We start from the raw sequence: 239,516 nt of genomic DNA, 5'->3' as shown, positions 1-239,516 counted from the left end.
AGGGAAGGCTCGTGGAGGGGCAGGTCTTTTCTCCCTACCCTTCTATACACACCCCCCCTCGACTTTATTAAGTCCTGCCAATCTGCCGTAGAGGTTGGTTCCAAATCAGTGGTCTCAAACCTAATACATGTCACAGATACTAGTTAGGCACCGTTCTTGCCTGCAGACACAGTTTACTGGGGAGTATAGGATATTTAAATATGGAAACAAGGTAAAGAGTATAGAGGGTGATGATTGCATGGTGATGGATCACTTGTGGAGATGGTGATAGCATTAAAGGGACAGTAGATATTTACTGGGCACACAGAAGTTGCAAGGCTGTTGAAGGCAAGAGAGGACATAGAGATGTACAAAATAATGACAGGATTGTAGAGCATTAAAGGAGTCACATGTTCCAGCATTTAGTACAGTGACTGGCACATAGGAAGTGGTAAGCACTCAAGCAGTGGTGAATGAAGGAACGAGTGAACAAAAATAGTTTAGCTGGACTGTCTCTGAGGCATATTCCAAAGGGAAAATTTAAATGTTGAAGTTTATCCAAACATTGAGGTAAACCCTAGGGAAAGCGAGCCCTCACTCTAAGGAATCACTAGTGAGTTTTGAAGGCTGTGGTGAGCTTAGGGTAATCATCGCAAGCAGCAACCTGAAACCTAGTCCAGTTTTTAACTATATTAATGAAAACCTACACTAAAGGCTTACCAGGAGGACCAGGCATGACCATTTCCAGGAATTAAATCTGTTTACCTCTGTTTCTACTATCCTACTTTTGGCAAAAGTAAAATTTACAAGGCATACAAAAGTGCAAGAAAAATCAGTACTTCCCACCAGGAGACAAAGCAATCCAGAACTAGCCTCAGACCACCTGATAGTTTTAAACAACTGTGAGGAGTATGTTAAAGGCCCTACTGAGAAAGGCACAGGAGGCAAATGAGGTGGATCATTTGAGCAGAGAGCTGGGACTGTGAGAATCAAATGAAGAAATGAAGAACACAGTAAAGAGAGGAGTAATACCTTCAACAGGCTCATCGGTATACTTGACACGGCCAGAGAAAGAGTACATGAAGGTAGGGCAATAAAAATAAGCCACATGAAGCACAACGTGGGGGTAGGCGTGACAAAAAGGAACAGACCATACCAAAACTGGGGAAAGATCTATTGGTCCAACACATAACATAATTGGAATCCCAGAAGAAATAGAGAAAATAGGGCAGATAAATAATGGATACTAACACTAGAACACAAATCTACGAAGCTCAAAGAATACCAGGAAATATTTTTAAAAAGACATTACATAGGAACAAAGAAAATGAATTACAGCAGAATTATGAGAAATAATGTAAACTAGAGGACACTGTGATGACATCTGAAAAGTACTGAAACGAAAAAGGCTTTTTTTTTTTGCAGAAAATATATATATTTTTATTGAAGTAGAGTCAGTTTACAATTTTGTGTCAATTTGTGGTGTACAGCATGTTTCAGTCCTGCATATACATACATATATTCCTTTTCTTATTTTTCATTATAGTTTATTAAAAGATACTGAATATAGTTCCCTGTGCTGTACAGAAGAAACTTGTTTATTTTATATATATTAGTTAGCATCTGCAAATCTTGAACTCCCAATTTACCCCTTCCTACCCCCTTCCTGCTCCTGGTAAACCATAAGTTTATTTTCCATGTCTGTGAGTTTGTTTCTGTTTTGTAAATAAGTTCATTTGTCTTTTTTAAGATCCACATATAAGTGATATCATATGGTATTTTTCTTTTTCTTTCTTTCTGACTTACTTCACTTAGAATGACAATCTCCAGGTCCATCCATGTTGCTGTAAATGGCATTATTTTATTCTTTTTTATGGCTGAGTAGTATTCCATTGTATAAATATACCACAACTTCTTTATCCAGTCATCTATTGATGGACATTTAGGTTGTTTCCATGTCTTGGCTATTGTAAATAGGGTTGCTGTGAACACTGGGGTGCATGTGTCTTTTTGAATTAAGATTCCCTCTGGGTATATGCCCAGGAGTGGGATTGCTGGATCATATGGTAAGTCTGTTTTTAGTCTTCTGAGAAATTTCCATACTGTTTTCCTTAATGGCTGCACCAAACTATATTCCTACCAGCAGTGTAGGAGGGTTCCCTTTTCTCCAAGCCCTCTCCAGCATTTATCATTTGTGGACTTTTGGGTGATGGCCATTCTGACTGGTGTGAGGTGATACCTCATTGTAGTTTTGATTTGCCTTTCTCTGATAATTAGTGATATTGAACATATTTTCATATGCCTATTGGTCATTTGTATGCCTTCAGTGGAGAATTGCTTGTTTAGGTCTTCTGCCCATTTTTGGATTGGGTTGTTTTTTTCTTATTAAGTTGTATGAGTTGTTTATATATTCTGGACATTAAACTTTTGTCATTTCCATCACTCCCTACGAGGTGCAAATTTCAAACTCCCAATTTATCCCTTTCCACCCCCTCTACCGCCAGTAAACGTAAGTTCTCTCTGTCGGTGAATCTGTTTTGGTTTTGTAAATAATTGTGTGTGTGTGTGTGTGTTTTAAGATTCCACATATGAGTGATAGTGTATGGTATTTTTCTATCTCTTTCTGGCTTACTTCACTTAGAAAGACAATCTCCAGGTCCACCCATGTTGCTGCAAATGACATTTTTCTTTTTTATGGCTGAATAGTATTCTGTTATATAAGTATACAACAACTTCTTTATCCAGTCATCTGTCAATGGACATTTAGGTTGTTTCCATGTCTTGGCTGTTGTAAATAGTGCTGCTGTGAACATTGGGGTACATGTGACATTTCAGATTATATTTTTCTCTGGACATATGCTCAGGTTCAAAAGCATTTTAAATACCCTGCATTTGTGCTCTCCTCCCTTCATGATCACTGTTTTTAATACCACATTTTACATTTAATTCTTCTGTGTATCCCTTAACTGCTTGTTGTGGATACAGATGATTTTACTACTTTTGTCTTTTAACCTTCCTGCTGGCTTGTGTGTGGGTAACTTCCTACCTTTACTGTGTGTTTGCCTTTACTGGTGGGCCTTCCCATTTTGTAATTTTCTTGTTTCTAATGTGGCCTTTTCTTGTCCATCTAGAGACGTTCTTTTAGCATTTGTTGTAAAGATGTTTTGGTGGTGCTCAATTCTTTTAGCTTCTGCTTGTCTGTAAATCTTTTGATTTCTCCATAAAATCTGAACGAGAGCCTTGCCAGGTGAAGTATTCTTGGTTGCAGGCTTTTCCCTTTCATCGTTTCAAATACATGCTTTAAATATATCACTTGCTTTAAATATATCATGCCACTCCCTTCTGGCCTTCAGAGTTTTAGCCAAAAAATCAGCTCATAGTCTTATGGGAGTTCCCTTGTATGTTATTTGTTACTTTTAATATTCTCTCTTTAATTTTTGTCATTTTAGTTACAGTATGTCTGGGGATGTTCCCCTTAGGGTTGTTCCTGTATGGGACTCTCTGCAATTCCTAGACCTGGGTGGCTGTTTCCTTTCCTAGGTCAGGGATGTTTTCAGCCAGTATGTCTTCAAATATTATCTCAGGACCTTTCTCTCTCTTCTTCTTCTGGGGCCCCTTTAATACAAATATTACTAATGTGTTTGGTGTTGTCGCAGAGGTCTCCTAAACTGTCCTCATTCTTTTCATTGTTTTCTCTTTTTTTCTGTTGTGCTGTAGTGTCTTCCAGCTCACTGATCTGTTCTGCCTCACTTAGTCTACTGTTGATTCCTTCTAGTATATTTTTTAATTTCAGTTATTGTATTCAACTCCATTTGGTTGTTCTTTATATTTTCTGACTCTTTGTTTAAAGAAATTCTCACTTCTTGCTCTGCACCCATTCTCCTCCTGAGGCCTTTGATCACCTTTGTGATCATTACTCTGAACTCATTCTCAGGTAGATTCCTACGTCGTTCACATCACTTCATTCTTCTGGATTTTATCTTGCTCCTTTGTAACATACTCCTCTGCTGGCTTATCTTGCCTAAATTTCTATTTGTATTTTGATGTATGTGGTAGGTTAGTTACATTTCTTGACCTTGGAGAAGTAGCCTTCTGTCGGAGACGTCCTATGTTTCCCGGCCATATGCTCCCTTCTCGTCACCCAAGGGCCAGGGACCAGCTGGTCCCAGGGTAGGTTCTGGCCTGCATTTGTGGACTCATTCCGTAGGCTGCTGGATGGTAATGTTCTTGCTTCTGATGGGTGACGCTGGCCCAGTGGCTCACGCAGGCTTCCTGGTGGGAGGGGCCTGTGCCTACCCACTGGCAGATGGAGCTGGGTCCTGGCCCTTGGGTAGGTAGGGTCCAGGGGCATGTTTAGAGGCCGCGGTGGGCTCAGGAAGTCTTTAAGCAGCCTGTCTACTGATGGGTGGGAATGTGTCCCCACTCAGTTTTCTGGCCAGAGACATCCCAGCACTGGCTCCTACAGGCTGTTGGGTGGGGCCAGGTCTTGGTACTAAGGAGGCAAGGTCTCAGCCTTCAGGAAGGAGAGTTCATGCACATGAATGCTCCCTGATACACCCACCACCATTTCTGTTCCCCTGGGTGAGCTACAGCTGCCCCCCAGGAGGCCCCCGAGACCAGCAGGTGGGTCTGGCTCAGGCTTCTGTGAAGTTGCTGCTCTTGCCCTTAGTCGCTGTGAGCATGAGGCTTTGTGTGCGGCCGTTAAGGGTGAAATCTGTTCCCCCAGTCCTGTGGGGCCCTGCCCTGCAGTTAGGCCTTGCTGGCCTTCACAGCCAGATACTCCAGAGGCTCCTCTCCCCAGGGCCAGGCCTCGAGGCTGGGAAGCCTGGCGCGGGGCCCAGGACTCTGACTTGGGGAGGGGGCCTCTGCAGTGCAGTGATTCCCCAACTTGTAGATCGCCCACCAGCGGGTATGGGGTTTGCTTTTGTCCTGAGAGCACCCCTCCCACCCATCTTGTTGAGGTTTCCTCTTTATGTCTTTGGTTATGGAAGCTCTTTTCTGGCAGGTTCCAGTATTTTACCAGTGGCTGTTCTGCAGTTAGTGTAGGAGGAGTGCTTTTGGTGTGCTCGTGAGAGGAGGCGAGTTCGGCTCCTTCAGAGGGCTGTGAGGGGCCACGGCTCCACTCCTGAAGGCCGCTCACACGCACTTCCTCTTTCTTGAGGTTCCTTTCAAAACAGGTGACTCCTACCCTCCTTGTTACTTTCCACCGCCTCCCAGCTCGCCCGGCCTCTGCCCTCCCTCACCAGCTCTCTAGGCGTGCGCATTCAAGGGCCTTTTAAGTCCGTATTGTCAGGGGCTGTGTTCTTCCCACCGAGAGACAGCCTGCCAGGGAGAGACACAGCTGAGAGCAAAGCCCTGCGCTCATCTCCGAGGAGTCTGCGTGCTGGCGTCCCGCCTCCGGCTGTGTGGCTGTGCCACACGCGTTCGCTCCTTTCAGCCTTTTCTCTAAGCTAGTTTGAACTGCGTTTCTGTCAGATTCCTGGTTACAGTTACTGTATTTTTATTTGCAAATTTATCAACTTTATACGCTCTGTGTATCACCACTTGGTTATATCAGCTCCTCTGCTGTAATTTTACTTGAAGCTCGGCTAACCTGCATGTCTCACCCTGTCGATTTTAGACAGCTCTCTTGAGTCCCCTCTGTGTACGTGAGCATATTGCCCCTCACCCTGGCGTCAGTCTCATTCCCGGCAGCCTCCCACCGTGCGACTTGCCAGCTGTGTTTTGCCTTTACATTATTAAGTAAGTATTAGTTAGAGATATGCATCGAGTCGGCAGTGACTTGTCTGAAAGTGGGAAGTAAAATAGCACTCGATCATTCTCACCACGGGAGCAGTATTCTCTGAAGTCAGAGCTGAGCGGTGTGCAAAGAGTCCACTTCCTCATCTGCAGGTTGGGCGCTGTGATCCAGCACCCACGTAAAGGAGTCTGTTCCTAGTAGCACCCAGACGGATTTTCCTCACATTCGCAGTTACTTTGTGAAGTCATGTCACATTTCACTGGGGGCTTGCTTCATGTTAGGACCATGACGTCTGGTGTGGCGTCTCCTTTGTTTTTCCCAGAGCCAATAATTGCCTTTCTTTCCTTCATCCTAAGAGCAAACTTTTGTCTTCACCATAGTACCAAGCTCCTCCAACTTCACACTCATTCTGTTTAATGTGACCGATTCCATTCCTTCTGAAGCTTTTCTTCGCTGACTCCTGGGATTCCTAGCCGACCAGCAATTCTGTTGCAGAGTCATCATCCTCATTCATCCTCGCCACCACTTCCCTAGGTTAGACCCACTGCTTGTGGAAGCCTTTCCTGTCTTTCCCTTTCCATCCAAGTTTTGCTAAAGGTAATCATCTAATACTCTAATGAAGGACAAGTGGGAGTAAACTGAAGTAAACCACACAACTGCCTAACAGTACCGGTACTCGGCCTCACACTGCACTGCTGTCTGGGCACAGGCTTCTGAACTCAGAGCAGTTTTACCTTGTAAGCTGGAAGGTGCCGTTCTGTGTTCTGTCATCTAATATTGCTCCTGGGAGTTCCCTCTGATGCTGTCTTGACTGTTATTTTTTAGGAGAAATTTGCATTTTTGAAAGCTTGTAGGGAGGGTTCGTCTTTAGTGTGATGAAATGTCATAAGCCTACTTTGGGGTGACTTTTTCCCTGCTGCAGTTGTAGTTTTTGCCATTTCAGCCTGCCCAGTATTCAGTGAGCCATTCCCAGGTGAGCATTCGTACCTTTCTGAGTTTGGAAAGATTCTTAACCATTTATTTGATACATTCCTCTTGTATTTTGTTGCTTGTGTTTTGTTTTGTTTTGTTTTGTTTTGTTTTGTTTTGTTTTGTTTTAGGTTTCTCATTACATGACTTCCCCTACTCTGGGTTTAGCCTGTTTGTTGGTCCTTACTACTTCCTTCATCTGTGATGATCCTTAGCTGTCTGTTCACATTGAAGAGTGATGTGGTTTGACTACCTGAGGCAGATACAAGAGGCTCTTTGTATAATCTCACAGTGGATGTTTCCCTGAATGAGGGTTACTGGGGTCTCTGCATTCATGGGAAAGGCAGGCGAGTTGATGAGAGATCCTCAAAATTCCAAAAAATGTTTCAACCTAGGCCACCAACTCTTCACTCTAGCTGCCCTAGTTCTCCGTAAGTTGTTTTTTCATAAATTTTAAAAGTTACATGATTATATTCTTATCTAAAACTTCAAACATTACAAATAATAATTAACCTACCCTCTCGATCAAGGTATCCAATCTCAGTTCCTTCCCCAAAGAAACACCAGTTGGATGTGTCTTCATGACTTTTTCCAAGCATTTGCTTACTTACATACATTAGAAATATATTTTAAATATATAATACTCTATTATTCTGCACAATTTTCACTTTCAATCAGTGTCCTTTAGTCAGATCCATATGAGTGTTACCAGTCCATTCCTTTAAACTGCTGCTAGTTATTTCTAGTCATTTCTCTGCTGATGGAAGTTTAGATTGCTTCCAGTGTCGTGTGCTAACCATGCTGCCCTCCCAAGGGGCTAGAGTGAACATTTTAAAAACTACTATACCTCCAAAGTCACAGTGATGAGAGTATTCATTTCTCCATGCAACTGCCAAGTTTTTATATTATCTAAGTTTGCACCTCTTAGATAATAGCAAGGTTACTGCAGGGACTTACAGTTACCAGGCCATCTGCATCTCTTCTATGACTTGGCATCCTTTGTTCGTTTTTATTCTTGCTTGGTTGTCCTTTCCTTATTTGTAGCTATTCTTACATATTTCCCTTTGTATTATGTTACAATTTTTTTTTCCTTTCCTTGCTTTAACTTTGTTTAAAAAGCATGCCAACTCCTGACGTAAGTTCATTGACCTTTTCCTTTGTAGCTTTTATTTTTGTGTTTAGGAAGATCTATGTCCAACAGTAAAGTCGTAAACATATCCTACTATATTTTCTACTAATACTTCTATTGTTTACTTTTATTCAGCTGGAACTCATTGTTGTGCATGGTGGGTGTGAAGTAAGGACCCCACTCCATTTACTTATAGACGAGGGGGTGGCGTGGGGAAGCTGTTGGTGGTGGGGACTGACGTCACCTCCACGTAGAAAGTCATCTGACAGTCTTCTCATTGTGTCTCCCTATTACCCACGGCCTCTACCCAAGGTGGCTGGAAGCTGGAACTTCCCTAGGGATCCTCTGGACAGACAGCCTCCCATTACTGAGCTCCTTACCACACACACACACCCCTCAGGGACCAGCTGCTTCTGCTACACTTCACGAATAAGCACTTTCCCCTTCTGCCTCTTACAAAGTCTCATTCTTTCATACACTGATGACTTCTGCTGTCTTATGTTTGATAACTTTTAAATTGCTTTATCTATTCAATGGGATATGGAGGGAAGATAAACGTGTTTAGCTGCAAAAGAAAACTGACTTTTTTCAATGCAAACGCTGACACTAACAAACTACCTTTCATTTGTGTAGAAATTCATACTCCCTCACATCAGTATACAGAAGTACCTCCTCTCCAATGCTTTTGCAATGCAAATTCTATCAACTTGATATTGAAAAACAGTAGTTCATCAGTTTAACTTGTGTTCTGACCCTAGCGAGTTTCAGTACTTACCACACGTTCATCAGTCACCTGTGGCCTTTTTTATACCCTTTGCCATGAGGGGAGAAGTGTCACTTTCTAAATGATTCACAGGAGCACTTTTATGTCAAGGATGAATTTCATAGGCTAAATATATTTTAATAATCTTCTCCAATTCTAATGTTTAAAAACCTTTTATGTTTGACTATGTAAAAGCTTATTAACTTTCTTACACAGTCAAACCGAGAATCTTTGTGTGGCTTCTGCATCTTGCGTCATGTTTAGGAAGATTGTTCTCCATGATATAAAGCATGTCATGGTGTCCCCTAATGACTGTTCTGCAGGATGTCCTAAAAGAATGGATCGTTTGTACAGATACGTTTTTTGAGCAGAACCACATTTACCAATGCTGTTAAGCCACTGACATGAAACACCACCTTTATTATATATTTCCTTTATATCTGTTGTGAATGCATGTTTGTATGTTAACAATGTTTCAAGCTTAAAAAATACTTAGGATTTTGTTAGGTACACAGAATCTGTAATTAATCGGGGGCCTCCTAATGTCTGTATAATACTGAGTTTTCCCTATAGAAGGAGAAAATGTCTATTCTTTTCACCCTTCATTAAACTTTCATCATTTTCCTTGTACCTACATTCACATGAGAATTGCTCACTGCGCTGACTGCATACTCAATGCCCCCGGGAGTCAGAAAGTAATACAGAGTGTAAAAGATCAGATGTAAGGAACAGGGAGTGGCTGCGCTGTGGAGAACTGGAAAATACACGCCCACCTAAAGGGACTCGTATTCATTTTTAACTTTGATGCCTACCAACTCACACGTGTTTGTGTGCAGCCACTTAGTGAGTTTTCCCCTCCAGTTTTGGAATTGCAGCTTAGAAGCTTAGCAGCTCTATTTAAATGACGTGGGTTTAACACAGTTCATCTACCTGGAATTAGGAGAGGGTGGGTCAAACTTAAATTTTATTTTCTATTCTTCTTTGGCTATTGATCTTTTAAAGTTTTCTTTCTAAAAATAGCTATATTGCCTTTGTTTAAATGTAAATGATGAATACATCTCAGTACATTTTACTTTTTACAAATGATTTTTAAAACCTGGCTTCTTAAAACCGTTGAATATATAATAAAGTTAGTTTTCCTTATGACAGTCTTATCTCCATATCTTCACTCTGGGACAGAAGTCACCGTCTCACTCTGATCATGGACTCTGACTCAGCTCTCCTGTGAGGTGCCCTTATCGCCCACCTTTAGGGCAGTGACTACTGTCCCTGATCAAGTCCTTACAGTCTCTTAAGTCTTGAACTGCCGCTTTTGTTACTTCTCAGATAATCATTGCTGAGATGATCAGGTCTTCTTTGCATACACAGTGTCTTTTTATTTTACATTGCTTACTGAGTGATTATGCTAGGCACTCTGCTGAGCAATTTACATGCATTATCCCTTTTACTCCTCCCATTAACTTCTGAGGTAGTACCATTATTACTCCCGTAACATAAATAAGACTGAAGCTTACAAAGGACGAAAGGATGTTTTTCCAAACCCAGGTGGCTAGAAAATGGAAGAGCGAGAACTGGAACCCAGATCTATTTGACGCTGGAATGAGATCTTAATTTCGCCCAAGTATCCAAGAATGAGATGGATACTGACATGAGGTGGGGCTTTGGAATATGGACTGGAACAAGGTTTTGTGGGGCAGGGGGTGCCTTTTAGGCTATTCTGAGGCACGTGTTCTTGACCTAAGAACTATGGGATGCCAATGAAGAGTTTTAATGAGGGAGAAGATATATGATCAGACTTTCAAGATACAAGTTTGACTGCAATGGGGACAATTAATAGGCGATGGCAAATACAGAGGGACCAGTTAGAAAGCCATTTCCGTAGTCCATGTCAAACAAATGACTGTGCATTGGACAAGGATGGAGTGGAAGTGGATAAAGGAGTTCGACTCAAGGCAGACTTAGGAGATAAAACCTACAGGTCTTGGCAACTGACTGGACATGGAGGGGGAGGGAGAAGAAAGAGCCAAGAATGACTCCATAGTGTGAATCCTCTCGTGATGAGCAAGGTGAGCTCGCTGCCTGAAAGATTTCCTGCAGTCCTTGCATTCGTAGGGTCTCTCTCCAGTATGGATTCTTTGATGGAGAGTAAGAGATCCACTGTAGCTGAAGGCCTTCCCACAAATGTTACATTCGTAAGGCTTCTCTCCAGTATGGATTCGCTGATGCTGAGCGAGGCCTGCATTCTGGCTGAACGTTTTCCTACATTCCTTACACATATAAGGCTTCTCTCCAGTGTGACTTCTCTGATGCTGTGCAAGTGATGAACTATTGCTAAAGGCCTTCCCACACTCAACACATTCATAAGGTTTCTCCCCAGTATGAACCCTCTGGTGCTGATCAAGGTACGCGATCTGGCTGAAGGCTTTCCTACAGACTTTACATTCATAGGGTTTCTCTCCAGTGTGAACTCTCTGATGTTGAGCAAGGTGAGCATACTGGCTGAAGGTTTTCCTACATTCCTTACATTCATAGGGTCTCTCTCCGGTGTGAATTCTCTGGTGCACGATTAGGTACCCACGATGGCTGAAGGCTTTCCCACACACATTACATACGTAAGGTTTCTCTCCTGTATGAATTCTCTGATGCTGAGCAAGAAACGAACCATTACTAAAGGCCTTTCCGCATTCAATACATTCAAAGGGTCTCTCTCCGGTATGAACCCTCTGGTGCTGAGTCAGGTGTGCGATCTGGCTGAAGGCCTTTTTACATTCTTTACATTGATAAGGTTTCTCTCCAGTGTGAACTCTCTGGTGTTGAGCAAGGTGGGCATTCTGGCTGAAGGCTTTCCTGCATTCTTTACATTCATAGGGCTTCTCTCCGGTATGAATTCTCTTATGCTGAGCTAGGTTCGCACTCTGGCTGAAGGTCTTCCCACATTCGACGCACGCATAGGGTTTCTCTCCAGTATGAATCCTCTGATGGAGAGTCAGAGATGAGCTCTGATTGAAAACTTTCTCACATTCACTACATTTCAAAAGTTTCTTTTCTACATAGACTCTCTTACGTTTCATGTCAACAGATTTTTTCCGGTAGCTTCTCTTCTGCGGCTCATGCTGAAGTACTCTGTCTTTGGTGGGAAAACTCTGTTTTATACCAAACATTGCATCCTGATGTAAAGTTTGCCAGGATCTAATATAGTCATTACTTTGACCTTCAGAGAGGATTTCTTTATGAGTGATGATCAGCTGCCTAGAATGTACCTCGTGACTTCCCAAGTGGTTTTTAAACCAGTCCTCACTTTGACAGTTTTCTCTCAAACTGGAGCAGTCAAGGCGGTAACTAAGATGGCTTCCTCCCACTGTCACTGATTTGGATGACTCATCATAAATTACTTGCTTTGATGAAAGTTCGTTGTTTTTAAGCGCATACTCCCAATCTAAAAGATAACAAGAAAACAAATGTCTTTCATAATTATGCATTAGAAAAGAAGAAATTCTAAAATAAAAATTGGTTAATGAAATACATAAGGTCAAAGGTTTAACAGCTGTTAAATGCACTCTAATAAAGTATGAGCTTATAAAAAATGAGAACGTAACAAGATTTATCAAAATAAATTAATCACACATAACCAGTAAGTTAACAATCAGAAAACCACAATCATTTTATATCTGTATTAACATGTCTCTAAACACCCTTCCTCTCTTGCCTCAGGTTATCCTTCATTCAAGCTAAGTTTATTATCTTTTAAAACAATTTCATGTCAATGTGGCTAAAAAACTCTTAAGATCCTCAGACCCCAAAACACACCAGGTACCACTAATTGCCACAGGCTGTACACAAAACTCTATGGTTAAACTTCACGATCTTCAAAAAGGGGAAGGTCTTCCTGGGTATCATTTTCTGTGTGATACAGTCCAACCAAAAGTAAATTTTCAGTTAAGACGCCTTCGTATACAAGTAATTTTGTATCACATTGCTTCATTTATTTAAGCTGCCATAGGCCTTTATTTGCCTTACCCTTTCTTTTTCCTTTTTTTTTTTCTTTCCTGGCCTTAAGGTCTTTTTTTGTTTTGTTTTGTTTTTTTCATTTTTCAGTTTTATTTGGAAAAATTGATACAGTTTGACTGCACATATACAATATATTGCATGTAAATACATATATACAATATACTGCACATATTTTTAAAAGTTACCTATATGTACTGTTCACTGTTTCTAAGAACAGTTTAGAGCTTTAACTTTTGGGGTTTTTTTTTTTAGCTATTTTACTTTCTTTTAAAACAGCAACATTATTTATAATTGTCAAGATATGGAAGCATCCTAAGTGCACAGCAACAGATGAATGGATAAAGCAGATGCAGCATATATATGCAATGGAATACAACTCACCCATAAAAAAGGATATTTTGCCATTTGTGGCCCTTCATTCACTTTTCACTTCAAAAACCAGAATTTTATAACTGGCATAAACATTCCCTTTGCATCAAAAACAACAGAATACCTAGAAATAAACCTAACCAAGGAGGTTACCTACACTCTGAAAACCATAAAACATTGATCAAGAAAATTGAAGATGATACAGAGAAATGGAAAGAGATCTTGTGCTCTTGGATGGGAAGAATCAACATCATCAAAATGGCTGCACTACCCAAAGCAGTCCACAGATCCAGCGCAACCCTTGTCAAAATACGACATTTTCCACAGAGCTAGAACAGACAATTCCAAAATTTATATGGAACCATAAAAGACCCTGAACTGCCAAAGCAATCTTTTGTAGGTCTTTTTTTTCCCCCTCATCTTTCTTCTTTTCTCTTTTCTTATGGTTTGATGAGTAGAGAAGTTCCTTTAACATCTGTTGTAAAGCTGGTTTGGTGGTGCTGAAATCTTTTAGCTTTTGTTTATCTGTGAAGCTTTTGATTTCTCCATCAAGTCCGAACAAAAGCCTTGCTGGATAGAGTATTCCTGGTTGCAAGTTTCCCCTTTGCATCACTTTTAATATATCATGCCGCTCCCTTCTGGCCTGTAGAGTTTCTGCCAAAAAATCAGCTGGTAACCTTATGTGAGTTCCCTTGTGTGTTATTTGTTGCTTTTCTCTTGCTGATTTTAATATTTTCTCCTTATCGTTAATTGCTTTCAATTTGATGCCTGTGTGCCTTGGTGTGCTCCTCTTTGGGTGGATCCTGTGTAGAACTCTCTGTGCTTCCTGGACTTGGGTGACTGTTCCCTTTCTCAAGTTGGGGAAGTTTTCAGTGATTATCTCTCCAAAAATTTTCTCATGTCCTCTCTCTCTCTCCTCTCTTTCTGGGACCCCTATCATGCAAGTATTAGTGCCCTTCTTCCTGTTGTCCCAGAGTGCTCTCAAACTGTCCTCATCCTTTTCGTTCTTTTTTCTTTTTTTCTGTTCTGCAGTAGTGATTTACACTAATCTGTCTTCTAGCTCACTGATCCATTCTTCTGCCTCATTTGGTCTGTCCTTGGTTCCTTCCAGTGTGTTATTCATTTCAGTGATTTTATTCTTCAAGTCTGTTTGGATATTCTTTATATATTTTCCAACTCTTTGCTAAAAACGTCACTGTGCATCTATACTCCTCTTGAGTTCTCTGAACATCTTCACCATCGTTACTCTAAACGCTCTCAGATCAATTGCCTAGCTCCTCATCACTTATTTCTTCTTCTGGGATTTTATCTTGTGCCTTGGCCTGGGCGATATTCCTCTGCTGCCTCATACTGTCTGTCTTTCTGTTTGTATTTTTAGGTAGGTTGGTTACTTTTCTTGACCTTGGAGAGGTGGCCCTCTGTGGGGGATGTCCTGTGCGTTCCAGCAGTACATTTCTCTCTGGTCACACAAGGGCCCAGGGTCCAGCTGGTCCCAGTGTAGAGTCTGGCCTGTGTTTGTGGATTCCTTCCACAGGCTTTGGAATTATTGTTTTCTTATTTCTGGAATCTGCCCCTGGTGGATGAGGCTGGACTAGAGGCTTATGTAGGGTTCCTGGCAGGAGGAGCCAGGGCCTGCCCACTGCTGGGCGGAGCTCGGTCCTGGACCTCTGGTGGGTAGGGCTGTGTCTAGAGGCCTTTGTGGCTCAGGAGGTCTGCTGATGGATGTGCCTGTCCCCCACCCTGTGTGTTGTTTGGCCTGAGGCTTCCCTACAGGCTGTTGGGTGGTGCTACTGCTCCAATTCAAGATGTCAGCCTCCAGGAAAGCTCATGTAGGTGAACACTCCCAGTATATCTGGGGAACCCCCGGCTGAGGAGCCTGACGTGGGGCTCAGAGCTCTCACTCCTGTAGGAAGACCTCTGTGATTTAATTATTCTTCAGTTTGTGGGTTACCACCTGGGGGGTATGGGGCCTGATTATATCACTCTTCAGCCCAGGGTTCCAGCATTGGGAGGAGGAGGCCCCAGGACATCTGGTTTTGAAGGCCAGTGGGACTTAACTCCAGGAGCCGTACAGGACTGGGGGAAACAGACTCATTCTCTTGGGAAATGTACACAGAATCTTGTGTGTGCCAGGTCCATGGGCAGAGGCACTGATTTCATAGGAACCTGGGGCAGACCTGCCTGCTGGTTTGGAGGGTCTCCTGGGGACATGGGGGACAGCTGCAGCTCACCCAGGGGACTGGTTTATGACCCACTTGGGAAGTCACCAGGTGCATTCTAGTCAACTGATCATCACTCATAAAAGCTGGTGGTGGACATTCTGGGAGTGTTCACCTACATGAGCTTTCCTGGAGGCTGACATCTTGAATTGGAGCAGTAGCACCACCCAACAGCCTGTAGGGAAGCCTCAGGCCAAACAACACACAGGGTGGGGGACAGGCACATCCATCAGCAGACCTCCTGAGCCACAAAGGCCTCTAGACACAGCCCTACCCACCAGAGGTCCAGGACCGAGCTCCGCCCAGCAGTGGGCAGGCCCTGGCTCCTCCTGCCAGGAACCCTACATAAGCCTCTAGTCCAGCCTCATCCACCAGGGGCAGATTCCAGAAATAAGAAAACAATAATTCCAAAGCCTGTGGAAGGAATCCACAAACACAGGCCAGACTCTACACTGGGACCAGCTGGACCCTGGGCCCTTGTGTGACCAGAGAGAAATGTACTGCTGGAACGCACAGGACATCCCCCACAGAGGGCCACCTCTCCAAGGTCAAGAAAAGTAACCAACCTACCTAAAAATACAAACAGAAAGACAGACAGTATGAGGCAGCAGAGGAATATCGCCCAGGCCAAGGCACAAGATAAAATCCCAGAAGAAGAAATAAGTGATGAGGAGCTAGGCAATTGATCTGAGAGCGTTTAGAGTAACGATGGTGAAGATGTTCAGAGAACTCAAGAGGAGTATAGATGCACAGTGACGTTTTTAGCAAAGAGTTGGAAAATATATAAAGAATATCCAAACAGACTTGAAGAATAAAATCACTGAAATGAATAACACACTGGAAGGAACCAAGGACAGACCAAATGAGGCAGAAGAATGGATCAGTGAGCTAGAAGACAGATTAGTGTAAATCACTACTGCAGAACAGAAAAAAAGAAAAAAGAACGAAAAGGATGAGGACAGTTTGAGAGCACTCTGGGACAACAGGAAGAAGGGCACTAATACTTGCATGATAGGGGTCCCAGAAAGAGAGGAGAGAGAGAGAGGACATGAGAAAATTTTTGGAGAGATAATCACTGAAAACTTCCCCAACTTGAGAAAGGGAACAGTCACCCAAGTCCAGGAAGCACAGAGAGTTCTACACAGGATCCACCCAAAGAGGAGCACACCAAGGCACACAGGCATCAAATTGAAAGCAATTAACGATAAGGAGAAAATATTAAAATCAGCAAGAGAAAAGCAACAAATAACACACAAGGGAACTCACATAAGGTTACCAGCTGATTTTTTGGCAGAAACTCTACAGGCCAGAAGGGAGCGGCATGATATATTAAAAGTGATGCAAAGGGGAAACTTGCAACCAGGAATACTCTATCCAGCAAGGCTTTTGTTTGGACTTGATGGAGAAATCAAAAGCTTCACAGATAAACAAAAGCTAAAAGATTTCAGCACCACCAAACCAGCTTTACAACAGATGTTAAAGGAACTTCTCTACTCATCAAACCATAAGAAAAGAGAAAAGAAGAAAGATGAGGGGAAAAAAAAGACCTACAAAAGATTGCTTTGGCAGTTCAGGGTCTTTTATGGTTCCATATAAATTTTGGAATTGTCTGTTCTAGCTCTGTGGAAAATGTCGTATTTTGACAAGGGTTGCGCTGGATCTGTGGACTGCTTTGGGTAGTGCAGCCATTTTGATGATGTTGATTCTTCCCATCCAAGAGCACAAGCTCTCTTTCCATTTCTCTGTATCATCTTCAATTTTCTTGATCAATGTTTTACAGTTTTCAGATACAGGTAACCTCCTTGGTTAAGTTTATTTCTAGGTATTTTTAATAAAATGGGAATGTTTATGCCAGTTATAAAATTCTGGTTTTTGAAGTGGAAAAAAGTGAATGAAGGGCTGCAAATGGCAAAATATCCTTCTTTCTTATGGGTGAGTTTTATCCTATTACATATATTTGCTGCATCTTCTTTATTCATTCAACTATCGATGTGCACTTAGGGCGCTTCCACATCTTGGCAATTATAAATAATGCTGCTGTTAATAGTGGGCTGTATGTATCCTTTTAAATTAATTCTTATTCTGTGGTTGGCTTTATTCCTTTAATAACTATGTAAGTTTAAAAAGCTAAAGCTCTAAATGTTCTTAGAAACAATAGTACATATATGTAAATTTTTATAATATGCAATATATTGTGTGTATGTATTTACATGCAATACATTGTACATGTGCAGTCAAACTGTAACAATTCTACCTAATAAAAATGAAAAATGAAAAAAAAAACAACCAGTATGGGTACTAGCACAAAAATAGACACACAGATCACTGGAACAGAGAAGAGAGCCTAGAAATAAACCCACATGTTTAGGGTCAGTTAATATATGACAAAGGAGACAAGGATATACAATGGAGAAAAGACAGTTTCTTCAATAAGTGGTGCTGGGAAAACTGGATGGCTGTACCTGTAAAAGAATGAAATTAGAACATTCTCTAACATCATATAAAAAAATAAACTCAAAATGTATTAAAGACCTAAATGTAAGAACAGATACTACAAAACTCCTACAGGAAGACACTGGCTGAACGCTCTTTGACATAATTTCAGGAATTTTTTTTTCAAAACACCTCCTAGAGTTATTAGAATATTACAAATAAAAGCAAAAAATAAACAAATTGGACCTAATGAAACTTAAAAGCTTTTGCACAGCAGAGGAAACCATAAACAAAATGAAAAGACAACCCCTGGAGAAAATATCTGCAAATCACATGGCTGATACGGGAATAACTTTCAAAATATACAAACAACTCATACACATTAATATAAAATGAACAAATGAACAACCAAATCAAAAAGTGGGCAGAAGAGCTAAACAGACACTTCTCCAAAGAAGCCATCCAGTTGGCCAACAGACACATAAAAAGATGCTTAATATCGCTAATTATCAGAGAAATTCACATCAAAACTACAATGAGGTATCACCTCACACCAGTCAGAATGGCCACTATTTAAAAGTCCACAAGTGATAAATCCTGGAGAGGGTATGGAGAAAAGCAAACCCTCCTACACTGCTGGTGGGATGTAGTTTGGTGCAGCCATTATGGAAAACAGTATGGAGAGTCCTGAAAAAACTTAAAATAGACTTACACATATGATCCAGCAATCCTACTCCTAGGGATATATCCGGAGAGAACTCTAATTCGAAAAGATACCTGCACCCCAATGTTCATAGCAGCTCTATTTACAATAGCCAAGACATGGATGCAACCTAAATGTCCACTGACAGATGACTGGATAAAGAAGTTGTGTATTTATACAATGGAATACTACTCAGCCATAAAAAAATAATAAAATAGTGACATTTGCAGCAACATGGATGGACCTGGAGATCATCATTCTAAGTAAAGTAAATCAGAAAGAGAAAAGTAAAAAGAAGACACTAATGAACTCATCTACAAAACAGAAACAGAGTCACAGACATAGTTTAAAATCTTATGGTTCCAGGGGTACTGGGAGGAGAGGGTGGGAAGGGATAAATTTGGGAGTTCAAGATATGCAAATATTAACTACTATATATAAAAATAGATTTAAAACATTTCTTCCGTACAGCCCAGGGAACTATATTCAATATCCTGTAATAACCTTTAATGAAAAAGAATATGAAAATATAAGTATGTATATGTATGACTGAAACATTATGCTGTACACCAGAAATTGACACATTGTAAACTGACTGTACTTCAATAAAAAGAATGCAAATGAAAGCAAAATACCAAAAGAAAAGACATACACCCCAATGTTCATAGCACTATTTACAATACCCAAGACATGGAAACCTAAATGTCCAACAACAGATGACTGGATAAAAGAGATGTGCTATACATATATAATGGAATACCACTCAGCCACAGAAAAATGAAATAATGCCATTTGCAGCAACATGGACCTGGAGATTATCATATTGAGTGAAGTCAGTCAGACAGAGAAAGACAAATATCATATGATATCACTTATATGTGGAATATAAATGAAAAATAATACAAATTCTACTTACAAACCAAAAACAGGGACTCAAGGACATAGAAAAGAAACTATGGTTATCAAAGGGGGAGGTTTCGAGAGGGATAAATTAGGGGCTGGGGATTAACAGACACACACTACTATATATAAAATAAACCACAAGCATCTACTGATTTAAAACATTTCTTCCATATAGCACAGGGAACTACTGATTTAAAACATTCCCGTATAGCACAGGGACCTACTGATTTAAAACATTTCTTCTGTACAGCACAAGGAACTACATTCAATTTCTTGTAATAATATATAATGGAAAAGAATCTGAAAATATATACGTATGTGTGTGTATAACTGAATCACTCTGCTGTACACCTGAAAATAATATTGTAAATCAACTACACTTCAATAATAAACTTCTAAAAACTTAAAAAAAAGTTAAACATATTCCTATCATATGACTCAGTTTTTCCGCTTTAAGACATTTACCTAGGAGAAGTGAAAACATGTCTGCATAAAGTCCTGGTGGTGACTGCCTCATACAGCCTGAAACTGGAAACAACTGAAATACGCATCAATAGGAGAATGAAAAAAACAAAATGTGGAGCATCTACACAACACGCTGCTCAGCAACAAAGGGAACACATACTCACACGTGCAACACAGTGGATGATTTTCAACGTAATTTTGATGTGTGAAATAAGCCAGACATAACAGTATGATTCCATTTAGTTTAAATGCAAACTAATCTAAAACGACAAAGGTCAGATCGGCGTTAGGAGCCAGGAGTGGAGGAGGACGGACTGCAAAGAGGCACAAGCTATCTTCTGAGGAGATGGAAACGCTTCGTGTCTTGACTGTGGTGGTGGATTCATGGGCGTGTACAACTGTCAGAGCTCATCACGTTGTGTAATTTATATGATCGCAATTTACTGTATGTAAATAATTTCTTAATAAAGTTATTATGGAAACAAGAAGATTAAGTAAAGACGCCTTAGTAACAAAAAAGTAAAACTCATGATACGTGACAAGCTATTTACACTGAAAATAGAGTATACCTTGGAATCCACTGAACAGTTACACAAACTATACACTAAGCCATACAAAATAGTCAATTGTTAGAAAGCAGAATTAGTACTAATTACTATCCTGATAAAATATGATAAAACAATTTGATCAAAATAGAATAAAACCAGAAAACTTTCTTTCAAACAACTCTTGTGTAAAAGGGAATTTTAAAAGAAAAGTTTAGGAAATGGAAATAACAAAAATACTAAATATCAGAACTGTGAAGTCAGCTAAAGCTATAATAGGAAAATTCAACCTCCTAATAATTTTCATTATGGATAAGAGAAAATGAAATGATTTTATGTCAGCAAAATGGAAAACAAACCTAAGGAAATTGGAAGAAAGGAATTAGTAAAGAGAAAGGCAGAAAGGCAGAGAACTGGAAAAGATAAGAATGGTAACATATTTTATATTTAAGAGATTAATCCATAAGCTGGATTTTAAAAATAAAAATAAAATTGATTAATGAATAGTATCTAATAAATAATTTTTTAAAGTATAGTTATACAAAATAAGAAATTTAAATTGGAAATTACTACAGACAAAGAAATAAAAAGAACTATAAGAGATTATTATGCTCAGATTCATGGAAATAAATCTGTAACCTACATGAAAAGGATAACCATCTAGAAAAATTAAAATTTATAAAATTTAACCCAAGGAAGAAACTGCAGAAAGGCCATTTACCAGAGAGGACATTGAGAAAGTTGTCAAAGACCCAGTTCCACACAAAGGCCCCAGGACCAGGGCCTCTCCCTCTAACTCTAAGCTTAGTGAGCTCATTCGTTTGCACTAACATCTCTGTGTCAGACTTGTTTTCTGAGCCTCTGTCTCCCTCCAGTGGTATGTTGCATTTCTTCATTTGGAAATCACCACCTCTCTTAAAAATAAGTGTCTTATTGTCCTGAGCCAAATTCATCAGCTTTTCCTCTACCAGCTTATTCTTTCTTCTGACTTTCGATTCAATGCTGTCACCTTCCAGTTACCCAGACTTGAAAATACAACTGGAAATGCTTCATTTTTCCTCTGATGGTTTACAAACCTCTGAATAATCCTGAGAATTTAGCAGAATGGTTTTTCTCAAAGAAGAAACACACAGAATCTTGGTAAAAGATTAAGTGAATAAATAAATGAGCCAATCTTTCAATCTAAAGGGAATGTGTAGCTGAAAAGGAAAAAAAAATAGGCACTGCTGTGTCAGGATTTTTAAACACAGGATGGAGCAACTTGTGTAAAACTAAAAAGCAGGGCCAAGAGGAGACACTGCGACATCTGGGTCCACAGAAGAGGAAAGGCTATCAGAGGAGACAGTGATGTGTGAAGGAATGCATCCAAGGAGAGTCAGCTGGAGCAGTCATGCTGGAGACACATCGGTGGTTTTTCCCAGGCCTTGAGCCTTAAGAAAAGCTACCCTGGAAACATCAGTTACGAGGTGGAACTTTTCAGACCAGCTGAGCCTGTCCCTGCGGTGGCCTCTACCTCCCCAGGTTGCTCTCACTCACCAGGGCGTGTGCCTCCTGTCCACTCCTTCTTCACCTTCCAGGGCTCTTTTCCTTGCTCCAACAACGAGATGACATCTGGCTTAGAAACGGAAACTCCTGCTTACAAGGAATAAAAGGCGATTAGCCAGGCCCATAAACCAGACCAAGTTCCGTGGCCAGCGGGAAGGCGGGGGCATTACAGAACACAGCTGAAGAAGAGGGCGACGTCTTCTGGAGACTGGGGAAGCCGACGTCAGCAGCAACAGCCTAACGAAGCTGCCAGTTCTACAAGACTCAGGTTACGTGGGGGGGGGGGGAGGGCGCACAGAAACGAGAAACCTAGTGCAGTGCGTGAGAGGCTCCCCACACATCCCGCTGGAGAGCAGCCCCCCGCGCAGACTGAGTCACAGGGACCCTTACCCAGCGAGACCAGGCTCCTGTAGTTCTCCAGCATCACCCTCCTGTACAGGGTCCTCTGAGAAGGGCTCAGCCACTCCCACTCCTCCTGGGAGAAATCCACGGCCACATCCCCGAACGTCACCAAGCCCTGGAAGGACGTGAACATGTTCCTGCTCAGCTAGTGAGCTCACACGAACGTTGTCTGAAGAGCTAAACTGTCTATACTTTTGGAGAGAAATACTGCATTTAGTGAAATCTTCTGTTGTATCTTGGGTTCAAATAATTGCAAGACAACTTCTCTGTGCTTAGTTCTGATGTTCCGTCATGGAAAGCACACAATTCCAGGGAGAGTCTCTACTGACAGAAAAAATGAGCAATAACAGAACACTGTGAACAATCCAGCATAAAATAATACGTTATTCATAGGAAATGCTAGAGCATTTCTCAGTAAGGAAAATCAAGAGAGACTGGGGCACTGAACAAACGCTTCAGGGAGGAGGCAGAAACATGAGCCATGCCTTAGAAGATGCGGTCTAACCCAGCACTCTTCCAAACTCCAAAATGGAATGGTCAGTATCAATAAGGCACATACAAAAATACACTTGATGCCTGTAATACTGGTTTTCTAAAATTAAATACGTATGTGATAAAAATAATAAAGAAGTTTTATGGTGATTCTGCAAAAATGTAACTTAAATGTGTGCCACTGCAGAGAAAAATCAGGGACAACGGAAGATTACATAGCAGCTCTTATCACCGTAAGTTTCAAAGACAACTGGCAACTTATCCAGGTTCCTATGAGACAAACTGGTGGTAATTTTAAGCACTATTAATTAGGTTAGATAGTGAACATTTCAAATGCGGTAATGAAGTGCACCCAAGACCCTGCCGCTCTCACTTGAGGAACACACGCAACTGTGCACATCTAACGAGTGATCGTTTCTTAAGTGTCACAACACAGCTCTCAAGTTCCGCAGCAGGCTAGGGGTAAGACCTGGTCCACTCCCTAGGAGTTTTAAACGGGCGCTCTCCCTGTGAGGCAGGCCGGCCCCAGACTTACCAGGGCTTGCTGTATGAGCCGGTGGATGCTGCTTAGGTTTGGCACATCACAGAGCAAAGCCTCCTCCTAAGCCAGCCGATATGCAGGTGCCCGCCACAGTACACGTGAGCACCTGACGTGACTTGTCAAATATTGAAATAACTGCCGCCACATTGGGTGGCAAACAGCTGCTGCACTGAGCCTGCTGGGGACCATCCTCTGTCTCCCCAAGATCCAGCCACTGGAGGGGAAGGCTTCCAGGATCCCAGCTGGGCTAAGGTCGGCTACGTTCTTGCCTTAGTGGCTATTGAATATGAACGTCATTCCTATTTTTTTTCTTTTTAATTTAGGGCTTTTCCTGGGGGAGGGGAATTAGGTTTATTTACTTATTTATATATCTTCAGAGGAGGCACGGGGGATTGAACCCAGGACCTTGTGCGTGCTAAGCACGTGCTCTACCACTGAGCTCTACCCTCCCCCCATCATTCCCATCCTTAACAGGACTCTGCAGAGGAATGCCCCTAAGGAAGATGCATCTAAGCATATCAGTGATTTTACACAGAAACATTTTTAATGGGAAAAACTGAGTCAGTATGTGAACTCTCAGTGCCTGAGTAATGGACAGAAATGTTAAGGAAGCTATAAGGGAAGCAGAAGTGTGACTCCAAGAAACATCAGTCACAGGCACCAGCCTCTATCTTACGTGATTCCACCTCTAAAACACTTCTCAGTACAGGGAAATCTGGGAAGTGAGTAACGGCTTCAAGGAAGAAAGGGAATACACGCTGGGTCTTAAAAGATGAAACTTGTGCTGGACAGGGCTGGACACTGTCAATTAATTCTTTTTAATCTCAACCACTTCAATACAAATTCTTTAAAATTTTGTGGAAGAAAAATGTTCGCCACACACGGTTTCTTCTGTACCACAGGTGAGGCAGCTTTTGCTAGGAAAGGTCTTAAAAGACATTTTTTAGCTGCACACACAAACTAATGGGTTCCAGGTTTTGATGGTCTGACTGACATTTTCCTCTCAGCCAATGAGACATGAATACCTTTCAAATGCTTTTTATATTTATTTTGATTTGATAAAACAGGAATCTCATATAATTTTGTCATTATTAAAGAAACTTAGAAAATAATGTCTGGTATTTCTACCCTCAGTGAATTTTCTCCCTTTCTAAGAACTGGAAGCCCTCCACCCCCGACGCCTGCCCGCCACGTCGCCCCACCACCTAGGGGCAGCCACAGTTCAGGCAGTACTTGTTCAGTGCTTCCTTGCACAGACGTGTGCACAGTTACCTGCACGCGTTCATCTACTCAGAACATCACTTTTGTCAGATGGGTAACAGCACATGATATACACACGCCGTATCTCAGTTACTAACCCCCTGCTCATCTTTAGTTATATGAAAATTTTTCACTATGGTGCAAAGGTCTCTGTAATGATTGTCTTAAAATATATTCCTAAAAGTTCTTCTCTCCATTGACTCTAGGATTTCCCAAAGTTACTTAACATGAGAAAAAAGCTTTTTTGACTCAGTAAGAATAGTAACTGATGAAAAACTAATCCAGGCTAGGAGCAAAGCATTGAACTATATTCAAAGAAACACTAACAGAGGCTCTTTAGGCAGAAGGAAAACGGAAGCACCACAGCGCAGGGAGAAACGAGAGCCCAAAGCAGGAACTGGAAACTGAATATAATAACATCTACCAATAATGTCTTGGGAGCTAACCCACTAGAGGGGACTTACTTTGTTCAAAAAGTGGTAAGAGTGGTAGTTACAGAAGGAAGATCACAGAAGGGAGAGAGGAGATCACTACATAATGGCTAATGGGTACAGACCGCCCTAGAGTGGCTACTGAAAGAATAATAAAAATAGTGTATAATTAACAAGATAATAATGAAAAAAACTGATTTATGCAAAATATGGCAAAAAAGGAGAAATAAATAAAAGCAAACGGGATACGTAGAAAATAAATTGTAGCACGGTGGGCTGAAACACAAATATATCAATAATTACATTAAATGACAATGTACTAAACACTAATTTAAAAAGACCAAGATAGAATATGAAAATGAATATATGTACACATGTATGCATGGCTGAGGCACTGTGCTGTGCACTAGAGATTGACACACTGTAACTGATCGTACTTCAGTAAAAATATCAGTAAACAAATAAAAAGACCAAGATGATCAGACTCGGCTTTTAAAGGCCAGCCGACCATTTTGGGGGAAGACACGGGACTGCGGGAGGCACAGGGGATCGTGCTGGGCATAGGGGGTTGGGAGGCACACAGGGCCAAGTGCCTGGCTGTGAGCGTGGAAAAACAACTGTATACTGCTTGTAAGAGGCATACCTGGGGGGACGGCATAGCTCAAGTGGTAAAGCACACGCTCAGCATGCGTGGGGTCCTGGGTTCAATCCCCCGTACCTCCTCCAAGAATAAATAAACTGTAATTACCCCTCCCCACGAAAAAACAAATGAGGCATACTTTAAATATAACCTTTAGAAGCAGAGGTTCTGAGAATTTGAGCGTGCATTAAAATCATTGCAAGACCCAATAAAACTGTGGTTTCCAGCGCCCTACCACAACAGACTGTGGTTCAGGGCTGGGCTGGTGTCCGGGAAACAGCACTTGCGCTGGTGGGCTGTCTGTTCTACGCACCACGTTACCAAGTCTCCGGCAGGAGAGAAAAGGGAGCTGGCTCTCGCCGCCCTGGTCTCACTCGCAAATGAGGAATTTATCCCTTTGCTGATTCATGTATTAATCTGGCAAATATTTACTGAACTGCACTGTTCCAAGAGTTGGGAACACAAAGGTAAACAGAATACAGCCCCTCTTCTTGCAGAGTCAGTATTCTAACAGAGGAGGAAGACGATAAACATGAGGTCACACGCATTCAGGTAGTATTAAATACTACGACAAAAAACAAGGTAAGGTGACTGAGAGTTACAGGGGCGTCTGTGTAAGATGGTGAAGGTAAACCTAAATGAGGTGGTGGTGTTTGAACAACAATCTAAATCAAGTGGAGAGCCAGCCGCACTACCAATTAGGGGAGAAGGGAGGCGAGAATGCACAGGTTCAGGGACAGGAGGGAGCTTGAGGCACAGCAAGGTGACCAGTGTGACTGGAACAGAGAGAGGTAAAGACTCGCAGAAAATGAGGTCTAGGGTAGCCAGGACCTGGGTCATGTAGGGCTTTATGGGCCAAGATAAGGACACTGGATTTCATTCCAAGGAAAATGGGAAGCCAGCAAAGGTTCCGGGAGAAGGAGTGAAACGATGCGCTCATCACCTCCATCACAGGGGCTCACTGCCCACAGAGTCCTTCATTATTCCCTGCCACTCCGGTCAGACCATCACTCCCCACCATCTGTGTTCCTGACCCTCAGTGTGTATTACAGCTCCCTCCACCTGACAGCCACTGACTAGCCATGTGGATACATTGCTTTCCTTCCTCGGCCTCTTTTTCCTCATCTGTAAAGTGAGGATCTTGGACAGGATCACCCATGATTTTCTTCCTGGCTTGAATCTCTGTATGAACCGAAATCTCTGCTGTCCAATACACAAGCTACTAGCCACATGTCGCTATTTAAATTTAATCAACCAACATTAAAAATTCAGTTCTTCAGCCACACTAGTACATACACTAGTGGCTGCCGTGTCGGACAGGGCAGACACAGAACATTCCTGTCGTAATCATCACTGTGCTGCTGGAGCTGATTTCTGCTTCTGCCTCATCATCTTCTTAGTATGTAGTAGTTTGGATGGTTTTATTTTTTATATTTAACCCACAGAATGTATTTATCCTCAAAGTGTGAAGAAGAAATCTTTTAAAAATTTATCTTTTGGGGGGTAATTAGGTTTACTTACTTACTTATTCTTAGAGGAGGTGCTGGGGATGGAACCCAGGACCTCATACATGCTAAGCATGTGCTCTACCACTTGAGCTACAACCTCCCCCAATAACTTTTTTTCTAAATGAATACTCCATCCCTCCTCCACTGATTTAAAAGAACATCATTACATAATCATCTAATAAACAAACCTGTAGAAACTAAATTCCATGAAGATAAAGACAGTATCTATTTTTATTTACCACAGTATTGCTGGTGTTTAATATACAGTAAGTCTTTAAACTGTCAGCTCAGTGAATGAATAAATATTTTCCCTTCTTATTTATAGCTGCATTTGTTTCTGGACATTACACGCTGATCTTTTGTTTCTTCTGGCTCCCATTCCACATTATTGTTTTCATTATTACAGATCTAAGTAGCCATTTTTAAATGTAGATTCAAGTACTTCCTCCTATTATTCTCCTTTTTCAAAAAATTTCCTGTTTTTCCATATTAACTCCACTAATTGTTACTGGATGATCTAGAATATTCTAGCTATAGCCTGCTACTAACTCAAGATGTTCCTAAAACAGGACCTCATTACTCCTATGGAATCCTGCTCTTCAAAGCCCACAAAGTGCCTGGGAAACCCCCTGCCCTAGCTGACCCGCACTTAAATTCTCATAACCCAACAAAGCCCACTCCTCAGACCCACTCTGAGCAAGAGACCCTGTCACACACTCTAAGACTCCAATAGCCTTTGTCTTGCCTTCCTCTCAAACCCAGGTCTGTGGAAAAGCTCTAAGCTAGTGCTTGCTTCTGAACACACACCTTGACCTCAATGCATCAAGTCCCTACAGTGTAGACTTTCATATCCCACCACCAAGTGTATTTTTGCCTCTTGAGAGCTTGTAACAGGACACCTAACCCAAAGGAAGTGCTAAGCTACTTCTTGAATGAAGATGAAAATTCTGGATGAGGGAAAGAAAAAAAAAAGGAAGCTCACCTGGCTTTGGGGGACCTCCTCTTACTAGACTGGAGAACGTGAGGACCAGATCACTGAATGAAGGGGATTCTGTCAGGCTTGGGAATTTCAGAAGAAAAGCAAAATGTTCATGCAAAACATGAAAAACAACACATTTCAGGGAGAAAAAAGAAGTGTCTCCTTACCTCAGACATGGCCTTAAGAATTTAAGAATTTATGACAGCTCTTCCGTTCTCCTTCGGGCTGCTCTCTGGGAGAAGGGCGTGTCCAGAGAAAACAGAGCTGGAGAGGGAGAAAGTGTAAAATGCTGGGCCTGTGGTCAGCTGCCAGTGTCACAGGGACTAGAAATTTCCCTTGCCTTCTCTTTGCCCTTCTCCCCAACCACAGAAGTAGGTAAGTGTCACTGAATTAGCCATTCCTACCTAAATTTACAGTTCTCTCTCCTATGTGCTTTATTTTATTTTATTGAAGTATAGTTGATTTACAATGTTATGCTAGTTTCAGGTGTTCAACACAGTGATTCAATATTTTATATATTATACTCCATTTAAATCTCTCTAGATCTCAAAAATGCAACATAAACTTTCTGTGCATAAGACACCTCCTTGTTTATAATTATAAGCAATAACAGTATTTACCCTTCAGAATGGCATTACCAAGTAAGGATTATTTCCCCCTTTGCACATGAAGGCTCTTCATCAGTGAAATTATCCAAGGTTTCACGGTAATAAGTAACTGAACCCAACTGGAAACCTATTTAGTCTATTTAGTCTTTCCAGCTGATGATGATGTTGAAAGGAACTATACCCTGACCTTTTCTAGAAAGATGAGAGAGAAAGCTACAAAGTGAATGCCTCAGAGAAAGCATCTTTATACAGAGTAGGCGTCAGAGGGGTCATGTGGTGTGGAGGACACCCTGCTTCTGGTCCTGGCTTATAACAAAATGCACCTGAAAACCAATCTCTTAACTTTTCTCAGAAATTTCCTCAGAATGGGCAGGGGGAACTATGCAGGAACACTCATTGGAACCCCTTAATCATGAGTTACTTTCCACTAAACCTCACTGCCTTGGAGAGTAAAGCAATTATCTCAGAAGCCGCCTAACTTAGTGGTAAGAACCACGAGGTCTGGGGATCAGAGCGCCTGTGCTCAAACATCTGATCCACCGCTCACCAGCCCCGCAACCCCCACGCCAAACCTCAGTCTCCTCGGCAGAATGGTACCTGCTCCCTAGCAGTGGTTGGCGGATCAGCAGGTGATCCACGGAAAGCACTGAGCACAGTACCTGGACATGCTTTGTGCTCAATAAATATCAGTCACTTATTTTCATACACAGCACACAATAGGTCTCCCCTCCTTCTTCCCCTTCAACTCCTCACTAGGAGAAGGGCTGGAGAGGGATGGAGAGACCCTCCGTGCCAGAGAGGACGAGGGGCCGGCGGCCCAGCCCTCCGCCCTCCAGGCCCAGGGCTTTCCCCTTCTCTGCAGCTCTCCCCCCTCTCCCTGCACCTCAGTCTCTGCGTCCCCGACAAGTGTCCCCACTTTTGGAGCACACAGCCCCCCACCCCCCGCGCCAGCCGCACAGGCCCTCAGGCCGGCGGCGCCCCGCGCGAGCGGGGAACGTGCCCGCCCTCCCCTCGCGGCGGGTCTCACAGAGGCCACTCTGGGTCACAGGCACACTCGGCGACGCGACGATACATGGTGCCGCACACTGTTACACACCCGCCTGAGGTCACACAGTCTCAAGCGGGCTCACGTAGACACACACACAGGTGCACGTTCGCTGTCACAGATACTGTCACGCACTTCCTCGAACTCTGTTCACACACGTGGCACAGTCCCATACACAAGGGCACACACGGTGTCACATTCTCGCACACTGTCAGTCACAATGCTCACACTAGGGCACCACAGGGCGACACGGTTTCACTGTCACACCTCACACGGCCCCACACACGGTCTCACTCCGTCCACAGAGTCACACTCACACTCACACTGTCACACGCCCCACACGCTCGCTCACACACAGCCTCACGGCGACCCGGTCACACTCACGGTGACACAGTCTCCCACGGCACAGGCCCCCTCACACGTCCGCGCCCGCCCGCCCGGCAGGCCTGCCCGGCGCGCGCCCTCCCGCGCTCCTCACCGCCTTCTCCCGGAGGGTCTGCGCTTCGCCCCGCGCGGCTCGCGGACGCCGGCGCCGAGCGGCCCTGCGGCCGGGGCGGGGTCTCGATCTCGGGCCGACGGCGGACTCACAAAGGCGCCGCGGCGCTCGGCCGGGCAGCCGAGGCCGGCCGCAGGGGCCGCTGGGAAATGCAGTCCGGGGTCGGGCGCGCTGTGGCGCGGAGCATGCTGGGACTGTTCGCCAAGAGCGCCGGGCGGCAGCCGGCTCCTGCCTCGTCTCTTTCGAGTCGGCTCTGCCACTCTCCCCAACCCCCTCAACCGCCCTGACCCTCCGACTCAGAACCAGGGCCGACACAGCCCTCTCGGGCCATCCGACTCACGTCCTCCCACCGAGTCCGGCCGCTAACTGGACCGGCCGTCTCGGACTGCGCAGGCGCAGCTTGATCGCGTCGCGAAGGCGTCCCGCTCGGTGCACGCGCCGGGCGCGCGTGGCGAGCGGGGCGATGATGCGCAAGCGCAGCGGCCGGGCCCGCGCTCGGGCGTCGCAGGTGGGGCTCCAAGGCCCACGCTGGAAAAAGCGAGCTGGCTGGGCTGGGTGTCGCAGCTGGGTGTCCGGGCCAGGGCCTGCCGCAGGGGGATCCTGGGAGCATGTGGGCAACTCAGGTTGCTCGCAGTTTCTTCCGTCTATTTTTCTGTTTCTTCTCTGTCCTCCCTATCCTGCCTTTCACTTGCCATTTATTGAGGGCCTACTGTGTGCCAAGCACTGTTATAAGCGCTGGGGACGCCCCTGTGAACATGCAATAATCCCCATCCATTGAGCTGACATTACTGCCGGAGAAATTTAATAGGAAAAAGAAAAGGGTGCTGATATATATACCGGGAATTTGATACGCGTTAGAAAGAAAAGCAAAGCAGAGTATAAAGATCATTCTTCCAGTTCTTCGTTCTTTGTTATACCCTCTTGCTCCCATTCAACCTATGTCTGAAAATATAAACTCCTATCTGTAGTCCTAACTCTCCCATGTCTTAACTCGTCTGAAATTGGGTTATAGGATCCAGTGCTTCAATGTAACTTGCCTCACCTAAGTAACCAATGACAAAAAGCATTATTATGAGCTGGGAATTTTTATATTGGGGAAATGTAAAGCTGCAAAAATATTCACAAAGATATTGAAGCATATATGGTAATAAAATGTTGACTATGAACAATATGTCTAAAAGTACAGAAATAACAGTACATCTGTTTGGAACTATACAACTTGTAAAAATAACTGTGTGGTGATGAAGCAACCTGTAGAAATACTTCTTAAGTGTTTTTTGGCAGGAGGGGTTGTGTGTTTTGTTTTCAAAGGAGGAGCAGAGCTGTTACAATTACACTAAGCTTGCAATATTAGAAAACTGCTCCTGGATATAAAAAGTAAAAGGAACACAATCCACAAAAACTAGTTGGTTTTCTGTTTGAGTGTTCAAATTATGACTGATACCTTCCCCCTTGCTTTCTGAGACAGCACAAACATTATGTAAGTTAAGACATATCAGTAAACATCCAGGTTTTGGCAGCCTTTTCCACATTTCGCAAATGTCTGAAGAAATTGGGCATCTTTAGCCTGAAGAGGATAGGTGATAACATTTTTCATTTTCAACCATTCTTTTAAGGTTCCTCTGTTGGCAGAATCCTCTACAAAACTTGTTTTACAAATTTACTGTGACTTGCATAAGAAAACACATTTATCTTTTACAAATTCATAATCAGCAAACAGATGTCTGCATAGCGTATCTAAATTTAATGTCATAATCTAAGTACACAATCTTGAGTATTAGAGATAAAATATGGACTCTAAGACAGAAGGACCCATTTATTTTGCCCTCATTGTCACAAAGAAGATGCAATACATTCCACATGGTGGAACAGGCAAGGCAGTTCTAATGACCTCTTTTTTAAGGGCACTAATTTCCTTCATGAGGGCTCCACCCTCATGACCTAATCACCCCTCCCAAAGGCCCCACCTCCAAATACCATCACAGTGAGGGTTGCCTTTCAAATTTCAAATTTGAATAGGACACAGACATTCAATCTACAGCACTAAGTAAATAAATTCTGTTCACTAGGGAGAAAAAACCTGTATCTAGAAAGTAGACCCAGTAGATTTTGGTATCGATTGAATGGGGAAGGTAATGAGAGGGAGAAGTCAAGGATACCACCTAGGTTTCTAGTATGAGTGGACAGTGGTGCCAGGTGGTTCAGTTGCACAACTCCTAAGTCTGTTTAAAATACGTAGACAGTTCTCTCAAATAAGGTCATACAATTATAGAGCAAACAGACTTACACGTAAAGATAACAGAAGCGATGAAGACAATAGCCAAGGATGAAATTAGATCTAGGTAAAATACTTGAAAATTTGAGGGAAATTAAAAACCTTCTCAAATAGAGGGCTCAAATATGTATTACCTATAAAACTGTCTTTACAAGTAAATATAAATTTGAAATATTAAAATGTTTACTGAAAACGTTTGAATTTTCTTCTAGTTAACCTAGATATGCAATCTTAGAACAGTATATAGTATTGTTAGTAGTAATAGCAAAACACAGGGTTAATTCTGAATAACTGCTATTAACAAAAAACAACAAAGCAATACAAACAAAAAAACCCACACACAGTTTCGTTCCCTTCTTTATACAGAAAAGTTATGAGAGGTACCCATGGTCATGGTCATATAGGGAGTTAGTAGCTAAGATGGGGTTAGAATCCACTTTGTAGTTGCTTTTTCGATTCCTTGTTCCAGAACCATGCACTACAGGACAGGGCCTCCCCACGGCTGATCTCATTCATGTGATAATGGCTGATCCCATTAAGGAGAGAGAATGTGGCAGAACCATGAGTGTAGAGCCGAATGTCGCTGGGGTTTACAGAAGAGGGGAGCTGGACAGGAGAGCGTAAAGGGAGAATGACAGTGATCTCTCAGAAACTGGTTGACAAGGCAGCTGTGGATTTGACAGAATGGGGGTGGGGGGTGCATCAGGACATTCATGTACTCTCGGTGTGACCAAAAAAAGAACAGTGTCGCTCATCATCCAGCTATGCAAGGATTAAGTCTCAACCCAGTGTGGTCACCCACCAACAGCGCACCCTGAGGAGAATTGAAGATGAAAAATCAGGACAAGGTCCTTTGTGCTTTGGATAAACAGGCCCTTAGGTAGTTAAGATGCATTATCTCAGGAAGAATTTCAATGACTCCAGACTTGCATTGTCCCATACATAGAAAAGCACTAAAACCATTAACTTGAGACATCTGTTCTTTGTGATGAGCAATAATCTTTTACCAAGATGTATGCTTGACTACGTGTATTTCCTAGCACCCCCTCCCCCGCCAAAATCATACATATACTGGTTCCTCCCCTACCTCGTGGGAGTTTACTCAGAGCTACCCAGTGTTACTCAGTATCTCCCGAGGTATCAACCACAGTAAGACCTTGAATAAAACTTAAAACTCACAACTCTCGTGTTGTACGTTTTTAAGTCAACATTTGAAAGGAACGGTAGTCGTTAGCCTCTCAGGTGGCCCTTGCCTCCCAGGATTCACACCCTTGGGTAGTCTGTACCCACACTGACTCAGTCAGAACTAGTCTATGTGCCCAGTGGAGTATGGTGGTATGTGGCTTCCAATGAAACAAAAGTCACATCTTATGGCAAGACGAGAACATTTTAAACATAAAATGTTTTCTTTGCCCATTTGGGCCTCCTTCCTCCCCTTTGGTGTGTACTGTGCATCTGTATTAACCAGACCTCTAGATTACATTCCTTCTTCATCTCCTGAGGGGCCACAATGACCCATCACCACGATGACTCGCTTTGCACATGTAGATCTGATTGTGTGAACCGTCAAAATGTCCTTTCATGGATGATCTTTTGTCTCAAAAACTTACATAACTGCTTTGACCTCTGATGGATGGAACAGTCCTCAGAGCTTTCTGAAAGACTGCCTCCCGGGTTATAACCCCTTGGTTGGCTCAAATAAAATTGTCCAATTCTTTCTTAGATCAACTGTTGGTTAATTTTTTGGTTGACACTTCAGAGGCTTTGGTCATAAAAGACACTGCAGCTTCTGGATCACTCATTCTAGGGGAAGCCAGCCACCATGTCATAAAGACAATCAGCCCTATGGAGAGGCCCACGTGCAGTGAGACACCTGGAAGCAGAAATTTTGGTTCCAGTTCAGCCTTTAGTTGACTGAAGCTCTAAACGACATCTCGACTACATCCAGCTAAGCTGCTCCCAAATTGACTCACAGACACTGTGAGTGATGATAAATGCTGACTGTTGTTTAAATCATTAAGTTTTGGAATAACTTGTTATACAACAGTAGGTAACTAATACAAGAAATAAAATAAATTAAAACTGTGATAGACCACGTCAGAGAATTAAAAACAAATCCAACTGACCCAATATATAACAGGAGTATTAAAATTAAGAAAGAAATGACACAACATTGTAAATCAACTATACTTCAATTTTAAAAAGAGAGAGATGACAGACTACTCTATGGAAGACAATCTTTAGTCATTCTTTTAAAATGACCATGAAATACTTACAATTAGTCATTGATAAGTCATGAAGAAAACTTTAATAAATCTTCAAGGTAGAAATTTTACAGATAGTCTTTGATTCATCACACTTTACAGCATAACAAATTCCAACAGGTGGAAATAAATCCATTTTAATCATCCCCATAAAAGTCTTCCAAAAAATAAAGATGAACATTTATAATTTATGGATAGTTAGGAAAACAACTTTTGAGCAAAATAAAAGGTAGAAAGGAAAGTTTGATATGCCCCAGTATATAAAAGAATAATACAAAATAGCTACCTCATCAAAACACTTCCCAGTTCAAGATTTCAGTCCAGACATCTCCCCTGAAACCACACTCAGTGCTTCCACTTGTATGCCTAACGCACACTTCAAACTACCACATTCAAAATCAAACACCCAAACTCACCTCCACAGAGGTAAGACTGACCCTGGTCCCTCATACGGGTGGGCCTCAAACAACCTGTCTCTACTTGGGGACGTGGGGTTCCTCGCCTTCAGCCTTGTTATGGCTTTGTGGTCCCATTCAAGTCTGTTCCCAGTTAGGTCACCCAGCTGCCTGACACACACAGCCTTAGGAATCCCAGTCGACCTAGGACTGACCAGAAGCCCTGATATTTAATCTGTCCTTTGCGGTTATTTCTTGGAATATCCAGCACACGCCCAGAATGGCTCAGTGACCTTCTCCTCCAGACACCCACACACTCTTGTCTCCTCCAGGTCCCAGTCAGGAGTCCAGGGATCCAGTTTCTTTGTTTGGTTCTGTTTCCATGAGGCTTCATAGCTTCTGTGACATCACAAAGCAAATGTCTTCTGTCTCTTTAAGACGTTTTCTCCAAGGTTCCACCACACTGGCTCACCCATCACTCAGGAGGCAGAGGTAGCATTTCCTCCACCCACAGGTACTAAGGTGTGGTTTGGTAAGATACCAACTCATCCACTCCACCAGTTCTATGTCCTCTAGCAAGTCATCTAGCCTCTCTCCATCTCCATTCACTTCATAGTCAAAACGAGGAAAGTAATACCTCTTATACTATTAGTACATGTGAAGCACAAGTCACAGCTTTCAACATGATTAGCTCGGAACTGCTGGAATGAGACAGCTTTTCAAAGACTAAGGAGTCTTTCAAAGAGGTGAGAAGGAAACAATTTTTCTTGAAGAACAAAAGGGACAGGATCCTAAGAACAGAGTTTATTTAGATACCGCAGCACACTTATTTTCTTATTCCTCCTCTCCTTCCCTTCTTCCCCCTTCATTCAAACCGGCTGCGGCCAAGGCCAGAACTAGAGTGAGGTGAGTGAAGCACTCCTTCAGGCACGACATTTAAGGAGGCAACAAAACAAAACAAACCCAGAAATTAAAAGAAAAAAGTGACAGTTCAATGAAATACTTTTTAAAATAAAGGTTAATGTCAAAAATTCATGATGAACAAAACATCAAAATCTCAAATACAGACAAGATCTGGTTACCATATTAAACCAAGAAATGACTGAGCACAGCAAGATTGAATTTCACACCCTGAGAACCTTCAGTCCAGAAGACAGTAGCAAATTCAAATCATTTGATTAACTGTGATCACTCTAAAGTGACTATTTTTGTTTTTGTAACAAGTTATCTGTAGGGAGATCATTTGCGACTACAAAGATTCCTGTTCATCACCAATCTTCACCAACAGATTTAGAATCAATGAGATTTGTCTGAAGTCAATTGCTGCTGTGATGGTTGGACGGTATTTTCTAACTCTATCATTCCTTCTACATTTACTAGTTGGAATTCTACTGTAAGTTTTTTCTTCTCATTCATCATCTATTTTAGTATGGACATATGAAATATTTTATTGAGTTATAGTCTATCCCTATAATTATGCTGATACCCAAATTGTCCCAATTTTGCCCACAGAAGCCTCCTTCAAGCTGAATCCCAAAGATACACCTCAAAGAGCTTTGAAAAACATATACATCCATGTAATCACCACCTCAACCATCATCCCAGTAAATCCCCTTCTGTTCCTTTGTGGACCTTCCCTGGATCAAAGCAACCACTGGTCTACTTTTGGTCAATGTATTTTTGTTGGTTCCAGAATTTCACTTTAGATAGATGTATATACAGCTTAGCCTTCAGTCAAAAATTCAAGGAGACTCCTATGCATGTTTCTGGAGCTTTCTCTGAGTAGCTCCCTCCTCCCTCTTCCTTCCTCTTCCACACTATGCTCAGCAAATTCCAGTTACTTCAGTTTCCCCAAGCTCCATTGTTTGTCTCACTATAGCAAATCTGTTGTGCTCTGCTTGGGTTCCTCCTTCCTGTACTGTCTGGAATACACCTTCAGGGAGAAAGCCATTGCAACTGTAGGATCTCATTTATTCTCCCCTCTCCCAAGGACCAAAGCCTCACACTAACAGTTGTCCCATATCTGAAACGATTTGTTTCCCACACATTATCTAGTTTTCTATTTGTTTATAGAGTGGGATGGCAAGCTAAGTACTATTCTACTATCATAGTTGCAAGCAGGGAATCCTCTGTGAAATCTTTTGAGCATTTCCCTACTTTTTGGCACAAGAAGATATTCCATACTCATTTTGTATTTTCCCTGCCATTGTCCGGGAATCAGACATTTCTCCAAGAAGCTTTGGTTCCTTTTATTAGAAAACGCTATGTAGAAACCAAGGTCCAGGCACTAGGTATGTGCTACAGGGGCATTACTGCGTCCAGGCCCACTCACCAAACAGAGAAATAAAAAATAAACACACACACAAATACTTTTTAAAAAATAATAAGACTAATTAATTTAAATAAATTTTTTATTTTAGAAGTTTCTGATTTACAGAAAATTACAAAGATAATACAGAGGGTTCCCATATACCCTGTACCCAGTTTCCCCTATTACTACTATAGGTTTTGTTTTTTGTTTACAATTAATAAACCATTATTATTTAATAATGACACATTATTATTAACTAAAGTCCACACTTCAGTTTTTCTTAGTTTTTGTCTAATGTCCTTTTTCTGTTCCAGGATCTCATCCAGGATACTACATTATTTTTAGTAGTTGTGTCCTCTTAGGTTCCTTTCACTTGTGATGGTTACTCAGACTTTCCTTGTCTTCAATGACCTTCACGGTTTCGAGGAGTCTAGGGCAGATATTTTGCCGAATGTCTCTGAATTGGTATTTATCTGACGTTCTGTCATTAGGCTGGAGTTATGTGTTTGGGGGAGGAAGAGTATAGAGATAAAGTGCTATTTTCATCACATCAAGAGCCCATGATATCAGCATGCCCTCACTATGGATGTTAACAGTGATCACCTGGCTAAGGTACACAAAAACGTTTTTAACTATGAGTTCACACCAACCCAACACCACAGGGTTCTTTCTTACTTCCATCAGCCTTTATTTTATCTCTCTTTTCCCACAGTAAAACACTGGCTCCCAATAAATCAATATATTTATTCATTTGCTCAATCCTGTGATGCATACAAAGCAGTTTCCAAATCACTACATCAATGCTATTACAGAAAACAATCTGCTAAGTTGAGTTCAGAGGTTGCTTGCATGTTTGGCCTTTTGTCTTTCTGTATTAGGAATATTAGCTCCTTATCTGAGATACATAAAGTTGTAAAAATTTTGTCATTTGTCTTTTGCCTTTGCTCATGGTGTATTTTGCCTTGCAAAAGTGTAGCAGTCTTTTATTTAGTCTGGATTTTTAAGTTGTAATTAGAAAGTCTTTCCACACATCATGCTGTAATGGAACTTACCTCTGTACGTGTCTGCTATTTGTATGGCTTAATTTAGACCTCTGATCAGTTTGGAGTTTATTCTTTCACATGATGTGAGGTATGAATACAATATTATCTTTTTCCAAATGACTATCCAATTATTCCCCAAGGTTATTTATTAAAAAGCACATTTTCATCCCAGTGATTTGCCACCTATATTATATGGCAGATTTCCCTCTGTATTTGACATGTCTGGACTTTCTGTTCTCTTCTACTTGAAAATTCGTGAACCAATACCACACAGTTACAATTACAGAAGCTTTTTAGAATACTTTAATATCTGATCTGGTTAGCATACATCATCTTTCCTTTCTCTGAGTATTCTTCCCTATTCTTTCATGTTTATTTTTTTTTCATTTGAACTTTAGCATCAATTTGTCTATTTCCAATGGAGAAACAGTATTGGTATCTTTATCGGGGTTTAATTAAATCTCTAATTTAATTTGTAAAAAAACACATTCTTCAGATATGCAACAACACGGATATGCACAAACCTCAGAAAAAAAATGTTCCAAGCAGGCATGCACAAGAGTATATATACTAAAGGAAACAAGATCAAATCAAGAGACAAGGGCTCCGGACTCTGGGCCAGAGTTCACCTTGGACAGGGGATGGTTTCCTCATACACAGACCGGGTGCAACAGGTCCTGACCAGCAGCCAGGACACTGGTCTCCCGAACACACTGGACCACGCTGCCCTGGGATGGGTAAAGGTCAATGCTTCTCATGCTTCCACAAACCACAGCTGAACTACCCGCAGCGGTAGACGCCTTGGCCGAAGAGATGTCTTCTCACAAGAAACCCCTTGATATCTCATTTAAAATACCTCTGCTGATTTTTTTTTCGATTTTGACTGGCATACGAGTGGCTTATGATGAATATACATACAGTCACTATGACTGCTAATATTAGAACATTCCACTCCTATGAAGACCTGATTTTGCATCCACCACAATCTGTAATTTCCACATAAGGGTTTAAAATTAGTTACCAAGTGAACTCGGGCTTTTGCCTCCCTCCAAACCTTCCGGTAAAACGGCTGCTCCGGGCCAGTGGTGATACAACGGATGAGAAACATCTCACACGCCACTTGTACACAGCCGCCCACAAGCGCGTATCCGGCGTCTAACGGTCCCGGTCACACACTCAACCACCGGGTCAGAACCAACACCGCACACACGTCACGGCCACTCACCTGCATCACAGAGACAATCCCGCGCGGACAGCAGCCCCAGCGTACAGACCTCCACACACCGACCCGCCGGACCCAAAAAGCCGCGCGTTCTCTCTTCGACGGTCTCCCGCGCAGCCCGCACTGGACGTACGCACGCACGCACGCATGCGCCAGCCACCCGAAACATCGCGATATCCAGCCTTGCCGTTCGGTTAACAGCCTTAAGGCCTGGAGACTACGTTTCCCAGAAGCGACTGCGGCGCCGGCCCAATCGCGACGCGGCATCGGTGGGGCTTTGTGCGTCTGCGCCATCTTCCGGCTCCCGAGTCCGCCGGTACCGAGGAGGAAGCGCACCCGGGGCTGCAGGGAGCTCGGCGGCGGGGACACCTGAATAGGAGAAGGCGCAGGTGAGGGGCTCCGGAGCTTGCCAGACGCTCCGGGGCCCGCGCGGGAGCGAGCGCCGCGGCCGGGTGGCTCTCGGGCCTGGAAAGCACCGGAACGTGTCGCCTCGGCGTCGGTCAGCGGCTGTTCCGGCTCCGGACTACGTTTCCCGTCGGCCCCCGCGGCGCGCGCCCTGCTGGCGCCCCCTGTCTGCGTCGGGGCTCGTAGCCCGGGTCCACGGACCCCCTGGGTGGGTGTGTCGGGGGTCCCGACCCCCAGGATATGTCTGCTTGTGGCTGTTTTGCATTTATTCTTATGTGTCTGTGTGTTTTTTCAAATCTGAGATGAAATATTGTTATGAGACTCTCAAAGAGTTGTAGGACCCCAGAAGATTTGGAACCACTAGTTTAAAAGACGCGACTTCTATTTGGAAACATTTTAGAGGATCTTATTCAAAATTTGTCTAACCATGGGGAAGTGAGTCAATCACGGGCCACCCCTGTAATAGAATATTTATAGCTAATACAAATAATGCTTTTAAAAAGTGGTCATGAAAAAAAATCCTATTACATGATGTTAAGGAACATTTGTCATTATTTCATTTACACATAGAATTAAATATTTGTAATATGCCAGGCACTGTCCTAAACTCTTTTATAAAATAATAGTTTAACGATGAATTCAGTAAGTGGTTAAATGGTATCTTTTTTTTTTTTTTTTTTAATGGAGGTACTGGGGATTGAACCCAAGACCTTGTGCGTGCTAAGCATGAGCTCTACCACCGAGCTTACGCATCCCGCCCCGGTTTCATTCTTAATACTTGGATGTTTTCCAATCCAGTTTTTTGTTTTTGAAGGTTTTTTTTTTTAGCCTGTGTGTCAGCAGGTTGGTGGATTCAACTCTTGCTGAATGTTCTCTTGTTGTACAAGGGGTCCAGTTGCGAGTATCTTTCATTGTCAGTTACTGTTGTTCCACCTCAGTTTTGATAGTTGCTTGGCATCCATCATGTGACTCTGCCAAAAACGATTCAACAACCTGCATACTTGTGGACTGTTAGGTACTAATCTTTGGTTCTATTTTTCAGGAAATATTGTGCATGCAGGTTTGTTCCCTGCTATGTCTCTGTGCAGGGGCATATTTATGATTTGATAATGGGGTCCTGGGCCTGCTCCATCTAATTTGCTTACTGCAACCATTTGTTGAAGGCAGGATCCATAAAGTCATGTCCACCAGGCCTTAGGTATTGTGGGGTTCTTCTAAGTTTGGAAGTTAGGTAAAGAGCCCGAGAGACTTCCCAAGGTGTTATATTGTGGGCATGAGAGCGTTAAATGGTTTGGTTCTGGAACGATTTCATTGTGGGCTAGGCTGGTGCAGGTCAGGCCGACTGTGCTCCCTGACCTGAGGACAGCCTTCCTTGTCCTTGGGACACCATGTGGTCTCAGTCATTGGACCAGGTCTGAGCATCTCCCTCTCAGATCTGCATCAGTAACAAGGGGGAGCTGAGTCTCCTGGAGTTGGGTGAGGGCCACAGTTTGTCCCAGCTCCCTCTAATTTTGGGGGTTGTTGGGTAAAGGAGGTGGGCATTTGTAATGGTCTCATTCTGGGAGCTTTGAGGCAAGCCTGGCCTCTCATGTTTGCTCTTTCCTCCCCCAGCTCTGCCATCTCAGGACTCTGCCCTTCTCCAAGAGAGGATCCAGGAGGAAGACCCATCAGCCCATGAAATTCTGAAAGTCATGTCCCTCGTGAGTTTTAAAATCATGTAAATATTTGCTTTCCTCATCCTGAAGCTTCCCACCTGGGTTCCATCCAAGAATCCGGTTCTCAGAGGTCCCCATTTTAGGGAATAAAAAGACCAGGCAGCTAGTACCCTCTCCTGCAGCTCTGTCCAGTCTGACCAGTGCCCTCGTGGATTCATTCTCTACAGCATTCCACATCTTCTGACAGCCTGGTATTCTGCTGGGAGACCAGAGGGAGTGGAAATCCATTTCCTTATATAAAGTGAGGGCTTCCCTTATTGGAACTGCGGTTTGATGAAATGGAGATGAACACTGATGAGGGACCACACACGAAAAAGCAGCGGAGGTGGTGTTGGTGGGTCTCAGTTTCAGCGTGGGGGCATCGTCTCCTGCATGGACAGTGGGGTATGTCATTGAAGTTCAGCTGGGAATCTGTGAGAGATCAGATGCCAGAGATAAGGTCCAGTTTGAGGCTGAACAGAGCATTTGACTCTGGGTCATTCTCCATCGGCTTCTTCAGCTTAAGAGCAAGCAGAGGGCAGAGTTGGGGATTGTAGGATAATCAGATGAATAAATTGTTCAGAATCTGCACAGTCGTAGTTTTGGAAGAGCCTCAAGAGATCTGACCTTGGCAGCCTCTGCATCCAAAATAAGGGAATGGTTGAGTCCGTTTTTTCACTAGATAGAGAATTGTACAGCTAATAAAAGTAATCTTCAAGATTTTTCTGATAAGGAAAAATGTCTGTGATACATTTTCACATAATGATGAGCCTGTGTCTTGAAGCAGTTCTTGTTTGTTTTGGGGGGGAGGTAATTAGGTTTATTTATTTTTACTGGAGGTACTGGGGATTGAACCTAGGACCTTGTGCCTGCTAAGTGTGCATGGTACCACTGAGCTGCACCCTCCCCCTGAAGCAATTCTAGACTTAAATGAAAATCCTGTTTTCTAAGACAGAAAGTATTTTTTTAAATAAAATACTTTGAGAAAAGTCTACCAAAAATTGTTGGGTTTTGATGTTGTTTGTTACTCCATCAAAGTACACATGATAGGTGTCACCTAGAGCATTTATCACATACCAAGGACAGAGGAGGCAGGGCTTGATGACGCTGTCAAAACTGGGAAAACTCCATTTGGCCGGAATTTAATTTTCTCCCAGGCCTGTGCACAGGAGCTTTGGTTTGTAGTAAAAAGGAAAGTTCAAGACTATTTGAATGTCTCTTTCACCGGGGCCCATCTTCTCCTGTCCCCTGCTCACACCCGAGGCCTCCAGCCCCAGCCTTCTTTTTCACCAGAACACCCACTTCCTGCAGAGGCCTCCTCCATCTCCTCTCATCCTGAACTACACATAAAACGCTCCTCCCTGTTGTTCCAGGGGTCAGACTTGTTCAGAGATGTGGCTGTAGTCTTCTCCCAAGAAGAATGGGGACGGCTGGCGCCGGCTCAGAGAGACCTGTACCGAGACGTGATGCTGGAGACCTACGGCAACCTGGTCTCCCTGGGTAAGGCCGTGTGGGCGGTTAGTGCGGGGTTACTGCGGGGCACGTCTGTCTCTTCCTGGTTATTTTAGGGGTCCTTTCTGAGTGGTTAAGGGGTAGCTCCATGGCCTGAAGCTGCCATGTGACTCACATATTCCCCCTGCCCTTCCTGCAGCTGCCTCTCCTGCTTGATAACCAGGCCCTGGATCTGAATTCTTGGGCCCCGCGCCATAACCAAGTGGCATTTTTTTTTCTTCACATCCAGGTCTTGCCTTTTCCAAACCTGCTGTGATCTCTTTCCTGGAGCAAGGCCAAGAGCCCTGGATGGTGGAGAAAGTAGCCACAGGAGGCCCATGCCCCGGTGAGTGGGGCAAGTGTGGGAAGCGAGGAGCCACCACAGGTAACAGTCCAGCTGCTTGGCGGGGAGGCGGGCCCTCTGAGTTCGAAACTTTTCCTTCCAAGTTGCCAGACTCAGAGGTCCGGTCTCAGCCATCATCGTGCCTAGCTTGTCAGCAGCGTGTGTACTTAGGTCACTGCTCCCTCCTGCTCTTGCCCACCTCACTGACCACTGCTCAGCCTCCTTTGCCGGCCCCTCCCACCTTCTCTGAGAGCTGCACCGCAAGGCTCAGACTTGAGCCTCTTCTCCTCTGTTCCCTTCCATTCCCCGGGGCCCTCTCCATGACCGTGCTGTGCACACCATTCATCCCTGTGCTGGCGGACACGGAGCCACTGGCCACGTGTGCCACGGAAATTGAACTGAGTTAGTTAAATACATTTTAAATGTCAGTACCCTGGTTGCCCTTGCCACGTTTCAGGTGCTCGGTAGCTGTCCTGTGGCTGGCGGCTACTGTATTGGACAATGCGGACAGAGGATGTTTCCGTCATTCTTGTTAACCCCGCTTGGTTGTTCAGACACCTGGAACTTCAGTCCCACAGGGAGTCCTTGGTCCTCCCTAACACACAGGCTCTTCCCCTTTCTTCTCCACGTTCACAGCAGGGGGCTCTGTTCTGCTTGCTCAAGTCAAAACCTGTGGGAGCATCCTTGCCTTTTCTGTCTCCCACCCCTGTTCAGTCTGTCAGCAACCCCATTAGCACCATCTCGAAACATCCAGAATGGAGCCACTTCCACCAACACCACTGCTACCACCCGCATCCTTACCGCCGTGTGGACTGTTGCCGTGGCCTCTGCCCCTGCCCTTGACCCTGCAGTTCTTTCTCCACACAGCAGCCACAGCGGCCTTCTCAAGACTTCAGTGAGGGTGTAGCACATCCCTGCTCAAAACCTGCCCACAGCTTCCCATCTCACTCAAGACAAAATCCAAAATCCATACCATGGCCCGGTAGGCTCCACATCTACACTGCACCTGCATGTGCTATTTAAATTTTAACTAAAAATTTTTTTTTAATGTAAAGTTCCATTCCACAGTCACCCTAGCCACATTCCCAATGCTGAGTGGCATTGTGTAGCAGCGCAGAATGGAACATTTTCGGTATCACGGGAAGTTGTGTTGCACTGTGTCGCTCCGTATAATCTGCTTGCCTGCTTCCACTCTGATTTCACTTCCTGCCACTCTCCGTGTTGCTGATTTGGTTACAGCCACACAAGCCTCTGTGCTGTTCCATTAACATAGCGGTTGGCAAATGTCTTCTTTAAAGGTCCGGACAGTAAACATTCTAGTAAACATGCCAGCTATGTGGACTCTGTCACAACCACCCAGCTCTGCTGTGGGAGCACAAAAGCAGATAATAGGAACATACCCACCCCAGCTTTGACATGTCAAACGTTCCTGTCTCGGGTCTTCTGCCCTGGCTGTCCCCTCCGCCTGGGGTGCTCCTGCTCCGGATGGGGAACTTCTCAGCCTCAGCAGTGGGGCTGGGATTCTGGGTGGGATAATTCTTTGTCATTCTGGCCTTGTAGGGTGTTAGCAGCCTCCCTGGTCTCTACTCTGTAGATTACGCCCCTCAGTAATGCCTCCCCTCACTCGTGACAGCCAGAATGTCTCCAGACACTGTCAGATGTCCCCTGGGGGCCAAAATCTTCCCTGATGAAATGCAGTTACAATGTGACATGAGACCAAAAGCCTGTCCACACACATTGTCTACAACATACAGTGAACTGTAAGAAAATGTCAAATGGGAAGCTGAGAACTAAGCATCACGGGTGTGGTAGATCCATCCACGTGGAAGGGGTGGTTAGCCCCGGGAGTGCGTGAGATCAGGAGTCAGCGTGGGGAGAAGAGGCGTGTCCTAACCTGTAACCTAGCGGATTCATGCTTCTGGGAACTGGGACGTGGGCCTCTCTGGGAGGCCGTCACTCTGCCTGCCACACCTGAGATGAGAACAGATTTTTGCTTTTGTCATCTGAGTTTTCACAGTATGTTTGCGGTGCTCACTTTGCTTACTCCTTAGATGTGTGCGTTTGTGTCTTGTTTAAAGAGGACATCCCCCTCTGAGGCTATGAATCTCCTATAATTTTCCTCTAGTATATTTATGTTAGTTACGACCCATGTGGAATTCTTCCTAGTGCAACATGTGACTTCACATTACTTTCTAGAGTATTATCCAGTTACTCAAACACCATTTATTAACTTATTTTGTCTCTTTACCACTAATCTGTCAAGCCACCTTTGTCACCTGGTTTGTCACCTCTATTTCGATCTGTTTTTGGACTTTGTTCTAGCTCATTAATCTCTCTAACCATACTGCTTTTTTTTTTTTAATGTACCATACTGTTTTAAGTCATCAAGGATTTAAATGGGTTTTAAATATCTGGTAGAATTAGTCCTTCTTCCTTCTTATTTTTTAGGATTTTCCTGGCTATTTTCATAATTTTTCTATCTGAACTTTAGAATCAGAATGTCTGCTTTAAAAAAAATGTAGTTTTTCTTATTGAGATCAGTATAAATTTATAGATTAATTTAGGAGAAAACTGATTTTATTATGTGGAGTCTTCTACTGGAAAATATGGCAGGCTTTTTTCCCTTCATTTTTGTCCATCCCTAATGAAAGTTTTATTTTCTTTATGTAAACCTTGTATGTGTCTTATTACGTTTATTCCTAGGTGTTTTATATTTATTGCTGCTATTGGAAATGGCATAATCCATAATATGGACAAACACGGCATTCATCCATATTATACTCCAACTGGTTGTTTCTTTATACATGACAAAAGCTACTCACATCTTCAGATTAACTTTCTCATTGTTTATGAGTTTTTCACGTTACTCACTCGAGCTTTCCAAGCGTTCAGTTATATCCTCTGCAAATGGTGACAATGTTTTTTACACTTTTGAACCTTACAAGTTTTTTCCTCTTGCCTGATCGGGATTCTGAGTCTGCAGCAACAGTGTTCATGGGGGCATCTGCATACTGATCTCCTGGCCCGCGATGGGAGTGCTTTCCGTGTCTTCTCATTAAGCACAGCAGCCATAGGAATGAGATAGAGATACTTTCTTCGGTTAAAGCAGCATCCACCGTTAAAGCAGCATCCACCTTTTCATATTTTATTGTTTTTTTCTCTTTCAATTTATAAAACCTGGGTTATATGAGTAGATTTCCTAATGCTGAATCTAAACATTGAAGGGTTGGATTTCTTGAGCCAGTTGTGGTCATTTATATATTTTCTGGAAAAATGTTCTTTCTAATTTAACTTTTTTCAGTTACAGTAGAATATACACAACGAAATTCACCGTACTCCATGGGCACTCGGTACGTCGAGTGTTGTGCGCTGCTGCCGTCACTGAGCTTCACGGCACTCTTGTCCCCTGTGATGCTGTGATTTATAACGAGAAATAATGCACATCTGGTCTCCATCCCCGTTTTCTGGCACACAGCTCTTAAAACCCCAGGAATCTCCAAAGTCATTAGTGTTTTGTGTTTTGATTGAAATATAGTTACAGTGTGTCAACTTGTGGTGTACAGCATGTTTCAATCATGCATATACATGCATATATTCGTTTTCATTATAGTTTACTACAAGATACTGAATATAGCCCCCTGTGCTATACAGAAGAAATTTCTTTTTTATCTATTTTATGTACAGTAATTAATATTTGCGAATCTCGAACTCCCAGTTTATCCCTTCCCACTGCCTTTCCCTCTGGTAACCATAAGTTTATTTACTATGTCTGTGAGTCTGTTTCTGTTTTGTAGATGAGTTCATCAGTGTCTTCTCATAACTGTCCCTTTATATGCTAACTAGATGACTGGTGGCTGGGGTCTCCTGGATCGCTTCAGGATGGGGGCTGGTTGAGAGGGGAACCAGTTATTCGATTAGAAGCTTGGAACTTTCAACCTCCAGGGAGGGGAGAGGGGCTGGAGTTGAGTTAATCACCCGTGGCCAATGATTTGATCAGTCATGCCTACATAATGAGGCTTCCATAAAAATCCCTAAAGGATGGGGTTCAGAGACTTCCAGGTTTTTGAACACATGGAAGTGTTGGGGGAGTGGAGAGCCCAGAGACGGCATGGAAGCTTCACATCCTTTCCCCACATCCTGCACCAGGCATCTCTCCCACCCAGCCCTTCCTGAGTTACATCCTCTGTAATAAGCCAGTAGTATAATAAGTAAACTGTTTTCCTAAGTTCTGTGAGTCATCTAGCAAATGATTAACCCCCCAGAGGGGGTTGCAAGAAGCTCCAATTTATTAAGGGGGCAAGGCTGGTAGGGGCACTCTTGTGAGACTGAGCCCTTAATCTGTGAGATCTGCAGAAAGATGGTGTCAGAATGGCCTTCCCTGTGAACAACCAGACGTGGTGTCTGAAAAAATCTCTCTCCTTTAGGCCCTCTTGACATGGTCTTGTTCTCATGACCTCCTGCGGATGGTGCACTGTGGTTGTGGTGCGTGTTTCTGAGGTGACACCAGCATCATTTCCCACAAGATCTGATATTTATTCCACAGACTCTTCGTCATCTTCCACTGTCAGAGTAATCCTTTGGTCCAGTAGTTTTTTGCTTAATAATTTCACAAATAACCAAACGAACAGCGGTCTCTGATGGGCCCCCGTGGGAAGCAGCCATGCCCCTATAAAGCCCTCTTTGGCCTTCTGTCTAATACGCTTTATGAATACATTCAAAAGCACCCATTCAGAAGTCGCTTTTCCCCATGTTCCCTTGTGTGAAGCTGCAACCAATTTATTAGTCAAATGTGATTGATTTCTGTGATGGCAGTAAAAACAGGCCACTGTAGCTGAAATCATGTATCAGATAGAATCAAGATCAAATACACCATTCAGCCTTTCCCTGAAGTTCAAATAATCAGCAAAGAATGTGGCTCTGAAAGAGGCCACCCCAGTTACATTTGGGCCTGATCTTCTAAACAAAGCCCTCCTTTTTCCAAGGTCACTGTTAGGCAGTGGAAAGGTCCAGGAGAGCCTGGCCCAGTTGACATTAGCTCCAGCCGTGGCGTTCAGCTAAACTTCAGAGACAGAAAGCATTACAGCGGAAGACCACAGCTGTGACAGCTTCCAGTGGACGTGTGAAAGCAGCCCCCCCCCCCCGTACACCACGGCCCCTGTCAAGCAGATGCGCCAGCCTGGTCCTCTGGCCAGAGAAGTATCCAGCCACCCCCTCCATCATTTTTTAAAAATCCACTATATTGAGGTGTAATTTATATTCAATTAAATGCGTGCATTTTAAGTATGGTATTTTAATTGAGTTGACAAACGTACGCATTTACATCATCACCACCACCACAGACAAGATCGAGAACATTTTCACCCTCTGGAAAGCTCCCTTGCGTGCCTGCCCACACACCACTCACACCCTCGTCCCAGGCAACAGATGACTTGCTCTGTCACTCTAGGTCATATGTGTGTTTTCTAGAAACATTCACTTTTTAAAAAGCGTGGTTCAGAGGCGATTCTGAGCCACACTGCCATTTTCCAACTGCTCTTACCCTCTCCCTCTGATTACTCGTTCATCTCCTTGACGGTATCTCCTCTTTCACTGTTGTGCTTCTCCGTTTTCTAACTGCTCAGTCACATTCAAGAGCTTACAGATACTGAGTGTAAACTTTCCCGTTTTTACTGTATTAGTTCCTCTTTCTGGAAAAGGGAAAAACACACACTTGCTTTGTTCTTTTACAGTATCGGAGTCCAGGAATGATACTCAGGTATTGTCTCCAGCGCGGCACGTTTGTGAAGCACGGTCACCCCGGTGGGAGATAGCGCAAAGCCTGACAAGTTACGGTCTCGAGTGCTCACGTTTCCGAGATGATTGGGAACGCAGAAGTCAGTTTGACGGGCAGGAGGGAGATCCAGGTGGACATTTGAGTCAAATGACCATTGGTAGTGAAGAAATGTCCACTTTTGACCAGCAAGCCTCCCTTACTTTTTATCAGAAAATTCATACTGGAACAAACCCCTATGGATATAATGAATGTACAAAAGACTTCTGGCAGGAGGACTTCATTAGTCCTCAAGGGATTCATACTAATGAGAAACCCTATAAATGTAAGGAATGTGGGAAGGCTTTTAAATATGGCTCCCGGCTAATTCAACATGAGAATATTCATTCTGGCAAGAAACCATATGAATGTAAGGAATGTGGAAAGGCCTTCAATTCTGGTTCAAATTTCATACAACATCAGCGAGTTCACACTGGTGAGAAGCCTTATGAATGTAAGGACTGTGCAAAGGCCTTTAGTCGAAGCTCACAGTTGATTGAACATCAACGAATCCACACTGGCGAGAAGCCCTATCAGTGTAAGGAGTGTGGCAAGGCCTTCAATCGGATCTCACATCTTAAAGTACATTACAGAATTCACACCGGGGAGAAGCCCTATGCATGCAAGGAATGCGGGAAGACCTTTAGTCATCGGTCTCAACTGATTCAACATCAGACCATTCACACTGGCAAGAAGCTCTATGAATGTAAAGAATGTGGGAGGGCCTTTAATCAAGGCTCAACCCTTATTCGACATCAGAGAATTCATACTGGTGAGAAGCCCTATGCATGTAAGGCATGTGGGAAAGCCTTCAGGGTGAGCTCACAACTCAAGCAGCATCAGAGAATTCACACTGGAGAGAAACCGTACCAATGTAAGGTATGTGGCAGGGCTTTCAAACGGGTTTCACATCTTACTGTACATTACAGAATTCACACCGGTGAGAAGCCCTACGAATGTAAGGAATGTGGGAAAGCCTTCAGTCACTGCTCGCAGCTGATTCACCATCAAGTAACTCATACGGAGGAAAAACCCTATGGATATAAGGGATGTGGGAGGACTTTAAGTCATGACTCAAGTGCTGTTCAGCATCAGAGAATGCATAATAGAGAAACACCGGTGAGTTTAATAAATGTAGAAAAACCTTCCATCAGCACTTACCCCTTACTGATCATCAGAGAATTTATGTTAGCGAGCAGCCATATGAATGGAAATAACGGGAAGAGTCCATTAGCTTAGGCTAATCACAACTTCTGCTTTCTATCTTGGAGAGAGACTTGCATATAATCCAAGTGAGAATTCCCTTATTCAGAGCTGTCCTTTACTCTGAGTCATAACATCCATATTGAAGAAAAAGTCTACGGATGCAAATTGTTTAGACCATGATTGTCAAAGAAGGAAAGGTGAGGTAAAAAATTTTGTCTCTAACACTCCAGAATCACGTTTTCTAACCACAGTGTAATCATTTTAACAGTAGCCAAAAGTTTGAATTTTATTGGAAAATAAAAAGAAAAAAATTTTTTTCTTGAGTTAACAAGGAAATAAATCATGCAATTACTGTGAACGGTAAGGCCGACAATGAGAGTTTTACATGCCCAGAAATGTGGGATGTGGCTGGAGCTGCTCAGAGGAGTTTTTATGGCTTTTAAGTGCATGCAAAACTGGAAAAACTGAAGGACTATACTCAAATATACTAAAGGTACTATTTAAGAAGCCAGAAGAGAGAATACCAAACACCCTGATGATGAATAAATCAATAGAAAACAAAAACAGAGTATGATGAAATAGAAAGTGGTTTATCCTACAAAAACTTCAGTTTTTATTTCTCCCTGATTCAAGAGTAAACTACATTTAGGAGACTCTTAATTTCCAGGATTTTTGTTTTGGGTTATCTTTTAAAACTTTTGTCAGACAGAAGTGGTTGTCTGCCTGCCTGGCAGCCATACCCAATTCCCATTCCTGTTGGCAGCACCTGTCTTGCCTTAGAATCTGAAGATGTCAGATGCTTTTTCAGCCTCTTTTGCAGCTCAAGATGGCCCTTATGTTCCAGTGTATGGCCAGTATGTTCTGGGGATCTACAGTGGCTTCTGGGAAAGATCTTCCTCATTCAGAAGAGACAGACACATTAGGAAGACTCCCTCCCCTCTCATTTCTTGCTTTTAAACATCTTCCTCTGAGAACCATGATGCCTGGAGCTGCTGCAGCTGTCTTGAAACCAAGAGGAGAAAAGAGAGGACCTCAAAGATGCTGGCCCAGAGTCCTAAGCACACTGAGCTATGAGGCCAATTTGAACTGTCTCTTTGATGCCTTGTTATGTAAGGGAAAATAAACCTTTATTGCTGAAGTTAATTTTAGCTGAATTTTTATAAACTTGCAGCCAAAAACATCCTAAATAACTTCAATTTTTATTTTATTGTGATTGGTAAATGTGGCCTGAAAATACCTACTTTTTAAAATTTGACATTTTTCTTTGTGGCTAAGTACAGGATTGGTTTTTGTATATGTTCCATGACATTGAAAAAGAATAGACTTTTTTGGATACAAAATTCTGTTTAAGCCTATAGATTATAATTATAAAATTCTCCACATTCTTATATAACTTGCTATATTGGATCAGAATCGCCTAAGATTGGGCTTTTTAACCAAAATCTTGAATTTCCAGAGATTTTTACTTTCTATGGCCTATAAAGATATGACTTAACCCCTATTTATGAATCATACTTTCTTCACTATATAATGTCCTGCTCTGCCAGGTGTAGGGGTGGACAAACCAAATCTAGCCTGCTGCCTGTTTTATAAATAAAGTTTTATTGGAACACATCCATGTTCACTTATTTACACATTGTCTACAACAGTAGAGCAGAGTGGTTGCAAGGACTGTGGCCATAATGCCTATTTATTTCCTGTCTGACACTCTAGATGAGAAGTTTGGCAACCCTGGCCTCTTGTAACCCTTTTGGTATTTTATTTCCGTTCTTTGTAATACTAATAATAATGATCGATCCTTGTTTACCTAGCACTTTTTTGCCCATCCATTTATTTTCAACCCCTGTCATTTTAGTTATTTCTTTAAAAAGCTGATCTTTTAGTAACTCAAAATAGGAATCTTCTTCTGTAGGGAAATTCACATTTTTATTTAGTGTATTAACTTTATTCCTTTCGTTTTACACTGTACTACTTATTTGATCCTGGTCTCCTTTCCTTATGTTGGCTGGTCCTCTTGCTCAACTGGAACTTTCCTCTGTGCTTAAGGTGTTGTCTCTGCATTCTGAATCATCTTTTGGGCAGGATGAGCGCACTGTTAACACCTTCTCACCCATCATTCATTTCTTTGCTGCTCTCCTCCAAGAGACCACCCTCGCTCTCTCTGTCCCTTCCTTCACAGCCTATCCTTTAACATTTCCTCCATTTCACTGACCTAATGAAAACTCACCCTCCACAGCTTTTAGTTTTACTCTTATTTGATGCCTCCACTCCTCACTGCCAGACCCACTCATGATTTCCACTTAAACTGAAATACAGTACTCAGAGTAACATTCATTGCTGGCTCACTGTTTGCCCCTGTCTTTTAAGGTAACAGTTTTATTTCAAATGCTAATTGGTTAGACTACTGAGTATTTTTATTTATCTCAATAAATATAGCTGGTTTTCTCTAATTCCTTATATGTCCAAAAGATTTCTTGGAACTTCATAGATTATATTTTTGATTGGCAGAACATTCTTGGATTATGGTTTCTTCTCAAAAACCCAGAGATGTCCGTTCATTGGATTCTGGCTTCTGGTCTCCCAGAAGAGGACCCCAGTGCTGGTCTGTTTCTCTTAGCTGATAGGGATGTATTCATTTCCTGTTGCTGCTCTTAACAAATTATCAAAACATAGTGGCTTAAGACAACACACATTTATTATCTGGAGGTCCGAAGCCTGAAACAGACCTCACTGGGTCAAAACCAAGGCGTTGACAGGGATGGGTTCTCTTCTGGAGGCTCTGCGGGAGAGTCTGTTTCCCAGCCTTTCCAGCTTCCAGAGGCACCCCCACTCCTTGGCGTGGCCCCTTTTCATCTTCAAAGCCAGCAACAGCCAGTTGAGTCTCACATTTCATCATTCTGAAACTGACTCTTCCGCCTCCCTCTTTCACCTTTAAGGGCCCTTATGACTATACTGGGCTCCCCTGGACAAAGCACAATAACCTTGTCTCAAGGTCAGCTGGTTAACAAGCCTTAGTTCCCCCTCGCCGTGTGACAGAACGCACCCACAGGTTCCCGGGATTAGGATGAAGACATCTCTGGGGGCCAGAATTCCGTCTCCCACAGTTAACTGCTTCTGTCCCAGCATTTGACGAGTTTCTTTATCCTTAGAATTCAGGAACTTAACAGGATATGTTTTAACAATCTCATGTCTTTTTTTTTTTTTTTAGCCCAAAGTAATTCTCCTCTAAATATTGTTTACCTGGTACTTCTCAATTTTTCCATTTTCTATTTAAAGCCTTTAATATTTTGAGTAGCAGTATATCCTTAGGATTCAAAAACTTGAAGGTGTAGAAAAGGTATGCAGTAACAAGTCCTGTCTTTTTTCCCTTCTGCCCATTATGTCAACAGAACACCACCTCCCTGGGCTTTGATTCTTGGAGTGTGAGATTCAATCTCTATACCTAACTCACCTCTTCCTTTAATACTAGTAACCATAATTCCTCAAAATAACCCTGCAGTCAGATTATATTGTCTTTGTAGAACAGAAAGGTAAGACAGAGATGTAGAAAAGTGAAGTGACTTGCTGAAAAACACAAAGCTAGTACATGAGCAGTTGAGTTGGTATTTGAAGTCACACCCATGTGACTCTAAAATTTCCTCCTATGAGACACAAGGCCTGCAAGGAAATGCTCCTTGACTCCAGCCCTTAGGTGGAATCAAGGTGATAAATTCCTTAGAGAAAGCAGCATCAGACAGAAGAGACGTGCTCATGACACCACAGAAGCCAAGAGGCCAGGTGAAAACAAAACTACATTCAGGGATAGAAACTCTGGGTTCTAGATCTGGCATAGGGACAAACTCCTGCTTCGGACAAGCTTCAGGACCTCCTAAGGGAAAGTGTCCTTCCACAGAGTGGGCAGAGCAGGCCATGTGTGCCCTAGATCCGTGCTTCAGGGTGGGGAAAGCCAATTCTGCAGCCCAAGACTTCCTGAACTTTCCTACTGCCGTATTCCAATCAGCAAAAGGGAATGAATGACTAACTGTAGTGTTTGGGACAGAGCCAAGACAGGCCACACCATAATAAATTCATTTGGAACCCATTTTCATATTTGAACATTTCAGGCTGATTTTGAATTTTTCTCCATAATAATCCCGAGTTTCTTCAATATAAAATCATGTTTTTATTCTGTTTTAAGTTATCTTTGTCGTTTGCTGCAGAACTTCAGGGTAATAAGACATGTGGAGTTATTATCCAACTCATAAATGAGGAAAGCAAACCCCAAAGAAGTTACCACAATCCTGCAGGCAGCCAAACAGAAACCCACATTCATGTCCTTACCTTAAACCTACACAGTTTCTGAACAGCTCCAGTCACACAGCATCAGACTGAGGAAAGGCTGAGTCACGCCAACGTTCAGCCTTCCAGCTGCAGCCTCAGTCAGCCGCCAAACACGAGAGCAGACATGTATACACTTATAACCATTCTACTTTTTCACTTTCAGTACAGTATTCAATAAATGGCATGAGGGTCCACCCTTTACTATCAAATAGGCTTTGTGTTAGACGATTTTGCCCAACTGCAGGCTAACACCAGCGGTCTGAGCACATTTAAGGTCGGCGAGGCTAAGCTGTAATATTCAGGTTGGGTGTATTAAATGTATTTTTAACTTACAGTATTTTCAACTTACAACAGGTTTCAGGCCATAACCCCACAGTAAATTGGGGAAAACGTGTGTACAGGCATCAGTAAATGTTTATATATATATATAAATGCCATGTAGCAAGCACTATAATATAGTGAGCTCTTAACAGTTTAATTCAGTCCTCACAGCAACACTTTGAGGTAAATGGTGTCATCCATCCCATTTTAAAGATTAGAGAACTGAGGCCTGGGGAAGTTCAGGATACTGGTGCCGCTGCCCTTCCAACCCCGTTTGTACTCACTGTATGTAGAGCACCTCTCAAAAATTTGGAACCACTGGTCCAGAAGCAGATGTCTGGGAGACCATAAGGTCTTGTCTAAAAGGAGTGCCCTCCAGTCAAGAAGGGCTGGACAAACCACAGAATTACTTGTGACTCTCATGTCCACTCAGCGGCAACCCTGAACCTTTGCAAGATGTTCTGCCTCAGCCACAGCCAGGAGGTGGAGACGGAAGGGCTGCCACTGGGACTGCCAGCCTCAAGGACACATTGCCTTAGCTGTGGTCTGGGATCAGAAAGCAGGCAATGAAACCGCCCCCGCTGCTGCCCCAAGTGCTCGGACACTGAAGCACAGAGGCCAGTCCCACCATCACTGCCACCGCCGTCTGATGGCCAAAGCAGCACAAAATGTTGCTTCTATAATCTCAGCCTCACACAAGTGCACCTGAAGGGTGGAACCCTAGTCCCCTCCAGTCCTCAGTGCAAGGAGATGGCAAGCTCCCTGACTAAGCAGAGCAAGGCCAGCCAGGAGGTGGGAGTGGACACTGAATGCCAGCTGACAAAACCAACCAGTCACTGCACTTTTCATTCCCAGAATTTATACTGAGTCCTCTCTCAACGTCCTCTGGTTGGCTGGTTTTCCTCGCGGCAGTTCCTCGTTTCTCCCTTGACCTCTTGGTGCGCTGTAAGCCGCACTCACACTCCTGCCCCATCTGTGCTGCCGCCCTGCTCTTGTGCACCGCTCCACGGCCAAGGGCAGCCACGCTCACCCTGCGTGCGGCTCTGATGAGGCTGTGTCTGGCCCTTGCGGCCGTGGGAGCAGCTCTGCCCGGTCGGCGCCCACGGAGCACCCCCATCAGTGTTTCCAGCATGCACTGCTGATTGGCTGGCTCCTCCCTGCTGAAGCAGGAACTCAGGATTTTGGAGAACAGGAGTGTGCGAGCCACCTCATCCCTGTTTCCTCACCAGGGCTGGCGGTGGCCCCTCAGGGTTGGGGATGGCTGAGATTTGTCCACGACCTCCCCACTGACCTCAGTGTGTTAGTCTTCTGTCACTGCACCACGGCCACAAGCTCAGAGGAAGTCACTTGTCAGTTCATGGAGATCATTTGCTTTCTTGTATGCCCTCGAGTAACACTGTGGGTGTCACAGTTCATTAATGATCCACTCTCTCTTACAGAGGCATTCAGGCTGTTTCCAGCAGTGATAAATGATCATGCTGCAGTGAGTATCTTGTGCATATGGGTTCTCACGTTGGGGATGTTACCACCAGGGGAGATGTCTAGATGTGGGACTTCGGTAGGCAAGAGTCATGCTTTGCAAATACCATGCCGGGGCACTGCCTAACAAGGGTGCCCAAGAGCTGTTTCACCTCCTAGAGGATTTGGACCTTTGATTGACTTACTGTTTGCTATTAATTGGGACCCTGACTTGTGAAGTTACCTCAGACCTTTCTGACTGGCAAGGGAAAAAAAAAAAAGGCCACAATTTTCATACTTTGTATGATATTAACCAGTTTTCAATGTATTAGCAAGCTCACTTCAGCATTTCTTTGACTGAACATACGTTGGTTTGTCTAATTGCTTAGTCACATTTGGGGGCTATACAGAACACTCACCTTTTTTCATAAGCATTATTTTCAGTGTAAAACTATTTCTGCTCGAGAGGTTCTAGCTCTCTGACACCAGAGACTAAAACAGGCATCTCTGCTTTTTCATTACCTCTCAGATTGGGTCTCCCAACGGGAGAAGATTGAAAAATTTATAATGGAGATCCTGAGAACCCCAGTCTTCAAGATGACTGGGAATGCGAAGGCACACCTGAGACAAATCACAGAAATGAGGGAGAAAGCCCCGGTCAAGCCAGCATCACCCATGAAGAGACACCTGCTTTGAGACAGCAAATGTCCCACGACCTACTTCATCGAGTGCCACCTGGAATCAAGCCGTGTGTGTGGAATGGATACGGAGGAGGTTTTGGCAGAAGAAATCCCTTCTTAATCACCAGGAAATCCGTGCTGGTGAGAAATGGTATGAATTCAGCAACGTGGGAAGGCCTTCCGTCGCTGTTCCTAGCTTCCCCAACATCAGAGAACTCACAGTGGGGAAGACCCTATGAATGTCAAGAATGTGGAAAGGCCTTTGGTTCTGTTTCACTCTTTCCCAGACATCAGAGAATTCATACTGGCAAGAAACCCCATGAACGCAAGGACTATGGGAAAAGCTTTCTTTGGCTCTCACAGCTTAGCGTACATCACAGAACCCATACCAGCGAAAAGCCCTATCAGTGCCCCAAATGTGGAGAGGCTTACAGGTAGCCATCGCTGATTAGTAAACACCAGAGAATCCACACGGGGGGAAGCCCTGCGTCTGTGAGGAATGTGGACGGGCCTTTAGACATATCGCACAGCTTAACACCAAAGAGCCCCTGCTGGTGAGAAGCCACATAAACGTGATGAGTGTGGAAAAGGCCTCTGCCCATCGGTCTTCCCTTCCTCAACATGGGAGCACCCCTTCCGGTGAGAAACCTTACAAACGCAAGGTTTGCGGGAAGGCCTTTAGGAAGCGCTCACAGCTCAACCACCACCAGGTAATTCACACGGGTAAGAGGCCTTACGAATGCAAGGAATGTGGGGAAACCTTCAGTCAGTGCTCACAGCTTACTCTGCACAAGAAAATTCATTCCTGATGTACGTAAGAAACGTGGGAAGGCCTTCAGGCACTCTCATCTTCCTCAGCCTTAAGGGGATCATGCCACGGAAAATCCCTATGAAAAAGTGAAGCCGACTTCACTGGTCTCGTCCCTCAAGGGACATCAGGCAATTACGTATGACCTTGTCAAGCGTGGAGACGCCTTTTGGCCTGACTCATGTTACATTCAGCAGCAGACACACATCCATCACTAAAGACCACATTAACGTGACAACGTGGAAAAGCTTCCCAAGACTGCGTATCAGTCATTAGTTACTGAGCAAGCCATGCCGGCCGGCAATCAGGGAGGTGAAAAAAATTTAGAAACCTTTTAGTTTAAGCTAATCAGCTATGTGGGAAGTTCTTTAGCCAGAAGTCTCCTCTAATCAGAAAATTCACATTGAAGAACGTAATATAAGTTTAAAAAAATCCCCAAAGTTTATCATTTGTTATGCATCAGAAAATACACAATGAATAAAACCCCAGGCATTAAAAACAACAGTTAAACATTTAACCGTCTAGTTGAGGAAGGTGTGAAGTTTGCAACAAATCATACAGGGCTGTTGCTCAGGTAAAAAGTGTAACAAATTAGACATTAACAAAATATTTATGCTACCCACTACCCAGCACATTCTGCTTCAGGGAAACAATGAGAACACCAGGAGGTGAATGAGAGAGGGATGAAGCAAAGCCTGCGGGATGTGGCTGTACCTGTACTCAGAAAGTTGTAACTTTAAATGTACTTACAGATAAGAAAACTATAAACACTGTAAATAGTAAGTGAGCCAGAGGCCTTTTGAGAAGCTAGAAAATGAATATAACTCAGCAACAGACACAATTAAGAAAAAAAAGTCACTGAAATTTTTAAATACAGAAGTAGGTCTTATTAACTTTGAAGACTTTTCTTTAAAAGGATAATATAAACACTTACAGATTTCATAGAAAAGGAATGTAAAAACACACATAAAGACATTCAAAAATAAGGCTGAATACTTTACATCTTTGATGCCAATAAATTTCAAATTTTTTGATGAACTTCAGTTCCTAAATTGGAAAAATTAAGTTTACAGAATTGACTAAATGTTTAGCAAAAGATAGATTTTATAGGGAATCCACTTAAGTGGTCTTTTTAAACTCTAATATTATCAGCTGTAAAGATTTACCAAACCATAAGTAGAAAATATTTATGACACAAATTTCCAACTTTGAAAAGATGCAGATTTTATCAGCTCCTTTTCTGAGTCTTACAAAATCTCACTCTATAAACAACCCAAGATTTGCAGACGTCCTCCCAAATTACAAAGAAGTGTTGCACACTTACAAGAGCCAGGCACTTTTCTACATGTTAATTCTGAATTTAAACTTAAAAAATCATAAATATGAGCAAATTAATACATTTAAGTTTTTTTCTTTTTAAGATGGAAGTATTTTTAGACCAGTAGTATAATCATTAGTATTTTTTAAACTAGGTTTTTTTTCAGGAATCTAGAAAAACTTATCTGTCTCCAAGGTTTATTATTCTTCCAGTCTATGCAGCTTAACTGAAAAATGAAAATATTTTAAAATCACTTCATCCTTGCATTGAAGAATGGTATGATGATGACGTATGTAGAATCAGAATGGGATACTTAAAAATAATTATTAACCACAAAAAATAAGAACAACTTGGAATCACCTGAACATATGCATAAGGTGGGATTTAAATGGTTCCACTTCTTTTTAAAGAAAATGTGGAATGCCTTCTTTTACTTAGCTTGCATTTAAAAGGAAATTTTAAAAAATGAGCAGAAAGCTGTATTTCTCAATTTTTACATAACTTACTTACATGTTTATAAAGGCTGTCCTTGTAAAAGAACTGAACAAAACTTCAGCTAAACAAGTTTAAGTTTTGTCTCAGGAAGACCAGTCCCAATTATACCTTCCTCTGCATCAAATGGCATTACTGTTGAGGTTTCCTTCAGTCAAGCACACAAGGGACAATCTCAGGGTGTCAGTGTTTTGTTTTTAAAATTTGTGTTTAAGTATCTCTGAAATCTTTAAGCATAAGGCTTGAAAGAATTGCTTGCATTCCTGAAATATATTATCCTGTTTTTGTTTTGCAGAAAATTTCAACATTTCTTGAGATACATGCTTGTTAAATTCTTCACTTAGACTGTGACAGCATCAATATCATTTTTTTTTCTTTTTGCTTTGTTCTTCCAACTAGATTCCACAGAAATTTCTAAACAGGGAAAAAGCAATATTCTCTACTTCTAACATTTGTTAGGTTTTAGGATAAAGAAATAACTGAATCAGAAGATCAGAATGAAGTCATTACAGCAGCCACTACTCTGTTTCAGTCACTCTTGATCCGTAACACTGTTCTTCCTGACTGTATTGCAGCAGTATTAAAGAACAGTGTTTTGTAAAAATGCAGAGCGTTAAACAAGACCAAATGCAAAAACAGGGATGTGCTGGTGAGAAATAGGATCAGAAATTTAAAAGAACCTTACCATAGAGAGGAAAGACACACCTACAGTTTCTGAGACAGCAGGCGTTTACAGAAGCTGGTATGAACGATGGGTGGTGACAGCAGATGACTAACGCCCCTACAGGAACTTCTCCTGCTACTCTTCAGATCCCAGGATTTCTCCTTAACTATTACATCTTCTCAAGTATCACAAGAAGACATGCACAAGAATATTCATAGTTTTATTTCTAACAGCCAAGAAATCCAGAAACATTACAAATGGAAAACACCAGAGGCCCAAAACGGTGTCACTGAGGTAAAGCCCATGATACCAAACTTAGATTTAGTACCTAACCTAATTACAGTTTCTGCCCTTTCCAGGAAGGTAATTTTAAACCACCAGTTTGGAATTCTCTGGCCATCATCAATGAGGTAATCACGCGGCCTCTCCACGCGCCCCCTCCTTCACCCCAAGAAGAGGCACTCTGCTTGATAAAATCCTCGCATTCCCTTCCCCACCAAAAGACGTCCTGACCCAAAACAACCCTTTGTTTTCCTCTTTCTTCCTTTCCTTTCTTTTTTGGCTAATGACTTCTTTGCCCCACCCTCCTTTCTATAAAAGCATTCCGTTTTATACCACTCCTCAGAGTGCCCACCTAGTTGCTAGATGGGCTGCAGCCCGATTCATGAATTGTTCAATAAAGCCAATTAAAACTTCCTAGGTTGAATTCTGTTTTATAACAGAAGAGACTGGATGTTTCCAAGACTTAAGAAACACGATGCTGCAATAAACAGAAATAAAACAAATACTTACCTGTGACGGGACTAACGCCCACTTGGCTGGGTCCCTCTCAGAGGGAGCAGAGTCCTGGGAATGCACAGCTGAGGAGGAAACAAACATAAAGAAACCAGAATTTCGAACCCACTGCCTCCCATTTTTCAACCATGTCCAGAACAAACTCCAAGAAAGCTCACTGTCAATATACAACATTTTTTAGTGTACACTGCTGGTTGCCGAGTACGCTAACCGGGCCTTTTTCAATGCCGCAGTCGCCTATTCGGGGATGGAATTAGTAACACTTAATGCAAATTGACAACATTGTAAACTGACTATACTTCGGCTTAAAAAAAAAACCCTTAATTAAAATACAAAAAAATGTACAAATAACGATAGTCACTGTTACAATACTCGCCGAGCGCAGACACGCAGAGAGACACACACACACACGAGTTCCTTCCATGAACAACAACATACTGGTCCCGCCCGCACTACTTCACACTCGCCCACTCGCGGCGGCCTTCCAATCCACAGATCTGCACGCCGGTTCCGACCAGCGCCGAGCTCCTGGGAAATCCCTCCCAGGAGCGGTTCCAAGCCGCGGCCACCCCGCCCCATGCGACCAAACCTCAGCCCGCCCCGCCGACTCACGAAGCGAAGGGAAAACGATCCAGGAACTGCGGAGCATCCAAAAACGCGAAGAAGGTACCTCACCTGCCAGCCCGGCCGGAAGTTCCTGCCGCGGTGGCTCCTGGGAGTCGCGGAAGCGTCCGTGTGCGCATGTGCAGTCTCACCGCCTTTATTACGGAGACCTGAATGTCTTGGTATCCTGGCCAGCTAGGAGCCTGGACTCTGGTAGCCGGGGGCAGGTGCAGGACTCGGAGTGTCTGGGTTTGACAGCGAGCCCGGATGCCCTAAACCGAAAGGCTGTGGCCTCTTCTCCTGGTGTCTTGGGTCTGGGATGGAGCAGGGAGGTGCGTGGGGAATAGAACGCGCATGCGCTGGCGCCCGTGGAGGCGGGGCTTCAGCGCACTAGGTCTCTAGGGATCCTAGAAGGCACCCGAGAGTAACGGATACGCATGCACACAATGGCCCCTAGGGGCGTGGCTTTGTGTCCATGGGAGCCGGAGGTGGGAAGGCTGCGCAGGCGCATGGAGCACATCGCCGCCGCTTTCTGGAGGCACAGAAGCAGTTCGGTTTACGGGGAAAGGTTTCCTGGGTGGTGTATGGGGAGGGGCGCTCCGAGAGTCCCGGGTTGGGGTAGGGATGGGCCGTCAGCGCCGGTGCGCCTGGTGGCTTGTTCCCCTGCATGTTGTTTCTTTGTGTGGTTGTGGGATTTGCTTCAGGCCTCTCTGGGTGTTTTGTTGATGACTCTTATGCGCTCTGCTCATCATTTGATTTTTCAGAACTTGGGTTTGCTCACGGTGTTACTAAACCAGGTTGGTTTGCCTGATGCGAGGTGCTGGCCAAGGCTGAAATCCAGTGGGACCCTACGATGCAAAAGCCCCCTGTGTTTTTTACTTCTTGTTTGTAGGGAAAAAGGCTTTAGTCCTCTAGGCCTTCCCCAAGGAGCAGGCACAAGTAATTACTAACTAGAGAAGTGACGGAATGCAGAAACAAAAAGCAGTCAAGCAAGAAAAGTAATGAGAAAATTCTAAGGAAAAGATGTGATTAAGTTGGACCCAGTGAAAGATGAATAGGAATGAATATAAATTCTACTCTAAATTTGGAAAATATTCTACTTGAAAGTGAATGTTTTTTGGTGATGGTTGCATAGCTATATGAATATAATAGAAATAAGTGAACCATAAACTTATAATGGGAAAATTTTATGGGGTGCAAGTTGTACCACAATAAAATTGCTTTTTAAAAAAGGAAGAAATAAAAATTAAAAAAGAAATGAAAGCTTAACCAATAGTTCAGTGACCAAATCGAGTTTTAATTCCTCCTTAAAGGATATACATAATAATCTGGCGCATATTTTTTCTTTTGGAAGGGGCACCGAGATATAAGGGTGCATAACTTTGAGTTCTTCTGCAGAAATCGACACCCTCCCCACCTGGTGGAGGATGGTGATTACGTTCTGACCGCTAGCGCATAGGCCCCAGATTGGTTGGAACCAGAAGATCGATGATGTTGACTCCCAAAATACCACCCAGTTACCTCACCACCAACCAACCAGAAGGAAGTCCACAAGCTGATCAAGCACCCTGTAACTCTTATCCCTAATGTCGCCTTTATTTTATTTATTAATTTTTTAATTGAAGTACAGTCAGTTTACAACGTTGTGTCAATTTCTGGTGTACAGCATCATGTTTCAGACATCCGTATAAATACATGTTTTTGTTTTCATATTCTTTCTCATTATAGGTTACTACAAGATACTGAATATAGTTCCATGTGCTATTCAGCAGAAACTTGTTGTATATCTATTTTATATACAGTAGTTAGTATCTGCAAATCTTGAACTCCCAATTTATCCTTCCCCACCCTTTCCACCCCTGGGGAAATTTGAGCAGATTTGAGGTTTTTTGGTTTTTTCATAGTTCCTTTCTTCTCCTCAGCTCTGCATTCACAGGACTCTTGTTCTTTAAGAGAGGGACCCTATAAAGGGGACCATGACCACTGGACTTCTGAAAAGCACATCACAAGTGAGTTGTGGTTTCTTTTTTTCTTTTCCTGCAGTGAGACCCCAAAGAATAAAGGTTAACCCTAACCCTAAAGAATTAAGTCATCTAATAACACAGAGATCCTCATGAAGACTGCAAAATATCAAGTGCCCCGAGCTTTAATCCCATGTCCAAGGACAAATTTTAAAAAGAAGTGAGTTTTTTTTTTCCTTTTTCCTTACTGTTTGGAGAACAGCTTCCTTTTCACACACACACACATAAATTTAAACATATATTTTCCAATATTCTAGGAAATTACAAAATGCACTTATAGAAAGAGAAAGCCATAATCCCACAACCAGTCTTTTTTTTTAAACAGTTTTCATGTTTCCTTGTACTTACGTTTAAATTTCACCATGAAATACTGAGCGTTAAGTATATGCTGGCCTTATATTCAGATTTTTTTGAAATGCAAAGATAAATGGACAGGTGGCTTTAAAGATGTGATGTATTAGACTTTGTAGAACATATCAAACAATTAGAGAATCTAGAGTCTAGGGGGTGGTAGAATTCTGTCTATGTACATTTACACATTTAGTGGCCCAAGTAAACTCGAAAGAGACAGGAAGGCATATGTGAAGCTTTGGGTTGCAGTTGGGGGAAAAACCCATTCAGGACGGAAATGAGGTCCTAGGCTGCTGACCGTCTCCCCTTGACTTCGGACTTTAGACAAAATAAGGAGTATTTATCAGTGTACAGAAACCACTGAACTGAGGGGAGAGGGTGTAGCTCAGTGGTAGAGCACATGCTTAGCTTGCACGAGCTCCTGGGTTCAATCCCCAGTACCTCCCATAAAAATACAATAAATAAATAAACCTAATTACCTACACCCCCCAAAAAAACCCACTGAATTATACAAAATCCCTATTTCTCAAGAAAAACTGCAGCAACAGGATAGGTTAAAGACTTGGCTCAGACCAACTAGGGTTTTGGGGGCCACAGTCTGAAGTGAGCAGGGCTGGCTGGGGGCTCGGAATCCAGCTGGATGGGGCAGCTCACATCCAGGACCTGTAGACTGGAACAGGCTGGAAACTCAGTCCAGTGGCGGAATGGTTCCTGCTTTCCTCAAAAATCCTTGTTTTCCGAACATGTTCCTGGGATGCTTCCCTCAAACCGGGCCCACAGCCCATGTTAACTATCTTGTTGATAATGTAGGATACTTATTTCTCCTCCAAAGAGCTGGTTTTCACTGTCTGTGCGTGTGTATGTGTACTGGAGTAGGGGGAACAACTGGTTCCTACAGCGTACACCACAAAGCCTGTGTGGTACCTAATTTTTTTCAGCCAAGACTTCACACTTCTCTCCAGGGCCTCGTGAGTAAGAAAGTGTTTGCCGTTTCAGCAGTCAGTGACATTCACAAGATGTGGCCATCGACGTCTTCCATGAAGAGTGGGGATTCCTAAACCCAGCTCAGAGAGAATTGCACACGGCCATGATGTCGGAGACCTACCAGAACCTGGTCTGGCTGGGTAAGTGCATCCAGCCCTCAATTCAGCACCTGTTTTCTGCTGTGTGTTCCTCCTCCGATTGGCAATCTCTGGGGAACTATGATGACCTTTGCTTTATGTTTTTGTTCTGTGTCCCATGATGAGCACAGTTAGAAATGGACAACTTTCAGGGGGAGGGTACAGCTCAGTGGTAGAGCATGTGCTTAGCATGCATGAGGTCCTGGGTTTGATCCCCAGTGCCTCCATTAAAATAATAATAATTATAATTAATAATAATTATAAATGAATGAATGGATAAATGAATAAATAAACCTAATCGCCTCTCTCCCCTGGAAAAAAAAAAAGAAAAGAGAAATGAACAACTTCCTCTTTCCCATCCTTCAGAAAACCTTTACACTTAATCTGGCCATTCTTATAAGGGCTTCTAACCTGATTCCTGTGGTTAGTGGGCTGAATTCTTGGGTAATGATGGCATGGCCATTTCTTTCTCTTTCCACAGGCATTTCCATTTCCGAGCCCTACACAGCCTTCCTGTCGGAGCAAGGGACACAGCGCAGAGTGGTGCAGAGGCAAGACCTCCACCGGCAGGTGAGTCAGGAACCAAGCAGAGGGAAGGCTGTATGTTCAAAAAGCCAGCTGCTCCCTGAGGTGACAGCAGTTTTAAGGTGTTTGGATGTCTCCCCTCAGAGGGCCTTTGGTTTGAGCTTCCCAGTGGGTCCATCATCCTCATTGGTCACCCTACTCTCATCCCTTTTTTAAATGATTACCGCCAGCCTCCAGATGTGTGTCCTGCCCCCTCGTTTGCGATCAGCTCCCCACCTCTGCTCCCTCGATTGTTTCACCAGCTCATCTTCCTCCCTTCCCTTCTTAAGGCTGTTTCCTTGAAAACATTCCTCAACACCTCTGTTGTTTTCATCTATCCAAAAAGTTCCCATTCTGTCGTCCGATTAATTAAGTGTATCTACCCCACAGCTGTTCCATTAACAAACACATTCCATCTTTAATTCTGGCCAAGAATGAGGGTTTTCTAAAAGAACTGAACCCATCAAGGTATTTACTGTTTAACAAGAGGAATTAAGAGATGTTCTTAGTGGGGAGGGTGTAGCTCGGTGGTACAGCATGTGCTTAGCATGCACAATCAATCGTTGGTACCTCCATTCAAATTTTTTAAAAATTAAAGAAAAAAAAAGAGAGAGAGAGACCTTCTTAGACACCCTTGGCAAAGTAGGAGCCAAGCTTGGAGAACTTCAAACAGAGTGACCACTGCCCAGGCCAGGGGTCAGCACATCAGCGGTGGACGGTGCAGGGGTTTGGCCACTGGTGTGTGTGGCTTGCCTGTGCTGCTGGACCTGCTCAAGCCCAGTCCTGGGCACTCCTCTCATGGCTCATGGAAGATTGCTACCGGGCCCACCCCACCTGAGAGCTGGTGGTTTGGACAGTACCCAGCTCACATGGGCAGTTTGGGCCACGTGAGCACTTGCTGTCTGAGTTTGCTTGAGCTGCTGTGACAAACGTACCATAGACCGGGTGGCTCAAACAATGAATGTTTATTTCTCACAGTTCCGAAGGCCAGGAATTGCAAGATCAAGGCACCAGTAGATTCAGTATCTGGAGAGAACGCCCACTTCCCGGTTCACAGACAACTGTCTCCTCGCTGTGTCCTCATGTGGAAGGGGTTCCCTTTTATGACAGCACTAATCCCATTCATGAGAGATCTACCATCATGGCCTAATCACCCCCGAAGCCCCCGCCTCCAAATACCGTGCCCCTGGGGGTTAGGATTTCAACATGTGAATGTGGGGGACACAGACGTTCAGTCCATGACAATGCCCCTCGGATGGAGGGTCGCTCCTGGTACTGGGGATCATGCCAAGAGCTGTCGTTTAAACGGTGTGAAGGTCTCTGCTGCAGGCAGCGTTAATCTGGGGGTCTGCGCTGCGACTCTCCCATTGCTGTCCCACGTGGCATCTTTTCCCACCACGGATACCTCTAGTCTTGTGGCATCTGCCCAGTGCTGGTCCAGGCATCAAGGCTGCTTCTAATACAGCCAGAACCTTGTTCTGGGTCTCACTCAAAACCAGTACTTTCCACCTAACCCAGTAAGCGGACCCGAGCAGTATTCCACATCCTCTCAAGCACGGTGCTGCTTTCTCGGTAATGGAGGTACATGATGCAAAAATTTATCCTTTACCTTGGCAGGGCTGGCCCAGCATCCCCTGGACCTCGGGACCCCTGAAAGCCTCCCTACCTGCCAGGTCCCTGAATCTCCCTCCACCTGGAGCGCATGTGTCCTACCAGGTCACCTCTGAGTGTGGGTCTCATGAACAGAGTATCATCAATACAGTGGGCCAGTGTGATGCTCGACTGAGCCATCAGGGTCTTCAGCTTATGCTGTGATACAGAGCAGGAGAGTTAACTTCAGTGCAGGGCCCAGACCCTTGTGTCACTCAGCTCGGGCTGCCCCAGCTCAGTTCCACAGATTCAGTGGCATAAATGCAGAAATGTATTTCCTCACAATTCTGCAGACTCTGCAGTCTGAGATCAAGGAGTCGGCAGGGTTGGCTCCTTCAGAGGCCTCTCTGTGGCTTGTAGACAGCCAGCTTTTCCCTGTGTCCTCACACGCACAATCTTCCGTCTGCACGCATCTGTCTGTGTTCTCCTGTCTTCTTATAAGGTCACCATCATACTGGATTAGGACCCACCCTAATGACCTGAGTTTTCCTCTTTAAAGGCCCTCTCTCCAAGTATCTGCCCATCCACTCTGTGAATTTTTGTATCACTCATTATCCAGATTAATTGGATATGTACTTGTGTCATTTTATTTCAGTATTTTTTTAAATGTTTATTTAATCCATAAACTTTGGGTGGGGGAGGTCAATTAGGTTTTTATTTGTTTTAGTGGAAGTACTGGGAATTGAGCCCAGGACCTTGTGCATGCTAAGCACACGCTCTACCACTGAGCTACACCTCCCTCCTGAATGTTTCATTATTGAAAAAATGGATTGAGTGGATGGTGGCTAGTGAGTGTATGATAATGTTAAAATACTAAATAATATTAAAAATCTTCTAAACCTATAAAACCAGGGTAGGTTTGTTTGATCAAGTATCCAGTGACATGCTGTAAAAAGAAAAAGCAATAACCTCCTTGTGTCTCGTGTGTGTTTTCATTCTTACTTCCCTCAGGACTCACAGTCACAGTGCAATGGGAGTATGGCTCACACCTTTATCCATGCTCACACACACCCCACAGACACACACCCAGGGAGCGTTTTCTTATTTTCTTTCTCTCTCTCTCTCTCTCTCTTTTTTTTTTTTTTTTTTTTTTTTTGTGTGAAGGGAGGTATTTAGGTTTATTTATTTTTATTTTATTTATTTTTTTTAACGGAGTTACTGGGAATTGGACCCAGGACATCATGCATGCTAAGCACGCACTCTACCACTGAGTGAACCCTTCCTGGGTTATTTTCTTGTTCTTAAAAAATAGTTACCTTTCTTCACTTGTTAAAACTTTATCTCGGTCAGCTTCACCTCTTCAGGTCCGTATAGCTAAAACTCATCATTTCTAATAGTTCCACAAATAAACCGGACTGTTGGACATAGTGTCATCAGTTTAAATAGATACTTTCGGGAGAGGGTATAGCTCAGTGGAAGAGCGCCTGCTTAGCATGCACGGCCCCAGTACCTCCATTCAAACAAACAAACAAAAGATACGTTAATTCAACGGATATTTACTAATCAACTATACTTCAATTTTTAAAATATAAAAAATTTTAAAAATAAAGTTATTTCAAATTTAAAATAATAATAAAGGGGTATTTATCTGTTCCCAGCGTTTCTGTCAGCGGAGCATGACAGGAGGCGTCCGCACACGTCCCCGGAAGGACTGGCGCCTTGGTCTGAGGGCGGAGTCGGCCGGAGAGAATGCCTGCCTCTGTTCGCGTCGGCGCGCTCACATGCGCGTTTTCACAGCGGGACTGTGTTTCAGGAAGAGCGTCCAAGAGGAAACACACCGATGTGAAATAGTGACGAAGGACGCAGGCGGCACCCGGAGAGACTCGGAAAAAGCCTCCCCCTCTGGCCCCAACCCCGACGGGCCTTCCCGTCCACCGGAGAGACGCTGGCGGCGCCACGAGTGTGGGAAGGCCTGCGGCCGCCGGGCCACTCTGCTCAGCATCCGGTCGGCAGGGGGGAGACCGTGAGTGCGGAAGGCCCTCGGCCAGAGCGCCCACCTCTCGGAGCACCAGCCCCCCTCACCCGGGAGGAGGCCCTCGGGCGCAGCGGGTGCGGGAAGGCCTTCCGCTGCCCGCGGGCCTCACGCGTCACGGGAGCCCTCGCGGGGGCGGGGGCAAGCCCTGCACGGGCCAGGCCCGCAGCTAAGCCTCCCCCGGAGCGCGCAGCGCGTCAGGCACCAGGGGTTCATTCCGGGGAAAGGCCTGCGGAGGCAGCAGCGGCAGCACGTCCTTCACCGGCTGTCTTCGCCGCTTGAGCATCAGAGGACTCACCCCGGAGAGAAGCCCTGCCGGCGCCAGGGCTGCGGGAAGGCCTTTCGCCCGGCGGTGCAGCCCCCTCAACGCCGGAGAGTCCACCCCGGCGAGAAGGCCCGGGCGAGTAAGGAACGTGGGAGAGCCTCCACCTGCGGGTCCCCTTCGTGTGTCCAAGAGGCGTCACACGGGAGAACGGCCCTACGAGGGCCAGGTGTGCGGGAAAACCTTCAGCGGCCACTCTTCCCAGGTCACGCACGATCGGACTCGGCGGAGTGACGCCCTTCGGCTGCCCCACGAGCTGGAAGGCCTTTAACACGTCCTCCTCCTCGTCTACAAGGGTGTTCATCCCGGGGAAAGCCCTTCGGGGCCCCAGTGTGGGGAGTCCTTCAGGTGCAGGTGCCACCTTACTCGACATCAGCGTGTCCGTTCTAGAGATTAACCAGAGCCGGCTGGACTGGAGGACGGTACTGTTCCAGTCACCGAACGAAGATCTGGGCAGCAGGCAGCCAGCAGTTGGCACTGACTGTTTCAGGAGGCAGTTTATTTACAAGGGCTCAAGAATCATCAACAGATGGGGTGGCAACGAACCCACTTTGGAAAAGGCAAGTTCAGTTTAAGAGCTCATCTAGCGGCAGAGGATATAGCTCAAGAGGTAGAGTGCGTGCTTAACATGCACCAGGTCTCGGGTTCAATCCCCAGTGCCTCCATTAAAAGTAGTAATAATAATAATAATTAAATAAATAAAACTCCTTCCTTCCCCACCTCCCCCCAAAAAGCAGGAGGTGAAACCACTGTCCTGTGACTGTTCACCCATGACCAGCAACACTTTCCAAACCGACCCCTGGTTTGTGTCACCTCCCGTTTATCGTCCTAAAGCCAAGTTTACAATGCTGGTGTGCTGACAGCCAGAGATGAGGCAAAGAGATCACCTCTTGGCTTTTGTCCTGGCAGGAGAGACACTGTGTCTTCAAACCCAATGGAGAACTCCCCTCCCATGGGAGAGCCTTGGGTGTCGTACAATGTGAAAGAAAGACGGGCAGCTATGACTTAATGCTCTGCATCCTACAAATGGCGGTACCCATGTTGTTCCATGTCTAGCTTAGAATTGCCCGACCAGCGTCCCTTCCTGAAATCTCCCTCCCTTCAGCTGCTGTGTTCTCAAGATCTTATCACTGTGTCTGTCACCTTTGAACAAGGATAGAAGGGCCAGCACAAAGGAACAGCACCAGAATGGATAGAAGGGTATCAGATAGATGTTAGCAGATGTTCCTTAACTGAGCTCACAGGAGTTTTTTTTTCTTTTTCCTTGATTTTCTATTACACGTTCATGCAAAAGCATTTATAAAAAGCATGATGGGGAGGGTATAGCTCAGCGGTGGAGTGCCTGCCTCGCATGCATGAGGTCCTGGGTTCAATCTCCAGTACCTCCGTCAAAAATAAACCAACCTAATTACCTCACCACCCCCCCCAAAAATAAGAAAATAATTTACCATTTGGGAAAATGTGTGTATTTCTGCCAACGTGGGGTACCCTGATATTCACAAGGCTGGCACAACAGAAGAAAGAAGCATTTTTATGTTGGGATTTGCTAAGCTTTGACGTGACAGAAGCAGGGGCGGTGAAACAGCGCCCCTTCCGGGCAGCTTTCGGAATCACGTTGTCTTGATGATCGAGGTAGCCTACCGCAAACGCTCGGAGAGAGAGCAAGGACCCGTTCTGCCGGTTTGTTGGTTGATTAAATTTCTCGTGATTCTGTGTGTGGAGCGTTCGCATTGTATCCGGGGAACGTCGACTCTGATCTGTGTGATTCGTCTGGTATTGAACCTCCGGGACCCTGCACAGGGCTCGGACGGCTGAGAAGGTAATCCCAGAGCCTCCGTGTTCGCTGTCAGCTGCTGCCGCTGTTCCCTTCCACGTGGTCCCCAATCCTCCCCGTCGCCTGAACTCTTCATGCGGTCTGGACAGAGTAGCTGGACCTCCTACACGATAGACCAGCGCTCCCAAGAGTGCAAAACACAAATGGCCAGGCCTTCTTAAATTTCTCTAAACAGGGTTTTGTTAACAAATCTTGCATAACCTGTATCAGATTAGCCCCTAAATATTTAATATTTTTATTCTATTTGTCTTGCTAAAATTTCAATTTATGAGTGCTCATTGCTAGTATATACAAACACACTAGATCTTTGTATATCCATCTTACGTTCTGCAACCATACTAAACTCAATTATTCTAAGGTCTTGTTTTGTTTTGTTACATTTCATGGGTTGTAAATGAAAAGTCTTGCCAGCCATATTAGTAAACAGAGAATGCTGTGGCCATCAAGTCATCAGCCACTACTGCCACCATCATCCCCAACCCCTCCACCCTCTGAATCCCTATTGACAGTGAGCACAGGGAACTCAGGATACAGACCCTCAGGCAGCCCAGCCTCTGCAGCCACCCCCATCAGTGCCCTATGAGGGAACTCAGGAAGGGAAAGAAAAGGACACTGGCTCTAGACAGCTAGGTGCACATCAAAAGAATGATTTCTGTGAGCCCAGACCTTTGTGCCTTCCCATCCATAGGAAAGTGCTAAGTTCCTTGAGATATCTGGTTTTCTTTCATTAACAGTCATCTTTTGATGTTCTGACTACCTGGTCTTTGTTGCACAAAATCGTATATCTTGGCTTCTGCCTTGCCCCTTTGGAGCAGTCCCTCAGAGCCATCTGAGAGGCTGTCGTCGCGGGTTTAAGTCCTCAGAAATGTCCCCTGAATAAAACATAACCCAGCTTTTAGGTTGTGCATTTCGTTTCAGTCGACTGGCTGTTGTACCTAAGGCGATCGTGTCTTCTTCAAATAAAGACAGTGTGCTTTGCCTTTCGCGCCTGGGCGCCTTACTTTTCCTGGCCTTAGTGCTGGCCGGAGCCAGTATTAAGTAGTTACAGCATTAAGCAGAAGAAGTGAGATCGGTATCTTCACTTTTCTCCTGATTTTAGGGGAAAAGCATCCAATCTTTTACCACTAGGCATCAGATTAGGTGGTTTTGAAAAAAAAAATTGTTTTAGTCACGTTGAGGACGTTCCCTTCTTTCCTAGTTTGCTCAGAGTCTTTTAGAAGTCAGGCATGCTGCATTTCGTCAAAAGCTTTTCTGCATCTAGTAAGACAATAGTATGGTATTTCTGGGTTTTTCGTTGTTGTTGCTGAGTTTTTAACGCGGTGAATTATATTGCTTGATTTTCAGATGTTAAAACCACTTTGCCTTCCTTGGGTAAAACCCACGTGGTCACACTGTATGTGGATGTAATTAATGCCACTGAATTGTACAATGAAAATGGGTAAAATGGAGATTTAATGTTAGGTATATTTTACCGCAATTAGAAGGAGGAGGGGGAGGAGCGGAGAGGAGAGAAGAGAAGGGGACGGAGGAGAAAGAGGGGAGAGGAGAGGAGAAGGAGGGGAGAGGGGACGAGGAGGAGGGGGGAGGGAGGAGGAGGGAGAGAAAGGAGGGGGAGGGGAGGGGGGAGAAGGAATCAAACCTTCCGCAGCCAAGGGCCTCAGCAAGCAGAACAGGATCCCCTTCCTTGAGGGGACAAGCTGCAGAGCCAGCTGCGGGCGGGAGGCAGCGAGCGCACCTCCACGCTGTGGCAGAGCCCAGCTGAGCAATGATCGGCCCCTCGCGCCAGGTGACCCAGCTCTGGACGTTCCTTCGGGAGCAGGGCCACCTTTTATCCTCCGGCCTCCAAGTGTTGGCCCTGAGATGGGTTTTCGGGTTGGGAACTCGGCGCTGCGCGGCGGGGCTGAACGTGGAGAAGCGACGCCACCCTTCCCGGGGCGGAGGGGCTGCGGCTCCCGCACCTGCCGCTTCTCCCTCGCGCATCCTGCCCCAATGTGCCTGGCCCAGCAGCCTTCGGGAATGTCTCCCACCCGTTCCTTCCCGCTCTTTACAACCCCAGGGGCGCCACACCGTGTGACTGTTGCTGTGCGGGGGTGACGGGGGGGCCTTCACCTGGGAAGACCGGTGCCCCTCTGCCAGCCTGCGAGCCGGCTCCGCCGCTTCCCCTTCAGTGGCTTCTTCTCCGCTGTCCCTACGCTGGGTGCAGGCGTCGCTCGCTTTGTTGTCCTTCTCACATGTCGCGTTTATTTATTTTTCTACATGCGAAAGCTCTCCGGCAACTCTGAGCTGAGCAAGTCTGGTCGGTGCCGTTTCTCCAACAGCATTTGCTCACTTGTCACACCTGGGTCGTTCTTGCCGTATTTCAAAGGTCTTCAGTGTTATTACTATACTTGCTATATTGATCGGTGATCAGCAGTCTAGCTGTGGTTCTTTTCCCAATTTCTTTATTTACTTTTTTATTGAAGTATAGTCACTTTCACAATGTGTCAATTTCTTGCATATAGCATAATAGTTCAGTCATGCATATACAAACACACATACTCTTTCATATTCTCATTATAGATTACTACAAGATGTTGAATATAGTCCTCTGTGCTATACAGTATAAACTTGTTTACCTATTTCATATTTAGTAGTTAGTATCTGCAAATCTCGAACTTCCGATTTATCCCTTCCGACCCCCTTTCCCTTGTAACCATGAGTTTGTTTTCTTTTTCTTTCTTCCTTTTCTTCTAGCTGTTAACAAGGATTTATTCCAGTTTTAGGATTTAATATATAACTTGTAGAAATGTAATTTTCAGAAACCGAAGTTTCTATTAAAAAGAAGATTTTAGTACACTGATGTAATCTTCCTAGAATATTATTCCTAGGAAGTAAGGAAAAGTCCTGCAGTGTTGTATGTAGTTCTACTTGGTAATAATTGACTGGACCCATTTGGGAATGGTCTCCTTTAGGAGACATGAGCTTGTTTTCTATGTCTGTGGGCTGTTGCTGTTTTGTAAATAAGTTAATTTGTGTCTTTTTTTTTTTTTTTAGATGCCACAAATAAGTGATATCATATGGTTTTTTTTTTCTTTCTCTTTCTGGCTTATTTCGCTTAGAATGGCAATCTCCAGGTCCATCAATGTTGCTGCAAATGGCATTATTTTATTCTTTTTATGGCTGAGTAGTATTCCATTGGATAAATATACCACATCTTCTTTATCCAGTCATCTGTCAATGGACATTTAGGTTGTTTCCATGTCTTGGCTACTGTAAATAGTGCTGCTATGAACATTAGGGTGCACGTGTCTTTATAAATTAAGTTTCCCTCTGATGAACACATAGTTTTTATATGCACTGGGAAACCAAATAATTCATGTGACTCACTTTGTTGTGATGTTCGCTGTATTGCAGAGATCTGAGCTGATCTTGTAATATCTCTGAGGTCTCTCTGTATGTAGAAGTTAGTGGATTTGTCCCCCAAATGTGTAATGGTTAATTTTTTATGTCAACTTGACTGAGCCACAAGGTGCCCAGATGTTTGGTCAAATATCATTCTGGTTTCTGTGAGGATGTTTTGGGGATGGGATTAAAATTTAAATCAGTGGATTTTGAGGAAAGCAGGTTGATCTTCCTAATGTGATGGGCCTCACTTAATCGGTTGAAGGCCTGAATAGAACAAAAAAGACCAAACTCCCCTGAACAACAGAGGATTCTCTGGCAGTGGCCTTTGGGCATATATCTGCAACACCAGCTCTTCCTGGTCCTGCAGCAGATGGCCTTCGGACTGGAACTGAAACAGCTCCCCTGTGTCCCAAGTCTGCCAGCCCACCCTGCAGATTTTGGACTTGCCAGCCTCCATAATCACAGGAACCAATTCCTTACAGTAAATCTCTGTGTCTGTCTACATCCTATTGGTTCTGTTTCTCTGGAAAACTCTGACTAATATAAAGGGCCTGGCTATCTGTGTTTCTAGCTTGACTATGAACTTCTTATGGGCTGAGACACTATTTCACTGACCTCAGAACACTTAGGATCCAACATGGGCCCAGAGAATATTTGTCGACTAGAGTAAAATTGACTATTTTAAAACCACTGCTATTTCATCTTCCTGGAGTGTTAAGTGGGACCTCTCTGCTTTGGACAGAATCTTAGCAGGGATTTTATAGGAATTATTATTTTATATGAAATATGTTATCTGGTTCTTGGGGGGTGGGGGGAAGGCCATACCTAAGATCCCAGTATTATTTTATTTTTTAAATAATATTTTAATTTTTTACTTATTTATTTATTTAACAGAGGACCTGGAGACTGAACCTGGAACCTCACGTATGCTAAGCACTGGTTCTACCGCTGAGATATACCCCCACATCCCCAGTATTATTTTGATAGTTATATGCTCAGTTTTGTGTCAATATGCATATCTTATCTTTTAAAATGTGAAACAATTAGTAATGACCTATTTCTCCCTGTCTTAGTCAACTGCTGTGATTTTTTTTAAATTAGTAATAAAATCAGAAAGATGAATATCACATGATATCACTTACATGCGGAATCTAAAAAATAATACAAATGAACTTATCCAAAAAACAGAAATAGACTCACAGATACAAAAAAACAAACGATTACCAAAAGGGAAAGACGGGAGCAGGATAAACTAGGAGTTTGGGATTAGTAGATACACACCACTGTATATAAAATAAACAAGGTCCTACGGTATAGCACAGGGAACTATATTCAATATCTTGTAATAACCTATAATGGAAAAGAACATGAAAAATAATATATATGTATAACTGAATCACTATGCTGTACACCAGAAACTCTAACACAACATTTTAATGAACTATATCTTAATTTTAAAATTACTAATAAAATCAATTGCCCTTTCTTCTCTCTCCTGTCTCGGTAGAAAGTAGGCCATTGTTCCACCAGATTCTTAGCGTTTTGTAAGGCCTGGTCCTCAGAGTGTTGTCTAAGGCGAGGCTGACAGCTTTTCGTCTGGCCTGTTCTGCTTACTCTCGGTTTTTGAGAACTGTCATCGGTCCGGAGAGCTGCCACCATCAGCAGATACCATCAGCCTTCATCTTAGCTGAAACATCAAGGAAGGAATCGGGCCCAGACGTGTCAGGGGAACCTGTGTGACTCACAAGCCCCCTTGAGCTAGTGGGTCTTCAGGAAGCAGAGAAAGGGACAGAATTTCCCAGAAGGGGTAGCAGCTCTCATCCCTTCACGTAAAACTGAGTTGACGCTAGGGACAGTAGGCTGTACTGCTGAACATGCTATGTTCACCTGCAGCGAAGCCTGTTGGGTCCCTTGCTTGCTAATCATTCGGTCTCAGTCGCTTTGCTCTGGGATGTGGATTTCAGGGGGAGACTCACCAGGGCTCTGAAAGAGAAAATTCATCTTCCATGAAGTAGAGGCATTGTAATTGGTGCCTCTGTCCAGCAGGTGGCGGTGTTGTACCGCAAATGAGAGATTTCCCAACTTTTTTTTTTTTAATTTAATTTTTTGGTGGGGAGGAGGGAAGTATAGATTCACTTATTTACTCACTTATTTATTTAATGAAGGGACTGGGGATTATCCCAGGACCTCACGCATGCTAAGCATACGCTCTGCCACTGAGCTATACCCCCACATCCCCAGTATTATTTTTAATAGTTATATGCTTCGTTTTGTGTTGATGTGAGTTACTTATCATTTAAAATGTGAAACAGTTAGTAATGACCTATTTCTCCCTGTCTTAGTCAACTGCTGTGATTTTTTAAAATTACTAATAAAGTCAGAAAGATAAATATCGTATGATATCCCTTATATGTGGAATCTAAAAAATGATGCAAATGAACTTATTTAAAAAAACAGAAATAGACTCACAGACATAGAAAACAAAGGGGGTTCTCAAAGGGGAAAGTGTAGGATAAATGAGGAGTTTGGAATTTGCAGATGCACATTACTTTCTATAAAATAGATAAACAACAAGGTCCTACGGTATAGCACAGGGAACTATATTCAATATCTTGTAATAACCCATAATGGAAAAGAACATGAAAAATAATATATATGTATAACTGAATCACTATGCTGTACACCAGAAACTCTAACACAACATTTTAATGATCTATACTTAAATTTTTAAAATTACTAATAAAATCAATTGCCCTTTCTTCTCTCTCCTGTCTCAGTAGAAAATAGGCCATTGTTCCACCAGATTCTTAGCGTTTTGTAAGGCCTGGTCCTCAGAGTGTTGTCTAAGGCGAGGCTGACAGCTTTTCATCTGGCCTGTTCTGCTTTCTCTCGGTTTTTGAGAACTGTCATCAGTCTGGAGAGCTGCAAACGTTAACAGATATTATCAGCCTTCGTCTTAACTGAAACATCAAGGAATCGGGCCCAGACGTGTCAGGGGAACCTGTGTGACTCACAAGCCCCCTTGAGCTAGTGGGTCTTCAGGAAGCAGAGAAAGGGACAGAATTTCCCAGAAGGGGTAGCAGCTCTCATCCCTTCACGTAAAACTGAGTTGACTCCGGCCAGCGAAGCCTGTTGGGTCCCTTGCTTGCTAATCATTCGGTCTAAGTCGCTTTGCTCTGGGATGTGGATTTCAGGGGGAGACTCACCAGGGCTCTGAAAGAGAAAATTCATCTTCCACGAAGTAGAGCCGCTGTACTTGGTACCTCTGTCCAGCAGGTGGCGGTGTTGTACCGCGAATGAGAGATTTCTCGGCGAGGTTTTTTTTGGGGGGGGGGAGATGAGGAGGAGGGAGGTAGTAAGGTTTGTTTGTTTGTTTGTTTAATAGAGGGACTGGGGATTGACCCTAAGACCTCATGCATGCTAAACTCCGGCTCTACCGCTGAGCTATACCCTCCCCTCTGATTTTTTTTTTTAAACCTAAAGCGTTCATTCCCCGCCCCTCCTTTTCATTTTGTGATGTCATATTGTTTTCATTAGCTCACCTGGGAGGGGTCAGGTATTGCTTCTACTTGGGGCAATCTCGGAATGAGACAAGCTTTTCTAATCTTTTGTGGGCATTCACTGGACAGAGAACATACCCATTTTAAAAATTCATCCTTGCCGCATCTGTTAATTGAGTAATCACTGTGGCCAGGAACTGTTCTAAGCAGAAATAAAACAAACAGAACTCCCATGAAGTACATATTTTTAGCAAGGGAGTTAGACAATACACAGATAAACAAGTAAATATATAACCTAATATGAGACAGTAAAAGGGAAATCACAAATCACGTTAGTGCGACTTCACGCTAGGTGGTGCCATTTTCTCATTGATACATTGAATCAAGCTGACTTTGGCTTTAAGTCTCCTTTGCAAACACTGCTTAAACCCTATCAGTTGAATTCAAACACTTTTTTTTTTAACCCACAGAAACATAGACCCAGGAGTTTAGTGCATGCATGTTAGGGGTTACAGCACCTGCAGGGAGAATAGCTATTCTCTAGCTGGGTGCTTGAAAAAGTGTGGGCAGTGAAGGTGAGAGCGGGGAGTCTGAATAGTGGGGACAGTGATGAGGCTTTTTGTCTCCCCCCCCCCGCCCCCAAGCACCCAGCTCTGCCTATGACTGTGCGGCCACATGGGGGGTCCCCCTGGCATCTGAATCCAGAAGAGCTGTGAAAGTTTCAGCCCCTTGCCTGCCCGAGATCCTCCAGCCCACTCGACTCTTTTCTTACAGGGGCTGAGGTTGGGGGCTGCAGGGAGAAGTTCCCTTATGAGATTCACACCAGGCAGCCAGGCTTTGCAAGTACTTTTTGGCTTCAAGCAGCCACCAGCTCAGGCTTGACAAACGACGACTTTGGCCCACCTAAAGCTCTGTATTTTTATTGCTGATGTCATTCCCCTCAGTTTGGGGGAACCCTTGACTTGGCACCCACAGCCACAATGCCTTCATGGGGTTTACTCCCCCATTGTCACGGTAACACCCTCCCCCCCCCACCTCGTACCCTTAGGAGGGTGACCACAACCAAAGCAGCATTTGAGTGTCAATGGATGGGTAGGATGGGGGGTCCTAACGTCCCACATTTGGGTGAGACCATTTGCTACAGTGTCTCAAGAAGTCTTTGCTTGTCTCCTAACCTTGCTGTGAGGGCCCTGGTCATTTCTCTCCCAGAAAGCCTATGGATATGAGCATGTGCTACACGGACTGAATGTTTGTGTCCTCCCCAAATTCCGCATGTTGAAGCCCCACCTCTTCTCTCTTTTCCTCTCCCCTATTTTCTATTTCTGCATAGCTTTTCCCACCCCTCGATATTCTACTTATTTCACTCCTTCTTTTGTGGTCTGTCTCCCTTCACTTGAAAGTAAGATCTAAGGGGGCGGGGAATTTTGTGGTTTTCTTCTCTGCTATATCCCCCCGAATGGCTTTTTCTTATTTGATTCAGCTTCCAAGGCAGGTACTAATTCTACCGTTATCTCGGTCTCCCATGCCGCGGACCCTTCCCACTCTGGTCGGGGGCAGAATGGGGTTCAATTCCAGTAGTCTGGTTCCAAAGGCGTCGTCTCACTCACTGCTTCTGAACAGTGATAACGGCATTCCCATTTTGCAGGTGAGACATTCACTCATTTGCTGTAATCACAGAGGTGACAGACCCGGCCGGGGTTTCCTCGCTGATCATACTGTCACAAAACTTAGCACAGTAGTTAAATGACGCTCCCACGGCAGGCTCAGAGGGCCCCACTCCGAGAGACACCGCGGTCACACGGACCCAGACAGCGTCACATCACAGAGGCGCCCACCAAGCTGGTCTCCAAGGCGCAGAGGACCCCGTAACTAGGGACGCTGCCGGTCTCCAGGCGAGGGGCGGGGGAGGGAGCATTCTACGCGCCTGCGCACACTGCCTCCCAGCCCCGCCCCGCCCCGCCCCGCCCCGCCCCGCTCCTGAAACCCAGGCCACGCCCCTCGAGCGTGCAGCCTAAGAACACGCCCCTCTCGCTCGGCGGACAACTCCTCCCTCCTCGGAGGTTCCGCGCCTGCGCACTCGGCGTCCCGGCGTCGACTCTCGAAGGCGTTGGGGCGAGAGCGGCTGGCTTGCGGGGGAGGCCGGTGGGTTGTTCTGGGTCGTCGGGTGTGGAAGCCTCCGGGCGGGCAGGTGAGGCAGGCGGGCCGGGCGGCTCTGACCCGGGTGGGGGGCTGCGGGGCGGCTGGAGCGCGATGTGTGTGGGAGACACTGGTGCGTGAGTGCGCGAGGCCCCGTGAGAGACCCGCATGTGTGTGGGGGTGGGGTGTGTGTGGGTGTGTGGGTGTGTGGGGTGTGGGAGGGTGATGTGGGGTGTCGGGGTGTGTGGTGGGTGTGTGTGGTGTGGGTGTGTGTGACTGAACGCGCAGAGAGCACGTGACCAGTGATGTTGGTGTGGGTGTGAGAAGCAGGTGCCTGTGATACAGGGAAGATGCGGGGCAAGACGATGGCCGTGTCCCAGGTCGCAGGAGAGTCCCTGGTGCGCGCCCTCCAAGTGTGGGTCCTTAGCTTCCAAGGGGAGCCACTGCTGAGTAAAAGTAGATTTATTCAGAGAAGTACGTAGTCCTTAGAGTGCAGCGAGCTGTCTCAGAAGACAGGAGAGAGGCCATCAGGTGTCTGGGTGGGCGTTCAGTTTAAAGTAACAGTAGTTACACACGCCTTAGACCTAGTGTGGTCCATCTCACTCGGAAGGGAGAGCGGCCATGAGGTGTCGGGGTTGCTAGTTTTTATGGGCTTGGTAACTTTATTTTTTAATTTTTACTTTTTTCTTACTTTTTTGAAGGGGAAGTAGTTATGTTTATTTATTTATTTTATTTTTTAAATTAAGTTAAAAAATTTTAATGGTACTTCTGGAGATTGAACCCAGGACCTCCTGCATGCTAAGCGTGCGCTATACCCTCCCCCACCCTAGGCTGGGGTAACTTTATATGCTAACAAGTGGCAGGATTATTCCAACTGTTTTGGGGAAGGGATTCCCAAGAATTGGACCACCACCCCCTTTTTGGCCTTTTATGGTCAGCATCAGACCTGCTGTGGTGCCTGTGGGAGTATCATTTGGCATGCTAATATATTATAACTAGCATATAATGAAGCTCAAGGTCTCCTGGAAGTCAAATCGCCCGCCATCTTGTGCCTAAAGGTCTACTGGGAGTTGAATCTTCCTCCGTCTTGGTAATAATTGCTGTGTTGTTTATTAAATTTTTAAAAGTTTATTTTTTACTTTTTATTTTTAAATATTTTTATTTTTATTCTTTATTGAAGTACAGTCAGTTATAATGTGTCAATTTCTGGTGTACAGCATAATGTCCCAGTCATGCATATACATTACATATATATTCATTATCATATTCTTTTTCATTAAAGATTATTATAAGATATTGACTATAGTTCCCTGTGTTATACCGAAGAAATTTTTTTATCTATTTATAGTTTCTGTGCAGTAAACTGTTGATTGAAATAATTGCACAGCCTAAAAGTTGAGAATTATGTTTTATTTGGTGGACATTTCTGAGGACTCAAACTCCTTTGATCCCAGGATGACAGCCCCCCAGATCACTCTGAGGGACTGCTCCAAAGAGGTGGGGGAGGAGCCAGGATATATAGGAGCTTTACAACAAAGACCAGGTAGTTGGAACATTAAAAGATTACTTGGTAACTGAAGAAAACCAGACATCTCAAGTAAAGAATTTAGCCCTTTTCTGTGTATGGGAGGGGGCAAACATTTGGGCTCATAGAATACATTCCTTTGACGAGCACCTAGCCACCTAGGGCCAGTATCCTGTCCTTTCTTATTCTGAGTCTTCTCAGAGGGCACCATTGTGAGTGGCTGCAGAGGCTGGGCTGCAGGCTTGTCTTCACGGGAGGGGGTGGCAGCAAAGGCTGACGGCTTGATGGCTTCATTTTGCAGGAAAATACTGCAAGCCGTATCAGTAAACAAAGAATGCTGAAGCCATTCTGAGGGGACTCAGAATAAGAAAGGACAGGATACTGGCCCTAGGTAGCTAGATGCTTATCAAAGGAATGTATTCCATGAGCCCAAATGTTTGCTCCCTCCCATACATAGAAAAGCACTAAATTCTTTACCTTGAGATGCCTGGTTTTCTTCAGTTAACAAGTAATCTTTTAATGTTCCAACTACCTGGTCTTTGTTGTAAAGCTCCTATATATCCTGGCTCCTCCCCTACCTCTTTGGAGCAGTCCCTCAGAATGATCTGGGGGGCTGTCATCCTGGGCTCGAGTCCTCCTGCTGAATGAAACATAATTCTGAACTTTTAGGCTGTGCATTTATTTCAGTCAACAACACTACACATATTTCAAATGTACAATTTGATGAATTTTGATAGATGTATACACCCATGAAACCACCACAATCAAGATACCTATCATTTTGCTCACTCCCCAAGAGGTGCAAATTTCCAACTCCCAGTTTATCCCTTCCCACCCTTTACCCACTGGTAACCATGTTTGTTTTCTATGTCTATGAATCTCCTTCTGTTTTGTAAATAAGTTCATTGAGTCCTTTTTTTTTTAGATTCCACATATAACTGATATCATACGGCATTTTTCTTTCTCTTTATGCCTTACTTCCCTTAGAATGTGCTATGTCATTTTTTTTAATGGTTGTGCCCTGCCCCTCTCCTTCCCGTCTCACCTCGTGTGAGCGGTCAAGTGTATGAGGGCCAAGGAGAGACCGCGAGGGGGCCGTGTGTGTGAAAGAGACCTGACTGAGTACGAGAGACCAAGAGCATGTTGGGGTGAGTGTGCAGTAAGAGACCACTGAGTGTGTGTCCAGCATGTGAGGTGGTATGACTTTGTGAGTCCGAGTGTGAGAGAGACAAGTGTGTATTTGTGAGAGAGAGAGAGAGACCAATTGCAGTGTCTGCGTATCCGTGTGTGTGTGTGAGAAACCCACATGTCTTTGAAACAGACCATTGAGAATGTGTGTGTGAGCCTGGAGTGTGAGAGACCATCATGTTTGTATGTGGGTGTGAGAGAGAGAAAAGCTAGCGATGTTGTGTGTGAGACCAAAGTGGGTACGAGAGACCGTGAACCGTGGACTGTCACCCTGAGGGCTGCAAATACAGCCTCTGTGAGCTCGTGCCGTGCGTATGAGTGAGTGGTGAGTGTATGTGAGAGAGTAAGATCGGGGCTGTGTGTGATGTTTGGGTACACCATGTGTGTTTGTACCCGTGGCCTCTCTGAGACCATGTGCGTGACTGCATACGATGCGCCTTCCTTTGGGTGCCTGTGAGCCTGTCTCGGTGTGACCAGGAGGTATGTGGGGTCTGGTGTCCGTGTCTGTGTGTCACCCGTGTGGCTGTAACGGGCCCTCTGACTGCGGTGTGCGTGGGGAAGCTACTCGGAAGGCTGGTGGCTTTGGCTGCTTTTGTCTGTTGCTTTATGGGGTTGTGTGTTGTCAGGATAGTAATCCCGGTGTAGAAGTCCCTGCTCCTGGAGTAGAGTCCAAGAGTTTCAGTGGGAAGCAATTGGTGGAGCGACTGGTGCTCCTGACTGGAGCAGAGGCACCCTTAGTTCTGGGTGACAAAAACTGAGGGGGATTGGGGCTGAGGACAGAGATGAGAGTAAAGGTGGCAGAATTGGGTGCTTAAGGATCCACTGTCCCAGGGTGAGTGGAAAGCAAACCCCTGAGGACTTGGGAGGACAAGGACCACAACCCTGGCCTCCAGTGGCATTTAGGAGCCAGATTTTCAAACTGTAGACGGTATCAAAGCATGAAGCAGAGATGCAGGGAGGGAAGGAGTCCACCTTTACTTATAAACTAGAAGAAACAATATCTATTTCAAAGGATTATTTTTTATTTTTGGTGGGGGAGGTAGTTAGGTTTATTTATTTGTTTATTCTTAGAGGAGGCACTGGGGATTGAACCCAGGACCTTGTGCGTGCTAAGCATGTGCTCTGCCACTTGAGCTGCACCCTCCTCCTTCATGGGATTATTTTTTAAATAAAGTGAGAAAATATAGTCTCTGCAGAGTACCTAGCACATCTTATTTTTATTCATATTAAGACCAAAGAATGGGAAAGCAATTTTTAGAAAAAAAGATTAAATTTAGGACCTCGAACATAAGAGAAAGAGAGTTATAAGTTATACCCCTCAACCACCATAGTTAGCCCATAATCTCCCAGTTAGAGGGGCAGTGGAAACAGACGGCTGGGAGGAAGGAGGGGAAGACAGCATTTTTAGGGTGGTGCTTCCAGGAGTGCAGAGAAGGCTTCATCTGCTCACTCTCTTCTTCCTCCAGCCTTGCCCTCCCAGGACACCGCTGTTCTCCAAGAAAGAAGCCAGGAAGAGACAGTGGAAATGACAGTTGAATTAGTGAAAGCCATACCCCAGGTTTGTCGTTTCATTCCTTCTCCATGAAAGGCACTCAGTAAAGCTGCTTTCCTTCTGAAAATTCCCTGATTAACAGTCTCGTCTGAGGCCCTGGTTCCCACTTCTCCTGGAGAGCACTCTCCTTAACTCACACTGCCTAATGGCTAGATAAAACTGAGTGTGATGAGGCACAGAGCCCCCTCTGACTCCCTCTTCTTCCCACTTCATTTTAAATTCAGTATTGACACTTGTGAAAAGATCTGGTTTCCGTTGCATGGAATAAAGTTGCCTCAGTGTCAGTGAGTTGGGTTCCAAATTGAATGTGCATTTGATAGCCCCCTCCATCAGGAATCATCGCTCTAGCTGAATTTTGTCCAAATCTCTAATTTATACCCTTAAATTCTTTAAGCATTTTTCTTTTTCTGGGGAGGGAGGTAATTAGATTTATTTATCTTTTATTATTATTTTTTATTTCATGGAAATACTGGGGATCGAACTCATGACTGCGTGCATGTACTCTACCACTGAGCTGTACCCTCACCCCCTTTATTTTTTATGTATGAATTCTCAGCCTCATTTGTTCACCTAAAAAATCTTATCCTACTTAATTTTTGCAAATTGAAAAAAATTTTAATTGTTGATATATGTACATAGTACAAAATTCAAGATATAAAACCTCTCTCTTGCCTCCCAGTTCTTAAGAGACAGTAACTATTCTCAGCTTCTGTTATTTCATTCAGGGCTATTCTGTTTCCACGCATACATAGATACTTGCCTCCATATAGAGGTAGTGTTTTTTATGTTCTGTTTAGGAAATCTTTGCCTGCCCCTAGGGCATATAGATAGTCTCCTATTTTTCTTCTAAAAGATTACTTTTACCCTTCACAGTTAAGTTCCTGATAAGTTTAAACTTGATTTTTGTGATTTTCTATGAGAGTAATGCTCAAATTAAATTTTTGCATTAAATTTAATTTGCATTAAATTATTACAGTGAATGTTTAACCTATGACAAGTGAGGCAGAGGTTCATTTTTTTTTCTCCCAGTTGCCTGTACAGTTGACTCAATGGCAATTATTGAATTATTCATCTCTTTCACATTAATTTTGGAATGCTGCCTATATCTGGCACTAAATTCCTGTATATATTGGATTCTGTTGCTGGACTAGGTTCAGTTTTACTTGTATTTCTGTTTTCAATCTTGTAATTTTTAAAATACATCATTTGCATAAGGAACTCTGAACATAAGGGGAACCCTTCATTCTCCCAATGAGAAGTCCTCCACCACCAATTTTTTTTCCAAATGGAAAACATGCTTTCATTGTACAGATGAGAGTCGAATGTCCGCTTACTAACATTTAATTAATTAAACTGCACCTCTCATATTGAAAATCACATAATTTTAAAACACTGCTGCCCACCCCCTCCTCCACTGTCAGAGTTCATGAAATACTCAAAAAGAGTTACATGGATTTGGGGGCATCTGTGTCTTCCTCAACATTAGAACTACTTTATGAATCTTCTACATTAAACTTCCAGATTCAGAGCTTTTAGAGTTTGTGCTTATGACAACATTGAGACTGTATCCCTAACATGGGAGACCTTGGGGGAAAAAATCATGGTATAAAGCATATTTGCAGGGGAGGTTAGAGCACGTGCTTAGCATGCATGAGATCTCGGGTTAAATTCCCAGTACCTCCATCATAAACAAACAAACAAACCTAATTACCACCCCCCCCCCCCGCCAAACAAACAAACCAAAAATCATAATTATTCAGTTTCATTTTGATATTATCTAAGTACGTGTTGATTTCTCATACTCAACGTCAGGGCACGAGCTGGATGTGTTGTAGTCTTATGCTGGGTGTAAATTTCTCATGTTGTTATCCAGCCCACTCTGGTAAGGCATGGCATGCTCATTAATTCTTAATGATACAACACAAGGAAACTGCATTCTAAATATATTTGTTATTTTTATTATGTAAGAAAAAAACCTCAGCTCTATCAATTCAGTGCCTCTTCCCCCTGAAGCACTGGATCCCACAGAGTACCATTTATAAAATATCAACCTAGAACACTTTTTTTGTTGTTGTTTTTGGGGTTTCAACCACAAGTGTATGTCTTACCTTGAAGTGCTTGTTTACTGCCCTGTGGCGACCCATGCAGGTTTCCCCATGCTGAGAAACAGATTAGCACCGTTGTATAAATGCAGTTTAGCCCTTTGATAAGTACTATTTTAGATTAGCGCTGAGTATTACATGTTTAAGTGTTTTTTTTCCTCCAAGGGCTATTTCTCACATAAAGTAGGGACAACTTAACACTTCATCTCAAAGTCACATGTGCATATGAGCATTGGCTGATCAAGAATGTCTTTGTGTCATTTCAGGACTTGGTGTCATTCAAGGATGTGGCAGTAGACTTTTCCCAGGAGGAATGGGAATGGCTGAGCCCTGCTCAGAGAAGACTGTACAGGAGGATGATGATGGAGAACTATCAGAACCTGCTGTCTCTGGGTGAGGATCCTTCCCCCTCCGTGTATTTCAGAATTACCCTAAGGGATTCTTTACATTTTTATTTATGTTTAAAACTTTTTTTTTTTTTTTTTTTTTTTTTTACTGGGTATGGATCAGAATGGAATCTGGAGAGTAAAGAGGCTATTCAGGGGTTGAAAGCTTCAGGTTCAATCCGTGAATTTGTTGGGTATCGGATATTTCATGAATGTGCCATTCAGTGAGCTGGGAACACGTGGCATGATGTGACTCACTGGACCCCTACGCTGCATTTTTCCCTCTGTCCTACAGTATTGTCAGCACAGCTGGTAACACAGTTCACCAAGAATACAGCCGGATTGTTACAGATTCAGAGCATGGCTTTAAAACCTGTGTATTTTTATTAACGTGCAGCAAGTGAACTAGTGAGGCTCAGACTGTGAGAACTGCTTCAGGCGGTCTGAGGGAAGCTAACATGGACCCTTCTTCTCAGCCCTGGGGCCACCTCATTGGGTGGAGTAGCATTCTGTCGTCTCTGGGCCCCCGGATCCTGCTTGCGGTTCACTGAACTTCTTGAAACTAAATATATGTCTTTCACCAAATTTAAGACCTTTTTGGCCATTATTTCTTCGGCTAATTTTTTCTACTCTTCTCCTTCTGAGATTTCAATTTCAAACATGTTAGAAACATGGGTATTGTGCCTTGGGTAACTAAGAATCTGTTTACTTTTTAAAATCTTCTTTTTCCTCTGTTTGTCAGATTATATAATTTCTATCGATTTATCCTCAAGTTTTGAACTCTTTCCTTGTCTTCTTCAATATCTTGTTAAGCACATCTAGTGAATTTTAAAATTTCAGATACTGTGTTTTTCAGTTCCAGACTTTTTACTTGGCTCTTTTTGTAATTTCTACTTCACTGCTGAGAAATTATAAGCATATTTTAAAATTTTAAAATCCTAGTCTACTAATTTCAACATCTGTGTTATCACAGATTGGGTCTCCATTCATTGCCTTTTTTTGTAAGTAAGGTTCATTTTTTCCTCTTCCTATGTGATTTTGGATTTTGTTCAGGACACTGGAAATAACACATTGTAGAGACTCTAGATTTTGTTACATTCCTCTGAAAAGTACTGGTTTTTGTTTTTTGTTTTTTGTTTTTTTTTTTAAATCACGCAGTTAACTTGACTCAAACTCTGAACTCTGTTTCTAGGGACCCTTTACATTACCTCACTTACTGCTGTCTGATGATATTCTGAAGATGCTGGGCTGTATTTTTGCCCCCGGCCCCTCAGAAAGTTGTTTAGCTTTTATAGAGTTGACTGTAGGCAGTCTCACTAGACTATGCCAGAAGCTTTATGTCATCAGTCACCCTTTGATCTACTCATTCCTATAAGGTCATTCCATCAGAATTAAAGAGCCGACTGAAATGCCCCAAAACGGCCAATTTTCATCTCTTTTTTTTTTGTTTGTATGCAGGACTTTGTACCTCTAAGCCATATGTCATCTCCTTATTGGAACAAGGGAAGGAGCCTTGGGGGATGAAGAGTGAGGTGAGAAACTCATTCTCAGGTGAGTGTGGGAGAACCAGACAGGGGAGTCTTTCTAGGCATGGCTCAGCCATTTTGAAAGATGATACTTCCTCCTTTTTTTGTTTTTCTTTTCTTTCTTTTTTTCTTTCTTTCTTTCTTTTTTTTTTTTTTTTGGTGTGTATTGTATTGTAATCTGTTTATTAGTAATACTGAGTACTTGCTATATGCAAACTACTGTCAGTAACTTCCTCCTTTCTTATGCTTCTTAAAAGCTCTTCTCAAGCCTTCCAAGCCGGGGAGAAAACTGAAGCTTTGCTGCTTAGCATGGGCTCCCCTAATATCTTCGGCTTGACTCTCTTCTCTAATAACTCATTTTACAAAAAATCTTTATCTAGTTCCTTCCCATCCTCTCTTTTCTTTTGCCACACAGACTCATATAAGCTTCTCTGTTTCTTAAATCTTCTCTTAACTCCAAAATTAGATGCTGCCTACAAATCACAAGATATCCTGCTGCTGTAAATCTTTTTTTCACTTTCCTTTTGCAAATGGGAAAAATCCAAATCCTACCAGCCCCTGTGTGACCAACTTTTTCCTACTTCTCCATTATCCTCTGTCATTTTTTAGTTTTCTCACTATGTTTGACCCAGAGTTTTCTCAACTATACAAGGTATCCAGGCAAGAATGTCACAGGTAGACCAAGAGCCTGAGTCTCTGAGCCTTGGGAGACCAGATGGGGCTGGAGGCAGTCTGAATCACGTCTGGTTGCCTCTGAATCAGAGGCAGCACCATGTGTCTTACAAACGTCTTTTTCAACGAGTGCCTGACGTACAGCTGAAAAGCACTGCTCTAGCCCATTGGTCACCTTTTATGAACTCACCAAGCTCTTCACTGACATAGGCTTTTATGTTTCCTGTTTTCTCTCCCTAGAATGCTCCTCTGATGGCTCTCTGTCCATGCTGGGCTATCAGACCAGAGCTCAAAAATTATCTCACCACCTTATATAATAAGCATTCCCCAATTCCAACAACTGTCCACTAAGCCACCATTATTCCCTTTGTCACACTCAGGAGAGCCTGTAATTGCCTTGTTTCAGCAGACCTGAGTATTTTCCATCTCCCCCACTGAGCTGAAAATCCTCAAGAACAAGGGAATGTTGAGATCACCCATGGAAATTATGCCTTTATGAAATTCTTCTTTCATGTCCGTAATAGTATTTGATTATATTTGGAAATGATTTGGATCCCAGACTGCCAGTGTCCTCCAAATACCCGAAATACTGGGGGAGAAGTAAGCTCTGCTTAGTCATACTGTACACTTTGTTTATGTAGGAAGCTACTGTCTGCCTTAAAGAGAAAAACAGAAAGAACTTTCCTGATAAGAGGTAATAATTGGCCGTGTGAGGAACAGATGGAGGAGGGGAGGGTGTAGCTCAGTGGTGGAGTGCCTGCCTAGCATGCACGAGGTCCTGGTTTCAGTCCCCAGTACCTGTGTTTTAAAAAAATAAACAAATAAATAAAACTAAAATTACCTCCTCCCCATTAAGAAAAAAAAAAAGAACAGATGGAGGGAGAGGGAGAAAGGGGATGAAGAAATTGGTAATTTGGTGGGACATTGAGTCACAGTATAGAATTATGTATTATCAAGGGACTAAGATATCTCAGCATCCATGTTGAGAAAAGTTCCAAAGATAAGGGACAACCGCAGCTCTCCATAGGAGGTTGGAGACGGAGACGACCTTCACATGAAAAGAAAGTAATTTTTTTCTTTTTCTTTCTTTTTAAATTGAAGTATAGTCAGTTTACAATGTTGTGTCAATTTCTGGTGTACAGCATAATGCTTCAGTCATACATATACATGCATATGTTCCTTTCCATATTCTTTTCCATTATAGGTTACTACAAGATATTAAATATAGTTCCCTGTGCTATATGGTAGAAACTTTTTGTTTGTGTATTTTATATATAGTAGTATATGCAAATCTCAAATTCCCATCTTGTCTCTTCCCACTCCCTTCCATGCCGGTAAACATAGGTTTGTTTTCCATGTCTGTTAGTCTGCTTCTGTTTTATAACTAAGTTCATTTGTGGCTTTTTTCCCCCGATTCCATTTATAAGTGATATCATATAATATTTTTCTTTTTCTTTCTGACTTCACTTTGTGTGACGATCTCCAGGTCCATACATGTTGCAGCAAATGACATTATTTTTATTATTTTTTATGGCTGAGTAGCATTCCGCTGTATAAATATACCACAACTTCTTCAGCCAGTCATCTATTGATGGACATTAGGTTGCTTCCATGTCTTGGCTATTGTGTATAGTGCTGCTGTGAATATTGGGGTGTGTTTATCTTTTCAAATTAGAGTTCCCTCCGGATATATGCCCAGGAGTGGGATTGCTAGATCATATGGGAAGTCTATTTTTAGTTTTTTTAGGAATCTCCATACTGTTTTCCATAATGGCTGTACCAGTTTACATGCCCACCAACAGTGTCGGAGGGTGGGATTCATTATTTCCAGATTACCTGTTCCATGTCAAATGTTTCCCTTGTTATAACTCACAATGAAGGAAACATTTGCTCTTTTGAATTTTTCAGATTGGGACTCTATCTGTGAGACACAGGAGTTCCCTCGGAAGCAATTTGTATGTGATGATGTGTTAGTGGGGAGAAGTACGAGCTGTGGACTTGAGTGTCCCACTTTTGGAGGAAATCAGAAATGTGAAGATCTTTTCAAGAGGCAGTTGGTAAGCCAAGAGACAGTTACTAGGCAAGAAGCAATCACTCATAAACAAACCCTCACTGTGGAAACAGACCACAAATGTAACAACTCTTGGAAGCTTGTCCCTCTAGACAATGTAGAAGAGAATGTTTATAATCACAACTCAGATAAAAAAATGTTTTCCAAAAATTCCATGGTAGTAAAACACAAGAAAGTCTCTGCAGGAAAGAAGCTTTTTAAATGTAATGACTGTGGGAAAACCTTCACCCAGAAGTCATCCCTCACTCTCCATCAGAGAATTCATACTGGGGAAAAACCATACAGGTGTCAGGAATGTGGGAAAGCCTTCACCCAGAGTCCACACCTTGCCCAGCACCGCCAAATGCATACTGGAGAGAGACTCTTTGAGTGCAAGGAATGCAAGAAATCCTTCATCCTCAACATACACCTTACTCAACATCAGAGAATTCACACTGGAGAAAAACCATACAAATGTAAGGAGTGTAGAAAAGCCTTCACCCAGCTTGCACACCTTGCTCAGCACCAGAGAACCCATACTAGGGAGAAGCCCTACAAGTGTAAGGAATGTGGGAAGTTCTGCAGTACTGGCTCATCCTTTGCCCAACATCAGAGATGTCACAGCCACAAGAAGCCCTATGAATATGCTGATTGTGGGAAGGCCCTCAGGGATTGCATCCGACTTGCTCAGCACAGAATTCACACTGGAGAGAAATTCTGCAGTCGTGACAAGTGTGGAAAAATCTTCTGCTACAGCTCACCCCTGACTGCCTATCAGAGAATTCAGACAGGAGAGAAACCGTGCAGCCGTGATGTTGGTCAAAAAGCCTTCAGCCATCGCAGGTTACTCACTCAGCATCAAAGAATGCGTTCTAGAGAGAAGCCCTACAAATGCAGGGAATGTGGGAAAGCCTTCAGGAAGAGTGTACATCTGAGGATTCATAATGGTGAGAAACCCTATGAATGTAGTGTGTGTGGTAAATCCTTTAGCCAGCAGAATTACCTTACTGTCCATCAGAGAATTCATTCTGGAGAAAAGCCCTATGAATGTAAGGAATGTGGGAAACCCTTCAGGCAGTCGGCACACCTTGCTCAACATAGGCGGATCCACACAGGAGAGAGACCATATGAATGTGAGGAATGTGGGAATGTCTTCAGACAAAGTGGACAACTTACTCAGCATCGGAAAGTCCATGCTGCACGGTCATCGCAGGCCCCCAGCTCTTCCTCACTCCGTCTGTTGCTGGGTTCTGTGGCTACAGCTGCTGAAGGGTTTGGGAATTCATCCATGTTTTTCACTTCTCACTGCCCTTGTCCAAAACACAGTCATTTCACCCGGACTGTTCCAGGTGTCTAAAAACTGGTCTTTCTGCATCTCTTTTGTCCCCTTGAAGGTCATTCTCCACACCACTGCCACAGGAGTCTTTTCAAAATGTAAATGTAGTCAAATGATGCTTAAACCCTTGCTGTGACATTTTAAATTACTTGATGCCTTGAGTAAATTTTAAATTGCTGAGTACAAAGTGCTCCGCATAGCGCCTTACGTGCTGCACACACGTTATCTCAGTACCCTTCTGAGTCTGCTCGAAAGTCAGCTTTAAACCATGAGCTCTGGAAGGCGGCATAGCTACCAGGGGGTCATAACAGTTTTGGGGACAGAAATTTTTTCTTAACGTGAATGACGGGCATTAGAATGTGGTATGTTTCAAGCTTGATATCATCACAAAACATAACGGCTTTCTCCTGACTCAGGTGTGTTCCTTTGCTGGTGAGAAAATTCAGCATGACCCATGACCTGATAACCTAGAAAATGTTTTAGGTAGTGTCTAGAGCTCTGGATAAGACTGGAACAGAAGAATTAGAATTTACTGAGAAGAAGGTAAGACTATATTTACTCAAGGCAAGAAATTAAAATTTCTAATGTTTAAAGTGGAAGGAGCAGAGAACTTGAATAGTCTAGCCCTCTTTTAAGACACCTGGGTTCACAGATTAATTATCAACCTTTAAGGAACCATCATTCAGCTGTTGAAGAGGATCGAAAAAAATATAATGGAATATTTTGAAGTATTTGTAATAGTTCTTTCATGAGGCTAATTCAACTCTGATATCAAACCCAGAAAAAATGAAATTACAGATGAATTTACTCTATATGGTTATATATAGGAAGGAAATTACTAACTTATTGAAGGAGAACAGAGGTTCTGAGTAACTGGAGAGCCATACATGTTTTGAGATGGAAGTTTCAGTGTTGTAAAAATGTCTCTACATTCCATCAGTTCCAGTCACAGTCCTGTAGAATATTTTCAGGTTGACGCTTTTGTTCTCAAAATCATATAGAACGGCAAATAGGCGAGCATCACAAGGAAATTTTGGGGGAAAAAATCATTTACCTGTGAATTTAGTTTATTGCAAAAATAGTATTCTGGACTTGTCATTGGGAGAGATGGATTCTTTAAATGATGTTTGACAATTAGTAATCTGATTGGAAATAAAGTCAGATCCACATTCCACCCCTTAACAGAGAAGTTTATTCAACATGGATTAAATGCGGTGCCAACTGGTACCTGCTGAGGCCCTGCATCTCCCCCAGACTTCCAGCTCCTTGGCTGCTCCTCTTTGGAAGACAAAGCGCATCTTCTCCTGACATGTGTTTGCCTTAGCAGAATTAATAGCCCTGGGAAATAACTAACCTCACCCAAGCTCAGGCTGACTTGTGTCAGCCCATGTCTCCATCTTACTGGAGTCGTAAATCCACAATCCTCCCGTGTACCAAAGCCCCTACCTCACCTGTAACCAAACACCTGTTTCCCTTTCCTTTTGTGTTCACAGCCCCTTCCCCAATAAAAGACGCTGCACACTCAACCCAGCACTCACACAGCCACCTCTCATCTGTGTGGCCCACTGTTGCCTGTGGCAGCACATCTATTAAACTTTGCTTTGTTTCTTAAACTTCTCTTTGTCTTTGGTAAATTCTTTTACCGCCCGTGACACTGGCCCACGGTGCCCCACAACATTAAAGATTTAAAGGAAACACGATCTTAAGATTTCAGAGAAGGTAGACTGTGTCTATCCCTTTGAGTTTAGGAAGGCTTCGGTAAGCTGAACACGGAGTCCAGAAGCCATGACGAGAGAGTGGTAGGTAGGCCCACGTAAGAGACCGAAACTTGCCCATGCCATGAGACACTGCGTGCAAAGTTAAAAGGCACAGTGACAGGCTGAGAGATACTTCCAACATGTTACAAGGATATAGCCATTATATAAAGTGCTGTTGGAAAGCAGTGAGGATCAGAGATACACAGTCTGACAGCAACTCTTGGAGGAAGAAATTACAAAGGTCAGATAAAACAGGAAGCTCTTAAATGCACTCACGATCAGATAAATGGAAGTTTTAAGTCCTCACCACCAACACAAACCAGCACACATTGTATGGATCATGTCCAGTACTGCTGCAGAGGTGTGAAACCATTTTTTTTATACACTGTTATGCATTGGGAGGGTGAATTAGTGGAAAGCCATTTTAGAAGTCAATATGGTGTGACCTGTCAACATTTTAGATGTAATTAGTCACTGCTGCAATTCCACATCTAGGAATTTATCTTCTCAAACAGAACAAGTGCAGGGCTGGAGGGTGTACCTCAGTGGTAGAGCTCATGCTTAGCATGCACAAGGTCCTGGGTTCAATCCCCAGTGCCTCTGTTAAAAAAAAAAAAAAAAAGCAAGAGATCTATTTTCTGTCACTTTGCTTTTAGCCATTATTTTGCCTAACGGTATTTTTCTGTGACGTGACTTAACTTTTAAGCAGAGCTTGAGGGCACAAGCCCTCCCCACCTGACCCCCTATCCTGCAAAAGTTTACAAAATTGAGGACGTGGGAGGAGAATATTCTTTCTGAAAAACTGCCTCCCTTACACCACCAGCCACTGACAAATCTTCTGTTTCTCCTTAGCAAGTATGTTTAACCTCCATTACATTCTATGTACAAAATGTATATTTTGCTTTCAACTTATTTTTTACTCATGTAAGCGTACATTCAGTGTTCAATTAACATATTTTTCTACCTGCATAAATTGAGTACTTTGAGTTGGGATGTAAAAGCATCACACATTTTAAAAATTAAATCTAGTGGAAGTCTTTTTTTTTTCCCCCTCCATTTAAGCAGCCTTTCACTTAGTGGCACTTTTATAAGGAATGGATTAAAGGGTAGGTTATACTGAATGACTCACGTTAAAATTTTTAGGTTTTTTTTTTTCTCTCACTCTCTGGGTTCTGGTGGTATGGAGTTTTGTTTTAACACCAAATGGAGGAATCCTTGCACCAGGGCAAACAGTAATGGTACCATTGAAACAGAAGCTCAGTTCCCACCTGGCCATTTTAAGCTCTCCTGCCACTAGGAGAAAAGTTTTAATGTTTAAAAAATTTTTTTAAATTTGTTTTTTAAAGGTGGAGAAAAAAGTATAATGGTTGGTCTCATTAAAAAAAAAGAAGAAGAAAAAGTTGTTCTACAGTAGTTACTGGAAAGACTATGGTCAGGGGACTTCCTTGTACAAACTGCCACATCTGGGTGTAATGCCCCATGTTAAAATTGTTGGTTTCTCTTTCCCCCAATTGTGAGTTACACTTTTCTGAAGGTTTTAGTGCTGGGAGGAGGAAGTCTTCTAAACAGGAATATCACAATGTTTGCAGTGTAGGTCAAATGACCTCTTTCTGTTTGATTCTTCTCCGACCACCAAATGAGTAGGAGGAATAAAAAGGCCATGGTGAAAATGAAAGAAAAGGAAAGAGAGGACATTAATGAACTCATCTACCAAAAAAACCCAGACTCGCAGACATAGTAAACAATCTATGGTTACCAGGGAAAGGGGGTGGGAAAGGATAAATTTGGGAGTTTGAGATTTGCAAATGTTAGCCACTATATATAAAAATAGATTAAAAAACAAATTTCTTCTGTGTAGCACAGGGAACCATATTCAGTATCTTGTAGTAATCTTTAATGAAAAAGAATATGAAAAGGAATATATGTATATATATGCATGACAGGGACATTGTGTACCAGAAATTGACACATTGTAACTGACCATACTTCAATTTTTTAAAAAAAAGAAAGAAATGCCATGGTGGTTGATCCTGACAGGCAAGGATAAACAGGGCTGATGCCGAAAGACACCTGCAGTACCACCCAGGCCACTGATGGTCTGGGTCAGGTTATCCCCTACCCAGCAAAGAACCCTGATGAACTGAGGTGTTGGCCAAGCCTAGGAGAAACACACGTTATGTAGAGTAGAAGTCGTACATACCTGTTGTTATCTCAGGGCCAGCTCCAGAAAGAGCAAGGACGGGCTATATTCTGTACCTGTGTTTTCCTTTTTGCTGATTCAGAATTAAGCTCCCTCCATAGCCCGAGCTATTTTATTAATTCAAAGAAAGTCTTTTCATTAAAGTAGCTTAAACTTGGTTCTAGTATCTCAATGAGTGCTTTACAACTTTTTTTTTTCTTTAGTGGAGTTACTGGGTATTGAACCCAGGACCTTGTGCATGCTAAGCATGCTCTCTACCACTGAGTGCACCCAACCCCCCCCCACAACTTTTTACATGAGAAAACTTTTACATACAGATGCTAAGTGTAAATTTTGATGAGCTTTTAAAAGATTGTACAGTAAAACACACTCATTTTTGGTGTAGAATTCTAACTTTGCCTAACTCATGCCAGCGTGTAACCACTACAGCCAAGACACAGATGATCCAAAACTTTCCTTTTGTTCTTTATAGTCAGTCTCCCTGCTCCTGCCACCAGCCCCTGGCTACCACTGCTCTGTTTTCTGCTTTATGTGACATTATAGAATGTTGCATGAATGTTGCCCTTGGAATTTGTGATGATGTTTGTGATAATGGCATTACGCCTGGCTGTTGTTCATGAGCCAACAAAGTTCCCTGCTCCTGGGATAAAGAAAACTCTGTAGGGCTCTGATAAGACTGACCCTTAACATGGAAATGAATAAAAACATCAGCTAAATCAGGTTATGATGAATTTTATGGAGGTAATTTTAAAAAGTCATGAGGATGAAAAAGGAAATGTTCATATATTGAGGAATGGGGAAGTCATTCTGCCTTATACATCAGTTAACTTGAATTTTATGCTGACTAAAACAGACTGTTTGTGGCCTATCAAACATATATTGTACATCTGCTTTAATTATTTAAGATGAGGGCACAATGACCAGAAGTAAAGAATGTCCATATTAGTTACTGTTACTACCACAGGGAACTATATTCAATTTCTTAAAATGAGCTGTAATGGAAAAAAATCTGAAAAAAAAATGTATGTATATGTATAACTAAATCGCTTTGCTGAACATCTGAAACTAACACTAAATTGACTACTCTTCAATTAAAAATAAGAATTAAAAAAAGAAAAAGAATGTCCATGTTGAAGATAAATATTAAATGCCTCCCTTCTGGTGATGCCAATGCTGGTCCTCCCTCAATAAGACTCCTTTCCCAGGAGCCAAGCCATTATACTGATTCTCTGTATTTGTGTTTGTCTGTTTACTTTTTTTGTTTTTTTCTTAAACTTTTAAGAAACATATCCCTGACTTATTTAATGTTCTTTGTTCGGACAAGATGTAAAACTGTGCTGAAAGCCACACTTCTCCCCAGCAATTTCTCCAAATAAGCTAGAAGGCTATCTTCCAGGCAACAGTTCTCAGTTTGGTTCAAATAAAACCCTTTTCTACTCTTATAGATTAATTGATTATTTACCTTGCCAAGGGGTGGGTGGTATCTGCCAGGCTGGGCAGCTCTCACCCAGATGCTGAATGACAAATGACAAATGGCCAGCGAATAACAAAAAGAAGCCAGCACAGATCAAACTTTAGGGGAAGACTCCTCAGTCCCGCTGTGCCCTCCGGCGTGACCCTTGGAGGATGAGTGTGGGAGGTGGGAGAAGGTACCCACCTGAGGTCAAAGGTGGGATGCAAAAGGACACACAACGCATCGCGCGCGCACACACACACACACACACACACGAGTCATAATCACATTCTAGACACTGACAAGACCTGGCTTGCCCTGCGCGCCCACCCACTCTGTTGGGTGACACCCGCTAGATGAGCGCTCCAAGGGCCACGCTTACCTGCCCCGCCCAGCGCCGTCATCGTCATCGCCGAGGCCCCGCCCCTCGCGGTAAGCCCCGCCCCCTGCTTGCACTCGCGACTGCGCTCCCTAAGCCCGGCGCGACTCCCAGAAGCCCTTGGGGCGCGGTGCTGTCTCTCGGGTGTCCTGCACTTCCGGCCGGCCTGGTTCCGGTGTTGACAACTTGGCGGGAGGCCGCGATCTGGAAGGGAGGGAGCGACCGGCCCGGGGTGGAGCCGACGGACGCTGTGTAGATCCAGGAGGGCCCTCGGCTCGCCGCCCACCCTCCTGTCGGCGGCTCCGCGACGCAGGCCGGGACTCAGTTTCCCAGAGGGCGCCGCGGCGGGAGGACACGCCCACTTCCGGCGGCGGTGTGGCCCAGGTTCGAGCGGGCCGGAGAGCTGCGGGGTAGGCGTCCCGCCGGGAGCGGCGCGGCGTGGTACCCTCTGGATGCCGGGCGTGCCCTGGCGCGTGGGTTGTGTCCGCGCGGCCCCTGGGTTGGGGGGAGCGTGTGCGCGCTCGGCGGCGACATGCGGGGGGCGGCGAGCGCGGCGGCCAGCGAGCTGGGGTCCCCGCCGCGGCGAGGCGCCCCCCGCACAAAGCCCGGGGCGGGCCGAGGCCGGACCGCGGGGACCCCAGCCTCTCTCCCCCACACTGCTCGGGGAAGGCCACGCTCACTAAATGGACTCATATCCAAGGGCCAGCGAGGAGCGGCGACCACGGGGCCTGAGAACGCAGGTGAGGGTGACAGGTGGCCGGGAGCGGACGGGGGCGAATTCATCCCCTCAGGGTGAGGAGAGGGTGGGATCTCGGGACAGGGATCTCTCGGTGCACAAGTGCCAGTGAAATACTCCGTAGACTTCGAAGCTGGTGGATCAGGGCATCCAGAGGCTTGGAAGTTCGACCCTAGAGCATCAAGCAGCGGTGCAGGGGGAGACCTTGACTTGCCCTGGGTCACCCTAACCAGACACCTCCCTATTTCGATGCTCCCGGAGAGAACTCCCCCCCCCACACCTCCCGTGGCAGCCCCCAGGTAGTGTAGTGATCGTATCCCAGCTTCCCCTTCAGAACTGGCCCCATCTCGCTCATGCCGGAGCATCTGACTCCACCGGTTGAATCTGTTTCTGATTTATGGTTGTCATTTAAAGCTCAGCAGTAAGGAAGCGTCTCCAGGCTGGTGATTCAGGAGCGTGATGTAGACCTGGTTTCTAGCTACCCCGTTTTTCTTCCCCCAGCTCAGCCTTCCAAGGACACTGCCCTTCTCCGGCAGAGGAGGCGCAAGCCGGAGGCGGCAGGGACAGGAATCAATCGGAAAGCCATGCCCCAAGTAAGTTGGCATTTCCCCCCTCCCCCAAATGCAAGCTTGCTTTTCAGGACTTAATAATGTTTATTTTCTTTTAAAAGTTTTCAGTAAGAGAACTGTCGGGAAAGCTGGTTCCCATTTCCTCACATTCTGGTGAGTGATGGGCTACAGAGATAGCCCAGGGCCTCCCTTCTTGCTTCCCCTTCAGCCTGTTCAGTGTTTGTTCTTCACCGAAGAAGTGATTTCAGCCCCTCCCTGTGCCGCTTTCCTCAGAGGGGCACTGATGGAGCGGAAGGGTACTCCTTAAGGCAGACAGGACAACCCCAGTACCTGGTTGCTTTGGTGTTGTTTGTGCAGCCTCTGGAGAAACAGATGACCAGACCCCAGCCCCTGCTCCCAGGGAGCTCACAGCCTGTTGGTGGCGAGTCATGGAAGCGTACAGGACTGTGAGTGTGCGTGCTCAGACCAAGTCATGTGAGAGTGGGCCCGAGGGACTTTTGGCTTCTAGTCGCTTCTGGGGGAAGGGCAGGCAGCCTTCACCAGGGAGGTGATTTTTGAGCCGTGCTTTGAAGGGGATGGAGAAGTTTGGCAGGCAGAAGAGGGAAGAGTGGCACCGGCACAATGTGAAAGACTGTCTTTTCTCCCACTTGATCGTGTTGCTTCTTAGAATGCTGATAAATTTTCCGTCTGTTTGTGTCAGCTGTGTCTCCTAAGTCTGTCGTAGCCTGCTCCTGAATATGTAAGCCAGGTTCCAGTTGCCCAGATTGCACAGGTTACCAGTGACCTCCACACTACCAAAGGCAGTGCTCGATTTCTAGTCTCTCTTGACCATTACTGGCATTTGAAATAATTCAGGGTTGGCCAGCTTTTGCTGTAAAGGGCCTGGTAGTAAATGTTCTAGGTTTTGCAGGCTGTGAGGTCTCTACTGCAGCTATTCCACTCTGCCTTTTGGAGCTAAAGCAGCCACAGACAATATGTACATGAATGGGTCGGGCTGTGCTCCTAGTAAAACTTTATTTACAAAAACAGGCGACTGCCAACCCCTGAAAGAGCTCGCCCAGGCCCTCCCACGTTCTCTGACTTCTCAGCTGTCACTGCTGGTTCCTCCGCACCTGCGTCTGGGTTCTGTTCCTGGCTCTCTCTTCCTGTCTGTCTGTACATCTTCCCCTGGGGAGGTCAGCCTGTTCTTACCTGTACAAACTGGCCATGGCTTCTCCCAGTTCACCTTTCCAGCCCAAACCTCTCCTCTGAGCACCTGACTCCTCCACTTGGATGTTGAATAGGTAACTCAAAGCTTACACATCCAGACCCAAATTTCTGAGATTTCCCCCAAACCAGCCCCTTCCACAGTCATCTCCATCACAGTCTGTGGTGGTTTCATGCTCGCAGTTACTCAGTTTCATGCCTCTCACTTTGGTGTCATTCTCGTTCCCACATCTGGTCCGTTTGCAAATCCTGTCGGCACTATTTTCAGATTGGACAGGGAGTCTGACAGTTACCACCACGCCCATGCCCACACCCACCGCCTCAATCCTTATTACCCTCTCTTGAGCTTCTGCTTCCACTCATGACCCATGGTCGCCGCCCAGTGCAGCCACCGGAGGGGTCTGTTCTGTCAGTCTCTGCTCATGGTGCTCCAATGCTGTCTCCAAGTGAAGGCCAGATCCGCAGCGTGACTGACAGCCCCGCGTGACCCGGTCCTCTGTGCCTCTGACATGTGCTGCCCCCATCACTCACTTTGCTTTCTCAGAAGTTGCCTTCTCCCTCAGACAAGCTATGGAACTCTGAGCTCAGCTTCCTCATCTGTAAGCTGAAGATAGTTATCATTGCCTTCACGGAGTTGTGCGCATCAAAGGAGAACATTTTCGTAAAGCACACAGTAAGGGCTCAGTAAATGGACCGTTGTTGTTAGTTCTTTAGTTCTTTGGAGCTTTCCTCCCCACCTAAACACTGTGAAAGGCTTTTAACTGTTTTTCTCTAGTAGGAGTCTTGTTTCGAAAGATTTTGGTAATTATCAAAGATTTTATCCGTGAAGTGATAATTCACAGTCCCTTTACTAATCAAAATGTAACTGGCGTGCGGAGGTTTTTGCCTCCTTATCATAACTAATAGTCTCACTGAGTTCTTGTTATTCCAGCCAGAAGTGAAGACCTGCGATGTCGTAGCTGGAGCAGTGTGACGAGTTAGGCTCTCTGAAGTACTGCTTAGGGTCCGGGACTCACTGCTCCTCTTCGCCGGTTCTAGACTAGACCTTTCTCAATCTCAGCAGTTAGCTTCCTAACAAAAAATTAACATTAAACTGGGGTTCAGCTGGAGTCTCTTGAGACCTTGAGCTGTGCATAACTTGTTGTCTTGGAGATTCCAATCCATTGACTTGTATTGTCCTGTTTCAGGCTTTAGTGCCAAAGAGTTAAAACTAATGTCAAAAAAACCCCAAAAAACAAAACAAAAAAACTTCTCATTTTCCTACTCACCCTGTCTGAAATTTCACAGCCTTCCATCCACATTCCTTACATTCCTCTTCCCTGCTTTACTTCTTAAAGACTCAGCACTTTTCAGCATACTATATATTTTACTTAATTTATCTGGTTTTCTATTGTCTGATTCCGTTACTACAAAGTACACTTGACCCAGGCAGGGATATTGGATAGTTTGGCCCCAGCGCATGATACAGAAAGTATTTGGTGAATGAATGTGTGAATATAGCCTTAAAGTTCTCTTGGAGCCAGTGTTTCATTATTTAGTATAACAAGAATATTTATACCTGAAAATGTGCTTTATCTCTGATTATTTCCTATAAATATATTCCCAAAAGTTTTTCTTAACTAGTGGGTTAAAGTTTACCAAACCTACATGAAATCAAAACACGTTAAAAATTATGTGTGAGTGGGGAGGGGATAGCGCAAGTGGTAGGGAACATGCTCAGCATGTACGAGGTCTTGGGTTCAATCCCCAGGATCTCCTCTAAAAAGAAGTAAACCTAATTACCTCCCTACCCTGCCAAAATGAAAAAAAATTAAACAATATAATAATTTTTTTAAATTTAAGAAATAAACTAATGGAAAAATTATGTGTGGATGGAACAGCAATAAGGGCCTCAAAAGCTAGCATTCATCCTTTTAAAAAAAGTAAACGTCAGTAAAAAAACTTACTACAAATTTTTCATTTGTGTACTTTAAAAATTAATTGAACTGAGGTCGCTCTCTTGCCTTCTGAGACGGCCTGCACTCCATGGACTGTGTATCTACCTTTACTTTCACCTTAACTGTAAGCATCCCTACCCGCCCCGTACATCTTTCTAAATAAATCCACTTTTACTCAAAAAAAAAAAAAAAAAAAAAACCAAAAAAATCTTTAATGCGTTTAGTTCCTGTAAAATAATTTTTATTCATTTTTTTCCTGTAAAATAGTAACACAAAATAATTTTTGTAGGGATAAGGGTGCTGTTTGGTTTTTGTTTATTTTTAAAGTCTCTATCTCCTCTTTATTACAACGGAGACTTAAAGCCCCTTACATCGGGTGCATATTCTGTCCCCTGGGTTTTCTCTGGGGTGTCGTGTGACACTGTGAAACCTGTTTGAGAATCTACACATTTACCTGACGGCAGCAGGAAATGAGAACAGAACCTGCACCTTTGGGAGTGTTTTGTGCCCTCATGAATGAAGCAGGTTAATCCAGACATCAGTTGGAGACACTTTGTTTTATCTGAAAGCCCCGCTGTCCGGTGGGTTTGGTTCACTGTCAGGGTGGAACCTTCCAGTTGGGGAGGGCAGTGGAATGGTCATAAGTGTGGATCTTGCAGGCAGACCACTGGGCTTTAGAAGCTGGTTCTGGCATCTCATTGCTGTGTAACCTCAAGACGGCTTCGATGAGCACGCTTCCTTCGTCTGTAACAGTGGGCATGATAACTACCTAAAGCTTCTTAAAAGGATTCGTTAAACTAATACATGTAAAGTGCCTCCAACAAAGTGAAGCGCCTGGCACATGGTAAGAATTTAGCAAGCGTTCGCTCTCAGCACCTTCGTGTTGTCGTGATCGCTTTAGAAATCCACGCGCGAGCCCCGCGGGTGACGCACGCTTACAGAACAGTGCGTGTGTGGACCAGAGCTGGCAAACTGGATGGTGTGCCAAATGCGGCCCACGGCATCTTGTCGGAGAGCTCTCGAGCTACAGCGGTTTTTATTTTTCAGCAGTTGGGGGAAAAAATAATATGAAAGTTATCTTATGACACGTGAAAGTTACTAAAATTCACATAAGTGAAGTGTCCCCGGAGCACAGCACGCTCGGTCATTTCTGTCGTCTGTGGCGGTGTTCACGCTACAAGGGAAGAGCTGAGTAGTGGTGACAGACACTGCGTGGCCCGCAGAGCCTGGAACATTCACTTGCTGGCCCTTCACGGGAGCCTTTGTGAGAGCGTGCCCACGGCCATGGCTCTACAGTGGCTGTGTGCTCTCAGGCAGGGTCTTCTGTTGGGTGCTCGTCTGTTAAGTGAGTGCCAGTGCTGACTGTCAGCGTTGCTGTGGGGATTAAAGAAGCTTAGATGTTACACGCTGACCCACGAACAGCAGAGGCTTGAACTGCGTGGCCCGCTTCCATGCAGATTCTTTTCCGGTGGTAAATACCGCAGTCCTACACCGTCAGTGCTGGCTGAACCCATAGGTGTGGAACTGCAGGTGCAGAGGCTGACTATAGGTTGTTCGTGGATTTTCAGCTCCGAGGACGGTTGGAACCCCTAACTCGCATTGCTCAGGGGTCAGCTGTTCGTGGAATTGTGTCTGGAGTGCCGTCAGTGCTGTGATCTCACTGTTACTGTTTACAGCGAAACGTATTTGCTAACTCTCTTCCTCCCGTGGGCTGCTGTCCCAGAACACCGCAGACAGAGTGGCTTATAAACAACAGAAATTCATTTCTCACAATCCAGGAGGCTGGGACGTCCAAGATCAGGGTGCTGGCTGATCCTGTGTAGAGGCTGGTGAGGACTCTTCCTGGTTCACACGTGGTGCCTGCTCGATGTGTCCTCAGATGGTGGGAGGGGCGAGGAGCTCTCTGGGGCCCTTCTGTAAGTACACTAGTCCCATCCAAGAAGGGTGGCCCTCCCAAAGGCTCCACCTCCAAGTAATGTCACACTGGGTATCAGGACTTCAACATAGGAATTCTGGGAGGACACAAACATTCCAACAGAGCACCAGCAGGAGTCAGCGATTTGGTACGTGCGGGGCAGTCTGTGTAAACTGGGAAGATGTCTTGAAGGGATATGCACATACTGTTACCTTGGGGTCCCTCTGGAAAGTGGGATTAGAGAGGTGGAGAGGGGGACGTTCAGTGCCTCGGCCTCACGGCCAGATGCGCCAGCTCGTAGAGTCACTGCTGCCCAGGGGCGTTGTGAGAGTCGCTCAGCGAGACGCGTGAGCACGTCTTTGCGCGAGGCTGACGAAGCAGTTCTTGGCTGTTTCCTGCAAGAACGACCCCACGGTCCACGGGGCCTTTCCGTCTCTCCCTCAGGAGAGCCATGCATCGGGCCATCTTCCCGCAAAGCAAGATGTCACTTACAGGAGCCTCTTGCCTTGTCTCTACACGGTGCGGTTAGAAGTGTCTTCAGAGTTGGTGCGGGTTAAAGTGTGATAATGTGTTATTCGACAGACACCAGACCTCCAGGGGACTTTGGTTTCCAGTAGTGTGATGGCAGCCTTTAAACAGGAAGACCGGGCTGTTGGTCAGCTCGCTGCAGCTAGCGTTCGTTTAGTGCTCACACGGCGCCTCTCGCGTCCTGAGTGTTGTGCGTGTGCCCTTGTTTAACCCACGTCGCCGTCTGTGAGGTTGGCTTTGTTGGTTTTTTTTCTTTTTCTTTTGGTATGGGGAGGTAATTAGGTTTGTTTGTTTTAATGGAGGTGCTGGGGATGGAACCCAGGACCTTCTGCATGCTCGGCACGTACTCTTCCACTGAGCTACATCCCCTCCCACCCCCGGTTTTGTTGATTTTTCCATTTTAAAGTGGAGAACTGAGACCCAGTGGGGTTAAGTAACTAGCTGGGGTTTCAGAGCTGGTGAGTGGCCAGAACCCTGAGTTCAGCCTTTGCGGGGGTCGGACTTTGTTGCCCGTTGACTTGAGTCTGTGCTTTGACGCTCCCAAGGTTGCATCAAGTCCTTTAAATCTGCCTCTGTCCAGCCACAGATTCCAGAGGTCAGCATTCGAACTGAGTAAATGTTTAAAATACATTGGAATGTATCAGAATTGTAGGCGGAAATCACAAAAATATGCTACATAAAATTTCGCCAACAGGAGATGCGCCGCAGACCCGGCCGTAAACAGGCTCGTGCGTCTCTTTGATTGGCCCCACGTCTGAGATGGCACCTTGATTCTTTTTTTTTAATTGAGGGGTCATTGATGTACAATATTACGTAAGTTTCAAGTGCATGACATGCTGATTCACGATTTTTAAAGCATATACTCCATTTATAACTATTATAAAATACTGGCTGTTTCCCTCTGTTGTGTAATACGTCTCGATTCTCAAAGACATTTGTATTAATTAAAAGCTTTATGGTATTTTTCATTATTAGACACTCATCTTTATTTCAGAAAAAAAGAGTTTTGTTAGTTGTTTTAAATGAACACTCACTGGGTACTGGACGCTAAAAGTAAACCAAAAGCCTTCATGCTTAGTTTGGGGTTTAGTTGTGCTTATCTTTTGAGGTTCACCTCCAGGTTTATTTCCTCATTCCTGTGTTGCTCAGCCACTCCCGTGACCTCGTGGTGGAAAATGCTCTGGTACCTACTGTGCATAGAACAATTTGGCCTCCATTTTTATTGTGGTTTTTTAATTTAAAAAATTTTTTTAGTTTTTAAGTTAAAAAATCTTTTTGTTGAGGTATAGTCAGTTTACAATTTTGTGTCAATTTTTGGTGTACAGCACAATGCTTCAGTCATACATGAATATACATATATTCATTTTCATATTCTTTTTCACTGTAAGCTACTGCAAGATATTGAATATACTTCCCTGTGCTATACAGGATAAATTTGTTTATCTGTTTTATATATACCAGTCAGTTATCTGCAAGTCTTGAACTCCCAGTTTATCCCATCCCAGCCCCCCCAAATATTTTATTTATTTATTATTGTATTATTTTTAATTATTTTGGGGGGAGGAGGTAATAAGGTTTATTTATTTTCAGAGGAGGTACTGGGCATCGAACCCAGGACCTTGTGCATGCTAAGCACATGCTCTTCCACTGAGCTATACCGTCCCCCCTGTTGTTTTGAATTGATGTTAGCTATTTCTCTTTCGCGCTTTCACCTCCATTCACCTGTGCAGAATTGCCAGCTCCCCATGGGTAGGGGCTGTTTTTCTCTTTTCTCTGGAGTTCATGGCATAGTGATTCCAGCAGCCCAATAGTTAACTGGATTTCCGAGGCACTGGATATTGTTACCTAACGTCTGACCTAAGAGGAGGCAGAGGAGGTCCTCTCAGACCCCCATGTGAGTTTGCGTGGGCTGGGTGCTGAGGCGGCGTGGAGGCCGGAGCTCACGGCGGAGGGCTCAGCAGAGCTGGTTCTCCTGAGGCCTGTCTCTGGCTTGCAGGCGGCCGCCCTCTTGCTGTGACCTCACGTGGCCTGCGCTCTGCACGCAGTCCCTGGGTTCTTCCTCCTCTTACAAGCACACCCATCAGACTGGATTAGAGCCCAACCATACAACTTCTTGACTTGTGATCACCTCTTTTAAGGCCCCGTCTCCAAACGCAGTCACGTTCCAGGTACCGGGGGTTAGAGCTCTGACGCAGGCGTGTGGAGGGCACGGGCACTGGCCGAGCAGGAGCCTGGTTTTGTCCTTCCAGGGCTTGGTGACATTTGGGGATGTGGCCGTGGACTTCTCCCAGGAGGAGTGGGAGTGGCTGGACTGCGCTCAGAGGACCCTGTACAGGAGTGTGATGCTGGAGAACTACAGGAGCCTGGTCTCGCTGGGTAAGGGCCCCTCACGCCGCATCACCGTGCCCTGCACCCGCCCGCTCCTCTCCCTCCAGACAAGGACAGATGCCCAGCACCACCACGCCCCATTTCTTCTTACGTATGTAGGACTTTGCGTTTCTAAGCCCGAGATGATCTCGTCACTGGAACAGAGGAAAGAGCCATGGACGGTGAAGAGAAAGTGGACGCGAGGCCAGTGCCCAGGTGAGCGTGGGAGAGCTTGGGGTGAGGCCTTGGCGGTCATAGCTCTGCGCCCGCAGACACATGGGACTGTCAGCAGATTCTTCCTGAGCCTCCCGGCTGGGGGAAATAGAAGCCTCGCGAGCACCGGCTTCCCGAGTTTTCCTTCTCCTCCATCCCTTCTCCCCATCTCTGCTCCCCTCCCTCCAAACATAACCCCCTGGCCTCTACTCTGGGCCACATCTTCGTGCCTCTGCGGACTCTTGGATCATCTGTGTTCTTTCAAAGTCTTTGGCTGATTCTGATGTAGTATTTCCTGTCTTATTTCTCTTTGATTGAATGACTTTCATTCATGGACTTCTTTTAACTGACTTCTACTGAGTGTCAGCTTTGCGTGAGGCCATCAGGTGCTGGCTGGGAAGGTGAGTGTAAGCCACTGAAGAACTAAGCAGCCCACAGGGGAGCTGAGACATCCTGCACATACAAGTCCTACGAGTGATGGGTGATAACGGGGGTTTGAGAGGCAGAAGAAGATCATCCCCGGTTTCAGGCCAGGGAAACAAGAAGCGAGAGTGGAGCCTTGAGCAGAAGTGTGGCAGTGAGAAGGCAGAGGCTGGTAGGCGAGGGGACCGTCTGTGCTGGGGTGGCCATCCACCCGGGGTTCAGTGGACTGCCCTGTGCAGACGGGCTGCGCGCAGGTGGGCAATGCCTCCCGAGGAGGGAACACCGTCCTGGTTGGATGGGGTGTCCTTGCACGTGTTGTGATGGTGCTTACAACACTTGGGGCACAGGGATTCCAACCACAGCGTTGTCTCTGGCGCAGCAGGTGAGTCAAGCCAGACAAGGGCTTGGAGCTGCAGGTTCCTTTGGAGGCCACTGTCGTAGGGAGTGGCTGCAGTTTCTAAGCAAGTGTGCCTCTTGGGAGGGTTCCAGTCACACTTTGGAGGGAAAGTCTGTACTGACCAGTCAGTATAAGCTGTGATGACTCGTGGGCCGTCGTGCGGCCCAGGAGAACTGGAGTGGCGTCTGGGGGAAGTTCTCCCCTTGCCATCGTGCGAAGTCGCCTGCGCTGAGCTGGCTTTCTGAGAGGAGACTGCTTTTCCCTTCTGCTGATCCTTCCTCTCTTGCTGAGACCCGAGTTGATTTTGAAGACGTGCACTTTTAAGGCCAGGATCTTAACATGGACTAGTTAGCACTGTAATGAAAAAGGAGACGTTATTTAAGGGAAAAAAAAGAAAAGCTAGAGACGTTTTCACTAAATAAAATGGAGCAAGAGTCAAAGCGAGACTCGCTCGTATCAGGGTGGTGTCGCGCTTCCTGCTTGGCCACCGCCCACTTGGTCTGCGTTGGCCGCGTTTCCGCAGATTTAAATCTTCGCGAGCTGTCTCATCTCTCGCTCTTCAGCTTGTCTGCCCAGTCCCCTGCCCAAAGCACAGTGCGCGCTACTTGCTTAACTTTTAGGCGAGAAAGCTCAGGTTGTATCCCTTAAAGCTACGCAGATTTGGGAGTGTAAGGCCTGTCGGCCCTGTGGAAGCACTTTCCACACAGTGTGCGCTTCTGAGGGGTTTTAATTCACCCGATGACGGTTTTGGTGGTTTTCTTCATAGTAGTACGTAACGAAAGAGAGACCTTCTTAATGTCTTTCAGACTCAGAGGCTGTGCCGGAGACCAGGGAGTTCTGTCCGGAGAGGAGCCCGCGTGCGGAGAGGCTGGCGGAGAGCCTGACGAGCCCGGGGCGCCCCGCGTCGGGGCAGAGCTCCTGGGGCTACGGTGCTCGGTTTGAGGGGCGGCCGGTGAGTCAGGAGGCAGCGGGGGCTGAGACACACTGGCAGTAACTTGCAGGAGGTGGGCTCTGCAGGACTTCCGTCGGGTGTTTACAGAGGCGGGGAGTCCCGGTAGCCTCCTTGTTTCAGTGGGACAGGGTGAGCGGACACAGCGACCCTCATCAAGAAGCCCCTCTGTGGGAGAGACGGCGTTGCGGTGGCCGGTCCTGTGTGAACACGGGGCTCCCTGTAGGCAGAGCAGCCCCAGAAGAGAGAGAACACGCAGTCCCCACACACGAGGGAAGCGGGGCAGTGAGACAGAAACGGGTCTGTTTAAACCAGAAGCATTCAGTGTGGAATGAATGAGAAAACTGAGCAGGATCCCAGCCCTTCCTTTGCATCAGGGTTTCACCTGAGGGAAAACCCTGCAGACCTAGTTGGATAATGTGTGTTGACCTGGGGAGGCCTTCCCCAAGCTTCAGAAAATCCACACTGTGTGTAAATTCATTCTCCTCCACGGAGTTACAGCTTCTCCGTGGCAGAAGCAGTCTGCCCTGTTTTTCTTCCTGTTTTTTCCACGCAAACATCCACGAAGTCGCTAGCTCAGTCGTTACGTGACCTGGATCACGCAGAGCCTAGTGGGGATTCTCGGTACAGAGCGCCTCTCACGGCTGAGGCCCAGGCTGCCCTCCACAGCCCCCGCGGGTTCACCAGCGTGGCTGGAGACGGGCGCTTGCGCTGTTTCAGGGCTTGGCGACCATCGCGGACGCGGACATAGCCGCAGACGTCTCCCGGCAGCCAGACCCAGCCCAGCCGAGTCTCTGTGAGGATGTGATGAGGGAGGACCACGGTCTGGGGCGCGCAGGTAAGGGTGCTCCTCTCCTGAGCTGACCCATCAGGGCCCCAGTTCTTGGCCTCGGCGCCGAGTTGTGTGTGTGTCGGGAGGGGTGTCTTCTGAAGGGCTGGGCTGGATCTACTCCCGATTCTTAGAGAGTTTGACTCTGGGGGGTTGAAAGTGTCTTCATCGCACTTGAAGCATCCTCTTCAGCATCTTTCAGATACTCCTCGCTTTTCTCTCTGCTTTTTCCTGTAACAAAACACTTTTCCATCGAAGCCAAGGAGCTGGCTGGCTGCTTAAGAACCGAACCCCGTGTCTTTTCCCACATGCAGGACGTGGTGTGTCTCAGCCTGGTCTGGCTTCTTTGCTGGCGCCCGGGAAGGAGCCCTGCACAGCAAAGAGAGAGCTGGCAAGAGGCCTGTCCCCAGGTGAGCCCGGGGGGCCAGGGTGGAAGCGCCTCTGCGGCTCAGAGTGTAGCTTCCACGAAAGGCCGCGTGCTGGCTGACGTGCAGAAGGCCACACCTCGTCCTCGGGTCTCGAGACAAGACCAAGGTCCGGGTTTGCAACATGATAATCTTTCCTCCTCCTCCTCCGCCTCCTCTTGGGTGGTGACTCCTCCCTGTGGCGTTGCTCCTGTCCTTGGCCGCTCGGACGTGGATCGGCCCCTTGGTTCCCCAAGTAGCCTCTTCCTGACCCTGCTGTGCTTCTGAGCTGTCCTCCAAAGGTGTGTGGTCTTCGTGATCAGGTGGCTGCTCACTTCCTGAGGCATCTGTTCCAGAAAGAATCACGAACTGAAATTATCTGCAGGAGCCCCCCACTTGGCCCGGGCAGGCGATCGGAGGGAGGGGCAGTTCACACCTCTGTCGTAAACCACCAAACAACCGCTAAGATGTGTGCGTGGATGAGTTGCGTGAGTGGAGTTGGTGAAGTTTCCAGCAGGGCATTGCAGAGGCAATGGAGAGGGTCCCCTGGGGGCCTTGTTCTGGTCGGGGAGGGCGGGCGGGTGTCGGACTGCAGCAGGTCTGAGGGGAGGCTCTCTTCCTCTTTTGATACCCAGGGAAGAAGGAGAAACTTCTTTTGAAAATAATGGTTCGTAGACAGTGTAATCTTGTCACCTGTCTGGGAGGAGAACGCAGAATCATGACCCTAATCACAGCACGTTGACGCTGCGGCGTGGGCCCCTTCAGGCCCCTATGAACACGGAGTTTTCCCAGAGTAGAAATGAGAGAGTGCACTGGGCCCCGCGTCCCGACGTTTCCACGTGCTCGCCGTGCTCTGCGCGTGCTGCTCAGTTAGGTCACTTCACATCTCTCGGTATCACAGACGTACTTCGCGTAGGCGCCTGTGTGCATTTTGGGGGTTGCTGCATCCCTGGTTGTGAACGTCTGCCAGGCTTTGGGAGTTTTGTCCTTTGAGTGACTCCGGCAGCGACCAGATGACTACATGTGGGTTTAATTGCATCATCACAGCGTTGAGTAATTGGGGAAAAATGTTGTGCTTATTATTTGGTGAAAGGTTATAGCCTAAGGTTATTTATTTTTTTTAATTATGAAAAAGGTTAACTACTTGCCCTAAATTTTGTTACTCTCTTCATCCTTTTGTAAAATGTCCCTCATTATATCCATTTTTCTATTCGTGTCTTAAATGTCTTCTTAACAGTCCTGGTGATTTTTCTTTTAATATAAACATACAAATTTTTTAATGTATTATCTCAAACTTTTTCACGTATAGTAGTAAGAGTTTTTGTTTTAACTAGTTTTTTAAATTGTGATATGTAAAATTTTAAAAATTTATATAGTCTAATATATTATTTCTTTTATGATTTTCCATTTGTATCCTTAGAAACTAGACAGAAACTTCGTTTTTTAAGTGGCTGTCTAATATTATAACATACAGAAATACCGTAACTTACGTAACTTTTACTATTTCGTTTTACTAATTTACTGCTGAGGACATTTGAACATTGAGGTCTTTTCCGGCTTTTACCTGTAATAAACAGTGGTCCAGTTTGTTCATATCTCTCTGCGTGATCGGAGCGTGCATGCTCCTAGCCTTTCACAGCTGTAGTGCTGTGGTAGCGATGGTGAACAATGTATGACAGTCCTGTTTCCAGACGTCTTCACCATAGTGAGTGTTTCTTGTTTTTTTTTTAATGTTTTCCAAGCTGGGGGGTGAAAGTTGAGTCTTGTTTAGTTTTTATTTCACAGACTCCCTGTGGTGGTGAGGATGTACGCCCGCAGATCCGCGTAGGGTTTACATCCTGTGGGCGGTGTGTCTGCTCCTCCCCGCGTTGCTGCTGGGCCGCATTTCCTTGCCTTTGTGTGGTAGGCCTGCGCATCTTGTCTTATAAATGTGGTGCATTTTTCCCAGCTCCATGTGCCCTGTGAGTTTGCGTGTGGTGTTTCTCACCACTCGGTGTTTTAAATTGGGTGGTACCTTCATTTATAGAGGCCTTAACTGTGATTTTTGTTTCCATCGTGGTTGTGTTACTGCCATTTGTGCCACACAACAGCTCTGCTTGGCCTTGCTCAGTCTCCCTCCTTTCTACCCATGAACACACTGAGGCTGCCCGTCCGTGGCCCCAGGTGGCCTTCCCGTGTGTTTAGGGCTTCTTCATTTCATTAAGCAACATGGTTTTGTAGTTTTCGGTGTATAATCTTGCACCGTTTTAGGCAACTCTGTTCCTAAATAATTTATCTTCTCAGTGCTACTTTTCATGGACTTATTTTCATAATTTCCTTTTCAGATTGTTCATTCCCAGTGTATAGAAGCACAGCTGGCTTTTGTGTGTTGCTCCTGTATTCTGCGATTTTGATGAACTGATGGTTCACTGTAGTGCTTGTGGATTCTTTAGGGTTTTCTATATGTGGGATCATGTTATCTGCAGCTTTACTTCTTTTTAATTTGGGTGCATTCTATTTCTGTTTCTGATTGCTCCGGCCAGAACTTCCAGTCCAGTGTTGAATGGAAGCTATGAAAGCAGGCATTCTACTGTCTTCTTACTGATCTAAGAAGGAAAGCTTTCAGTGCTTAGATGTCATTTTAAAAAAGACTTTATTTTCCCTTTTTTTAAACCATCTTTCTCCAAACTTCTGACTGCACCATCTCCCCAGTATCACTTTTATCTCTATTTGTTGAGACATAACTATTGTTGTGCAGATTTTTGGTACATGCTAAGTGGCCCATAAGTGTGCGGTCTGAAATGAGACATACACTTGTTTAGTCATGTATACGATGTAAGTAAGTGTAGGTATCAGCACTCGCTGTTTTTGTAAAACTAGTCTCCTCAGAATGAGAAATTAAATTGCAAGGCCTTCTCCGTTAATAAATGGCCAGAGGAGAAGTGAGGTGGAAGCAGGCAGGTAAATGTGAACACGGCCTTACTGTGACTGCTGAGCTTGGCAACGTAGGTCTTGTCGACATTAGTAAAATGAGATACAGCTGACAGAAACACCAGTTCTGGTTGTAGGGGAACGACTGGGCTTTCCAGTCATCCTAATGAATGTTCTGGAACGCACCGTCTTTCTGAGCTTGGCACGCTTCTCGGAACAGCTGTTGTGCCGTGGTGACTGTCCGGGCGTGGGAGCAGCGTAGCCGCGCTGAGACAGGGGAGGGGCTCCGCGGGGCGTGGCCTGTAATTGTGGGAGGAGCGACTGCAGAGCGTTTCTCCCACCCCTTACTCTGCTGACATGGAACTGATTCCACCACCCATATTTAACCTTTTTTCTATTCGCCCATCCTAGGTTCCTGTCTAAATGTTTGTTTCTTGTTTATTTTCATGATGTCTTTCAGGCCAGCGACCTATACATGAGACCCAGGAACTATTTCCAAAGCAGGATTCCTTTGCTGAAGTGGCAACAGACAGAACTTCAGACACTGACCTGGAGTGTTCTGCTTTCAGAGGAAACTGGGATTCTGAGGGTCTGTTTGAAAGGAAGCTGGCAGGTCCTGAGACACAATTCAGGCAAGAGGCAGTCACTCATAGCAGAACCCTCTCTAAGGAAAGAGAGTGTACGTATAACAGATCTGCGAGGTGGTTCCCTTTGGACGTTTCAGAAGAGAGAGTTCCATAGTCAGGATGCAGTTAAGAAAACGTTCCCCCAGAGTTCAGTGGTAATAAGACATGCAGGAATCTATGCAGGAAAAAAACTTTTCAAGTGTAATGAATGTAAGAAAACTTTTACCCAGAGCTCTTCCCTCACCGTTCATCAGAGAATTCACACTGGGGAGAAGCCCTATAAATGTGAGGAATGTGGCAAGGCCTTCAGTGACGGCTCGTCCTTTGCCCGACATCAGAGATGTCACACCGGCAAGAAGCCCTACGAGTGTCTCGACTGCGGGAAAGCCTTCATCCAGAAGACGTCCCTCGTCCGCCACTGGAGGTACTACCACACCGGGGAGAAGCCCTTTGACTGCATCGACTGCGGGAAAGCCTTCAGCGATCACATCGGGCTTAATCAGCACCGGAGAATTCACACTGGAGAGAAGCCGTACAAGTGCGACGTGTGTGACAAGTCCTTTCGGTACGGCTCCTCCCTGACCGTCCATCAGAGGATTCACACTGGAGAAAAACCGTACGAATGCGATGTCTGTAGGAAAGCCTTCAGCCACCACGCTTCCCTCACTCAGCATCAGAGGGTGCATTCGGGGGAGAAGCCTTTTAAGTGCAAAGAATGCGGGAAAGCCTTTAGGCAGAACATACACCTCGCCAGCCATCTGAGGATCCACACTGGCGAGAAGCCCTTCGAGTGTGGGGAGTGCGGCAAGTCCTTCAGCATCAGCTCGCAGCTGGCCACCCACCAGAGGACCCACACCGGGGAGAAGCCCTACGAGTGCGAGGCGTGTGGCAAGGCTTTCACCCAGAAGGCTCATCCTCGCCCAGCACCAGAAGACGCACACGGGCGAGAGGCCGTACGAGTGCAGGCAGTGCGGGAAGGCCTTCAGCCAGAGCACCCACCTCGCTCAGCACCAGCGGGTCCACACCGGGGAGAAGCCTTATAAGTGCGTGGAGTGCGGGAAGGCCTTCGGTGACAACTCGTCCTGCACGCAGCACCAGAGGCTCCACACCGGCCAGAGGCCCTACGAGTGCATTGAGTGCGGGAAGGCCTTCAAGACCAAGTCATCCCTCATCTGCCACCGCAGGAGTCACACGGGGGAGAAGCCCTATGAGTGCGGTGCATGCGGCAAGGCCTTCGGCCATCGCCAGTCCCTCAGCGTCCACCAGCGGATTCACTCCGGAAAGAAACCGTATGAGTGCCAGGAGTGCCGGAAGGCCTTCATCCAGATCGGGCACCTCAATCAGCACAAGAGGGTGCACACGGGCGAGAGGCCCTACGGCTGTAAGCGAAGCAGGAAGGCCTTCAGGCAGACCGCGCACTGTGCACGCCAGAGAACCCACGGTGGGGACTCGCCCGCACGCCCCTCCCGCCCTCCCGCATCAGACCCCGGGGACCTGTTGCCCAAGTTTCTCTGGAGCCCACCCTCGCTCCCGGCCCCGTAGTCCCCAGACAGCGCTCCTCAGGTGGACTACTCCAGCAGCTGAAAAACCGGTCCCTCTGCTCTCTTTGTGTTGTTCTGTTTTTGTCCTTTACAAGTTTGCTTTTCATGTTGCAGTCAGAATGTTGGTTGTTTATTTCTTAAGAGAAAATGTAATTCATTTACTCCTCATGTAAACACTTAGGTTGAGATCCTACAGGTTGGTTGCTGCATCAGATGTGCCCAGCACAGTGGCTGCCCATACCAGGTGTCCAGAAATACTAGCTCTTTTGAAAACCTTAATTTTGGACACTGAAGAGTTTCCCTAGTCGACTCTGACTAAGAATGATGGCTGGAGCGAAGCTAGGAGAAACCAGGTGGTAGGTCAGGGACATGGTTTCGGGATGGGCAATGAGGCTTTGCCTGTGTTGGTGGGAAACTTGATTCCGTGATGTTTAGTTAGTATGTGGCTTTTCATTTATCTGCGTGAGTGTGATGAGACCTTGTTGTGGGGAAATTACTGTACAGTCCGACCACAGTCTTACAGAGCGTGTGGAGAACGTGGGTGAGTAGTCCAGCTGCAACAGAAGAACTGTAAGTCACAAAAAGGCCAGGTTTGTACGCCTAAGGTTCAAACTACTGCCGTGTTACTCAAGAATTAGAAAATCTGGCACAATTTGATCCTTTAAAGTCACCTGGACTTGTGAATGAATTCTGTTAAACTTCCAAGGAACCACTAACCTTGAGGTAAACTGATCTAGACCATGACTTACGGCCAAAGTCTCATTAACTGTTTTTGTATGGCCTATGATTTAATTTAAAAAATTTTAAATGAACAAGTGAAGAGAGTTAGAGTCTATGACAACATGAAAATTATATGAAATTTAAATTTCGGTTTCCATCAATAAAGTCGTATTGGCTCGCAGCCACGCTCATTTGTTCACATCCTGCCTGTGGCTGCTCTCCACTGGCGGCAGCAGAGACGGAGTTGCCTGCAAAACCTTGGATACTTACTGTCTATCCTTGTGCAGAAAAAGCTTCCCGACTCCTGCTCCAGTGCAGAGAAAAATACCTAAACGGTTCTAATTATTTCTGTGAGGGTAATACAACTCTCCCATCAAAAACAGAAACTGTAGAACAACTTATGAATTGAGGTGGAAGGGACGTTATTAAACTACTGAACAATAGAAAATACGTCAAAAGGAGAAATACGGCATTTTTCTAGAAGAAATAACACTGTTAAAACGTTTGTAAATTGCCATTCACAGCCGAGCCCCAGTAGGATGTTTGCTCTGACAGTTTTATAGTTGAAGCAGGACATTTAAAAAAACATTTTGGCATATAGAGAGGGTAGTTTTTTCATTATTGGGAAATGATGTAACAGATGGTTATCCACTCTCAAAAAAAAAAAAAAGGAGGAAGCACACTTAGACTGTACAGAGAAAAGTAATACAACTCTGTATAGCACCGCTAGTTATGAAGTAATCTGTCAGAGGCAGGAAAAAGGTAGACTTTATTATGGAGCCATAGAAGACACAGACAAGAGAGTGAGCAGGCGTGTGCAAAGATTTAAACATCAGCACAGTGAAAGGTGCCAGAGAGATGTACAAGACAACAGGCAGAAAAACCCATAAAACGCGTGTGGAAGAATGTGTCATTCAGGAGCAGAGTGCTGTTAAACACACAGAGCAGCGCGAGAAGGTAACAGTGCATGCCAGCATGCGTGTCACGGTTGAACTCAAATGTATAAAGAAAACTTTCTTAACTCCACTGGTCAGGAAATTACAAATTGAAAGCAAATCTTCTTGACTCCAATGGATTAAAATCTAAGATTTGGATCGCGTCCTGTGCTGGTACCAGCACTGGTACACTGTTACCAGTGTGACTCTGTCTCTTCCCGTTTGGGCTGGCCAGGTGGCATGACTTTTATCAACATTATAAATGTGCAATCCTTTTGAAACAGTAATTCCAGGTCTGGAAATCTTGATCGCATTGGAATAAATAGACAGGTAAAAATAATGTTTACTGCAAAATTGTTTTAATATGACAAATAGAATTTCATTTTCCTGCCAGGCAGGCTGATTAAACTGTGATTATTCAGAACTGTATTGAGCAGTTCGTAGAAAGAGATTAATCTCTACACATACTCCTGTGGAGAACTGTCCGTGCACAGTATATTAAATGAAATATGTGATCTGCAGAACCTTACGTGTAAAGCAATCTTGTAGTCATAGAGTCAAAGTTAATATTGAATATATACGTGTGTGTGTGTGTGTGTATGTGCATGTGTGTCTGCATACACACTTTTTCAGCATACATGTAGAAACCTGGTTTTGTCTTTACCACACTTTTCTGGCTTCTCCGTTGGCATTTTCTTCCTCCTGTATTGTCCTGGTGAACTGTCCGCACGTGTGGCTCAGTGAGGCCAGTCAGGGTTTTCGTTCGTTGTGTTTTGGTTGGAGCCATGGGGCCGGTATCAGGCTTTATGCTTGGCCGTGTGGATGTTTTCTTTTGGTCATTCTTCATTTTGGTCGGTTGGGCCCCTTACTGTACCAGCCGTCACAGATACGGAATATTACTTCCTGGAGTGGAAATAGGTGGTACTGAGTCAGCCGTGGCAGCACCCTAAGGATACCTGCATCTCTACCTATCATTCTGACCCATTAAAACAGTCCCTGCTTCCTCGCGTCCTAGTTTTGTTCAGTTCTCCAAACCTTCGAGGTACCCATTATTCTTGTGATACTTAACTTCTAAGTTAGAGTCATCATCTTTTATTCTCAACCAAAGAAAGCTAGGATCTATAGAAACTGATACCAGAGGATGATTGTAGAGAAACCGGGTGTCAGGCACTGATATTCACAGGTCAGACGACAGACATTTGTGATCCCTGTTTTGTGTTGGGAATGGATGCTCATGATACAGCAGGATCATAAGCCCACTGCGCACGAGGGGCTGGATAGCTCTTATCAAAAACTAAAGGCGACGAGGCATGCTCGTTGCAGAAGTGTATGTGATGCTTGTTAAAAGTGAAAGGCCGCTTGAAATTCTGACCTGAAGGAGGACGTGGAAATCAGATCCTTTCCGTGGCTGCGTTAGGATCATCTCGCCCCGTCTAACCACGGGGCTGGCAGTTGCTGAAAGCCACACGCAGCAGTAGATGTGGGTAGTTGCTGAGCCGTGATACTTCCTGGATTCCCGGCCTCGCCACTTCTCTTCAGTGAAGGTGAAGCGCCGGGAAAGATCTGCATCCATGTAACTGGGATGGGGCTGTCACAGAAGATTCTAGCATCTTAGAAAACTTCGACTTTCTCAAACCTTAAGAAACCTCCCTACCATTCTCTTCACCCTACTTCTCATGACGGAAAACTCTTGAGTCTGTTCTAGTCCCGCCGCTATTGCTTGGTTGGTAACCAAAATGACATAGTTTGAAATACAGAAAGATGAGGAGATTAATCACAACCTGGAAACATTTAATATCCTTGGCTAACTCTACCATCGAAAATCTAGGACACATTTTTGGAAGTGTATTCTGAGAGTTAGAAATTACAGTGCACAATCGATAGGGACTTGAAAGAATTCAGGAGTTTGTAATGCTGGATTGGATCTTTTATGTCCGTACCCCTCTTCTTCTGCAAGGCCCCCTGTCAGGGTCTAACCGCCTTTCCATGTTCTTTAGACATGAAGCACCAGCATGTTCAGTTTTCCTTATGTCTCCTTCAGGTCCTGGGACTTCTCGTGAGAGCGGTTACACTTGGAAGGCACGGTGAAGCAGGGCACGTGTAGAAGCTGAGTTACAGGGCAGTGGTTACCTGTGAGAATACAGTGAAATGGTCGTAATTAACCCCTGAACTCTCAGGAATGCTCTCATAACTGATATTTTCCTTGTATTTAGTAATTGATCCATAGGGGTGAAACTGCGCTAGGGTTTTGTTTTTAATTAAAAACACTCATGGCCTGGCATCCAAGTCGCACTTTGCCTTGAGTCAATAGAAAGGGGACTGAATACTCTTGAAAGATTGTATTCAAAGTCAACTACGAACATTTCCACTGGAATTCCTGAAAGACTTACGTTTATGCTGAGTGAGGGCTTTTGGGGGGAATTCTTACCTCGTGTGGCTTACAGCAGGTCCACTGACCACAAGCCCACTCTGTGGTTATTCTCCCAGGTCCTGCGTACGCAGTATCTGTTAGTGATGCCTGTGACCTGCGTAGATGACCCAGGAAGCTTGTGCTTCCCTGTCTGTCGTCCGGAATGGATTCTGGAATGTGACCGCTACGGCTCATCCTGTGACTCTGTTGGTTCTAGTTGTGACTGTTTGGTTAGTTTTCTCCAGTGTGGTTTGATTAGGAGTGATGTGTGTCCCTTGGGGCGTGTTTACTAAGGAGAGGTTGTACTGTCCAGCTGGCTGAAGAGTCTTGATTGTATGGAGCCGCAAAACTGCAAGATGGAAGAACTAACTCTGGGCCCCTAAACCACTGTTTGGAGGAAAGCCTTCAGTCACTCAGGAACACCAGCAATGGATTATTATGTGAGTGAAAAATAAACTTATGTGTGTCCAGGTCACGACACTTGGGTTTTAACTTGTGATAGCAGCTCTCATAATTCTATCAGTATGGGGTCTTTGACTACTGATAAAATCCCTGTCTTAACTCACTGAATCATAGAGTAAGAGCTGTGATGGTATATTTGTAAGCTGCTGTGTAACAAATTACCCTAAAGTTTAGGAGCTTAAAACAGACATACATTTATTATGTCACAACTTTTTTGGGTGAGAAATCCAGGCATGGCTTAGCTGGGTGCCTCTGGCTCCCAGGACCTCTCACAAGGCTGCAGTCAAGTTGTTGGCGGGTGCTGCAGTCATCTGAAGATTTTACTGGACGAGAGTCGTCTTCCAAGCTCACTCATTAAGACTGTTGGCTGGCTTTGGGTCCTCACTGGCTTTTGGCTAGACACATCAATTCCTTCCCACATGGGCAGCTCATAGCATGGCAGCTGGCTTCCTCGTAAGTGAGCAGGCAAGAGAAGGGTACCCAAGATGGAAGCCGAAGCCTTTGTGTAACCTAATACGACTAGTGACATCCCGTCCTCTTTGCACTTGGTAATTAAAAGTGGGTCCCTAGTTCCAGCTCACTCCCAAGGGGAGAGGATTACAGAAGGGTGTGAGTAGCAGGAGGCGGGGTCACTGGGAGCCACCTCCATGGCTGCCTACCACAGTGTGCCCTCTGGCCCTTGGTGATTCATGTCCCTTCCACACGCGAGTACGCTCATCCACTTTAAGGCCCTCCCCAAGTTTCATCTCGGCATCATCTCAAAGTCATGAATCCTGTCATCTAAATCAAGTCCAGGTGCTCATGAGGCTTACGAGGTTTCTTAAGTACAGTTCCTCTTGATCCGCAGACCTTTGGAAATAAATTATCTGCCTCCCCACCACCCCCAACCCAGGCACCACAAACACAGAGACACACACAGCCAACAGACTGAAGTCACTGGTGTATAGCAATCCTGAAATCTGACCAGAAAAATGTGTGGAATTATCTGATTAGGTATCAAGTCCTGGGGGTATTCTCCATCCTCTGGATGCTTGGTTCTGCCATGTTTGCAGCTCAGTAGTTTTCTAATCTTGCTTACTGGCATTTGAATTTTGGAAATCTAATGGTCTCTTCATTTTATATCATCTCTGTCACTTCTCTCCAAGTTGGCAGTGCTAATTCTCTTAAAAACTTTGTGGACTAGGTGTGAATCTCACTAGGGTTCACCCCATTGGATAGAAGCCACAGTCATGAATCCCTGAGATAAGTTTTTAGAGGACTTGCCATTTAAATCAGAGTATCTGTAAGGATCCCCCTTAATCTCTTTCCAGAGCCTTTGTGTCATTAAACGGTACTCTGAGATACTGGCTTTGATCTTTGAGGTTCTAACAAAAAATTTTACAGTCACACCCTTAGTTTTCTCTCTAGACCAGTGTCCTAGCAAAACCCTGGAAGCCATTTCTTGATTTTAGCGTCGTCTGCTATCTGTGGAGGCTATGACTTTTCAAAACCACCACATCCTGTCTCCTTTTTAATGAATCTCTCCCTTAACCTGTCTCCTTTTGTATATTTCTATAAGCAGCAAAAACAAAAAAACAGGAAACATCTTCACATTCATGAAGGTGTCCTTAGCTAGATCACCCAGACAGGCTTTCCACATTGCAAATAATAGAGTTGCTAAACTTTCTTCCACTACATTAACAAGAACCCCTTTTCCACCAGTTTCTAGTAAGATTTTTCTCACATTCTTTAAGTCTTCAACAGTACTTAAAGTGTAAAATTTCTGGCTAATCCCTTGTATATGCAAGTATCAGACTCCAAGCATCCCAGCTAAGGCTGAAAGAACCAAAGGCTTTAGCTGCTACCTGTCTCAGGGGAGACAGAATTTGGAGATTGAATTCAACCAAGTAAACTTACTAAAACAAAAGTCAGTGCTCTTCACAGAAACATAACAGTTTCTTTACAGCGTTCTTACTATTCATGACATCTAAGATGCAATAAAAATGTTAGATATATGAAAAAACAAGTAAACATAAGCCACATTCAAGAGAAAAAGCAACCAAGATGAATCCTGAGATAACCTAGATATTGGTGTTAGCAAACAATGTGGAAGCCACTGCTATAATTATTCTGAAGGGAAGTGTGGGATTATGAATGAGCAAATGGGAACTTCAGCAAGTGGATTAAGACAATTGGAAATTGGATTTCTAAAAATGAGAAATACAATACGTGAAAGTAAAAATTCACTGGAGAGGTTTAACAGCAAATTGAAAGTGGCAGAAGAGTTGACAAAGTTGAATATAGATCCACTAATCTGAAATGCAGAGAGAGGATTGCAAGAAAATGAACAGTGCTTCAGTGACCTGTGTGATAATATCGAAAGTTCTAACACATGAAATTAGAGTTACAAGAAAGGGAGGAAAAGTGATGGAATAGAGAACCTGTTTGAGAAATGTCCAGAAGTTCCCCAAGTTTGGTGAAAGATACATATTTCCACATTTAAGAATGTCATAAAAACCCAAGCAGGATAAATACAAGAAAAAGCACACCTGGACACGCCATTATGGACCTGCTGAGACCCAAAGATAAAAAGAAAATCTTGAAAGTAGCCAAGGAAAACATGAGATGCATGATGGCTGGCTTTAGGTAGGCAGAAACAGGCCAGAGGACAGTGGGATGACAATTTTTTAAGTGCTGGGGGAGGGGTGGGGAATAAAACTTCAATTTAGAATTCTATATTCAGAGAAAATATCAAACATGGAGGTAAAATTGATACTTTTAGATAAACCAAAACAATTGTTGCTAGCAAATCTACATGACAAGAAACGCTCAAAAGAAGTTGTTCCTCAGGCTTGAGATAAACATTGGATGATAATTTGGATCTTCAGGAAGGAGTGAAGAGCATCAGAAGTGGTAAATATGGGTAAATTTTTAAAAAATTCTTCCAATTTTAATAAACTTTGTTTAAAACATGATTGTTATAGTCAGAATTATAACACTATTGAGTTTATGGTGCATATAGATGGTATAGATATCTATGTATCTATATCTTGATGTATGTATAGATAGATACCATAAATGATGAAACATACGTAGAACTATGTGTTTGCAGATTTCTTATATTGGACATGAAGAGATACAATATTTACTTCAAGTACATTAAAAAGTTAAGTTTTATATTATGATTCCTTGAGCAACCACTAAAATTTACTAAGTGTAGTATAAATGTAAAATATATTTAATCAAGGAATTATAGTTAAAAGTCAATACATTAATTTAAATGGAATTCTAAAGAATATTCAGTTAAGTAAAAAGTCAGGAAAGGAGGACAAAAGAAACTAAAAACAGGTGGTTGAAAGAAGATAAAATAGCAAAATGATAAACCTAAATCCAACTATACCAATAATTACATTCAATATAAATGGACTAAATACTCCAATTAAGATTCAGTGATTGTTAGAATGGATAAAAAAGGGAAATTAAGAAATACTTAAAATTAGATGATAAAACACTACATGGCTGAACTTGTGGGGTCATTAAGTTTTAAGTACAGTTGTCATGAAATTGAAAAGGTCGAGAACAAAGTATGTATTCAAGTAAAGAAGAGTGTTAAATCTAAGTGCAGTTAGACATGTGCAGAGAGGCAAAAAGAGAGAAACTCAGTGAAATGCAGCAGATAAACAGAACTGGAAGCTCTTCTTTGAAAATATTCAGAATATGTCAGTGCCTCTGATGAGAGAAAGAAAGAGACAAAGATTTTTTTATACCAACCAAACAGCCAAAAAAGAAAGATGCAGAACAGGAAAGGAGCAATAACTTTAGACACAGCAGAGAATTAAACAACCAACTATATAGCTAATTAATTTGAAATATAAATGAGGGGTTAAATTCCTTGAAAAATATAAAATTGCATGAAGAAATATAGAGAATATTAAAGCAAAATGTTGTCAAAGACCTCTCATTCTAGAAAAACCCTGTTCAGATAGCTTTAAAAGTGAGCTCTACCAAACTAAGAAATGGTTTATTCCTATCTTATAGAAGTTACTCCAAAAAAATAGAGAAAAGAATAAAAGTTGTCATTCTGTTTTCTTTCCTCTCTTAGGTGATTTTTACCGCCTCTCCTTTCCTGCAAGGTTTCCTTTGTGTTTAATTTTACGCATCTTGAATATGATATGCCTAGGTGTATATTTTTTGCATGTATTTATCCTTGCTTGGAATTTGTGCTTCCTGAATCTGTGGTTTGGCCACTGTCATTAACTTTCAAAAACTGTCATTACTTAGATATTTCTTCTCCTTTCCTTCTTCTAATTATGCCTATGTTGCACATTTTGTAGTTGTCCCACAGTTCCCGGATATCCTGGATTTTTTTTTTATTCTCTTTGTATTTCAGTTTTGGAAATTTCTATCAACAAATCTTCAAACTCACTCATTTTTCCTAAGCTGTGTCCAATCTATTGATGAGCCTATCAAAAGCATTCTTCTTTTCTGTTTTAGCACTTTAAATTTCTAGCATTTCCTTTGGATAATCAGTTTCCATCTCTCTGCTTACATTATCCATCTGTTCTTGCATGTTGCCTACTTTTCTCATTAGTGACCTTAAGATGTTAATCAAATTTTTTTTTTAAATTCCTGGTATGATAATTCCAAAATCTCTGTCATAATTTTCTGGGTTCCAATACCTGCTTTGTCTCTTCAAACAGTGTTTCTTCTTGTGCGTGCCTTGTAATTTTTGCTGAAACCTGGACGTGATGTACTAGGTATAGAAACTAGGTAATTAAGCTTTTAAGCATGAGGTTTTATGTTACTCTGGTTACGAGCTGGGCTGTTTTAACATTTGCTGTAGCTGTAGATGCCACAGACTTTGGTTTCCAAAATGGGCTGGGGGTGTAGATTATATCAGAGAGCGAGAACTTGTAGGCATGAAATAAGACAGGTTTTACTCACACACATATACATTCATAAAGTTACAAATCACAAGCGCACAAAACACCAAGCAAATTCCCACTCACTCACCTTCTATCCTGGAGGCTCCGCCCCCAGATTCGCCTCTCCTAGGCCCCGCCCATTTCCCTAGACTTCCGCTGGCTCTGAGCCAGGGCGCTCCACGCCTTCTGCGACCCCGCCCACCATTCGCGGAGGCCCCGGTGAGCCGCTTCACAGGTCCCTCTGAGCCTGACAGCTGCACCTGCGCAGTCCGAGCCTGGATACGGCTCCCAGAAGCCTCCGGGACTCAGCTCTGTTCACGGAGGCGGCTGGTCCTTCAGGGAACCGCAGTCTGGGCTGAAAGGCTTCCAGGCGGCTCTGTTCCAGACCAGGAGGCTCCAAAAGGGGACAGTGATCACCAGGCCTGGGAGAGGAACCCCGCCTAACAGCCTCCTCGCCCGATTTCAGAAAGCTGCCGCCACTCTCCGGGACTACGTTTCCCAGGGGCCCTTGCACCGGAAGGGCACGCCCACTTCCGGCAACGGCTTGAAGTCCGGGCACCAGCGAGTCTGGCAGTTCCTGAGGAGAAAACCTGGGCGGGGCGGCGGCTGTGACTGGGCTCAGGTCCTGGAGAGGCGCCGAGAGGGCGGCGTTCGGGACCGCGCCCGTGGCTGGGTGGGGGCGGGCGTCATGGACGTGCGACTGCGGCCTGCAGTGCGTGGTGTGTGTGTGTGACAGGGAAGAGGAAGCAGGTCCGTGTGTGAATGGGGGTTCTGAGATGCGGCTGGTGGGGCGCGGAGGAGGGCAGTGTCTGTCTGGGACCTGTGTGCGTGTCTTTTGCGCACTTCGCACGTCTCAGCAGCATGTGAGAGGCGGCGTGTGTTGCAGTGAGTGAATGATATTACGTGGCTGAGACTTGGAAACATCACCAGAAAAGAACCTCTTCGTCCCCCCTCTCCTGCGCGCGCGCGCACACACACACACACACACACACACCCGACTCCACCGCCAGGAGCCCAGTGTGGAACAAAGCCCTGGAGTCCTGGGAAGGTGCCTGGTTGGGGGGGCGCGGCTGAAGCATCTCTTGCCTGCCCCACATGGAGGGTGTGGAAGCCGGGACACTGCACACGACCATGGGACTGAGTACGGAGGTAAGAGTGACAGAGGGCTTGGGTGCGGCTGCAAGGGTGGAAATTAAGATTCGGGGGTGCTATTCCTCGGGCCCAAGTGCTAGAGGAGGATGTCCCTGGCCTCAAAGTCTAGTGGACTCAGGAGTCCAAAGATTTGGAGGGTCGCCTCGGGCCAGAATAAGGAGCCGAATTCAGGGAGGGATCTTGACTTGTGCAGTCACCTAGCCAGATACTCCCCTTCCAGATCAGTGTGAGTGTCTCCAAGGGCCCCGGGGGAGAGTGTTCCCCCGTTAGAACATTACCTCTGAGTGCTCTGCTGCTCTTCAAGGAGGACCTCAGTATTTAATATTTTTTTTCAACCTGAGTCCTGTCCCATATATCACTGTGGGATGGGGACTTGGGAGAAAGGCTTTATTCACAGCTTCCTCTGGAAGTGCTGAGGGATCCAAGCCTTTCCACGGCTTAGTCACCTTCTAGTAGATGAACAAATATAACCGCATTCCTCCTTCAGACCTCTCTCTCTGCCTTCACCCCCCAACCTCCCAGCCAGGATGAGTAAAGCGAAAGAGGGGAAGCTAGTACTGCTCATAGCCTTACTGTTCTTTGCTCGTTTTAGTGTAAGAACAGTAGCTAAAGTTTGCTGAGTGCTTATGTGGGCCAGATGCAGTTCTAAGACCTTTTGGGGATATAAACTCCAAACCTCACAACATTATGAAGTGGAAGCTCCCTCATCTCCTTTTTACAGATGAGGACACTGAAACAGGGAGAGGACAAGTAATCACTAGTAAGTGGAGGAGCCAGGATTCACGTCCAGGACAGGCCGACTCCAGAGTGCCCCCTGTACTGGCTCTCATGTAATCCCCTCAACAACTACTCAAGGTAGGTATTCTTAACGGCTTTTGCCAGTTTAACCCTGAGGGGGTTAAATAACCTCAAGACTTCAGATCCCAAGACCTCCACTGAGCAAGCTTTTTTCCTAAACTTTCTGACCCAGTTTCTGTTACGTAAAATAAAGGTGTTACTATATACCTCATAGGACTGTTATAAGGATTAAGTGAGCTCATACGTGTAGAGCATTTGTTGGAGTCCCTGCCACATAGTGAGTGCTCAATAAGTGTTCCTTCTAATTATCATTATAATAATGCTTTGAAAAAGCAATGGTGTTTAGAGGAAAGAAACCAGAATTAAGTCAGATACTATTATCTTTTTCCTGATTGAAGAAACTTGGCTGGAGGGGAACAGGGGACTCCTTCAGAACTATAATTTGCCAGAAAGCAATGTGAAAACCTGGATCTCCTGACAGTTTTTTGGTCCCGCTATCTGCAAGCCACATGGACTCTGTCGTAACATCTCTGGGGAAGATGGGTTTTTCCAAGTCTCATTGATTCTTTACAAATCCTGAGTAGTTAGTTGCATGGGGGCGTACTTTCTGTTATATTCTGGTGTCTGCTTGAGCAAATAACTTGGGTGAGAGAGTCAGGCAGACCTAGGTTGGCGACAGGTTTCCGTTATTTACAAGCGGTGTGACGTGTGCAAAAGACTTCACTTCCCAGAGCTTTCATATGTGAAACTGACAGTATTGCCTATTTTCGCTGAAGACGTGAAGGTTAAGTCAGAGCATTAACATTTGCAGCATGCCTAACAGACCTCCGAGGTTAACGAATTGGTGTCTTTGAGTGAGAGAGGGGTTGTGCTCAGCTTGAGAATCCAGCGCAGAGCAGAACCCCAGCTGTAAATTACAGGTCTCCCCGCAGGTGCCTGGACTGTGAGGGGAAGGTGGAGTGGCAGTGGGGGAGTGAGAACAGAGGAAGCTGAAGGGAAAAGATTCTAGGCTGTGATTGTTAGAGCTGGACAGTCTCTCACTGTTCCTTTCTTCTCCTCCCAGCTCTGCCCTCTCAGGGTAAAGCCCTTCTCCAGATGGGGAGCCAGGAAGAGGAGGAGGTGATAGGAATTGAAGCCATGTCCCTGGTTAGTATTTCCTTTTTATTCCTAAAATAGCCCTGCTTTTCAAGATCTGGTAATGCTTGTTTTGTTCTGAAAATTATTTGCTTAAGAGTTCCACCCTTGGGCCTGGATCCTATTTCTTCTCTTTCTGATGAGTGATGGGGCCTTAGATAGACTCAGACAGCCCAGTGCCCTCTCATAGAGCTTCCTCTTCTTCCTCTTCTGTGTTTATTTTTCACTCAAATGACCTACTGTGAGCTCTTCCCTTGCACTTAGTCTTTTCGTAAGTATCTGACAACGCAGAAATACTGTCCTTAGAGGAAGTTTGAGAGCCACGATCTGTGTAGTCCCTACATCCCCTTCCTAGCTCTCAGAGAGCTCACAATCTGTTGGAGAAAAGAAAAGGCAGCAAGCATTTATGTGTACAGTGTGATCAGTGCTGCAGCTGGAGAGTGGACTTATTGCATAGGAGTGGGGAAGGGCCGTTATTAGGCCGAATGAGTGCCTCTGGGTGAATTAGAAAAAGGTGCCCCTTCCTCTAGACTGATGTAGCTCTATGATACGCCACCGTCTGGAAGGAGGAAATCTGCCTTATTTTAGCTCCTTTCTGCCACCCGGTGAGAAATGCTGCACAGTCATGCTCACTGTTGGAGGGAGGGGGCCTTGGGAGAACTTGAGTCACAGAGGAAGGGCTGTCTGAGCTGCATCCTGAAGGAAGTGGCAGAGATCTGCAGGCCCAGGTGAGATGGGGGCATTTTGGCCAGAGTATGCAGGGCTTCCCTCCCCACTTGACTGGTGCCCGGCAGGTCTTAAAACACCGCGGTATGTACGACATAGTTTGTTCTTTCTAGGATGAATACCACAGTCTGTTCAATTAGCCTCTTGTTCCACAGGCAAATTGTTGCCAGTTTGCTATTTAATGAGTATTGCAGGGACCATTCTTACGGTTCAATTTTTGCCCTCAGCTCTGATTTTCTATTTTTTTTGTAATAAACTTTATTCTTTTAGAGCAGTTTCAGGCTCACAGAATTGAGCAGAAAATACAGAGAGTTCACACATAGCCCTCCCCACTCGCACATACAACTCCCCTACTTTCAACATCCCTCATCAGTGTGGCAAATTTGGTACAATCGATGAACCAACATGGGCACATTACTATCAACCGAAGTGCATAGTTTACATTAGGGTTCACTCTTGATGTTGTACATTCTATGGGTTTTCACAAATGCGTAATGACACGTAGCCACCACTGTAGTATCATACAGAATAATTTCATTGCCCTAAAATTTCCGTGTGTTCCATCTATTCATTCCTCCCTTGTTCTGATTTTCTTGAACCAAATTCCTAATTTTTCATTTCTTGTGGATTAGTTACTTAAATTTACTCCAGAATATTTTTAATTTAATATTTTACTGACTAATAAAACCTAAAGAACTGTAATTCATGTTCTGATTAAAGTGCTAAATGAGTATCATCAGCAAATTAATTATTGTAAGAAATTATAAGAATTGATTCATTTACTTAAACTAACCAAGTAAAAATAACTTAGAATAATAAAACTATTCTTATTTTATATCAAAAACACAATGAGCAACTTAAAGCAAAACACCTTTTATCGGATACAATGCCACAGAACATGTACTACCAATGGAACTTGTTTCTTAGAGCATTTATACATTTTGAAACCATTGTTGTCAACTGTCAGAAAAAAATATTTTAAAAGTGGCAGAATATGGCATAAAGGTTAGTAACATGGACTCTGGAACCAAACTGCCAGGGTACAAATTCTAGCGGCACTCTATACGAGATGTGTCCCTTAATCTGAGTTTCTTCAACTGTAAAATGGGAATAATAACATTACCTAACTTACAAAGGGCTGTTGTGAAGAAATTTGAGGTCTCTAAAAAGTGATTAGCAGGCACAATGGGGAAGAAACCCAAAATGTGAAGTCCCTCCAAACCTGCGGTGTGTTTACCTTTTCTTCCCCCTCCTGGTATCTCTTAGCGGGAGTCCAGCAAGCACAGAGCTCAGAAGTGGATATTGGCATGGACAGAAAGAACTGCAGGGGAAACCTTCTAGTTTAGCCTTAAGAAGTGGGAAAGGGATCTGCTGCTCGGCATTGTGGGAGTGGGGAGATACCCCTTAAAAAAATTTGTTTCCCTGTGCCCCAGCGGTGGCAGTGGGAGTCTGCAAGAGTCTCAGACTCTGAGGGAAGATAAATTTTGTCTATGATCAGAGAAGCTGTGATCCCTAGAGGGTGGGGTAAACCTTCACTGCTTTTTTTTCCTGCTTGTGTCCGCTCCCTGCTTGGCCCCAGGTCGGGGTACAGTCATGGTGAGCGCACGGTGGGATGGAATGATAAATGAGCCACAGTTACCAGGACTGAAGAGGGAAGCCCCCCCCCTCCCCCCGCCTGCTCCACGAAACAACGCGCTGAAGGGATCCCAGAGAGGGAGGAGGTCAACCACAGAGCGCTCTCTGTGCGCTCCTAAGCCGCTTGCTCCGAGCTGCTCGTGCACGTGTCTGCCCGTGAGCAGTGAGCTGCGGCGCAGACCGCCGTCCAGGTCTCAGGCTGGCCGTGAGCGGTCTGCAAGGGGGGCGAAGGCGATATCACAGCAGAGGCGTTGGAAATGGAACTGCGGTCGAAGCACCACCCACAGGATGCTGTCTAGAACATGCAGCCCGAACAAAACATCGCCATTCTCCATAGAATTTAAACAAGACAGAGTCTGTAATGTGATAACCAGCGTGTTGAGAAGGCAAGGCAAAATTACTCAGCTAATGAAAAAGTAGGAAAATTTCGGTTTGCAGGGGAAAGACCATCACCAGATACTAACACTGATGTTACACAGATGCTGGAATTATTTGATAAAGACTTTAAAGCAACTATTATAAAAATGCGCCAACAAGTGAGGATGAAGATTTTTGAAACAAATGGAAAGATCGTCTCAGCAAATAAATAGGAAGTATCAACAAGAAACGGAAACTCTAATGACCAAAATAAGCTCACTGGGTGGGCTCTAGTGGCACTGTGGAGATGACAGAGGGAGGAGTTAGTGAGCTTGAGGTTACATAGGAACTATCGACTCTGAGTCACAGAAAAAAGATTGAATGGAGCCTCAGGGTCCTGTAAGACAATACCAAAATGGTTAACATTTGTATCATTGAAGTCCCCCCAAAAAGAGACAGCGGAGTGTAGAAAAAATATTTGAAGAAATAAGGGCTGAAAAATTCCCAACTTTAGCAAAAGACATAAACCTATCTATGAATCTATGAAGCTCATCCATCTCCAGTGTGAGAATCTCAGAGAAATCCCTGCCCAGAAACTTTGTAATCAGACTGCTTAAAGCGAAAGACAAGGAGAGAAACCTCGAAAGCAAACAGAGAACGATGCTTAGCATGCAGGACGACAGTGATTTGGGTAACTCTGGATTTCTCATCAGGAACTATGGAAGTTAGAAGGATGTAGAACAGTTTTTCAAAAAGTACTCAGAAAAGAACTGTCAACCCTGAATCCATGGTCAACAAAAATAGCCTTCAAGAATTAAAGTGAAATAGTTTCTCATACGAATGAACGCTAAGAAAATTCATTGACAGGTTGCTAAAAGAATTACTAAAGGAAGTTCTTCAGATAGAAATTAGACCAGAAGGGAACTTGGAACATTCATAATGAAGGAAATGCAACAGAAATGGTAAATATTTGCATGTAAATGCAATAGACTGTTCTTTTGAATTGCTTAAAATATCTTCAAAGGTTGAAAAGAAAACTAATACTTTAGGTTTGCTGAGCTGAACAGGATTTGAACATAGGTGGTCTGCCTTCAGAGACCATGTTCTTAACTACTGTAGTATACTGACATTAGTAAAATAAAATATAAATAAAGCTTTTATTGAAATATTAAACCAGATGTTTACCTGTTCTCAGCCACCTCCTCTTCTTTCTTTCCCATCTCTCCTATGTTGTTATAATAGGTAATAATTCTTGAGCACTTAGCCAAGTACTATGCCTTCACTTAATTCTCACAATGCTACTATGAGGTAGGTATTAAAATTATTCCCGTTTTTAAGGTGGGAAATTTGAAGCACACTGCAGTTAATTGACTTGGCCGAGATTACCCAGCTAGTCAGTGCCAGCATCTGAATTCTTATGAATAATCTAACCTTCTTCTGTTTTATTCAAGACTGACATTTATTTAAAACTCATTCTTAGATACTGATGTAAGTGAAATCACAGAAAAAGAAGTGGAAAATCTGCCATCAGCCACAGAATGGATGACTGGCATCACTGCCTGACTGCTTAGAAATTTAGCCCGTGTCTGTGGGGGTGGATATAGCTCAGGGGCAGAGTGCGTGCTTGGCACGTGCAATGTTCTGAGTTCAATCCCCAGTACCTCCATTTAAAAAAAAAAGAAAGGAGATTTAGCCCCCGTAACGAGGAACAGGTTGCTTGTCATGTGCTCACCTTATATGATCTCTCCTGATACTTCCCAGCAGATTATTAAAAAACAATCTCCCAAGTATGTTCTCTCCTGATCCAAGTATATTTTTATTTCATGAGAAAAGAATATCGACAGGCATTTTTTTCTTTCACTCTTTAGGCGTATCTCTTAACATCTCAAGAACACTAAGATTTCTTAGAATACATTGTGGAGATTGAAGTCACGTTCTTCAGGTCAGCATCCTTCCTTGAACCTTGGCCTCGCAGCCTCAGAGCTCTTTAACTTCTCCACATGGAAAAGTGAGCTAGCTCCTAATGTAGATAATTTAGTGCTGATGATACTGTGTTGAATGCAGTCAACATTTTTACATATGAGAATGTCTTCTCACACTGTGAAATTGTAAGTGCTTCAGGAGCAAAGAGTATACCTCATATTTTTTCTTCTTCCTAATATGTACAATGTAATTATATAGGCAGAAGAGTTACACAGTGACTAACTACCTGACCTGGATCATTTAGACCTCCCCGTGCAATTACTTACAATATTTTTTTTTCTCCCAAAGTGTGAACAGCGTAACCCTTTACCTGGGAGCCAGCTAAGTCAGGGCATGAACACTGAGCAAGGTTATGTTTGTCTCATTTCAGGATTCAGTGACTTTCACGGATATAGCCATAGACTTCTCCCACGATGAATGGGAGTGGCTGAATCTTGCTCAGAGGACTTTGTACAAGAAGGTGATGATAGAGAACTATAGGAGCCTGGTTTCACTGGGTAAGAGTGTGTTCGTCCTTCCACCTCCTCCACGAGTCTTTGCACCTTCGTGGTCTTTCATGTCTTTATCAGCACTTCCCTACAATGGTTCTCGTCTCTCAGTACCATTTAGACCCTGTTAGAGCGCTGGGATATCCACAGCATCGCTAATTTTCTTGTTTTCTCTTACATGCAGGTCTTTGCATTTCTAAACCAGATGTGATCTCCTTACTGGAGCAAGATAAAGAGCCTTGGATGATGGAAGAGGTGACGAGAGGCCTGTGCCCTGGTAAGTGCACGGTAGCTAGTGCGGGAAGACCGTTCTCAGCATGCTCCTTCTCCCTGATACTCAGTGCTTGGAAGCACCTCTCAGAGTCCTTCCCACATTGAGATTTCCTGTCCGGACACTGTTTTTTAGGTGGGTCTTCTCTTCCCCATGGTGTGACGTAACCACTCTACCTTTCCTGATTTCCTGCAAACACCACACTGTTTCTGAACTCTGTTATGTTCCATTGATGTTTACCCAGCTCTGCTCAAGTACCACATTGTTATAATCATCCCTGACTTTCAGCATTACTGAATTCTTCAGACAGATTTGTGTTTAGTTTTTCAAACTGGCTTAAATATTTTCCTTTCTTTAAAATGTGATTTATTGAGTCAGCAAGTGTTATAGCTATGTTCTTTGCTCTGCTTTTAATTATTTTTCTCTTTGGTGTTTCTTTTTTATTGTTGTTATTTTTGTTTTGTTTTGTTGTTTATGTCTTTTCCCCCCTTCACACTGTCCCACCCCTTTAACCGGAAAGATTTTAGTTCTACAAGTTGTTAACTTTATGATATATTTTTAAATTTATATTTTAAAGTTCGTCCACTTGAGATTCATCTTTTGATACCCATATGAAAGATGAAGAAATAGCTCAGTAATGTTACCTTCTTCTTCTTTGTCCATTGCCTCCCCAGTTTTATTGTACTCATTGGGATTTGGGGCTCAGGTTATTTTATTCAATTTTTTAACTTAATGTTTTTTTCCTTATTGTGCTTGAAAGCTGTTTTTCTGGTTTAAAAGCTAGATAAGAGCCTGTGTACATATATTGCAGGGAAATAAGCTTCAAGTGAGGAGGTCAGTTTATTCTGTGGCCTGTAATGTGGCCTTTTCCTGCTCTCAGTTCTCAAAGGTTCAAGACGTGGTTGTTGGCAGGTCACTTACAGTCCTAATAATGTACATTAATAGCCAAGAAACAATAAAACATAGGTGAATTAAGCATCCAATTCAAAATATTAGAAAAAGAACAAAATGAATGTAAGCAAAGCTGGAATAAGTTATGTATAGTGATTTATACTGCGAGGGATAGAAGTAGGAATAAGGGAGTTAGAAAACAGCAGATCTGATGAAAATAAATGAATAAAACCAATGAAATGTATAAAACTTCAGGACAAACGAGGGAAAACAAGAGAAAAGAAATAATGGCAAATGACCACTGATGCCTGAGTTCTTAAAAGAATTATATGACTATTTTTAAAACCCAGCCCTCTATGAATAGTTTGAACACCTGGATGAAATGGATGATACTTTAGGGAAATGCAGTTAGCACTGCTGACCCCAGGGACAGAAGTTTAAGCAGACCAGTTACCACTGAAGAGACGCAGAAAGGGACCTGAGAACTGCCTCTGGGAAGAGAGGAGGCAACAACCCCCAACGGTTTCACAGATAAATTCTGTAAAACCTGTGAGGATAAATACCAACGTTCTTTGAAGTGTCCTGTGACAGAGAATAAAAAACTACCCGAAAAATGTATTTATGAAGACAGCATAACATTTGAAACCAAAATTTCAGCAAAACAGCACCAGAAAAAGGAAATTGGGCAAGGATCGATTATGAATATCGGTGTAATATCTTAAATAAAAAGTCATGTCAAAATAGCATACTGTAGCCAAGGAAGGTTTATTCCAGAAATGCAAGGACGGTCACTCTGCCTAACTTTAACAACTGTCAAAAACAAGTACCTTGGTGGGTTTCAGGAGCTGTTTTGATTCACATGGTTTTGTTTTGGAAGTTTCTGTTCTTCTAGCATTAAATAAAGGAGGCATTTGCTTTCTTATTATCTTTCAGACTTGGAGTATGTGTGGATGACAAAGGAATTATCTCCAAACCAGGATATCTGTGAGGAAAAGTTATCCCAGGCAGTGGTAATGGAAAAGCTTGAAAGCTATGACCTTGAATGTTCCACCTTAGGGGAAAACAGGAATTGTGAAGACCTGTTTGAGAAGGAGCTGGTAAGTCAGAAGACACATCTTAGGCAAGAATCAGCCACTCATATAGATTCCCTTATTGAGCAAGGGGGCCACTCTAACAAAGCTGGGACAGGTTTTCGTCTGAGTACATTATCTTATATAAAACAGGTATTTCCCATTGAAGAGAGAATGTATAATTTTGACACAGATAAGAAAAGCTTAAAAACACATTCCTTTGTTAAAACACACAAGCAAGTCTATGGAGAAAAGAAACTTTTGAAATGTAGTGACTGTGAGAAAACTTTCAGCAAAATCTCAACTCTGACTCTTCATCAGAGAATTCACACTGGAGAGAAACCCTATGAATGTATCGAATGCAGGAAAGCTTTCAGCCAGAGTGCCCACCTTGCTCAACATCAGAGAATCCACACAGGAGAGAAGCCCTTCGAATGCGCTGAGTGTGGGAAAGCCTTCAGCCAGAATGCTCATCTCGCCCAACACCAGAGAGTCCATACCGGAGAGAAACCCTATCAGTGTAGGCAGTGTCCCAAAGCCTTCAGCCAGCTGGCACATCTCACCCAGCACCAGAGAGTCCATACTGGAGAGAAACCCTATGAGTGTAGTGAATGTGGGAAGGCCTTTAGTGACTGTTCCTCCCTGGCTCATCATCGAAGGATCCACACTGGGAAGAGACCCTATGCGTGTACTGACTGTGGGAAAGCGTTCAGGCAGAACGCTTCTCTTCTACGTCATCGGAGGTACTGTCACACCGGAGAGAAGCCCTTCGACTGTGTTGATTGTGGGAAAGCCTTCACGGATCACATTGGGCTGATTCAGCATAAGAGAGTTCACACTGGGGAGAGGCCGTACAAATGCAATGCGTGTGGGAAGGCTTTCGGCCACGGCTCCTCCCTGACCGTCCATCAGCGGATTCACACAGGGGAGAAACCTTATGGATGCAGCACCTGTGAGAAAACCTTCAGCCATCGTGGCTCGCTCACGCTTCATCAGCGCGTGCATACTGGAGAGAAACCCTACGAGTGTAAGGAGTGTGGGAAGGCGTTTCGGCAGAGCACGCACCTCTCCCACCATCAGAGAATTCATACTGGGGAGAAGCCCTACGAGTGTAAGGACTGCAGCAAGACCTTCAGCCAGAACGCACACCTTGCACAGCATCGGAAAATACACACCGGAGAGAAGCCGTATGACTGTAAGGAGTGCAGCAAGGCCTTCAGCCAGGTTGCACACCTCGTTCAGCACCAGAGAGTTCATACTGGCGAGAGGCCTTACGGATGTGCCGAGTGCGGGAAGGCCTTCAGCGACGGCTCCTACCTTGTTCAGCATCAGAGGCTCCACACCGGCAAGAGGCCATATGAGTGTCTGGAGTGTGGGAAGGCATTCAGACAGAGGGCATCTCTGATCTGTCACCAGAGGTGTCACACAGGTGAGAAACCTTATGAATGCAGCGTCTGTGGGAAGGCCTTCAGCCACCGTAAATCTCTGACTCTGCATGAGAGGATTCACACAGGAGAGAAACCTTATGAGTGCAAGGAATGCAGCAAAGCCTTCAGCCAGGTTGCTCACCTGACGCTGCATAAGAGAATCCATACTGGAGAAAGGCCCTATGAATGTAAAGCGTGCGGGAAAGCCTTCAGGCAGAGTGTACACCTTGGTCACCATCAGAGAGTTCATACCGGAGAGTCACCCTCAGTTGTTCCCTCCCCCTCACCCACATACCACCGAGTCCTCTAGATTCAGTCCTCTCCATACCTCTAGGCTCCACCCCCCTTTTCCCAACCCATGTTTCAAGATCATAGTCCAAGATGCAACCATCTCATTTGGATTTCTGCAGAGTATTATAACCATTCCCCCCCTTACTTCCCTCAGGTGCACTTTTATCACTGTAGCCAGCTTAATCTTTTAGAAATAAAAACTACAGTGGGGAGGGTATAGCTCAGTGGTAGGGAGCGTGCTTAGCATGCATGAGGTTGTGGGTTCCATCCCCAGTACCTTGGTTAAAAATAAATACATAAACCTAATTACCCACCCCCCCAAAATAAAAATTGTATTCATGTTACTTTCCCATTTAGAACACTTATTTTTAAGAATATGTAAGACAATCCACTTAAACTGCTTAGCACACAGTTCTACACCTAGTGCATTAAGACGAAGGTTTCCTTGCAGTGATGTTCAGCTGTAAGTAAAATGAGCTGGCAGGTCCAGACTAAGAAACACACAGGTTTTAGAGTAGACAGAGAGCTCTTTACTCTCCCAGGAGGTAGGAAAGATGAGCACGTTCAGAACTGAGAGGTTCTGCGACACACAGGGCAACACGGTGGCTTGCACTCGCTCTCTGTGAGTAAATACGAGGGTGTCCAGCACTGCTGATGGGGAGCGCTCACCCTCACCGGGCACTCAGCAGTGAGAACAGGCCGGCTAGAACAAAAGCGTTCCATAGAGTGTGGGGCTAGCCAGGGGGTAGTATTTAAAATGAACAAGCCAGGAAACCTGTACAGGTTAACAGCCATGAAATAAACTGAAGAAGGTAGTTCAACTCCTTCACCTGTAGAAAAGCACCACAGATGGTTCCTTTGATACTCAATTTTTCTACAGCATAAAATAAAAACAGTAAAACATCCCATCTTGTTCTGAGACTGACAAGACTGACACGAAAACACAAAAACATATATACTGCAATTAGCTATGAATGTAGGTGTTAAGTTGAACATTTTTAAAATATTAGAAAATAGAGTAAATGGAAGGCTGGACACGTCTCTGCGCAGACAGGCTCAGTCTGGCAAAGATGTTTCTATTCAGGTTAAATGTGTAAATTTGCTGAGAGTCCAGTAAAAGTCCCCATACCTTTTTAAATTGACAAGCTCATGTTGACCATCTATGGAATCGTGATACGGCAAGGACTGTACATAGTACTGCCTTGGGAGGCCGTAGTCCCTCAGTAAACTGACATGAACCGAGCATTAATGTGCCAGGCACTGTTCCTGGTGCTTGGGATACAGCAAGGTGCAAAATGTACAAAAATGTTTGTCCTCACAGATCCTGAAGGAGAAGACAGACAAAAATCTGAAATGCGTGCTGTGCAATAAGTACATGAGGTGTCCCGTGCTGAGAAATGATGTAGAGAGAGAGCCAGGGAGTGCTGGGAGGGGCGCATGCAGGCGCCTGGAGGACATCTGGGCGGCAGAGCCAGGGGATGAGGGAAGAACAGGAGAGAACTGTCAGAGACAAAGGCCAGGATGAGGCTCGTCTCGGCCACCCCAGGGCAGGTAATACGCTGCCCTGAGTGTTGCCGGAGAACGGACAGTTTAACAAGGACCACGAACGTTCTGTTTTCTCTTCATCTGTCATGATTTAGAGGGTGGTGGTGGAGGTTTTCTTTCTTTTTGGGAAACAGTCTTACTGAGATATAATTCACATACCATACAACTCGCCCATTTAAAGTTTATGATTCAGTGACTTTCAGTACGTTCGGAGTTGTGCAACCACCACCACAGTTAGTTTTAGAATGTTTTCATCACCCAGAAAGAGGTGTGGGTAGGGGGAGTACAGCTTAATTGGGAGAGCTCAGGCCTATTTAGCATGCACAAGTTCCGGGTTCAGTCCTCAGTACCCCCTCTAGAAATAAAATAAATAAGTAAACCGAATTACCTCCCCTCCCAATTAAAAAAAAATTTTAAAATGAATAAAAAACGAAGATTTAAATGTATGATATTAAAGTACAAGAAAAACACAGTATTTCTCTAACCCTGGCTTGAGGCAGACCTTCTCAAGCATTACACATGATGCAGGAGCTGACATTAAGCTGAGTAACATTTTTGTGTGGAAAACGTCAAAGTTAGCAGATGAGAGACTGGAAAAAGATGTTTGCAACAAATACGACAAAGGGCAGTATTCTCTGATGTTCAAAGCACTGTTACAAAGCAGTAATAGTAACATCTACAGCTCAGTAGAGAAATGGACAAAGCTAACGGCCAGTTTAAAGAAGATGGAATAAAAACAGCTGATGAAAATTACCCACCAGCATTAATAATCAGGAAATGGAACATAAAATGATGACATAGCTGCTTCCCCGCCAATTAGACTGTTTTTAAATGATCGAAGACTGATTATGCCCAGTTTTGGTGAATGTGTGAAAAACAAGGCAATTCCATTGTCCTTTATTTAGATTGCTGTATGTATAGACCATTTGAATCAATATTCCACAGATACCAAAGTGCACAAAGGTAGGTAAATGTATAATGGCAAAAAAATTTTTTTTAATGATAAACTCTTAGGAACTTAGGGTAATGGGTAAATGGGTAAGTTAATTATGTTGAACTCATTCAGTAGAATTATATGCAGCTGTTGAAAAAAAATGTATACAGCCATAAAAGATACTATACTAAATGAAAAAAATTTTTTTCAGACCTGTATTCTAGTGTAAACTCGTAATTGCAATATCAAAACTTTTAAAAACGTGGGGTTTGTGTGTGTGTGTGTGTGTGTTTTCTCTGCCCAATTTTCCTTGCCTTCTTTAGACTACACTGTCTCTTCTTTTCCTTTGAGTAACTGGCCGCCCCCTCTTACAGTCCTAAGGGACTCGGACACTCCAGCCCTGTCTGGGGCTTTCAGTTGGCTCTGTGTCGGCCAAAGGCCGTTCCCTAAAGGGATGGTGCTGGTGTCCTCACGGTTGTCATCTTCGGAGCAACTGTAGTTTTTGTTCTTTGTAAGGCTGCAGATTCCTCAAACGACCCATTATCCCTTCAGTACTTCCTTTTCTGCGTGTGTTGCTCATTTCCGCTTGCAGTTAAAGAAACTTGACCAAATCAAGAGTTTGGGATGAAGATTGTGTCGTAGGCAGCAGCATCTTTGAAGGACTGGAGGCGTTAGGGATTGGTGTCTGGGTCGCATGGGGCAAGTAAGAGCCCCGTTCATCTTCTAGCTCATGGAGTACAGCAGGCAGACCACACCCAAGCGGAACTGTTAGCTGTAGGCACCTGAGGTGACTGGAGGTCGGGGGTCCTCGGTAATGACAGTTTCGAGAGGAAGAGGACTGCCAAGTCCTAAAGAGCGTGTATGGTGCTGGTATCTAACTGCTCTGGGTAACTTAGAACTCAGATCTTGAACTTCCGGCAACTGAGGGTCTCGGTATGATATTGTTGAAAGATGTCTTTTACTGTTTGAAGTCATAGGGTTAAGATTGCTTAAAACCAAATTGAGAGACTTTGTTGATGTGTTGCTAAAGCAGGATGCCGGTTAAACCCCGCATTTTATTGTGGAGTGGCTGTTACTGTCCGAATCGTATCCCTCCCACCCCCAGATCCACTTGTTGAAGCCCTAAACCCCAGTGTGACTGTGTTTGGAGGGATGCGGCTTTGGCGAGGAAATGACGGTTAAATGAAGTGAGAAGGCTGGGCCCCCTCTGATTGAACTGGTATCCTTCTAAGAAGAGGGAGAGACCAGGGCTACTAGAGAGGAGATACGGTGACAACTGACAAGTGTTTCCCGCAGTTTATCCCAGAAGGACTGACCTTGACCTTTACAGGAAGGTGGTCCGGAGGTGACAGGGAGGCATGTGTGTTCAGTTGAGGGAATCAGCGTTTCCAGATTACAGCGGGAAGAACTCCCACTGCCCACTCCAGCTGCGGCCTTCGCAGGAAGTGTCTGTGCTCCTGGTATCCAAGGAGCTTGGAACTCAGAGTGCATGTACCTCATAGAACGTTCTGGAAATACTCCTCCTAAGGGCAATGAGTGGTCATTTGTGGGCTGCTGTTCTTGTTACAAACCTTTTTGAATACAGTTCCTCAAAGGAGACAGTCTGATTTACAAACAATCCAGAGTAGCTCACATTGGGACTAGCACCCTTGAGGATTTCTTCCTACATGATATTCTTGAGGTTCTAGTTAATATCATTATTGTCATTTTAAATTACAGTGTTTTCAGAGGAAATAAGAGACTTTAATCAAGTTCTATGTAATTCTAAAGGGAAGGTGATCAAAAGAGAGAAAATGTGCCTTAATAGTGGCTTAAAATGAATGTTAACATTGAAAAGTCAAATGATCTAGAAAGTACATTGTTTTGAAAACACTAAAACAGATGTAAGGCTTTCCTGGGGGTCAGTAAAAATCGGTTATGTAAACTTATCTGTTGAAATTATTTATTTTAAAATATCCTGCTCTCGAGTATTTTCTTCTTTGGGGAACTAAAATTTAGATATCCTTAAAATGTCGCCTCAGTAAGTCAAACAAGAAGAACAGGGGTCTGGAGAACAAGACTCAAGATGAGGTAATCTTTAAAAGGCATGAATATTTTGTAAACAGCTAAATGCACAAAATTGCCAATCGTGACAGACTTCCAGAAAGTGACCAAGGGGGGATAAAAAGATCAGAATCGAGTTTAGGAGGAGGAGGAGGAGTGGGGAGGAGGAGAAGAAAGGGAGAGAGGAAAGCAGACAGGCAGTAGAGGGAACTGGTGTGAAAATGGGGTGCCAGCTGGACTCTTGCCCTGAGGGTGGGGGGGGAGGCTCAGCCCGCCCCACCCCCGCACTGTGCCCTTGCAGGGTCTCTGCCTCTGGAGAGGCCACGTAGTTCTTAAGTAAGAGGGGACCTTTGCTTTCTGGATTTGGGAACACAGACCCCTGCTCTGGGATTTGGAAGGTTCTGGAAAGAATCCTGGGAAGGGGAAGGGTCTACTCCGATAGTGGAGAAGATCCAGGTGGGGCCAGCCTCCCGAGGGGGATGAGGACCTGGGGCCAGAGGTCCCCCTGCTCCACGGGGACAGTGCTATAAACCACCCCCACTCATACGTGGAAACGTAACCCCCAAGGTGATGGCGTTAGGAGGTGGGGTCTTTTCCAGGTGATGAGGTCAGGAGGGCGGAACCCTCGTTCATGGGACACCAGCCCGGCTCACGGAGTAGAGGGCCCACCCTCGCCCCTTGTGTCTTTCCTGAAACCAGCCCCATACCTGGCACAAGCACCGAGAGCCCTAATATTGGCAATGCCATCTGACAATAGGGCTTCTCTCTCTCTACTTGAGTGTTCTATGTCCCCACGTCCCCCATCTGGGCATCTCTAATAGTCACGGGAGGGGGGGTCCCTGAACAGGCAGATTGGTTCTGCATGTCCTTCCGCACTTTTTGGGCCATTTGTGGCCACTGGCACATTCAAATAAAAATGAGCCCCATCAGCAACCAGTACCTGTGAGCTGGGTACACATCAGACGAGACATCCTGGGGGATGGGTAGAGTTCTGGGACGCCAGGACACACAGACCCACCTGCAGCATCACCAAACTCCCACACCCCTGCACGGAATCTTGGGTCCTTAGCCAGGCGCTCTGAAGAGCCTCTAGTCCCACCTCCCAGGTGCATTGGTCTGGAGGGCTGCCCTAATGAAGCACCACAGATTGGGTGGCTCAGACTCAAGTGCGTTTGCTCACAGCTCAAGAGGTAAGATCAAAATGTCCGCAAGGTTGGTTTCTCCTGAGGCCTGTCTTTGGGTTGCAGATGGCTGCCTTCCTGCTTTGAATTTACGTAGTCACCCCTCCGTGCGTGTCTGCGTCCTCATCTCTTCTTTCGATGACGCCAGTCAGGTTGAATTAAGGTCCACGCTTAATGGCCTCATTTTAACTCGGTCACCTCTTTAAAGACCTGACCTCCAAACATAGTTGTATTGGACTTCAGGCTTCAATATATGAATTTGGGGGATGCAAGTTAGCCTGTAACACCCGATTTCAAGGTCTCTGAGATGTTTCTTATCCCAGTAAAAGTTAGTTTATCAAGGCAATGGAACTTTTGTACTATTGATAGAAATATAAAATGGTGCAGCTGCTATGGAAAACAGTATGGAGTTTCCTCCAAAAAAAATTAGAAATACTGTATGATCTTACTTCTCACTTCTGAGGATTTACCAAAGAGAGCTGAAGTCGGGATCTCGAATAGATTATTTGCACTCCATTGTTCACTGCAGCATTCACAATAGCTGAGATTTGGAAGCAACCTTAATGTCCATCCACAAAGGAATGGATAAAGAAAATGTGGAATAAACATAAAATGTATCTTGCAACCTTAAAAAAGAAGGAAGTCCTGTCATATGCCACAAAAACAATACTGTATTGTGTCCTTAACATTTTGTTAAAGAGAGTAGATCGCATGTTAAGTGTTTTTCCCACAATGAAAAGAAAATTAAAACTGGAGCAGCCCCAAACTGGAAACATCCCAGACGTAGCAGCCAGTTAGGGTTTATCTGTACCACGGAATACCACTCAGCAATAATGACCTAGTGATCCTCTTCCCTCCGCCTTCTCCCCTTCCTCTTCTCCTCCTCCCCTCCCCTCTTACCTACCCCCTCCCACCTTTCTCCTCTCTCCCTCCCTTCTCCCCCTCCCATTCCCCGTTCTCCCCTCCCATCTCCTCCCCTCCCCCACCTCTCCCACCTCTCCCCCGTCTCCCCCCTCCCTCCCCTCTTCCTCTCCCTCCTGTGCCTCCTCCCCACCCATCCCTCAACAACCCCTCCCGAAACCCCACCCCCCTGGACGCGGTTGCCGGTGCCGAAAGGGCCTCTGGGAGTGGAGGGGCTTGGTCTGGTCTCGGTTGGGCTCGAGTCCGGTCGGCTCCGTTCGGCTCCGCGGGCGGGGCGGCCTGGACGTCGGCGGCGGCGCGCGGGCTTCTGGGATGTGTAGTCGGCCTGTCTGCGCAGGCGCATTGCGGCCTGGGGAAGACTGGGGCGCCGGTCATTGTCCTGACGGAGCTGCGCCGGTGAGTCCCGCGGCGGGAGGTGAGGGTGGAGGGACGCGGGCCGGCCGCGGAGGGGCCGTGCGGGCCCAGGTGAGGGGCCTCTGAGCTGGGGAGAGGCGGGCTGAGGGGAGGCTGTGCGGGCCGGGAGACGGTGTGCGGGCTGAGGGGCGGGGACGAGCTGACTGAGGAGGGGAGGGGGCATGAGGGCTCAGGTGTCGGGTGAGGCCCGAGGGGAGGGTGTGCGGGCGGGAAGGGGCTGTGCAGGCCCGGGGCAGGGGCGTGCCGGCTCTGAGCGAGGCTTTGAGGGCTGGGGAGAGGGGAGGCTGTTTGTGACCCTCTTTTAAAGAAGGTCCTATGCATACTACGGGTATGTGTATACACACACACAAGACTACTCACCGCCACAGTGTAGAAGAAAAAACAGAAATAGGGTGAATGACCATATCAGTAAAGAATGAATAAAAAAATTAAATAAAAAAATGAAAAAGTAAAGAAAGAAGGTCCTGTGGGAAGCTAGAGAAGAAACAGCCCCCACCCCTACATCCCGACGCCGACACACTCCTGCCCTCCCTGGCCCCCAGCTCCTCCTGAGCACTCTAAGGGCCAAACAAGGCTCTGAGGGGCAGGAAGGAGCTGGGTAACCTGGGAGCCCAGGACAGGAGACACACAGGACAAGAAGGGAGGTAGCTTTGCTAGGCCAAGTGTCCTGTGTGACGGGGAAGGCGGCGAACTTGCGTGTGCACGTGACCGTGTGTGTCTGCCTGAGACTGGGGCTCTGGCCGTCTCTGAGTGTGTGTGTGAATGGCCGTGTAAGTCTGCGTGTGCGTGTGTCTGAGTGGCCTCCTGTGTCCTTGCGTTTGTTTTCTGTGTGTGTGTGTGTGTTTGTGTGTCGGGGGGTTATCTCTGGGTGGCCACCAGTGTCCATCCACATCCTTGGTTGTGTGTGTGTCTGTGGCCCTCCGTGTGCCATCCAGATTGCCACCTGTGTCTTGTCTTTCATTCTGTAGCTGTGTCTCTGTGAGCATGTGGTGTGTGTCTCTCTTCCAAGGTCCACCTCTGTCAGTGTCTTTACCAGTCCCTGTGTGTCTACCTGTGTCTCTGTCTTCGGGTGTTCCTGGGTGTTTGTGTATGAGTGTGTCTGAGTATGTGAAAGACTGTGTCCACCTGGACACTTGGCCTAGCAAAGCTACCTCCCTTCTTGTCCTGTGTGTCTCCTGTCCTGGGCTCCCAGGTTACCCAGCTCCTTCCTGCCCCTCAGAGCCTTGTTTGGCCCTTAGAGTGCTCAGGAGGAGCTGGGGGCCAGGGAGGGCAGGAGTGTGTCGGCGTCGGGATGTAGGGGTGGGGGCTGTTTCTTCTCTAGCTTCCCACAGGACCTTCTTTCTTTACTTTTTCATTTTTTTATTTAATTTTTTTATTCATTCTTTACTGATATGGTCATTCACCCTATTTCTGTTTTTTCTTCTACACTGTGGCGGTGAGTAGTCTTGTGTGTGTGTATACACATACCCGTAGTATGCATAGGACCTTCTTTAAAAGAGGGTCACAGTCCCCTTCCTGCTCCTGACTAGGGGTTGATTTGTTCAGGGAATGTGTATTGGGCCCAGGAAGTGCTGATTTGGGCTCTTGCAGAGAATACTTCCTTTATAAGCCCCCCAGTAACTCCAACTTAGGGGCCTCATCATCTCCATTTCACACATGGGGAAACCAAGGCTCAGAGATATAAGTGATACACCCAGCTCTACACCCAGCATCAGGGTTCCAGAGCCCCCACACTTAACCACCAGACAGATGGGAAGTCCCTTTTTCCTTTCAGCTAATCAGACACAAAGTTGCAGGATTCCCGCGCCCGCCCCCCCCCCCCATGGGAATCATCCCCTTCGAAACAATGGAAGGAAGGAAATGCCAGGAAACTCGAAGAAGGAGGGAGGGAACCACCGGCTTTGCAGCCACACAGGTCTCAGGCCACGCTGGGTTCAACAGCCACCAGCCTGGTACACGTGACTTCCAGGGCTTCTGTGCCTTCATTGCCTTCATGGGCTCGTTTGTTCATAAAAAATAACTAAGTAAAAATTAGTTTGTTATTGCATTGATATAAAGATAAATATAATCCAGATTGGATTAGATACACCTTTTCTTTTTTATGATCTTAAAGAAATTAGGACATTGTTATGGGCCCCACAGGTATCACCCTCTGTGCCTCCTGGGTAAGGCAGCTCTGGTCACATCCACATCCACAACACCACAAAGCCAGTGGTGTTGACCTTGCGGTGTAGGGATAGGAGTCAGAGATCCCCTGTCCAGGAAGAACACACTTTTAAAAATTAAATTCTGTTGAAAAAATTACGACATTAATACGATGTCTCGCACCCAGGGAAACGTTCAAAAGAATACAAAGAAAAGAAATTAATAACTCCGTCTTCCCATTCCTCCTCCACCCGCCGAGGCACCACCTGGTGTCCATCATTTGTGGCCTTTCCCCAGGCTCAGAAACCCTGCGCAAAAGCACACGGCCTCATGTACTGGTTTGTTTTGTGTACAGACGGGTTGCAGTTAGGTCTAACAGGGAGCAGCTTGTTTTTCTGCGTTGATGACATCACAGATTTGTCAGCAGGTGAAGAACCCAATCCTTCTTTCTAAGGTAGCCTGATCCTTTGTAGAACAGATTTATTTAACATTCCTTTGCTTTGCCCCACCATTTATTTGATATTCCTTTGCTGATGGGTACTTATTTTGTTTCCCTTTTTCTCTTTGTTGGTTTGGTTGGATTCTAGGAACAGTGCTATTATAAACATCTTTTTTCCATGAATCCCTTTTTACACGGAGCTGTTGTTGCTGTGGACAGAGTCCCGGGAACGGGGCTGCTGGGTTATGGGGTTCCTGTATTGCCAGCTCACTTTCCAGTAAGGTTGAGGGACTCTGTTCCCTCAGTTGTGTGTGGGAGGCCCCTTTCTTTGCATCTCTGCCGGTGATAGAAGTTGGCTTATTCATTCATCATCTCAATGTTTGGGTACCTCCTGTGTGCTGGACATTATTCTAGATGCTGGAGACACAATCCAAAAATGATCATTCCTGTTCCCTGGGACCTTCGCTCTGGTGGGGAGAAGACAGATGACAAACTTGAAGACAACTTTTGAAAGAGACAGTAGTCGATAATGATGCGCACTGTAAGAAGCTGGTGGGGTGGGGTTGGGGGTGCTGGCTGAGCTCAAGGCCATGGGAGTGGGGGGCTTCTCCAAGGAGGTGACGTTTGGGCTGACAGTGAGGAGCCAGCCAGGGGAAGAGTATTCCCAGCAAAGGAAAGAGCACATTCGAAGGCCAGTGTGCCTGGGGCCATGTGTTTGAGGGGGACTAGAGTTGGGGGGAGCAGACTGTCCAGGCCATGCGGGCAGCAGTGAAGGCTGAGTGCGAAGCCACTGGAGAGTTGTGAGCTGGAGGATGTTTTTGCTGAGGCTTACTGCGGTCCCAGCGCGGTACTGTTTAGTTTACGGAGGAGGGTGGTGGGAGATGTGGCCTGTGCCTTTGTGACCCTCTGTGGTCTTCGGTGGGGTGCCTTAACCTTCACATTGTTGACATGCTTTGCTGTGGGGACTGTCCTGTGCAGGGTACCATGTTTAGCAGGATCTCTGGCCTCCACCCACTAAATGCCCATACAGCACCCCCTTCCTCAAATTGTGGCAACCACAAATATCTCTAGACATTGCTAAATGTCTCCTGGGGGCCAGAATCGCTCCCAGTGGGGAACAGCTGCCCTGAAGGCTTCTTCCAGCTGTCCGTAGGTGTGCCCCCGTGCGGTTAAACTCACTTGGCTTTTTGTTTGTGAAAGGTAGGGCCATTTGGCCTCAAAAAGACCTTTCTTTGTCCTAGTGGTTCTTACTTTTTTTTTTTAATTGAACTATAGTTGATTTACAGTGTTGTGTTTGTTTCTGGTGGTTCTTACATTTTAAGAAGCATCAGAATCACCTGGGAAGCATGTTTAGTAATTCTGATTCTGGGGCTCCATCCCAGATGATTTGACAGAGGGTCTGAGCAGGGGCCTAGGAATCTGTATTCTGAATATTAATACTTTAATAAGCCTTCCTAGTGGTTCTGGCACTTTGAGAAATGGTGCAGTAGCTAAAGGGCTTTTGTGCAGGAGAAGACTGGTGTTTTTCTGGGTGATCATGAGGAGCCAGGGGTTTGAGGGGGTACATTTTGTCTAATCAGGAGTGTTGGTGACCCAGATAGTGTGGTCCCTGTCATGAGAGGCATGCAAGTTCTGGAAGGTCACTGTGGAGCCAGGACTGAACCAACATGTCTTAAACTTAAAGAATTTGTCCTAACCTGTGTCCCCTGTCCTTTGTTTTACTTTGCCTTTTATTGGCACACTTTTGTTTTTTACCTTAAACCACCTTAGTTTAAAAGGGCACTCAGTGTGACTGCTGTAAATAGAACCTGGGCGCTGCTGTGAAAAAGGAGACACACATGAAAACAAATGAAAGCAAAGCCAGGCAGTTCTAACTAGATACTACCGTCTGCCTAGTCTGGGGCCCTGAGCCCTGCTTTTGTTTTGTTGGAAGGGGAGGGAGACCGGCGAAGGCTGGAGGGGTGTTAGGACACTCTAGCTGCTGCTGGGTCTTTCTCCCTGAGCTCGTCAGAGAAGCTGGGTGTGCGTTCCCTGGGTGCAGTCCCCATCACTTCATGGGCCTCTGAGCTCCACCCCCGAGAACCCCCAGGTGACTGCATCCCACTCTTTGGAACACACGTGACTGACAGCAACAGTAACGACAACAGGTGTTGTGTACCAGCCCGTCTGTGTGCCGCACGGCCCCAGGATCTTACCTGCACCTGTTGCTTAAACCTCACAGTTACCCCATGAGATCTAGAGAGGCGGCCGAGGGGGTGGGGGGCAGTGTTGGGTTGTCTGGTAAGGGTGAGGGCCAGCACTCAGACCTGAGGAGGGGGCCTGAGCAGGGTGACTGGGAGAAGACAAAGGGTCCTGCTGCTCCCACCAGCCCGTGGGAGTGGAAGAGAGTGTGAATGTGTGTGTGTTGGGGGAGGTACATGTACGAGTGTCCGTGTGTGCACTCGGAAGACAGCAACCACTGCCTCCCGAGGAACTCTGCCCAACTCCAACACCAGCTGCGTAATCTTGGGCGAGTCGCTTATCTCTCTGGGACTCAGTTTCCTCATCTCTGAAATGGGGTGGGTGGAAATAGCCCACCTTGCAGGGGTGTTAGGAGGATTAAGTGAGAAACGTTGGTCCAGTGCTTTGCTGGCGGTAAGCACCCTGAACGTTCGCTGCTAACATGGGTGCATGTCCCTCCCTCCTGCCTCTGTGCAAGCAGATGTCTATCTGTATTGGGAGGCGGGCCTAGGCCTGGTCTCTCACTATGCCTCCCTCTTTTTCCCCCACCGACCACAGCCCGCCGTCCCTGGTCGCCGTGGGCAGTGGAGGGATGGCCGCCCAGCTGCTGACTGACGAGGCCCTGGTGAGTCATGTCACCTCTCTCTCCTTTCCAGAGGCTCAGCCCAGAGGGTCGGGCTTCTGCCCAGGGATGACCCTCTGACTCCCAGCCCCTTCCAGGGGCCCGTGTCCTGCCTCCTGCGGGCTGTGTCCACCCTGAGGAGGGAGGGCGGTGCTTAGAGGTGATGCCCCTGTCCACTCTGCCCACCGCGGGCCCAGTAGCCTGTCCCTGTCCCTGATACTGGCTTTGGTCAATCTAGGAGGACAGGGCAGCTGGGGAGTGACCGGTCCTGCCCTGGGGACCCTCAGGAGCCGCAGGAGGGTACCTGGAAAGTGATGGCTTAAATGTGTTACATCCAGTGTGAAAAGGCCCCTCCAGAGGGACTCAGGCAGCACGGTGCTGACACGTGACCTTTCCAAGTGGGGAGACGGCACTGTGTCCCTTATAAATGACCACGTGTGTGGTGAAAGTACAAGACACTGGGACAAGGCCCGCGCATTCCAGACGGCAGTTGCCTCGGGGGAGGAAGGACACCTGTGGGTAGGGCACATGGCCCGGGGGCCCTGGCTGTCACCGTAACATTTTATGACGTTTTAACGGGTGGTACATATATGGCTATTTGTTGTGTTTTTCTCTAAACTTTCTTTTATACCAGAAATATTTCATAATAAAAAATGCGTAAATGCTCTTTATAGAAAATGGGGAAAACCCAGTAACCTGTAGGTAGGACAGTACAGTTCACCCGTAGTGCCTCCACCCAGAGATGACCGTGCGGATTGCTTGTGTATTCACTGTCTTCCTTCTCTGATGATGATTTAAAAAAACTGGCCACGTATTGGCTCTGCCAGTTTAATCTTGAGGGTTTTTTTTAAATCCCACTTTAAGGATTTCTCCTGCCTTTAAAAACTACAAATACCACAAGTTTTGGCTGTGTGATCAGTGCATCTCAGTGTCCATCGGGTGTTGGTGAGCTTGAGTTTTTTAAAAAATCATTTTTCCTTTTTTTTTTTAGGGAGGGGGACAGGTAATTAGGTTTATTTATATGTTTTTAGGGGAGGCACTGGGGATTGAACCAGGACCTTGTGCCTGCTAGGCACATGCTGTGCCACTGAGTTACACCCTCCCCCTAAAAAATCATTTTTTGATGCTGTAAATAATCTATCATAAAAGTAAAAGAAGATTCCTGGTAGGTAAGGAAATGCAGGATCATTATAAATAGCTTAGAAAATCCAGCAGAACATAGGGAAGAGGATCAGGGTGACCCTCGATCTCACCCCAGAAGATAATCACCCTGGAGTGTCATGTGTCTGCCTGGATGCGTGTTGTTTTACAAAAATAAGAATCACCCTGGCTGAGCAGTTTTTATATCCTGCTTTCTCATCAAAGATTTCATCCTGAGCATTTTTCACATTGTTAAAAACCCCTCAGTAACATCTGTTTTACTGACTCCATAGAAATTTTATCCTGGGGCTGCACCTGGTTGACCTAATGGTTCCCCTGTTAGGTGTTTATTCATGGTTGGTGGGTGTTTATTCTGCAAATTGGATATAAATGGCATACGTAACTGACAAATGGTATAAACCTTGAGCATGACAGGCGACAAGTGGTGTCACACGGTGTCTTTTTCAGTAGTGTTGCTTGTATTATTAGTGAGGTTTAATTTTTAGAAAATGTTTATTAGCCATTTCTGCAGGGGGTTAAATGATCTGTCTTGTGTTTTACCAGTCTGCAGGAATCTTAGTAATTCTTGAAGATTTTAAAGAAGTGTTTTAAAGGGTGGGGGATACTTGTGGCAAATATACTTCCAAGGTTTGCTTTTCATTTCTTATTTTATATTTTTTAAGCCCCAAAACATTTCATATTTTAAAAATTGTGTCTATCTCTCCTCCACTGGTGTCTTCCATTGTCTTTTAAGCTGTAAAAGGGTTTCTCCATCCACAGGTCACACATCACCTATATGTTCTTTTTTTTTTATCATTTGGATGTTAACAGTGAATGAACTTTTTTTTAAAATTGCAGTATAGTTAGTTACAATGTGTCGATTTCTGGTGTACAGCAAAATTAACAGTGAACTTTTGAATCTTCTGTATCCACCTGGAATTTATTTTGATGTCTAAATATGTCACTTCACTTACCTGTGAGTTTGTCATGCCTTCACATGTTTAACACCTGTATTGAGATACACTCCACATACCACAAAGTGTACAATTCTTTGGCTTATGGTATGTTCACAGTTGTGTAACCATCACCACGGTCAATTTTACAACACTTTCATCATCTCAAATGGAAATGTGTACCCCTTCACAACCACTCCCTTTTCCCCCCTTATTCCTCAACCCCTGGCAACCACTAATTACTTTTTGTCTCTGGATTTTCCTTTTTGGGACATTTCATATAAATGAAATCATACAACACGTGGTCTTTTGGGTCTGGTTTCTTTCACTCAGGCATAATGTTTCTGAGCATCATTCATGTTTTAGAGTATGTCAATGCTTCGTTCCTTTTTGTGGCTAAGTAATATTCCATTGTGTGGTTAGACCACATGTTCTTTATCCATTCATCAGTTGATGGGCACTTGGGTTGGACTTTTGGTTATTAGGAATGCTGCAGTGAAGATTAGTGGACAAGTGTTTGTTTGAACATGTGTTCTGAATTCTCTTGGGTGTATAATTAAGAATGGAATTGCTGGGTCCTGATAGAACTCTGTTTAACCGTCTGAGTTTATTGGACTGTTTTCCGAAGCAGCTGCACCATGATGTCTTCATTTTTAACTTGTCTGTGATTATCGTCTTGGTTTCTTCTTTTACCTACATTATTTAGGAGGACTTGTCATTTGTTTTTATTTCAGTATGTATTTTTTACTTAAGTGCTTTTTTTTTCTTAATCACATCTAGTATAGTTATATTCTGATTTTTTAAAAAATAGAGCCTATCTGATTTCAGCTCTTTGGAACTTGGTAAGGTTTTTCTTGTGGCAAATTCGTTTGTGTTGTTAGACAGGAAACCAGAACAGACGAAGCACTAGAATGAGTGGCCTTGGGGACACACACATACACAGAGAACTCAGAGAGGTTCAAAGATTTCTGGGGAAGTCTCCCCCACCCTCCAGAGGAGGGTGCCCCTGCTGTCTGCCCTCCAGCATTGTTGCTGTACATACAATGTCAACTCTGAGACGTCTGGGGCTGTCCATTTTGTTTTCAGTGCACCCTCTACCCGCTCCACCCAGGCACAGTGCATGGATTCTGCTCAGTAAATGTTTTATTTATTGAGTGAGTTCACTGAGGAGGGGCACACTGAGAGAAGACTTTCCGAAGGGATTACTACATTAGAAATTGGAATAAAATTTAAAACGGGGCAGGAAACTTTTGGAGGTGATGGAGAAGCTTATGGCCTTGACTTTGGTGTTTCGTGGGTGTATACTTTCCAAACCTACCCAGTGGTATTAAACATGTACAGCTTTTTATGTCAGTCATACCTCAATGAAGTGCTTTTTAAAGAAATTATTAGTGTTAGCAGGACTGGCCAAAGGATGTATGGGACCAAAAGCTGAAATAATGATATAATAATAACTATTAATAATGTATATATTTAAAATAGATATGAAATGTCAAAATTAATCAAATGATAATAGCAGTAGTTGGTATTCTTTGAGAGCTTACTCCAGCCATACCAGGCACTGTGCTGGAACCATGTGTGCATTACTCCCATTTAACCCCCATGACAAATACCAAGGGGGACATTGTTATTAGGAAGCCCATTGAACAAACGAGGCTCAGAGAGGTTAAGACAGTTGCCCAGGGAAACCACAGCCATTGAGGGGCAGAGCCAGGATTTCATCACAGGTTGCCAGGTTCCTGAGCCCAGCCTCTTGACTGTACTGCTTCCTCAGCAGGTGATAGTGACCCACGAGGTAGAGGAGACCAGCTGTGAGCCCAGAGCTCCTGGGGTGAGCACTTGGGACCATGACAGGGCTAGCCAGCAGGTGGGGCCTCCTCTCAGGGAGGGTGAGCCAGGGCTCGGGGTCCACAGGTCAAGGAGCTCCAAGCACTGGAGAGAGCCAGGGACCTGTGGGTGTGGGTGGCAGTTAAAGTAGCTGATGGTTATTGAGCACCTACTGTATGCTAGGTACTGTTCTGAGCATCAAACATGGATGAACTCATTTACTCCTCACACTATCCTTATTCATTAATTTATTTATTCATTCAAGAGTCATTTATTGAGCACCTACTATGTGCAAGGCACCATACTAAACAGTGGGGAAATAGCCATGAGCAAGATGAATGTGTTGGCTTGCTGGGGCTGCCATAACAAAGTGCCACAGATGGGGCAGCTTACACAGCAGAGATCTGTTCTCCCACCATTCTGGAGTCCTGAAGTCCAAAATCAAGGTGTCAGTGGGGCCATGCTCCTCTGAAGGTTCTGGAGGAGGAACAGTTTCAGGCCTCTCTCCCATCTTCCGGTAGTTCTTTGCTTGGGGCAGTGTGACTCCAGTCTTCACATCATTATCCCTGTGTGCGTGTATCTGTGCCCAAATTTCCCCTTTTTATAGGGACACCAGTGGTATTGGATTAGGGCCCACCTGCTCCCGTGTGACCTCATCTTAATTAATTACATCTACAGTGACTATTTCCAAATAAGATCCTATTCTGAGGTGCTGGGGGGTAGGACTTCAACATACAAAGGGGAGAGGAGGGAGCATAGTTCAACCTTGTAACAAACACCTAGAATGGTACCTGGCATATAGCAACTGCCTACCAAGTAATAGGTATTGTGACTCACAATTGATGACATCATCACCCCCCCACCACCATTATCATCACCATCACTACCACCGCCATCATCATCGCCACAACCACCACCATCATCACCACCACACCGCCATCATCATCATCACTACCACCACCATTAACATCACCACCACCACCATCACCACGACCACCATCATCACTATGACTATCACCACCACCAACGCCATCATCATCATCTCTACCACCGCCATCATCATCACCACCACCACCACCATCACCACCACCACCACCATCACCACGACCACCATCATCACTATGACTATCACCACCACCAACACCATCATCATCTCTACCCTGCTAAGCTACAGTCATTTCATCCCCAGGTCTTACAGCATCATTCAGCAAGACTCTTACACTTCCACAACATGAACTTCTCACCATTCCTCAATGTTTTAATCTGCCTTTTAAGCCTCTGATCTTGATCCAGGCTCCTCCCTCCTCCAGGTTCTTCCCCCAAGGACCTGACCACTGATTCTCCCCCTAGACTACACTCAGTGTCACCTTTCAGAAGTCATCCCTGACACCCCCTAAAGCTGCCCAGGTGCCCAGAGAATTTTGTTCGTACCTTCAGGACAGTATTGACCAGACTGGTTTTCACCTGCTCTTCCTGTGAGGAACTGGTTCTTGAACCTTCTGTGTTTGTACCCGGCACCCCGCAGCTCCACGGGGGCTCAGGACAGTTCGGCGAACTGCTCCATCCCACCCGGGGTCTGCTTTTGCTAGGCTCTGATGGACATGTTGAGTCACTGGGTTGTGATCATTTTACCTTTGATTCCTTCTCTGTTTCTCAAACGTGTGACTTTCTGCTCTAAACAGCCTCCCATTTGTTTTATTTCTTTGTCAGAGGACCATCCCAATATACTTAGGCACTGAGAAAACTATGAGTGGCTGGTCCCTTCAGAACGCTGCACCTTGTTGAAATCACTTCAGATACATCCAATATGCCTTCCCTAAATCCTCGTGGCTTCTCCAGCCATTCCTCCAGACCTCTGAGTGGTTGTGGGTTTCCTCTTACAGGAGTCAGTGACATTCAGGGATGTGACCGTGGACTTCACACAGGAGGAGTGGCAGCATTTGGAGCCAGCTCAGAGGGACCTGTACAGAGATGTGATGCTGGAGAACTTCCGGAACCTGGTCTCACTGGGTAAGGGGCAGCTTTGCTGAGTTGGCCACCATTGGCCTTTCATGTGAGGACTACAGAGAAATAAGAAAAAAAGATTGACAGATTTGACTACGTAGAAAGTTTAAATCACTCTATTTGAAGCTAAAAATAAAGTTGACCAATGATGAACTGGGGAATAATATTTACTACATGGATAACGGTCAAAGGATTATAATTATATAAAGAGCTTCTAATAATAAATAAGAAAAAAATGATAGACCAAACCTATGAGCTGGCAATTCATATATGTGAAAATACAAGGAGTTACACTTTATAGAAGGTTTTTAAACCTTTCTGATAGTCAAAGAGATACAAATTGAGTTAGAGATACAGTTTTTGTTCATGACGTACACAGAAATGGGAAAGAATGATAATAGCCTGTATTGTGAGGGTGTTGGGAAAGGGACTCCCATTTTAGGAGGAGAAGTTGGGACAACTCTTTTGGAGGGCAGTTTGGCATCATCAACAGAATTTTGAACAATTCCACTTTTATGGATCTATTCTTAAGAAATCTTTGTGTAAGTGTACAAAGTTTTCCATAGGAAGAAAAATAGAGACAACGTGAATGCCCACCTGCACAAGACAAGGTGACGTATCAAGATGTATCAGTGTGATGAAAACCATGCAGCTTTTCCAAGATGAGCACTCTTTGTAGGCACTGATATGGAAAGATGTCCCTTGATGAAATACTAACTTTCAGAACTAGAGTATGATCCCATTTCTTTAACAACTTTTAACAAATACAATTAACCTACAGTTAACTGAGCGTTTGGAAAGTGAGCAGTTTGATGCATTTCGGCATCTGTATACACTTGGAAACCCATCCCCATGGTCCAGACAATGAGCACATCCATTACCCACCAAAGTTTCTCATGGCCCTTCATAGTACCTCCTTTCCCCAAACCCACCCCCCATCCCCCGGCAACTGCTCTGCCTTATGTCACTGTAGTTTAATTTGCATATTCCAGAATTTTAAATACATGGAATCATACAGCACAGACTCTCTTTTTGGTCTGATTCTTTCTCTTGGCATAATTATTTTGAGGTTCACCTATGTTGTATGTATCAGCAGTTCACTTTTTATTGCTGAGTACTGTTCTACGGATAGACGACAATTTGTTTATCTTCACTTGTTTTTTGTTTGTTTTCTTTTGTTTAGGGGGAGGTAGTTATGTTTGTTTACTTAGTTTTTAATTGACGCACTGGGGACTGAACCCGGGACCTCCTGCATGCTAGGCATGTGCTCTACCCCTGAGCCCTCCCCTCCCCCTTCCACTCACTTGTTGATGAATATTTTGAGTTGTTCCCAGTTCTGGACTATTACAAGTAAAGCTGCTGTGAACATGGAGGTACACGTTTTCCTGTAGGCATATGCTTCCCTTTTGCTTGAGGAAACACCAGTGACTAGAATGGTTGGATCATATAGTAGGTGTATATTTAACTTTCCAAGAGGCTGCCAAACTTTTTTTCCAAAGCAGTTGTACCGTTTTACATCTCACACCAGCAGCGAGTGGGAGTGTCAGCCACTCTGCGTGCTCGCCAAAACTCAGTGCGCTCAGCCGGTCTCATCTCAGCCCCTCCCGGTGGTGTGTCCTCTCACCACGTCTTGGTTTCCGCCTGATACTGAGACTCCTCCCGTGTGCTTGTTTGGCACGTGTATACTCTCTTCAGTGAAGTACCTGTTCAGGTCTTCGGCCTGTTTTATTTAGTCAGGCAGTTCATTTCCTTATTGAGTGCTGAAAGTTCTGTATGTGTTCTTTTATTATTACCATTCCTAACGTAAGTTCCTTTATGAGGTGGATGCTTTGTGAGTATTTTGTCCCACTCTGTGGGTAGATTTCTCTCCTTCTTGATGGCATCATCTGGAGCACATTTTTCATTCTGACGTGTCCAGCGTATTTATTCTGTTGCTGTTGCTTGTGCTTTTGGTGTCATATCTCAGGAGGTGCCCGACCCTAGGCCGTGAAGATTTAGTCCCATGTTTTCTTCTGAGAGTTTTATCATTGTAGCTCTTCATGTATGTCTTTGGTCTGTTTTAAGTTAATTTTTGTGAATGATGTGAAAAAGGGACCTAGGGTCATTCTTTTGAATGTTGATATGCAGGTGCCCCAGCACCATTTGTTTCAAGAGAAGTTTTTAATTCAAAGTCTGGTTGATCAGTTACTTCTCTTAGGACTCATGCTTTTTGTGTCATATCTTAGAAATCTCTGCCTATCTCAAGGACACACAGGTTTTCGTCTATGTCTTTTCCTATAGGTTGTAGTTTTAGGTTTGTTTTGTCCTGTGAATCCTTTGGAGTTAATTTTTGTAATGATGCAGAATGTTAATCGAGGTCCACTTTTTTTGGTCAGTTTGTGTCCAGTCGTTCCTCCACCATTTGTTGAAAAGACTGAATTTTCTCCACCGAATTGCCTCTGCACTCGTCAAAAATCAGTTGCCCACGTATGTGTGGGTGTAATTCTGGACTCTGTTCTGTTCCGCTCTTCTCTTGTCTGTCTTGACAGCAGTACCACGTCATTCTACCTGCCCTCACTTTCGCCTTTACGACTTGTGTTCGGTCTGGGATGACTTAATCTCCACCGACCCTTCCGGGTGTCCTGCCCGCTGCCCCATGAGCTCGATGGAGCGAGTTTCGTGGCTGGGTGCTGTGAGAAGCCGCTGTTCCCAGCCCTGCGTCAGCTCCGGGGCCTGTTTTCAGATCCTCCCAGGTGGTTTTTCCCCAGCCTTGGGCAGTTTCTGTATGTGCACGTTCCGACCAGTAACCTGAGTACTGGAGGGAGGGCCTTGCAGATCTCCAGAGCCCTCTCTCTGCACAGCTTTCCCGCCAGGGCTCTGTCCTGTGAACTCCACCTGCCTCTCTCTGTCAGTCCCATCTCCTTGACTCAGGGGTCAGCTGGGCTTCACCTCAGTTTCCCCTCCTGTGCCACAGCCAGCAAACTTGTACCGAGGATTGAACCCAGGACCTCGTGCATACTAGGTGTGCGCTCTACCAGTGAGCTACGCCCTCCCCTCTAGGGCCTGCCTCTTTTGAATCCTGTCTCTCAGGAATCACTACCCTTTGTTGCCTGATGTCCAGTTTTGGAAACCTTTGCTTTATATAGTTTGCCCTCCCATCCTCACCCCCATTACTTTAGGCTGGAAGCTGGAGGGAAATCTTATCCCTGTTATTCCCTCTTGGCCAGAAGCCCCCTTTTAGGGAAAAAAAAAAAGTATGTGTTCATAGGTTTATGTGCATACAGCTGTGTTGTGTATATCCTTTTTTTAAGTATGCGCTGGGGAAAAATAGTCTAAAAGTAGACGCCAAACTGTTAAACTCAGGAGGGTGAGATTGCAGGAGACTTCTGTTTTGTAAGTTATTTTCTGATGTTTAATAACAAGTGTGAATTACTTTGTGATAAGCAATTGTAGAAATACAGAATATGGGAAAAGAACTCTGAAGTCCAAAAGAAAAAAAAAATCCACATTTAGACCAAACGGGATGAATAGCATTTTCAACATAAGTAGCTTTTTGCCAAAATGGCCTCTGCAGACGTTGTCCTGTTAATGTTTCCCTTGACAGGGGCAAGAAGGCCTATATCTGCGCTCCGTGGTCACCAGCCATGCATGTCATCAAACACTTTGCTCTCTGCCAGTCTGATTGCTGAAAGCTATGTGGTGGGGTTGCTTTAATTTGGCTGACCTCGAGCTGTGTTTTCACAGCTTTTCAGGGGTAAGAGCTGATGTTCGCTTTTTTGCAAATGATCTCTCCTGAAGGGTTTTTTTTTAATTGAAGTATAGTTGATTTAAATGTTGTTTTAGTTTCAAGTGTACAGCAAAGTGATTCAGTTACATATGTACATATTTCTAGGTTATTTTCCAGTATAAGTTATTACAAGATACTGAGTGTAGTTCCCTTTGCTATATGGTGTACTTCGCTGCTTATCTAGTTTATGTACCATAGTTTGTATCTCTGAATCCCAAACTCCTAATTCACCCCTCCCCCCACCCCACATGGGCAGGAGGCAGTGGTGTGGGTGAGGGTGGCTTCTCAGTGGCAAGAGGAAAGGAAGGCTGACGGTGGGTCTGCTTTGGGGCCCACCGGGTCTGAGACGGGCTGGGGATGTAACACTGTCTATTTTTTAGATTCAACATATAGGTGATACCATATAATATTTGTCTTTCTCTGTCTGACTTACTTCACTGAGTTTAATATTCTCTAGGTCCATCCATGTAGCATCTCCTGAAGGGTTTTAATCCATGAAAGGGAGGCTGCCTCTTTTCCACTGCCCCTTAATTGTGGGATTTTGCTGGCATTCTGCCTTCAGCTGTCACATTGGTATTTATACCAGAAGACTTCCAGTTGTAGTCACAACCGAGACTCCCCTCTCTGCAGCCTCGGGCCAGTGTATGTCCCCAGCCCGTCTCAGACCCGGTGGGCCCCAAAGCAGACCCACCGTCAGCCTGCCTTTCCTCTTGCCACTGAGAAGCTACCCTTACCCACACCACTGCCTCCTGCCCCATGCCGCCATCTGCCCTAACACCTGGGCATCATGCTGTGCCCTAGGGTCACTAAGCCAGGGTCATTCTCAAGTATTTCCCAAATCCTTTACTTTGGAATGGGAAAGCATAACACAGCAAAACAGTGACCCACTGGGGCCTCTGGCTCTGGGGGCAGATGCTGGAGTCTCAGCTCTGCCTCTAATACGCCGTGTGACCTTGAGTGTGTGACTTCATTCTCAGAGCCTCAGTTTACTTGTCTGTAAAATGGATATAATGTTACCCATACCTATGTGATCATCGGGACAGCAGGAAATAATACGTAGATTGCTCAGCACCTTGCTGGGTAGCTGGCAGGTGTGCAGTGAATGTTTACCTGGTACCCTCTGTGTGCCAGACACTGTAGGAGTCGGGCACCGGCCAGGGCCTTGCCCTCCTGGAGCTCACTTTCCACTGGGGGCCAGGGAAGGGGGTGGTAACAGATCAAGGAACAGACAAGTTGCCACAGGCCACAATGAGCACTCACAAGGAAATAGGCAAGAGGATAGTAGGCTGGATGGGGAGGCCTCCCTGTGGAGGATAGATGCTAACTGAGGCCTGAGGATGAGCGCCTATGGAAGGCGGGGCTTGGGGGTAGCAGGTGCAAAGGCCCTGAAGCAGGAAGCACTCATCATGGACAGGAGAGGGTGGGGGAATGATGGAAAGGGAACCAAAGGGCAAGCGTGCCTGACGGAAGGGAAAATGAGGCAGGCGTGGGCGGCGGTAGCTGGTTGGGAGAGGCAGGCCTGGCTATCTGTCCACGGGCCCATGTGGGAAGGCCTTGGCTCTGATTCTCAGTGCCTTGGGGAGATGGTGGAGGGTTTGGTCTAAGAAGATCCCTCTGCCGCTGAGTGGAGAATGCCTTGTAGAGGGCAGAGGGTGGAGACTGGCAGGCCTTGTTGCATTTCAGCAGGAAGTCCGTGGTGCCTGACTAGATCATTGGCTGTATTGGTGGAAAGATTATTTTTTCCTCAAGCTGTTTTGCATATTCAGTGGCACCTAACAGTCTGGATGATGGGCGGGAAGGCATGAGTCAAGAATGACTGCCAAATCTTTTTTATTTTTAAATTTTATTTTCTAAAAAATTGTGGTAGAATACACATAATATAAAATTCACCATTTTAGCTGTTTTTAGGTGTACAGTTCAGTGATATTACGTACATTCATATTGTTGTGCAGCCATCACCACCATCCATGCCCAGAACTCTATTCATCTTCTCGAGCTGAAACTTGGTCCAGTTAGACACTCCCCATTCGCTCCTCCCCCAGCCCCTGGCACCCGCCATCCTCTTTCTGTCTGTGAATTTGACTCCTTTGGGGACCTCATCGGAATGCCCTTCTGCATCTGGCTTATTTTGTTCAGTCTCTGTTGAGCCTTTCTGTTTATCCTTTGGGGGGAAGGTGGGGGTTCTGAAATCACAAATTTTACATCAGATGTGCTGGGTTTGCCACATCCAAGAGGGACACCAAGTAGGCTTTTGAATATTCCTCAGCACAACTCAGAGGGGAGGTCTGGGCTTGGGGCGTACACTTGGGAGGTATCAACATATAGAAGACGCTGAAGTCCAGACTCCTTTGGAAGGGCTGTGAAGGCCTGGCATGATTTAGGGGAGGGGTCTCAAACTCAAGTGCTGGTCAGGGCAGGTGGGGGTTAAGTGGGGGATGGGAACAGCTGTTGCTTGGCTCCTGCTGCCCATAGGAATGACGGCTCCAGTATGGCCGTGTCTTCATTCTTCTCACAACATTCCTGTGGAAGATCTCACAATTTTTAAATGTTGGCAGTGAAGCCACTAGGTTCATTGTTCATGAAGCAACACAGAGTCTGGAACTCAGACTGGAAGCAGAAACTACCAGGATCCACGTAGGAGGGGACTGGAGACTGCTTGGCTGTGATTACCAGGGAGGGATGGCTCTGTGGAGAGGTGGGTCTGGAACCCACCCCACGGGGCACCTCTCCCTCCAGGATGGGCCGCACAGGAGGGGAGGGAGGCCCACAGGGCAGGGCAGGGAAGGACCGAGCTGAGCTGGTGGGCCGGAAGACGGGGGACAACCAGCATATGCCACGTTAACATCAGCTGTATTGTATCATTTCTAATAACAATCTAAACAAAAAATGCTCTGAGAAGCATACCTGGTTGGGGATATTCAGGACGAGCCCTGGAGGTGAGGGACCCCTTGCAGTAACTCCTTCCTCATGTTTGCGGGAGACCTCTGACCTGCCCCTTCCAAGCCTGGCTTCCCTCCTGTTTCTCTCCTCCAGTGTCTCTCCTCCGAGCTCGCGGAGGGACATTTCTTGTTATCGGCTCACCTAGGTGGGTTCTGCCTCCTTAATCCACGTGTGTCGTCAGCGCCTTGCTTTGCACTTAGCTCGTCCGTCTGTGCCTTGTCGTTGACCCACCGCTTGTTCGGGAAGTTCCTTCCTCCCAGCACTAACCACGTGTGTATTTCGTCTTCTCCCCCCTCCCCGCCCCCCCAGACTTGGAAACTAGACCTGAAATGAAAGAGCTGGACCCACAGGAGGACATTCTGGAAGACAGACCATCTTTTGGGGTGGTCGCAGGAGGACCCACGAGGAAGGGTGCCCGGGGTTCTGCCTTGGACGGCGCACGGACGCAGGGTGTCGGGGTGGAGGCGCAGCGGGGAACCGTGCGGACCCGTCCTGGGGGGCTGGAAATTTCCCAGGAGTTGGCCCCTCCCGGATGTCGGGAGTTGCAGGCTTTCGTCAACCAGAGCTCCATCCCCGCCCCGTCCAGGTCAGGGGATCCAGGAGAAGCGAGGGGCCTTCTGCTTGCCGTGCGGGGAAAGAGCTTCACCAGGCACTCGGACCTCAGGAAACCCTCCAGGCTGGACGTGGAGAGGAAATCGTACGGCTGCAGCGAATGTGGCAAGGCTTTCGGCCGCAGCTCCTCCCTGATGAAACACCAGAGGATCCACACCGGGGAAAAGCCCTTCCAGTGTGACGTGTGCGGGAAGCACTTCCTGGAACGGTCGTCGCTCACCATCCACCAGCGAGTCCACACGGGCGAGAAGCCGTACGCGTGCGGGGACTGCGGCAAGGCCTTCAGCCAGCGCATGAACCTGATCGTGCACCAGCGCACGCACACCGGCGAGAAGCCGTACGCGTGCGGCGTGTGCGGGAAGGCCTTCCGGAAGACCTCCTCCCTCGCCCAGCACGAGCGGGTCCACACGGGCGAGAAGCCGTACGCGTGCGGGGACTGCGGCAAGGCCTTCAGCCAGAACATGCACCTGATCGTGCACCAGCGCACGCACACCGGCGAGAAGCCCTACGTGTGCGGCGAGTGCGGGCGCGCCTTCAGCCAGAACATGCACCTGACGGAGCACCAGCGCACGCACACGGGCGAGAAGCCGTACGCGTGCGCGGACTGCGGCCGGGCCTTCAACAAGAGCTCGTCGCTGACGCTGCACCGGCGCAACCACACGGGCGAGAAGCCGTACGCCTGCGGCGAGTGCGGGAAGGCCTTCAGCCAGAGCTCTTACCTCATCCAGCACCAGCGGCTGCACATCGGGGTGAAGCCCTTCGAGTGCGGCCAGTGCGGCAAGGCCTTCAGCAAGAACTCGGCCCTGACACAGCACCAGAGGATCCACACCGGCGAGAAGCCATACGCCTGCTACGTCTGCAAGAAGCACTTCACCGGGCGCTCGTCGCTCGTGGTGCACCAGATGGGCCACACTGGTGAGAAGCCTTTCGCCTGCGGCGAGTGCGGGAAGGCCTTCAGCCAGAGTGCCTACCTCATCGAGCACCAGCGGATCCACACCGGGGAGAAGCCCTACAGGTGCGCGCAGTGCGGCAAGGCCTTCATCAAGAACTCCTCGCTCACGGTGCACCAGCGGATCCACACCGGGGAGAAGCCGTACAGGTGCGGCGAGTGTGGGAAAACCTTCAGCCGCAACACCAACCTCACGCGGCACCTGCGGATCCACACCTAGGGAGGATGGGCACCCCTCCCACCCCGAATCTACGCCAGGTGGGCGGTCAGTGCGGGGAGCTCCAGCGTGCGGGGCCGGCCTGGCGGCGCAGTGCTGGAGAAGCCCCGCCCCACACCGCATGAGGAATGCGGGGGTCGTGGGCGGGCTCCTGGTTCACATGCATGAACCGCAAACACGCAGCTGGACAGGGCGTCCGTGCCGACGCAATGGAAAGCAGGCGCCGACGTTGTAAGGTTGGCTGTGGCTGGTAACTCGCAGGAGCTGTGGAACCTAGGGCGTCAGGGTTCCCAGACCCAGCTCTCAGTAAGTCGTAGGCGCTTGGATGGGGCGTTTGGAGCCTCTGGTCTCCGTTTCTGATAGTAAAGAAGAGGGGCCTGGAGGAGGTGGTTCCACAAGAGAACGTGGGGACAGTTCCCCTCGTTTGTCACACACCCACCCAGGTCTAGTCCAGACGTCAGGTTGTCACCATCTGTGAGTTTCTTCCACGGGTTAGAGCTGGAGGGCCCTCCGTCCTGCACACCCGAACTCCCCCTGCAGTCTCTCTCAGCCGTGCTGGAACCCCCACCCCCAGCTAGTAAGCGGTAGAAGTTGGCAAGTTGTTCATGAAGGGGAAAAAAATTTTTTTCAGTGGCAGTAACAGTAACCGCTTCAGATGCCAAAGTTTCTCATAGTGGTCTGTTAAAAATTTTTTTAAATAAAACTTTTCATGATTAAAACAAGTGTTTGAATAAAGGGAGGGAGGAAAATAGCTCAGTGGTAGAACGCATGCCTAGCATGGAGGAGGTCATGGGTTCAATTCCCAGTACCTCCATTGGAAAGAAAAAAAACTTTTCATGAAGGGAGACAGTGTCATTTTAAAGAGAGATCCGGGGACCAGAAGTGCTGTCGGAGGCAGTTTCAGTGCTGGAGGGATGGATACCGACAGGCCTGATCCTCAGGCCTAAACACTTAATGGATTCAATAAGGCTGTTCTCATACTTACTTTTGCAGTTAAATGTGAAGGCATTTCCTAAGGCCCACCTGAAGCTTCCTGTACCTAGAGTTCCCCCGGCTTCCTCTCTCTTTGGCCTTTCCACCACCCTTTTAATTTTCATGTCCTCTGTTACTCATCACAAACGTCCTGGCATTTCTGCATGTTCCACACTTCCTGACACTGGTGTGTATGAAGAACAAATGGTTCACTTTAAGCAATCACTTATGTCAGTCAGCACACTTGGTGTTACCAGTTGGTAAAGCAGCCACTCGTCCACACATAAACATGGAGAGTTTTTTGAATATCTGGCCGGGCTTGGGCATCAGGGTGGGCTTGATCCAGATGCACGGCAGCAGAGCCACAGCTCTAGTTCCCTGTGGTTCTCTTTCTCTTCTCACCCTGGCCTCAGGCTGGCTTCCTTTGTGGTTTCATAGTTGTTCCAGCAGCTCCTCTTGACATATCTTCTCAGTCACGTCCAGATGAAAACAAATCTCTTCCACTCATTGGCGAAAAAAAGCCCTAAGCTTCATTCTGTTGGACTCACTATGAACTGGTTGCTTGGAACAGGGAAAAGCCATGTGCTGATTAGGCTTAGATCTGGGGCTTCTGATCCCTGAAGTGTAGCTGTGGAAAGGGAGTAAAGACTGCCCAGATCAGCCTGAAGCCAGTGTCCAACCTTTACGTGGGCGTGGGGTCGATTCCACCTGGATCACAATTGGGAAGAAGTGGGGTGACACGGATAAGCTGGCCCCAGGGCCATCATGCCACTGAGAGTTAACGTTTAAAGGCAGATGGGCTCTCTGGCTTTTGTGGTGACAGTGAGGTCCTGCTGCATGTGACATTTTCTTCGGGAAGCCCTCTCATTGCCATGGTCAACAGGAGGACCCTCAGTACCATCTGTCCTCTGTGCTCTCTCGACCCAACCATGGGATGGGGGCAGGGCAACAAGGACCAGGCTCCTCGGGTCATCCAGAGGGTGCCCAGAGAGGCTGAGAAGCTCCAGGCCACTACTACTGTACCTGCGTAGCTAACGCACCTTTGTCCCCACACTTCTATCCCTGTTGGCAAGACCAGATGTCACATGAGCAGGTTTCCTGCCTGGTGTGGGGTGGCTGGGAGAGTGACTGTGACCCACAGGGTAAGTGTGAGGGTTGTAAGAAGAAAAGGTGAGCCCCAGCTGTGACCAAGCAGGTTCCATTTAACCCTCTGTGCTACAATTTCCTCTTCCTTAAAATGGGGGTGGTGGGCATCTACAGAGTTGATTGGATGGGGTAACGGGGCACAGGCTAAGCTGCTGTCACAGGTGGACCCGGCAACAGAGCCCCCCACCATCTCTCTATCTCTGTCTCTGTCTCGCTCCTGCTCCCCCACCTCCTCTCTCTCAGTCTCATACCAAAAACCCACCCTGTCCCACTCCTTGTGGCCACTTAGGACCCACACTCCATCCGTCCCTGGAAACACAGGGCTGGTCAGAGCTGGTTGCTAGCACACAAGCGTTCCAGCAGCAGATATCAGGGGAGACAGCCTGGAGGAGGTGTCTGACCAGTGTCTTAGCACCAGGACCAGGAGTGGCCCGATCTCTCCTGCACGCATGCCGTTGGCAGCTGGGAGGCCTACACGGAGGCTGAAAAGTGTCTTCCTGGTGTACATCCAGGCCCAAGTGGAGACGAACACCTGTTGGCAGGTTGTATCTTCAAGCAGGGGCATGAGACATGGTCTTTCAATAAAACCAGCACGTGGAGCCTGGTAACACCTTCTAGTCCCTCCTAGGAGCTGAGAGGCCGAGTCTCTGAGCAGTCTTCACCCTCCTCCTGAGCTCCCCTCTCATGAAATGAAACACTCGGCCTCTCCCTGCTGGACCTTTCCACACCCCGCCCGGTCCTCTCACAAAATGGGAACGCCTGGGGAGGAGAGATGTGGGAAAGACGTGCCCCCTTTTCTCTCAGTGCTGCTTGGTCCCTGGGAGGTTGGGATGGGATGGGGTGACAGACCTTGGATGGAGACAAACCCCAGGGAGTAATCAGAGGCCCATGGTCACCATCCAGCAGTATTCACTGAGCGCCTGGACGCAGATCCGGAAGGTGGTGATGGGGGTTCAGCACGAAAAACAAATGAGGTTCCCATGTGTGGAGCTTGCATTCTAGACCCAGGAGACAGACAACACATGAGGTAAGAAAGTATAAGAAAAGGTTTGGGGTAAAGTTGGGGCCACGGAGAAGGATACCGCACGACGAGGCAGCAGGGCTAAGTGAGGCTCGGTGAGATCGGGAGGTTAGGAAGGCTTCCGAGGAGCGGACGCTTGGACAGAGACTGGAAGAAGGAAGGAGGGGGTCCATCCCAGAGGGACCAGGGGAGGGATCAGAAGTCTAACACCGTTTTTATGCGGCGGAGTGTTGAGGGGAACACCTTATCATAATGCTTAACATTTCTTGAGCACATAGGATGTGCCAAGGCCTCTTACACAAAACGACAGTATTTTCTTCACACCAACACTGTCCCATTAGACAGCTGGGGAAGCTGAGGCTCAGAGAGGCTTGGAGACCTGAGGGAGCTCGTGTTGGGGTGTGAGGCCACATCACCGCGGAGCCCGAGCACACTGCCCCCATGGTTACCCGCTGATGCAGTCTTCATGAGACTCCCAGGAGGAAGACAAAGAATATTCTGTCACGTTAAATGGATTACTCGAGATCATGAAAGTTAGTTAACACTTGTAAAACCTTTAGAAAAGAACCTGACATACAGTAAGTGCCCATTCATCATAGTGCTTGGGTGCTGTTACTCTTACTGCTACAACCAAACCAGCCCTCCTTCAGTAAATGAAGAAATGGGGGCAGGATAATGGGGCCAGAAAGGACAGGGGCTCTGAAGCCAGACTGCCTGTGTTCAAATCCAGACTCTGACCTTACTTGCTGTGTGGCTTTGGGCAAGTTTCCCAGCCTCTCTGAGTTTTACGTGTCAGCTTGTATCACTACTGGCTCTTATACAAGTGATTTTCAGTCACACATGAACCTAGATGTTGCTGTGAAAGCGTTTTGTAGGTGTGGCTAATAGCTGCAATCACTCAACTTTCAGTAAAGGACATTATTCTTGATAATGTGGGTGGGTCTCATCCAGTCAGGTGAAGGCCTTAAGAGCAAAAACTGAGGTTTCCCAGAGAAGAAAGAAATGATACTTTAGAATTAAAACATCAACTCCTGCCTAAGTTTCCAGGCTGCCGGGCTGCCGTATGGATTTTGGACTTGCAGACCCACAATCACAGGAGCTAGTTCTTTAAAAAAAAAATTAAAAATTAATAAAATATTGTAAATCAACTATACTTCAATTCAAAATAATAAATAATAAGTAAAAGTTTTAAATGAATAAAAAAATACCTGCATACATACATAATACTCTAGAATTTATACATAAATATACTTAAATATGTATACTTACATGTATTCTGTATGTATGTGTGTATTATATATGTATATAATATGTACAAGATATGTAATAGGATGTATGATATGTATAATGAGACTAACAGGATGTCTGAGATATATAGAATATATACAAGATATACAAGATATAGGGTACACAAGTAAGATAAATGATAAGATATATATAGTAAGGACTATAAGGTGTATATATAATGAGACACATAGGATAGTTCTGAGACATTTAAGATACATGTGTGTGTGTGTGTATATATATATGTGTATATAAAACACGGTTTCCATTTTTCTGGAGAACCTGGGTGACACATGTCCCTGCCTAATCCATCTCTGATCACCCTCTTTGAGATTGCATCTCCCTCCCCTGCTTTGAATCCCTCCATGGTGCAGACCACAGTCTGTCTTAATATGGACAGTCTGTCTTTGTCATCCGTCTCCCTCACTAAACTAGGGCAGAGATTTGGATTTTGTCAGTTTTGCTCACTGCTGTTTCCCCAGGACTTGGAACACTGCCTCGTGCGTAGCAGGTACTCAGTAAATGTTTGTTGAGTGAAGGAGTCAACAGTGGGCACTCAGTAAATGCTAGCTGACCAGACTATGAATAAGCAAGTGAGTTTTCCCAGGTGCCAGCCCCCTCCATCCGCACCTAACACATTCCCTGGAGTCCTGGATCCAGCTTGTATCCTCCGTGCCACATCCACAGCAACCCTCCGCCCCTGCCCCCAGTGGGAAGGAACAGAGCAGACTTAGGATCTGCTCCGAGTTGTCCAGAGCCTGCCCTGGGGGGGATGAGGGCAGAGGGTCATGGCTGGAATGTGAGAGCCCCATAAAGGAGGTTCTGGGGTGGGGGTGGGCTCTGGATGGGTTGGTTTGCATTTGAAAAGTGTGTTTACAGGTGTTTCCTATCTCTAGGAATTAGCTAACCCTGAGGGGGCAGTCTCTCCACATCAGCAGGGCCCTAAGATGTCAAAGCATCAGACAATAAAAGGCATGGTTAATACACCATCACCCCAGTCAGCGCCAATCTCCCCGACCCCCTTTGGCCTCACCTCGGCAGCTGGACAAGGCTGCCTGCTGGCCTTTGGCCAAGCAGGAGCCCCAGGACGCTCAGGCTGGAGGGAGGTGGCCCTTCTGCTCTTAGCTGCCTGGATGCTGCCCCACTTTGGGGACCCCACCAGTACCCACAGGAACCCAGCTTGCCTGCCGCAGAATATGAGGGAGGGGTCTCCTGGGTAGGCTGGCTGACTGCCCCTCGCAGCCTCAGATTCCTGGCCTAGCAGTGGTCCGCAGCCTCAGAGATGGGGAGGAGGCTCTTCCTGCAGAAACCCAGCAAAGCGCGAGCCCTCCCAGGCAGGGCCAGCAGTATCTGGGAAGTTTCAGAGTTACAGGAGAGGTGCAAACCACTCTCCCTAAAATCAGACTTATGACCTCACCCCCCCATCCTGGATGGGGTTCTTGTGAACATTAAGTGCTTTGAGTCAAGCAGGTTCATTGTCCAATGTATGCCCCATCCACAGCCTTAATAATTATCTTATTATTGATAATCGTGTTCTATTATTAATAATGAATGGTAAATAATATAATAGTGCTCTATTAGTATCAACAATATAATAAAATACTAATCAGCAAGCCCTATCGAGAGTACTGTTACTACCCTGGTTTTTCAGCTGTGGAAACTGAGGCTCAGAGCACTCATGCTTTGCTCCAGGTCATGGAGTTGAGAGCTTTTATGTGCAATGTTTCCATTTTCTAAATGGCACCAGATTCCCGTATTTATTTGAGAAATGCTAGTTGGGCCAGGCCCGGGCAGGTCACACAAACAGACTGGACCCCTGGTCTGCAGCCTACGCAGGGCTGCTGTGTGGTCAGGTGGGTTCTGGGTCAGGGGTCCCGGGCTCAACTGCTGGTTCTGCCAACTACCCAGTGGTGAATCTGAGCTTGCTCAGGGCTTCCTTGTCTGTTAATGGAGTGATGCCTGACCTCCCACACAGGGTGGGGGTGATGGTGAGGTCACAGACTGGGTGAGCATGGACTCCATGCAGCAACAAACCCCAAAGACCTGGGGCCTTACTCTTCGCAGCTGATCATAGGAGGATCTCCCCCGCAGGGTGTCAGGGGTCTAAACTCTCCATCATCTTCAGCGCACCACTTCTGGAGATGCCCTGGGGGTCGGCATCCAGGCAGCAGATGGGGGACGGGCAAGTGGCAAAGGACCAGCCTTTTCTGGACACGTCCCTCCTCACCTTCCACAGGGGAGGAGTGGTCCATGCCCCCCCAGATGCAAGTGGGAAATGCGGCCTCTGACAGGACAGCTGCATCCCAGGACTGACTGCACGATGAAGGAAGGAAGGAAAGTGAGGAGTGTGGGGGGTCGCTGTCTCCCTTTCACCCCAAATGCAAGGTGAGTGCTCATGCTGTTATGAAAGGTTACGTTTCTAGCCATTTGGGAAATTCTAGATTGCATGTGTTCTCCCCAAATTCACATGCTGAAATCCTAACACCCAGTAACTTCAAAACGTGACTTCATTTTTGGAGATAGGGCCTTTAAAGGGGCAATTAAGGTTAAATGGGGCCATATGGGTGGGCCCTAATCCAATGACTGGTGTTCTAAGAAGAGACAAAAATGCCAGGCTGCACGTGGGCAGAGGGACAACCACATAAAGAGGCCACAAGAGGGCCACCACCTGCAAGCCAAGGAGAGACGTCTCGGAAGACAGGAACCCTGCCCACACCCTGATCTCGGACTTCCAGCCCCCAGAACCATGAGGAAATAGATGTGTTGTTCAAGCCCCCAGCCTGTGGTATTTCGCCATGGCAGCCTGGGCAAACGAATACTATGAGTGAGCTACAACAGGTGCTCCCTGGGCAAACCTTCGTGGCAGAGACACCAGATGTTGCAGCCAGCAGGCAGCCATTTAGCAGAGAATTACGTTTACTCACAGGTGGCTGGAGGCCCCCGTCGGTGGGATTCAGCACTAAGGACAGTAGCTAGTGTGAGCCGCAATCAGGCCGAGGTGAAGGAAGCAATGGAGCTGGCCAGGCTCCTCCATTTAGTGCCGGGGGCCCACCTGAGGGAACAACAAGAGAAACTATGAGACCAAACAAGGGTTTTGCCAGCCCTCGTTGAAGAAGTGTCTGGAGTTTGCACAAATAACTTGATCGATGGCAGGGGCTGGCAAACTTTTTCCGCAAAGGGTCAGAGAGTAAATATTTTACGCTTTGCAAGCCACAGGAGCCCTCTGTCTCATATTCTTTTCCCTTTGTTTTACAACACTTCCAAAATGTGAAAGACATTCTTACCTCGGGGGTCATGTGAAAGCAAGTCTGGCCCTGCGGATTATGGTCTGCCAACACCTGCCTGGTCTAATCTCTCTCCCCCTGGCCCCCCAAACTGGGGATAATTTGGGGAGCCTGGTACAAAATGAAAATATGGGGCCTTTTGTCCAGGGATTATTAAGCATTTCAAAAAGACCGCTGCAGAGCTTGAGACGGAGTGTGGGCCCTGTACAGTTGCATGGGTTGCGCACTGGTGAAGCAGGCCCCGCTGTCGCCTGTCCTCACTGAATTCTCCGGAAGGTGGCACAAGCCCTGAGGACGTCTCTTGACATCCCTAAGTTAATTCTAAAGAGATAATGGGAGGCTGAAACTTGGCCGCAGTCTCAGGCCTGATCTCTGGCTCTCCGGTGGCAGTTATCTGGGAGGGCGGTCTTCTCCCTGTGCTGCGCTCCCCGGCGGGCACCACTGCTGCAGCGTGTGTCTTCTGGTGGCAGGTGAGGTTCCCGATGAGCCTAAAGGCTTTGCCGCACAACTTGCACTTGTAGGGCCTTTCCCAGGTGTGGACTCTTCGGTGCGCCATCAGCGTGGGCTGGTGCCAGAAGGCCTTCCCACACTGTCCACACTGGTATGGCTTCTCTCCCATGTGGATTCGGCCATGCTGGACTAGGGTGGACATCCGCACTAAGGCCTTGCCGCACATGCCACACTGGAAGGGCCTCCCGCCGCTGCGGATGGCCTGATGCTGGAACAGGAAAGACACCTTCCGGAAGCTTCTCCTGGACTCACCGCCACTGTAAGGCTTCTTGCCGGTGTGGATCCGCAGGTGGATGGACAGGTGGGCCTTCTGGCTGAAGGTCTTTTGCACTCTGTGCACTGGAAGGGCCTCTCCCCAGTGTGGGTCAGCTGGTGGACAGTGAGGTAGCCCTTCTGGCTGTAGGATTTCCCGCATGCGCTGCACTGGAACGGCTTCTTGCCCATGTGGCTGTGCCAGTGCACCACGAGCTGCACGTTCTGGTTGAAGGTTTTGCCGCACTTGGCGCAGTGGAAGGGCCTCTTGTGCAGGATCAGGGAGCTCAGTCTTCTTCCCTGTCAGGGACCCTGGTATGGCTCCAGATCCCCCCTCAAACTCTTGTGGTCACAAATCCCAATCGGTAAAAAAAAGAAAACAGCCCAGCAGCAACCTCTGGATGTTCATTTCTAAGTGATAGATGAATACTACAATACAAAACACCATGAGCTTATGACACACAATAGAGAGCATACCTGAGTATAAAGCATGGGCCTCGTGTTCATGTACTGAATTCCAAATACACAGGCATACGAGTTATCCACACACACACACACAATACACCATATAGACATGCATGTAAGGTGCACACACACTCCAAATACCATATGTATGTGCACATGAGATGTAATCAAACACTAAATACCATATAGACATGCATGTAAGATATACAGGAAGTGATATACGTGAGTATAAGGTTACACACTGAATATCATATATGCACATATATGTGGTCCAGTCACACACTACCTGCCACATATACGTGTCTATAAGATGTATGTGACCTTATATCGTGTGTGCTACGGTACTAAATACCGTATATGCCCGGTTATGATGTGTAATCATGCACACTAAATACTACATATGTATGTAAGATATATGTAAGCTGATTTTACAGATACTACTGTTCTGAAAACCATGCACATGGGCATTTAAACTGTTTACACACAACAAATACCATATACACATGTATATAAGGTGTAAAAACACTAAATACCGTGTACCGTTATAAATAAGGTGTATGTATAAACACACACTAAATACTGTATATACATGTACATAGTAAGGTGTGTTTATACAAGCTCACATTAAGTACCGTAATTACACTAATACACATAACTACACCAAATGCCGTATATATCTATATATGTGTACTCCACTAAAAACTATTTCGTTGACTCCAAGAGACCATAGATTGAAAGAAATCTTTTTTTTTTTTCTCTTACTAAGGAAAAAAAATCTGCCAATTAAACCACAACATATCATCAGCGTTAAGACACATCCTAATTTTGGAGATGTTAAACTGTGAAAAAAAAACGCATCTTAGAATTAAGGAGTAAAGTTGAATCACTTTCTGTTCAGACAGAAATGACACAGGAACACAAACTAATATTCTATGGCTACTCTGCACTACATGGCCTGGCACATGCCCCACCTTAGGGGGCGCTGTGCTGACAGAGCTCAGACCCTAGATCCAGACTGCCTGGGTTCGAATCTCGGCTCTGCCACTTCCCAGCTGTGTGTCCCTGGGCAGGTCACTCACCCTCTGTTTCCTCATCTGTAAGGTAAGGGGCATGATAACCCTACTTTATAGGGTTGTCTTGAGGATTAAGTGAGTCAATACAGATAAGGACCTAGAATCGTGCCCAATTCGGGCTTCCTAAGTGTGGTTATTAAGTCGCACTAACTCTCCCCCAACTGTGGGGACCTTTTCTTTTTGGTGCCTCAGTTTCCTCATCTGCAAAATGAGGACGTCGCAGTGCGTACCGGATCGGGCTACTGCGAGGATTTAACGAGCTAGGAGGGGTCTCTCCAAGCTCAGCGTGCACCAGCATCACCCAGGGAGCTTGGGAGGCCACGGCCCCGGGGACACACCCAGCAAATCTGAGTCCGTCTTCCCGGTAGAGGTCGGGGTCTGAGGATCAGCATCTCTGACGAGCTCCAGGCGACTGCTGGAGCGGGGCACCCCTCTGCAGGGCATCGAGTAAGTACTCAGCGAAGCACTCAGTTCAGCGGACTAAGCACTAAGCACCCAGCTCAATGCCGGGCACAGAGGAAATCAACGCGCGGTGACTGCCAGCAGCAGCGGGGCCGTTACTATTACTTAAACAACAGCAAGAACAGAGTAGCTCCGGTGAATGGAGCACCTCGGGCACAGGTACGGTCCTCGGACCCACTGTCCAGGCGGGGAAACTGAGGCACGCAGGGGAGGGGCAAGGATTCAGAGCCCAATCCGGGGTCCCTTCCACATGACGGAAACCTGGTGGACCAGTGAACCCGGCGGGCGGCGAGGACTCACCGGCGGCGGAGTTCGGGCCGGGGTCGGTCAGGGAGGTTTGCGCCTGCGCGGGCCCGCGGCTCCCGCCCCGCACCCGCGCCACTCGAGGCCACGCCCACCTCGATGCTCCCGGAAGCCTCCGCGCGCCCCGAGAGGGCTGGCGGAGACCCAGTGGGGGAGTCGGGTACCCGGGATGAGGAGGAGTCGGGGGGAGAGGGAGAGGGGCGAGGAGGAGAGTGGAGTAGGGAGAAGGGAGCGGGAGGAGGGGGAGGAGGGAGGAGGGGCTTCAAGAGAGGATCATAGAGGGAGAGGAAGGAGAGAGGTCGGAGGAAGGTGTGGGGACCAAGGATGGGGGAAGGAACTGCTCCAGACATACTTCAAAGAACGGCAAGAAGTGACCGATTAGAACGGGATGGGAGGCAGATCTGCCCGATTCACATCCAGCTCTGCGTGCTTGGGCCAGTGTCCTGATGTTCTGAGCCTCGGTTTCCTCGTCTGTAAAGAGGTTGCAGTCAGGAAACCTACCCTGTATAGAGGGTTGTTACACGTGTGGGCTCCACAGTTAACTGGCGTAAAGTCCTTAAAACAGGAACTGGTGCCCGCTAAGCAGCGCTGTCTAAGGGAAGGTTCTGCACAGATAGAGATGTTCCGTATTCACGCGTCCGTTGGGTGGCCACGGGCTACGTGCGGCTGTTGGGGATTTGACGTGTGGCTACTGTGGACGTGGAATTGAATTTTTAGCTGTGTTTAATTTAATTAGAATATTCGAGTTCCATGTGGCTACTGCGTTGGACGGTGCAGTTCTAAAGCCTTAGCCATTTTCGTTATACAGGCTAAGATTCTCTTGTATTCTCTTGTATGGGCCTCTTAAAAGCCCCACATTAACAACAATAACAGTAGCAACCACAGCACTTACGGGTCTGTTTTAAGTGCCAGGGATCAACCTAAGCAGTTGATGTGAATTAACCCTCTGAATCCACCGTGAGAAGTGCCCTCCACTGAATATAACAAGTCCTACTACCGTTCGAGTGTGCACTTTGTGACAGCCGCCCCCCGGCCCCCACATATCATGACATTTGACTGCAGAAGGAGAGGGTTAGGTATAATAAACGTGGGAGCAACACAGGACAGGGTCAGCAAGGTGGGGGTAACACGTGGCTGCGTTTTTATCTCTATTTGGATCTGAGCTAGAAGGTCCAAGCTCAGAGCTCACAGAGATGAAACAGGCAGAGCAGAATTCGCCTGCCATGAAGGCGGTGGCCAGCGTCTCAGGGCACCTGTGTGGTCCTAGGACAGGAGCCCTCATACTACTTCTTCCCATAAGCTGCTTTTTTTTTTCATTGCTCTTGTCACCCTTTATCTTTCCTTTTTTATTTATAACTTTTTCATTTTGAATATTTAAAATGACCGTGATTTTTTTTTTTTTTTTTTTTGCAGCTCCTGCTCTCTGGAGCTGGATTCTGTTTTCCCATTCCCTGAATATGTGCTGTCTTTGTGGGTTGCTTTGACCAAGAGAATATGGCAGTAGTGATGCTGTAGGATTTTGGAGGTTAGTAACGTGCTGATTCTGACACCAGTTTCAATGTGTGTGTGTTTTTCCCCCAACACTACCAAGCAATCTCGGGCCCCAGCTGGGAGTTGGAGACACTGTCTACCTGGAGATGGCATCATTTAGCAATGGCTAACTGATAAACCTTCCTAGAATGAGTTCCCTGCTGACACTCCCCTCACCAAGGTATAAGAATGCCTGTTTCTTTTATTTTATTAAAGTATAATTGATTTACAATGTTGTGTTAATTCCTGGTATACAGCATAGTGATTCATATATATTCTTTTTCATATTTTTTTCATTATAGGTTATTACAAGATATTGAATATAGTTCCCTGTGCTGTACAGTAGGACCTTGTTGTTTAAGAATGCCATGCCTGTCTTACTTACTTACCTGGCCCATCCTGGAGGGTGGCTGTGTGCTCCTGAGTTAGGGGATCTTAACTACATGGAAAAATCCAAGGCTGGGGGAGGGATGGGTAGAGACTGCTCGTTGTCCCCCTAAACTTGTCTCTCCTTCTTTCACTGTGCCAGAACCCCTAAGTTTTAGCTGCATTTCCCAGTTTCCCTTGCAGCTGGATGTGCCCAGGTGGCTAGGTTCTGACCAATGAGGTAGAAATGGCAGTATCATGTGATAGCTTCCCGGGTGGACTGCTGCATTCAGACTCTGGCTTTGTCACTCCTCTGTTAAGGAACCTTGGGGAAGTGACAGTTTCTCTGCACCTCAGTTTCCTTCTCTGTATAATGGGGATATGGATAGTACCCACCTTGTGGTGCTGTTATGAAGAACAAATGAAGTTATACAGTGAAACAATTAGGATAGTTCTTGGCACATAGAAGTTTCTTTATGTGTCATCGTTATCTTTGTAATAATTTTATTGTCACTTCCTAAGATTGATGTGAGGTCTTCACACCTGTTATCAGAAAAGTTTCCCTGGGGCTTATTGGTCTCCCAAGACCAGGGAGAAATATTAGGAGGGAATTAAATCCACCCATCTCCCCACCCACTCAGCCCCGTCAACAGCATCATCTTAGGAGGCTCCATAGATTTTTCCTTCATCATAGATACTCATTCAACCAAAAAATATTTCCCAAGGCATGAAAGTTCATAGGGGGAATTTTCCTTTTGCCCAAGTTTCTTTGAAGAGCTGCCTCCTGCGAATGTGGGTGTTTATTTGTAGGTAATCAGCTGCTTCACAGAGAGAGGTAGGTGTGAAGTTAGTAGGTGTTGAAGTATTCACTGCTGAATTCAGTGTAACACAGGGAGGTTGATGTGAGCAGAAGTGTGTGGGAAGGGGGAGAATTAGTCCAAGAAGGAGCCTGAGGTTTTCTTTCTTTCTTTCTTTCTTTACCCTCCAGGGGTTGGGGAGAGGCTGTTCTAGGTATATGAATATGTAGAATTTCTGCATCCTCTGATCAGCAAGAATCTCAATGAGATAAGAGGCTTTGGTGTGGGTGGGGAGTCATTCATTCAGCAAGTATCTGAGCAGCTCCTCTGTGCCAGGTGGAGCCCAGCAGTGAGCACACCAAGCCTTTGTTGTGTGGAGCCACCACCGCTAATTCCTGAGCATGGCCAGAGGTAATGAGGTGGAGAGGGAAGGGGGAGGCTACTTCAGCCTTGGCATTCCGGGAGGCCTCTCTAAGGAGGTGACATCTGAGCAGAGTCCCCGTTAGCAAAGACCACCGTATGGCTATCTGCAGTGTTCACTGGAGCCTTGCTTGACAGGAAAAATTAGCAGCATCCAAGGATCTGTTCTTAGAAGGTTGGCTAGGTAGGTCAGGATTCATCTGGGTAAGAGATGGTGAAGAAGAGTTGAATAAACTGATATGGAAGGAGCTCTGAGGCACAGCACTAAATGCAAAAACAAACAATTGACCACAGGGTATCTTGTGCACTCTCATTTGTGTTTTTAAAAAGTATATATATGCACACTTATATGTAATACATATAGTGTATACACTTTACATATATAACTATGTAACTATATATAAAGTGTATATACTTAGTGTCTGCACAACTGTATAGTCATATATATAAAGAGACAGAGAGGAAAGCAGAAGAAACACTGCTGCTTCTGTACAGTTGTTAATCTACTGAGATGCTTCTGTGAAAGTTGGTAAACAGCTTCTGGCTGAAGGCCCCTGACCTTGCTGCCTTGTCTCATCCCACACATCATAAAAAGGGTGCTCCCTGTTGGTGATTAAAATTCTCAGCCTGGCTCCTACTTCTCTACAGGTTGCTAATTTATGAAATGCCTCAGTGAGAGAGACAGAGCAGAGTGTGCTCCCTCTACCTTACCTGAAACCAGGACCCTTGTGGTGCCCTTTCAAAACGTGACAGTGAAGCCCTGCAAATCTACAAGACAGTATAGGGAATAAGACAATTCACCGCCTAGTATTTTCCACCTAGAACTATTTGATTTTCAACATGTATGTGGGTATGTGACTTTGATTCTTAAAAAGTTTAAGCCACCATACATCTCATGTAAACATTGTATCCCAATTATTTATTTTATCCTAATCTTTGAAAAATGTACCTAAGTTTCCACTTCATGCATTTATTATTCATTCATTATTCATACAACACTCAAAAAGGACGAAAGTGTATATGACAAAAATCTAGGTTCTCCCCACCTTCCAACACTGCATTCCTATTCTGGCAACCACGATTATGTTTCTTTGGAAGCATTCAAGAGATGTTGTACATGTACACACACACAGAACACACACACACATCTCATCTTCCCCATTGTTGGTGGTGTAGGTCCTCGGGAGGGCATTGTGGCTTTCTGTAGCAATCAACCATCTTTCAGGGATGGAGAGGAGAGACAGGCTGGCTGCCCAAGAATGGATTTGGGATCCTCTCTGGGAGAAGAGGACTCTTGCAGAGGCTGATGGCAAAGGCAGAGGAGTTTGGCACTGCCAGCCATCCCCCAGGCCCCTCCCAGGGGAATGTACAAAACCTATTTTGGGGTGAGACTGGGAAGGGGAAGGCTGTCTTTTCTTGGTGTTGAAAATCCTTCTGAAGTAGGTTGCCTGTGATATAGGACAGGAGGGTGGGAGAGGGAGGCAGGCTTCAGAGCCAGTGGGTCTCGGGTCTGAATCACAGCTCTGCTGTCTACTGGCTGTGTGAACCAGGTGATTTGGTTTAATAGCTATCAGGAGGGTGCCTGCTGTGTGCCGGGCAGTGGGAATCAGGGGTGAGTGGTTCATAATTCATAATTCATCTCTCAGAGGGGGCACTTGCCTTCTCAAAATCCCTTTTTAAAAATTACTTTATTTTTATTTCTTGACAGTCAATAAGTAAACACATTGTCTTTGTCAAAGGTCAAAACGTATTGATAAATCAAGATTTTCTGCTGAGCTCACTTCATCAGCACCAGTCTCTGCTCTAGAGGTGAGTGACTGTTGTGAATTTGGGGAGGGCTGGGAAGGCACTTTTACTCTTCATTTGCTAAATCTCTGTGCCTATAGAAGTAGATGTAATTTGTGTTTGCATATCTGGGAATGCATTGATTCTGAGCCTCACTTTCCTTATCCATAGCATGAGCCTGGCTATTATCCATCCCATGTAACAATGCCAAATGTATATCAGCCAATTACTATGATATATGCGCTATTGTTATTGAATACTTTGTGATAATTAAATCTATATATCACATTTCACTGATGTTAAAATGAACTTCTATTTATTTATTTATTTATTTATTTATTTATTTATTTATTTATTTTCTAACATCTCTGAAATATGTCTTACAATGGTCAGTATCTTTGGATTTTAGGATTTTAACTCTTTATTTTACAAGCAGTATGTGTGGAAGCAAAACTGTCACGTTTACAGCATGCCATAATCAGAAAGAAAAATTAGTTTGCACCCTGAGATTAACCAAATATAACAGGGCTACACTGTTTGGTCCTGGTCCCTAAGGAACAAAACACTTTTGTAAGCCTAGAATCCAAGCAAAAACAGCTTTATCTCTGAGTTTTGCCACTCAAAGATTTGAAGATCTGTCATGAACTTTCTGGCTGTGATAACTGTTTAACAAAATTACTGGGTTTCCATTGTGAATGAACAAATGTGACCTTGATAAACTTGTTAATCTTGTAAGCCTTTTCTTTTAAATAGTTTTTATTTTTTAAATTTGGCAAGCCTTTACATGCGCATATGTGCAGCTATAGGAGATACCTGACACTGTTTTATGCATTGTTGGGTTTTCATGTAAGTGATGTCAGACTACATCTGTGGTTTTGCAAGTTGCTTTTTTTCCATGCAATTATGTGTCTTCAAGACCTTTCCGTAACAGTCCACCAAGATCTATTTTGTTCAGTGAAATGAGGATAATAACATTACCCAACTGATAGCATCTTGTTGAGAACACAACAAGCTATCCACAGACCTTGCTTGATTTATAAGGATTCTGTCTTTAGAATGTTAACCCCATCAGTCAGACTACAGAAAATCTCTGTGCGACGGGGTGGGCAGGAAGGCACTTATTTCTCTAAGCAGACTTGGCAACTCTCTGCCATTTTATGTTCTCACCCTAGACACCCCAAGTGACTGGATGCCTCAAGTGTTCTGGCAACTAAGTGAGATTTCTCACTTCATTCATTCTACTTTTTTCTCTGTTTACTGAGCAATTTTCAATAGTAGTGAAACAAGAAGATCTTTGGCAACAGGTTGCCCTGGATTAAATCCTGGCTGTGTTGTTTACAAGTTGACTTTGGGCCTCTCTCAAAGGAGTCTGAAGCTCCCAAATGATCACTGTTTGGAAATAACCTAAATGTCTGCCAGTTGGGAGAAGGGTCACAATAATTAGATGCAACCACACGGTGTGTTTAATTCCCTGCAATTGTTAAAAGGGAGGAAGTAAATTTTTCTCCTTGTGGGATGATCCTTACTGACCCGATTCCCTGCCTGATGCCACACAACCCTGCCTTCTGGGCCACCACTAGTGGACTGGATGAGGGAGCATCAGGTCACCAGCCCATGAAGTTGTTTCATGGCAGAGTTCATAGGGATTCAGTGATCTTGGAGGACTCAACTGGGCAAATCTTGGGCTGCATCCAGTCAACTGATGTTCTTGGTTCAATTCACTCATTTTCTTTTTAATGTAATTAATTGATGAGTTGCCAACATTTCATTCACTCAGCCCTTCAAAAACTTCATGGAAAATCTGGTATGTGCCAAGAAGTGTTCTAGATGCTGGAGACTCAGGGATGAAGTCCCTGAGTCCCTACCATGATGGAGCCTAAATTCTAGAAGATGAGATAGACAGTAGGCAAGAAAAAATGTATATACATAATGTAATAAGCTACAGCTTCCTTAGAGAATTTGGAATATCAAAACCCTCTGGGACAAGAGCTCCATGAGAGGACAGAAAAGTATAAAAGAGCCAGATTTTGGTGGCTCTAGCAGATTAAAGAGCTCAAATCAGAGCCACAAATCTTCCTGCCCCTTGAAGAGATGTGAAAATCATCCACTTTGGAAAAGGGGGAAATGCCTCAACATCCTGGGTGTTCCTGCAATATCCAGCATGTGGTGGGTGCTTTGTAGTGTCTGTCTCTTCATAGCAGTGGGAACAGTTGTGGCTTCTCTGGTGAGCAGATCATTGGGAAGGGCAAAAGTGTTCATTCATTCATCTATCAATCCCAGAGTGGATGGATTTTATGCCAGGGACTCATTTGTGAAGATCTTACACAATTCAAAGCCCACGTAATTCAAGACTAATCCTAACAAAAGATGGTCGGCATGTTTACTCACCAGCTACAGTGACACTAAAATAGCAAACACAGTTTACAGTTTACACAACGGATCATATTCAAAAGTATAGATATTTGAAGAATTTTTAAATTGCAAGTGTTCTTGTCATTTCAAAAAATGCCACCCAAAGCTCATGATTTCAAATGTTTATAATTCAAATAAGCATAAAATATAGCAGTGATGTAGCAGTGATGTATTTGTGTAAATCTACAATAATGTCCTTCTTGTAACCCCCACTTCACAACACAAAAACTTGGGATTTGTCAATAACTTACATACTTCCCATATAGCACTTCCCATGTCATTCCCCTTCCTCCCCCAACCCAAGGTAACCAACAGCCTGAGTCCTGGCATATCTGTCCCGTGTCTTCCTTTTTGTACATGTCCTTCCCCACCTCAGAGATGTTTAGGAAACTTTGTGTTAATAATTCCAGTATGATGTAGCCAGGTCCTGCTATCCTAAGAGCCAAAGCTGCCTCTTAAAAATGACTCTGCACCAAAAGGGAAGAGGAGGGGAGGGGTAAATTAGGAGTATGGGACTAATAGGCACATACCATTATATATAAAGTAAATAAACAACAAGGATTTATCATGTAACACAGGGAACTAGATTCAATATCTTGTAATAACCTATAAAGGAAAAGGATATGAAAAGGTATGCATAACTGAATCACTTTGCCATACATATGAAACTAGCACAATATTGTAAATCAACTATATTTCAATAAAAAGTAAAAATCTGTACTTAGTAAATAGAAGAACTCATATTAATAGCATATTTTTTAAAAAATGACTACAGTTTTTGCCCTCATCTTCTTTCAGCCCACCTGGCCCACAGCCCAGAGAGTTTTGTTTCCAGCCAACATCGGGGTTTTCCTAGGAGAATGGGTGGGTACTTTGAGGGAGAGAAAAAGAAAAGAGAGTCTCCAAGTAGTGGGCCAGGGATTCAGCACCATGGACAGCTCGTGAGCGACCTGTTCAGCACCGCGGACAGGTCTGCCTAAGCGTGTTCAGCACCGCGGACAGCGCCAGGAACCTACTTTTCGCACCGCCTCTGCTGGATGCATGGGCTCTTCTGAGCAGACTCCTGAATCCACTCCCAACCTTCATCTCCAGAGTCTCCAAATGCTGATATAAGAGTTATCCAGGCTCTCCGTGTGTTAACCTCAGAAACATCGGCATCGAAAATCCCAAATGCCTCAGTTTCCTTCTCTGAAAAAATAGGAATAATACCTACCACTTGGAGCTGCTGGAATTAATAAGATAATGTACATACGATGTCCCTGCTCATCATAGTCGCTGGGTAAGTAATAGTTATTTTGACTGTTTTTTTTCTCCTAAGTAACCAGGATTATTCAATTGTCTATCCATTGGGAAAAGAAAGTTAAATCCTTACATCACATCATTAAAAAATAATACAGAAGGTTTAAGCAACTAAACATCTAAAACAAGACTGTGAAGTATGAGATCTTACAGGAAAGTGTGTTTATCAGAGTAGGGCGAGGAAAAGCATTAAAAAATCAATTTCTTGGACTTCATAAAAATCCACGACTTTAGGCACTGTATAAGCAAAGTGGAAAGAAAAATGACAGGCTGGGAAAAAATCCCTGCCACGGAGAGAGTAACAGTCAAAGATCAATATCCAGAATATATTAAAGAATGCCTATAAATCAATAAATAAAATTTCTACCAATAAGTAGCATAATGCAGGGAGGGTATAAATGGGCAACTCACAGGAGAGAAGATAAATCTGGCCAACAAATGTAAATGTGTTTCCTCTCACTCGTAAATGAAAATAATACGATAAAGGAAGACCCCCCCATCTATGGTTTTTTCAAAAAATTTTTGAAAATTTGATGTAGCCTCCATGAGAGCAATTTGGTTGTGCTCATTGCATTGTAAAGGTGAATAATGACGATAATAATAGTAGCCAACAGCTAATAGCTATTAAGCAGTGTATGAACATTACTTACTTTTTAACCTTCACAGCAATGCTGGCAGGTGGTAAGTATAATTCTCACTTAACAGAATAGGAAACTGAGGCACGGAAGTGATTTGTGACACATCCAAGGACAAACTGGTGGCAAATGGCAAAGCCAGCCTCTCACCCCAAGATGTCCGGCCTCAGGGCCCCCGGGCTGCCACACCCCTGCCTTCCACCTCCCTCCCACCCTTGGTCCTGGGTTATAGACAAGGAACCACCTAGGGGCCTGAGAAAGTTGTTGACCCTAGAGGGCGTCGGTGGCAGTGGGTGCGCGGGCTGGAAGCCTTATCCCACTTCGGCCCACCCTTACGGTGGGCGCGGCACCACAGCCCCGCAACCGCACCTGGGACAGGTGGTCACTCGCCCTTCCGCTCCGCTCCCTATCGCCCTGTAGGCGCAGGCTCCCGGAGAGGTGGGGGCAGGAGGGAAGAAGGCCGCCCGCCCCCTCGGACTTCCCCCACCTCCCACCCGCCGCCTCCGCGTCTGCGCAGCCGCAGTCGCTGCGGCGCCGGCTCTGCAGTGCCGGACAGGGTCTGGTTGGGGAGGGTGAGTCCATCGAGGGACCCCGCGGGCAGGAGGGGGCGCGGGGGAAAGGGGTGGGGGCTCGGGCGGTGGTCCGGGGACGCGCGTGTGAGAGTGAACGTGTGCGGGCGTGACTGCGCACGGGGTGAGAGAAGAGGCGCTCTAGGGATGCGGGCCTGGGAGGGGTCTCCAAGCCTGGCCGGTGGCAATGAGCGGGGCTGGGTCCGCTTTGCGTCTGTTTCTCCTCCCAGCGCGGTCTGTCTACCGCCTGCGGGTTGCCCTGGGACTTCCGCCTCCCCGCGAGGAGGTGGGAACGGCCCCGCATTGAAAGTCCTCTGTGTGCCGGCTTGTGCGGCGTGGGTGCTCTGACCCCGCCGGGGTCCGGGGTCTGTGCTCGCCTCTCCGTGTGTTGAGCGCGCCGTACCTGTGTGCTCATGCGCGCGCGCCCCGCGCATGTGTGCGCCCTGTGTCCCGTCTGCGCACGTGTGTACCACCTGCATTGGCGAGGAGCATGGGCCCTGAAGTCAGTCGGCTTTAGGGTCCCCCCCAGCGCCCATTAGTTGCATGGCTCTGATCAAGGGCCTTCCCCGCCTGTAACAAGACAGGCGTCATTACAGTATCTGCCGCGGAGAACTGTGGCGAGGATCAGAAGGATGCGGAGTTCCCCGCAGTGCCTGGCACACCTGGGCGCGCCAGGGGATGGTGGCTGCCGTGTTGCTGTCACTATTATTTATAGGGGTGGTGTAGGTTGTTATTGCATCTCCCTCTGTCCTCTGCGGATGACCCGCCTGCTGTGAGAACACTGAGGCAATGAGATGTGAAATTCCTCACACACGCACAGCTTTCTCTCTGTCTCCTGCCCCCCCTCCCCATGAGTCGGATCCTGCTTCTTCTGATCCGGATCCCGGGGCTCTTGTCTACACCATCTGCCACTCCTCTCACCTGCATCTTCTCCAGTTCCCTTGCCCTCTTACCCCTCAGCCCAAACACATGATGAATTACATGTCCTGTTAAAACCAAAACAAAACAGTGCCCCCTACTAGTGCTCTCTGACTACTTTCCTACCAAGGCCAGTTTTTCGTCCCCCTTTGACAATGTTGCCTATGCTCACAGACTCCTCTCCCCAGCCCCTGCATTTTCCCCAGCACACACTGCAGTTACAAACTGACAGCCCCCGAGTCTAACCCAGTTCCACGACCTGTGCTGTTTGGCTTACATAGTGTCTTCTTTGTAAACATTTGAAATAGTTATTGGCATTTAAAAAATGCAGATGTCAACTGGAAATACAGATTTCCAGTGTTTTCTTAAGAAATCAGAAGATGGGTGACACTGGGCCCACATCTTCACTTGGTAAACATTGGGCTGAATGTGGCAGCTTCTTCAGACAAGGCACCAGAGCTCTCCTTTGCCACAATCCCCGCTACTCCCTATCGCCTCTCCCCATGCATGCATCAGTTGGCATGTGTTCATATGTTCCTTACAATAGAGAAGTATTTCTCTGGACCCATGTTTCATTTTCACTTTCAGAAGCATGAAAGTAAAATCCAGACTGGTGGGGGGGGGTGGCTCTTAATTTGTCTTTTTACACCCATCCTGTTTGCATTATCTGTGAACTCTTGGAGGTGTTTGAGTTCAGATCCTTACTGCTAGTGTTTCTGTCCACTGGAATGCCAGATGGCCTTCACTGCTCACTTCCCTCTGCTCACCTGTCTTTCTCTTCAGGAGAATGTGAACTCAATTCATCTTCCAGTCCCCAGTACTGATCACAGGCCTGGCACAAAGTTCTGGTTGAGAAATGGTTTGAAAAAGTTGTTTCCATTCAAGTACATCATGGGAGGCAAATATTCACGGGGTCTCACAGGTGATGTGTCAACTCAGCCTTGGAGTATGGGCAGGCTTTCTAGAAGCCAACAGAGAAGGGCAAGGACGTGCCAGGAAGAGGAAAAATGTTTTTGTTCCTTCATTCACTAGGTATTCACTGTGTGTGAAATCACCTTCAGTCTGGGCAGAAAGTTCACCAGGACCCTATGAGGTAGCCGTTGTTCTTACCACCACCCTCATTTTACAGACGAGCACATGGAGGCTCGGAGAGGTTAAAGTGACCTGTCAAGGTCACACAGTGAATGCATGGCAGGGCGGAAATCCACGCCATATACTCACATCCATGCCTTCCTCTTAACTACTCTGCTGTGAGAGAGACAGCTAACATCTTGTTAGTATGAGCCATCCTTTCCCCACCTTCAAGACTATTCTCTCTTCCTAGCGACATCCAAACTAGCACTTACCTACTCTTTTTCCTTTAAATCACCTCCCTTCTTTTCCCTTCTAGCAATAATGTCCTTGAGCACACTCTGCTAAGTGAAGTAAATTGGTCACAAAAGGACAGATGCTGTGTGACTCTGCTTATACAAGGTGCCTGGAGCAGTCAAGTCCATAGAGACAGAAAGTCAAATGGTGTTGGCCAGGGGCTGGGGGAGGGGGACTAGGGGAGCCTGTGTTTACTGGGGACCGAGTGTCAGATATACAAGAATTCTAGAGAAAGATGAGGGTGATGGCTGCTTAACAACGTGAATGTACTTGGTACCACTGAACTGTACGCTTAAGAATGGTTAATTGCATAAAATTTTTTGTTATGTGTATTTTAACTCAATTTTTAAAAAAGAAAGAAAAAAGGATGCTGGAGAGGGGGAATTCTCTCCCTGATGTGTCTAAAGCCACCTCCTGGGCTGACCTGGCTGTGGGCTTGTGCAGGGACTGTGGTGGTGGAGGGCTGAGGCCAAGGTAGGAACCTGGTCTCCGCCCAGATGGACACATTGAATGCATCTTGACCAGAGTGGGCCTTGAGGATGATGAAGCTGTGTGTAGGGGGGTGTGGAATGGAGAATGGGGTAAGGGGACACGATCGGTGGGGTCAGGTGTGGAGTGGACCATAGGGGTCAGAAGCGGAGAAGGGACAGCGTTTTCTGAGGCCACAGCAGATGGACTCAGTGAGCAGCTGATTGGATGTGATGGGGAGGGGGAGGCAAGTCACTGATAATGCCTGTAGAGACTGGTGGGGAAGATGGCGGAGCCCTGTTCAGGAGCGGGGGTCCCAGGAGGCAGAGCGTTCCAGGGGGAGCAGGCAGAGGTGTCTGGGTAAGGCATCTGAATTTGGGTTTCAGGAGTGCGAGCCAGCCCTCTCTGTAAGGAAGACCTACGTGGTGATTAGTGAGGTAGAAGAAAAGAATATATTCTGCATGTTTGTAATTTATATATTAGTTTCTATTTGGAAGTGTTTCATATCTCCTCACAGGTACAAGGTTAGCACCGTGAGCCACAGTGTCTCCATCCCGGGCTCAGCTGTCATATTTGCACGTTTGCCCTGATTCCCTTTGGTCTCTTTCCTTTTATCTCCTTGCTGAAGTGCTTTAAAGCTAATCTCAGCCAACTCATCGATTCACCCCGACATACTACAGAAACACCTCTAAAAATTAATAGCATTAACTTTATCAGTTAACTACAGGTAATCAGTGAATGAATTAATAACATTAATTTAATTAATTAGGACACTTTGTTACCTATTCATAAGGCCACTTCCACACTCAGCAAAACTATTGAGGATTCCTCGATATCACTGCATGCCCAGTCCATAACCACATTTCCTTGAGTGTCTTGAAAAGAATCTTTTTTCACAGTAGATTTCTTCGAATCTGACCCCAAACCTGGTGCCCCACGTGCATTTGCTTGTTGAGTCGCTAGATTCTTTTTGAATCTGGAGTATGTGCTCCGTGGTTTTAAAATCCAGTGTAACAGTTTCTATCTGCCTAAACCTGAGCAAAGAAGGCAATGCTTACACAAGCTTTTTTCATTCACACCTGGAGAATACACTCTTTCTTCTTCTTTTAATTACTATTCATGAGGGCAGTTAGTGGGTTATGTAATGCAATGTCCTAGAACCAGAACATAAAACCGGCTTTAGAGTCTCAAGGTAAACGGTTACATAAGTCATTTGAGTTTAGATAGCTTCTTGGAAAAAAACCTCCCAAATTTCAAGTTGACAAAATATAGGATGAGAATCTTAAAGAACATTTACTTGTAAGTTATATTTTTTAATGCTAACCTGGTAAATTCTCCTCTCCCTCCCTCTTCTCTTTTTATGACAACAGAGGAGAAAGTCAGGGCCTCAGGGGGCTGGACGGAAGACTAGGAGCCTTCTCTCTGCAGCCAGAAGGATTTTGGGGGCGACTCTGTTTTCCTAAAAATTCTGGCTGCAGGCTTTGGGTCATGGAGTGAGCGTGTGTGTGCGTGTGCACCACCCTCCGGCCCTCACCTCAAAACTCCTTATTCCTTTCTTGCTTTGTTTGTTTCTAGAGCACTTGTTGCCATTTGACATGCTGTCTGTCTCTCTCCCCTCACTAGACTGTAGGCCCCACGAGGGCGGGGAGCTTTGTTTCACTCACTGCCGTATCTCTGGCACCGAGATACCGTGCCTGGCACATGGCTGGCACTCTGTGAATATTTGCTGAGTGACTAAATGCCTGTCAGTCCTCAGGTTCTGGATCCTGTTCCCTGGGAACCTAAAGGGCCCTGGGACGACAGGAGGAGAAGAAGCCTGCCTTGGAAGCTTCACCTCTTGGGGAGATGCAGAGTCTCAGGCCTGAGCAGATTCGGGGGCTGCTGGAGCCTGAGAGGGCCAAGACGCTGCTGCCTCGGGAAAGCAGGACCTGGGAGAAGCGTGCCGCCTTCACCAAGGACTGGGTGGCTGTGGAGGTTGGGGCCTCCGGCTGTGACAGTGATGAGAAAGGTGAGGGGCAGGGGTCCCATGGGAGGTGAGAGGAGAGGGTGTGCAGAGCCTGGGGAAAGACAACACCTTCATTCCTTCACTCATTTGTTCAACACATTTTTATGGAGCTTTGTGTCAGTCACAAAGCTGTGTAACCAGTCAGCCCCAAACTGAGTGGCTTAAAGCAGCAATCATTTATCTGCTCACGATTCTGCAGGTAGCTATGAGATGTGGCCTCAGGGGATAATTCTGCTGCCCTTTCCTGTGTTTGCCCACCCAATGAGCTGAAGGGCAGCTGGTCCGTCTACAAGGTCTGGCTGGTTTGATGGTGCTCACCAAAAGCCGTGCATCTCCAGCAGGCTAGCCCAGGCTTATTCTCAAAGGGATGGTTGCAGAGTTCCTACACCAGCAAGAGAGGAAAGCCAGGGTTCACAAGTGCTTTTTAAGCCTCTGCTGGCAACCCAGTTGCTCAGAGGCTATTGGTTGAAATAAGCCATATGGGAACTACAGAATTAGTGAGGGTGGGGGCTGCCCAGCAGTGCGGATGCAGGGAGCAATGAACAAGCTGGAGGCCACTGGGAGCAAAAATCTATCACAAGCACCGACTACATGCCAGGTGCCAGTATCTACCAATAAACAAGATGGCTCTTGTAGAGTTCCAATTTCAGTGGAGGAAACAGCCAGTAAGGAAGTTACAAGATAAAAAGAAAGGTCACATCTGATAGGAGCTGTGAAGACAGTAAAACAGGATGATTGGGGGAGCATGACTTAGCGTGGTCCGGGAAGGAGAGGAAAGCATGAGGAAGAGTCAGTTGTTCCAAGGGCGGGGGAACAGCATCAGGGGCAGCCAGAGGTACTGGTGCAATGACCCAGCAGTGGTGAGGGGACCGTCAGCTGGGACCAGTGATGGGGCATCTTGTCTACCTTGGCAAGGAGTTTGTATGTTCCTTGAGTATTGGGAAACCACAGGAAGGTTTTGAAGAGGAGAAAGACAGAATCTCATCTGTAGTCCCAAAGATTCTTCTAACTCAGTAGTTCTCAACTTGGGAGATGTTACAGCTCCCCACCCCCCTTCCCCAGGGGATTCTTGAGTTATCAGAACTGGGGAGATGGTACTGCTGTCTAGTGGGTGGAGGCTAGAAGTGCTGACAGGCGTCCCACGATGCACAGGACAGATACACAGCACAAGGATTCTGCAGCCTGAAATGTCAGCAGCGCCCAGGTTGCGAAACTCTGCATCCAGCTGTGTGTGAGAATGAGCTGTAGGATTCAGGCGGCAGGAGAGGAAGCTGGGGGGACAGAAAGGAGATTCCTGCAACTGTCTGAGACATGACCTGGCTAGGTGTGGTAGCGGTGGACATGAAGTAGTGGAGCGATTCGAGAAGCTGGGTTCTTGCTGATGGGTGTGGGGGAGGGGAGGAAGAAAAGAGACACCAAGGACGACTCCTGGGGATTTGGCCCAAACAGCTGGACAAAGGGTGCTGTCATTTGCTGAGACTGGGGCACCTGAAAGACAGCCCCCACCCCCAGCAGAATGGGGGCTGGGCCTTCTAGGAAGGGGTCCTTCCTTCTTCCACGGGAGATGAGCATGCTTGGGACAGAGGCGTGGAAAGCATGAATGTCAGTTCCAAGAGTAAAGAGGAGGTTCGGGGCTCCTGGTAGGACCTAGGTGCAGAAAGAGTGGAAACTGCTGATCTTTGACTCGATTCCCAGTTCTGTCCAGCTGAGGTGTGAGAAGGACGTTGAGTTTCGAATATGGGGAGACTTTTCCACTAGAGGCTAGAAGCTGGGGGAAGCCTCCATCATTCTGGTTTAATTGTCGCTTTTTCTCCTGCTCCGTCCCTCAGTTTTTGCCAGGAGCCTGTAGCGAAAGAACTATTGTACCCATTTGACAGGTGAAGGAATAGAGGCTGTGGCGGTGAATTACATCAGGTGACCCACTTTAAGTCTTCCAGGTAGTTAATGACAGAAACAGGATCAGAATTCAGGTCTCTCATTCTCTGTGAACCACGTGGGCCAGTGTGTGTGTGTGTGTGTGTGTGTGTGTCTGTATCAGTCAGGAAAGGGGTGGGATGCCAGGTGGGAAAAAGCAGGGCCCACCCAGGTGGCCTGGGCACTCGCTCATGGCTCCTTTCTCCTCCTTTCCCTCCCTTGCCCAGACCTCCCATCTCCAGAGCCTGGGTTTCCTCAGGAGTGGAGCTCGGTGGAGGAAGATGACGAGTCAGAGGACTCCCAGGTAAGCTGGGGTTCCTCCCTCTTCTGACGCTGCCCCACTCTGCAGATCTCAGTGGGTTGTCACATTCCCCTCCTCAACTTGGAATTTCCCCTCCCTACACAATCTGTTTGGGGATGTGAGCCCCAAGAGGTCTCCCATGGGAAATAGGATATATTCCACAATGGCCAGACATGGAGCGGAGGGTCTCATGTGGTGAATGTAACTCCATCCATGTACACCGTCCACCCCTTCACTCATAAATCCTTCATAAATTAACCGTTTTTTCATCTCTCCTCTCATTCATCCACCCAACATTTCATCTGCCTACACATCCATATACCCATTCCATCCATCCATTATCTATCCACCCATTATCCATCCATCCATCTATCTACCTACTGCATCTGTCTAACCACTTATCCATAATCCACTCACCCTTCTATCCATCCATCCATCCATCTACCCATTCATTCATCCCTCTACCTCATCTGTCTAGCCGCTTATCCATCCATCCATCAACCCTCCCACCCACTCATCCAATCCATTCACCCATCTACCCACTGAACAGCCACCATTCATCTGCCCTCTAATTCATCTACGCAGACTTTCACTTGCCTACTCATCCACACACCCGTTCCATCCATCCATATATCCAGTCATCTATATATCCAATCACCCACCCATTCATCCATATGCAATCACTTCATCCATTCAACCCACCCACTCACCCATCCATCTGTTCACTCATCTATCTACCAACCTATTCTTCCATCCACTACATGTTGGCTATTGTAAGTATTTGGCTACTGTTCAGCCACCTATATACCTACTGATCCATCCATCCAACCGTCCATCCATCCATCCATCCATCCATCCACTCACTACCTATTAGGTTTTAATCCAAACACTGTGGGTAAAACCAAAAAGAATTATCAAGCACATTCTTTTCATTTAAAGACCTGATGTTTTCTCTGGGTGGCATAAGACATCAGTATGTGAAATAATAACAGTGGTACTTCTATTTACAGATTTATCTTATACATTAGGAAAAAAAATCACATCACCACTCTCAGCAGTACATGAAGGTCCCAACTCCCCGTCATATATCAGAAATCCACCTTGGACTGTCTCAAGCCAGAAAAAGGCTTTACTGACACAGCTGGGGCAGGGCGGAGGCAGACTGGACAACCAACCATGACAATGCGGAAAAAAGTGCTGGCTCCAGGTGGGATGGCTCAAGGGAAGAAGAAACTAACTCTGTGGGCCAAGAGGTTTATTCTTGAATGTCCAAGAGATTCCCTGAGATGTTCTAGGAGACACCACATCTGGGATTTTAGGGGTGAGGAATTTCCCAGGCAGAGCAGAGGTACCACAGTGAACGGGAGAGCACTGGCCCCATCTTCACTGGGCTCATGGTCACTGAGGTAGACATACAGTAAGCAAAATAAGTAGCTAAACTCTAAATGGTGCTGGGTGGTAATAGTGCCATGGAGAAAAAATTAAGCAGGGTTATAGGCCTCCGAGGTGGGGGTAAGGGCTGCTATTTTCAGAAGAGTTCCAGGGAAGACCCCACTGAGAAGGAGATACTGGAGGAAAGACCTGAAGGAGGTGGGGGTAGTGAGACTTGCAGATATCTAGTGGGAAGAGTTTCTGGGTTGAGGGGGCACAGCAGGTGCAAGGGCCCTGGGGTAGGGGCGTGCCTGGCACATGTGAGGAACAGCAAGTTGCGGGGGAGGTCAGTGGGAGGGAATAGCAGATGAGGTCATGGAGGTGATGGGGTGGATGAGGCAGGATTCTCTTGACCATGCTAAAATGTTGGCTTTCGCTCTGAGTAGGGTGGACGCTGTAGGAGTGCTCTGGACAGAGGAGGGCCATGTTCTGACTTATGTATTAACAGGACCCTCTGGCTGCCAAGTTCCATGCCAAGGAGGCTGGGTGTATCCTGTAGATGGTAGGGAGCCAATGGGGACTTGGGGAGTTACAGAAGTCACTCCGGTAGCCCGTGTGGAAGGGAGGGGGTTGGATGAGGCAGAGGGAGAGGGGGAGGTGTAGAAGCCAGTTGGAAGCCACCAGTTAGAAAGAAAAATTGGTCTGAACGACACAGACGAGAGCTGCATCGACCTCTTGCATGTTACGAGCCTGACATGATTGTAAGCGATTCCTGTTATTAACCCATTAATGAACTTAACACTTGCTAACTCTCTTATTAACCCGTGAGCCCTGTGAGAAAGTTGATGTGGTTTCCCTCCCTTTCAGATGAGACTAGGGCAGGGGAGGTACCCAGAGGCCTCTGTGACAGCATTCATTCATTCATTCACTCATTCACCCTGTCACCAGCTCATGCCACCAGCATTGATGGAACACAGGCTGGGGCTGGGAGGAGGGGGCACCTCAATGGCAGGCAGTGGGTCCTCACCCAGGGGAGCTTTCTGCATGGACAGAGCCGGGAGGTGGCTCCTTTCCAAAAAAAAAAAAAAAAAAAAAAAGGATTAGGCCAAATGGGACCAGAGACCTTTAATAGCAATAATTGGCAGGGTTCTCAGCCCTCCCCGTGTGGCTACCTCAACTTATTTGCTTCTGTTAATAGTTCTTGAGGTAGGATCTGTTATGATCCTATTTTACAGATGGAAAAACTAAGGCACAGAGAGGTTAAGTAAACCTTCCCTAGGTCACTACGCTTATAAGTGGGAGAGCTGGGATTTGAACCCAGTGCATTTCTTAACCACTAGAGTATCCTGTCTGTGTGGGACTTTATCCTCCCCCAAGAGAGGACTGGGGATAAGAGATGAGGCTTCTTCCCATCCCACTCTTCGGGTGTGTCACTCCTCCCTGTGAAGGAAGGAGGGAAGGAGAGGAGTTACTTTCCTGCTATTTCCGAGAGGCAGTAGTTCCCACTCTGCAGCCCTGCAGGAAACCAGGGAGGAGGAAAAAGCCCCAGTTACTCCCGTCCCACGAAGTACAAACGTGCGTCGCAAGTGCAAACCTTCTAAGAGTATGAGGTGAAGAGAGAAGGAGCCTCGGTGAAAGTTGCCACACTGGCAAAACTCATCTACAGCATCAGAAATCCAGGCATTGGTCGCCTTTGAGGCGGGGTAAATGAGGGAGCCGGGGGAGCATGCAAGGGGGTCATTGTGGGGTGCTGATAACGACCTGCTTCTGGTTCTGGGCACTGGTTGCACAATTCACCTTCTGAAGATTCCTCAAGCTGTACACCTAGGATGCGTGCAGTTTTCCCCTGGCATAATATACTTCAACAGAATGTCTTTGAAGGTTGTCCTATATCTTTGCAGGCATTTTTCCCCCCTGGTAGTTGAGACTGAACTGGGATTTTTGTGCAAGGGACTTACTGAGGGAGTGTGTTCTCTGGTGGAACCTGTAAGGGGGAGGGACGCTGGGAAGGAGGAGAAGGAATAAGGACAAATATGTGGGTTTAACTGAGGTTCAGTCTCACCTGCTCCCATGGGGCGCTCTGGAGGGTGAATGGCACCAGCCCTTCTCTGAGCCAGGGGAGCCTTTCATCTCTCATCGCTGGTTGTGGATGGCTGTTGGGGGTCAGTGTAACCTTCTAGGTGACTCTCTAGGGCTGGTGGCTCCCATTAGCAAAGGGCATTTCTCAGGAGAAAGAGAACAACCATGAATACAAACCATAAATCATCAAGTTAGCAGCTAATACTCACAGCCGCTGGAGGAGAAATCAGGGGGAACCGGGTGAGGCACCAATGGGTCTATTACATGGGGGGTGGGGGTGGTGGTGGAACGCTCTGTGTGTGTGTGTGTGTGTGTGTGTGTGTGTGTAAAATTTTTGAATTTCAGATGACCTGTATGTCTTACATTTTCTTAAATGTATCCCCTGCTTTTTAACAATTGAGGCATAAGTGTTTCCAATAAAATGCATAGATCACTAAGTCTGACACACATTATGCCTGTGTTAACTCACACCCCGATCAGGACAGAGGGCAGGGCAGCGTCCTCGAAAACGCCTCCGTCTTCCTTTCCAGTCTGACTCACTCCTCACCCCGGTTCTGATTCCTGCTTGTGTAGATTAGTTTTGCCTCTTATTGAGCTTCTTATAAATAGAGCCCTACAGTCAACAACATATATTTCTTAACCCCCTAAAAAGGAGATTACAGCAAGATTATTATTCTGCCAGTTTCCACAACAATATATTCTGTGCAGCTTTCTGTTTTGATCGCCTTTGTTCTTTTTTAAATCTACTTTTTCCAGCTGCCGGATATTCCATAGTATGGTTGTCAGACTCTTGTCCTCAACTGATGAGTTATTAGGTTGTCATTGTTTTTTGTTGCCACAGGAGAACGAATGTTTGCACAGTTGGCTTAATTTCCTGTAGCGTGGATTATGAGGAACTTCATAAAAATCCACATTCTCAGGTCCTACCTAAGATCCACTGCATCAAAAAAACCCAAGGGTGGAGCCCAAGATGTGTGTAGAGCCCTCCCAGGGGTTTTCTGATGCGCCGCCAGGTCTGGGAACGGCCTGTGTGGGGTGTTCTCCCCAGGCTGTAAAGGCAGGTTTGGAACGAGACCCACCTAGTGGGGCAGAGCAGGCTAGAGGGAGGAATTGGCTCTTTCGCGGAGATCAGGGGTGGGAATCCCATCAATGGTTTCTGCTGTGTTTCAACATCCCATAGTACGTATCCCCTCCATTTCTCTTCTTTTACAGACTGTTTTTTTTTTTTTTTTTTTTTTTGATGGTCACCACTGCCTAGCTTTCCAGATAACTCATTATGTCATATGCCACTCCCCAAACTTCCCTGATAGTTTTAAACGCATCGTTATTTTGGAGAAGAATTTCCACTGTTAAACACTGTGTCTTCCCGTCCTTCCTCAGGGTATGCCTTTCCATCCATTCATTCATTTGACAACTATTTACAGACTTGGACTCCGTGCCAGGCACTGTTCCAAGCACTGGGGATGTAGCCATGAGCAAACTAAACTCTCTGCCTTCTTTGAGGATGGAAGAAAGAGCGCTGAGGCGGGGAGATGGGTGGTGCTGGGGCCTTCCGTGGGAAGGTACTGACGCATGCTGTCCTGTACAGAGCGGTGTGGGAATGGTTTTCTAAGCAAGTGGTGGAAAGGCATTCTAGGCAGAAGAAACCATAAGTTTAAAGGCTTGGAGGTGAGAGTGGCTGGGGCTGCGTGGCTGCAGCTTTGGAAGGAGCCTCTGGCTGACCCATGGAGAAGAACTGGGGGTGGGGGACGTGTCAAGTTAAGAAACGAGAGCGACGGTGGCTGTGACCAGCGTGGTGGTGCTGGAGGGGATGGAAGCCATCCGTGTCTGCATGTATTTGGAGGGTGAAGCCAGCCAACAGCATTTGCTGATGGGTTGCATGTGGGCGTTGAGAGAGCGAGGCGTCGGGGTGTCGCAGCTGGAGGGGTCTGACTGATAGATTTGGGGGAAACTGCACAAATATCCTAATAGCCCTCCCCCCACCTAGGTATTAGGCTCCTCGGGGACGTGCAAAGTTCCCGATGCTCGTGAGACATCCAAGTGGAGACAGCAAACAGATAGTGAGATTTATAAGTCAGGGATTTAGGGGAGAGGCTGGGTCAGGAAACACACACACACACACACACACACACACACACACACACACACACGTCATTAGAGTACCATTATCCTGACACGTCCTCTGCTAGGGCGGAGATGTGGTTCTTGTTTTTGTTATATTTATCATATGTCTAATCACTTCATTGTATAGTTTTTAATTCAAACAGCTTCACAGCTGATGAACTGTTTTATTCCCAAACCTATAATCCCATTTCCCTGCAAGGGACAGTGGTGGCCCCCCTCCCCTTCCGATGTTCACACTTTTTCTTTTTCTTCTCCTTTGTCTTTTCTGTTCCAGGGCTTTGTGGAGTGGTCGAAGGCCCCACAACAAACGACCATAGTCTTGGTGGTGTGTGTGCTTTTCCTGTTCCTGGTCTTAACAGGGATGCCTATGATGTTTCACATTTAACGATAATGGTGGCTATTGTTCCAAAATAGATGCCCAGTGTCATGCTAAGGAAGTGCCCTGATGAAAAATCAGAAATAGGTCTTGAATATTATCAAATGCCTTTTACACATCCATTGAGATGATTTACATTTGTATTTAACCTTTTATGTGAGGTTTTGCATTACCGTATTTCACTGAACTTAAGACACCATCAATTGTAAAACGCGTATTATTTTGTAAACCACTGAGAAGGAAAAAAAAAGTGCTACTTAACTGTAAGATGCCACCAAGCTGAAGATGCATCCTGCCTCCAGAGAAGGTGAACACATGTGCAGCTGAAGGTCGCTGGAATCTGGTAGATTTCTTAATTAGAGATCATCTTTGCCTTCTTAGGATCATGGTGCCCCCGTCTTCAGACACTGAATTCTATTTCTTGATATTTTGTGTAGGATTCTTGCCTCTGTCTTCTCATGTAAGATTGGCGCCATCTGTGTTCAATTTTGGTATCACAGCTGAGCTTGCATCGTAGAAGGACTTGAGCAATGTCTAACCTGCTTCTGTGCTTTTGAATAGTTTCTGTAGCGTGAGAAGTATCAATTCCTTGACGTTTTGAAAGAATTCACCAGTCATGTAACCGGGTCCTAGAGCTACGGAAGGGCCATTTCAGCGAGTTCTTGGATGGCTTCCTCAGTTTCTTCTCATATTATCAGCTTATTAACACTTTTTCCTGCAATAATTTTTGATGACTTAGTTTTCTTCTATCCCCTAGACCATTCTTCACTCCATTGTGCTTCCCCTGAGATGATTAGCTTAATTATGCATACTCTTCTATAATTACACAAAAGTCTCTTTATTTTGTCCTGTGCCCTTTCTTCCTTTCAACCTCTGTTTGTGGCTATTCGATTTGTCAAAGGTTTATCTCGTTTATTATTATTATTCTGAAGAGCCAGCTTTAGGATTTATTTATGTCCATTATTTCCCTAGTTCATAATTTGTTTTCCTTCAACATGTACTGGGTTCATTTTTTATTGTTTCTATTCCTTGTCTCAATTTTTAAGTTGAGTACTTAATTCATTTATAGTCTCTTTTAACAAAATTATTTGCTATACTAGTGTTCTTAATAATGTAAATGTACTTCTGGTTATAGCCTTGGCCACACCTTAAAGTTTGATAATTTGTGTTCTTGTTTATGTTGTTGTGTAAGTATTATAGTATTTCTAAAGAGTGCTTTGAAACTCAGTGATTGGGTTTCTTTAAAAATTTTGTTTTCTTGGTTTACTGCACTGTGAACAGAGAACGTGGCCTATATCTGCTTTCAGAACCTTTTGAAAAGCTGTTGTCATGGCCTAGAACATGTCCAATGTTTGTACGTGTTTCGTGGACGTTTAAGATGAATATATATTTCCTGTCTGTAGAATTCAAAACTCGACCTAGTCGGTTAACTCAGTCTTATCATGTTGTTGAGAACCATGTGCTGTTTAATTTGTGCCTACCCTATACGTCAAAAACCAGTAAGGCTATGTGAAAATCTGTTAGTATGATTACGTTTGTCAGTCTGTTTTTATAATCCTACTTTATGCATTCAGCAACTGTGCGATTTGGTGCGTATAATACTTGCAGCATTGTTACGTCTTTGCCAATTAAATAATACGTGTAGAACACCGAACACAGAGCCAAGCATAGAGTAGGCACTCAATAAATGCTGGTTAAAAGCTGATTCTGAATCCTTTGTCCAATGTGGGATGATTGTCTTTAACCAACTTAATCCCTTGCCTTAAATCTTACCTTGTCTCGTAGTGGTTGATAGCACCATCCCGCCCTTTTAAACTCCCTGTGTGTGTGTGTGTGTGTAGACTCCTAGAGTCATTTTGTTTTAACAGGACTTGCAGTGGACTCTCTTGAGTTTGCTAGAGAAATCAGGTCGGGCATGTATGGGGGTCTCACCTTGTCCCTCTCTGGCTGATGGTATCCAACAAGCCACAACTGGCCCTTGAAGGAAGTACAAGCCTCAGCCGTTACATTCATTAGGATTTTATTGGCTGCAAATAGGAGAGGCTCAATTCAAATAAGCTTAAGCAAAGAGATCAGTTATTGATTCACTTACATCAACGTTCAGGATGCAGTGGGATTAATGTAGAGCTGGTTCCCCAGGCCTAAAAATATCGCTGAGGACTTTCCTCTCCGTGGGCCTCCCAATTACCTCCCTTTTGGGGGTAGCCGCCCTCTCCTTCTCCACGTGCACCCCTGATGCTCTGTTCTTCACCCAGCAGCCAGACAGATCCCGTTAAACCATAATTAAGACCATTGACGATCCGCCCGCTTCAGCAGGTAAAAGCCAAGGTCCTGGCAGTGGCGGTCCAGCCCCACGCAAACCGGCCTGCGCTCCCATCTCCGCCTTTGCTCTGTCCGCTCCAGCCGCACTGGCCTTTCTGGTCCAACCAGCCATCATGCACCTGCCTCAGGACCTTTGCATCGGCTCTGGAATGAACCTCTGCCTGGAATGCTCTTCCCCCAGAAGCCCACATGGCTCCCTCAGCCCTTCAGGTTTCTGCTCAAACGTCGCTTCCTTAGGGAGGATTTCTCTGACCACCCCAAGTAGCACCTCCCTCCGCGGGCCGCTCTGCTTGTCCTCATAGCCTGTATCACCGCCTGACGGTTACAGGTTAACGCGGCTCCTGTTTGGCGTCCTCCTCCTCTGGTGGCTTTCCCTGGAGGGACTTGGTCTTCGGAAGGTCGAGCTGGGGGAGGGGCTGCAGAGATCAGGCTGTGTCTCCCAGGAACTCTCCCTACACGCACACCAGCGTGCGGGGCCCCTCCCACTGGGGCCCCCCTCCCCCATGCGCTTGAAGCTGCTCTGTCCCTTCCTGGAACAGGACATGTTGGACCCAGGTTCGTATCTGTATATAGTATCTGGGGAATATGGTGGAGGGGGAAACAGGTCAGATAAGTTGGCAGATACGGCAACTCTAAACTCAGGGGGAAGTAGCTGGGGTGCCCAGCCACTGGTCCATGCCTTGCAGTTCTCATCGTGAGACTACGGCAGTGCTGGTCGTGGGAGAGGTTTTGGGGTTGGTGGGCTTGCTGCAAGCTGCTTCCAGGGAGCGGCTTCAGCATCCGGGACCTTGGTATTTATGGAACGCCAGTTTCTCTTCCTCTTGATCTTGTCTGTAATCCCTAAATTTCAAAAGCTTTGAAACAAATATTTTTGATGACTCTTGCTCCAGGGGCTCAGCTCCTTGCAAAGCTGTAGAGACTCTGAGCTCGCCGGGGGTTCCACTCTTTCGGCAGCAGGAAGGACTCAGGGTAGACTTGCCAAGCGTCCTCCCCACCCACCCCTGCTCCGGGGCAGGGACCGGAGGTCACAGCGGGCCAGCCAGCCAAAACACGAGGCAGTGCGGGAGCAGTACCGCCGTGGGAGCCCCTCACCCCGAGAAGGCAGGCCAGGGCCCTCGCAGTCCGACCAGGCCGGCTCTCCCTGCAGCCTTGGCGGGCGGGCTCGGTGGACCGACGCCGGCCCCGCCCCCGGCCCTGTGGCCCCGCCCCCGGCCCTGTGGCCCCGCCCCTGCCGCCGGCCAGGCAGACCGGCGGCTCTTCGGCCGGTGAGGGCCTGTTTCTCCTCTTCCCCTAGGTGGTTGAACTCAGCTCCCTGTCTGTAACCTAGGGTCTCATTTCACCAACGTATCCATTCACCTGCCGTTTCCTGAACACCTACCGCGTCCGGAAGCCTCGGCCGGGCAAAGGTCAGAGGGAGGGGCCAGACTGTGCGGGCCATTATCCTCAGTGGCGCTAGGGCTGGGGCTGGTGGCATTTTAACTACTCACTCAGTCACTCAGTATTTCTTGAGGACCCACTGTGCACTATGGCCTGGGTGATGTCCAGGGTACGGGGAGGAACCAACTGTGTTGTCCCTGACCCTGAATGGCTCAGGGCTGATGCTGGGATGTACTACTGTTCGTTCAGTCACCTGGCACTTCTTGGAGACCTAGTATGTGCTGAGGCCTGGGCTGGGCAAAGTCTGGATCACAGGAAGGGACCAGAATTGCATGGTCTCTGACCCTGAAAAGGCTTCAGGGGTGGTGCTGAGGATGTTCACCTATTCATTCATTTACCTGATCTTTTCATTCTTATCTCCTGAGGGCCTACTGCGTGCAAGACCTGGGTTGGATGATATCCGGGGCACAGGGAATGCCAACTCTGTGGTCCCTGACTCCGAATGACTCCGAATGACTCCAAGGGCTGGTGCTGGGAAGTACAACAGTCCATTCAGTCACCGGCACTTCAGGACCTACTGTGTGGCCTGGGTGATGCCAAGAACACAGGGAAGACTCAGACACTGTGGTTGCTGACTCTGCAGGACATCAGGGCCGGGTCAGGGGTTTTCCTCTTATTCATTCACCTGACATTTCTTCACGACCTACTGTGTGCCAAGGCCTGTGCAGGTAATGCCAGGACAGGAGTCAAAAGGGCAGACAGACTGTCCCCTCCCAGGCCCCTCACCAGCCTTCTTTGTAGGGCCGAGAGCTGAGGGAACTGGCAGGCAGGGAGGCAGCTGTGTCTCCATGTTTGTCTGTGTATCTCTTTCCCTTCCTCTCTTGGCTGAAGATCCTCTGTGTTTGAGTTACTTCTAAGGCTTGACACATTAGTTTCTGATAAATTACATCACTTTTTCAACCTTTCTGGGTGGGCAAGGAAATCTGAATATTGACTGGACAATGGATGATATTAAGAAGTTATTCATTTCATTATGTGATAATGTTGTGGTTGTATAGAAGATACTTTTTTTTCCCTTAGAGATGTAAGCTAAGGTATTTACCATTTAGTGAGATCATGTCCGTAATTTACTTTAGTCCTGGAAACTATACCTGTAGACATATGTTCATGACCTATTTTAAAAGCAAGTACATATTACAAAATATGGTAAGTTCCATTATTTAAAAAATTTTAGGTATTGTATTTCTATGTTACCAAAATTATTTTTAAAGGTATTGAATATGGGCATTTATTATACTTTATACCTTTTTGTATAATTGAAAGTCTCCTAATATATTCTTTAAACGTAGGGGCTGTTTTTAATGCAAAGGGGCTCTGTTGTCCTACAACACAGGACAATTTGCTGGTTAAACTTGTAAGAAAGGCATTCTTCACTTATAACTGAAAAATATTTTCCAGCGATTTTTTTTTTCCTGGAGCCGAACAAAACACAGTGAGTCTAGTAACACAAGGTGTCTCCGATGCCAACAAATGAAAGCAAGGTGCAAAACGGCTCTGCACGCTGCCATTTGTGTAGAAAGGTGTGCTGTACAACTTTGTAGTGTTATTTAGGCATGTAAACAAACACCATGTAAACATTTGCTTACAGATGCATAGAACATTCTGCAAAGATACCAGAAACTGTTGAGAGTGGCAGCCTTGAGGGAGGAGAACTTGCCGGCTGGGTGGGGAGGAGGATGGGGCGAGATTACTGTATTACCTTTTTTTTTAACTTTATAAGTTGTGGACCACGTGAATTACATAAGCTCATGCTGTGCGATTAGAACTTGCGTCTCACCCCAAGAGCAGGGGGACTGCATCAGTGATTCCCATTTTTCACTATTCCCTGTAGTCACACGGGTGGGCTGGCCCTTCCTACACTGCCCCTGGCTCTGCTGTGGGGCCTGCTGTGGCCAGTGGGACTAGAAGCAGACTTGACATACTCAGGCTTGAAGCTGTGCTGGTGTGCGCCCGTTCTCCGAAACCCCTGCTCCTGCCATGAGAGGTCACCCAGGTTAAGATGTGGCTCAAGGGGAGGAGGGCAGAGTTGGCCCAGCTGAGCCCTTCTGGACCAGCCTGTCCCCATCCCGCCCACCACTGACCACAGATGCATAACTGAGTCCAGACAAGACCAAATGAGCCTGGCCCAGACCTCCAGGACCACACAGCATGGGAAGTGGACAACTGCATTCTGGACAACAGCTAATGGACACAACCATTAAGATCAATACTTTGACTTCGGGGGGAAAAAGCTGGAAAAGGGAGGTGTTTCCTTATCCTGAAAAAAAGAGATTGGGGTCTACTCTAAAAGAACTCACCCTTCCCAGGTCTGTCGGGAAGAGGCGCTCTTTTCTTCTAGAACTTTCCCTTCTCTGGCTTTCTCTGCTCATTTTTCTCTAATTTTGGAAGCACTGTTTCAGTGCTAGGGACCCACATTTCTCCTTAAGACCCTGCCCCCTTAACATGCCGACTCCACCAAAGGCGCTGAACCTTTTATTCAATGAACTGTGTTGGACAAATGCCTACCTACCTGGTCATAAAATCAACACTCAAAGGGCCAGCCAGAGACCCACAGATATGTCCTCAGGTCCCCTTTTGTGGGTCATAAGACTATAAATCTTGAACCATGGAGGCGCTGTAAGGGGGTGTTCTGCGAGATGCGGGATGCAGTCCCGACCCTCCCGCCTCCCCGGGTAACCAAGGGCACGTCACGGAGCCTCGGTTTCCTCACGGGCAACCGGGTGATGGTGGGGTACGTCCCCGCTCGTGCTGAGAGGCGGGGCCCTGCCCGTCCGAGGCCCTGCACGCCTCAGCCCTCGCTCCGTGGCGGGTCCCCCGCCGCCTCCCCGGGGCCGCCGCGGCCGACAGGCTCCTCCCCCCGCTCAGGGGTCCAATCAGGGGCGGCGGCGGCTGCGCAGAGGGGCCCGCGGCCGTCCTGTCGGCGTGCGTCCTCTGGTGGCGGATGAGGGCGGAGGAGAAGCTGAAGGCCTTGCCGCAGCCGCCGCATTCGTAGGGCTTCTCGCCGGTGTGGACGATGTGGTGCTGGATCAGGTAGGAGCGGTTGCTGAAGGCCTTGCCGCACTCGGGGCACGGGTAGGGCCGCTCGCCCGTGTGCGTCCGCCGGTGCAGCGTCAGCGACGAGCCCTGGCTGAAGGCCTTGCCGCAGTCCCCGCAGCGGTAGGGCTTCTCGCCCGTGTGGACCTTCTGGTGCTCGGTGAGGGACGACACGTGGCTGAAGGCGGCCCCGCACTCCAGGCACTTGTAGGGCCGGGCGCCCGTGTGGACGAGGTGGTGCTGCGCCAGGTGCGAGCGGTGGCTGAAGGCGCGGCCGCAGTCCCGGCAGGCGTAGGGCCGCTCGCCCGTGTGCACGCGCCGGTGCTGGCTCAGGTGCGACACCTGCGTGAAGGCCTTGCCGCACTGCGCGCACGCGAACGGCTTCTCGCCCGTGTGGAGGCGCCGGTGCTCGGCCAGCGAGGCACTCTGGCTGAAGGGCGCGCCGCACTCGGGGCACGTGTAGGGCTTCTCGCCCGTGTGCACGCGCCGGTGCTGCGCCAGGTGCGCGGTCTGCGTGAAGGCCTTGGCGCACTGGCCGCAGGCGTAGGGCCGCTCGGCCGTGTGCGTGCGCTGGTGGCGGAGGAGCGCCGACGAGAAGCGGAAGGCCTTGTGGCACTGCGCGCATGCGAACGGCTTCTCGCCCGTGTGGATGCGCTGGTGCTCCAGCAGGGACGAGCGGCTGCGGAAGGCCTTGGCGCACTGGCCACAGGCGAAGGGCCGCTCGCCCGTGTGCACCCGCCGGTGCTGCGCCAGGTGAGCGGGGCGCGCGAAGGCCTTGCCGCAGTCGGCGCAGCTGTAGGGCCGCTCGCCCGTATGTGTGCGCCAGTGCGCCGCCAGGTAGGAGCCCTGGCTGAAGGCCTTGCCGCACTCGGAGCAGCTGTAGGGCCGCTCGCCCGTGTGCGTGCGCCGGTGCAGCGTCAGGTGCACGCTCTGGCTGAAGGCCTTGCCGCAGTCGGGGCAGGCGAACGGCTTCTCCCCCGTGTGCGTTCTCTGATGCAGGGTGAAGGCCGAGCAGTAGCTGAAGGCCTTGCCGCAGTCCTCACACTTCCACGGCTTCCTGGGGCCGCCCCCTCGTGCCTCCTCGTTCTTCGGTTTGGCGCTCTTTCTTGGCATGCCTCGCCCCTGTGGCCTGCTGTCGGCCTGGGTACTGGCGGGGCTTGAGCTGGTTCCGGAGCTCCCACCAAGTCTATCATCCTCGGGGACACCCACCCCGGTGGGGTCTTTCGTGTGGGCCTCCTGCTTCCAGTGGCTTTCCTGGTTTTCCTGTCTGTCCTTGAAATGACCCTCATGTTTCCATGTTTCTCCCAACTCGGAGCCCCGGGGAGCGGCGATCGTCAAGAGTCCTTCCATCCTGGCTTCCCGAGCTGCTGCCTTGATTTCATATCTTCCTTCTCGTATAAGAAAGAAAGAAAAGAAAGACAAGGAGGGAAGGAAGAGGTTTGTTCCCTGTTCCAGGCTGGAGAAGGCTCAGCGCAGGGTCTGTCTACTGACAGTGTGGGTCAGATCATTCTTTGTCGTGAGGGTTGTCCTGTGCATGGCAGGATGTTGAGCAGTGTCCCTGGCCTCTACTCAGTGGATGCCAGTAGCACCGCCCACCCCAGATGTGACGACCAAAAAATGCCTCTAAATCCTACTGTTATGGGTTTAATGGAACACATATGGGTTCCATTATGTCTCTCCAAAAGGTGTGTTGAAACCCTAACCCCCAGTGCCTGTGAATCTGACTTTATTAGGAAATTGGTTCCTGGCAATCCTTGGTGTTCCCCGGCCTGTGGCTGCACGGCCCCAACCTCCATCTCCATCCTCACATGCCCTGTTCCCCGTGTATCTGTGTGTCCCATCCTGATACAGACACTAGTGGTTGGACTTGGGGCCTGCCCTACCTACTCCAGTAAGACTCACCTTAACGGATAATGATGCCTGCAAATTAACGTGACCTGTTTCCAGTGCGGTCACATCCCAAGGTTCAAGGTTGCTGTGGACGGAATGTTTGTGTTCCCTGCAAATTCAGATGCTGAATGAAGCCTTAATCCCCAGTGTGAAGATATTAGGAGGTGGGGCCTTTGGGGAGTGCTTAGGACAGGAGGGTGGGGCCCTCAGGATGGGGTGAGTGCCCTTGCTAGAGTGCTGGCTTCCTCTCTCTGCTCTCTAAGTCCAGTGAAGATGCAGCTGGAAGGTGGCCACCTGCAGTTCAGGAAGGATCCTCACCAGAACCCTGACCATGCTGGAGCCCTGATCTCGGACTCCCAGCTTCTAGAGCTGTGAGCCATGCGCATCGGCTGTCTAAGCTTCCAGCCTGTGGTATTTTGCTACTAGTAGCCTGGGCTGCCTAAAGCACAGGTGGGCATGGATTTTGGGGGGACCACTTCAACTCAGACCCCTCTTACTTCTATAGGGATCAGGGTGGAGAAGCCAGCTCACCAGGGTCTCCTAGGCTCACAGAGCCGTGAAATGGGGTTCCTGCAGCCCCTGGGCCCAGAGTCCTCACTGGAGATGGTGACCCCAGACTGCTGCAGGGTTACACAGAATATGTCTTCTTTTGGGGGGTGTGAGGGGTGGACATATGCTTTTATATCTGTATTTCTAGGAGAGGAATTTCTAGATCACAAGGTAAGTCTGTATTTACCCTGTTGAGGAACTGCTGCACTGTTCCCAAAACTGGCATTTTGCACCCCCACTAGTAGTGTATGAGGGCTCCAGTTTCTCCACATTCTCACAGCATTTGTTATCTGATTTTCTGAGTCTAGCCATCCTAGTGGCTATGAAGTGTTACCTCACTGTGTTTTGATTTGCGTTTCCCTGATGGTTAATGTTGTGCATCCTTTCAAGTGCTTTTGGTAATTTGTATGTCTTCTTTGGACAACGGTCTTTTGACCCTATTCAGCTCCTTCTGCCATTTTAAATTGCGTTGTTTGTCTTTATGTTGTTGAGCTGTGGGAATTCTCTATATACACTAGATACAGACATGTAACTGGCAAAGATACTTACCCTGTCGGACACAGTCTATGTTTTCGATATTCTCAGTGGAGAATGGAGATCTTTTTTCACATAAACCTCAGCCCCAGCACACAGGAGGTGTTCTCTGAGCCATCTAGATGGCTGCTGTGTGTACAGAAATCAGTGCCCGGCTATGGGTTCAGCCCCTTGTGTGGGCTGAGTGGGGACCATCCCAGGGGTGATGAGTTTCCCCAACTATCACCCCAACCCAGCACACCCTTCCCTGAAAGACCCTGTTAACGTGGATCTGGAAAGCCCTATGTCTGCCACCTGGGCAGAATACATCCCACTGCCTACAGCCCCTGACCAATGCCTCCACCCAGCTTGTGGCAACTGCCTTCCAGCTGGCTCCCCGCAGTGTGCAGAGTCACATTCACAGGCTTTCCTGGCTCCTTTAGTACCTCCCTGTTCCACAACCATGCCAGGCACACTCCTGCCACAAGGACTTTGCACTGGCTGTTCCATCTGCCTGGAAGGCAGGCCTTCCCCCAGTGCAGGCCTCAGTGAGATGATGGCTTCTGAGTGGAGACTTGGAGGAAAGGTTGCAGTGAGCATTCCAGGCTGTGTGCACAGCACTTGCAAAGGTCCTGAGGCAGGACCATAATAGGGTTGATAGAGGAAAAGTAAATGGGCAGGGCAGGGTTAGGGCTGGAGATGAGTGACCCAGGCAGAGAGCAGGGAAGATTAAGTGACCACAGTGGGGTGAGGGCCAGATCATGTGAGGTCTTGTGTGCCATGCAGAGGTGAGAACTTTGTTGGTGGAAGCCAGGCTGGGTCAGTCCCAGTTCTGGTGCCACCTCCACAGGCAGTCTCATGCTTGAGCGGAGCCTGACTGGGTCCCCAGAGCAGGCAGTAGTACCCACCTTGCAGTTTTGGGAGCATCAAGTCCTGTCCGTGTCACTAAGGCGGTGGCCCCTGTCCTGGCTATCATGCCTCAGTGGGTCCAGTAGGTATCTGTGAGAGAAAGAAACAGGGACCCATGAAGGAAGACGCTGGGGCAGGCGCAGGTGAGCGGGTGCAGCAAGAACGCAGGATGTTACTTGTGTGTGTGTGTGCAGGGAGGGTAAGGGGATCCAGGGCATTGTCCCTCAGAAATATCCCGTGCACAGCTCTTCACACGTAGTCACGCTCAGGCACCCATAGAATGACACAGGCACACCCAGACCACCCAGCCCTATGCTGGCAGGCACACCCGCCAAGCCATCCTACACAGCTGCACACCCAGACACACACACACGTGGAATCACACACCTCACACCCAGGAAAACAAGTTCCACACATGCCCGAAGTCACACATAGGCAGAGGTCCCCAAATGCATAAACACGCGCCAGGATCAGGCACGAGCAATCCCTTAGGAACGGACTCACGCGAAATCACATGCACAGGTGCACGGGCACAAAGTTCTGGAGGGACAGGTAAACCCACAGTGACAGGGGCCTAAACGCACAGTGACACACACAGTTCACGCATGCACCGGCACAAAGTTCTGGGGTGGCACGCGGGACGGGCCTCAGACGCACAGCCACCCGCTGCTGCAGTCGGGAACGTACGCGGGGCACAGACGCACAAGGGGACGCGCGCGCACGCGCACACCACACACCGGCGCCCTCGCCTCCGGGACCAGCTCCAAAGGCCTTGGCCTGCTCCCGCCGAGCTTGTTGGGTTCGGGTCAGAGTTTCCATGGCCTCTGGTCCTACCCGGGCCATGCAGACCTCTGGTGATCCCTCGTTCTGCGGTGGCGCGGACGTGCGGTAACACAGGTCAAAGCGGCAGCTGCCCCAGACTGGCCCAAGCGCCGGCCGGCATAGGCTGCGCGTGCGCGCTGGGAGAGTTGCGGACTCTGCGGGGCTCCCAAGAACTACAACTCCCAGAAGGCGCCGCGCCGCGCTAGCGCAGAGACTGAGGCCTACAGTGCCAGCGTCGCCGAAACTATAATTCCCAGAAGGCCATGCACGTGCACGCAGTGGGATGACGAGTTTCAGCTGCCCGAGGAGGGCAGGGCGGCTGGGGGTGGGGGAGGGGGCGTGTCTTCCCTGAGTCCTGCCTACACTGTCTGCGCAGTGGTGGGCGGGGCCAGTCACATGGGGGTGGGACTTTTTCCTCAAGGAGGGGGCGGCGTCCACAAGCTTGGGTAAAAAGGATTCTGAGGATCAGAGACGCTAAGTGACCCACCCCAGGCGACACAGCACAGAAAGGGCCAGAGCTGGAATTTGCAACCCACAGTTCGGTATTAAGCCATGGAAGTCTTTTTGTCTCAGAGGTTTGATGTATCTCTAGTCCAGAGCAAAGAAGGTGCCAAGTCCATTCATGTGGGCAAATGATCATCATAGTGAACCTGAAATAGCAGTCACTGTTGGCCTGCCTTTATTGTAACGTGCTTGTTCATAGAGTTAGCCTTCCTAAATTATTCCCTTCAGTAGGGTTAGCTTTTTAAACTTACTCCCTTGGCCATTAGAAAAGTTGGCACAAGCTCATTTTTAGAAAATTGGGAAAGGAGAGAAACACGTGAGCCGTAGAATGGGAAGACAAATGGCGTTTCACCAGAATCAAGATGCCACTGGTTGTGAGATACCACGTTGTTATGTACCCCAAGGCTGCCCAGTAAACCATGAAACGTGCTTTTTTTTTAATTGAGGTATAGTTGATGCACAATATTATATAAGTTACAGGTGTGCAACATAGTGATTCACAATTTTAAAAGGTTATACTCCTTTAATAGTTATTATAAAGTATTGGCTATATTTCCTGTATTGTACAGTATATCCTTGTAGCTTATTGGTTCTATGTATTTGTATAAAATTTGTATCTCTTAATCCCATACCCTGGTTTTTCCCCTCCCCCTTCCCTCTCTCCACTGGACATATGCTTTCTTTACCCTTCACATTTTTATTTTATATGTGGACCTCCAGAGGCATTGTGGGTTTCCCCTTGTCCTTCTGGAAGCTTCTGGCTTTGCATAGTAAAAACATGTGCAGTGTCCCTCTGAGCCTGGGACTTATGGAGCAGAGCCTCCTGGCCAATCCACAGACCTGTGAACATAGAAGAAAGGATTGTTGTTTTAAGCCACCAAGATTTTGTTTTGTTTTGTTTTCATATTTTTCATTATAGGTTATTACAAGATATTGAATATAGTTCCCTGTGCTGTACAGTAGAAACTTGTTGTTTATCTATTCTCTATAAAGTAATTAGTATCTGCAAATCTCAAACTCCCAATTTATCCCTTCCCACCCCCTTTCCCCCTGGTAACCATAAGTTTGTTTTCTATGTCTGTGAGTCTGTTTCTGTTTTGTAAATAAGTTCATTTGTCTCATTTTATTAGATGCCACATATAAGTGATGTCATATGGTATTTGTCTTTCTCTGTCTGACTTACTTCACCTAGTATGACAATCTCCAGGTCCATCCATGTTGCTGCAAATGGCATTATTTCATTCTTTTTTTATGGCTGAGCAATATTCCATTGTGTGTGTGTGTGTGTGTGTGTGTGTGTATACCATATCTTCTTTTTTAAACATTTTTTATTGAGTAATAATCATTTTACAATGTTATGTCAAATTCCAGTGTAGAGCACAATTTTTCAGTTATACATGAAGATATATATATTCATTGTCACATTTTTTTTTTTTTGCTGTGAGCTATCATAAGATCTTGTATATATTTCCCTGTGCTGTACAGTATAATCTTGTTTATCTATTCTACATTTTGAAATCCTAGTCTGTCCCTTCCCACCCCTCACCACCTTGGCAACCACAAGTTTGTATTCTATGTCTATGAGTCTGTTTCTATTTTGTATTTTTTTTTTTAGATTCCACATATGAGTGATCTCACATGGTATTTTTCTTTCTCTTTCTGGCTTACTTCATGTAGAATGACATTCTCCAGGAGCATCCATGTTGCTGCAAATGGCGTTATGTTGTCAGTTTTTATGGCTGAATAGTATTCCATTGTATAAATATGCCACATCTTCTTTATCCAGTCATCTGTTGATGGACATTTAGGCTGCTTCCATGTCTTGGCTATTGTAAATAGTGCTGCTATGAACGTTGGGCTGCAGGTGTCATTTTGAAGTAGGGTTCCTTCTGGATATATGCCCAGGAGCAGGATTCCTGGTTCATATGGTAAGTCTATTCCTAGTCTTTTGAGGAATCTCCATACTGTTTTCCACAGTGGCTGTACCAAACTGCATTCCCACCAGCAGTGTAGGAGGGTTCCCTTTTTCTCCACAGCCTCTCCAGCATTGGTCATTTGTGGACTTGTGAAAGATGGCCATTCTGACTGATGTGAGGTGATACCTCATTGTAGTTTTGATTTGCACTTCTCTGATAATTAGTGATATTGAACATTTTTTCATGTGCCTATTGATCATTCATACCATATCTTCTTTATCCAGTCATCTGTCGATGGGCATTTAGGTTGCTTCCATGTGTTGGCTGTTGTAAATAGTGGTGCTGTGAACATTGGGGTGCATGTGTCTTTTTGAATTAGTTTCCTCTGGATATAAATATGGTTTTTAAACTGTTTTCATTATAAAGCTATATTTAACTGTTGTGGGTTGAACTGTGTCTCCCTCACATCTCTTCCCCCAACCGCCCCAGTGATATTTTCAAGTCCTAATGCTCAATATCTCAGAACGTTATGTGGAAGTAGGGGTTTTACAGAGGAAGTCAAGTTAAAATTAGGTCATTGGGGTGGATCCTAATCCAGTAGGGCTAGTGTCCTTGTAAAACGGGGGAAATCTGGATACAGAGACAGGCACGCACAGACGGTTGCCTTCACAGGAACTGGGTGTTAGGATTCCAACATACCCCTTTTGAGGGGGGCAGAATTCAACCGATAGCAGTGAGGAAGGGGTTTTGCCACAGCCACGCTCAGCTGCTTGGATGAGAGACCAGGGAAGGCTCTTTTGAAGCATGATTGGATTTGTCCAAGAGTAAAAAGTGACTAGGAGACCTGGGTGTACACGAGGCATTGCATATATCGGTCAGCCGTGGGGTTTAAACCAGTGATGGAGGGAGGTGACATAAGAGGGTGGGGAAGACGAGTAGAAAAGTGGAAGGACCAGTGCGTTTTGGGCACAAGTGGGGTCAAAGGATTTTGGGCATCTAGTTTTAGAGGGAGGGGCTTGTCAAGGTCTAGGGGGTGACCTGAGAGCAGATAGTTCACAGGACGAGGTCACAGGAGGGGAGTTCAGGACCTAGAAAGGTCGGGGTTTTGGAGGGGTCGTGCAGCTTAGAGTGATTTTATTTCATTCTTAAACCATGACAGTTACTTCGGAGTGGGATGTGTGTGCATGTTGGGCACTGCACAACTTCTCAGACCTGGGAGTCAGACTGGACAATGTCCCCTCCCTCTTCCTGTTCCATGTGATTTTCCTGTGCCACTTGCTTCTCTTTGCAGCGACTACTGCACAAAGGTCTGATGTCAGGGAAAGGAGTGTAGAGAGGGCTGATGTTGAAATCCACCAGAGATGGTAGTTCACGTGGTGTCAGACAGATGTCGAATATCGCTGTACATCCATTAAGTTGAGGATAGCCAGGGCGCCTCAGCGCACCGTTTGGGAACCATGGGTGTATCCCCTTACAGATGCATATTGTAGGCATGTAAGGAGATCGTACTGTGTATAGGGATTGGCAATCTTGCTTTTTTTAATTTAGCAACACATAACAGGAACTTTTTTTGGTGGTGGTCATTAAGACATCTTCTACAACATAACATATTTTTAATGGCTGCCACTATTGAAACAACACTTTGTAAAAATGTGACTTTATTGGCTGTCCTCATTTGTGAGTACTGACATGTGCATAACACCACCAGGGCCACAATCAAGATACAGAATGTTTCCTCCACCGCAGAACCTCCCTCATTTCCCTCCGGCCTCTTCCCCTAACCCTTGTCTACAACCAGTTTGGTTGCCATCTCTGTGATTTCGCCTTTTCCCCAGAATATCATACAAGTGGATAAAAGATGGTGTCTCTAAGAGGACGGAATGTCCTGGTTGTCACGGAAACCCGCAGTGGAAAGCCTGACCCAGTCAGAGAAGGGAATTCAGGGCACGGTGGTTTGGGGGGTTTAGGTCAGTCCCCTCTCTTGTAGCTCGTCAGGATTCCTAAACCTACCCCTGCAGCTGGGATGAGAGAGGTGAGGTGGATTTCCCAGCAGACATCTCCACAGGGTCCCCTCCGCACCGATTCTCAGCGTGACTGCGGCTGCCTGAGATCCCACAGGCCCAGCTCTCTTTACAATGTATGGAATCTCCCTTCACAGGTGTTTGAGGCAGGAGTTAGAAGATGCCAGTGTTTTGGGGTTTTTTCGAAGTGCCTCCATCTCTCACATGAATCACGAGCGTCCCTTCTCTTGTCTCCTGCCCCCTCCCCTCCCCTTCCATCCCATTTAAGAGGGATGGGGTGAGGTCAGCAGGGGTCCTGAAGTGATGGGATATTTGGCATCAGGTGAAGAGAAAGAGGATGAACCTAGAGATGATCATATTAAGTGAAGTAAGTCAGACAGAGAAAGACAAATATCCTATAATATCACTTATATGTGGACTCCGAGAAAGCGATACAAACTCCATTTACAAACCCAGAACAGGCTCACGGACATAGAAAAGAAACGACGCCATCTGTCGATGGACAGTTAGGTTGTTTCCATGTCTTGGCTGTTGTAAACAGTGCTGCTGTGAACGTTGCGGTGCATGTATCTTTTTGAGTTAGAGTTCCCTCTGGATAAATGCCCAGGAGTGGGATTGCTGGATCATATGGTAAGTTTGTTTCTAGTTTTTTGAGGAATCTCCATACTGTTTCCCATAGTGGCTGCTCTAAACTCTCATTTATTTTCTGTTTCAACTTGAGGGAATGCCTCTGAATTTGTGAAGTGCCCGTGTGGTCACTAGATGGCACTCTTGAATCATGGAGAAGCAAACAGGTTTTTTTCTTAATTCAAAAAACATTTTTTTAAATTGTGAGCTATGACGCCTATAACGCATATTGTGAAATAGAACATAAACAGGACAAGATTCTACAATGCAGCAAGTTATTTTAAATAGTAATCACATAGAATCATACTCCTGTCTAGTAAAGTTATCCGCTTTAGTATTTCCAAGGACACTTACAGGCATCTGTCCGTCACTACCCTCCCGCCTTCCCCGCCCAGACATGGGCACAATCCTGGCGTCTAACAGTGTAATTTTTGTTTTAGCTGTTGTTGGACTTTATATGTATGGATTTATACACTCGATGTTCTTGGATAGCTCAACACATTTGTGAGATTTAACTCTGCTGTTGCCCGTAGGTATCATTTGATCATTTTTCTTGCTTTTTGGGGGGTTAAATTCTTCATACATTCGGTGTTAATGGACGTTGGCTTGGTTTCTGGCTTGACGCTGCTGTAAACATTCTTGTACGCGTCTGGGCGCGCAAGTCCATGCATTACGACAGAATACGCCTGTAGGAGTGTAGTTGCTTTGTCACAGAATTTGTGCTGGTTAAATTTTAGGAGGTATCGCCAAGTTTACTGCTGTAGTGGCCCAGTTCCCCTTCCCAGCACCAGTGAACGAGTGTTTGCATCTGTCTTCCAGTCCACAGCGTGGCAGTAAGTGCTGTTTGGTGTTGGCTGTATACGAAGGTCTGTAGTCGTATCTCATGACACCTTTCTTTTGCATTTTCCTCCTTGCTAATGCATTTGCAGATTTTTTTTTCTGAAGTACAGTCAGTTACAATGTGTCCATTTCTGGTGTGCAGCACAATGTCCCAGTCATGCATATACATACATATATTTGTTTTCATATTCTTTTTCATTAAAGGTTATTACAAGATGTTGAATATAGTTCCTTGTGCTGTACAGAAAAAACTTTAAAAATCTATTTTTATATATAGTGGCTAATATCTGTAAATCTCAAACTCCCAGATTTATCTGTTCCCACCCCCTTTCCCCGGTAACCATAAGATTGTTTACTATGTCTGTGAGTCTGTTTCTTGTTTTGTAGATGAGTTCATAGTGTCCCTTTTTTTAGATTCCACATACGAGTGACATCATATGGTATTTTTCCTTCTCTTTTTGGCTTACTTCACTTAGAATGATGATCTCCAGGTCCATCCCACTTGAGTTTTTAATCTACTGAATGGCAGTTGAATGTCTTCCTTTCTGACGGGCTGGTTTAAATTTCTTCCCCAGCATTTTCTACTGAAGCTTTCCCCTCCCTGTCTTTTTGCTTTATAAAAGTTATTTCTGTGTTCAAGAGATGAGCTCTTTTTCAAAAATAGTTGTTGCATATAATTTCCCACACTCTAGCTTGACTTTTCATTCCCTTCATTGTGTGTGTCTGTTTGTGTGTGTGTGTGTTTGATAAATAGAGTGCTTAGTGGGTCTTTTTTTGAAGTATAGTCAGTTTACAATGTGTCAATGTCTGGTTTACAGCATAACGTCATACATATACGTACATATATTCCTTTTCATATTCTTTTTTATTATAGGCTATTACAAGGTATGGACTATAGTTCCCTGTGCTGTATAGAATACATTTGTTGTTTATCTACTTTATAGATAGTGTTTACTATTTGCAAATCTCAAACTCCCAATTTATCCCTTCCTACCCCGTTTCCCCCCAGTTACCATAAATTTGTTTACTATGTCTGTGAGTCTGTTTCTGGTTTGTAGATGAGTTCATTAGTGTCTTCTTCTTTCTTTCTTTCTTTTTTTTTTTGATTCCACATATAAGTGATATCATATGGCATTTTTCTTTCTCTTTCTGCCTTACTTCACTTGGACTGACATTCTTCAGGTCCATCCATGTTGCTGCAAATGGCATTATTTTATTATTTTTATGGCTGAGTAGTATTCCATTGTGTGTATATACCACATCTTCTGTATCCAGTCATCTGTCGATGGATATTTAGGTTGTTTCCATGTCTTGGCTAGAGTACTTAGTTTTAATATATTCAAACCAATTGTGCTGGTTTAGAAGTCTAAACAGACCACTAAGCAGTGTGTCTCCTACTGTCTTCTAAGAGTTTTATTAATTTTGAGTTTACTTTTCCTTCTTCCCTTAGAGGGAATATAATTTTAAGAACAGTTTGAGAGAGGAAATTTCATGTCCTCTCTTAAAAGTGGTGAGTTGGGCTAAGGCCATTTGTTGAACTGCTTTTGCTCCCTTCACTTCTCTGCAATGCCGCTCCCCCCTGGGAATTAAATAAACATTTGTGTGTTGGCTGACTTCTTTGCTCGCTTTGCTAGCTCACTGGTCAGGTTTCCTGATTGTTAATTACTGTAGCTTTGAGATCAGTGTCGTTTCCCACTGGAGTTGATCCTTTATCTTCCCTCGTGGATTTTAGATTCATCCTGCCTAGTTTCATGCACAGGCACACACTTACATGTGCACATGCACACACACCTGTGGGGTTTCGCCTGGGCTGGCACATCTGTAGACTAATGTAGGCGAAAATGACTGATGCTCAAACTCATAACGTGCTGGCGTTACATACAGTTCTCTTCCGTTCTTCTCTTCAATGGCACTCAACTTGTTAAAAATGAAAATTGTATATACTTACGGTATACAGTGTGATGATTTGATGTACAAAGACATAGTAAAATGATCACTACGGTCAAGCTAATCAAAGCATCATCTCCTCACAAATCATACCTCACAAATATTGCCAATTATTTTTGTGATGAGAGTTCCTGAAAACTGCTCTCTCAGCAGATACCCAGAGTTCAGTGCAGTGTTGACTACAGTCACCTTACTGTACTGTGCAGTGTCCGTGGATTCTGTACGTGCAGCGTTATCCATCCTACATAACTGCAAGTTTTAAGCAGCATCTCTCTGTTTCCCCACCGCCCCCACCCCGGTAACCGCCGTTCTGCTCTCTGCTTCTGTGTTGTCAGCTTTTTTAGCTTCCACCTGCAAGTGAGATCATGCAGTTTTTTCCAGGAATCTTTGCATTTGTCTCTTTGGGGCCAACAAACAAACCAAAACAACAACAATAACAAAACCCCTGCTTTCTGCAAAGAGTGGCTCTGTCTCTGGTTTTCAAAATCCCTCTTTGCAGAAAGTAAGGTTTCTTTGTCTGTTTGTTTTTGGTTTGTCTGTTGGCCTACTGCTTTGGGCAAATGGAAACTCCAAGGACAGCAGCGTGCTGTCTCAGTGTCACAGGCGGGCCGACCAGCCCCTCCTGGTTGCTCAGCACTGTGTCTGGGGTGCGGGGCTTTCAGGGCTAAAACCAGGGCAGGCTTGGGAAAACTGGGGTGCATTGCTCACCCTTAAAGTTGGAGAGGCCTTGTATATGCAGAGAAACTCTAATTTGAAAAGATACATGCACCACAATGTTCACAGCTGCACTATTTACAATAGCTAAGACATGGAAGCAACCTAAATGTCCATCGACAGATGACTGCATAAGATATATACAAATCTATCTATATATATACATACACACACACACGCACATATATACACAACGAAATATTACCCAACCATAAAAAAGAATGAAATAATGCCATTTGCAGCTACATGGACTGGACCTGGAAATCATCATACTAAGTGAAATCAACCAGAAAGAGAAAGAAAAATTCCACATGGTATCACTTATATATGGAATAAAAAAAAGGGGGGGGGAGCACAGATGAACTTATTTACAAAATAGAGAGACTCACAGGCATAGAAAACAAACTTATGGTTACCAGAGGGGAAAGGGAGTGGAGAGGGATAAACTGGGAGTTTGGGATTAGTGGATACCAACTATGATATATTAAATAGATAAACAGCAAGGTTCTACTGTGTAGCACAGGGAACTATATTGGATACCTTGTGATGGCCTATAATGAAAAAAGTATGAAAAGGAACATGCACACATGCATGTAACTGAACCATCGTGCCTTCTGGAAGCTGATACAACATTATATTGCAATTTAAAAAAAAGTTGGAGAGGCTTCGGCGTACTCTGGCAATTGCTTGTGTTTTGCCTGAGTTCACAGGTGATTACAGACCTTGTTTGTGCCTCACTCTGTCGCGGTCACAGAATGGCCGTGTCTGATGGCCGTGTGCCATGACATTGTGGCTGTTCCACAGGAGGGCACCGAGGCCTCACCGTGAGTGCCAGGCCAGCTCCCTCGGGTCAAGGGCTGCTGTTTCTCTGCAGACTTCTCACTCCAAGTCCACGAGTGCTTTCTGGGTCACAACTACTGAGTTTCTCTGTATTTTTCACACACAGAATCTGTGGCTCTCGGAAAGGCCCCATAACCTGTCCACAGTGTAGCTGGGGTGACCACCCTACGTCCAGACTGTGCGTTTCCGTCTTGAGTCACCTGCACACGCACAGCAGCACGGATTCTGGTGGGCAGGAGGAATCCATGCACACAAAACTTTCCCTCTAATGACTCTGACAGATGCAGAAAGTTTTCTTTTTTCCGATGTCCCAGTCCAGTCTTTGGCTAACAAGCACCAATTTCCCAGGTGGTGCCCAGGAACCTCCAGAGGTGCAGGGTGGGGAGGGGCTTCCAATTACTCAGTGCTCTCTGCTTCCTCAGTTCTCCATCCGTTCCCGCGGGGCTTTTGGGAGACCGTGTGGGAGACGGAAGGGAAACGTACAGAGAGAGGGAGCTGGGGCATTTTTATTCTCAGGGATGCTGCTTGGGAAAGTGCTGGGATCCAAGACGTTCCTGTGGACTCCTTGGATTTACTTTCTTATTCTCCACTAAGTTTGAAAGCAGTCTGAACCCTATTTGTATGTGGTCTCCTCATGGAAAGAATGAGTGAAGTTGCTGGATTGGACCCTACTGGATCCAGGTGTGTGGCTGGGTATGGGGGAAGGGTGGGAGGAGGGTGTTCCACCTGATGAAGCTTAATCTAGCCAAGCCATACTTCCTTCCTTCCATCCATCCAGCCAGTCAGCCATCCATCTGTTGTCCATTTATCTTTCTATTTATCCATCCGTCACCCATCATCCATCCATCTTTCCATCCATCCGTCACCCATCATCCATCCATCCATCCTGGTGTTCTCTTCCCTCTCCCTCCTGGTCATGCTGCTAGTGTCACTTGTTTTCTCCCGACCCTGTTCCATCACTTCCTTGGGAAGCATTTTTATCTCCTCAGATTAAGACAGAGTCTCTTTTGCTTGAGTTTTATGTCAGAAACTCAAATTCCAGCAAGTGCTAGACAGGTACTTAGTGTCCCCACTGTGTCCCCCTCTCCTAGTACAGGCATGTCCCCTCTCATCCCCTTCAAATGACAGCGTTCAATTTGGGTGTCAGGGCAAAGGAGGAGATAAAGGGATGTGTATGTTTCCCCTGTCGTGTGAAAAACTGTAGCCTACCCGTGTTCTCCCCCTCACTTAGCACCCTGACTACTGCCTGCACCAAACTCACTCTTCCATTCTCTTCATTTAACAGCATATTAGAAATCTTTATCAATGTAAAATGTTTCCTTCTCATTTCTGCATAGCATTATGTGTTGTGGATGGATCCTAATTTCCTTACCCAGTCCTGTATTTATAGTTACGGAGAGTTTCCCATTTTCTGGAATATAACCTAGTACTTATGTCTAAAAAATATGTTTGAAAATAGTCCTTTTGATCTTTCACTCTGCACATGTGATCACGTCGGTCAGAAAAATTCCCAGATGTTGCAGACCTTGGTAAAGGATATGTGCAGCGATAGACTGTCAGGGAAGGGAGCTCAGTGGGACCAGAGCAAGGTCTTCGGACGGTCTAAGAGCAGTGGGAGCCCCAAGACTTGTAAAGACAAGATTAGAAGAGACTTGTTTTTATCCAGCATTTAGGATGGACCAGAGAGTCTTCTGCCCTCCTACCCTCCCCTCATTCAGTCCCCCAGCACTCTTCTCCACAGAGTGGGGGCGATTCTTCCCATTTTCCGGATGAGGAGCTGAGTTCATGAGCAGCAGAGGGGCTTGGTGATGATGACCCCAGTTCTGGAGCAAGGGGACTATTCCTGTGATGTAAGTGCCACGCTCAGCCAGCCCCTTGCGGACCCTTTGCCGTAAGATGTTCAAATTCCTCATCAAGGCTAAAAAGACCTGTGCTGTCCTGTACACCTTCCATCCTGAATTCCCGTGGAATTCCACTGCAGGGCTGCAGGGTTTGATTGCTGATTTATTTGCATACTTATTTATATCCTGTCTCCACCCCTCACTGTGATTGCTTTGGTTTCGGGCACAATACCTTCTTTATTACTGTGTCCCTATACCTGGAACAGACTCTAGGGAATGGGGAACAAGCATTTGTTGAACTCACGAGTGAATGAATGGCAAGGCTTACTGTTTTTCCTCTAGATTTCCTTTGTATCTTAATATTATTTAAAATATCTAGCCTTATCCTATACTAAGAGATTATAGTTCTTGGTAATTATACAAAGCAAATAATCTTACAAGTGTGCAAAGATGTATGTGTGTAAAATAGTGTTTAAGAAATGACTGTTTGTTGTAATTTTTAAAGAAGGAAATAATCTAAATGGTGAAAATGAGAGATGAGGTGCATGAACCGTGACATACATATCAACGCTTTGGAATGTGCCATTACTTGAAAGAGACAGATAAATCTGATTTACTTGTGTGACTATGTCAGCGCTGTGGTGATAAGAGAAAAAGGTTACAGAACAGACTGATGTGTGGGTTCCTGTTTTCTTCTCTGTGTTCATGTCTGTACTGTGTGTGTGCTCAGAAAAATACTGCAAATGAGTTATACTAAAATATTAGCAGTGGTTACATCTGGTAATGGACTTGTGGGTTTTATCTTATTTTTATCTCTGTAGTAATTTCTATCTGCAAATTTTGAACATGGTTAATTGAACATTGAGGATAATTAATAACATAAATAGTTGCCCTAATTTACTCACAGTGTTCCAGGTCTGTGCTCCTTGCTTCTTAGACGTAGTTGCATGTAATCATCTCCCTATTCCCGGGAGGAAGATCCTTTATTCCCATTTTACAGATGAACTCAGGATTGCCAGTGGGTTTTCCAAGTTCGAATAGCTACTAAGGGACAGCACTAGGATTTAAACCTGGACAAAAGTGACACCTGAGGTATTACACAATACTCTCTCCTTTCTAGTGGTGTTTATGCAAATCTGTACATGTGCTGAAACTCACAGAACTGTAGACAGAAAAAAATTCAGCCTTATGCATATTAATATCAAGACTTAAAAATTGAGTTGGTCATCTGAAGGATTAAATGAAGGAAGGTTGGAGCTGTCTGCATATCCCACCCCTTAGAAGAAAGATAAGAGTACTCTTAGATCATGACTGATAAATTCAGATATCTGTGGGGACCAGCTAGGAATATCAGTGGGTGAGGCAGCTTCAGCAGGATGACAAATCGTAGCTGGCACACATTTTCAGTGTCCCAGAGAGGGTGAGCTGGAGGGATTCCTCCACTGAAGAGGGCAGGTCTGCATCGCAATCTCTAGATGATTTGGAATGCTCTCACTGCTAATAAGTGAGCCAATTAAAGCACAGGTGAGAGCCAGACTTAACACACTAGTGCTACTCTTCAAATTTTTGTTTAGGCTTGTCAGCTCCTCAAGAGTACAGCCTGTTTCCCTGGCCAACCATTGTAATACCATTACCTCAGACAGAGTATGAACTGAGCTGGTAGCGGCTCAAAAATGTTTGTTGAAGGAGTGAATCAATCCATTAAGGAAACAATGCCAGTGAACCCACCCATACATGAATTCATGATTGAATGAATCAGTGATAAATGCATGAATGAAATAATCCATGAACCAAGACATGGAAGCATCAATGAATGGCTGGCCCAGTCCATCCAACAATCCATCAATCCATTAATCTGTGAATGACTATATGATTGGATGGGTCAGTGCAGGCTGCTGAGTGGTGGAATGCATTAAGCAACATTCCCAGCAAAGGACACACCAATGCAGAGGTAAAGGAGTCATGATCTGTGCAGCAGTGCCCAGGAACCCATTAATGTTGGTGCCTTGAAAGAGTCAAATCGTATTTATATGCAGCTGCTAGTTTCTGAACAGGCTGCTCAAGATGACCCATGTTTCCCCACCCAGATGGTGTTTCAGGAGGACCATAGGACATCCAGAACAGCACCGAGGAGCTCTACTTCATTCTGCTGGGGCTGTCCCAGTACCCCAGGGCTCAGGCCATCTTCTTCTGTTTGCTCCTCATGTCCTACATCATCACCCTTCTGGGGAACAGCCTTGTGCTGCTCCTGATCTGCTATGACCCCCAGCTCCACATGCGCATGTACTTTTTCATCAGCAACCTGTCCTTCCTGGATATGTGTTACACCATGTCCAGTGTGCCCCAGACCCTCATCAACTGCTTGGTGACCATTCCCGCCATCTCGCTAGGACAGTGCTTGGCCCAGATGGCTGTGGGGCTGTACCTGGGTGTTGTGGAGTGCCTCCTGCTGGCTGCCATGGCCTATGACTGCTGTGTGGCTATTGGTGACCCCCTGCACTACTCTGTGCACATGGGGCCCCGGCTCTGTGGCCTGTTGGCTGGGACTTCATGGACTGCAGCCTTCCTGCTGACAATGGTCCTCGTAATGACCATGCCCTTGGAATTCTGTGGTTACCAAGTCATCAACCACTTCTCATGTGAGCTCCTGGCCCTGCTCAAGCTTGCCTGTTCTGACCTGCATTTCTATGAGTTGATCATGTGGGAATCAGCGCCCTGGCCCTGTTGGCTCCTTTTGCCTTCGTTGTGGCCTCCCATGGACGGATCCTGGTGGCTGTGCTGAGGATACAGTCCACAGAGGGCCGTGGCAAGGCATTTTCCACCTGCGGATCACACCTCATAGTGGTGGCCCTGTTCTATGGCACAGCCATCTCCATGTATATGACGCCACAGGACAAGACCACCCATGACCGAGACAAGATCATCTCCATATCCTACGGCATCCTCACCCCCATGATGAACCCCTTCATCTACAGTCTGCGGAACAAGGACGTGGAAGGGGCCTTCAGGAGACTGTTGGGGAGAAGGACTGACCTCTAAGATGTGGTGTTGAGGGAGAAGAAACAATATTATGGATTGCTTACTGTAGGCCGTTAACTCTGTCCTTGCATCAATCCTATGGAGAAAGTGTTACACACACACACATGTACACACTCAAACACACAAAAACTTATTTTTAAAAAGCAATCCTGTACTAGTTCCCTTGAGGAAGTGAAACAAGAGCCATTTAGGCAATAACAAAGACAAGAGCCTAGGCTCAGTGTGTGTGTAGTTGTGTATGTGGTGTGGACAAGAGGGGGACTGTCCCAGAAATTCTCAGTGGCTGAAGGGAGAAAGGAATGAATAGATAGTCCCCTTCACATGTAGACCTACTCTTGCAGGAGGTTTCAGGACCCAGTGACCAGCCTCCAGCAATAATTGACTCTAGCCTCATCTGCTGCCTCTGCTGAGGAAGCACTCTAGGAAGCTGAAATCGGTGTGTGTATTTCAGAGGCACTGCTATTGCTGCCTCTGTGTCTCTTGCCAGCCTGTACTTTCCTGTCTGGGCAGTGTCTCTCTGTTAAGTCCACAAACAATCATTGCTGGAGAGGGTGTGGAGAAAAGGGAACCCTCCTACACTGCTGGTGGGAATGTAGTCTGGTGCAGCCATTATGGAAAACAGTATGGAGAGTCCTCAAAAAACTAAAAATAGACTTACCATATGATCCAGCAATCCCACTCCTGGGCATATATCCAGAGGGAACTCTAATTTGAAAAGACACTTGCACCCCAATGCTCATAGCATCACTATTTACAACAGCCAAGACATGGAAACAGCCTAAATGTCCATCAACAGATGACTGGATAAAGAAGTTGTGGTATATTTATACAATGGAATACTACTCGGCCATAAAAAACAATGCCAATTGCAGCAACATGAGACTGTCCTTCTAAGTGAATTAAGTCAAAAAGAGACAGAAAACTACCATATGATATCATTCATATGTAGAATCTAAAAAAAGAAAGAAGACACTAATGAACTTTTCTACAAAACAGAAACAGACTCACAGACATAGTAAACAAACTTATGGTTCCCGGGGGAAAAGGGGTGTGAAGGGATAAATTGGGAATTCAAGATTTGCAAATATGAACTGCTATATATAAAACAGATAAACAACAAGTTTCTACTGTATAGAAAAGGGAAGTATATTCAATATCTTGCAGTAACCTATAATGAAAAAGAGTATGAAAACAAATATATGTATGTATATGTATGACTGAAACATTATGCTGTCCACCAGAAATTGACACACTGTAAACTGACTATACTTCCATTAAAAAAAAAGAACTGTGAGAGATCTGGGATTTTTACCTACTTACAAACTAGTCTATTAAATGAATGCTGGAAAAAGACATGAGGCTCCTGGGTCAGAGACAAAGAACTTTATTACTCATGGCTAAGGTAGTATCTACCGCTTCACGTTTGTTTGCATCAGTTACCCAGGCCCTCTAAGCCCCACAGGGATGGTTGCTAAGAGCTTATTGTGGAGAACTGCATGTGCAGTGGGTTGCACTACAGGAGAGCAACACTGGGCTTAAAGGATCTACCTCTCTTATAGTCGACAGAAGCAAGTTTGCTCTTTGTGTAGGAGATGTTTTTTTCATGCTGCAAAATTTCTCACTGCAAACACAACCCTGAGAAATGGACCAGGTAAACAGAAGTCAGGTTGCAGTCCTGGCATATCCAGTAAGAATGTGTGTCGATACTCAGGAACCAGTGATTGTTTTTTTCCAACACCCTCCCTACCCTCTCCAGTACTCTCTAGTGTGGACCCACTTGGTAAAAGTGGAAAATTGAAACGCACACAGTGACATGGCTACCCCAAAGACCCACCACTAGTACAGGCCAGAAGGAAACCAGTTCATCTGATGTGATGCCCCCTTGCATAATTCAAGGAAAAGGCCAAATGTTAAGTCATCAGCTAGCTATGGTTTCCTTCTATCCTGGCCTGGCTGACCTGAGACCTTCCCCTATGACAGAGGTGTCATCTTTTACTATTGTGTAAGGGATTGTGAAAATCATAATCGAAGCTTGCACGTTTAACTACTGCTGTGTACCAAACTCTCCGAGTTCCTTTACTGTATTGTTTCCTTATCTGTAAATTACGAACTACCTCTATGGCAAAGATTAGTACTTTGCACCCATAAAGCAGGCAAGTATTTCCCTTGTTAAGCCCTTCAGTTAGTCTGGCCTGCCCCACCACTGACTAAGATCTGTCCATGGTGCTGAAATGACATTTCGATTACGTATTCAGTGGCAGATAAAGGAAGCACGCGATGCTAACCGGCTTGTGCCAAGGTGACCTCAAAGCATGTTTATGGAATAAAGTGAGGTCAAGATCCATTGTTCTATAAAGAAGAAGAAAAGGCTGCAACTGGTAGCCTGGGATGCCTTGAGCCACACATGAAGTCTGCTTATGTGTTTATTTCACCACTCAAGAGCCACTTAGCATATGACATGTAATAGGACCCATGCTGGTTCCTGAGGCAACAGAGGTGAGAGGACGCGTCTACGATAACTAAATTCATAATGCCTTATGGTATGTTTGTGGTGTGTCTGTAGGTACCATGCTGACTGTTACAACATTCATATGCTAGTTTCCCCAATTTTAGAACAGTTCTTATATATAAAATGTGTTTTAAAAATTGGTTTTGGCAATCCTGAAAAAAACCATACTATTTTGAAGGATGGGTAATAAAAAAGTAGAAAGAGGACAATAGGGGAGAAAGAGAGAGAAAATATGATGGGAGAGACTGTCAAAGGGAGGAAGAACGGTTCATTCAGAAGGGAGGAAGATTCTAGGAGAGAAATGGACAGGCAGAGAGAGAAAGTCAGACAGGGAGTGGAAGACGCCTAGAGAGATGCAGATATTGGCTGAATGTGTCAGAGAGACAGTGAGAACTGAAACAGAATGAAGAACAGAAATGAGGTGGTGGGGAGACCAGTAGAGATGTTTGCAAAGACTACAACAGAGATAGACTGAGTGAAAAAGGCAGAGATACAGAGACAGAGAGGGATGGAAACGGATAAGAGGGCAGGGAGAGAGCGAAGAGATGGATTGAGAGATATTTAGAGAACTGAGCAAACAAAAAGACAGGAGGGCCAAGAGGGGCAGGGAGTTACAAAAGACAAAAAAATAATAAGCACCGTTTTCCCTCCAGCCTGCCTTCAGTTCTCACAACCAGCGAGGGTAGGCAGGGTTCCCTGGAGAGCTCAAGTGGGGCTGTGCTCTTGTGCTAAGGTCTCCCCACCAAAGCATCATTAGTGATGGCCAATTAGGGTTCCTGATGGGAGTCCAGGGTGGTTCCCAGAGTCCTGACCTGAGGTGTCATCAGAGCAAGGAGTCTGACTGTTGCTTCTTTGAGTCCCTTGTGACAAGGCTCTCCAAGGAACCAATTAGAACACTATAATTCTTAATTCATGAGGCCAGGTTGGACACCTTGCCACCTTCTGAGCCTCTGAGCCCAGGTGTCAGGAACCCAGCATACTGCCCATCCTTGGTCTTGGGGAACCATCTGAGTGCCCTGCTATGGAGAGCTGGAGTTTCGAAGCTGCCTCGTGAAGGAGGAAGTAGGAAATTTCTGGGTGGAGGTGAGTCTGTGCCAGGCTGTGGAATTTTGGGGAGACCCACATGTAGGCAGCATGGTGTTTTATGCTCCAGAGATTCCAGTGTGCGAAATTATTTGTGTGTGAGAGTGTGTAGGAGGGCGATATTTGGGGAGATAGCTTTTCCCTCTTTGAAGACTTTCATTCTTCAAAAGACATTATTTCTGCATGGACCTCTCCTACTCGGTCTCAGCTGCACCCATGACTTCAATTGGTCTTTAAATGTGAGGGTGTTTGATCATCTTCAAATGTCAATCTCCAGCCATCATCCCTCTCCGGAGCCCCAGAATCATGTATGCAACTGCCTACTGAAGAAACTTCTTTTTTTTCCTCCTAAAGCCTTAAAACACAGTAAGTCCAGAAAATCAAGTTCCTTTCCAAAATGTGAGAATGTTTGGGGAACAGGGATTTTTAATTTCAGGTTTATAACATGCACCCAAGTGTATGCACAGCTGTGTACACAGCGCATGCACAAGACCTGTATCCACTCCGAGACTAGAATCTGCAACTTTTCTCCAGTTGCCTCAGGTTTTGTAAATTGATGTAGTGCCCTCTGATTGCCATTCACCATGGTCTTCTAGTTCCTACGTGGTCTGGCCATGACGACCTCTCCATCTTCATTCACATCACCCTTCCATTTATAACACTCCAGCCCCTGGCATTCTGTCCATTATACCAACCAAGCTTATTCCTGCCTCAGGACCTTTGCATTTCACCCAATCTTCCCACTGTGGGATTTTCCTCATCTTCAGGACTTGACTTAGCATTACAGTGTCTGGCCCCCTGCTTTAAAATAACCCACTCGCAGATCACATTCTATCACATTATACTCTAGTATTTCCTTCATAGCCTGCAGTCTCTCTCTGAAAACGTAAGACTAATTGTTAGTTTCCTTATTGGTTACCTGTCTCCTGAGCTGCAGTATACATCCCTTGAGAGGAGGGACATCACTTACCAGTTTCTCCAGTAAATCCCAGTGGCCAGCACAGCTTCTAATGTTTGTTCAGCAAATAAATAGTTGAGGGGGTGAACAGCAAAGCAGAAAGCTCTCTAGAGGCTGAAGCGGGAGTAGGAGGCTCTGGGGGTGCCAGAAAGATAGTCCAAGGTAGGGAGGGACTCGTAAGGAGGTTAAACAATTTCCACTTTATCCTGGAGACCAAAGAGACTCACCGAAGATTTTCAAGTTGCTCGGGAAAATCATGAGTATTGGACCTGGACACAGGGAGACAGAGAGGTGGCCACTGTAGCAGAAAAGGCCAGAGGTGAGGCCCTCTCAATGAGGTGAGCCATGGATGAAGGGACAGTCAGGTACCTGGGGGCTTTCTGCAACACCTTCCTTTATTCTGAGATGGAAACACTTCAGCAATATGGAGTGTTATAGTCCCAGGCAATCTGAGAAAATTTCTTCGAGTCTTTGAAGAGAAATTCTGCTGTGTATTTTTTTAAAAACGTGGCCATTTCCTTCCCAAATCTGAATATATTTAAGTTATTTCAGTATTTCCCCCATCACAGGGTTTCACAAGGCCTTGAACAGACCGTTCTCCTCAAGGGGCCTTATACCTGATTCAGGGCTGAAGCACCTCTGAATTTGTGTGCAAAACGTTGTGCATGGGGTATTTTCTGGGGGAAGGTCTGTGTCTTTTCTGGTCTCTCAAGAGGAGCCCTGATACAAAAGGGACTGAGGACAAGTGTCCTACAGGGCTGGAGCTTGGTGTCTGAAGACAAAAGAGCAACGTCAGTAGTGGCCCTAGATCGTAATAGTAGCAACCATAACAACCACAGCTACGGCAGCGACACGTGCAAGGTGCTTCCTGTGTGACAGGTAGCTTTCTTGGGACTCTGTGTGAACATTTTTCAGATACTTTTTTTACTTATAAATCAAAATACTTAAGCAGGATTTCATTTTAAAAAATCTAATAGAATTTCTGATTTTCAGGGATTTTATCGGCTTTTAAGAAACACAGTACTAAAAGAAATTATAAGCATGAAACTCAGCATCTCATGGACTTTACTGACATTACATACATACAGTTTAATGCAAGGCTAAGTAACTACTGGGCATTTTTTATTGTTTTTAAAAGTTTCTTATTTTTTAAATTGAAGTACAGTCAGTTACAATGTGTCAGTTTCTGGTGTACAGCACAATGTCCCAGTCATGCATATATGTATGTATATTCGTAAAGTCCAGTTAACTGGGGTTTTTTGGCCTTTTTCGGTGGGTTGAGGTAATTAGGTTTATTTATTTAGTTATAGGAGGTCCTTGGGATTGAACCCAGGACCTTGTGCATGTGCTCTACCACTTGAGCTATACCCTCCCCCTAAAGTTCTTATTTTTTATTGAAGTGTAGTCAGTTTACAATGTTAGTTTCAGGTGTACAGCAAAGTGATTCAGTTATACACATACACTTTTATATATATATATATATTTCAGATTCTTTTCCATTACAGTTCATTACAAGAAATTGAATATAGTTCCCTGTGCTATACAGTTGGTCCTTGTTGTTTATCTGTTTTATATATAGTAATATGTATCTATTAATCCCAAACTCCTAATTTATACCCTCTTCCTCCCTGGTAATCACGTATCGAACATTTTAAAGTGAAAGATCTGGTATCCACAGTTTGAAAACTGTCAGATTTTTGAGACTGCATTCTCCAACATTAGTTTAAAATGACAGTAAAGTCGATACTGTAGCATTTTGAAGAAACAACTTATTATTAGGGATTTTAACATAAAGGTAGATCTGGAAATCTAGGCTGTGTTGAAGATAAATGAAGTAACTCTAACAGGAAAGGAAATCCGTCGGTTTTGGCCATCTTTCCACCTCCAGCCCCTAACACCACGTCCAGCCTATGAAGTGTACACAAAATATATTTGTTGGCTGAAGAGAAAAGCACACATGCATGCATGCACACACCCTATATAATTATTCTCTTTCCAAAGAGCTTTAGCAAAGACCTTCAGCTGGCTTCTCCATTATTGTTAGCAGACCTAGACATGCTTCTGTATAGACTCGAAATGCCCCGTTCTTCCTCACCTAACAGAAATGTCAGCTTCCACACTCCAGGCTGTCCAACAGACTATCCCTAACTAGGAACTGGATTATTATCCATTGCTGAAACAATAATCAGGTCTAGGACTACAGTGCCGTTGTACTGCTTGCTTAACTCACATATTCTTAAAAAAACTTGTGAGTTAGCTATAGTAAGTGTCTGCATCTTATAAATGGGGAAACCGAGGCACGGAGAGTCTACATCCTTATTCTGCGACAGAGGCAGAATCTTTATGGAACCAATTGATTGCAGAGACCCCTGCTTTCAGCCACTATCCTCCACTGTTTCAGCAAATTTATTTGGGCATTTCCTCAATGCCAGGCCCTGGGGTCAGCCCTGGGGATGTGGTCAGCTGGGAACAAGACCAACATGAGCCTCATGACTCTTAAAAGATGGGTGCTGCCTTCAGACTTCCTGAGAGAGGAACAGGCCAGATTTCTCATCTGTTCACTGCCTGCCCTGTGCTTGACCATAACAGGAGGAGCAGAGACCAGAGTCCTGGGAGCCCGCTGGTCCCTGCAGTGGACTGATGTCACCTGTTGGTACTGAGAAGGGAGAAGGAGGGAGAAAAGGGTGAGGGAGGAGGGAGGAGCCAGAGAAAAAGTTGGGAAGGATGATGAGAGATGAAGGGCGAGGACAAACAGGAAGATGAGGGGAGAGAATGATGAGGCAGAGGGGAGATGGAGAAATCTACGGGGGAGGAGGAAACCGAGAACTGCGGGGAATATGAGTGTAGTAAGGGAAGGAAGGAGGGGGGAAGAGAGATGATAAGTGCATGAGGATAAGGGTGAGCAGAAGGAAAAGAAGGAGAAAGACGTAGAGATAAACAAAGCCAGACAGAAAGAAGGCAAGGGAAGGAACAGACATGGACAGAAGCTAAAGAAGGAAGGAAGGGAAGAGGGCGTGAGAGAGGAAAAAGAATCACTCAGTGATAGGATCTATAGTAAGAGACATGGGGGAAACAGAGAAAGTAAAACCCAGGGATATACAGACATGCAAGGAAAACGTGGGGCATGGAAGCAGAGTGGAAAGGAGGGAGAGAGAGGGGGAGGGAGAGAGAGAAAATGAATGGATTGTGAGAGAGCAAGAGGAAGTGTGGGCGGGGGAAGGAAAAGTCAACTCGAGAGATGGGAAGGAGAAGTGGAGTCGGGGAGGAGGAGATGGGGGAAGCGCTGGCTGGGGGCTCTCACCCTTGTGCAGGTCAGGGAGCTCCTGGAGGAAGTCCCCCTCCTCCCAGCAAATGGACAGAGGCACCTCGTGACTTGTGTTGGGCGTCAGCAGACTCCTGAAGCACAGCCGTGGACCTCAGGGTTAATTGTGCTCGGTGCATGGAGTAGAAGAGAGGACAGTGGAAGGAGATTTCAGAAACAGGAAGATGGGAGGAGGCTGGAGAAAGAAATGCAGGGAGAGGCGGAGAGGAGAGAAAGAGGAGGAGGTAGCAGAGTGGGACTGGGTGGTGTATACACTACCCCTGGGCTAATGTCATGGGTCATGGTCATGGGTCATGATCCACTGGGGGAATGGGCTCTTGTGACCCCCACATACACACACATCCCTGACGTGTGGTGAGAGAGAGGGAGTGGCAGAAGCCTGGAAGGAAGAGAGATGAAGACAGAAAGACAGAAATGGAGGGGAAATGGATAAGGGAGAATAATGGAAATAAAATAGGAGAGAGAGACAGAGACAGAGGGGGAGAGAGAGAGAGAGAGAGAAATGAAGAGAGAACACAATGAGATTTTACCAAATCTTCCAAGTAATTAATTATCCAATTCTTATACAAAATGTTACAGAAAATAGAAAAAGGGAGAAAGCTATCTAGCTTGCTTCAGGCATGGACAACTCTGACCTGATGTCAGGTTGATGGGGGAGGGTAAAGCTCAGTGGTAGAGCACATACTTAGCATGTAGAAGGTCCTGGGTTCAATCCCAAGTGCCTCCATTTGAATTAATAAATAAGTAAACCTAATTACCTCCCCCACCCCCCAAACAACAACAACAACAAAAGTGGTAACAGGTTGAAAATAGTATAAGAAAAAATTATAGTGAATATGAAACAAAACTTCTAAATGAACTCTTAATTAAACACATCCAGCATTCTATAAAAATATTTCTACAACATGAAACAAAGTTTATTCCAGGAATGCAAAGATAAGGTATTCAGTATAACTGGAATGTCATTGAGGGTAAAGTTTGAACCCCAACTTGAATGCTTAAATACTTACATTGACTTGGGCAAATTAGTTGACCTCTCTGTACCTCAGTGTTCTCATATAAAAGATGACAATAACAAGAAAATAATTAATAATAACATAGAAATAATAAGAGTAAAACTTACCTCGTAGGGTATTTGTGAGGATGGAATGTGCTCATTCATGGAAAAGCTCTTGAAATATTGCCTAGGACATGGTTGGTGCTCAAAAATGATTAGATGGGGGGGAGGATAGTAACTCAGGGGTAGAGCACGAGGTCCTGGGTTCAATCTCCAGTACCTCCACTGAAAAAAAAAAAAGGATATAATTTTGTAATGTATGTCAGTGCAACTCACATCAACAGGTTGGAGAATATATGGTAATTAAAAATAACCAATGGCAGAAAATCATTAGATACAACACAGTGTTTACTCATGGTCCAGGTAAGTATCTTAGTAATTTAGGGAAAGAGACAACTTTCCCTGACCCAGGAAAGGCAATAATAAAGTCAGCAAACATTAAACAACAGTAAGCACTAGCTGAATCCCCATGAAGGTCAGGGGCAAGGCAAGAACGGCTGCTCTCGCTGCCAGTGTTCCACGCTGTACTTGAGTTCTTAGCCAGTGCAATAAGACAAGAGAAGGATGGGAGGAATAAGGGCTGAAAAGGCAGAGAGCGGAGACAGGAATAAAGTTGGGTGTAATGGTTAAAGGCATGGGCTTAGCAGCCAGGCATGGCTTGGTTTGTTTCTCGGTTTGTTTTTTCTTCAGATTGACATGAACAAAAGACTTGTCTCAGAACGTACTACCTTGTGTGTAAACTTGGAATAACAATACCCCCTTTCCTGGCGACAAATGAGTTAATCCGCACAAAGTGCTGAGTGGAACGTCCGACACACACTTGGTGCTCAGGCAATGGTAGCTGCTGGTGTTATTATGAAACAGAAACTGAGATGTGGAGACGGAGAAATATGAGATAAGAGGCAGAGGAGAGAGGGAATCGGGAACACTTAAAAATGACAGGAAAAGCAGAGAAACGTGAACGGTATGGGAAGATGGAGAAAAAAGAGAGGAAAGAAAGAAAAATATAATAGTGCATGTGAGGCACTGTGCTGGGCGAATCCATTCGTTCAGCCTTACAGACCCTGAGAGATGGATTTTATGATCGTTATTCTTTGAATGGAAAGTTAGGGAGCAGTAGAGAGATGAGAGCTGGGAGAGAGGGAGGGAGAGAAACAGACAGAGAGAGAAGGAAAGAGACGGGTGGGGAGGAGGAGAGGCAAAGTACAGAGATGGGAAAAGGACCAGTGCCGACACCTTCAGCCCACGAGGGGCTGCAGTGGGGCCTCACACCTGCGCTTCTCCCGCAGGATGCGCCCGGCTGCCTGGAATGAGTCGGGGACCTCAGACTTCGTGCTGCTGGGGCTGGGGGCCCCGCCCTCCCTGCGGCCCTTGCTGTGGGCGGCGCTCCTGGTGGCCTATCTGGCCACGGTGCTGGGCAATGGCGCCCTGGTGGGGCTGATCGCCTTGGACCGGCGGCTGCACCGGCCCATGTACCGCCTGCTCGCCCACCTGGCGCTGCTGGACACGGCGTACGTGAGCACCACGCTCCCGCAGGCTCTGGTGCACATGAGGGCCCGCCGAGCCACCCTCTCCCCGGCGCGCTGCGGGGCGCAGCTCTACGTGGGCATCTCCCTGGGCAGCTGCGAGGCCCTGCTGCTGGCCGCCATGGCGCTGGACCGCTGCCTGGCCGTGCGCCAGCCCCTGCGCTACGCGGCGCTCGTGACGCCCCCGCGCTGCGCCGCGCTGGCCGCCGCCGCCTGGGCGCTGGGCTTCGCGCTGTCGGCGCCCAACGCCGCGGCCGCGCTGCGCCTGCGCTTCTGCCCCGGGCGGCCGGCCGTCGACCACTTCTTCTGCGAGCTGCCCGCTGTGCTGAGGACGGCGTGTGCGGACACCTCCGCCAACCAGCTGCTGGTCTACGGCCTGGGCACGCCCATCCTCCTGGTGCCTTTGACCTTCATCCTCGCCTCCTACGCCTTGATTCTGGCGGCCGTGGGCAAGCTGCCGTCCGCCGAGAGCCGCCTCAAGGCGCTGTCCACCTGCGGCTCCCACCTGGCCGTGGTGGGGCTCTTCTACGGCACGGTGACCGCCATGTACCTGCGCCCGCGGGGCTCCAGCGCCCTCCCCGCCAGGCGCCACAAGCTGGTGGCTGTCTTCTATCTGGTCGTCACGCCTGTCCTGAACCCACTCATCTACAGCCTTCGAAACCGCGAGGTCCACGCGGCAGCCCGCTACGCCCTCGCCCGGCTGCGGGGGTCGCGCTCGGAGCTGCGCTGAGCCCGCCCGGCTGCAGGCGCGGAGCTGGAAGCTCCCTCCTGGCTCTGACGCGTGACTTTGGTCTTGCGCGCGCCGCACTGTCCGCCTGAATCTCTGTGCGTCTTTGGGTGCGCTGTCTTTACAGACCTCTGTGCATAGGTCAGGGGCCCGCCAGCATTTTCTGTAAAGGGCCGGAGGGTGAACATTTTCCGCTTTGCCAGCTACACGCTCTCTGTCGCGACCGCTCAGCTCCGCCACTGCGGCCTGAGGGCCACAGACAATCCATGAATGAGTGTGATGGTGTTCGCCAAAAGCTCTTTACCTACGAACGTTGAAATTTGAAAATGTTTATTTTATTTTTGCTTGAGGACCACAGACACTGGACACAGGGCCACAGACGACCAACCCTTGACAGAGGGCAAAAGATCCATCCAACAGAATCATTGTCAGGTTGGAATAAATAAGGTATATGCCAGGCATGGACTTTCATGTGTGTTGTGTTTTTTTTTTTTTTGCCCCCAATCCAATGTAAAGCATTCATTGTTCCCCAGATATAATAGGTTACACATAATAAGGGCTTTATGTGTTGTAATTCAAGCTGCGGGATAACCTTATGAGGTAGATGAGTACCGGGGTCCTCATTTTACACGTATAACCCCTGAGAAAATGAAGGCACGGCACGTTAGGCAGCCCACCAGCGAGGGAGTGACACGTGATCGTCACACGGAGGCAGTCGGGCTCCAGAGCCATTTTTGACAGCACTGATGGATCCGGGGGGCTTTATGCTAAGCCCTGCAGAGAAAGACAGGACTGCATGATCTCACTGAAATGTGGAATCTGAAACTAGCGGACCTGGAAGAAGGACATACAGATCCATCAGCACAGATTTCAACATGGACCTGACATTGATGCGGATGTAGAGAGGGACACAGATAGAAGCGGACAGGAAGAAGTACCAATGTCGGTGTAGGTAACGACACACGTACAGACAAAACTTCACTGACCCTTTTGTCCTGAGATGTTGATGGTCTTTGCCCTATTCCATTTTTAATGTCTTTTGTGACTTTGTAAACTGATTCACAGTTGGCAAAACACGTCAGCAGGCATCTCGCACAAAGTTGGCATTCAACAAATGACAGCAGTCATCTGCTCACTCGCTCACTTGTTCTGCAGACACACGTAAGAGTGCTCACAGTGCGGTGTGGACGGGTGCAGGCCCTGGGGAGGCGGTTCGGCTGCGGCTAGGCACGCGGTGACAGCCGCACCGGAGAGCACTTCTGGGACCAGGCATTGTGCAATCCCTTAGAAGCAGGGTTTATTTGTTTCACCATACACACACACACACACACACACACACACACACACACACCCATTAGGAGGTAGGCACTACTTCTACGCCCCATTTATAGAAGAGAAAACTGTGGGTCCTCGTGGTCAAACCCTTCACTGAAGCAAGAAAGCAGGGAAGTTTGATCGCAGAGCCACCACCCACCCAGCCACCATCATCAGTAGCTAGTATTTTCATTTTCTGTAATAAGGCCCTCTAAATGGCTGTTTGTACTTTTAATATTGGAGTGTGGCAGCCAAAGAGGGAAGAGCACACATCTTAAACACAAGAGATTATTTCAGCTTCCCTAGCAGAACCAGGGGTCATGGAGGTGTGGGGAAGAGAGGCCAGGACATGGTGACCCATGAGGGTGGGAGAATTGGGCTGGGGAGAATTTGAAGGGGCTCGAATGCCAGGGTGAAGAATGTGGGTTTCTTGTGTGAGGGATAGGATCAGGCAGAATCCAGCCCCTCTGGGACATCCTGGAGGCAGAGGTCAGAAGGGCCATGCAATGGAGAAGCCCAGGAGGGGGGGATACGGAGGGGACCACAGCCTCCAGGGAAGCAGACTCCACAGTTCCCACCTCCCCCTGCCTTCACTCGGGGCACACAGGCACAGAGCTGGTGATGAATTCTCTGGGGGTCGAGTCCTCAGAGCTCTCATTCTGTGGCCAGAGCCAAAGATTGAAATCTCTGGCTCCTGTGATCCCAGTCAGCCCTGGCAGCTTCTGGATCAGGGTAGGGCGTGCTGAGCAGTTGGAGATTTGTCCTTGGCTCTAGATAGAGCAGAAAGGAGAAGGTGAGTTCTGCAAAGAGGAAGGGGTCCAGGCTGTGAGGGGGAGAGAGGGCTGGGCTCTGCCTGCCAGGGATGCTGGGACAGCCCCAGCCCCTCTCCTGACGTTGATGATAAGTTGTAACGGTGCATGGTAGTGTTAGCATTCTTTGGTGCTGATGACGATGGCGGTGGTGATGATAATGATGGTGGTAACACTGGTGGTGAGGATGGTGGTGATGATAGCGAGGTGGTAATGGTGGTGAGCGTGGTGGGGGCTGGAGCAGGGACGACGGCAGTGGTGATGGGTTGATGGGCGTTGCTAGAGAGTGCTTTATTTTGCCCCAAGGCTTCTACATGATTTCAGTGAATTCTCAAGACAGTCTTATGGGGGCAGACAACTTGGGTTTAAGGTTCCATCTGGTTGACTTTAAAGCCAGCTCCCTGAAATGTTTGGGGGCAACTACCATTTGCCTGGCCTCTCTCCTCCCACCAGCCCAGAACCATCGGTATTGTCACATCGCCTTTTCAGGTGAGTGAATGGAGGCCTCATCAAGGTTAACCCACTCGCTCAAGGTTGCACAGCTTGTCTGAGCTCTCTCCTTGGACTGTTCTTACCCCTCATATTTGGTGGGTACGCTAAGCTCTAATTCTGTCCTCTCCTTGCAAGCATTCCACCATTCAGGCTGTTTCTGTTAAACTTCTGTTTAGGAGAATAACTTCAAGGCAGACTGTTGCTTTCCTGCACGGAGGGGAGTATTCTAGGTGCGTCTGGGCTGCATGGAAGGAGGGGCTGGGTTAACAGAGGTGGTTGTCATTCTGCATCATGTTCTTGGTCATCCCAGCCATGGCCGCAGTGGGAGTGGGAGGGCTTTAGAGGACATTAACAGCCAGTATCTGGAAATCACAGTGCAGGAGGAATTACTCCAGAGAGGGTGTCCTCAAATAGGGAATTCACCTCTATGTGCTGAGGAGCAGGGATTCAGCAGGGACGCAGGCGGAGAAGGTCCCTGCCCTCAGAGAACATCACCAAGAGGTTTTGTGAGCCTTTCTTACCTTGTGGGCCCAGCTGAACAATTTGAGAGCTGTTTATCAGATTTGAATATTCTTACTGTTCCAAGAGACCAGTGGTCAGATTCGTCTGACATAAAACCCCTGAAACATTCTTCAAGTTTCACCAAGATTTTTAATAATTTCTCTCTATCTATGTATCTCTGTTTCTCTGTCTGTCTGTCTCTCTGTTTCTGTCATTCTTCCTATAAGAAAGATGAGATCAATACATTATGGCCAGTAGCTGTTGCTTGCAGGGGAGACCCGCCCCCGCCCCCAGGCAGAGTGTAGACACTGTTCTCATTAAAGCCAGTGACCCACAAGGGCGACCAATGAGAAGAAAAGTGGTTAGAGCACGTTTCAGGCCTTAGTGTGCTCTCAGATCACCCAGACCGCCATCACGAGACAGATTCCGATTCAGTAGGTCTGGGTGGGGCTGAGGCTCTGCATTTCCAAGCACGCCCAGTGACGGGACGCTCCCCACCCCTGAGCGCCGCCTGAGGAGCCGGGGTCCAGGAAATCCTCTCCAGAGCCCTAGCAAAACCTCTCAAATCACCAACAGCCTCTCCTGGCCAAACGCTAAACTGAGGATGATCAGGAAAGCCCTGAATCCAGGCACCAAGAGCATGGGCATCCTGGTTAGTCATTCTGGCCGAGGTTCAGACATCAGCTGGCGTGCTGAGTTGTGCGGAGCTGGAAGTTACTTCACTGTTGGGTCTCCGCACTGCAAGCCGGGCAAGGCAGTACCTCGTTTGTGGGACGGTCACGAGGATTCCGCTCCCCGG

At 46.0% G+C, this 239,516-nt stretch overlaps 9 protein-coding genes and 1 pseudogene across 45 annotated transcripts; 7 read left to right on the top strand and 3 right to left on the bottom strand.

Annotated features, from left to right (window-relative positions):
• Positions 1-8,983: 8,983 nt before the first annotated feature.
• Positions 8,984-39,814, bottom strand: ZNF583 (zinc finger protein 583). Of its 10 annotated transcripts, none has more exons than XM_032487571.1 (6): positions 30,155-30,293; positions 28,191-28,287; positions 28,027-28,103; positions 22,161-22,287; positions 21,762-21,860; positions 8,984-12,016 (listed from the first exon to the last, which is right to left on the bottom strand). In XM_032487571.1, the coding sequence occupies exons 4-6, from the start codon at positions 22,192-22,194 to the stop codon at positions 10,539-10,541; spliced, it is 1,611 nt and encodes a 536-aa protein (XP_032343462.1). In that variant the 5' UTR covers positions 22,195-22,287; positions 28,027-28,103; positions 28,191-28,287; positions 30,155-30,293; the 3' UTR covers positions 8,984-10,538. The 10 variants fall into 10 exon arrangements, with proteins under 10 accessions (XP_032343462.1, XP_032343463.1, XP_032343458.1 ...); XM_032487572.1 differs by having other exon boundaries at positions 28,027-28,079; XM_032487567.1 differs by lacking the exons at positions 28,027-28,103; positions 30,155-30,293 and adding an exon at positions 39,686-39,814 and having other exon boundaries at positions 22,161-22,496.
• A 113-nt stretch (positions 39,815-39,927) lies between these two features.
• Positions 39,928-52,244, top strand: ZNF582 (zinc finger protein 582). Of its 3 annotated transcripts, none has more exons than XM_032487578.1 (5): positions 39,928-40,071; positions 41,699-41,787; positions 43,155-43,281; positions 43,523-43,657; positions 49,345-52,244. In XM_032487578.1, the coding sequence occupies exons 2-5, from the start codon at positions 41,779-41,781 to the stop codon at positions 50,661-50,663; spliced, it is 1,590 nt and encodes a 529-aa protein (XP_032343469.1). In that variant the 5' UTR covers positions 39,928-40,071; positions 41,699-41,778; the 3' UTR covers positions 50,664-52,244. The 3 variants fall into 3 exon arrangements, with proteins under 3 accessions (XP_032343469.1, XP_032343468.1, XP_032343470.1); XM_032487577.1 differs by having other exon boundaries at positions 40,020-40,295; XM_032487579.1 differs by having other exon boundaries at positions 40,021-40,295; positions 43,523-43,618.
• Positions 47,754-48,832, bottom strand: LOC116666122 (annotated as a pseudogene).
• Positions 52,245-62,277: 10,033 nt separating the features above from the next.
• LOC102517251 (zinc finger protein 471) lies at positions 62,278-94,894 on the top strand. 6 transcript variants are annotated; one of them, XM_032487540.1, is made up of 9 exons: positions 62,278-62,421; positions 64,012-64,098; positions 65,461-65,585; positions 66,064-66,152; positions 69,395-70,650; positions 85,124-85,215; positions 87,578-87,704; positions 89,156-89,248; positions 91,804-94,894. In XM_032487540.1, exons 5-9 carry the CDS (start codon positions 70,620-70,622, stop codon positions 93,300-93,302), a joined length of 1,842 nt encoding a protein of 613 aa, XP_032343431.1. In that variant the 5' UTR covers positions 62,278-62,421; positions 64,012-64,098; positions 65,461-65,585; positions 66,064-66,152; positions 69,395-70,619; the 3' UTR covers positions 93,303-94,894. The 6 variants fall into 6 exon arrangements, with proteins under 6 accessions (XP_032343431.1, XP_032343429.1, XP_032343433.1 ...); XM_032487538.1 differs by having other exon boundaries at positions 65,458-65,585; XM_032487542.1 differs by lacking the exon at positions 62,278-62,421 and adding an exon at positions 62,484-62,638.
• Positions 94,895-99,219: 4,325 nt separating this feature from the next.
• ZFP28 (ZFP28 zinc finger protein) lies at positions 99,220-121,160 on the top strand. Its single transcript, XM_032487500.1, is given in 10 exon segments — positions 99,220-99,810; positions 100,308-100,399; positions 108,211-108,337; positions 108,449-108,544; positions 110,168-110,313; positions 111,031-111,148; positions 111,454-111,549; positions 114,914-115,188; positions 115,190-115,993; positions 115,995-121,160. Coding segments are annotated over 10 exon segments (2,589 nt in total). The 5' UTR covers positions 99,220-99,602; the 3' UTR covers positions 116,622-121,160.
• A 5,276-nt stretch (positions 121,161-126,436) lies between these two features.
• On the top strand, positions 126,437-165,865 carry LOC102520406 (zinc finger protein 470). 8 transcript variants are annotated; one of them, XM_014552747.2, is made up of 8 exons: positions 126,437-127,200; positions 127,925-128,058; positions 129,065-129,147; positions 134,207-134,333; positions 134,509-134,601; positions 136,420-136,583; positions 156,542-156,668; positions 163,678-165,865. In XM_014552747.2, the coding sequence occupies exons 3-8, from the start codon at positions 129,097-129,099 to the stop codon at positions 165,147-165,149; spliced, it is 2,034 nt and encodes a 677-aa protein (XP_014408233.2). In that variant the 5' UTR covers positions 126,437-127,200; positions 127,925-128,058; positions 129,065-129,096; the 3' UTR covers positions 165,150-165,865. The 8 variants fall into 8 exon arrangements, with proteins under 8 accessions (XP_014408233.2, XP_032343410.1, XP_032343404.1 ...); XM_032487519.1 differs by lacking the exon at positions 156,542-156,668 and adding an exon at positions 137,986-138,241 and having other exon boundaries at positions 136,420-137,901; positions 164,060-165,865; XM_032487513.1 differs by lacking the exons at positions 156,542-156,668; positions 163,678-165,865 and having other exon boundaries at positions 136,420-142,681.
• A 7,981-nt stretch (positions 165,866-173,846) lies between these two features.
• Positions 173,847-200,469, top strand: SMIM17 (small integral membrane protein 17). 3 transcript variants are annotated; one of them, XM_032487626.1, is made up of 9 exons: positions 173,847-173,930; positions 175,346-175,600; positions 177,332-177,629; positions 177,751-179,022; positions 180,771-180,840; positions 184,027-184,507; positions 190,235-190,493; positions 192,632-192,708; positions 198,554-200,469. In XM_032487626.1, exons 7-9 carry the CDS (start codon positions 190,331-190,333, stop codon positions 198,662-198,664), a joined length of 351 nt encoding a protein of 116 aa, XP_032343517.1. In that variant the 5' UTR covers positions 173,847-173,930; positions 175,346-175,600; positions 177,332-177,629; positions 177,751-179,022; positions 180,771-180,840; positions 184,027-184,507; positions 190,235-190,330; the 3' UTR covers positions 198,665-200,469. The 3 variants fall into 3 exon arrangements, with proteins under 3 accessions (XP_032343517.1, XP_032343518.1, XP_032343519.1); XM_032487627.1 differs by lacking the exons at positions 173,847-173,930; positions 175,346-175,600; positions 177,332-177,629; positions 177,751-179,022 and adding an exon at positions 179,466-179,881; XM_032487628.1 differs by lacking the exons at positions 173,847-173,930; positions 175,346-175,600; positions 177,332-177,629; ... (1 more) ...; positions 180,771-180,840; positions 184,027-184,507 and adding an exon at positions 185,694-185,734.
• A 3,645-nt stretch (positions 200,470-204,114) lies between these two features.
• ZNF835 (zinc finger protein 835) lies at positions 204,115-210,427 on the bottom strand. Of its 12 annotated transcripts, none has more exons than XM_032487550.1 (3): positions 209,996-210,427; positions 209,308-209,398; positions 204,115-206,838 (listed from the first exon to the last, which is right to left on the bottom strand). In XM_032487550.1, exons 2-3 carry the CDS (start codon positions 209,324-209,326, stop codon positions 205,121-205,123), a joined length of 1,737 nt encoding a protein of 578 aa, XP_032343441.1. In that variant the 5' UTR covers positions 209,327-209,398; positions 209,996-210,427; the 3' UTR covers positions 204,115-205,120. The 12 variants fall into 12 exon arrangements, with proteins under 12 accessions (XP_032343441.1, XP_032343440.1, XP_032343444.1 ...); XM_032487549.1 differs by having other exon boundaries at positions 210,046-210,427; XM_032487553.1 differs by having other exon boundaries at positions 210,143-210,427.
• A 10,923-nt stretch (positions 210,428-221,350) lies between these two features.
• LOC116665940 (olfactory receptor 13H1-like) lies at positions 221,351-224,419 on the top strand. Its single transcript, XM_032487365.1, is given in 3 exon segments — positions 221,351-221,389; positions 223,491-224,082; positions 224,085-224,419. Coding segments are annotated over 3 exon segments (966 nt in total).
• A 10,219-nt stretch (positions 224,420-234,638) lies between these two features.
• On the top strand, positions 234,639-235,604 carry LOC116665939 (olfactory receptor 2G3-like). The gene has a single exon (XM_032487364.1). The coding sequence runs from the start codon at positions 234,639-234,641 to the stop codon at positions 235,602-235,604; it is 966 nt and encodes a 321-aa protein (XP_032343255.1).
• Positions 235,605-239,516: the final 3,912 nt, after the last annotated feature.

The sequence above is a fragment of the Camelus ferus genome, chromosome 9 (genome assembly GCF_009834535.1).
Source record: "Camelus ferus isolate YT-003-E chromosome 9, BCGSAC_Cfer_1.0, whole genome shotgun sequence".
Classification (NCBI taxonomy): Eukaryota; Metazoa; Chordata; class Mammalia; order Artiodactyla; family Camelidae; genus Camelus; species Camelus ferus.
This window is presented reverse-complemented; position numbering and strand designations above follow the sequence as displayed.

What these genes read in the sequence shown, in the direction of transcription:
- LOC116665939 (XM_032487364.1), top strand. Translation starts at nt 234,639, where the DNA reads ATGCGCCCGGCTGCCTGGAATGAGTCGGGGACCTCAGACTTCGTGCTG.
- ZNF583 (XM_032487567.1), bottom strand. Translation starts at nt 22,305, where the DNA reads ATGTTCACGTCCTTCCAGGGCTTGGTGACGTTCGGGGATGTGGCCGTG. An exon ending in CAGGAGCCTGGTCTCGCTGG is followed by an intron (nt 21,861 to 22,160) that starts GTAAGGGTCCCT and finishes ATTCCTTGTAAG; the next exon opens with CAGGAGTTTCCGTTTCTAAG. An exon ending in GACAGGAGGCACACGCCCTG is followed by an intron (nt 12,017 to 21,761) that starts GTGAGTGAGAGC and finishes GTTATCTTTTAG; the next exon opens with ATTGGGAGTATGCGCTTAAA.
- SMIM17 (XM_032487626.1), top strand. Translation starts at nt 190,331, where the DNA reads ATGCAGAGTCTCAGGCCTGAGCAGATTCGGGGGCTGCTGGAGCCTGAG. An exon ending in CTGTGACAGTGATGAGAAAG is followed by an intron (nt 190,494 to 192,631) that starts GTGAGGGGCAGG and finishes TCCCTTGCCCAG; the next exon opens with ACCTCCCATCTCCAGAGCCT. An exon ending in ACGAGTCAGAGGACTCCCAG is followed by an intron (nt 192,709 to 198,553) that starts GTAAGCTGGGGT and finishes TTTCTGTTCCAG; the next exon opens with GGCTTTGTGGAGTGGTCGAA.
- LOC102520406 (XM_032487519.1), top strand. Translation starts at nt 129,097, where the DNA reads ATGGGGAGCCAGGAAGAGGAGGAGGTGATAGGAATTGAAGCCATGTCC. An exon ending in TAGGAGCCTGGTTTCACTGG is followed by an intron (nt 134,334 to 134,508) that starts GTAAGAGTGTGT and finishes TCTTACATGCAG; the next exon opens with GTCTTTGCATTTCTAAACCA. An exon ending in GCATCAGAGGCTCCACACCG is followed by an intron (nt 137,902 to 137,985) that starts GCAAGAGGCCAT and finishes GGTGTCACACAG; the next exon opens with GTGAGAAACCTTATGAATGC.
- LOC102517251 (XM_032487540.1), top strand. Translation starts at nt 70,620, where the DNA reads ATGGGGTGGCAACGAACCCACTTTGGAAAAG. An exon ending in TCAGAACCTGCTGTCTCTGG is followed by an intron (nt 87,705 to 89,155) that starts GTGAGGATCCTT and finishes GTTTGTATGCAG; the next exon opens with GACTTTGTACCTCTAAGCCA. An exon ending in GGTGAGAAACTCATTCTCAG is followed by an intron (nt 89,249 to 91,803) that starts GTGAGTGTGGGA and finishes TGAATTTTTCAG; the next exon opens with ATTGGGACTCTATCTGTGAG.
- ZNF582 (XM_032487578.1), top strand. An exon ending in CGGCAACCTGGTCTCCCTGG is followed by an intron (nt 43,282 to 43,522) that starts GTAAGGCCGTGT and finishes CTTCACATCCAG; the next exon opens with GTCTTGCCTTTTCCAAACCT. An exon ending in GAAGCGAGGAGCCACCACAG is followed by an intron (nt 43,658 to 49,344) that starts GTAACAGTCCAG and finishes GTTCTTTTACAG; the next exon opens with TATCGGAGTCCAGGAATGAT.